The 276,570-nt window shown below is 44.0% G+C and overlaps 1 protein-coding gene across 2 annotated transcripts; it reads left to right on the top strand.

Annotated features, from left to right (window-relative positions):
- The first annotated feature begins 12,585 nt into the window (after positions 1–12,585).
- SAMD4A (sterile alpha motif domain containing 4A) lies at positions 12,586–239,637 on the top strand. Of its 2 annotated transcripts, XM_027554160.1 has the most exons (13): positions 12,612–12,820; positions 14,028–14,660; positions 149,599–150,117; positions 183,637–183,900; positions 195,386–195,495; positions 197,678–197,764; positions 207,411–207,744; positions 209,995–210,080; positions 215,348–215,466; positions 220,057–220,258; positions 221,586–221,712; positions 229,719–229,802; positions 234,957–239,637. In XM_027554160.1, the coding sequence occupies exons 2-13, from the start codon at positions 14,465–14,467 to the stop codon at positions 234,983–234,985; spliced, it is 2,157 nt and encodes a 718-aa protein (XP_027409961.1). In that variant the 5' UTR covers positions 12,612–12,820; positions 14,028–14,464; the 3' UTR covers positions 234,986–239,637. The 2 variants fall into 2 exon arrangements, with proteins under 2 accessions (XP_027409962.1, XP_027409961.1); XM_027554161.1 differs by lacking the exon at positions 183,637–183,900 and having other exon boundaries at positions 12,586–12,820.
- The last annotated feature ends 36,933 nt before the right edge of the window (positions 239,638–276,570 follow it).

A 276,570-nucleotide genomic window follows, 5' to 3' on the forward strand; every position in this document is an offset into this window, starting at 1 on the left:
TGAACTCCGGGAGTTGGTGATGCACTGGGAGGCCTGGCGTGCTGCGATTCATGGGGTCGCAAAGAGTCGGACATGACTGATCTGAACCTTGTTGCACTTTTAAAAGACTGAGGGGGAATGCATTTGGGGAGGGTGGAAGGGGCAGAATCAGGAGTTCAGTTTTAGGCATTTGAAGTTTGAGCTGTGATGTTAAGCCTACGTTTAGGCTTGTTTCACTTATTTAGTTGAACTTGCAGGCATTTAGTTTTGTCTCTCTTTACTGTATAGGTCGTATGGAAGTTCTGCAAATCCACACCAGGCATTGGACTGTCAGTCAGGTTCGGGGAGGAGGAATAGCTGTCATATGCTTTTGACACTCTGAGCACTTTGTATTTGTGCCAGCAATTGTTATTGCCTCTCAAACGCAAACCCACCCTTCTATATTTGGCTTTGTGATGCTGGTGTGTGTGTGTATGTGCTCAGTTGATAAGTCATGTCTGACTCTTGTTACCCCATGGAATGTAGTCCGCCAGGTTCCTCTGTCCGTGGGATTTCCTAGGCAAGAATACTGGAGTGGGTCGCCACTCCCTTCTCCATGGGATCCTCCTGATCCAGGGATTGAACCCACCTCTCCAGCTTGGCAGGCTGATTCTTTACCACTGCACTACCTATGAAGCCCGATGCTGGGGTAGGACTCAGCAAACCACGTTTCTGCTTTGTCAGCAGGCTCTATGAGACTTTGTAAACTAGAACAATAGAGGGAAACTGGAAGACAGGAGAAAGAAGGGATTTGCTTCTTCCTGTTGATTTCCTGTGGGCTTCATGCTGGCTTCCTGTTCCTGTGAGCATCACTCAAGCCTCACTTCTTTACCTTGATATTGCTGGTTGATTCCAGGAGCGGCAGTTGAAAGCAGATTGCAGTCCTCTCAACATTTGCCAAACTTGTCTCCTCAACCCCTTGAGGACACCGTCCCCAGCCTAGCAGTGCCCCCTCCTCAGAGACCTGAGTTCTAGCTCTGAGGAGCCCCTCCTCCAAACCTCTAAGTTTTTATAATTCCAACTTTTTCACTTTGTTTTTTCCCAGCCCTCTGGGTGATAGCTGCTTCCTGCAATTGCTACCTGTGAGATACCCTCATGTTCTTTCGACTTTTCAGCAACCAACTCTTTATATTCATGGTCTCTGATAAAAATAACTAGTGGTTTCTGTTTCCTGGCTATACTAATTGATACGATTAGATATTATCTCCTAGATACCTGGCTCAGTTTACACAGCAGATAGAAAACTGAGACCAACTTAGGCTGAATAGCCCATATCACACATCCACTAAGTGGTAGTGTTAGGATTTGAACCCAGTTCTGCTCTGTTTTATTTTGCCTGAAGCTTGTGCTCATAATCACTAATCACCTTCCTAATTGGCTGAAAAGCACCTGCTTTTCAATATTGAACTGTGGGTACAATTTTAAATTCTTTCTTCATTTTTATTGTTTTCCTTGTTCTTTTTACATTTTTATTTTCTAATTGTGGGATAATTGCTTTACAGAATTTTGTTGTTTTCTGTGAAACATCAACATGAATCAGCCAAACGTGCATATATGTCCCCTCCCTCTTGAACCTCCCTCCTGTCTCCCTCCACATCCCACCCCTCTAGGTTGATACAGAGCCCCTGTTTGAGTTCCCTGAGACATATAGCAAATTCCCATTGGCTATCTATTTTACATATGATTATATTCTTTGCAGCCAAAGATGGAGAAGCTCTATACACTCAGCAAAAACAAGATCAGGAGCTGACTGTGGCTCAGACCATGAACTCCTTATTGCCAAATTCAGACTTAAATTGAAGAAAGTAGGGAAAACCACTAGACCATTCAGGTATGACCTACATCAAATCCCTTATGATTATACAGTGGAAGTGAGAAATAGATTTAAGGGCCTAGATCTGATAGATAGAGTGTCTGATGAACTATGGAATGAGGTTCGTGACATTGTACAGGAGACAGGGATCAAGACCATTCCCATAGAAAAGAAATGCAAAAAAGCAAAATGGCTGTCTGGGGAGGCCTTACAAATAGCTGTGAAAAGAAGAGAAGTGAAAAGCAAAGGAGAAAAGGAAAGATATAAACATCTGAATGCAGAGTTCCAAAGAATAGCAAGAAGAGATAAGAAAGCCTTCTTCAGTGATCAATGCAAAGAAATAGAGGAAAACAACAGAATGGGAAAGACTAGGAATCTCTTCAAGAAAATCAGAGATACCAAAGGAACATTTCATGCAAAGATGAGCTCGATAAAGGACAGAAATGGTATGGACGTAACAGAAGCAGAAGATATTAAGAAGAGATGGCAAGAATATACAGAAGAACTGTACAAAATAGATCTTCATGACCCAGATAACCACGATGGTGTGATCACTGACCTAGAGCCAGACATCCTGGAATGTGAAGTCCAGTGGGCCTTAGAAAGCATCACTAAGAACAAAGCTAGTGGAGGTGATGGAATTCCAGTTGAGCTCTTTCAAATCCTGAAAGATGATGCTGTGAAAGTGCTGCACTCAATATGCCAGCAAATTTGGAAAACTCAGCAGTGGCCACAAGAATGCAAAAGGTCAGTTTTCATTCCAATCCCAAAGAAAGGCAATGCCAACGAACGCTCAAACTACCGCACAATTGCGCTCATCTCACACGCTAGTAAAGTAATGCTCAAAATTCTCCAAGCCAGGCTTCAGCAATATGTGAACCATGAACTTCCTGATGTTCAAGCTGTTTTTAGAAAAGGCAGAGGAACCAGAGATCAAATTGCCAACATCCACTGGATCATGGAAAAAGCAAGAGAGTTCCAGAAAAACATCTATTTCTGCTTTATTGACTATGCCAAAGCCTTTGACTGTGTGGATCACAGTAAACTGTGGAAAATTCTGAAAGAGATGGGAATACCAGACCACCGGATCTGCCTCTTGAGAAATTTGTATGCAGGTCAGGAAGCAACAGTTAGAACTGGACATGGAACAACAGACTGGTTCCAAATAGGAAAAGGAGTTCGTCAAGGCTGTATATTGTCACCCTGTTTATTTAACTTATATGCAGAGTACATCATGAGAAATGCTGGACTGGAAGAAACAAGCTGGAATCAAGATTGCTGGGAGAAATATCAATAACCTCAGATATGCAGATGACCCCACCCTTATGGCAGAAAGTGAAGAGGAACTCAAAAGCCTCTTAATGAAAGTGAAAGTGGAGAGTGAAAAAGTTGGCTTAAAGCTCAACATTCAGAAAACTAAGATCATGGCATCCAGTCCCATCACTTCATGGGAAATAGATGGGGAAACAGTGGAAACAGTGTCAGACTTTATTTTTCTGGGCTCCAAAATCACTGCAGATGGTGACTGCAGCCATGAAATTAAAAGATGCTTCCTCCTAGGAAGGAAAGTTATGACCAACCTAGATAGCATATTCAAAAGCAGAGACGTAAAAAAAAAAAAAAAAAGCAGAGACGTTACTTTGCCAACAAAGCTTCATCTAGTCAAGGCTTTTTTTCCTGTGGTTTTTCCATGGTTTTTCCTGTGGTCATGTATGGATGTGAGAGTTGGACTGTGAAGAAGGCTGAGCGCCAAAGAATTGATGCTTTTGAACTGTGGTGTTGGAGAAGACTCTTGAGAGTCCCTTGGACTGCAAGGAGATCCAACCAGTCCATTCTGAAGGAGATCGGCCCTGGGATTTCTTTGGAAGGAATGATGCTAAAGCTGAAACTCCAGTACTTTGGCCACCTCATGTGAAGAGTTGACTCATTGGAAAAGACTCTGATGCTGGGAGGGATTGGGGGCAGGAGGAGAAGGGGATGACAGAGGATGAGATGGCTGGATGGCATCACTGACCCGATGGACGTGAGTCTGAGTGAACTCCGGGAGTTGGTGATGGACAGGGAGGCCTGGCGTGCTGCGATTCATGGGGTCGCAAAGAGTTGGACACGACTGAGCGACTGATCTGATCTTATCTGATCTGAATGTAAGTTTCCATGTTACTCTTCCATATATCTCACTCTTTCTTCCCCTCTCCCTGTGTCCATAAGTCTGTTCTCTATGTCTGTTTCTCCATTGCTGCCTTACAAATAAATTCATCAACCTGTTATCAGACCCAGCATTTCCCAAACCATATCCCAGGCAACACTGTACTACAAGACCTATGAAGAATGTGTTCTGGGCTCCAGGAACCTGGCCTGCCATATACTGTACTCTCCAGAAGAGCACAATGAATGCTAGCATAACAAAGGCTCTGAGAAATTTTGCAATAAAATTTAAATGTGTAACCAGGCAGTTTCTCATAAACTTTCTAACTAGGGACATTCCAAGGATGTGGAAAATGTGGGATTAATCAATATTTAATGTATCCTATGCAACAGTAGTATCTGGTTAAGAGAAGGTTGGTGCCAGCAGTCTTGGAATGTTCTCACGACAGAGAGGTTGCTTTAAAGAATATTGGAGAAGGGGAGTCTGATCTTTGTTTAGATTATAGAAATATGACCTTAGATGTGTACATTACAAAATTTCAGCTATTTAGGGATTGTTAGGGAGTTTGGGATTGATATGTACACTGCTCTGTTTAAAATGGATAACCAACAAGGACCTACTGCATAGCACAGAGAACACTGCTCCATGTTGATGGGAGGGGAGTTTGGGTGAGAATGGATACATGCATATGTATGGCTGACTCCCTTTGCTGTCTACCTGAAACCAACCCAACATTGTTAATCAGTTATGTGCGTGTTAAGTAGTATGTGCGTGTTAGTCGCTTCAGTAGTGTCCGACTCTTTGCGAGCCTGCCAGGCTCCTCTGTCCGTGGATACTTCTCCAGGCAAGGGAAACTGGAGTGGGTTACTATGCCCTCCTCCAGGGGATCTTCCCAACCCAAGGAATCAAACCCAAGTCTCTTATGTCTCCTGCATTGACAAATGGGTTCTTTACTACTAGCACCCCTGGGAAGCCCATTAATCAGCTATGTTGTTGTTCAGTCACCCAGTCGTGTCTGACTCTTTGCGACCCCATGGACTGACTGTAGCACGCAGGCCTCTTGGTCCCTCACCATCTCCCAAAGTTTGCCCAAATTCATATGCGTTGCATCAGTGATGCCATTCAGCCATCTCATCATCTGATGCCCTCTTTTCCTTCTGCCCTCAATCTTTCCCAGCATCCAGCGAGTCCACTGTTTTCATCAGATGACCGAAATACTGGAGTTTCAGCTTTAGCATCTGTCCTTCCAATGAGTATTGAGGGTTGATTTCCCTTGAGATTGACTAGTTTGGTCTCCTTGCTGTCCAAGGGACTCTCTGGAGTCTTCTCCAGTACCACTGTTCAAAAGCATCAATTCTTCAGCTCTCTGCCTTCTTTACCGTCCAGCTCTCACAACCTTACCTGACCACTGGGAAGATCATACATAGCCTTGACTAATACAGACCTTTGTCGGCAGAGTGAGTCCCTGCTTTACAACACACTATCTAGATTTGTCATAGCTTTCCTACCAAGAAGCAAACGTCTTCTGATTTCAAGGCTGCAGTCACCATCCACAGTGATCTTAGAGCCCAAGAAGAGGAAATCTGTCGCTACTTCCACTTTTTCCCCTTCTCTTTGCCATGAAGTAATAGAGCCAGATGCCACGATCTTAGTTTTTTAAAATTTAGTTTTAAGCCAGCTTTTTCATTCTCCTCCTTCATCCTCATCAATCATCTATACTCCCATACAAATAAAAAATGATCAGCTATTTTCCAGTGCAAAATAAATGTAGAAAAAAATGTCAGCTGTTAGGTTAGTAAAAAAAGTAATTGCTGTTTTGCATTGTTGAACGTTGCCATTTGATATTGGAATGCATTCTTAAACAAATGTGGTTATACATCATTTTAATGTCCATTTCTCGCTTTATGTTTTCTTTTGCTAATGACATACCTGCTGTTTATCTTATGTTTATTTTAGACTATAGAAATAATGTTAGACAAAAAGCAGATTTGAGCAATTTTTTTATTGGAGTTCAAAATGAGTCATAAAGCAGCAGAGAAAACTCAAGACATCTACAATGCATTTGGCCCAGGAACTGCTAATGAGATGAACGTACAGGGCAGTGGTGGTTGAAGAAGTTTTGTAAAGGACACAGACTTGAAGATGAGGAGCATAGTGGCTGTCCATTGGAAGTTGACAAGGACCAATTGAAAGCAATCATCAAAGCTGACTTTCTTACAGTACGTGAGAACTTGCCAAAGAACTCAACATGGACCATTCTATGGTCACTAGGCATTTAAAGCAAATTGGAAAGGTGAAAAACCTCGATAAGTGGGTGCCTCATGAGCTGACCACAAATTAAAAATAATAATAATAATAATAATTTTGAAGTTGTCAAATAAGTTGTCTTCTCTTATTCTACACGACAACAACGAACCATTTCTTGATCAGATTGTGACATGCAATGAAAAGTGGATTTTGTACAATAATCTGCAAGACCAGCTCAGTGGTTGGACTGAGAAGAAGATCCAAAGTTCTTCCCAAAGCCAAACTTGCACCAAAGAAAGGTCATGGTCACTGGTGGTCCGCTGCTGCTCTGATCCACTACAGCTTTCTGAATCCCAGCGAAACCATGACATCTGAGAAGTATGCTCAGCAGATCGATGAGATGCACCACAAACTGCAATGCCTGCAGCTGTCACTGGTCAACAGAAAGGGCCCAATTCTTCTCCACGACAATGCCTGACTTGCACAATCAGTGCTTCAGAACTGGGCTATGAAGTTTTTCTTCATCTGCCATATTCACTTGACTTCTCACCAACTTGACTCCCAGTTCTTAAGGCACCTTTTTGCAGGGAAAATGCTTCCACAACCAGTTGGAGGCAGAAAATGCTTTCCAAGATTTCCTCGAATCCCGAAGCACAGAGTTCTACACTATAGGAATAAACAAACTTATTTCTCACTGGCAAACTGTGTTGTTCTTATTTTAATTAATAAAAATGTGTCTGAGCCTAGTTATGATGATTTAAAATTCATGGTCCAAAACTGCAATTACTTTTGTGCCAACCTCATATTTAAAACCGTGGACATGTTTCAAGTGCATTTTCAGTTCAAAAAGATACTGGCAATTCTTAAATCAACAACAAAGATCAGAATTAGGATTTGACTACTTCTAGAACCAATAATTTTTGCTTTCTTTCCTCTCATGATAATCTAGGGCAATTTATCCCTCTAAAAGATCTCCTACTTTCGTAATCCTAACCTATACAAAGCCAATAAATAGGAGTAGTTTACAACACTTATATTTAACCTTTTGACTATATTTATTTGCAAATTTACCTATGATGTAAGATATTTTACTGTAAAAAAACTATAGTTTAATATTTCACACATTTACTTATTTTTAAAAAGTGTGAACCCATTTGCATTTGTGTTTGAAATTGTGGTTCAATTGAATTTGTGTTTTATTTAAGTGCCAGGTAGTAAGTTTGGATTATACTCTTTAGAAATCAGTCAAAAAGACAATTTACCTGACTGTACACCCTACAAACTAGAGTTCACCTTTCTTATCAAACTCCATTCTAGAGAAAGCTGTCTCAAAAGTTGTCTTCATGCAACATTAATCAGTCTTAAAAAGGAATAACATTCTGATACATGCCATAATGTGGATGAAGCTTGAAAACATTATGCTAAGTGAAGTAAGTCAGACACAAAAGGACAATATTTTATGAGTCCACTTATGAGGTACCTAGAATAGACAAATTCATAGAAATGGTGGTGCGCAGAGACCGAGGGCAGGGAGGAATGAAGATTTATTGTTTAACAGGTACAGAAATTCAGTTTGGTGAGATGAAAAAGACCTGGAAATGGATACTTCAAGATGGGTGTACAAACAATGTGAATGTACTTCATGTGATGCAATTTTACGCTTAAGACTGGTTAAAAGGGTAAATTTATGTTATATATATTTTACAAAAATTTTAAAAAGCTTTTCCTCATGGATTCAACAAGTCCATCCAATTCATATTCATATTTGACTCCTGAAGAGTAACTAATCACATCTGTTATGGCTTTTGGGTGAAGTGACGTGAAATGAAAACTGCTCAGTCATATCCGACTCTGCAACCCCAGGGACTGTAGCCTGCCAGGCTCCTCTGTCCATGGAATTCTCCAGGCCAGAATACTGGAGTGAGTAGCCTTTTCCTTCTCCCAGGGATCTTCCCAACCTAGGGATCAAACCCAGGTCTCCCACATTGCAGGCGGATTCTTTATGGTATGAGCCACCAGGGAATGGCCTTTGGGTAGTGGCATTCCTTTTTTGTTTTTTAATTCAAGAAAATTTAATTGAAGGATAATTGCTTTACAATGTTGTGTTGGTTTCTGCTGTACAACAATGCAAATCAGTCATAATTATATACGTATCTCCTCCCTCTTAAGCCTCCCTCTCCCCTCCTATCCCAACTTTATAGGTCATCATGGATAGTTTTCCTACCACTGGGTTTAAGAAGTCTTTTTTTTTTTTTTCTGGAAAGATCCTCTAAATTGAGTAACTGAAGAAAATCTGAATACTATATTGAGAGTGGTAAGAACTTCAGTGAAAAGCAAAAGCAGATTCCTCAAGAGTCTCACTGCTTTATGCTTTACCACTGGCTGGTCTGGCCAGGTTTACTCGGGCCAGTCAACAGCCCAGGTTGGATGGCATCACCGACTCGATGGACATGAGTTTGAGCAAGCTTCGGGAGTTGGTGATAGACAAGGAAGACTGGTGTGCTACAGTCCATGTGGTCGAAAAGAATCAGACATGACTGAGCGACTGAACTGAACTGAGTCAGCAGCCATGATCCTGGTGCCGGTATAAAACGGTGTTAGGGATATAGGAAATTGGTGCTGGCCATTAGGTCTCTACCCTGGGCTAACAGAATACCGGCTTTCTCTCTGAATGTGTGCCCCTGCCAACACTGAGATATTTCTGAACTCCTTCTAATGAGATCTGAACTCAAGTTTAGTCTCCCTAAGCCGCGGCTCCTGGGCCTCACCCAGCTTGCCTTTCACTGTTGCTATCTTAGCAGACCTGACTCCTGATTTAGCCTTCCCACATTCCATCTGTCACCAGTTCTGCAGTTTCTTCCTCCACATCACTCTCTTCATCCCCTCGAATCCTAATTCAAGCCCTGGCAATCCTCTCCTAGGCCTTATTACAGGGCTTTTGAGAGGGCACGTTTTTGAAGAATGAAAAAGCCTGTTTATGAGGCAGACCCAAGATGTAAATTAGCCAAATTAACATACTCTGTGCCTACAAAGAAGGAAAACTATATTATATATAAAAATACATATCAAGTACCTATTATGTACAAAGTAACGTGCCAGTTACTTTCAGACCTCCTAACAAGTTTATGAGAGCAGGCGTTATAATTATTTTTCAATAATATTCTCAATACAGAAACTACTTGACTGGAGCTGTGCTTACTCTTCAGGAAGCACACTAGATCCTAGCGGCAAATATTACAGAGAGAGAGTTCCATCCGAGGCAGATGCCAGCTTGGCTCACTTTCAATCAGTCTTCAGATTTCCTCACTCCTGGGTACTTCTGTTCAGTCACCCAAGTCTAATATTTTCATAGTCAAATCCTTCTCTACTGCTTGGCCAGCATAGCTTATTCTTGCCTCCATGCTCATCAGTTCTGCACCTTTCTGAGTACAGTGTACAGAGAAGTATCTGGGCTTGTCTCCTGGGCTTCCCTCCCTGCCAGCCATGTTTCTAGCTCATCTATTAATAAAATCCCACTTCTCCTATGTTACTGCCTAATCATCTATTCTCTGGAAGTTAGAATTTGCACTAAAACTCCTTTTCCAAGTCATGTGGGTATTTAGTCATTGTTAGCCACTTCTTAATCTTTCCAGGTGGTGCTAGTGGTAAAGAATCTGCCTACCAATGCAGGGAATGTAAGAGACATGGGTTTGATCCCTGGGTCAGGAATATCCCCTAAAGGAGGAAATGACAATCCACTCTATTATTCTCACTTGGAAAATCCCATGGACAGAAGAGCCTGGAGGGCTACAGTCCATGAGGTCGGCAAGGAATCGGACTGAGTGTCCAATTCAATGACTGAGTGTCTGAGCACAGCCACTTCTTCAGTAAAGTTCAGTTCAGTTGCTCAGTCGTGTCCGACTCCTTGCGACCCCATGAATTGCAGCACGCCAGGCCTCCCTGTCCATCACCAACTCCCGGAGGTCACTCAGACTCACGTCCATCGGGTCAGTGATGCCATCCAGCCATCTCATCCTCTGTCGTCCCCTTCTCCTGCCCTCAATCCCTCCCAGAATCAGTGTCTTTATCCATAAAAACTGGGTAGAGGTTTGAATAGGAAAAATCCGTATTAAGACAAAAATATATATTTAACTGAGAGTATTGGTTTCCTTCCTTCAGTGTGACTTCACTCTGTGAGGAAGTGAAGCAGCCTCACTGGGTTTCATCTCCACTCTGGGTTTCATCTCCACTACTAGGGGGAAGGCCCAGAGGCAAGGGAAGGCACAAGTATTGTGAACCCACAAAAACAAGGCAGGTTGGCAACTCACTGACGCTCCTTTTTGTATTTTTCAAAAAATAGCCAAAAAATTAGCTTAATCTTTCCTTAGGTCAAAGGCTGCTGTAAGCAGTACACTTTTCCAGTAGGTGGCAGTATTTTCTTTCTTCAGGTTAAATAGACTTCAATTCGCCTGTTTGTTTTTTAGTTTTACTATTGAGTTAGTAAACTGCAGGTGACAGTAATTAATGAAAGTGACTTTTCCCACTTTCTTTAAAAAACAAAACAAAACAAAACACTCTCGGAGGCTTCCGGAAGCCCCAGGTGGGCAATTTCTGTTTTGGTTGCAGTTGATAGCAAGGTATATACTGAGATAGCCTGTGCTGGAAACCTTTTCCCCATTTTCTGATAGCGATTATTACTAAGTACTAGCTAGTGATAATAACATTTTGGAGAAAATATTTCAAGATTTCCTGCTTCTGTAATAATAAGACAAAACAAAATTAAAACGTTGACTCTAGAATTCTTGTTTTGGGGGTAAAATATTCATTAAATTATGCAGATACCTTTCCTGGCTGGCTAATAATGAGCTTAAGAAAATTATTCACATACCCTATTTTAATGGTAACACCTAAATTTCTGCAGCTCCACAGACCTTTCAATACCCCAGCAGATGGTTAGGTGCTGTCACGTGTCTCACAGAACTAAATGGTGCAGAAACTAGGTTTGAGGGAGGAAGAAAGAAATGATTGAAAATCCAGGGACATAGGCTGGAGTTAAAGAAGGAAGTGTTAAATCCGTGGATAATATCTCAGACACTTTATCTTCAACACTACTGTATTAGCGAGAGTAAAGAGGCTGGATTTGAAGCATGCGTTTCACAAATGTCTCAAAGTACTCATAAAGAAAGCCACAGGTTGCTGGAGAAATGTTCGAGGGCTCTGTGTTTTCACTTAAAACATGGGGGAATTGTCTGGATTTGGTCACCAAGTCCTCTTGTGCATATTCAATTAATATCAGAAGGCACCGAGATTTTTAGGTTTTAGGGTATTTTTAACCAGTTCTCTACTTTGGAGATCAGCCGAGGCCACTTTCCCAGACCTCCCTGTGCTGCCTGGCCTCAGCGCTGCACCCCCCACCCCACAATTCCACCCCACCCCCTGGCGCGGGCGGCCAGGACCTCTGAAGCCCCCTGCCCGGCCCAGGCCTCGCGCACTCTGCAGGGCCAGGTGAAGGCTGCCCAGCCCTGCGACGACGCAGACGCGCTGACAGGTGGCCTCGCCCGCCTCCTTGCCGCCCGCGGCGGAGCTCCTCTCCGCTCCAGGCCCGCAGCCGGAGCCGCAGCCGCAGCCAGGGCGCCAGGCATAGTTTCCCGGAGGGCCCCCAAAGTCGGGCGGCTTCCCCAGGGGAGAGCGAGGCCCCAAAGGGGCCGGGGCCACCCACAAGAGCAAAGGACATCTGAGATCCGACCCGGGCGAGGGGTGAGCAGCCCGGGAACTTCTCGCGCTCACAGGACATGGGCCGCACGGAGCCTCGTGCCCAGGCACTTTCCAGCCCTACAAACGACCCCTCGGCCTCCTCCGCCCTTTGCTTCTGCGACCCCCGGAATCCGACCACACCCCCAGCGTCCTTGACCCTAGGTCTCTGCCCACCCCTGGGCCCCAGTAGGGCCGAGGGGTCACCGGAGTCCGCGCACCACATTCACAAGGACGAGCAGCCGGTGGCAGCACCGCCCCCGCTCAAGCACCCTCCGGGTCCCCTCCCGTCCGCACTCCGGCTGCTCAAGCGCCCTGGCCCCTCCAGAACAGGCAAACAGCAGAGGGCAGGAATTTACTTGGATCCCTCCCCTTCCCCAAACTTCTTCCCTCTCCGCCCCGCCGTTCCTCCAACCCGACCCCTCTGCGCCATCTGGCTCCTCCCTCTCCGCTCTCCTCCCCTTTTCTGGTCCCCACTTAGGAATCCACCTCCCCCCACCCCCGCCGCCGGTCGGGTCCGGGGATCCTCCCCCGACTCCCCCCGCGTGCCGCCGCCGCCGCCGCCCGGGTTCCTCTCCCCCCGCTTGGGCGCTCCCTGCCAAGCCCATGATGTAATGGTGTATGTTAATCAGTAGCATGTGGGGAGCTCCGGCTCGGGCGGCTCAGTCCTCCGCGAGCCTACACTGGAGGCAGCAGGAGCGGCGGCGGCGGCGGCCCGATCCCGCAGCGCCGCACTCTCTCCGCGCCGCCCGCCCCGACGGCATGGCCCGCAGCCCGCCCTCCGGGCGCCCCCAACCTCGCTGAGAGCCACAGCCGCCCCGGACCCGCGCGTGGGGCCCCGAGCCGCCGGGATGAGCCGCTCCGAGGTGAGCGCACTCTGTCCTACGCCCCAGGCCCGGGGGCCCGCGGTCTCTGGGTCCGCTTCCCGGGGGCCTTCCCCCGCTTCCGCTCGAGAAGTTCTGGGAACCGGGAAACAGGGGTGCTGAGAGCGAGCCGCCCCTCGAGGGCTGGCCGAGTCGCTGGGCTCTCTCTACTTCGCCGCTGGCGGCCACCGGGACAGGGTTAGGACTGGGGGAGCCCTCGAAACCGAACTTTTCTTCTTCGCGGTCGTTCGGGGGCGTGTGCCGGCGGCACTGAGCCGCAGTCCCCACGGAACCGCCCTGCCCGCTGGGGGAGGCAGTGCTGTGGGCGCCGACTGTCTCCGCGCTCGGCTTGCGCCAGTGGCCGTGCCGACTTCGGCCTGGGACGCGCGGGCCAGGCGCTGGGCCGACCGGACCCGCCCGTAGGCGGCGGGAGCTGGGGCAGGATGCCTACAGCACACACTCGAGTACACACGCACGCACACGCACGCACACATCTGATCGCTCAGGGCGAAGCGGACCCTCAGAGACCTCCCGTGTGGGCTGGAGCCGAGCGGCTCGCGGGAGCCGAGGCTCCGGCTGCGCCTCTGCCCGCTGGGCGCTGAGCTCTGGGTGGGGAGAGTTTATTTTTGTCTCGAGCTGCTGCCGCGGCTGCTCACGGCCTAAATCCAGAGGGGCGCCTGGCGGTGGAGATGCTGGCTGTTGCTGTAGATGGAGCTGCAGCCGTTCGGCTGCTTCTCCGAGAGGAGGAGGAGGAAGAGGTGGCGGAGGAGGAGGAGGGAGAGGAGGAGGAGGAAGGAACTCGGGCTGCCGCGCCTCCGCCTCTGCTTTGCATTAGCCCCCACCCCCACCCCCGCGCCCCTTCGCAGCCGCAGTGCAAGTTTTCTGCGCGAGGAAGATCTGTTGCTGGTGCGGGCGTTTGCAGGCACAGCCCCCGAGGCCACCCCGGGCGGGGTGTGTGGGGAGCACTAGCCGTTCGCAGCGGCAGCAACAGGAAGCCGTGCGGTCTTCCTCACGCACCTGGGAAGGAGGCTTCTTGCCTTTCCCAGAACGAGAATAGCTCCTCTCCAGCATCCGGGTGCGGAGGGGGCGGCCGGAATTTGGGGGACTAAGACCCCGCGGCGCGCCCCCCTCCGCCCCCTCAGATGCACTCGCTTCCCGGCGCACTCCCTCGCTGGCCGAGGTCTCACTGCAGCCTTTTCTCTCCTTCCAGTGGTGATCGCCACTCGGGAATGCGGGTGTGAAGGGTCCGAGCTGCTGCCCAGCAGGGAAGAGACCCCGGGACGCCGGAAATCACCATCCCGAAGCTGCGAGAAGAGGGGAGGGGGAAAGAGAGCCTTCTTCATTCAGTTTGTGTGCCTTGTGGGGAAATTTTTTTTTTAATCGTTATTTTTTTAAAAAAGAAATATTTCCGTGCTACTGTCTGTCATCATCTCTGGGGAAATCAGCCAGAACCACCAGAACGTAACTGAAACCAGACGAGAGAGGCAGGAGCCGAGGCAGTACCTGCAGCGTCCGGGCACCAGAGCCACCTTGGAACGGGAACGCGTCTCCGGCGGCCGCGGGGCTGCGGCTCCGCCAAACTTTGGGGCGGGCGGGGCGGGCTGGGGCGCCCCGGGGGCTTTGTAGACTGAGGGCCGCCCCCTAACCATGATGTTTCGCGACCAGGTCGGGGTGCTGGCGGGCTGGTTTAAGGGCTGGAACGAGTGCGAGCAGACCGTTGCGCTGCTGTCGCTGCTCAAGCGCGTGAGCCAGACCCAGGCCCGCTTCCTCCAGCTTTGCCTGGAGCACTCGCTGGCCGACTGCGCCGAGCTGCACGTCCTCGAAGGCGAGGCCAACAGTCCGGGTAAGTGCTCGGCCGCCGCCGCCGTCCCGCGGTCCCGGTTCCCCTCCCCACCCCCAACCGCCGCTGCCCAGCCTCGGGCCTGGCCCCGCCCCAGATCGCCGGTCCTTGGGGACCGAACCACGGCGGCCCCCGGGTCCTTGGCATCTCCCCCGCAAGCCGCCCGCGCCCCAGGCCGTGCCGCCCACTTACCTCCGCTGGCAGCTTCGGGGTTTTTTTTGCCCACTGTCAACTCCTTCAGTTCATTCCGTGTGGTAGCTACGGTAGCATGAATGATTGATTTTTCTCTCATGCAGTTTCCTGGGAAATAATTAAGTCAGGTCACGTAGAGTCTGGATTTTCTGGGCTTTTTTTCTTTCCTCCTTTTGGGCAACGTGGCTCTCTGGATTTCAGCAACACATGAGGAAGCCTGAGACTGCCCTTCAGAAGCTGAGCTTTGATTAGGCTATATGAGTAACATATGAAAACCCAATTTTACATTCATTTTTTTCCCCTCCACCGATATTCCAATTTGAGAGCTCTGTTTTCAGAATAATTTGTAGGTGATGCTACAGACTATTAAAATGATATTTGCATTTCATATACTACGTGGTTATACTTAACTATCACGACTTTGTTTATATTGATACGCGTCTTGTAGAAAGGGTCTCATAGGGAGCAGGCATGAATCAGTGTCTTTAACGGTTTTGTCAGGAAACTTTACTGAACATAACAGAACTGTTTCCTGTTACCCTGCTATTGTATTTACAGACACCTCAACTAGTATAGAAAGTGAATATACTGAGATATATTCAGCAGTTTGCTATTTGCTAGCATGGGTGGTGACAGACTGGAATTATATCCGGGGCTGGGGGTAGGGGGTGAGGGTGGGGGTTGGGGAAAGGTCTGTTGGTTGTAATTTGGGATGGGGAAATTCTTTAGTTCATGCTGCAGCAGGATGGTGAACAGAGCCCCCAGTGTTTATGCAGAGAAAAGAATGCAGGGTCCTCTTCCAGCTGTTCCATGTTAGAGCCGCCAGCCTGCAAGACTCAGCAGAGGTCTGGGCTGCCATTTGATGACAAGGTCCAGTTCAGGGCAGCAGGGCCTGGGAGACACCAAAGTGAGTGTGCTGACGGACCGCAAGAGGGAGGCTGGTCTGCTGCTCACTCCTCCTCCCTGGTGTGGTGCTCACAATGCTGGACACACTAGGATGGGATGTTTCCATATATAGAATCATAGGCTGGCAGTGACCACTGGAAATCTTCACAGGCCTTTTCCTGACCAGACAGGACTGCACCCAAAGGATCCAGCGCTGCCTAGTATGGTGGGCCATTCCGAGGGAAAGCCCACAAAGCCCTAGGGGATTCAGCCTGAACCTAACAGCCCACCCTGGGTGTTACTCACAAGGGTGGCCATGGCAGGGCCCCCTTCCCCTTCAGTTCTGTCTTTATACATAGCTGGAGGACCAGCCTCCTTCATCAGGGTGTGGAAATATAACTAGGATAACTGATGACCTACTCTCTTTACTCCCATTCTCAATGTGACAGGGTAGCCTGGATCACCTGCTTGGTTTTTCTTTCTCAGGTTTGATGAACAAGGTTATATAAACTTTAAGTACAATTTAAGTACAGTAATTTATGTTGAATGCTTGACCTCAGTGCTTGTAGGGACTGTTTAAAATAATGATATTAACCTTTAGGTTACTCACACGTTTGAGCAACCATTTTTCCCTTTGAGTAAAAGAGAAGACTTTTCCCTAGTATAGCAGCCATCAGTTTAGTAAGTCAATAGATGTGTGAAATTAAAAAGAAATTTCTTAGCCTAGGTATCTAATAATGTAATAAACTGAGAAAAAACTGAACTTCTGTGAGTTTAAAAAAATCATTTGGTAATTTTTCCCCTACATTTTTTTTTTAAACCATATTTACTTGTGTAAGCTACCTACCTGGTCATGATGCTAAATGCTGTAAATATATGAAACCGTAACTATTATGTAATATAGGGAGCATTTTCCAGTTTCGGGATTAATCTTTCAACCTGAATATTTTGCTTCCTTGGAAACTTTGCATTTGTGTTGTTGTTTGGCAAGTACAGAAATTCATTAGTGAGGTCATGTGATAGTTTGGTTTACATCTGCATTAGGAGGGGGATCATAAAGAGCAATAAGATTTGTCACAGAATGCCTGAGTCTGGAGCACAGCTCTCTTAAGTATCTGGAACCTAGCCGAGAACCAAGAAAGGGGCAAATATGCCTACTCAGCAACCGAAATAGATGGCATAAAGTCTGGGAGAATACTTCAGACCCTCTTTCGGAACTTACTCTTATTTTAAATAACAGTCCTAACTTTTTTTTTTTTTTTCTTATTTGACAAATGATCTATAGCACATACACGGTAGCACAATTTAGAATGGGGTGAGGAGCTGCTGTAACCAACAGTGAAAACTGACCCCTGACAGTTTGACAACTAGGAAATAGGAAAATTATAGCTTTAAATATAAGAACTGGGAGCAAAAGCCCTGAAGGTTTGGGAATATTAGGGTAGGGATTCTCAACTGGCCTTTCAGATATTACTTTGCAATTAGCTAAGTCCATAATTGCTATTTACCATTAATGAGAGTGAAGGACCAAAAAAATGACCAAAAAAGATACATTTTTAAATACATTCTTTGGGAAGGAAGGGAAATCTGCCATAAACACTGCAAATACTAACTCTCAAGGTAATTAACCTCCAAAGCTCTTTTGGTATGTAAAGCTATTACCCATTCAGAAAACTAGGCTGTTAGAATGACTCATTCATTGGCTGGCTGATTTTTCCTATACCAAAATCCTCATATATCACTTACCTTATTTTGTAATTATGAGTTAAACAAACACATATTTCTTCTGGAGTTGAGAGATTTTAAAATGTGGTAAATGAGAATGAAATTCATATCTGGGGCTTGATGTCAGTATAACAGAATTAGTGTACACTTGGCTTTGTTTTCTCCAGGACCAACTTTAAATAGGGAGATAATCCTTCACATTAAACATGGTTTATTTGAAATCTGTGGAATGTATTTTGATACTAACTTTCTGTTCTTTTAAATTTAGTGTTTATTGAGATTCTAGAGGTTCACTGGTTCATCCTTTGCCTCAGGTTCACAGTCATCAGAGATCCAAAGACATCCTTTAGTTAGTCCTTATGGATGTGTGGTTCACTCCGGATTTAGTCAGTGGTTACTGGTCATGATCAGTTCTCTGAGATAGAAGGTTGTTTCTAGAACCCTCATAACCTCAGATACGTGTCCTTCAGCCACCAGCCTAGGTTACAGGTTAGCATTGTGATTTCTGCACAGTCTTAGTATGTAGATGACTGTTTCTGATGCTAAAATGTCATTTGATACCTAAAAATGGAACCTGTTGACTTTACTTGCAGTTCTTCAAAGAAAAATAGATTCTGTGGCACTGGTGTATGACTTTTGTCATTTAAACTTGAAATGTATTTTCCAGTGGAAATAGTGTAATAAATGGAGATTCACAAGTGAATCCACAGACTTACTAACTAACAAAGCAGTTCATATTTTGTGGAGAAATTGCATGTTTGTAATAAATAAATGGCAAAAGGATGGTTACTGTATTTATAAATAAATACAAGAGAAAAGATTACCTGAAATGGTAATGTTGGAGATAAAGCTAATTGTGGAGAATGAAAAGAACTTGTGGGTGTATTTACTCTCTTTAGAGGATAAAGATGTTAATTCTATGATTTTTTTTTATGATTTTTGGTTTCCGTAGTAGAGGTATGCTGCATCTGAGTTGATTTTTTAAGTCAAAATTGAGTAAAAGGAAAGCAAAAGAGCATGGGCTTTCCTGATGATATTTCTTGGATAAGATCTTGTTTGTCGTTCTTCTGCTTTTTCATTCAACAAACACTTACTGACTGCCTACTAGTTTCCTGGCCTTGTGTCATGCAGTGGGAATGCAAAGGTAACTTGCTATATTCCCATGCCTGGTCCATGGATACCCAGTGTTGAGTAAATGACTAATACCATATCACAGGTGCAGAGGCATAGCAATAAAAAGGGTGGTGGGGTGGGGATTCTAGAAACACTATAAACATACAGGTAACTGCCTGAGGGAATCAGGGAAAACCCCACTGCAGAGGATATAGCTTGAGCTGAATTTTGAAGGGTGAATAGGAGTTGGTTTAATATATAAAGAGGATTGCAGAGAGCAGGCATGAAGCTGTTTTCCAAGCAGAAGAGATACCATTCGTAGAAATGTTGTCTTATGAAAGGGCCTGGTTGTGTGCAAGAAATAATGAGTTCTTAGTGGTTGGAAGGCTGTAGAATGCTGGGCTGTAAGAGACAGAAGTTAAAACAGAAGTGATGTTTGTGCAGGACTTTGCAAACTAAGGAATTTTATTTAATCCTGCAGAGATGATAGAGAACCCAAGAAGACTTTTAGGCAGAGGTGTCCTGAGAATGAGGAAAAAGGAAGAGAGTTAAAAGATGAAAGAGGGGTTTGTGTGTGTGTGTGTGTGTTTACACTTTTGGGAAAGCTTTCTAAGGTATGCATGATTTTCTGAAAGGCGAACATGGGAGGAGTGAGGCAGATTTCCATCCTGGCTTCATGGTGGTGTCATCAGCCCAAGGCAGCTTTGTTGCCCTCAGCATTGCTGTACTGGGGAGAAGGAAGGGTTGAGATAGTGAGGAAAAGAAGGTATTATCAGGTGGCCATTTATTTATATCCATAGGAGGGAATATGTCTAGAGGATTCCTAGAGTATGAATGTTGAAATCAATCAGACTAGGCTGGTCAATTAATTTCTGAGTCTTTGTTGTAGTTCAGTCACTAAGTCATATCTGACTCTGTGACCCCATGGACTGCAACATGCCAGACTTCCTTGTCCTTCACTATCTCCTGGAGTTTGCTCAAATTCATGTCTGTTGAGTTGGTGACGCTAACTATCTCATCCTCTGCCACCTGGTTCTCTTTTTGCCTTCAATCTTTCCCAGCATCAGGGTCTTTTCCAGTGAGTCAGTCAGGTGGCCAAAATAGTAGAGCTTCAGTTTCAGCATCAGTCCTTCCAATGAATTTCAGGGTTGATTTCCTTTAGGATTGATTGGTTTGATCTCCTTGCTGCTCAAGGGGCTCTCAAGACTCTTTTCCAGCACCACAGTTCAAAAGCATCAATTCTGCATTGTTCACCCTTCTTATGGTTTGACTCTTACATCCATACATGTCTACTGGAAAAACCATAGCTTGTCTGTAGAAGGGAGCTAACAAAACTTTGTTATTGTCTGGAAGCTACTTGTTAACAATTCAGTGAAGATCTATTCTTTCCCCCAGGTTTAAATTTTCCTGTATTAATATGGAATTTATATAAATAATGTTTTCCTAAATAAGACATCTTTTATTTAAAGGATTATCTGAACGAGATCAAAGATGATTTGGAACCCTGAAAAGATACATCTACTTCGTTCTACTTCCTATATTTTAGATGGCGCTGGTGGTACAGAACCTACCTGCCAGTGTAGGAGATGCAAGAGATGCAGGTTCAATCCCTGGGTTGGGAAGACCCCTTGAAGAAGGGAATGGCTACCCGCTCCAGTATTCCTGCCTGGAGAATCCCATGGACAGAGGAGCCTGGCAGGCTACAGTCCATGGGGTCTCAAAGAGTTGAACACGACTGAAGTGACTTAGCACACAGCACTTTGTTCCACCTCCTATATTTTAGCTGTATTGTTCTATTCTATATCATTATTGTTGTTCAGTCATGAAGTCGTATCTGACTGTTTGGGACCTGAAGCATGCCAGGCTTCCCTGTCCTTCACTATTTTTCACAGTTGTGCTCAAACTCATGTCCATTGATTCAGTGATGCCATCCAACCATCTCATTCTTTGTTGCTCGCTTCTCCTCTGGCTCTCAATCTTTCCCAGCGTTAGGTTGGGTCCTAAAAAAGACACCACTGAAATCAATTTTCCCAAATAACTTGTCAACACTTTTCCCCTTTCGTTGGTGAACATGAAAAGGAGAAATCATTTTGTGGAATGAAATGTATAGGGACTTTATATCTGAAACACGTTTTACTTTGAGTGTTGTAATTTTCTTTCCGTTGGTCTGGGATGACAGGGAGCAGGTCACACACATTTGTGATCTTGTGAATAAGTTGGATTTGGTTGTTTAGCTTGGATGCTCCAAGGCTTCAGCAGATGAGTATGTGTTATAAACAGGTCCCATCAAAGCAACTAGAAGGCCGACAAACTTAACAGCAGTCAAATTGGTTTGTTTATGTTTAAATAAACAAATGAGAGTGAAATGAGTGTCAGAAGCTCTGAGAAGTAACTGAAAACTCCCTAGTATATCCTGCAGAAGCTTAATTCTAATATGAATTGACAACACTAGAGAAGAAAAAATACCTCTCTTCCTTGACCTGAGGAGAAATTTGGAGGTTTTCATCCATGAGGGAAGTGCCTTATGTAGTTCATTTGCTAGGAAAGCTGTCGTGCTCATAAAATCCTTTTTTTCTTTTAAACATATAATTACTTTGAGTTTTTAGTCTTTTCCTTCCTTTCCATCTTTTCTAATCATTCCTTCCAAGTCTGAGTTCATCCGAGTCACATAGATTAAGATGCAGAATCATACGTCTCCTCTGAGCTATTTTTTGCTTCTGTGGAAGCCGCCTGAGGCAGGAATCTCCTAAGGAAAGCAGAACTTTCAGAAGAGAAGCCAAGCTTTCTCTTGGGTTAACCAGTCAGGGTGTGGGCCTTGCCCTGAAGCCTGCACCCCAAGAGCCAGCTCGGAGCACAGAGGAACCTGCTGCTTTTATGTAGGAGCATTTTACTCCTTGGGCTTCCCTGGTGGCTCAGATGGTAAAGAATCTGCCTGCAATGCAGGAGACCTGAGTTCGATCCCAGGGTCGCAAAGATCCCCTGGAGAAAGGAATGGCAACCCATTCCCATAGTCTTGCCTGGAGAATTCCATAGACAGAGGAGCTGGGCAGGCTACAGTCCATGGGGTCATAAAGAGTCGACTGAGCAACTAACACTTCACTTTCATTTCACTCCTTAGGACTCCTAAGCTAGTTCTAGGGTTTTGTTCTCACCAAGGTACCATCATTTTAATACAGTTTTCCTTGCCTTGGTTTACCAGGGGGATAAAGGCAATCAAATGATTCAGTGGTTTCTTTTATACTATAGATTAAACTGTTAAATGGTACCTGGAGAAGAGTATCTGTTAAGAAACTGTGGGACCAAGTTCCTCAGTACACATAATTCACCAAGTCTTGCAGCCAAGTGCTGGGAGCTGTGTCCAGAGGTGAAGTAGGTGTGATGGTTCCCCTCAGGGATCTTAAACAATGTATAATATATACAGATGATCCCTGACTTATGGTGGTTTGAATTAGACAGTTTTTTGACTTTATGACTCAAAAAGCGATGTGCATTCTGTAGAACTCATTCTTGGAATTTTGTATTTTGATCTTCTCCCAGGCTAGTGATCTTTCTATGTTCCTCTCTGGCGATGCCGGGCAGTGGCAGCCCCCAGTCAGCCACACGATCACCAGAGAAAACAACCAATAGTCTTACAACCATTCTGGACCCATTCTGGTTTTCACTTTCAGTACAGTATTCAAGAAATTACATGAGATATTTTCAACATTTTATTGTAAAATAGGCATGGTGTTGGATGATTTTGCCTAATTGTAGGCTAATGTAAGTGTTTGAGCACATTTAAGTGGGCAAAGCTAAGCTAGGTGGGTTAAGTGTAATGAATGCCTTTTCAGCTCCTGATGGGTGTATCAGGAGGCAGTCCCATTATAAGCTGAGAAAGATCTGTGTTTATAATGAATAGACCATAAAGAGTTGCTAAATTCTATGTTTCCAATGAGAGAACAAAACTGGACTCTAGTGAAGGGGAGGGAACAGGATGGGTTGGGTCATCCAAGAAGTAACGGATAAAAGACGTAAACTCGAATCAGTTATTTGGAACAAGTAGCTCTGGAACTTATGAGATTCTTGCCTTTTTAGTACCTTTAATGAGTGTTTCATTAAGAAAACCACACGTATAGGAGGTGTCTGCTGGGCATATAAGGGGCAGGCTTCCTGAGCCTTTGAAGGATGAGTTGGAGTACATTAGAAAGAGGGGAGCCTGGTGCATATTGTCCATCAGGAATCTCTTCTTTAATGGAAGAAGGAACAATGCAAACATTCCTCAGATTTCTAACATATTTAAAGGAAGAAAATAGTACATCAGCTCACCCCAAATATTTATCCCCAAAATTACCCGTAAAATTATGAGAGTTTTGTTGGCTGCTTTCAGTAGAATACTTTAATATGTTACTTTGATCAGAACTAGCATTAAGAAGAAGCATCTTAAACACAGGAAAAGATTAAAAGTGTCTTAAGCCAGTTTTCAAAATGTAATGTGCATACAGATTGCCTGGGGCTCTTGTTAAACTGAAAATTCTTATTGAGGAGGTCTGTAAGGGGGCCTGAGCGCCTGCATTTCTAGTAAACTCGCAGGTGATACTGCTGCCGCAGGTCTGTACCACACTTTGAGTAGAAAGATCATTGTCTATTAGAGGTGAAAGGTAATTTAGAGGTAATTGGTACATTGGCTTTCAAGTTTTATGGATGAGTATCACGAATTTTTGTTTGCACATGAAAATTTATGTGAAACCTTATGGGAAGTTGATGGTTTCTGCCTCCCAAACCCCATCTCCACCCCCAACACTAACTTTTCAAGGAGCAGTTTGACATCTCTGATTTCCCCAAGCTCAGAGACAGTCAGCCTGAATTGAGTCTGAGATTGAGGAAGGCAGAGCTGGGCTCTGTTGTAGCATTTCCCGAGCTTCTTGGCCATAACCCTGCTGGAATTTCCAGGCATTCTAATGGTCAGTGTCTCATGGAAAATGAGGTATCAGGAAAGATTCATTTTTTGCTGATGCTATGGACTCTAAAGTTGAGCTGGAAAGAGCAGGAGTGTTAATCCCAGAGACCGGATGGGAGAGATCTCTTCCTACTTCCCCAGTATGCTCCTGCGAAGCGCAATCATTGGAATTTCTGAACCAGCTTATCCTGATCTGTCAGTAGAATTCAAGTGTTTGTGTGCGCAGCATAAATACATATAGAATATGGATTTTCATTGTGTACATTTCTATCTGAGTTAGTATGTGCACCAAATATGTGATTTAAATACGTGCCTAGAATGGCAATGTAAAAACCATTTTTGGATTTCTGAAGTTGTAAAGGAATAAGAGGGGAATCATCAGAAGCCTCCATAAATAATGATGTCTCTGAGAAGGAGAAATGGAGAAAAAAAGCAAATTCTGTACCTTGTAAGGATACGTGAGGTCAGCAGTGATTTTGTGGGAGATACCAGAAGAATATCTGGAACTTTATGTATGAACATTTGGATGAGGAAATAGGAAGCAGCCTGGTTTTCCTAAGAATAGGAAGACTGGGTCACGGAGAATTCATGTCATTTCCCTTTTGATGGGAGATAGGAAAGGAAGAGAGATAACATTTTTATTTACGGAGAGACTTCTGTATTCTGAGCAGATTACAGGAATTCTGGTAGGTATCCCGTATCTAAGTATCAGCATAGCCTTTGACAAATCCCCTTACTTCTTGAAGAGTAAAACGGAGACCTGGGGGCTAGATGAGAGGCTAATTGTGTGCCCTTAGAGTGACCTCCGATGTTGGCCTTATGGGAGGTCTTTGGTGCTGTGCCCTGGGGCTCACTTGTCCTGCATCATTATTCCTGTTGACTGTGACAGCCTGGAGTCCCCAAGAAAGCAGAGTCCAAGACAGTGGCTGGCATGCAGGTAGTTTATTTTGGGCAGTGATCCTGGGGAACAGGGGTGGGGCTGGGGAGAAGAGAAACAAGGAAGGAGGGGAAGCTGGCACAAGCCTATGTGATCAAGCCAGTCACTGTCGTGAGCTCTGGGGACCTTCTGAGGAGCCAGGCAGTCTGTGCCTCAGAAGGGACAGACACGGTGGGTATTTTATCAATGGGCTCCTCTCTCCTTGGTCAAGAGCTGTCCCAGGGCACTAAGTCCTTGCACTTCCAGGTTTGTACATGTGCAAGTGCTGGCCTTTCCCACAGTGTCCCAGCTATGGTGTCGGAGGATCCCTAAGGTGGAGAGCTGGAGAGAAGTGGTTTGACGGAGGTGGCATGCTGTCAGCTTACAACTGCTGGAAGCTGGTGGCCACAGCAAGGACGGGGATGTAAAAACTGAGCTGAGAAGGTGTAGTTATTATATTTGTGGGTGGACCCTGAGGGGTGGCTCAGGCCTTGATGACAGAATCATGATCCAAAGCATTAGGATATAGCACGATGGCTGTAACACTTCTAAGTAAGATGGGCTCCTATTTCTTGAGCACCTGCTCTGTGCCAGGCACCTTGTTGAATTCTTTGCATACATTATCGCATTTATTCATCCCAGCAACCCTTTGAGATGAGGTGGAAACTGTCATTTTTACGTTCTTCAGGGAAGAAACAAACAGTTTGGCTTCATAACTCCTCCATGTGCTTCTCCTCTGCAGGGATGCAGTATGTATTTCTTTAGAAAGAACGCGTGGCCTCTTAGTGACCTCCAGAGTCCCTTCTAACCTTAAGATTCTATGACTTCTGTGAATCAGGAATAAAGATAAGCAAACTTTTCCAAAACTGTCTAGAGCTGAGGAGAAACAGAGAGAGAGAGAGAGAATATGAGTAAATGAATGAAGTAGTGAATGAGCGAGAGTGGTCTTAAAGTCTTCTTCAAGTGATTTCCAGTGTATTCCTCCTGGGTTACAGATTTGTGGTGCTTTGTTTAGAAAATACAAAGTAGAGGAGAAGGAAATGGCAACCCACTCCAGTATTCTTGCCTGGAGACTCCCATGGACAGAGGAGCCTGGCAAAAAAAAAGGAAAAAGAAAATACAAAGTAGAGGGATTTTCTGTTCTTTTTTAAAGTAGGCATTGAGGTGAGGCTAAGTCACTATGAAGACTAGGGTCACCATAATTAAAAAGAGATGTAATGAACCCAATTCAGTCTCATTTCTTTTGGGTCACACAGTAACAGTGATAAGTTCTGAGTGTGTCCGTCCTTTATTAGCAAAGTAAATCGTAAATGCAGCCTATGTCTCCAAATCTTTTTTGTTCTCTGTAGTTCTAAAAGTGACTAGAGGGGAGTTTACTGGTGGCCTAGTGGTTAGGGTTCTAGGCTTTCAGTGCTTTGGCCCTGATTCAGTCTGTGGTCAGGGAACTGAGATCCTGCAAGCCACATGACACTGTCTAAATAAATTAAAAGTGACAATAGGATATTCTTTTTATGGTAAGAATATCTTCCATATCTTCGATGAGATATCTTTTATCTGCCCCCCCCCTTTTATATCTGTCAGGCACTGTGCGGATAGCTACATACACACACAGATTATTGACTAGATGAATGATATAAAGATGCAGAACTAATGGTTGTGAAAATTAAATGCAATCTATTGTAATAATTAGGTAATGTGCTTATTATTACTGAGAGTCCAGCACATAGTAAGTGCTTAATAACTGGTTTCTTTTGTTTTTATTGGAGTATAATTGTTTACAATGTTGTGTTAGTTTCTGCTGTACAGCAAAGTGAACCAGCTGTGTGTGTACACCCCCCATCCCACCCCTCTAGGTCATCACAAAGCACCGACTGAGCTCTGGCTTAATAACTGGTTTCTGAATTATTATTATATTGTGTATACATATGTATATAAAGCAAGGTAGCATAATACTTTGTAGATAATACAAAGTAGCCCAGGGGCGGGGGAGCCTGGTGGGCTGACATCTATGGGATCCCGTAGAGTCGGACAGGACTGAAGTGACTTAGCAGTAGCAGCAGCATAATACTATGTATATAATACAAAGTAATATAATACTGTGTATCTAATAAAAAGTAGATTTTGTCTCCATTTTACAGGTGAGGAAACTTAAAATGTGCTGAGATCACCAAGGTGTTTGTGATCTAAAAGCCCGTGTTTAATGCTTGCCACTGTAGGAATGCTGCAGATCTTTTCCGGTTCTTGGATAAATAAAATGTTGGTGTTTAAAAGAAAAGTACTTAAGGATATTTAATGGTAGTTCTAGTAACATTTTATAAATTCAGTCTTGGAAGAATTCTTTTCCGCTTGTCCATTTTAATGTTGCTCTTATTTATCACATTTTAATCCTATGTAGCTTGATATGGCTCAGCTTCTTTTTTCCTCTGGCATTAAAAAAAAAATTAAGTAAAAGGCATTGATTCAAACATTTCCCTTCCTATTAGGAAGATTCATGGGACGGGAGGCTTTTACTGCCTCTGTCTGAACAGGCAGGACTTGGGGAAGGAAACAGGCTCGGCAAGCTGCAGAGAGGAAAGGATGAGGAATGTGTTATCTAATAGCTCGTGACATTCTTGACTTTGACAAACTAGCAATTGATGAGCTGGGTCAGGATCTCCTTAGGATTTGGAATTGGGTGAAGCACCAACTTGAGGGCTGTAAATTAAAACAAGCTCTCCCGTTGTTTGTAAATGGTAGACATTTTCTGAAGATTAGTTTAGGAAAACATAGGTTATAGGTGGTCTAAGAGTGAGTTCTACTTATTTCATTTTCTAGCAGCATAAAATTAAGGAGGTGAAAGAGACCTTATCTACTCCAGCCCCTCTGTTGAAGATTTGATAAGACTGAGGTCAGCTAAGGGTACCTGCTTGTAGGGAAGGGCTGTTGCTCCACCCAGTTGCTTCCTGACCATCTGTGACCTAGACCTCGGTTTCCCGCAACTTTCCCACAACTGAGTCGGCCACCATGGACACCACATTGAATGACTGTGCTGGGCACGGGAGATGTTCTGTTTATTTGATTGTCAAAGACATTGGTCATTGGGATGGTCTCCTTCCTCAAACTTGTTTCCAGACTCCGCTCTTTTTTGTTTCTTTACTCACCATAAAGCACAGATTTGTTTTCATTGGAGAATGATTAGCATTCATATTTTGAAATGGCAGAGAATTATAGTGTAGGAAGGTTTGGCTTTATTTTGGCATGTTTTTATCACAGTTCTGGTAATGTCCTCTTGGTTTATGCAGGATCTGACTCAGCCACTGGCGTTACCCTAAATCCCAGCAGAGAACTGGATGTCATTTCATGACTGCCCCACTGCTTGTAGGAGGGATTTCATTCACTGGTTGTTGGAGCAGTTCCTTTGCACGAAGGTGTGGTGGAGCAGCCGAGACTTGCCCTGAGGATGTCTCCTGGCCCCTCAGGGCTCACTGGCACCCTGCAGACACCTCCTTTACAGCACTTGTCTCAAGTCTTTGTCATTGTTGACCCTCCAGACTAGTCTGTATTTTAGTAACTTTAGTCCTCCAGCACCAAATATTGGCTTCCCTGTGGCTCAGATGGTAAAGAATCTGCCCGCAATGCAGGAGACCCAGGTTCCATCCCTGGGTCAGGAAGGTCCCCTGGAGAAGGAAATGGCAACCCACTCCAGTATTCTGGCCTGGAGAATCCCATGGACGGAGAAGCCTGGCGGACTACAGCCCATAGGGTTGCAAAGAGTCGGACACGACTGAGCAACTTCACTTCACTGAATATTGTGCCTGGACTTAAGTGGTTTTGGTACATTTTTGTTGAAAAAATGGATAAGTAAATGCAAAGAAATTTAACTCATAGCCCTTGTCCATATGGGGCTTACATCTTGGATGTGAGAAACATCTAATTGCATAAAAGTTGAATAGTAAAACAGAGCAAGGTGATAATCCTAGTGCTGTTACCAAGAGATACAGGAAAAAGGCCAGATAAGAGAAATAGATGCAGTTACTTTTCAGTCCCTTACAGAAGACATAGGGTAGTATCTTGGTATCATCACTTAGAAATGTATCACTGTGTAAAAATGGTTTAAACTCTCTGAGCCTTAGTTTCTTCATCTGTGAAATGGAGTTACCTCTACAAGAGTCACAGGGCTATTACAAGTGAAGTGGGATCATGTATGTGTAAAGTGCTTTGTAAGCTGCATCCTGTTATAGAAATGCCAGGTGATGTTATTCTGAAATGACCAATTGAAGCAATAGGATAAAAAATTCAGAGTGTATACTACAGGGAGCTCAACCTAGAGCTCTGTGACAACTTAGAGGGTTGGAATGGGGTGGGGTTGGAAGGGAGGTTCAGAGGGAGGGGACATATATATACTTATGGCTGATTCACATTGTTGTATGGCAGAAACCAGCACAACACTGAAAGCAATTATCCTCCAATTAAAAATAAATTTAAAAATAGTATATGTAAAAGAAATTCAGGAAGATTGGAGTTTAAAAGATCCAGGAAAATATAACATTGGGTTCTTTTTTAGAATTTTTGCGTGTTAGCAAGAGCTGAAATAATCACATGGTTCTCTTAATGAATACCAGACACCTCTGGGCCTGGATCAAGGCCTGGATGTGATGGGACTTGTAGCTGATGGCCCAGAGTCCCCACAGGTTAGCCTGGCTGTAGCTTGTCAAATTTCAATTTGTGTCCACTTTCATCCGTTTAATTGATTAGATCATTGAGTGCATTCTCTTCCAGTATGAAGGACTTCAGATGTCAGTGTTGAAGAATTTCTTTTGAAGGAACCTATATATAATGCCGTATGGTGACTGCTGTATTTCTGCCTGCAGATATTCTGGTGTGAGTGTTCATGGAGCCACTGAAACATGCCACAGGGGTTCTGTACATTAATTGGCAGGTCTGAATTCTTTAAAAATGTGTGATAATTAACTTTTTGTTTAAGTTTTATTATTAAAGAGATAATTTTTGGGGGAAAAGTTATTATCCAGCTTAAAACTATGCAGGAGGAAACCTTTGAGTATTTTTGCATATCTCAGCTAAACAAGCAAATAATTATGCTCTGCTTTTTATTCTTTAATGTTATCTTCACCTTTACCTTTCATTGAACAAGTGTTAGTTGGAAACGAACAGTCTTTTACCATTGTCCTCGTTTGTTGGTTTGTTTTTTAAACAAAACTTCCCTATTCTCACATTTTTCTTTCACTGGCAGAATGAGCTGTGTTAGCAAATTTTCAAGATTATTGTGGTATTTGCAGAGTACAGCTAAAATATTGAAATTGTGAGCTGTGAAATCAAAGTTGGACCTTGTGTGTGATTCTGATATCAAGGTGCTGATACATTACACAGAAATCACCGTGGTGCAGTAGTTTTGGTAGGAATAATCTGGACAAGAATTGCTGCTGCTACTGGTTTTCTTTAAGACACTCCGGCATTTTCATTGAGAGAGAAACGTTCCTAGAATTAAAATAGGAAATGCTGGGGTGTTTTGTTGAACTCCACAGGAGGTAAAATGGCTAGTGGTGTTCAGGAGCTGCTCAGTTCTTGGACAGAGCAGACTGTGTGTGTGTGTGTGTGTGTGTGTGTGTGTGTGTAGACAAATCAGGAGGTGCCTTCCCATCTCTGGTGCTCCCATACCCTCTCTGCACATGACCAGCTCGGCACTTAGCACACTGGCTTACAATTACTGTATTAGCTGAGGAGTGGCTCCAGAATAAGGGAAGCTACAGAGATGACAACGAAATGCACATGGAGTTTTGGATTGGATCCTGGATTGGGGAAAAATACTGCCATAAGGGATATTGGGACAATTGATGAAATTTAAATATAGGCTCTAGTTAATTGTGAATGAGTTGAATGAGTGAAAAATTGCTCAGTCATGTCCGATTCTTTGAGACCTCATGGACTGTAGGCTGCCAGGCTCTTCTGTCCATGGAATTCTCCAGGCAAGAATACTGAAGTGGGTGGGTAGCTATTCCCCTCTCCAGGGGTTCTTCCTGACCCAGAGATTAAACCTGGGTCTTCTGCATTGCAGTCAGATTCTTTACTGTCTGAGCCACCTGGGAAGCCCCTGTTTACTATAGGGGATAATATTATATTACTTTTAAATCTTCTTAATATTATCCTTATGCTTTGATCACATCAGAAAATATCCTTATTATTAAGAGATGCATACTGATGTCTTCAGGGGTGAAGGGACATGATGTCTGCAACTTATTCTCAAGGGATTGTCATGTGTAAGGTGACACAGATTAAGAATTGGTGTATCAGTGAAATGCACCTTCCCTAGTGGCTCAGGTGGTACAGAATCTGCCTGTAATGTGGGAGACCTGGGTTCGATCGCTGGGTTGGGAAGATCTCCTGGAGAAGGGAATGGCAACCCACTCCAGTATTCTTTTCTGGAAAATTCCATGGATGGAGGAGCCTGGTGAGCTACAGTCCATGGGGTCACAAAGAGTCAGACACTATTGAGCGACTTCACTTTCTGGTGAAATATATGCAAGAATGCCTTTCTTAAAATAAAAAGTTCAACACATTTACCTTTTTTGTTCTTGGTATCCTGCAGCACTGAAACACTGGCTCCAGGAAGGCAGGGCCTTTTTTTGTTGTTATCACCCTCGTGTAGGTTGCCAGATAAAATACAGGATGCCCAGGTAATTTTGAATTGCAAATGCACTATGAATAATGGGACATACTTATATCACTTATACAAAAACAAACCTGTTTTGATATATCTGCAATTCAGAGTAAAGTGGAGTACCTGTATTTTTATTTGCTGATGTTGGCAACCCTGTCCCAGGAGCAGCAGGGTAGGTGCATCCAGGTGACGACCTACTGTTATAGGGAATGAATGGCGTGGCTTTTAGGGCCCTGATCTGAAGTCTCCTATTAGATAAAATCCATTATGTCTGAGCACAGAACTGGGACTTTGCTGGTTCTTGGACTTGATCTCCTCCTCGTCCTACTTCTTTGATGGGTCTTTTCTCTTTGAGCTGATGCACAGGTTTCACCATTTCTCTGTAGTTGGTGGAGTCAGCTGGGTTACATTTTATGTTACCTACATGACACTCCTGACAGCTTTAAGATCTTCTTCTAACATATTTGAGTAGAATGGATACTGGAATCTGTTTTGACAATTGTTGAAAACCTAGGCGGTTGCTATAGCACACTGGTATTATTCAGTGAACCTTTTAAAAAGATGTGCACCCTGTTCAGGCAAATAGTATTTTATAGGATTTAAATGATATTGATGTTCACAGTCAGATTTTCAAATATAATGCTCCTAGGGATTATACATGTAGTAATCCCTAGGAGCATTATATTTCCATATATATATTCCATTAATTTTCCTCACCAATGCAGTGATAGTACATGCAGTGATCTCTATTACCAGTGCCTTTTAAAATGCAGGTGTAGAGTCTTTAAAATACCGTGAGTCTATTTCCAGCTGTCCCATTGATAACCTTCCCTTGAAAAGTGACCTTTGAGCAGTTTCATGAAGAATGAATATTTATAGTATTTTCTTGCTGAGCTGCTAAAAGAGGGGTCTATGCAAGTAACAGGTGGCTTCAGTTGGCCTGCGTTCACTGAAATGTGATTCAAATAAAGCATTGCATTATTTTACCATTGGAATTGTGATTATGTGCTAGAGTGACTTCATTTTTGGCAAATTTCGTGTGAGTGTTGAGGTTTGGGTTTAGGGTGGGTGTCTTGCATGTTCAGGAACAGGAGAGCTTTATAGATGAGACACAGCAGCTGAGGGATGAGACATCCAGGATCTTCTTTATGCAGCAGAGGAATTTTTACCAGTGTAGCTGTTGTTCTTCTGGGCTTTAGTTTTAAGGGCAACTGTTCAGATGAACATTTTAGACCTAAGTGTTCTTTCCTCTTTGGAGAGGGTTCTATCAAATAATTATCAGTGAAGTGCTTAGCACATAGTAGGCACTCACAGTAAAATTTGTTCAATAGAATGAATTAGATAATTTTGTTTGGGATTTTATTTTACTTTTAATATGATTTAATTACTTGAAATAGAAGATCTTTCTGTTACTGCCCTTTACCCAATTGCTTGGCAACACAATTGTTAACATGTTTTCTGATTAAAATAAATGTTCCCATCTAAGTTTATACTAGATAAGATTATAATATAAAGAATTAGAGGCATTAAATGGGTGAAATGGAATTTGTCACAAAAGCTATTTCTGAGAAGTCTGTTTTAGTAAGCATACTTTCTTCTGTGTCTGAAAAGATTTATCATATTGTACAAATCAGGTCCTAGCAAACTGAGTAGAAGAGTTTTTTTAAAAGCCAACGTTGTTTTATAAGAAGAATTACATTTCTATGGGAGAAAATTTGAAAAAGAGAGGTCACATAAGTAACCCCTATAATCTTATTTCTCATTTTATTGAATATATTTAAGAGTCTTCTTCCCTACCATTAATACACAAGTACATTTTTTTACACACATACACAAAATTAGAACTATATGAACATATTATAGTGGTAGGTGTGTGTTTATGTACTGTCTGTTCCAACTCTCTTTTAAAACTTAATACATCATATTTTAATGCATCACCATTTATTATTTTTCTTACAAAAGTATTTTTAATGATTATGTTGCCTTTAATGGTATAGCTGTGCCATAATTTCCATGATTTATTAAATCAAAGCCTTACACTTGGTCATTTAGGTTATTTCCAGTTTTTTTACAATGTTGTGATAAATAAGCTTTAAAGCATGGTTATTACTTTGGGATCCATGCCCAGAAGTGCAAGTTCTGGGTTACACATCCTTATATCTCCATTTGTAGTATATTAATAATCATATTATCCTTCTCACAGTTTGGGCAAATGACTGTTTTTGTGAACATTTAAGTATTTAGCTCATCTACATTCTTTCCTTGCTGGGAGAAATATCAGTAACCTCAGATATGCAGATGACACCACCTTTATGGCAGAAAGTGAAGAGGAACTAAAAAGCCTCTTGATGAAAGTGAAAGTGGAGAGTGAAAAAGTTGGCTTAAAGCTCAACATTCAGAAAACAAAGATCATGGCATCTGGTCCCATCACTTCATGGCAAATAGATGGGGGAAACAGTGGAAGCAGTGTCAGACTTTATTTTTGGGGGCTCCAAAATCACTGCAGATGGTGATTGCAGCCATGAAATTAAAAGACACTTACTCCTTGGAAGGAAAGTTATGACCAACCTAGATGGCATATTAAAAAGCAGAGACATTACTTTGCCAACAAAGGTCCGTCTAGTCAAGGCTATGGTTTTTCCAGTGGTCATGTATGGATGTGAGAGTTGGACTGTGAAGAAAGCTGAGCACCAAAGAATTGATGCTTTTGAACTATGGTGTTGGAGAAGACTCTTGAGAGTCCCTTGGACTGCAAGGAGACCCAACCAGTCCATTCTAAAGGCGATCAGCCCTGGGATTTCTTTGGAAGGAATGATGCTAAAGCTGAAACTCCAGTACTTTGGCCACCTCATGCAAAGAGTTGACTCATTGAAAAAGACTCTGATGCTGGGAGGGATTGGAGGCAGGAGGAGAAGGGGAGGACAGGGGATGAGATGGCTTAATGGCATCACCAGCTCCATGGACATGAGTTTGAGTAGACTCCGGGAGTTGGTGATGGACAGGGAGGCCTGGCGTGCTGTGATTCATGGGGTCGCAAAGAGTCAGACACAACTGAGCGACTGAACTGAACTGAACTGAACATTCTTTCCTACAATGGTTATTTTTAAAAACAAGAAAAGAAACCTTTGGTAGGTTCTTACTTTGCAATACATTTCTTCGATGATATTTTCTTTCTATATTTATGATCCAGCTGTAGTTTTTCTTCTTTTTTTTCTGTCTCTCCATAGGGATATTTGTTTTTGCTTACTAATTTATGATCCCTCTTTACCACATATTTTTTCCTTCCCATTTCTGTATAATATGATTTGATGTTCAGAAGTTTTAGATTTTGATCCATTCAGTCTGTTGGTAGGAAAAGGATTTTTGAGAGTAAGTGATATTTCTGTCAAAAGTATATTTTCTCCTGTGTATGGTATCGTTTAGTTTTTCAAAAAGAAGGAAGAGGTAACCACTTAGTCTTAGTTTAACCCCTTTAGAAATGTTTTAAGTTATTAAAACATACATAAGTTATGCTATTCTAAGAATCAAGACATGTCTGCATTTGCATTGTTTGAATAGTATACCCAAAACTCAATTAGTGCTTTCATCCTAGAAAGTTCTCATTTTGGAGTTTGGTCTATTTTCTATCAGGACACATTGGAGGTGGGACAAGAGTTAAAGTGGATAAGTGATTCATTGTGTGTGAAATTTTCTAAAGACGGAGTAATTTACGTAACTCATCTAGCAGGAATGCCCAGACACGGAGATGGAAACAATGACTGCGATAGGCCTGTCACAGCTGATGATTTTCTGATTCATAGACACCTACTGGGTCAAAAAGCCTCATGCTTTTCACTCCAGGGATGGAATTTTGTAACCATATGTGGTATGAATACTTTGTTTTGATTTTTTCATGTTGATATTTTTCTGGTCCATTCTGCATCAGACTTCTGTGACCAATGTAAGTAGCAAGATTCAACTGTATGTGAAATTATTTCAGAAGCCAAGCAGCATTTTTTTTCTTTTCTTATAAATTTATTATTTCCCCAGCTTTATTAAAATAGACTTGACATATAACATTGTGCAAATTTAAGGTGTGCAACATAATGATTTGATATATGTATGTATTGCAAAATGCTTACCACAGTAAGGTTAGTTATATATATCACTTCACATAGCCAAGCAATAATAGTATCAGAGTCAATGATGCTCAATGTGGGGAGTATGCGTGTCCTTCCAGAAGGTGATAAGGTGACTTGTGGCATTCATTCCTTCACTAATTTCATTTTATGCCTATTCAAAACTACATTTGGTATGAAGCCATACCTGTGGTGTTGGAAATTGATATTCCACAGTATACATGGCATTGTGTGTGTGTGTGTGTGTGTGAGTCACTCAGTTGTGTCCAACTCTTTGCAACACCATGGAGTGTAGCTCACCAGGCTCTTCTATCCATGAAATTACTCAGGCAAGAATACTGGAGTGGGTTGCCATTCCCTTCTCCAGGGGGTCTTCCCAACCCAGGGATCAAACCCAGGTCTCCCGCATTGGGGGCAAATTCTTTACCATCTGAGCTACCAGGGAAGCCTACATGGCATAGCCTTTTCCTTAATTTGAAAGCAAAGTCCATTGCTTTAATTTGTTTTAATCATGATAGCTTAACTTTAATTTTCAAATAAGTAGAAATTCCCTCTTTGCCTCAATGTCCATGTAGCTCATTTCTTCATGTCCTTCGGGTCTCTGCTCATATGTCTCCTCAGAGAAATTTTCCTAACCACCTTCTCTTTAAGTCCCTTACCCTGGTTTCTTTTATTCACCATGTTCATCGCTATATGACATATTACATTATGTATCTGTTTATCATCCAAACACCCCAGTAGAATGTAAAGTCCATGGAGAAGGATGTTGTCAGTTCTGTTGACTGCTCATCCCCCACTGTATCAGAAACGGAACATGGAATACAGCAGGCACACAATAAATATTTGTTGAATGAATTAATTCACTGATTATTTGCATGCCTGTGATGTGCTAGCACTATAAGTGGTGATAAGTGCTGTGAAGAGAAATAAAGCAGGATAAAGAGACAGAGAGATCCTAAAAATGTCTATCTTAAAAGGGTCTCAGTTACAAAAGGTAAGAAGATGCTGATTAGACAGCCTTATCTTCCCTTTTCTTTCTCCCAAGTGTCTTTGAGTCGCCCCTCCCAACTGTGTCATGGCCCCTCTGGCAGTTGTGCTGAGGCTTTCTAAGGCGTGACTTTACATTCTTTTCATGCCTCACTTCAAGTTGACCTTCCCACTTGAGTGAAAATCCAAAAGTGGTCAACTCTTGAGTTTTATTTCCCAGACCTCCAGGTAACAGGCTTCCCAGCAGCTTGCTCCTTTCAGAAGTAGCCACAGGCTCCCTTAGGGTTTGAGATAAAGTCAAAGGTTAGTAAGTGTTCAACGGTTCTTTTATTTAGTTTTCTTTTTTTTTTGTTCTAATAATCATGTGATTCTGAACTTGTTATTTGAGAGATGTATCATAGAAAGACTTGCAAGTGTTAAAAATGAGAGTTCCTTATCTCAGGCCGGAGAAGGCAATGGTACCCCACTCCAGTACTCTTGCCTGGAAAATCCCATGGGCGGAGGAGCCTGGTAGGCCGCAGTCCACGGGGTCGCTAAAAGTCGGACATGACTGAGTGACTTCACTTTCACTTTTCACTTTCATGCACTGGAGAAGGAAATGGCAACCCACTCCAGTGTTCTTGCCTGGAGAATCCCAGGGACGGGGGAGCCTGGTGGGCTGCCGTCTATGGGGTCACACAGAGTTGGACACGACTGAAATGACTTAGCATAGCATAGCATAGCATATCTCAGGCCTGTCCTTTTCCCAGTTACTTCTGTTGCTTGTTATTCAGACCTTCCAAGATCTCAGCTAGTATCTCTCAAAGGCAAACTGGTGTGGCCCAGAGAGGATGTATGAAGGCTGTTCTTTGGTTATCGCCATGAGTGAATTTTAGCACCCATGATAGGGATACCCAGCATCCTACAAGACATGAGACAGGAGACAGTTGTGCCCATGGGAAAACTGTCCTGTCCAGGTGCCCCCAGCATAAATGCTCATTCTTTTCCAGTCCTTTTCAGCAAGAGTAGTTGTGGCCTCTGGGGGCGGTTTAGAACCCTGTGAAATGTTGTTTTTGAGTTAAGGGGTGATTTGCAACTGACTTTTTTGTTTAAATGCCTATTTTTATTCATTTATTTATTTGGCTGCAGGGCATTTAGTTGTGGCATGTGGGATCTAGTTTCCTGACTAGGGAGTGAACCTGGGCCCCCTGCATTGGGAGGACAGTCTTAGCCACTGGACTACCGGGGAAGTCCCTTGCTACTGACATTTAATGGGCATGGCCAAGGAGGCTAGAAATCCTGCAACGCATGGGGCAAATGACCACCTTGGAGAATTTCCCTTCTTCCTGCTTGACTTTCCAGTGTCCACCAGATAACAGGGAAGTGAAAACCCTATTGATAATGATCAGAGCCTGTGACCAACTTTATAAACAAAAAGTACTCTGCACAGCTTGGCTGGAAGGGTGTATTTTGTTTTCTTCTGGACTTTACCAAGAGTCACCTTCCGCACTGGCACCATTACTTGTGGTTTGTAACTGGCTGTCAGTTGATGTGCATAGCTGTTGTTGTATTCATAGAGATAGAGGCGAGGATCTGACTGCTTCATTTTGTCTTCTGGAGATCTGGTGTCTGAAAATGTACCTATTGTGATGTATATTATACCATTATAAATTATTTTCCTTTTATTTCTCCTTTATATTGCAGCTAGGTCATAATGCTGATTTATTTGAAGTGCCTGTGGATTAGGTTATATTACCTGTGATTTTCATTACAAGATTGTAAAGGGGGCATGGAGCCTGATGAGGTTGAAAACCTTCACTTAAACCTGACAGCAGTTATATTTCTTACTACTCTTCTACATGAACACTGTTTCAGGCAAATTCGTTTGCTCTGCATCCTGCATTTTCTTTCCCTTCACATGTGCCTCCAACTATACCTTCTGCTCCAGATTCCTTCCATCACCCCCTCTATAAACCCCACTCACCCATCAGAGCACAGTTCCCTAGGCAGCCTCCTGGAGTCATCATTCCTCAACTACCAGAGCTGGATGACTTTCTGTTTTTTTCAACTACTGTAGCACTTGTAAGAACTCCTCACTCAACACTTGTCTGCAGCATGGTGACATTAGGTGTCTTTTTATGTTTTAAGTTATCTCCTCGAATAGCTTGCAAGCTTCACACAGTCCACTTGACTTCGTCTTTTTGTCTCATGCAGTGTCTAGGATACTTACTGCTTTGACAGCTCTTGATCTCAGGTTGCACTCTCTTGTCCTCTTTCCCTTCCCAAATATGAATTCTTTCCTATCTGTCATTTTGCTAATGACAAAAGTAAAGCATGTTCATTGTTAAGACATTTATGGAAAAGTAGAAGAAGATAACCATCATTTCAGATCTCCCACCCAGAACCACTCGCTACTCATCATTTTAGAGCATTTCCTTTCAAGCTGTCTTCTCTGTGTTTATCTGTGTTTCTAACAAAATTAGAATCTCGTACTTTGTATGGTGTGTATTGGATCCCCCTGCTTATTTCACTTCGTGTCATATCACGAGCATTTTCCTTTGTCACTAGTCTTAGAAAACATATAAAATAGGTTTTACGGAAAATTTCAGACATACTAAAAATAGAACCGTATAATAAATCTTAGATACCCAACATTTAGCTTCAATCATGATCAACATTCTGCCATTCTGAATATGTGCTTTTAAATGGATGCATACCATTTCATTGTTTGGATGATGCATAATTTATTCAACCATTTCTCTGTTACTGTAAATTTAGATGATTTCTGGTTTTCTGTAATTACAGATGCTTATGTTTTTGTTCTTCTTGTCATAATTATTATTCTTGCTTCCTGCTTAATCTAATTAATTTTTTCATGATTAAGTAACTCTAATTAGTTTTGTATTCTGGGATTTTTATTGTATTTCATGTCTGTGTCTGGTTTCACTGTCATTTTTCTTTTTTCCATCCATCAAGTATTTCTTGTTCTAGCCAAAATGAGTCTCAAGTGAGTTACAGTAATAAGTTATATTTCTCTATTCACTTTTTTAGAGAAAAAAACTCCTGAAAACTGGCAATGTTAAAGAATGGTATTTACTTTCTAGATAATTTAAGAGGCAGTCGTAAGAAGGAAGGAGAAAATGGTTTCAGAAGAAACAATAGCTAGAAATTATATTGCTCAATGGAAATTTACTTTACAAATACTTAATTTTGCTTAATTTTGACTGGAAAATGGCCCCCCTCTTATAGGGTGAAATAGTGACCACCTGTCTAAACTAAAGGGCACTTGAACCAGTATGTACAAGTGTTTGTATCCAGCTGATTTAAATTTGTATTTTAACAAGTATATTTGGTGTTAATGAAACCCAGCATCTTAATCTTTTTATTAAACCTTTTATTTTGTATTGGAGTATAACCAATTAACAGTGTTGTGATAGTTTAGATTGACAGCAGAGGGACTCAGCATACACATACATGTATCCATTCTCACCCAGCATCTTGAAACTGAGGGGATGCACAGGCAGCTTCTCTTTAAAAAGATACTTTCTCAGGCAGTGGAGAGAGATGGTTTTCTTAACTCTGGCCCATTGCGAGCTGTGGGAGAATGAGTAAGTGGGAAAGAACTGGATGGGTGGTAGGATTACTAGTTCCCTGAGAAAATGAAGGCAGGATTACCATTGCCCTATTTCTGATGGATTTTCTTCTGCAATAGCTGCTGAAATTTCTAGACCAGATCATATTCAAGAAGATGATTCATGTGCTCCCCTACTCTAAAAAATGTCTGTTTCTTTCATTACAAAGTAAAATATGGTTGCTATAAAACAAAAAAGTAGATTTTCAGATTTTTATGATAGATATGTATAACATAGCAAACAAGTCTCCCATAACCCACACCCTTTGCCACTGGATGGCCCTTGTCAGCAGTGCAGTGCATGCTTGTCTTGATCTCCCCATGCCCATATTAGCACATATTATCTGCATAATGTAGGGCTTCCCTGGTGGCTCAGTGGTAGAGAATCCACCTGCCAATGCAGGAGACACGGGTTTGATCCTTGGGTTGGGAAGATCCTCTGGAGAAAGAAATGGCAACCCACTTCAGTATTCTTGCCTGGAAAATCCCATGGAGCCTTGAGGGCTACAATCCTTGGGGGTCACAGAGTCGGACACGACTTAGTGACTAAACAACAACAGCCCCTGCATAATGTACAGAACAAAAATGCTACCTTTTAAAATGCTTGTGCTAATTAGGTAACCAGTAACTGTCCAGACCTTGGAAATACAGAGACCACATATTGTTTTTCCTGGTGAGAGTTAAGATGCTAAGTACAAATAACAGGACAGAACTTGTCAGGTGTGGAAACTATAGCAGAAGGGAAAGCTTAAGAAAAGACAGGCGTTAAGAGCCCAATATTATTATTCAGAGGTTAGATTTTTATCACTGAATCAGATTTAATTGGTGGTTGTACTTTTTCTCTTGGGAATACGTTAAAACAGTCACTATGACAAGATGACTAAATCATGAATGAATTTAAAATATTAAACTAGTCTCAGTCATACTAGCATATCAGCAACTTGTTGGAGTTTCATTTTTGCATTGCAGTTTAAATGATAGGAGTAAACATTGCCAGCATTAGGACTTTCAATTTTGAGAACAATGCAAATCATGCATTTCACAAGGTCTGTTTCCAGTTGGGCCAACCATGAATGATTATATCGTAACTCTAACAGGTGCTTAAATAATGAAGACGGTAGAATTCTTTGTATGTAAAGTCTTACTTTGTTCATTGCTTAAAAAAAAGGCTGCCCTGTGCTATGAGCTATACTCAGTAGTAGAAACACGTAAGACTTGGCCCTCCTGAACTCTGTGGTGTCTTGTATATGTATTCCTATCCATCTGGAATGCCTTCCTCCCTTGCATCTGTGAGCATCTCCCTCATCCTTCATGTCCCAACACAAAGGTCACCTCTGATGTCCAGCCTTTCCAGCTCTGCTGACTAACTTCACAGATCCCTCAGTGATGCTCTCATGTTTGGACATGTCTCTACTAAAGCATTATCTCATGGCCTTGTAAGCACACAATAACATTGCTCTTGAGTTCTTCGAGGTCAGGTACCTCATATCCCACAGCCTCAGTGGAATGGGTACATAGTTGGTACTAAATGTATTAATACATAGATATCATCTTATGTGGGCATTTCAGGAAAATATTAGAAAAAGATCTTTGCCCCTGTGGAGCATATATGACTTCCAAATTTTATTTTTAGTGGGAGGATATCGTTTTTTGCCTTTCATGTTACCTGTGGCAGAGTGGGACTGCTCATCTAAGGATTTTAGTAATTCAGAACTGTGATTTAGAAATTAGACTTAGTGTAAGGTTAGAGAATTAATATCTTTTCAGACTAGCAACAAATGGAGTCACAGCAGCTTCACCTCTTTTCTCTACAAAACTAGACTTAAGGTCTGGAAGGGAGGAAAGTTGGTCTTATCGGTTTAATATCCTAAGTACATCATGGTATGTGATACAGGAAGATGTGCCAGTTAGGTCCTGGCAGGAAAGAGATTGGTTCCTTCAAAAGGAGTAACGTAGAAAATAAAGGGATTCCTAATGAAATCTAGGCAGGGATCAGGGACATCAACAGAGCATCCTAGAGTTAAACACAGAGAGCCATTACCACTGCTTAGTCCTAAGAAGACAAGTAAAGGGAGAATCTCCTGTAACCCTATAAGAGAGATTTAGTTGTAGGAAAAGGCTGCCTAACAGGAGCTGTGGCCTTTCAGGGGGGATTGCACTCACTGTCAATGCAGCCCAGTGGAGCAGGATCTGGGGGAATAAACACCCCAACCTTTCTCTCTTGCCTCCCTTTGGTTTCTTGCTGGCCATTCTACTGGATGACCCAAGTGAACCCCAGAGATCAGGGAGCCAAGGGATGCGGTGTGAGGAAGGTAGCCTCCTGGGCCACAGAGGTTAAGAAGAAAGGTAAGAAGCAAAGGTAAGAAGAAGGGAGATGGATTTGGAGGGGCAAATGGAGACAATCCAGACCTTAAAGAGAAGGGAGGTCTCAAGTTACAAAAAGTAGCCTTTCCTGTTCATAGCATTCTTGTGTTCATTTGAAGGGTTAACTGGTGTGCCTTATTTCTTAGGATTTGATTGCTTGCAGACTAACCTCTAAATCAGCTGTTGTGAAAGGGAGCCCCACGCAGAAGTGTTTCGTTTGGGTCACAGTATTAAAAAATCTTTATTGTCTTTTGGGAGATTCACATCAAAATCTGAGCTTCAAGCTTTTGGCAAGTGGACTATTTGGGCACACTGAAGATGCATTCCTACATGGAACCCATCTGCTAAGCTTAGTAACAGCTGCCCTTTTAGACAGGGAGGAACTCTTCACTTTGCCTTAATCCCCACCACTCCCTATGGTGGTCTTAAACCCACATGGCTTCTGCCTGGTCCCTGTAGACATTTGAGTTCATGACCCTGGCTTCCACAAAGCAGTGTAGAGGAGGAAGGACAGATAAGTCACACTTAATCTGCAAAGAGAATGAACTCTGTCTTGGAAGACACATTTCTGTACCAAGGAAATAAAGAAACAGGGAGACTAATCTTGTCCCTAGGGACAGTCTGAGTGTTTGTTGGACTAACTGGAAGAAAGTTTTGCAAAGATAAGTCCAATTTTATCCTTTTAGGTCAGTCTCTAAGTTTACTTTTAAACTTTTAGTTCCTTCCCCGAGAACAATGGTCGTTGGAGGGTATGTGTTCCCAGCTCAATCCCTTGTTGCAGGGCAAGGGCATGCTAGGGAAAGAGGAAGGCTGAGGGAAACCCAGGAGACTCCAAATCAGAGGGAAGATGAGGAGACTCTGAAAGTGGAGAGAGGAGCCGTTTTGCCCTTTTGGTCCATTCTTTTCTCCAAATTGCTGCTTTGTCCCTTTGTACCTCCTGGGGCCCAAATGAATGGACTCAAGATTTCCCCTCTCCTTAAGCCTAAAGTTTGTCTAAGTTATTGTTTTAAATTGTACTAAAATATAGGTAACCTAGGGCTTCCCTGGTGGCTCAGATGGTAAAGAATCTGTCTGCAGTGCAGGAGATGGGTTCAATCCCTGGGTCAGGAAGGTCCCCTGGAGAAAGGAACACCCACCCACTCCAGTATTCTTGCCTGGAGAATTGCGTGAACAGAGGGGCCTGGCAGGTTATACTCCATGGGGTCGCAAAGAGTTGGACGTGACTGAGCAATAACACTTTACTTATACATAACATAAAATTTACCACTTTAACCCTTTTTAAGTGTATAGTTCTGTGGAATTAAGTACATTCACATTGTTGTACAGCCATCACCACCAGCCCTCTTCAGAATTCTTCATCTTTCCCAGAGGGAAACTGTACATTAAACACTAACTCCCTATTCCCTCCTCCCCCGGTCAACCAGCCTCCTAATTTCTGTCTCTGTAAATGTGACTACTCTAGGTGCCTTGTGTAAGTGGAATTACAGTATTTGTTCTTTTGTGTCTGGCTTATTTAGCACAATATTTTCAAGGTGTATGCGTGTATGGGAATTTCCTTCTTTTTAAAGGCGGAACAACATTCCGTGTTGTGTGCATGCCACAGTTGATTTATCCACCCATCTGCTGATGGGCATTTATGTTGTCTCTGCCTTTTGGCTATTATGAATAATGCTGCTATGAACATAGGTGTACAAATATCTGTTCAAATTCGTGCTATTGGGCATTTTTAAAAATTACATAAGTAATCCGTGTAAAACCCACACAAACTGTAGAAAGCTTGGAAGATACAGTAAAATAGACAAAAGCAGGAGGGACCCTAGCATCAAGGATGATGATGTTGATGACGTCATGTGTGTGACCCTCCCTGTGGGCAAGGCACACCGCTAAGTGCCTTACCTATTTCTTCCTCATAATAGGCCTCTGAGACAGTCGTGATTGCTCTTCTCATTACAAATGAGAAAAGTGAAGAACAAGGAAGATTAAAATGCTTAAGATTATAACAGAAAAGGGCACATCCAGGATTCAAACTCAGGCAGTTTGGTTCTGGAACGTGAACGTGAAGTCGCTCAGTCGTGTCCGACTCTTTGTGACCCCATGGGCTGTAGCCTACCAGGCTCCTCTGTCCATGGGATTTTCCAGGCAATAGTACTGGAGTGGATCGCCATTTCCCTCTCCAAGGGATCTTCCCAACCCAGGGATCGAACCCGGGTTTCCCGCGTTGTAGACAGACGCTTTACCGTCTAAGTCACCAGGGAACTCCTTACCTAATATAACTATTATGTTATCCTGTCCACCAAGGCTAATCCCAGTATAGACACAGACTTCAAAAGTTTTCCTCTGCAAATATATACGTATATGCCTGGAAAATCCCACGGGCAGAGGAGCCTGGTGGGCTACAGTCTATGGTGTTGCAAAAAAATTGGACATGATTTAGCGACTAAACAACGATGTGTGTATACACAATGAGGTAATACTGTATACATCCTATTTTATAATTAGCTTTCTGTATTTGGTAATAAAAGCAAATATCAACATCTTTAATAGCTTTGTAATGGCCAATCTTATGAAGATATCATGATTGTTAAATATTGTTATGATAGAAAAAAAAAACTTGTTTTTTCCCAGTTTTTCACTATTATAAAATACTGTGCTGTATGTTCTTTACACACATATTTTCAAACACTGATCCTAGTCTTTTCATTTTTTTCCTAATCTTTTTATTAGGAAAAATAGGCTTGCTGTGTCAAAAGTCATTTTTTGTCTCACTCTCTTTGTAAAAGTTGCCTTATTATCCTGATTTTAAAAGGAATGCAAGCTCATGGCAAAAAATAAGTAAGTCAAGACAAAGAAGAAAATAAACTACCTGTAGTTTAGTAATATAAACAACACTGTCAGGAATATATTGTTACACTTTTATGCATTTACCCTGATTTCTTTAGCATAAATTCCTAGAAGAGGAATTGCTGAAGTAATGCACATTTACGTTTTTGATAAAAGTGAAAGGGAAGTCGCTCAGTCGTGTCCGACTCTTAGCGACCCCATGGACTACGGCCCACCAGGCCCTCCGTCCATGGGATTTTCTAGGCAAGAGTACTGCAGTGGGGTGCCATCGCCTTCTCCGTTAACAGCAGCTAGGCATATTATATTTACTTGGAGCTGGTATACTTGGTGACAGCCTTAGTGAAGAAGGACGGCAAGAAGCGCAAGCGCAGCCGCAAGGAGAGCTACTCCGTGTACGTTTTTGATAGACATTCCCAAATAGTACACTTATTAAGACCTTTAATTTCTTTTGTCACCTTGACCTGTATAACTGCAGTGATAGCCACTATTCGAAGAAGTGAAGACTCGGATATGGATGTACATAACCCAACATAAATGTTTGTTACATGTTTATGTTACATGTTTATGACAAGAACACACTACATTTTTATTGTTGAGGATTTTAAGTCAAAATTTATATTTAGAAACAAATATTCACAGTAACAAATTTTTTAAATAAAATTGTCACCTAGGAATATACCTTAAGATCCCATTGCACACTTCATTTATTAGCACCATCATTAATCTCAGCACCATAAATTATCTTTTGTAAACTTATTAGCACCATCATTAATCTCAGCACCATAAATTATCTTTTGTAAACTATAGGTAGAATAACTGGAGCCCATAATTTTTTAAATGTTTAACCTTTACTTTTTACAGATTCTTAGAAGTAAAATTTATATGCAGTAAAATTCACCCATTTTTAAGTGTACAATTCACTGATTTTTAGCAGATTTACAGAGTTTTGCAAACATCACCACAATCCAATTTTAGAAGATTTTCATCACCCTGTGGAAGATTCTCTGTGCCCACCCTTAAATCCAGGCAACTACTGATCTACTTTCTCTATTGTCCTATTTTTAATATAAGTAGCTTTTAATAGAAATGGAATCCTACAATATGTGGTCTCGCTTGTTTCATGTAGCATGTTTTCAGGGTTCATCCATGTCGTAGCAAGTATCCATTCTTTTTTTTAATGGCTGAATAATACCTCGTTGTATGGAAATGTCGCCTCTTGTTTATCCATTCATCAATTGATGTGGAGCCCACAAATTTTGCATAAAAATTTTTTTCTTTGGTTTTAATGAGAAGATTAAAAAAAAAAACTATAGTGCTTGAGTTGTATCAAGAGAAATGGGCTCCAATTTCTATGAGAAAAGATTTGGCATTAGAAGAACTGGGTTCTAATTCTGGACGAGGTAGTTTTCTGTCTATATGATCTTTGACAGGTTACTTGGCTTGTCTTAACCTTCTCATCTATTCAGTGGGAAAATGCCATACCTAACTCACAGTATTATCATAAGAATTAAATAAGATCATACCTAGGTAAAAATATAGAGTACTTTGTAAACTACAAAAGAGTGTACAAATATACTGATAGCATCAGAAGCAACAGTAATACTATCCCTAAATTTTCCAGCTAGAGTTACTTCTGAGTGTGTGTGCACTCAGTTGCCCAGTTGTGTCTGACTCTGTGATCCCACAGAGTGTAGCCTGCCAGGCTCCTTTATCCCTGGAATTTCCCAGGCAAGAATACTGGAGTGGGTTGCCACTTCCTTCTTCAGGAGATCTTCCCTACCCGGGGATCTAACCCACGTTTCTTGGGTCTCCTGCATTGGCAGGTGGATTCTTTACCAATGTGCCATCTGGGAAGCCCAGAGTTACTCCTGATTAGTCCTTATATTACAGATTAATTAGTTGGGTGGACATCCCTTCAAAACTCTGTGCCTCTTTTCTTCTTAAAATACTGGGGTTTCTCCATTCAGAATACAAACTTCAGGAGAATTTATGGATTTGTAGTCTTGGATCTCGGAGAGAAGAGACATGTACTCCCGCATACTCCCAGATCATTAATCCTACTTTTAATTCTACTCCAAACCTTGTACCGCACGATTTCCTAATGCCAGACTGGAGTGAGTAATAACAACCTTTTGGCAGATCAGATTTCAATTTTAAAATCCAGGAAGCAAGCCATGTCCTGGCCTTTCTTCTTTTAAAATTATAGCTAAATGGCCCTTTTCTGTTTTTTAGGCAAGGGATGCCTGGTTTCTGCTAGACCAAAGGGAAGCCAGACCCCTCCTTTGTACACATCACTGTCATAAACCCAGGCAGTCTGGCTAGGCAGCTGAATCCTGATGAAATAATATTGTAGCATTAAGTGCCCACACCTGAAATCAGGATCTTTGGAAGACATTTTCCTGGATGTTGTTGTTTTTATGGGTTTTGTTTTTCTGTTTGTTCCTAAAAAATATCTTTATTAAGTTCATCCAGTACTTCCTTTGACCCAGCCACATGGAATCTGGTGACCTCTCAATAGGATGTAATTTCTCTCAGAATTTGTTATTCTGCTGCTGCTGTGGTGTTTTGTGATTGAGTTAGCCACCAGAGAACCCCTGCCCTTTACTTTCTAGACTTACATAATTTCTGTTTGTTGCCTGGAACTTTGTACTGGTATCTCTCATGTAACTGGTTTAGCATGTGAAACTTATTAAAAGCATGCTACTGACAAATAATATGGGTCTTGCCTGTAAGAGTTATTGTAGAGTCCCTTCCCTGGCAAGATTTCAAGACAGGGTCCTTCATCTTTCTAACAGAACATCAGCCATCAATACCCACACACTGCACTTGAAATGTTCATCAGCAACCTCAACCAGAGACATTGCTTTGCCGACAAAGGTCCATATAGTCCAAACTATGGTTTTTCAGTAGACATGTACAGATGTGAGAGTTGGATCATAAAGAAAGCTGAGCACCAAAGAATTGATGCTTTGGAATTCTGGTTCTGGAGAAGACTCTTGAGAGTCCTTTGGACAGCAAGGCGATCAAACCAATCAATCCTAAAGGAAATCAACCCTGAATATTCATTGGAAGGACTGATGTGGAAGTTGAATCTCCAATACTTTGGCCACCTGATGCAAAGATCCAACTCATTGGAAAAGACCCTGATGCTGAGAAAGATTGAGGGCCAGAGGAGAAGGGGTTGACAGAGGAGAAGATGGTTGGATGGCATCAGCGATTCAATGGACATGAGTTTGAGCAAACTCTGGAGATAGTGAAGGACAGGCGATCCTGGCGTGCTGCAGTCCATGGAGTTGTGAAGAGTCAGACACAACTTAGCAACAAACCTTAACCCTTCCTTGAGGAAGACAGTCTGTAGGGCAGGCTGGTCATCCGTTACTCTGATTCTCCAGGAGCTACCATTTTACCATATTAGCACCAGAGTCCAGCTTGCCTAGAGTACACTAGCTGTGCACAGATCTGGCTTTCAGCATCTGGATTTTGGCTTCTACCAACAGTTCAAGGAGGAAATGGCCACCTGGCTTCAGCAGCAGTCACCCTTCCTTATTTCTTAGCTCATTTTATGAAGGCACTACACCATAAATTCCTCTTTGAGATCAGCAGTAGAAAATGGACCGTCTCTCCTAACAAATCCTTCTGCTTCCCCATTTATGAAATTGAGAATTCCTAACCTATCATGTTTCCTCGTTAGTGGCAGTTTCCTAAGCTGAGAGCCAAAATTAGTGCTTCATTACAATAACTCTCATCTCTCTTTCCTGGTAGTTATCTCCCCTTTCTTCCATGTGGATTAGCTCTTCTTTTCTTTACCTCGGTTATCCTGTCCATGTGTTTCTTTTAAGCCATTTAAAATCCTTCATGGAAGTAGGTAGATTTCAGATTACAAATAAAATGGCATCCCTTGTATTATTGTCATGGTCACAGTATTGGTTTGTCTCTGGTGTTAGTCTCCATTAGTCTCCTGCTTCCCTCTGAACTTTTTTGTCTCTTTCTATTCATTCACATTTGGATGGCGATGAAAAACAGGCACAGGGCAAAAAAGGAATCCAATCCTCAACTGAAGCTGGGTGACATTTTGATAGTCTAGAGTATAAAATTATAAAGACTACTGTGCAAATATTTTTATTTTCATATAAGTCAAACAGCCATCACTTGTCTTAGGTGCTGTATAAGGGTTAGAATAATTGACTAGTGGACTTTGTTGAGGTTAACTGGTGGATGTCATGGCCCAGGGCTCCCCTAGAGCCTTCAGTGTTAAAATCTATAAAGCATTTTTTTTTAAGTCAAATCTCATGTCTGGGTATAGAGTTGCTGTTTTTTGTTTTTGTTTTTATTTATTTTAATTGGGGGCTAATTACTTTACAATATTGTAGTGGTTTTTGCCATACATTGACATGAATCAGCCATGGGTGTAAATGTGTCCCCCATCCTGAACCCCCCTCCCATTTCTCTCCCTATCCCATCCCTCAGGGTCATCCCAGTGCACCAGCCCTGAGCACCCTGTCTCATGCATCGAAGCTGGACTGGAGATCTATTCCACATATGATAATGTACATGTTTCAGTGCTATTCTCTCAAATCATCCCACCCTCGCCTTCTCCCACAGAGTCCAAAAGTCTGTTCTTTATCTCTGTGTCTCTTTTGCTGTTAGAGTTGCTGTTCTAAGCAGAAACAGGCCAATGACTTGGAGAAAAAACTCAGACATTCTTACCTCACTTTCCGTAAGACCTAATATGGGCACTGGGGTTAGAAGGCTACAGTCTGCCTTGAGTGACTTAAAGACTTTAGAGTAAGATGATGGCTGTAAGTCATTGGAACAAGGAGAGAACTCCAAAGGCATCTGGCAATAATAGTGGAGAGAGTATCAAGGAAAACAATATAGAAACAAATTGCAAAGCAAGACAGATAGCAGGGTCCTGGGATCCAGGTATTACCAGAAACTTCTCTGTCAGTCTCGGCTGGACCCAGGAAGGCATATCGTTTAGAAGGGGGATGTGGTCATAGCTTAGCTAAGCATGGACTCAGCAACCCCTTTACTTGGAACATCTTTCCAGGTCTGATCCATTCCCTTAGAATTAAGTCGAAAATTGCTGTTCAATGGGGAAGCACATCCCTCTACTGCTGTATTATTTTAAATCTAGGATAATGTATTGGCCTATTGCTAGAAGATGCCCCCCTCACCGTCCCTTTTAAACCAGAATAGCACCAACAGTGGCTTCAGGGATCAAGAAATTTCCCTTTGAGCCTACTCTAGTGAAGTCTCATCTGGTTATATGAAACAGAAACCAGCTTGAGCTGGCTGGAAGAAATGGGGCTTTATTGCAAGCATCCAAACAGATTCTCTTTAATACTTCAGTACTCTAATACTTCAATACTTTGGCCGCCTGATGCAAAGAGCCGACTCATTGGGAAAGACCTTGATGCTGGGAAAAATTGAAGGCAAAAGGAGAAGGGGGTGACAGAGGATGAGATGATTAGATAGCATCACCAACTCAATGGACATGAATTTGAGCAAACCCCAGCAGATAGTGAAGGACAGGGAAGCCTGGCATGCTACAGTCCATGGGGTCGCAAAGTGTCAGACACAACTGAGCGACTCAACAAATAGGTTCTCTTGGAATGACATGAGACTCCCATGAACAGGAACCTTTCCAGCCTCAGAGGAGCTAGAAATGAGATGGTTTGGGCTCTCGAAACAGCTACTTCTGGATTTCTCTCTGTTCATCCTGTGAGTCCAAACGCCTAGGTCCTTGTTACTTCAAGTGCAGACCAGGAACCAACAGTATGGACATCACATGTGATCTTGACAGAAATGCACCTCTCTCCATATGAACATGCATTTTAACAAGACCCCCAGGTGATTCTTTTGCCCATTAGAGTTTGAGGAACACTTCAGTAGGTCCCTGGCTACTCACAGAGTAGTTTCCATCCACTGAATGCTTACACTGATGTCGTCATCCCACATGAGGGGGTGGGCAGGGCCATGTGGCAGGTGTGAACACCACTGGGGCTGTGGGAGAGAGAGGCCAGGCCAGGTGCATCGTATCCAGTGCCCAAGACTCAGGCTTTCCTTTATCTTGTATCATCTCTGTCAGAGCCATGGTGGTTCCCAATTGCTAAAACAAACTTGATAGAGAAATCTAGTGGTTTATTTAAAAAGAAATAAAACTGGTTGTAGTGCCATTACTACTTTAAAATGTTATTGTTTTATTTATCTTATGTTCATTAGCCCAAAGATAATTGAACCTGAGAACACTATGGAATGAGTTGTATGAATGTGAGTTTTAAATTCTGACGTAAATGAGCTCTCTGGTAATTTCACAGTAGCTACCTTTTGCTTTGAGTTAGTGGAAACCAATCAGTACTGGTGTTTACAAAGCTCATGGTGCCCAGCTCTCTGGAGTTCAGGGTACATAGCTTGGCTCCCATCATACCCATTAGCCTGTTAAATTGATTTTTTTTTTTAATGGTTGTATGGACATTTGCCCTGTGGCCAACTGTATGCTTGAGCACTTGAGTCCTGTTTGAGTATGACTCTATGAGTAAGGAGTGAGACCATTCAAGGACTGGTGTATGTGGATCTGTCATTCCCAGGGACACTTATGATTCTTTTACAATTTGGTACATAGAAGGCATCTTTTAAAAATGGAGATCTTTTCTACTTCCATTATTTTATCTTAAAGGATTATTTTGTTTTACATCTTAAAGTTTTATTTTAATTTTTTAATGCAAATTTTAAGAGCCTTTTAAGATTTGCAGGAAAATCGAGGGGATGGTACAAAGATTTCTGTAGGCCCCCTGCCCATGTATACTATTATTATTATTACTGGCCATGCCATGCAGCATGTGAGATCTTAGTTCCCTGACCAGGGATCAAATCCACACTCCTTGTATTGGAAGCATGGAGTATTAACCACTGGATCATCAGGGAAGTCTACACTGCTATTATTTTTTGAGTGCTTTATTCCCTCAGCCTAACCCTTGCTGACCAGTTGTTTAATATATGATTAGCAGTTTGCTCCTTGCTTGGCTGTTCCAATTTTTGGTATTCCAAGTTGCTAATTTATCCCTCTTTTAGTAACTGTTCCAGTAAGAATGGTGGATTTCCACAATGCCTTTTAAATAGAATATGTCTTTTTAAGGCCCATTGTACCTGTCTTTCTGAACTTCTTGAAGACACATAAATCTGTATCTTCACTGAGACAATTCAGCTGATGGGAAAGAGTCAAGAAGGAAAGGAAGAACCAGGGGTGGTGGCGGGTAACACCTTTAGGTCACTCTTCTGATTACAAAGTGAGCTTCTAGTGCTAAGAAAACTCCCAGTTCTCTGCAAATATACTAAAATATTAATAAAAGTCATTTTTTCTTAAAAAAGAACCTCCCGGTTCTGAGTATGGAGTTGACAGTGTGTCTGCACATTCCTTTCTTTGGAAGGAATGATGCTAAAGCTGAAACGCCAGTACTTTGTCCACCTCATGCGAAGAGTTGACTCATTGGAAAAGACTCTGATGCTGGGAGGGATTGGGGGTAGGAGCAGAAGGGGATGACAGAGGATGAGATGGCTGGATGGCATTGCCGACTCGATGGACGTGAGTCTCAGTGAACTCCGGGAGTTGGTGATGGACAGGGAGGCCTGGCATGCTGCGATTCATGGGGTCGCCAAGAGTCGGACACGACTGAGCGACTGAACTGGACTGAGTGACTGAACTGAACTGAACTGCACAAGGTGGAATTTTATTTTGGGAATGTTGCTGCAAACCCTTTAAATTAGGTGGTCTTCAGTCTCTTGTAGTCTGAAATTTTATGAACTCTCACATTCATAAACATTGTTTATCCATCTGAAATGAAGAGGAAAAGGGCTCCCTGCCTTAAATTTGTATTCTAATGTATATTTTTAAAAGTTTGAGTTTCTGTTGCACTTTCAATCTTTTTTTAAATCATGAAAATCTATCACTCAGACAAAAGAGTATATCATATTTATGTACCATTAAAGATTAGTAGCCCCCCAAATGATTAATAACCACCCGTACTCCTCAACTGAGGAACAGACTATCACCAGCTTCTTTGAAGCTGTCTCTGCTAATGTGTGTTTCTAGGCCGCTTTACTGTGTCAGACCTGTGCACTGCAGTGTCTCATTTGTGAGCAGTAACGTCTTTTGGTACCAGGTGACAGGGGTTTAGCCATTTTTACTTCATGCCCAGGCTTTTCAGGTTTGCAGACTTTTCCTGATTTTGGACTCAAGAACAGTTAAATTTTACCACTTAGAAACTGATCTTTAACAAGCTAAAGTATCCTGCTGAAAAATAATAGCGTTGTTGTGATTTTAATTTTCCTGCTCACGTGACCATTACAGCAGCGGGGGCTTCCCTGATCACAGGATGAGTGTCTTTCAGCTTGAGATTCTGCTGCAAAGAAAGCGAGGAGCTGGGGTGCTGAAAATGCACCCAGGCTTTGGAGTCAGTGGAAGACTGGGAGAGGATATCTAATGGACACTCTCTTTTACTCATCAACATTAAATCCAGATGACGGGCATTGTTTCGTAGATGTGTGCTAGGGGCATTGAAATCTGCACTTTTATTTGTGATGTGGATTTTCTGCTGCCATCTGTAATTCCAAGGAGGCACGATTGGATGCATGCATTTAAAAAATATGTGCTTTGGTGAAAAGCAGAGTTTTGAAAAAAGGAGAGTGAAGGAGACACTGTATAGCCATTACATTGCATCACTTAAATGAAGAAGGGAAATCTATTAGTGATGCAAATGCCTCATAGCACAATTCTCAGAAGGCCCCATGGAATGCCCAACCTGCTGCAGGTTTGGGCCCCTGGCCAAAGGCGCTGGTTCTTTTTTAGAAATGACCAGAGCTGACACTGAGTGCTTGCTATGTGACAGGCATCATATTCAGCACTGTGTTTACATGTATCATTTCACAACAACTCTGTTGAGTAGGTGCCATTATAAATGAGGAAACTGAGGACCAGGGAGGCTGTGGCCCCTGCCAGGGCTGCATTACTTTAATCCGTGTCTGCTGGAGTCTTGAAGAGCGAGTGTTGCACGGAGATTCCAAGGATCAGTTCTGGGCAGACATTCAATGGCATTCAGTCATTTACTATGAATAGCTCTGTGACCTTGGGCAAGTTCACTTAACTGCTGCGTGCCTCAGTTTCCTCAAGTGTAAAGGATGATAGCCTTTCCTTCCTCCTAGGGTGCTGCTTAGGTTTAAGAAATAAAGACGGCAGAGCACTCGGTCCAGTGTCTGGCATAAAGTTCATGCTTAGGAAAGAACGGCTAATTTGCAGAATGTAGAGAGTTCATGCTGAGCATTTCTGGAAGCCTGAGATTGCTCAGATATTTTAGTATTTTAGAAAATTATTCACTTTTTATTATAAGTAATAATGTTTATAATAGAGTAGTTAGAAACTATGTAGAAATAAAACAGGGAAAAAAACCTTATACCACTATCCAAACAAAATTTCAGTTAATATTATGCTCTGTTTTCTTCTGTGCTATTTTTAATATCATTGTGATCATAATCATATTCCATAAAGAGTTTTTTACCCTTTTATGCTTATGATAGCATAATGCTGATATGACTATTATCACTGTAATATCTTTAAAAATACGATTTTAACGGCTATATAATTTCTATACTGCTCCATTGCTTGGTATATGAATACTATAATTAATTTTTTCATAAAAATCTTTGTGAATAATCTGTATTTTCCTAAAATAACGATACGTGAATAAAAATGGTTAAAAATAGATTGGGTCATTAAGCACACACACATATATATATATATAACTTTAAAAATCTATTTTTCACAATAATCACTTTCCACTATGACTGACTCTACGTGTAGACTTTTTAAGAAATTCATGTCTTTAAAACATCCTTATTAAATAGTTAAAAAGAGGTTATCCTCATTCTTCTGACTCTCTGGTAGAGAAAGACTAGAGCTTAACTAAGAATAAAACAATAATGAACTCATTTTGGCATTCATTAGGTGTCCGTTTTTACATTAGGACTGTTCTGAGTGCTAGGAGGGGGAGGAAATGGTGAACCTAAGTTCTGGTGTGTGGTGTTTGTGTGTTCACACATGCTTTTGCAACACTGCTTCCATGCCTCGGGCAGGCTCACATGTAGTTTCTAGTAGTGAGAGCTCAAGATCAGAGAGCACGTTGCAACCCTGGTTGCCTGTCACCGATTCATATGACATTTCTGTTTACAAGCTGTTTGCAGAATGTTGCTTGGTGCTGCTTAATCTGTGGCCTGTGCCCGCTTCTGACATGTCCCTTTGTGGGAGGCAGAGCTGAACCCTGGCAGGGAGCATGCGCCCTGCACCGGCATGAGGCTGCTTCTCTGAGGCAGAACAGTAACCTTGGGAAGATGAAGGGCATGGGCCTGATTGGTCTCCGTGTTCTAGAAATCACCACTAGACCATCAGCATTCATTCAGTGCATTTCTTGGGGGTCTTCTGTGGAACGCCTTTTCATAATGTCTATTTGAAAGGCTTAGTTTTCTAAGTCCACAGAGATCAGTGACTCAGAAAGTTCTTAATTCAGCAAGCTGCATGGTACCAGGAACCATGTTTTTGATTCCTCCCCGCTCCCCTGCCCCAACCTTGTAGTCCTTTAGTTTGGTGCCTTCTTCACTGTGGAAACCCTGCAGAAATAAGGGTGGTCAGCACATCTTCACATATTTGCCAACGCTGTCTTTGGTGCTACCCAAGGAGCCAGAGCACCCGAGTCTACTTTAGGGGGAAGTTCCTCCCTGGGCTATATATTTCTTCTTTCCTAGTGGGGTGTGGGGGTCAGAGGGTAGCCTGGCCATTGGAGATGCCACAGGGTCTGAGGGAGTGACTCTTACCCAAGCTGAGTAACCACTGGAGTCGTAAGAACAAAAGACTTTGACAGAACAAGATATAAAGGAGAGGCAGGAGTTTATTGATATCTTGGTTCTTTACCGTGCTCAGTCATGTCCAACTCTGCAACTCCATGGACTGTAACCTGCCAGACGACTGTCCGTGGAATTTTCCAGGCAAGAATACTGGAGTGAGTTGCCATTTCCTTCTCCAGGGGATCTTCACAACCCAGGGATCAAATCTGTGTCTTTTGCAGCTCCTGCATTGGCAGGCAGCTTCTTTACCACTGTGCCACCTGGGAAGCCCACGGTATCAAGGTTATCAGGTTGGAAAGTGGTGTCAGTGATGCAAATAGGGAATCAACCTAAGATCAAGGAATGGAGCAGAGCCTGGGTTACGTCATCTTGGCAGATAATTCTGATGGGCAGGCGGAGAGAGATGGGGTTGGAGCTCAGAGAGCTCCATGTCAGAGGGAAGCTCCTCATGGGGATGTGCATTCGTGGGAGGTAGAAATTATTTACATTTAGGAAGAAGGCTGGTTCATTCTTTGAGAAGAGAGTAGAGTACTGAGCAATGTCTGTAGTAGGGGATGGCAAGAAGTGTATTGGAAGAAAGAGGGGTCACGAAGTTAGGAGAAGTGGCATGGCATCCTGCAAGCCAGGCAAGGAGAAGGAGTCTCTATTCATAGCATCAAAATGACAGATGTGAAGAGAGCAAACAATTTGATGAAGACTTGAATCTGAGTCCTTGACTTTGCCATTTACTGTGTGGTCTTAGTCAAGTTACTAAAGCTTTCTGGACTTGAATTTCTCACCAGCTAATTGGGGATGACTCTCTATACCTGACCAAGTTATAGCATGGATCAGGAGAGATAATGTATCAGAAAGAACTTAGTTTACTGAAGTATCACATATGAAACTTAGAAAATCTGCAGTGAGTCTCACTGTTTCAATCCAGATCCTTGTCTGTTATGATAGCTATTAATCTTTGTTTGTTGTTGCTGTTGAGTTGCTCAGTTATGCACAGCTCTTTGAAACCCCATGGACTGCAGCACGCCAGGCTCCCCTGTTCTTCACCATTTCCTAGAGTTTGCTCAAACTCATGTCCATTGAGTTGGTGATGCCATCCAACCATCTCATCCTGTTGTCCTCTTCTCCTCTTGCCTTCAATCTTATCCAGCATCAGGGTCTTTTCCAATGAGTCGGCTCTTCACATCAGATGGCCAAAGTATTGGAGCTTCAGCTTCAGTGTCAGTCTTTCCAGTGAATATTCAGGACTGATTTCCTTTCAGTCCAAGGGAGTCTTAAGAGTCTTCTCCAACACCACAGCTCAAAAGCATCAATTCTTCGGCACTCAGCCTTTTTTATTGTCCAGCTCTCACATCCATACATGACAACTGGGAAAACCATAGCTTTGACTATACAGACCTTTATAGGCAAAGTAATGTCTCTGCTTTATAATACACTGTCTAGGTTTGTCATTGCTTTTCTTCCAAGGAGCAAACGTCTTTTAATTTTATGGCTGCAGTCACCATCCACAGTGATTTTGGAGCCCAACAAAATTAAGTCTCACTGTTTCCATTGTTTTCCCATCTATTTGCCATGAAGTGTTGGGAGCAGATGCCATGATCTTAGTTTTTTGAATGTTCAGTTTTAAGTCAGGTTTTTCACTCTCCTCTTTCAGCTTCATCAAGAGGCTCTTTAATCCTCTTTGCTTTCTGCCATAAGTGTGGTGTCATCTGCATATCTGAGGTTATTGATAATAATCTTTGTTACACACTTCCTAATTTTAAAGATTTGCATTGCACATGTCTTTATCATATGTTATGTGTTCTCAGATATGTATTGAAAAGAACCAGGACATAAATAGTGGAAAATAGCTTTCCTCTGTATCCCACTAGCAAATATTGGAAAATGCTAAACTAAGCCCAGTTAGGACAGAGAGTATATCTCTTTTGTTCAGCACTGGACTTGCTGTGCCTGGCATATCATGGGTGTCGAGTGAATACTTGTTGAATGAAAGAACAAATGAATGTCTTGCCAAATTCTTTGAGCTGAATTTTGCTAGCTGGAGGAAGGGCAACCCAACTTTGTCTTTTTAGTGGGAGGTGAAGGCTGTGATTTTATTAGGTTAAAACAAGGAAAGAATTGCTAGTCACAGAGTCATTGATTTAAAGGTAGAAAAGACAGCAGGAGAAGCAAGGTCTATTATTACTACTTTTTTAAAGGTGAGGTGCCTGTACCCAAGGATATGGCTGGATAGTCAGGAACAGAAGAGAGGCTGATGAAGGTAAAATTTTCATTTTATTCTTGGTACCTGTGGGAAGCAAAATAATGGCGTCCCAAAGATGTCTACAACCTAATCCCAGGAACTTCTGAAAGTGTTATGTTATATGGCAAACATGCAGAGGGATTTGAGGTTCTTAATTTACCCTAAAATTATTTTGGATTATCCAGATGGGCTTCCTGTAATCACAAGGGTCCATAAGTGAAAGTGAGAGGCAGAAGAGTTAAGGCCAGAGGAATGTGAGGGGAGAAAGACTTGATCAGCCATTGGTGATTTTGAGGATGGAAGGGGCCATGAACCAAGGAGTGTGGGCAGCCTCCGGAAGTCAGAAAATGCAAGGACACAGATTCTCCCCCAGAGCCTCCACAAGAAACACAGCCCTGTTGACACCTTGATTTTAGCCCAGTGAGACCCGTTTTGGACTTCTGACCTCCAGGACTATAAGATAATAAATATATGATTTTCTTAAGCCACTGGGTTCATGGTGATTTGTTACGGCAGCTGACAGGAAACTAACACAGTTCCAGGATGGTCACCAAAGCCAGGCTCTGTCTGCTTTTGTTGGTTCGCCTCTAGAGAATAATTTACTTTTTGGCATCCAAATGGTTTTATGAAAAGCTAATTTATGCATCTGGAGAGGAAAGTGCATTTAATAGGACACAGGTTTGAAAGAAATAGCTATTAATTGACTAGAGTTAATCATCACGGGTTCCTCTTGGCCACATTGGCACTTCTTTTTTCTGCCACATAATTATTCTGAGTGCACCTTTCTTGCTATCAAAGAAAGTGAAGTTTTGTTAAGTCCTTCCTGAGTTAGACTGACAGCAAAAGTTAGACTCATTCAGAATATCTTGTTGGATTGTTTAAATGTGCTTGTGGGATCCTGCATTGTTTAGTCTTTGAAATAAAAGTAAAATCACCATCTCTGTGTGATTTTTTTTCCCCCTCAGTAAGGAATTTGTGTACTTTCTGAAAAAGGGAGCCTGTTGTGGCCTCTGAAAACTTCTCTTGTTGGCACTGCTGATTTTAAGCTGCAGTATCTCAGCTGATTCAACTACGGATGCTGTATTTCTGACTCTCAGCTAGTTAGTGAATTCCTGTTGTTTTTCCACCCTTCTACAACCTGATGTTTATTTTCACTGTAAATATGAAACATCCCTTTCTAGGTCCAGAATACTTTCATTCAGTTCTGAATATTTAATAAAAGTTTCAAAAGGAAGCAGGAGTTTTGGGAGCATTTTTGCTTCCAAACAAGCTCGGGCTTATTTCTTCAAATGAGAATGAAACTGAAATGTGGCCGAATCAGCATCTTCATTTGAAATGATGAGAATGTATTTCTACAAAAATATAAACTGAACTTTACAATGTAAAGAAGGAACAAAGTCATCTATAGAAAAGCAAGTCCAGGCCCCAGAGCTCACAGAGTACCCATTATAATCATCCCAGAAAAGCGTTTTCTTTACCAGAGAACTTACCGGCTAGCTCAGCCTGGCACTGCAACAGGCTGACGCTAGCTCTTACTATTCTCTCCACTGGGTGTCTGAAACGCATTTATTTATTTTTTTAGCACATTTTTCTGACCTTTGGTTCTCTGCCTCTACAGCTGGATATTGCTTACAGCTAAATATTTTCTGTGGTAAAGTTAATTTCTGAAGCTTTCAAATTTTTTTTTTTTGAGCCAAGTTGCATGTAATACTCAGTCTCTGTTGACAAAGTGTTACTACTATAAAAGTCCATTCTGATTTTTTTTTTTAAGTCAGATAGTTCAATTCTCCTGTGAAATAGCTGATAATCAATGATATAATTGTTTGGCTCTCACACAATCTCCTGAAAGCTTAGCTCTAGAGCATTTTTTAGGGATGAGTGTGGAAAAAATAAACTATGAAAAGGACTTGTAGCCAGATGGAAAAAGAGGAAGCTTTGATTCTCTCTTTCTCTCTCTGAATGCAGATATGCCCAAATCTTTAGAAATAAATTAAGAAGCTGATACAGCCCGTGATAGGCTTAAATTTTTTCAGAGGTTTCACCTAATAATAATGATTAAAATCCAGGATGATGATAACTAAAATTTATAGCACATTTAATTTGTATATAATATCATATTAATTGTGATTACTCAAGGCTCTATGTAATAATGGCATGGAAATATAGTAATATTTTAGGCAAAATGAAGCCTTTACCTTTAAGCTGGAGATATGGATCTTAAAGAAAAAAAATCTAAAGAATTCAAAGAAGTCATGAGGAAAAATTAATAATGTCACTTCCCCTTTTATTCATAAAGCCTCATTTATTAATAGCAATAGCATCAACAATAATGGGCATATTCCTTCTCTGCCCTACAAGTGGCCTTCCTGGTTTTCACAGAGCCTTCCATCCTGCTCAGTGAGTGTGCAATGCTCAAAACACTAGTCGCCTTCCAGGGTAGGCAGAAATTCCCTGGGTAGCTCCAGGTCCCACTTGATGAACCTTCATGTAGAGATCAGCATCCAGAAGGCATTGGAACAAACTCTTCCTTATGTTAGGCTTTTCGTCTCTGGTTTTGGCCCCTGGCTTCCTATCAGGTATCCTATCCTATCAAGAAAACCTGACATACTAGATTCCAGCAACATACCCAGTTTGATGGAAAATAAACCAGCGAGAGCTGTGGTTATTGCTAATAATTATAGTGTCAACAGATCTCCTCAGTTTGGCCGGAAACCCCTAGATGGGCTTTCCACTGATCAACCCCAGATGTGCAGACCCCTTGCTGAGGTCAGCTGGGTAGGTTGTTGTGGGTTCCTTGCACCACTGGAACAAGGTTTCTGTTGGTTTTCAAATTGCACCTCTGCATAGCACAGAATTTGAATTATTACTTAAAAAGTTGGTTACTTATGTTTGGAAAATAACAACTGTAAATTTACATGAAAAAAAAATTTTATTCAAAGAAAAGCCTTTCCACTAGGTTGCGTTTAGCTGGCCAGTTTCTTCTAATTTTCCATTTCTTTTAGCTTGTTGCTTACTGTCCATATTTTCGTGATAGGCTAGCATCATTTTGGTATTCACTTGCATATGACAGACTAATCTGCATGTATCCCAGTCTTCTTTGAGTCATTAGAAGCTCTTTCCTGCTCCATGGAATTTGGGCTATTAATTTTACCTCTTATTTAAAAATCTTATCTTTCTTTGAATGTAAATGTCTTCATTTCCCCTAAAGTCTATTCAGGCAGCTCTAATTGCTATTTCTTCAGTCTAGGGTCATCTTCATTAGATTAATTACTGTGGAAGCTTGTTTCCTAAATGTGCTAATAGCATGAAAATGACTTATTTTCATGTACTGTGTCACTCTGTGGTAAGATACAGACAAAATGAAAAATTTGTAGAAGATTGAAAAATATCAGGTTTCTTGAATGGCCCATTCGAGGAAGCTGCACCCACTCAGCTACTGGTGTCAGGACTTGAATGTGAGGTGCTAAAACCAGTGTGGAGGTTGGAGTGGGCACTGCCTGAGACTGTCGGCAGTGGAAAGAGCCACAGTCCTCCTAAAGAGGAAAAGCCAAGGAAAGCAAATATACTCACCACTTGTAGTTATAACAACAAAAGCAGGATTCACACAGGGGCAGAAGGCTTGACTCGGCAGCTCGGTGGAGATTGGAGGGAGGTGGGAGCAGGTTGGGGTGAAATGAAGCAGGTAGCAGACATAGCTATGACCAGGATCAAAACTGGGGTTCCCAGTTTGCCTCTGTTGGTTGTAGGTTGTGGTGTGTGCCTACTTGGCTAGTGTAATGTCTGTGGCTGGTTCCGAACAGTCATGATGCAATAAAGAAGTCTTTACAATGTGCCCAAGTATTCTTACATATTGTTGAGAATGTCACCCTGTCTGAGATGTGTGGGCCATTATAGTGCAATGACTACTGCTGGGTTCTAGCTGGGGCTCTAGCCTTCCAGCATCTACTTTCCAATTTCCACGTCCACATGATGGTGGACCAGGGGGCGACTGATTTGTTTGCACTTGATCTCTCTTCCGCACCTTGTTCCTTAAGTTTCATATAGTATATCCCTCACTTTACCAGTTTTACATCAGAAAAGACGATTTGTATCTTTAAAGCAGAGGTTTTCAAAGTGTGGTCTAGGGAACCCCAACGTGCCTGAAACCTTTTCAGAGAATCTGCAAAGTCAGGCACATTTTCACAATAATACTATGACATTATTTGCCTTATTTGCTCCTCTTATCTCATGACTATTTAGAGTACAAGTTCATCAACAGAGATTCAGATTCCATGTTGCAAGTAACCCTTCAAGACATGACCAGCTGTTAACGTTTTAGTGTTTGTCAAAGAAGAGTATCACAGTTATCCGAAAAGGCTATTAGAATACTCCTTCTTTTTCCAACTGTATTTCTGTGAAGCTAAATATTCTTCATATACTTGAACTGAACACATCCCAGCAGAACGAATGCAGAAGGAGATATGAAAATCGAGCTGACTTCAGTTAAGACAGACATCAAAGAGATTTGCAAAAATGTAAAGACTGTGGCTTTTCTCACTGAAGTTTTTTCTGGAAATCAGTCCTTTTTCATTAAAATATTTATTTTAATATGTAATGGGCTTATTTATTTTAAAATAAATTAATGAATAAATATTTTAAAAGTTTATTCATTTAAATTTGCAATATAGTTAAACTGGATAATCTACATAAACACAAGTTCTGTGTGGTTTTCTATAATTTTTAAGATCCTAAAATGGATCCTAAGACTAAGAACTTTGAGAACCGCAGCTTTAAAGTATGCATTTTATGGATAATGCAAAAATTTGGTTGTTAAATGACATAAATAAATGTATACAATCATATCAGATATTGATAACCAAGTGACTTTTAAAAGGCTCTTGGTCTGGGTCTCTCTTGTCCTCTGTACCATGATTAGCAATTTTCCCTCTTCATTCTTCCACTTACACACCAATTGAATCCACTTAGCTGTAAAATGTGATGTAAACCTTGTATAAATACGTGGGAAACATTTAGTTACTATTTATTCTCTTTTCATAAAAATGTTTCTAGTTGCCAGCAATACTTTAATAAAAGCAAGCAGTTTCTGCCCTTTTTGCCTGAGGGACGCAGAGCTTTACAACAGAATTTCATTGATTTTCAGTTATTTACGCATTACAATAAAAGCCAGAAAACAGCCTCCTAAGAGGAAGACTGGAGAAGCCACTTTATTTGTCTCAAATTAAAGAGAGAGAGAGAGCTTGTGAAATGGGAAGTGGCTGTGTGATTGTCTCATTAAGTCCTGGAGTCAGAGGTGAGGCCAGGGTTGGGACCTGGTTCTCCTGGGTTCAGCTCAGACATGTCAGAATGTACATTATTACTGTCATCTATCTTTGGTTTTCTGCCCAGTGTGTGTTCAATAAATTAACTACCAATAAGTAAGTTAGATGCCACCTCTAGTGCAGAAGGAGATGGACCAGAAGTCAACAGCCTGCCAGGAGGTCACCTTACAACCTCGAACGAGTCAACCCAACCTCCCTTGTGCTCTGGGTCATCTGTCCAATGAGGATTTAACTGCGTGGAGAGGGTGGAGGTGGCTTTATAATGCAATTTTCTGGTACTCTGTCTCATTGAGTGCTTACAGCAAACCTCTTAAGTAACCTGGACAGGTATCAATACTTTTCACTTTAGAGTTGAGGAAAAACCTGAGATTATGTGACTAGTAAGTGATGACACTTAATACTGTTTTTTTTCCTAACAATACAAAAACATGAACCAGTCTCTTGGCCCTTGAGAAATACCTGTTCAGAGCACGAGAGATGTATTTGACTTCTCAAGTTGGAACTCTGAATTATTTCATATAGAAATATTATTACCTGTGGTTCTTAAGAATTTCAGGAACATCCTGGAGTATATAGATTTATGAGTTGACTGAGGACCCTAATCACCTCATTGTTTCTTGAAAAAGGTGCTCCAAGTTCTAAACAACCTGTATATAAATGAGCTTTTAGAATATAAAGCATTCTGTAGCTAGGTACTATCTGTTCTCTATTTTAATATTTATCACTTTTATTTTGTGACTTATTTGAAATCACAATATGGTATTACTAATCAGAAAATTTTATATGAAAGTGATAATTTTAAAAGTATACTATTTTAAAAAGCTTTACTTTATTATATTGCATATAATATATATAATTATATAATATATAACACATAATAATTACAGGAGGCTCTCCTACCTCCATAGAAGGCAGCTTTAATTATATAATAGAAGTGAGTGGGGAAAAAAATTCTCATCAGAAATTTCCTGTGTAAAAATAAAATTTCATTGTACCCCATCCTCTTTCAAATAAAATTTACTTATATTTATAGATGGCTATGGGCTTCCCATGTGACTCAGTGGTAAAAATTCTACCTGCCCATGCAGGAGACACAGGAGATGCAGGTTCGATCTCTGGGCAGGCAAGATCCTCTGGAGGAAGAAATGGCAACCTCTAGTATTCTAGCCTGGATAATCCCATGGACAGAGGAGCCTGGCAGGCTACAGTCCACAGGGTCACAAAGAGTCAGACATGGCTGAGCCACTGAGCATGCACACACGCCATAGGTGACTATACAATTTATGGTATATCCCATGAGATTCTGTATAAACCACACATTATTTCTAGAGAAGTGCCATTAAATAGCTGCCTCTTTTTAAATGTTTCCAGTATAAAGAATGAGAATATAAACCTTCCTTTTTAGGGAAAGATTATAAATTGCCTTGCTCCCTCCACTCATATACATTTTATATCTATCTTTATTGTTCTCTTTAGAACTACTCAGAGTTGTGCCACACTTTTTTACAGTCTGGGGAAATAATTTTTCCATAACTCTATTGACTTATGTGGCAAGGTCTAGTTTTTGTTTTTGAGTCTTAGAACTTAGCCTTTCATGAAGAGGTACATGTCCTAGAAAGATCGCGTGCTAATATATTGCTCTTCTTGTCCCATTAGAAGACTGTCCACCCAGTTAGAGCTTTGTGTCATTGTGTGAAGCTGCATATGTCTTGGTGATTGTGTCAATATTCTTTAAAGTGTAAGATCTGCGTGTGGGAATGTTCTGGTTGAGGTCTCAAGACTTGTTGGTTGAGGCAAGGTGGTATCTCAAGTCGTCCAAAACAAATTGCTCCATCTTAGATAACCAGATATAGTCAGCATAATCTCTCTCATTGGCTTATTCCAGAATTAAGTAATAGGAAAATTTGACTATTATGAATTCCTTTGGTTCAACTAAAGTTTTACAGAATTAAACTTACTATTGTTAATTTATTATTGCTAAATTGATACAATTATTTTGTTTTACAGATTCAAAACCTTTTAATGCCTGTCTTGTCATGAACCTTGTTTATTTTTCCTGAAGTAGCAATGCACACTTCAAGAATTCTGAGTTTTCAAAAAAATATGAAATTTTATTTTATAAGGTAGCAATAAAGAAGTAATGCTCTTTAACTGAGAAAGGAGAATTTTAAATGTGAGTCAGTGAAAGCTGAAGCCAAAACTGGAATTTGTTTCCAGTCAATTTACCCTTGAGTAAAATTTGTCTTTGATTTACTTATGTGTCAAACAAGTTATTCAAAACCCTGGTAACAAAATATATATTTACAAACCAAAGGATTTTTAAAGGTACTGAAATTATATAGTTAATAAAGTGGAAGTGTGTAAATATGGTACCATTCTTTGCAATTCTCTGAGGATAAAGGAGGGAAGATGAAAAGGTCATTCATTTCCTTAAGATAATATATTCCATTGGCTATTTCTTTCCATGGGTATTTCTTTCTTAATTGTACATGAAAAGATTGTGGTTCTCCAAACACAGTCAGCTCTTTCAATCAAAGAGAAATACAACTGCATTAAAATACATGAATAATCATTAAGTTATAAGAACATACAAGTAGGAATTACTGTATCAGTAATTTTATTGAAAGCCATAAAGCATTTCTTCAAAGACATGACCTCAGGCTTGGTTTGTTAAAATTATTTGAGGAAGAACCTCACAATTCAGAGACAAGTGATGTAGGAAGATAATTTAGGTGTAGCCCGTTCCCTGGTGGCTTCACATTTTCTTCTTTTTTGAAGTTGAGAAAATGAGCAAAACGTCTGGTATCCCATACTGCACGTCATCATCCTGATGAGCCATTAGATTTCCCGACTAGTGTTAAGAAGTCTTCCTACTTCTTTTCCCTTCAGAGCTGTAACTACTACTTCTTGCACATTATCTGTAGAATTAATGTTGTTGTTAAATATTTAGTCTCTAAGTCGTGTCCGACTCTGTGACCCCATGGACTGTAGCCCGCTAGACTCCTCTGTCCATGGGATTCCCAGGCGAGAATGCTGGAGTGGATTGCCATTTTCTTCTCCAATAGAATTAACTGTCAGGCGCTAATAATGGTAGTAACTTTAAACTGGACCTGGATCACCATTCAATACGTGTACCCCAAACGATTCTTTTCTCTGTAACTCATAACTATGCTTCACTTAGAAATTTCTTGGAAGTTGGGTTCCTGATTTTAAGCACTATATAAACTATGTTTTCACAAGTTTATTGATGACTACATTGTGTGGGAAAGACTCCAAGCCTTCTTGACATCAAGATAGATGACACCTTTTAGGCCTGGCCCTGAGTTACTAACGGAGATTGGTATACAAGGACTTGTTCTTTAAGGGGTCATTCCATTCGTTATCCTGCTTTTTTTCAAGGGTTTGCAATCGTTTGTGCTCCCAAAATATTAGTCTTTTGTTGACAAACATCAGAAGAATAAACAATTTGACGCTTTCAATTTGGATGAAGTGGCTTTTGGTGCAACTCAGAATAAACTTGGCCCAAAGCTGTATGGTATCAGTGATGTACTTTATTTCCAACGATGTCCTAGAGCCAACTCACATCAGCTTCCATGAGATGACTGCGAATATCGCTTCCCAACTGGGTGACATCACCTAGGGAGTCTGAAATCAACCATGTTGGTAGTCTTTGTACCAAGGAAATTACTACATGCTCTATATTTTCACTTTCCCCCCACAGAGAATCAGTTGTTAAAACATCTACTAACATAATACTGCTTCAAGAGATAGTAAAATATCTACCAAGAGTCAGTCACAATGGAAATATCAAATAAGGCCTTTGACATTGAGGAATCATAGAGTTAGCCAAACCATCTCCACCTAAGCATTTATCAAATTTATCTCCCTTCAAACTTGAAAGTGATCAAGAGACTTTAAGCCTATGTTAGGATAGATAAATATGTCTTCAAATATATTTTTAAATGTTAAATTGATTTAATAGATTCTTCTGGGGGCAGGTCTTTGTCCAGTTTGGAGAGAACCAGGTAGTTACTAAGGTATATTTTCTCAGGGCTGCTAATCTTGCCTGGTACTCACAGAAGCTGGCCAGTCACTAAGATACTTTCATTTCCTTTTTACCCCTTTTGTTTGTTTTATTTTTAACCTAACACTTTCCTTTGGAAAATGACTTACAGGTGTCTTGGGCAGAAAAGAAAATGTTTTGTTTTATTTCACTATTTATTGGATCTCTATAAGCAATGTACTTTTCCTGAGGCTAACTATATAATAGGGTTAGCATTCTATTAAAAAAGTCATGTCTTTTTTAAATGCTGAAAAAATATAGTTTTCATATAGAAAGATAATATATTTTGAGAATAGGTTTGTAGAATCATTTCCAATGTGAGTGAATACAACTGCCTTCAAATCTGTTAACCGTGATTTAAAATATCATGAATTATAAATGGAAAAATTGCTAAGAATGATAATCCACTTATTGATATAATTAACGGGTAATTGTTTCAAGTCAAAATATTAATTAGCCAAGATCAGTTTCTGGTATTCAGATATAGTTGTTACCAAGATGTTGAAAATGATAACAGCTTTCTTCCCATTGTACTCTACTTTATATTTAAAATTCTTTAATTACTTGAAGGCAGGAGGGATAATCTTGAGCTCCTGCTTTTGCATTTACATTTTTCTTTTCTGGCTATGTCTGTAAGACACATCCCAGCACTTACTGCATTTGACATAACAGGTGTTCTTTCCCTACGTAACATATACTTGGAGAAATGATGTGAACAAATTTAATATAGAACTCGTTAGGAAATTGGGAAGGAGATCATACTTGTGGCTATGTGCTCAGTCGCTCAGATGTGTCTGACTCTTTGTGACCCCATGGACTGTAGCCCTCCAGGCTCCTCTGTCCATGAGATTTTCCTGGCAAGAATACTGGAGTGGGTTGCCATTTCCTACTCCAGGGAATCTTTTCGACCCAGGGATCGAAAGATGTCTCTTGCATCTCCTGAATTGGTAGACAGATTCTTTACCACTAGCGCCACCTGGACCCTTTTTGTTTTAGGAGAAGACAAAACAAAGGTAGGAAAGTTAATTACTTTTGAAAAAGTCCTGTTCTCCTTTGGACTTCGGAGATAGTTGTCTTTTTTCACTAATCTCAGAAGAACTATCATCTGGATGACCTTAAACTTAGCCACGCTAACCTCCGACAACGTCTCCTTTTTTCAGCCTCAGCCGTGATATGAGGTGATGCATACCAGGAGACTGGGGTGAGCACCTCTTGCTCCAGGCTAATACAGATGACTTGGGTGGGTACCATATATACTCCAGGCCAGTGTGGAGAGCCTCATCTCACGAGGTTTGCATTATTATAATGCTCACTTTTCAGATGTTGAAATGAAGGGTTTGGGAGTTGAACTCATCCTGGGAGTCATAGTTAGCAGCTATAAAACCCAAACTCATGTGCAAAGAGATCTCATATCAGTGCCCATCTCAAAGGGTTGTTCTGAGGATTAAAATAAATGAAAACTGCTGAGAATAGTGCCTGAAACAAGAATAGGCATTGGTTAAATCTTAGCTGCTATAAGCTTTCATCATCATCATCATCATCATTAAAACTTGGTCAACCTGATCCCCAAACGAGCTAACAGTCCTGCCTAACGTGCCAGGCGAATAGAGTAGTAGTGGCATTCTCTCCACTGTGGTGGCTGTGGTCTACCCAGAGGGTACCCGGATGAGTCCGTGGATGATGTGGTACAGGTTTATATGCTGTTAGCCCTCCCTTCCCAGTTTAGGAACAGCTTTTCTCCCTATAAGGTGGAGTGATTTTGACTGTTTTTATGTCTGAGCCCTTTTATTAAAAACAAAACAAAACTGGAATTAAACCAGATAGGAAAGAAGTCTTAAGGAATATAAGCTAAAGCTTTGGAAGTTTTATGAGCAATTTAGGGCTTCCCTGGTGGCTCAGCGGTGAAGAATCCACCTGCAATGCAAGAGACCCAGGTTCGATTCCTGGGTCAGAAAGATTCCCCTGGAGTAGGAAATGGCAACCCACTCCAATATTCTTGCCTGGAGAATCTCATGAACAGAGGAGACTGGCGGGCTACAGTCCACAGGGTTGCAAAGAGTTGGACATGACTGAGCAACTAAGCACACACACACACACACACACAGACATAATTTAAAAATTGATCCTGGGGGGTGGAATCATTGTTCCATCTCTTTTTCCTTATGTACGACTGAAGTTTCATATCAGATTAAGTGACAGAAGGAGAAAGGAAGAGCTGAATCTGAGAGCTATTTTGATGGCGTGACCTCTAGGGGAAGGTTTGGTACATTTCAACTCCAAGATTTCCTGTTTGAATTTTTTAAATAGCAACTCTGGAACCCAGATGGCACAACCACGGAATAGCCTCCCCCTGCTAACACTCACCAACACAGAGAGTCCAAGAAGGGCAAGCAAGACCTTCAGGGTTAAAAGTGCTTGAAGACGGTTCAATTTGTGTTTATTTTCAGATCTCCTGTTTGAGGGACAGAAGCATCTCTAGATTCTGAATCAGATCCTTTCTTTCTAGTTTCCTCTACCCCAGAAAACCCCAGAACAAAAATCCAATCTATTCCCTAAAATGTGCAGAGCATCGATACTTTCAAATACATTGTCTAAGAGAAAAAAAGGGAAGTCTTGTGATTTCGAAAGTCTCCAAGTACAATCAGACTCATTTTTTATACGCCAGTGAAGCAGAGGAGGACAATTTTTTGGAGGGAATTCTGCAGCAATTAATATTTTAAGAATTGTTTTTGTTCATTCATTTAGTTCTTCTGTGTTACTCATAATATATGAAATTTAGGAATAGAATAATGAGTATTTTCTTCATGCCGGTTTTCCTCTGGAGGAAGGGAAGCATTTCATTGATTTTTCATGTATAAACATGTGAGATCTGTGTACAGTCTTTGTGATTTTTGACTTAGAAAACTGATATTCCTTAATGGGAATAGCTTTATGATAGAGACACTAGGCTACAGCTTGTTAATGGGGGAAAAAGCCCCTTTTTTACATTAATATTCTGTTGTTTTTATTTAAATTAGAAATGAATCATTTAGGGTTTGTTACATCAATTCTGATGTTTTACTGAGAAGGCAATTGTTATAATGTCTCTCTTCCATTTTGCATTCTCATTATCTAGTCCTCAGAGAAAATTTTTCTCGAATAACCAGGCAACTGGTGGAGGCACTGTTCAAGGCCTATCAAGGGAGGCGGGATGTAGGATTATAATGGGCCTCTGATGTACACTTGTGATGTTATCGTCAAATGAGCTTATACATACAGTTGTACTTTGTGCAAAGGCTTTGGCTTGATAAATGTGAATACTTACAATGTGCCACAATTTGAGTGATTCTGCCTTGGTAAAAAGGAACCTCAAAAAGTGGAAGCAGCTCAGGCCTCTGCAGACAGGGCTTTGTTGATTTGCTCCTGAGTGTCAGGAGCTGAGATTCAGGCTGTGGGAAGGCTCCTGACCTCGGACCAACGTCTAGGCCAGTGGGTCTCAGCCTTGGCTGCCCCCAGGATCATTCCAGAGCTTTCGGGATTACCAATTCCTGGTCTCAGTCCCCGAGACTCCAATTCCATTGGTCTGTCATGCAGCCTGGGTACTGAGATTTTTTGCTCCTCAAAGTGGGCTTCATAGATAAGCAGTACCTGCATCACCGGGAGCTTGTTACAAATCAGAATCTCCAGCCCCACCCCAGCACTACTGACTCAGAGCCTGCTTTCCAGGTGTGGACCGCCAAGTCTGAGAAGCATGTTTTTCATGCTTTTTCAGACCTCCCACCCCAGGCTGATGGGTTTGAATGTCACCTGAAAATGAAAGTGGTTTGGTTCAGTAGCTGAATCATGAATTGATCCAGAAATGTTAGAACCCGTTGCAATAGTGTCTAGATTTTATTGTTTTGAAAACAGAAATATCACTGCTGTTGATCATCACCATAAAGGCAGAATTTGTTGAGTACAGTTAGAATCATGGGGAGTGACGTAACTCTACTGAGCCTGAGGACTCTGCCCAGTTAAGTGAAGATATGCCAAGATGTTGCCCTGGGTGAACCACACTCCTAGGTCTAGTCCTTGGTCTGATTTGTCAACATACCTGGAGGAGATCCATCTCTAGGGGCAGCAGACTCAAAGCTCCAAACTCATGAGAATAAAGAGTGAAAACCAGCCATAGAGAATTTACAGTGACAAATATGGCTGCCACAGGGCAGTACTTTTCCACTTTGCAAGCACATAAAAAGGCAAGTCACACCAGACAGCGGCTTGTGAACAGGGCATTGGGTGGAGGATTCCGTTCCAAGTTTGGTTGTTTCCTGTCTCCTCCACTAGACTGACAGCCATGTAAGGACAGACTTGTTCTTTCCGCGGCTCTCCCCTCGGCTCCCAGGAGAGCCCCAGCCTTGTATGGTTTCTGCCAGTACCTCCCCAGTGACTTTCTCTATGCTCCCACACCATTGCTGGCCAACTTCTTTTCTTTTGAGGTCTTGATGGCCTGGTTGCCCTTTAGTCCCGTTAGGTGTCTTTGCTGGCCTATACACCTGTCCCAAATATCACTTCTATGTTTTGTCTCTCAGAAGCTGTCTTACTTCTGTTTCTAGCTTCTCGGCAGGACCTTGAAGTAGTCCTTTGTACTTTACAAATTGTTTTTAATATCATAAAGCCCACTTCCATTTTTAAAGCTCCTGAGCAGGTGGGAGAGCATTTACATTCACAGCTAAGTCCGTATCAGTGAATTTTCAAGCGTGGGCAGGGACCCCACATCTGTGGATGTAACTGATAACTGTGGTGACAATTCTGTTAAGAAATAGCTTGATCATTCGTGAAAAGGGAGGAAATGTGTAAAAGATGATTCCAAATTATTAATCATTCATTGGACATTGGGAAAATGATGGCTGATTTCATGGGTGGAAATAGAGAAGTCAAGATAGGGTCTATTTTGGTGGGGGAGAAGGATGAGCTTGTTTCAGACTTGCTGAATTTGAGTTAAGGGAGGCTATCAATGTAGAAATGCCATGAACACAGGTGGAGATGACATATGGGAGGTCCCCGTTATTACTGTCTTGCCTCCTTTAAATCTCTGGGCCTGGAATATTCTCATTCTTTCCACTCTTCCTGAAATGCTGGAAGGAAATGGACTGTGGTTATCCAGGGCCCTTCTCCTGTAAGTTTACAACCAGGAAAAATAGGAGGAGGATATTTTTGTTTTCATAAGAATCTAGCTTGAAGAGACAAGTCTAATGGACCTGGTTTGATTTCATCCAGTCCTGTTTCATTTCTGTTATATTTTCTCCAATCACACAATAACTTACACATCATTGTGCAATGTAAGAAGGAAAAAGACATCAAACCTTACTGAATGACCCTGGACTTCTCTTCTAGAACCACTTGCATTGACTCATTACACACACCCTCACTGAGCCAGGGATCCCAGGCATTACCCATCTAAGGCCTTTTGGAGACCACCTGCTTGGACATCTGTTTCCATGCTAGCAGGAAGTTTCAGAAACAACCAGTTTAACTGAGTGCAAATGATGTGCTCACTGAGATTTGGTAAAAAAGCCTACAGTTGAGACCTAGAAAGTAAATGCTATTTTCCTTCTGAGTCACTTGTGACTTTTAATAGACTGAGAACTGACAGAACTGCCAAGAAAGCAAATAGTTTTATTCATATGACTGTACAATTATCCTCAATTACCAAGTTCAGTTGATGAACATCACGATTACTTCATAATATCCAGGACAACCTGGGAAAAGAGATTTTGTTTGTGGAGGAAAGTGACCAAAAATGACTAAAACTTGAAGGATACAGAAAGATATGCGACATTTTTTTCTTTCAAAGCATCAGAAAAATAATTACAACTTTTCAGAGTGCATTCCAAATGTAAGGATTTTGTTGACTAACAGAAGTCTTTGGAACACGTATCTAAAGTTGAGAGCAATCGTCAAGTCAGTTTGTTCTCTAGGATGAGATGGGTTTGGGTCCCCATCTTTTGTTTGAACACTACAGTACTGCCACAAAAAGGCCAATCATTTCTTTCTTAACACACTGCATTTTTCAGTGGGTGGATTCTCTTGTTCCTCCTTCCCCAGCCATCTATCCCTCGAGCGGGGCAGGGGGGAAAGCTTTAGGCAACCGGAAGAAACTGCCAATGCTAGTGTTTTGCTAATCCTATAAATATTTCTGTAAACTTGACTCCAGTGAGACATAATTTCAGCAGTTGGAATAATGGGCTTTCCTGCTGTTGCAGCCATCCAGAGAGCAAGCGCTCTGACTTACTGAACAATTACTCCCACGTTCTGCCTCCCGACACTGCCATTAGTCTTCCCTACTCTAGGTGTGAGGTTGTACGGAAAGTAACGTAAACACTGCCATTCTGTAATTAGCTGCCCCAGAGTTCAGCAGTGAAAATAGCAAGAACACGTTTCTTCCCAGCACCTGGAAAAGCCGATGTGATTTGTTTGTGAACCCAGGTGGAGCTTGTTTATTGACAAACTGTTGCTCTTCTGATCACCAGGTGATGTTTACACAATGAGATGGTAAATCCCTTCACACCTCTTTAAAAAAAAAATCCATTCCCATATTTGCATGTGTTCTTAGAAAAAGGACCCCATAGTTAAGTGGTTGCCAGTTTGAAATGTAAAGACCTCAAGAAGCACTTAAGGAATAGAGCTTTATAGTAAAATAATTTAAAACATAAATTCTCCGATTTCCCCTGTGCAGCTTTGTTTATTGGGCCAGTTTAGCTCATGACTAGTAGTCTCCCTGGCCTTCCTTTCCCTATTTTCTTTACTGATTCATCTCTATATATTGTACTTTTAAATGATCCCACTCCAATTTGATATCTCTTTGACTTCTGCTTAAAAACTTCTAGTTGTTTCTGAAGCATGCTAAGCAAAGTCTGTTTCAAACAATACCAAGGTTTGGTATTGTCATACTGGATAGCAGCTCTACTGATAGGTGTGTGTATATGTGTGTGTGCGTGTGTGTGTGTGTGAGAGTTGCTTTGTCCTTTTAGACCCAAGTTCCGGGAAGTCAGGATAGTAGTAACTCTGCTTTAATTAACATCCTCTTTTAACACCTGATGCAGGGTCATTAACACATTAAATGTTAGAGTTTATCTCCTTTCCATCAGAATTTCAGTTTCCACAGAATACTATATTTCTTTCATGCTAATCTATGTTTTAATGGCCTCTAAATTGTCAATTGAGAGGATAATTAGTTCTAATTTAGCGTTAATGCCATGAACATAGAGTAAGAAGCTAATTGACATGGCAGGCTACCAACTAGAATTTTATGAACTAAAACTTTTTATCTCTTGCACAACAGTGAGTGAACTCATTATGCAAGTGCCATTTAGGAAGAAAAACTACTTTGCCTGCGGGTGTTCTGTACCTTGTGGATGAATCACTAATGGCTTGGCGAGGGCTTTGATGGTCTAAATAGAACAGTTTACCTTTAAACCAACTTTGCAGAAGTTGGTCTAAAAACCTATAGGCATATTTGGTTGGCACATTTTTGCTTTCAATTGCATTTTTGTACCTACTAGATATAAGGAATTCCTATGGAAGCTGAACTTTGTACCAAGCAGGAGAACATCCAGTAAACCTAGAATCTAGATTCTAGTAGAATTAACAACACATTCACTGAGCAGTGACTATTTTGCAAAACAATTTCATGTATTTGATATCATTAGATCTTCAATTTGAATTATTGAGGTCAAGGCAGGTATTTTTATACCCATTTTATAGTTAAAACAACCAAGGTTCAGGGAGTTGAAATAACTTGTCTGTAATTATGTGGCTGGTTAAGTGATAGAGCCAAACCAAGGACTTGAATCTGTGACTTCTGTTCCAGAGTGTTTTACTCCTGATCACATCCTACTTTTCTCATCAGTTTAACCATATGATCTTCTTGTGTAATTTTAAGCAATTACCATTTCCTTAAAAATTCACAAAAATTACATAATCACAACCAGGCAAACTCATCATCTTTTTACCTTCTCACTCCCAGACCCCTGAGTTATCAGTACTGACTCTGTCCTCACTCAAAAAAACCCAAAAACTGTCTTAGAAAAGGAGGTAAAAATGATAGAAAGTAAAGAAAATCATGTTAAGGGGTGCTTCTGGCTTTTTTTTTTTTTTTTTTAAAGAAAAATTTAACTGCTGCCCAAGATGTCAGTTCTCAGTTTAACCCAGAGTAGTTTTTCAAAGATGAAGCCTTTTAGTTACATTTGCTGCCTTCTGGCTGGTCTTAGCCTGCGCTAGTCTACCAGAATTTTCTTTGGTCGAGTTTAGATTATTTGGCGCTTGCCTATCTGGTACACAATCCCTGGTTTGTGTTCAGGTGTTTTTCTTTTGACTGCGATTTACCTTTTCCATGCTTTACTGTTCCTTAGAAGCTCCACCAGAATGTAGCCAGGGAAACAAAGACAGGAAGATCTAGCAAGTCAGCTCTGCTGTGTGTGAGAGGCTCTGTCATGCTGTGGGCAGCGTAGAAGTCACTGGAAGATGAAGTCTCAGGGTTCCAAGTCTGTTCCTTTCATCTTTCTCTGCCCTCCTCCAGTTGCTCTTAACCGCTGGGAGATGAATTCTATCTGTGTCCTTCTGTTAGTTTATTTGTAAACTGCAGGTCAAAAAGTAATATTATATATAAAATCCAGACTGGACAATTAGTTGTTTCATGCAGAGGGAGAGCTTTAAAGGAAATCAGCTGACTTCCTGAGTTGCTGAATGAAGTGTGAGTTTTAGTTTCTATCCTGTTAGGAAATGACATGTGAATAGAATACTTGTATGAGCAGGCTTTTATTTTTGTCAATGACTGGAAACTTGTAAAATAAAAAAAGAAAAGAAAAGTCTGTTTATTTTAGCATATCAAGATTTGTTTCTGGGAAACAAAGGCAGAGATGGCAGTTTCTGAATCCTTTGGTGGTCTCCTTCCTGAAATTCGGTTTCTTCTCTCCTTCTGCCTAGAGTTGTCGGGTTGCCATAGCAACATGACTCCTCCCCCACAACCTGTAAGATTAACTGGATACAGATTTAGCAGCCAAGTGAGCCCAAGATCAAAATCCAAATTTAGGACACTAATCACAGAAAGTGGGAAGTCTGAGGCCAAGGACCACTCTGCGTCCCTCCATGAGCAGCACGTGGCATGATGGATGTTGCGTCCTGATGGCATCCATGGCACTGCTCAGAGACCCCAGTGGCCATGGTGTGCTCATCTGCCACACTGCAGATGGGATCGCATCCAAGGTGAGAGTTGGATAAGTGTGTGGAGCAGGAGTATTTAGTGCAGTGGTGTAACCCTATCTCAAACACTACAACTGTGAAAGTCACGCATGAGATTCTTGGGCAAGGAATGATGGAGAAAGGCAGTGAGTAGGTGCTGCAAAAATAAAGGCCCTCTATGCCCAGGAATGCTTTCTAAGGGATTCTTAAGTGGTGATAACCGTAATAACAATTGCTCACATTGATGGAGCACTTGTGCTGTGCTTAGTTGCTCAGTCGCGTCCGACCTGTTGCAACCCCATGAACTGCAGCCTGCCAAGCTCCTCTGCCCATGGGGATTCTTCAGGCAAGAATACTGGAGTGGGTTGCCATTTCCTTCTCCAGGGGATCTCCCTGACCCAGGAATGGAACTGGGGTCTTCTGCGTTGCAGGTGACTCTTTACCAGTTGAGCTACCAGGGAAGCCCATATTTAAATGATATCATACAGTATTTGTCTGGCTTACTTCACTTAGTATGATAATCTCTATGTCCATCCATGTGGCCACAAATGGCATTATTTCACTGTTTTGGTTTTTTTTTTATGGCTGAGTAGTGTTACATTGTGTGTGTGTGTGTGGGTATTTTGTGTGTGTGTATCTCAATACACACACACTTATATACACACATACTACATCTTCATTATCCATTCATCTGTCGATGAACATTTAGGTTGCTTCCACGTCTTGTTAAAAAATGGGCAGAGGATCTAAACAGACATTTCTCTAAAGAAAACATACAGATGGCAGATAGTTGCATGATGGTCCACATCATTATAATGATTATCAGAGAAATGCAAATCAAAACTACAATGAGATACTACCTCACACTAGTCAGAATAACCATCATCAAAATGTCTGCAAACAGTAAACGCTAGAGGGGGTGTGGAGAAAAGGGGACCCTCCTGCAGTGTCAGTGGGAATGTAAATTGATGCAGACACCATGGAAAACAGTATGGAGGTTCCTTAAAAAAATAAAAATAGAGTTGCTGTATGATCTAGCAATCCCACTCCTGGGCATATATCTGGAGAAAACTCTAATTAGAAAAGATATATGCACCTCAGTGTTCACAACAGCACTATTTACAATAGCCAAGACATGGAAACAACTAAATGTCCATCGACAGATGAATGGATAAAGATGTGATGTGTGTGTGTGTATATATATATATATATATATATATATACACATACATACATACTGGGAGTTGAAGTCTTAACTCCCAGTGGCTATGAATGTGACCTTATTTGGAAATGAGGTCTTTGCAAATGTAATCAAGTTAAGATGAGGTCATTAAGGTGGGCTCTATTCCAATATGACTGGTGTCCTTATCAGGAGGGAAAATGCCAAGTGAAGAGAGACACAGGGTGAACGCCATGTGACGACAGAGGTGGAGATTGAAGTAATTGAGGCTGCAAGCCAGGGAACACCAAGGAAGGATTGACTGCTACCATCAGAAACTGGGAAGAAACAGGAGGCCTCTACCCAGAGTCTCAGAGGGAGTGTGGCCCTGCTGACACACTGGTTTCAAACTTCTACTCTCTAGAACTGGAAAAGAGTAAATTTATGTAATTTAAGCCACTCAGTTCGTTATTGCCACCTCGGGAAGCTAATACAAATATGTTCTTACTGTACCAGGTTCAGTCGATACAGAGGCACAGAGTGATGCAGTAATATTCCCATTATGCTTCATCTCCCCGTTCCCATCTTAAGGACAACTGGTAATGACAGTTTGGTGGCTCAGATGGTAAAGAATCTGCCTGCAGTGCAGGAGAGCTGGGTTCGATCCCTGGGTCAGAAAGATCCCCTGGAGGACAGCATGGCAACCCACTCCAGTATTCTTGCCTGGAGAATTCCATGGACAGAGGAGCCTGGTGAGCTACAGCCCATGGAGTCACACAGAGTCGGATAGGCCTTAGTGACTGAGCATGGACACACGCAATGACAACGTGTCTCCTTTCTACTTGTGGATGTGTGCATTCATTTGTATATAACGGGACTGTATTATGTGCATTTTACTGAAACTTTTTCTTTTTAAAGCCTACACGTGTATCTTAGAGATCTCTTTAAGTCTTTAGCTTTTTAAAAAATTGTAAAATGCATATAGCATAAAGTTAACCATTTTTGAGTGTGCGGTTCACCGGCATTGAGTACACTCACACTGTTGTGGTGCCATCGTCACCAGCCCCCTGCAGCGTTCATTTCACTGTAAAGCTGAGACTCTGTCTCTATTGAACAAAAATGCCCCATTTCCCCCCAGTCTCTAGCCCTGGGTAACTACTACTCTACTTTCTGACTTTATGAATTTGACTACTCTAGGTACCTCAAATAAGTGGAATGATACAGTATTTGTCTTTTTGTGTCTGGCTTATTTCACTTGACATATCCTCAGGTTTCATCCGTGTGTAGCATCGTCAGAATTTCCTTCTTTTTAAGACTGATTAATATTCCGTTTATATGTTTACATTTCATTTATTCATTCATCTGTCAGGAGACTCTTGGGTTGCTTCTGCCTTTTGGCTGTTGTGAATAAGGCTGCGGTGGACATGTGGGTACAAATATCTGAGATCCTGCTTTCAATTCTTTTGGGTATATACCCAGAACTGGAATTGCTAGATCATATGGTAATTCTATTTTTAATTTTTTGAAGACTTGCCATACTGTTTTCCATAGCAGCTGCATCATTTTACATCCCCACCAGCAGTCTACAAGGATTCCAATATCTTCACATCCTTGCCAACACTTGGGTTTTGTTTTTTTTAATAGTAGCTGTCTTAATGGATATGAGATGATATCTCATTGTAGTTTTGATTTGCATTTTCCTAATGATTAGTGATATTGGGCTTATTTTCCTGTGCTTATTAGTCATTTGCATATCTTTGGAGAAAAGTCTATTCAAGTCTTTGCCCATTTTTTTTTGGTAATTGGGTGGTTTATTTAAGGAGCTCCTGTGGATGGACATTAAGGTTGTTACCAGTGTTTTGTTTTTTTTTTTAATTAGAAGCAGGACAGAAATATATAATCCTGCAATATATATCACTTCACATGTGTACAAGTTTATATTTAGAATGAATTCTTAGAAGTAGAATTGCTAGGTCAAATAGCTCTGTATATGCCTTGAGGTATTGATTGATTTAGCCAGCTGGCTGTCTGAAGAGGTTTACCACAATCCATAGTCCTAGTTAGAGTGTATAAGGGAAAGTGTGGGAGAGAGGGACAGATTACTTCAGACTGAGTGATCACGGAAGGTGATTCCGTGGATGTGAAGTTGAGATTAAGTCCTAGATGCTAAGACAGAGTCAGCCCTGTAAGATCTAGGGTCACAACAGCTGAGGTTAAGCTATAAGGCAGAAGTGAGCTTCGTGTGTTCCAAGGCATGAAATCAGACCACTGTGGCTTAAAGCTGGTGAGTGAAAAAGAGGGTGCTATGCTGTGAGTTGGCCTGGAAGGCAGGGTTCATATAGGCCCTACTCAGGAGCATGCTCTAGATGAATGGAAGCCAGAAGAAGGAATAACTTATGATGAGATCGCTCTGGGCGTGAGGTTGAAAATAGACAGTTGAGGGCAGATGGAGGGATGCAGGAGATTAATTAGGAGCTACTGCAGTGACCCATGTGAGAAAGAGCGTGGTGCCTGCGTGCCGGGGTCGTGGTAGAGATGGGAGCAGTGGCGCCTGCAAGATTTGCTAATGGATTGGACACAAAGAACTCAGGAGCTGGTTTGTGGGCAGAGGAGAGAAAGACAGAGAAGCCTCAGGATGATGGTGGCCTCTTGGTTCTGTTACTCACTAGAGGCATGACTTGGGGCAATAATTTCACTTCTCTGTGCTTCATTGTTCTTTATAAAATAAGAGTAATTTCAGCATTCTCACATGATGGTTCTGAATAAATGACTTAATATGTGTAAAATGCTTTTAGTCTGGGACATGTTGAATTTGAGACGTTTAATATATCTCCAAGTCCAATGTTGAATAAGCAGTTGAATGTACAAGTCTAGAATTCAAGAGAGTGATTAGTTGTGGAAGTTTAAATTTGATTAAATTTGGAAGTTGCTTGCCTTAAGTATCATCTACGGGGCATGAGATTGTATGAGATTACCGAGGGAGAGGGAGAAGATAGGGGAGAGACAGGGACTAAGAACTGAGTCATTTTAGTATCAAGAGTCAAAGAGTAGTGTAGGAACTAGCCAAGGAGGATGAACTGGAGCCAACAGTGAGGTTGGCCGAAAGCTAGGAGAGAATGGAGCCCTAGAATTCAAATGAAGAAGGATCATTAAGGAGGAGAGAATGTCCAAAGCTTCTCATGAGTCAAGTGAGTGTTTTACCTCCTCCCACACGGAGAAGAGATCTGACCGTCAGTCCTGTGTGTCTGCACAGAGGAGAGTGGAAGGAGGCTTAGTGGATGCAAAGCTGTCAGTGGCATCCTCGGAAGATAAGGGAAGTCTCTTCCTCCAGCAGTCCTGGCCCTCAAGAAGAAGAGAAATGAGCAGAGGTGGAATGTAGCCTTGTTAAGGACATAGGATGACTTCTTGACCCTTTTTTTGACACTGGTTGTCTGAAGTAGGTTCTAAATGGCCTTTAAGGATTTCCAGCAGATGAAATTTCTTTTCCTTTTGTTTGATGTGCCACTGAGGATCTCTTGAATTCTTGAAATTTTTATTAAGAATTCCTCGTATACCAATAAACAATGCCCAGACTCAATAGCCTCTGCTGACACATTGTGATTATGTTTAAGGAAGGTCTTGGGCAGCAAAACAGCTCAGTTATTGCAGAGTCCCAGTGTTGGTCGCTTTTTGCCAAATGGTCACCATTCATACATCCTTCCTTCCTGGAAGGGATATAAATCCCCAAGCTATTTTTGCTCCAAGGAGATTATGGCACAACATATGGAGTCTTCACTCTCCAGGAGCAGAAGCAGAGTCTTGTCTTTGCTGGAGCAGGCCACTTGGTGAATGCCACAGGTTTAGGGCAACTGTCATCCTCGTGATTCATGGGTGACTGTATCAGGGAGCCGCAGCATGGAGCAGCTGGTCTGAGGAGCATTCTAACCTGATGTTTCCCACAGTGTTGTTCATGGCATTTGCCCCATTTGTGTTACTAAGATGGCTCGATTAATCCTACCCAAATTTCTGTGTATATTAATATTTTACCTCGAACCTATGCAATAGCATTTTAGAATATTGACATTCTGAAGGTGACTATTTGGGGATGGGTATTATAAACTTTCGGGGCTTCCCAGGTGGCTCAGTGGTAAAGAATCTGCCTGCCAATGCAGGAGATACAGGAGACGTGGGTTCAATCCCCGGGTTGGAAAGATTCCCCTGGATTAGGAAATGGCAACCCATTCTAGTATTCTTGCCTGGGAAATCCCATGGACAGAAGTGGGCTACAGTCCGTAGGATTGCAAAGAGTCGGACATGACTGAGCATGCTTGCACATTCAGTTATAAGCTTTTATGGATAGTCCCTCTTAACACAAATGTGAATAAATGTGAAAGAAAAAGAGAAGTTATAGTAAATTATCAAAAAGACTGTTAAATTTCCTGATTTAAAAGCAAATTCATCTATAAGTCAAAAGTTTCAACCAACAAGGACCTACTATATAGCATAGGGAACTATCCTCAATATTTTGTAATAACATATAAGGGAAAAGCATCTGAAAAAGAACATATGTGTGTGTGTGTGTGTGTGTGTGTGTGTGTGTGTGTATAGTGTATATATATATAAAAGCACACACACACACTTTGTGCTGTGCTGTACACCTGAAGCTAACACAACATTGTCAGTCAACTATACTTCAATAAAAATCATCAACAACAGAAAAGCTCAGTTTTCCTTACTATTCTTTGAGCAGTTAGAAAGGTTTCCGTGGGAGATTAAGCTGAAGAATTGACACTTTTGAACTGTGGTGTTGGAGAAGATTCTTGAGAGTCACTTGGACCACAAGGAGATCAAACCAGTCCATCCTAAAGGAAATCAACCCTGAATATTCATTGGAAGGACTGATGCTGAAGCTGAATCTCCAATACTTTGGCCACGTGATGTGAAGAGCCAACTCACTGGAAAAGACCCAGATGCTGGGAAAATTTGAGGGTAAGAGGAGAAGGGGACAACAGAGGATGAGATGATTGGATGACATCATTGACTTAATGGACGTGAGTTTGAGCAAACTCTGGGAAATAGCGATGGACCAAGAAGCCTGGCATGCTGCAGTCCATGGGGTTACAAAGAGTTGGACATGACTGAGTAACTGAACAGCAACGAGGAGATTAGGCTAGTCACTTATTGTTTCAGGGTAGAGGATACTTTGAGTTATAATAGAATCCTGAAATTAATTTCTGTTATCATGAAAACTATTTATCATAATTCCTAGCCAAGCTAGAAATTGAAGAGTTAGTTTTATTTTCTGGATCCAGTGTCTACTGATGTTATGGCAGATAGACATGTAGCCAATTCTATTATAAATGCTATTATTGAAAAAACATCCCTCTCTGTATTAGAAGGGTTGCTTTTACCTTTTGGCATTTACTATTTGTTAAAATCTGACCAAGTTGAGGTTTATTAACCTTAGGGCACAGAATCCCATTTCTCTCTAAACGTCTGAGCGAGGCTCACACACTAGAGGAAGGGGCATGGCTTAGCAGCTGTGTGGACTGTGCCAGCTGGTACTTATTGACCCCAGCAATGACTTCAATCTGTCTAAGCCTCTGTTTCTTCATCTCTGTTATGGGGGAAATAACCTGCATCACAGAGGCATTGTGAGAATTGGATTAAATATTTCACAAGAAGCTCTTAGCACATTGCCTGGTGTGTGGGGGCGTGGAATATATGGCAGCTATTATTACTGTTGTCGCGGTGATCTCCTCTACCCTGCAGTCTTGAAGCTGCAAGACAAGAAACACTGTGGTTGAGCCTTGGTGAAATATCTCAGCATCTTTGTTTCTTAGGTGTGTCACGTGCTTGTCTAAAGCGTCTTGCTCTCCTCTCGCTCTACCTTCTCTTCCAGTGGAGGCATCAGGGTCGAGAGTGAGGGGACAGAGTGGGGAACCAGCCTTGCACGTGCGGGCCAGTCGTCACGGCCACTGCACTCTGGGTCACGTGAAGCAGCAGCTGCCAAGGTGGCCTGTTGGGGGAGGAGGGCATCAGTGGTTCCCTCCTTCCCGCTCAGATAGCTCCTCTCCCTCTCAGACTCTGTCCGCACTTCTCTGCAGAGCCTGCTTCCCCATGTTCAATCCTGCGGTTTTTAGGTTGTTTCTCCTTTGCTTTGGGATTGCCAAGAGGCCAGCTCATATCACAGCACATCCATTTCCTCAGGATGCCAGTCGTGCCTGCTACTTGCCTGTGTTGATTAGATGTTTTGAATGTCAAGTCGGCATTGATTAGAACACACACACACACGTACATCTTACATGCTACCAGTTTCTAGTTCTAAAACATCTGACTCCTTGATGAGGATCTAACATGAAGAGATCTAACATGCTGCTATTGACAAACTTCCCCTTTAAAAGTGCCAAATCCTTGCGATTGTGTTTATTTTCATAGGATCTGTTTGGCCAAAAAGTCTGCATAAATTAGCTAATTAGAGCAAAGTACTTGTGTTTGATTTAAAAAAATAATCATAAACTTTGCATTTTGTTTTCCGTGTGCCTTCAGGTCACCACGTGCAGACCTGTTACCCCAAGAAGTCAAGGCAGAGGATGGCTTCTGTTTCCTTCCCCCAACTAAGCAAGACCACGTACCCTTTCCTTAGACTTATTTTCTCTTCCCTATTCTTCTCCTTTCCTTCCTATCTCTGTCTGCCTCTCTGTGTCTCCTTCTGTCTCTCTTTCTCATAACAGTATATGGCAGTTTTTGTGTCATGGATTTCCACCTTTTACTCTGGTTTGTAAATTTGTTTAATGACCATAAAGATCTGGAGCTAATCCCTGAAATCTCTTATCTCTGTTTGGGATGTAAGAGGTCCCAATTGACACAGAATCAATTATTTATTGATTTAGAAGGAGGAAAAAATAGAAAACAGCAAAGGCATTGTCAGGATTTATAGATCTCATTTTGGTTGATGGGCTCTAAGACAAGTCTGTTTGGGGACTCACCACAAGGGAAACTGTTCCCAGCAGAAGGGGCTCCTTTTCTGAGTTTAGACTCTTCCGGGGGGTCGTTTGATTGTGAAGAAGCTGGCGGTTTTGTCTGCAGACTTTCTGGTTTCATTAGCAGTCTGGTGGTGACAGCTAGCTCTAGCTGTTTCCTCTTGTCGTTGCTCACAGGAATGGTGCTGAATACTCAGAGGTGGCACAAGGCTTTGGGATGGCAGCAGCTTCATCAGTGTGCCCTCAATTGTCACAGTGGCAGGTCGTGGCTCCGAGAATAACACTGCTGATTAGTGTGCCTGGTGCACTGGGCAGGCTGTGGGGGAAATGCCACGGTCTAATCTCTGTTGATTTCCCAACAATTACATTCTCTTTGCTTCCTACTGGCCTTCACCTTCCAGGCAGACTACGTTTTGTCTTCCATTATAAAGAATTTCATTTTGGTCTTTCCCACTAGGGTTCTCCCAGGTTGTTTTCAGTGTCCGTAACTTCATTCCACCCCTGCTCTTGAACTTCACCACTCTGTGTTTCAACCTTTCAGTCCTGGTGAATAAAAGTCTGCTTTTACTTCCTGATGCCTTTCTCCTTTCATTCAACAGTCTATTGAAAAGAAATGTACATGCTCAGAGGGAATTGCACTGTATGATGAATTAAAATGGGGATAGTAGTTACGTCTTGGGGCTTCCCAAGTGGCACAGTGATAAAGAATCCTCCTGCCAGCGCAGGAGATGCAGAAGACATGGGTTTGTTTGATCCCTGGGTGGCGAGGATCCCCTGGAGTAGGAAATGGCAACCCACTCCAGTATTCTTGCCTGGAAAATTTATGGATCGAGGAACTTGGCAGGCTATATAGTCCATGGAGTCGCAAAGATTTGAACATGTTGAGCATGTGCATGTCTGCACGCGCGCGCGCACACACACACACACACACACACACACAGAGTTACTTCCTAGGGTTATTGTTAGATTGAACAAGGTAAAACATAGAAAGTGCTCAGAATAGTTTTAGATACCTGGCCTTCACTCAGTAAGGGCATCATCATTGTCACCTCTTTGTTCATCACCAGCATCACCAATAATTCTGGGTCTATAGGCAGAGACCACTTGTAATTTTGATATTATGATTGTATGTGGCCCTGCATATCACAGCAGGTCTCCTCTGAAACTCATTTCATGTGGTACCAGTTTTCCCTTATTTTATTTTGGATTTTCAAGGAGTAGTCTTCTTATAGGAGAAGGCAATGGCACCCCACTCCAGTACTCTTGCCTGGAAAATCCCATGGGTGGAGGAACCTGGTAGGCTACAGTCCATGGGGTCGCAAAGAGTCGGACACGACTGAGCGACTTCAGTTTCACTTTTCACTTTCATGCATTGGAGAAGGAAATGGCAGCCCACTCCAGTGTTCTTGCCTGGAGAATCCCAGGGACAGGGGAGCCTGGTGGGCTGCCGTCTATGGGGTCACACAGATTCGGACACGACTGAAGCGACTTAGCAGCAGCAGCAGCAGCAGCAGTCTTCTTATTCTTTCTTTTCTGTACTGTTTTACCTCGCTTATTTACTTACTACATCAGATTTGACAAACCATATTATAAATTAAACTGAAGTTAATCTGTAGAACAACATAGTGTGATGGCACATTCCCCTCTCCATTTTGCATATGATAACATTTCGGATCAGAGAGAGTACATGTGTTGCTTACCATAACTAGCCAATAAAAGGCATCTCCAAGATGCAAACCCAACTCTTCTGACTCCAAGTCCAGTGCAGTTTCCATGAGGAGCCCTTTTTGTGTGTGTGTGGAGGAGCAATAACATTTAATTTTCTAACCTAGACTTTAATTAAGACATCAATAAATTTTGAGTTCTTGGATGGTAGATATTAGTTCTAAATGCATATTAATTTATAAAATAAGATATTAATTTCTAGAATGCATAAATCTAGTCATTTCCCAGCACTATGGCTTGGGCTACTTACCAGGTTTATTTTCTGATATCTCACAGCAGGTAGAAGACTAAATGAGGCTTTGTCTAGGCTGTAAGAGTAGTCTTCAGTTCAGTTGCTAAGTCGTGTCCGACTCTTTGTGACCCCATGGACATGGACTGCAGCATGACAGGCTTCCCTGTCCATCTCCAACTCCCAGAACTTTCTCCAACTCATGTCCATCGAGTCCGTGATGCCATCCAAGCATCTCATCCTCTGTCGTCCCCTTCTCCTCCCACCTTCAATCTTCCCAGCATCAGGGTCTTTTCCAGTGAGTCAGTTCTTCACATCAGGTAGACAGAGTATTGAAGTTTCAGCTTCAGCATCAGTCCTTCCAATGAATATTCAGGACTGATTTCCTTTAGGATGGATCTCCTTGCAGTCCAAGGGACTCTCAAGAGTCTTCTCCAACACCACAGTTCAGAAGCATCAATTTAGGGGAGTATGATACATGGGGACACTGTGAGAAGTACTAGGTATTATCTGAGAACTGGAGGTGGGTAAAGGTGACACAGAAACAAGAGCTGGTTCTGCAAACCAGGTATAACTTCTGCCCTCAAATTGGTCTAGCCTTGGCTGTAGAAGAATCGTTTTGAATTCATCTGATGATGACCTGGCCCCAAATCCAGGAATGTCTTTGCCCTGCTACCTAGATAGCAATGGAAACCAGGTTCATTCATTCATTTATTCATTCACTGGCAGACTTTTATTCAATATTAGCTGTGTGTCTGGTGCTTTGTTAGTCACAAAATAACAGGGATGAAAGATCCTATCAAGTGGATGATCCAGCTTCCTGGCGCCTGGGTAGGGAGAGGAAGGAGCGAGGGGAGGAGAAAGAGGAGAAAGGGCAGAAATTCAGATGAAGAGAAAAGCATTCTGAATCAAGGAGGAGGCAAGTCTGCTTTAATCAAACCTGCAACTCTTGCCTTTCTGAGCATGGTGTCATAAGCTGGTGAGCACTAATAAATACTAGGAGATGTATCACACAGTGTCACTGGCCTGCCAGAACCTCTAAGTGATGGAGAGCCCAGCAGTGAATCCAGCAAGCAGTTGGAAAGCCCTGGACTGTGAAGGAAAACAACCCCCTTTCCTCAAAATCTCAATGCAATGTACTGATTCAACTGTATCTTTAGTTCCTCTAATATCTGAATAGGAAAGCATGTGTTCAGGAAGAATAAAGCATTGAGTCAGCAGCAACTGGGTAAAAATCACATAAAAAACAGGCAAGGGCAGGGGTGTCAGAACCTTGATCCAAGAACTCTATTCCTTATAGAAGATATATATACATATTAAAATGAAGTGTTATTCAGCCATAACAAATGAAATCCTGCCATTTTTGACAACGTGGATGGATTTACGGGCATTATGCTGTGGGATAAATGAGAGAGAGACAAATATCATCTCACTTATGATTTCACTTACATGTGGAATCCAAAAACAAACAAAACAAACTCAGAAAACAAGATCAGATTTGTGGTTACCAGAGATAAGGGTAAAGTGGGAGGAGTGGGTGAAATGGATGAAGGTGGTCAAGAGTTACTAACTTCCAGTTATAAGATAAACAAGTCTTTACTATGGCCTGTAGTAAAGGCCATAATGGGGGAGTAGTGTACAGCGTGATTACTATAGTTAATGTTGTTGTTTAGCCACAAAGTCATGTCCAACTCTTTTGCGACTCCAGGGACTGTAGTCTGCCAGGCTCCTCTATCCATGGAATTTTCTAGACAGGAATATTGGAGTGGGTTGCCATTTCCTTCTCCAGGGGTTCTTCCCAACCCAGGGATCGAACCCAGGTCTGCTTTATTGCAGGCAGACTCTTTACCGCTAAGCCCAGGGAAGCTGTACTTAAACAATACCGGAAACACACTAAGAGTGGATTTAAAAGTTCTCGGAAAAAAAGTTTGTAACTATGTGTGATGATGAATGTTAACTAAACTTACTGTTGTTCATTTCCCTGAGTGTGTGTGTGTGTATCATATAATTATGTAGTATAACTGAAATGAATAAAATGTTATATGTCCATTATATCTTAAAATTTTTTTGATGTGAACCACTTTTAAAGTCCTTTTATTAAATTTGTTACAATACTGCTTCTGTTGTTTATGTTCGATCTTTTGGCCGTGAGTCACGTGGAATCTTAGCTCCCTGACCAGAGACTGAACCTGCACCTCCTGCATTGGAAGGCAAAGTCTTAACCACTGGACCGCCAGGGAGGTCCCTCCATTATATCTTAATTTTAAAGAACTCCGTTCCCTGCTCTGTTGACTTTACTTCTGCTCTTCAAGAAATCTAATTTTGAAAAAAGAAGAACTGTAGGAAAGGGGAAAAAAGAAATATACTCTTCAGAATTGTTTGCCGTAATTGTGAAACTCACTGCGTAAGCTCATTATTGGTCTAACTCCATGCAAACGGATCGACTGTGAACCTTCTTGTCTATCTAGTAGTTGGTCACAGCCAGTGCATGCCTCACACCCATGACCGTTCGGCTTCAAAATCCAAAGCTGCTCCTTTGGCTTTGTTCCTAAACCAGACTTCTGCAAAGGTCTGCCCTTTGATGGAAGTACCAGCCTGGAGCTAGGAGGTCTCCTAGATCCGAAGATCTACAGCCTGAGCTTTCAATAGGTTGTTGTTATCATATCCAGAAAGCATTTTAAAACACCATCAAAATGCCTTGACAATGGCCTTAGATAGTTTGATTTCCATTTAAGCCGGTAGGCAGGGGTTGGTATGCTGTTTGAAGTTTCGTGGTGTTATAAGACACTCAGAGAAGTATGCGTGGCAAAGTATTCCAGGTATGTTTAAATTGTCAGTTATCGCTTACTCTGTTGTGCCTTCAAAGGGTGTTTGTATTACAGAGGTCACAGGGATTTTACACTTTTCTTCTTTACTGAAGAGAATAGTGGAAAACTACCTTCTCTAGAATTGAAACGAAATTAGTTACAGGTTTGTTTTCCTTTTTCACTTTTGGCTTAGAGAAGAGAGGCCTCTCCACTAGGGGGAAGGAGAAGAGAGGGTCTCTAATGGAGATGGGGGCCCAGGGAAGGGGCTTCACACACGCTGGGAAGGCAGGCAGGCCCACCAGGCACCCATTAGGACAAGCTCTCATTTTGGCAATGAGCTGGTGACACAGTCAGAAGTCACTTGGGTGATCTGGAGATTGGAGAGCAAACCATGATGACCAGCCATGATGCAGGGGAGGATAAAAAACGAAGTCTGTTTTCTATTTAGGAAACTTTGCCATTCCATAGGGTTTTCAAAAATACTTCCTAAATTCAAGCTTCTTTGTCCTGCTGCTGGGAGAATGAGATGGAGAGGTGTGCCTTTTCTAAGGTTACTGCTGCTGCTGCTAAGTCGCTTCAGTTGTGTCCGACTCTGTGCGACCCCATAGACGGCAGCCCACCACGCTCCCCCGTCCCTGGGATTCTCCAGGCAAGAACACTGGAGTGGGTTGCCATTTCCTTCTCCAATGCATGAAAGTGAAAAGTGAAAGGGAAGTCGCTCAGTCGTGTTTGACTCTTAGCGACCCCTTAGACTGCAGCCCACCAGGCTCCTCTGTCCATGGGATTTTCCAAGCAAGAGTACTGGAGTGGGTTGCCATCGCCTTCTCCGTCTAAGGTTACTAACTTGTGGTAAAAACAGATTTTCTCAAAGGTGAGCCCTTGTTATTAAATTTCCGGGAGGATGCTATGGTTGTAATAGATTGAAAATAGCCAGGAATTAGTGTGGAAGGTTCTAAATTATACTGAGTTTATGAATTTAAATTTGACTTGATGATAGCTAGCTTAATATGTATTGAGTGCCAATTATGTGCCAGGCATTTGGCTAGATACTTGACATAAATGATTTCATTTAATCCTTACAGTTCCATTGAGTAGGTAGATATTGTTTTTAATTACAATATTACAGATGAGAAAAACAAAGCATAAGAGGTTATAATGTAGGGACTTCCTTGGGGGTCCAGTGGTTAAGACACTGTGCTTCCTCTGTAGGAGGCACAGGTTTGATCCCCGTTCTGGAAACTAAGATCCTACATGATCCATGGCATGGCTGATAAATAAATAAATTAACAATAGAACCATTCATTTTTAAAAAAGAGGTTATATGCAGTTAGTGACATAGTTAGGAAGTGGAGGAGTCAAATTTAGGCAGAAAACTGCTGAATCCCTGATTCAGCCTCTGTACAGGTGCTCTGGACAGACCATCATTCAAGCTCAGGGTTTAATTACAGTGTTCACCTTTAGTTATAAAGGAGTTATGTTTTTGTAACACTGTAGTAACTTCGTGATTATGATTCAGACCTTGGATTAACTCATGAGTGGTGTTGTAGAATCTATGATGGACAACACGATATGATAAAAAAAGGAGCATAAACCAAGACACCCAAGAAATGAGGATGAGCCTGGTTTCCAATATCAGGAAGTCTGAAGCAACAGGCAAATCCTTTAACCTCTCAGGGTCTCAGCTTCTTCATTTACAGCTTGACTCAGTTGTACCAGTTGAGAACCTTTGTTTTCTGGTGGTCACATGCTCAAATGGTAGGCAAAGTTAGCTGAAAATGGTACCTAGAGTTATTAAGTAACATTCAATGAAAGGATATGAAAGGTTAGTGTCCAATAATATGAAGTATTTTTAAGTTAACTTATTTGATTTCTATCTAGTACAGTTAAAAGAGAGTTATACAAAATATCAATACAATAATAAATTTGAATAGACCTCAAGGATTCAAAGGGAAAAAGTAATAGTCTTATTTCTCTGCTCCCAGCCCCCAGTCCCACTACCCAGATGTAACTAGTGTTGGAAATTAGCTCTGAATATACAGCTATGCAACACATCTTTTGTGTGAATTTATAAAAGACTCTGCTAGTTTCTTTAAATTATCTTAATTACAAAAACAGTATGTGACTATATACACTTGGTAAAAAAAAAAAAAAAAAAAAAAACCACCTTTGAACAAAACCTGTTTGTAAAAAAAGCACAAGACTTTATGCATACTGAATTTTATTTTCTTCCATCCAAAACTGAATCAGGTGCTCTGCTGGAGAATATATTTGAATTGTGAAAATATAACTGTCAACATTATGGAGGCATCAAAGTATTAAAGTAAGCTTTCCTTTTGTTTTAGATCTTTTAAAAAATGACAACAAAAGTCATTTAAGGCTTTCTTGCTTAAAAAAACTTTCACATGATTCAAGTTTTGAGAATCTAGAATACTTCTCCATTTCCCTCTAAATGAGTTTTGACTGTTAGGTATTATGTTTTGAAAAACCTCTGGAGAGGATTTCCTGTATCTCTCTTTTTTGTTTTTCATATAGCTGGTAGGATTTTGTTATATAATTCTGTGCTTCTTTTGTTTTCCACAACAATCAGAAGTAAAAATGTATTGGGGGCTTTCCTAAATTAGCTGCAATATGCTATCCTTTGTATTGTTACTCTGTGTCTCATCATAAATCAGTAACTCTTCCTGTAAAGTCCAAGTAAATTGAACCGTGTGATTTGGGGCTGTATGATATTGACTCTGTTCTATATGTAGATAGAATGCGTGATTCCAGGGTTAGCTCCTCTAAATGACCTTCTGTGCCTTAGAGCCACAGAGGTTCCCCCTTCGTGGGTTCTGCTTACATCATTAACAGCTCCACTAATTTTCACATCAGAGAGTCAAGTCTTAGTGAGGGAGGCTGAATCCATATCATGCAATTATACAGGTGAGAGCCATTTGAAGATAATATCAATACTTCCTGTCCAAGAGGAGGCCTAATGAATGGCTTCTCTGCTTGAGCTACCCCAGATTCAGGGCCCACCTCTGAATTCCAGCTACTGAGGATAAAGGGACAGAGATCTTAGGGATCCAAAAGTGTGGAATGTGTATACCCACTTTATTTGTTCACTGGGATGATGAACCTTTAAGCACTCAATGTAAAATAATACCCACATGTGCTTTCCATTATAAGTCTTTCTTCTCTCTCTATTATTGTTTTGTTTTTCAGATTTTTGAAAAGACTAGTATGATTAGTTATATCCTGCCCATTTAACCACTTTCCACATTTCACTTTTAAAATGAAATCATCTTTCTTGCATTTAACTAATGGAAAGTTATTCAACTTGCCAAGCGAGGTTCCACTGTCCCTGAAATAAATTTTCCAAAGAACTGGAAACTCTATGCAGCTTTTATACAAGAAGCAGAATGGAAATGTTCAAATTTATGTTACACTGATACATATTTTCCAAAGTTTGATATTTAAGTAATATCCATCACATTGTATCTGAAGATACTCATTTGACTCTGTAAGAAGAGCAGTTGCATTCAAAATTTCTCTTTCATCTCACTTCCAACTTCCTCAAGGATTGAAATTTATTCTGTTTACAACTATTTAAAATAACTGATATCAGCAGCAGGAGCAGCAACTGACATTAGTGAGTGAGTGTCATGTATCAACCATTGCTAAGGGATGTACAGGTCTGTTCTCATTTGATTATCACAACCACCCTATGAGGAAGACAGTTATTATTTTCTCTGTTTTACAGATGCTTAAACTGAGAATGATGAGGGATTAAATAACTTGCCCAAGGTCCTTGGCAAGTAAGTGGCAGAACCAGAAGTCAGATGCAGGGTAATTCCAAAGCCTAAGTGGTTTCCCTCTATGCTACCACCCTTATTAAAACATACTCTTTAAAGAGTTCTTTATGCTTGGCATCATTAAGTCGACCCCACTCCCAAAAGCTTTCGATCTAAAATACTAAACCTTATTGAGCAGATAGTAAGGACGTAATAGCTGAGCAAGCACTGAAAGAGATATAAACTGAATTAGTATTCAATTCATGGAGTAGCTCTGCTGTTCGACAGAGTGCCCACCAGTCACATGTGGCCACTGAGCCCTTGAAATGTGACTAGCGCAGCTGAGGAATTATATTTTTAGTTTTATTAAATTTTAATTAATTGAAATGTAAAGAGCCACATGTGGCTAGTGGCTGTCATACTGGGCAGCATAGGGACGGAAGAAGGCAGTGGAAGGATTAAGTATTAGGAGGAGGAATGGAGCTGACATGCATGGACCCAAACTTGAGTGTAGAAAGAAGCCCTTCTCAGCCCTCTGGAAGGACACTTGTTACAGCAATATGAGGAAGCTAAGGGGCAACTGGAGGAGGTGTGGGATTTCATACGTGAGATGAGTGGGGCAGACAGACACAAGGCTGAATAGAGGGAACGAGAGCGAAGGGCAGACCGGGACTTCTGTGGTGGGGAACGTGGCAGGATTTGGCAGCTGACTGACTGTGGGTTGAAGTACAGTGGAGGTTGGCAGCTACTTCAAGGCTTCCAGCCTAGTGATGGAAAAACAGCTCCTTTCTGCAGTGTCTAATTTATGTTGGCAGAGGGACATCTAGCTTGAGATGCCTTATAGACAGTGTATCCTAAGGCTGTATCTGAGAAGCAGGTTGGTAGATAGATGAATAGATTTAATGTTTACATAGAGATAATATTTAATCCATGTACACAGAAAACATTCAGAGTTATTTAAAAAATAGTAGGATTTTAAATAGTAGGATTTAAAACAGCATTTAAAAAATAGTGGGAAAGTCAGTGACTGGAGTGGGGTGACTAAGGCAAAGGGTGGAAGGAAATGCAGTTAGAGTGGTAGTTTTTACGGGCTGTGGGGCTATCAGGAGCTGCCCGGTCCATGTAAAACTTTGGACTGTATTCTAAGTGTGATGGGAAGCCTTTGGAAAGTTTGAGAAGGCGAATAGGTTTCATTTTACTTTGTGAATGACCACTCTGAATGTAAGAACAGACTTAAGTGAAAGTATAAGGGTGGAACTAGGGAGCTTAGGTAGGTTACTCTAGTATTCTAGGTGAGGGATGCTGATAACTTGGACCAGCAATAACAATGGTGGACGTGGAGACAAGTGGTGGGTTCCAGAGATAGATTTTCAAGGCAGGATGATTCTGTTGATTGTCGGAGGAAATATGTGGTGTGAGTGATAGAAAGGAGTTGGGAGTGATTCTAAGCTTTTGCCATGAGAGTTACCGTTTATTGAGTTGGGGACTGTGGAAGGAATACTGGGGGGTTTACAACCAAAATCAAGAATTCGGTTTTGGACATACTAAGCTAGAAATGCCCATGAGACATCTTAGTGGGACTGTCAAGTGGGCAGTTGAACATGTGATCCTGGAGTTGTCCCATGACTTGATGAGTTGTGGTTTATTAGGTTTTTAGGGGAAAGAAGGAGCTAGAAGAGGAAGAGAAGATGGACAAGAGTATTCACTAGTGGGACAGAGGTTTCAGGAATTGGGAAGTGGCAGGATCCTGTTTTGGGATGGACCCAGGAGAGGAATATGCCATTCCGATTGTGATGTTGTTGAAACAGAGAAGATGTTTTTGAAGAGATAGGCGTAGTGTGGTGGTGATCACTGGGAGAGCCCACCCTGGGAAGCTTTGGTGTGGTTCTCAAAGGGTGGAGAGGGGAGGGGGAGAGAGCAGGCAGGCAGAACTCAAGATTAGCTCTGTGCCAGCACCACAACGGGGTAGAAGTCGGGCTGTCACTTGACTTTGTCACAGTGCAAGGCAGTTTTTGCCTGTTCCTTGTGCATGAGAGCATTTTTAGGCTATTTAATCAAATTTTTATGCCTCAGGGCGGAATAACAGAGTGGGAAGTGTTGATTTAAATTGTTTTTTCAAGCAAGCATAAATGTCAGAATTTAGGAGAATTGTATGCTGGAAAAAGATTAGTTTATTTTAGAAGGGGGAACTTTTTTCCTTCTTTTTCTCATTTGCCTGAAGTATTTGTCACACATAATCATCTTGCCTGCTTTTATAATGTAGGATTTCCATTTACATGAAAATATATATTTCATATTTTTCCCATTAAAATGGCCAGTGTTGATATATCTGGTACTCATTCCTAGTCTGTTCAGACTTTTAGCCATTGGAAAGAACAGCTATTAAAAGGAACAAGGTTTTGTGTTATGATCACTGACTTCTAATGTACAAATGGGGTGATGGGGGGATCATCGAGAACTCTAAGGAGATGATTGTTACAGAGAGAGCTTTCTTGCCTTCCCACTTACCTCCTGTCTAGTAGTTCACGACAGGTCGACAGAAGAGAAGTGAAGGAAAGTGAGTTAAATCGGTCAGACTCACAACTTTTATCATATGAAACGGGGGTCCCCAGCCTTCTTGGCACCAGGGACCAGTTTTGTGGAAGACAGTTTTTTCATGGACTGGGGTTGGGTATGGGAGTGAGATGGTTTGGGGATGATTCAAGCACATTACACTTATTGGGCACTTTATTTCTATTATTATTACATTGTGATATATAATGAGATAATTATACAACTCACCATAATGTAGAATCAGTAGGGCACCGCTGATCTGACAGGAGGCGGAGCTCAGGCAGTAACGTGAGCGATGGGATGTTGTAAACAGAGATGTAAATACAGATGAAGCTTCTCTAGCTTGCCCACCACTCACTTCCTGTTGTGTGGCCCAGTTCCTAAAAGGCCTTAGACCAGTACCAATCTGTGGTCCGGGAGTTAGGGACCCCTGAGATAAAAGACTTGGAACAGAGGGTTTACATCTTGTTTATAGAGAAACCCTGACATCACTTATGGACTCGCCAGTCCATCCCGTTCCTGAACCTGTGTAAGTAATTAATAGTTGCCTAAATAGATAAAATTAGAATTCCTTCCCCAAGTCCTGTTTATAGGCAAGGATCCCTCTGTTATTGGCTGGTATTTTCCCTTCTTGCACTTGTTGGAATGGTCCCATTGTTGAAGCTCGTGGGACACTGATCGGCAGTGACTCAATCTTGTCCCCCTTTGTCTCATTATAGTAGCTCCTGTGACTGGGCTACAATTCTGTCTTGTGGGTTGGCAGTAGGGAAGAGGACTTCCTTCCGATGTTCATGCTCAAGCAGCTGTTTCTCCCTAAACACCAGTTTCCCCAACCCCCAGCTGGTCCCTCCCTGCTGAGAAGCCAAAATATACCCAAGTCACTGCTAGACTAAGTTCATCCCATGAAAGTGCAAATGACGGTGATGCCTTTTCCCAGCATCAACTTTTATCCTCTTTATCAAGAGCTTATTTTGTCATCCTCCTTCCCTTCCCCTATAAATAATCCATTTCCCCCCATCAGACTTGCAGAACAGAGGCATGCCCATGTCACAGGCTTGCACTGAGCGTTCTTTGAATGGTTTTTGACTCTCTTGGCCTTTTAGTTCTTTTTTTTTTTTTTTTTTTCATCCCTACCAGAATCTCCAGACTGAGGTCATGGAAGGTCAGAGTTAAAACCGATACTGCCTGAGTGCTTTTCATCTGAAAACGGATCTCTGCTTTCTGGAGATTGCAGACGTTTTCCCAGGTCTGTGGTGACCCTTGGCACACTTTTGCTTCACTATTTCCATTTCAAGATTTAGAGGCTCTGGTGATAGGAAGGAACTATAAAAATAAGAACAATCCCAAGAGCGATAGGAGGAGCTCAGATGGTCCTTAACTTTCTGGCCTTTCTCTCGGTTTAGAATTCCTCAAGACCTATTATAGTGACTTATTTCATTTGACTCAGAATACCAGGCCTTTAGAGTTTATGTCACTTACAGAAAGGACTCATGGCTGTAGGATCTGTCAACTCAGTGCTTATTGAAATGTCTTTTATTATAAAGTAAAGAGGGGGTGAAGTGGATACTAACTTAATGATATTTTACACACACACTTAATTGCCCTGAGGGAGTTCAGTTACATGAACCGTAACATAAAATGCCTGAATTCTCTGCTCTTCTTTTTTTTGACAAGTTCAGTTGTCATTTAACAGATTTTCCTCACAGAAGGTAAGCTTGTGCTTTCTAAGGATGAATGAAAGCCTTGCGACTAAATTGGTAGGTTGGAATTTAAACGTATTAAAAGAGTTAATTCTTTTAAAACACTTATTAGTAGATATGCACTACCCACAAAGAGATTTTGAAAATAATCTCCTCTGGATGATTAATATGTATATGTAGTCATGCTGGTAGCTTAGTTGAGATATCTGTGATGTAAATATTGATGCAATCTCCTTAAATAAGGAATACTATACATATGTGTGTATACATATATATTCTGAAGTAGAAATATGTTCATCTTAACCTTTCTTTGATCTCCAAGGGCATCCAAATTTGGAAGGGCCTTTGATATCCAAATAGAATCCTAGGCCTCGGCTTCTATATAGACATCTGAGGCAATGCCCAAGCACTTTTGTGTGCCAGCTTTAGTAATTGTCTTCACTGTCCAGAACATTGTCGCTTCCAGCTAATTCATCTTGCTCCTCTCTGCCTCCTTCTTCCTTGTGAGGGTTTAAAAGATCCATTATACTTAGGAGTGAAAGTCTCCTCAAGTTCACACCACTGATTGTAGAAAGAAAACCACAAGTTTGCACTTCTACCCTTTCTCTTCATTCCTAGCCTGTGCTAAACCTCTGAGGATCTATAACCACCTCCTAGGATGGTCTGGAATTCTTCTGGTTTCAGTGGACCAAAGAGAACTGTGGCAGTCAGACCCCCACGGCCTGTTTCCTGGCCATACAGTCAAAATGGTAAAAGAATGAAACGGTCAGATCCCTAACCTTTCCCTGTCTTTGCTTTATATGAATCACAGTGATCTTTGAGCGAAAGAATGTAGCTCACCAGTGTCATTTGGGATCTTCTAAAGTAGTAGGAAACTCTGCATTCTTCACACCAACTTGTGGCATACCAGCACATTCCTCTGCGATGAGGTGGAGAGTGCTGGTGGCCGGCCTGGGATTTGTAGGGCTGGGGCGGGGAGCTGCTGTTTAAAAATACATTTAATTATATTCCTTCTCTGCAGTAATATTGATACCATTTTTAGCCCATTACAAATACTGTGATTTTCATTTAAATCATGTCCATTATCTTATTGACCTAGATTTATTTTGTAATCAAAATTTTCTATTTCTGGATAGCTTAGCCCAGAATTTTTTTTTTTTTTAAGGCTATGGACCCTTCCTGGAGTTTTTTCTTCCATATCTGTCTATAGATGGGCTGTCTCTGCGTTCACTGAATTAGAGAAAACGATACTCTCTTATTCTCTTTCAGGGTGCAGCTTTTCTCTATTTAATTTGGCAGGATTCCACAGGACCTCACATCTGGTGACTTTTTTTTGGTGAATGGATGGTGGGAGAGTTGAGAAATTTTACTCGTGTTCAAAATGAGAGGCAGAGGTCTCGATGATCTTTTTCCTTCTTTCCTTGCTCTCTGTCTACTCTTCTGTCCCCTCTGTCTCTCCAGCTTTCTCTTCTTTCTCTTCACTCCTCCCCGTATGCTGTCTTGCAAAGTTGACCTCACTTCGGCTCTCTCTTCACATGCTTTTGATACTCATAGGGTCCTACTTCTTTTAGGTCTTGGCCTTCTCTATGTTTCTTTCCCTCCTATTTTCTTCCTGGTCTCCTCCTAACCTTCTCTCTCTTGCTTTCAGCAGTACAAGCCCCCCCTTCTTCATTTCTCTTCTCTGACTGGAAGCTCATTCTGGGCAGAACCCCTCTGGAGGTGTTCTGGCGGCTCTGTGCCTGGGGCTCATCTTTCATCAGTGTCTACTAGGGACTTGAGACCCCTGAAGAACTCTCCACTTGACCCTCAGAGTTTTCTTTCAGTATTATTTCTCACAATTCCTTGACACAGGAAGGTAGTTTGTTCTTTTCTCCAGACAAGGAACAGAATCATGGAATTTTGGGATTCAGAGTGGCCAGTGGTCTCATTTTGCCAATCAGGAAGTAGACCTGAGAATGGTTTCTACCAAGATTCTAAGGCAATCTAATGGCAGAACCATGGCAACTATCCCATTTCCTGACTCCTTTTTGGTGGTGGTGGGGGTCGGGGGGAGTCTTCTTATCACCTTCTTCCTTAGCCAGGAAGTAGTGAAGATATTTCATCTGGTTCCTGTTAGCACTCATTTCTCTCAGTCATCGTTAACCTTCTCAAATATTGTTCATCTTGAATGACATTTTAGAGTAATTGAGTTTTAAATGTGTCACTTTCTTGTCAAAAGAATACACAAAAAATGAAGTGCAGTGACAAGAGTCTCTCACTGAGCTGCTGGGGATTTTCTCAGGAATGCTTTTTTGCTCCAGGTCACTTCTGTTGATGTATTCATTCCTAAGAACTGGTAGATGACTATGACATACAATATTCAAGCTTGAACTCCTTCCTGCCTAACTGGAGTCTCTCTGCTAATCAGGAAACCACATTTAAAGCTGTGTCCTGAACTCTGCCCAGCACGTCAGCTTGGCCAGGAAGGACAGGGAATTCCTACTGGTAGTAGCCACTGGGGACCAAAGGGGTAACTGGAGGTCAGAAGAAGCTTAGCAGGGAAGACATCGGCACAGGGACATTCCACCAACCACTGATCTCTTTTCTAAATTTTCTCTGTGGTTGAGGTCAGGCAAACTCAGCATGTCAGTCCCCAAGCTAGTGACCCTATAATACATGTCGTATTTTATGATCTAACAACAATTTTTTTTTTAAATTCAGGAGGCTAAACATAAGGTTGTTAGCTTTTGTCTTGGGAAGTGAGGATATTAAAAATAGCAATAGTAGAACTGTCATATAATATTATAATCTTTTCATAAAAGAAAAGATATTTCAATACTAGAAGTAGAAAGAATATAATCTTACAATAAAGGGGAGTCCTGTATACTACACACATAGAGCTTCCAGAAAAACTCATATTGGGTTGTCCAGGTTTTTCTTATTAAACCACATGCATGTGTGCGTAGTCGCTCAAATCAGGTTCAGCTCTTTGTGACCCCATGGACTATAGCCCGCTAGGCTCCTCTGTCCATGGGATTCTCCAGGCAGGAATACTGGAGCGGGTAGCCATTCCCTTCTCCAGGGGGTCTTCCCAACCCAGGGATCAAACCCAGGTCTCCTGCATCTCAGGCAGTTTCTTTACTGGCTGAGCCACCAGAGAAGCCCAGGCTAATGTAAATTTTGTCCTAGAAGTGCTAAGCTGTGATATTTGGGAGCCGCCAGCCTTCATTCCATGGCTGGTAAACTCCTGTTCTGTCCCCAGGGAGAACACAGAAGAATGCATAAGGAAGATGGCCTGTGAAACAGCTCCTCAGTAATAGGAAGTATTCAGTAAATGGTGTTTATTTTTATTCTCTCTTAGAAGTGAGATGATTCATTAGAATTGGGCTGATCATTAGAATGACTATTTCGGGTTGGGCTTCAAGGGACAGTGCTTTTCTTTGGCTTCTTGTCTTTGTAGACTGGGGTCTGATGTACAGCTTTGCAGAACTGAAGGTTGATTTGATTAGTTACCTCATGGATGGTCTGGGAAGACTCACACTTCCCAAGTTGGAAGCTAATGGAGACTAATCCATGAGCAAAAATCCCAGCTCGTTACTTTACATGGAGAAGATATACTTTTTCAGAGAGCGTATCAATGGGTCAGTCTGCCCAAGTTCCATGGCCTCTCCGCTGTGGAGGGGAGATGGGATGGGTGCTGGTGGAGGCGGGGGCAATCCTAGTGTCTACTTTCCTTGGGGAAGACAGACTCAAAGTGATAGGAACTGGCTGACTGAATTTATTCCAGCAAGCTGTAGATAGAGCCCGTTTTATTCACTGCCATTGTTTTCTTTATCTCACTTGGACATTCCTCCTCCTTGAGAGGCAGTGAAGCAGAGTGGTTAAGTGCAGAAGCTCTGGAGCCAAAATTTCTGGGTGCAAATCCAGACTTTACCTCTTCCAAGGTGTGTGACACTGGGTAAGTTACTTGACCTCTCTGTGCTTTCATATTATCATCTGTAAAATGGAGATGTTAATAGAATTTGCTTCGTAGGTTTGCCTTGAAGAGGAGAGAAATTGATAAATGTAAAATGCCTAAAATGTGTTTGACATATAATAAGTGATCAATACCTATTTATTATTATAATGAATACTTTTGAGGATGCTAGCTTTGTGGTGGACACTGGAGAAATTAATGCAAATCATATGGGCAGAATTGGTTAGATTCTTACACTATAAATGTCTTTATTGTAGAATTCAGCCTGCCCATAACCTTGGGTTTTGGTTTTTACCCTTCACCCCTTCAGTAGATTTTGATATCATGTCACTCTAAGCTGTTTCTCACTGCTTACATCATGGTGTACTAGTCCGTGCCGACGTGGAGAGACACCTTTGATTTGAAGCTGTCAAGTCTTCTCTCCCCAATGTGTGCCTTTGGAGAGGCTTCTGTTCTTGGTGTGGTGGACTCCTGTCTGGGTCCCTTCCATAGGTCACTGTTCCCTGGACTTTCCCCCTTGAGTGTGAACCTGACTTATCTGGTGTTGGTAGCTCTTAATAAATGAGACAGACCTGTCTGCTAAGATAGTAAGAGGTACTGAGATGCTTGTGAAGATGTGCTTTAAAATAAGTAGCAAAAATAGTAGTAAAGCTGATTCCATAACTAGCTTTTTATGTGCTTTCTCATATTTTGCCAAGCCCACAGGGCAAGGTGACAAATAACCTGATTATTTTCCATTTCTCCGTCCCCTGGAGAAGCTTAACAACTATTTTCCAGGGGGAGCCAGTGCCAAATTGACTGGTATTCAGGATGCCTTTTATAGGAATGCATGCATTCAATCTAATCTATAGATGTGTCTAACACCTGTAGTGTGATCATTTTTCAATTTCATCACTAAACTTACAGTGATAAATTACAGTTAATATTAGCCATTAAAATATTTTACTATAAAATATTCCAGGTACACTAGCCACTGAAGTAAATTAATCTACCGACCATGTATCTGTGATGTAATGAGAAACTAAAACTAATAATCAGCTAATCATTCTCTCTTTCTTTTGAAGTATAGTTGATTTGCAATATTGTGTTAATTTCAGGTGTACAGCACAGTGATTCAACTATATATATTCTTTTTCAAATTATTTTCCCTTATGTATGTGTGTGCATGTGTGCTCAGTCAGGTCCGACTCTTTGCAGTCCCATGGACTCACCAGGCTCCTCTGTCCGTGGAATTTTCCAAGCAAGAATACTGGAGTGGGTTGCCATTTCCTACTCCAGAGGATCTAGTCCCATGGACTCACCAGGCTCCTCTGTCCATGGAATTTTCCAAGCAAGAATACTGGAGTGGGTTGCCATTTCCTACTCCAGGGGATCTAGTCCCATGGACTCACCAGGCTCCTCTGTCCATGGAATTTTCCAAGCAAGAATACTGGAGTGGGTTGCCATATCCTACTCCAGGGGATCTTCCCAACCCAGAGATTGAACCTGCGTCTCCTGCGTTGACATGCAGATATTTTACCACTGAGCTACCTGGGAAGCCCTTCTTTCATAGGTTATTACAAAATATTGAATATAGTTCCCTGTGCTATCCAGTGGAGAAGGCAATGGCACCCCACTCCAGTACTTTTGCCTGGAAAATCCCATGGATGGAGGAGCCTGGTAGGCTGCAGTCCATGGGGTCACTAAGAGTCTAGCAGGACTGAGAGACTTCACTTTTACTTTTCACTTTCATGCATTGGAGAAGGAAATGGCAACCCACTGCAGTGTTCTTGCCTGGAGAATCCCAGGGACAGAGGAGCCTAGTGGGCTGCTGTCTATGGGGTGGCACAGAGTCGGACATGACTGAAGTGACTTAGCAGCAGCAGCAGCAGCAGCAGCAGCAATACTATCCAGCAGGTCCTTGATGGTTATCTTTATTTATTTATTCATTTGGCTGTGCCGGTCTTAATTGCAGCATTCACGCTCTTAGTTGTGACAGGTGGAATCTAGTTCCCTGACCAGGGATCAAACCCAGGACCCCTCCATTGGGAGTGTGGAATCTTAACCACTGGACCAACTGGGAGGTATCAGTTCACAGAGATACTTTTCCTCACTGCTCTATTGTGTTCCCATCCCTGTAAGCACAGATTTCCTCCGACTCCTTTTTTGTTTTCCAAGGTGGCTAGAATTAGCAATGTCATTGGGCTGTTAGTCTTGCTTGCTCACTACCAGCAGAGAAGTCAGATGCTGGATTTTGGGAGGGGAAGAGTTGAGATCAGCTGGAAGTACTATTTCTAGTTTTGTGGTCAAGCTTTTTCTTCACAGAGTGTTGCAATCTTGCTGTCAAAGTTGTGCTGGTTTCTCTACTAAGGCATGGGCACCAGTCTGATCTTTGTAGTGGTATAATGATATAAAATGACCACCAGCTCCTTCCCAGGGAGCAGCTGCACCTGTAGGCCGGGTCAACCATGTGCAGTAAGTGACAGTGTCAAGAAATTTCATATGAGGATTGTTGAAATCGGTCAATGAAGAGCCAGCCTTTTTGCCACCTATCCTTTGGGGGTGAGAATGTCCCCTTTGGGTTCTATTTTGCAGTTCTGTAGATGTGGATAGTCTGAAGATTGTTCCGTTCAGCCCAGAAGCCAAGGCTCTGTGGGGTGAAGATGCCATTAACATCCCAGCTCAGCTTTACGTTCTAGTATCTTGAGGTCAAGAATATTCTTAAATTGAATCTCATGAAGTAGATATGAAAGGAGCTTAAAGGGAAGGTGTAACGATCAGGCTTTCCAATTCATTAGAAATTTTAGCCTGGAGCTTCTGAACTCTCAGACCTCTCACAGAGACTTAGAGAACCTTCCTCATGGTCCAGATCTGGTCTGTATTTTCCTGCCAGACTTCAACCAGCCCCAGAGTTTCAGCCTTCTTTCCTGAGCAAATGACGGCCAAGTCCCATCACTAGAGAGAGCGTATTGTGAGCCTCAGACTCACATATCCAGAAGCTTGTTTGACGTCCTGCTCAAGTAGCCATGACTCTCTCACAATCAGCCTGCCCAACCAGAAAAGTCTCTTATACAGCCAGGTCTGCCCTCTCCACCATTCATGATGCTCCAAATGAGGGTTATTCCATTTTCACAGAGCTTCTCCAAGGAACTCTTTGCCCAGAATAATGTCCGTCCATTTCACTTTTGAGTCCCACTCGCACATCTTTTAAGATTATTTGTTAGAAGAGAAGTCAGACGGGAATTGGACACACCTGTACACTGTGCAGGAGGTCGAGGATGAGCAGAATTGGGGCCAGTCTGGTGCTTTGAAAAAGATAGCTCTGAGTAAGTCGCTTGGCTTTTCTGAGGCTCAGTTTGTGCCTGTAAATTGGGGATGCCTCACTCCCAGGGTTCTTGTGAGGGCCTGATATCGTGAGTGAGGAATCAGGCAAGGAAGTATTAATGGGAACCTAGCTGCCATCTTATTTCCAGCTCTCGTACTGTAGACAGGAGATGCTTAGGATTGCAGTTCCATGTGGCTGTGACTGATTCTCAATCCTTTATGTGCCTGGGCACATGAGAAAGTGCTAATATTTATTCAGCACACTGGGGTTACTCAGCTACCCTGGGCCATCCCTGACTGCTCAGAGGCTGAGGGGATCAGAATCTCCATAGCCTGTGATGTGTGACATCATGGTTGAGGACTGTCTCATGGTTCACAGGAGACCTGCCACCTTCCTTGGTGGTATCCATTTTTATCAGGGCTATTTTAAACATTTTCTCTGGGGGTTTGCTCCATTTAGTCAGAGACGTGACGGAGTGGAGGATCCCTAGGAGCCTAGGTCAAGGCTTTACCCATTCTCTTGCTTCACATGAAAGGGTATGTGATCATTGAACATATTGGTGGAGACCTCTACTGGTTGGGGTGCTTACTGATGCCCCACATTCTCACCAGGCAGGGTCCTGAGACTATTCTTCTGCTTGCTTGGCACAGGATGTGGAGCTGCCTGTGGGTCTCCACACTCCATGAGTCCCCCAGAGAGGTTGGGCCACCAAAGGGGATGCCCTGGGAAGTTCAGCCTGGATTTCCTGCGCTGCTGGGGTGGCTCCCTGTGCTGGGCAGCAAACCAAAGGCCACAGACTACAAATGTGCCACCTTCGTTGCCCAGTGGAAGGCCCGGACCACAGGGGTCCGAGTTAATTGATCACACTGGGAAAACAACTCATTGAAGTTGGACGTGGCAGGATGACGGAGAAGTGACTGAGCTGCTTTAGAATGGACTTAATTGAAGAGCCACGCTGCCTCAAATCCTTTGTGGAAGTAGGCAGGATGTAAATAATAAATCATAAATAAATAAAACTCAAGAGCTAAATAAAGCCCCTTTAAATATACCATCCCTCACAGCTGCATGTATTGCAAAGTGGAACTAGCCAAGATGGACCATTAGGGGCTTTTACTCCCTGACACTGAGACTGGATTCAGCCTCAGATACATTTCGTCCAAAATACTTTTTTCCAAACTCTGTATAGTAGCAATGATGAGTAAAATGATGGACTGAGGTCTGAAGTACTGAACCAAGGCAATTAACCCGATCGATCCAGCTGGAATTTTAGGGACTAAAGTTTTTTATCAAAGGATCTTAAAATACAATGTGAAGCTCCGTACCTTGTAACATACCATCAGATAAGTATATGCACTCATATATTTGAGCAAACTCTGGGAGATGGTGAAGGACAGAGGAGCCTGGCATGCTGTGTGTAGTTCATGGGGTCACAAAGAGTTGGACATGACTTAGCAACTGAACAATAGACATCTGTATATACACGTATATTTATAATGTAACACCAGTTCAGTCACAGTCGTGTCCGACTCCTTGCCACACCATGAATCGCAGCAAGCCAGGCCTCCCTGTCCATCACTAACTCCCGGAGTTCACTCAGACTCACGTCCATCGAGTCAGTGATGCCATCCAGCCATCTCATCCTCTGTCGTCCCCTTCTCCTCCTGCCCCCAATCCCTCCCAGCATCACAGTCTTTTCCAATAAGTCAACTCTTCACATGAGGTGGCCAAAGTACTGGAGTTTCAGCTTTAGCATCATTCCTTCCAAAGAACACCCAGGGCTGATCTCCTTCAGAATGGACTGGTTGGATCTCCTTGCAGTCCAAGGGACTCTCAAGAGTCTTTTCCAACACCACAGTTCAAAAGCATCAATTCTTCGGTGCTCAGCTTTCTTCACAGTCCAACTCTCACATCCATACGTGACCACTGGAAAAACCATAGACTTGACTAGACAGACCTTTGTTGGCAAAGTAATGTCTCTGCTTTTGAATATGCTATCTAGGTTGGTCATAACTTTTCTTCCAAGGAGTAAGCGTCTTTTAATTTCATGGCTGCAGTCACCATCTGCAGTGATTTTGGAGCCCCCCAAAATAAAGTCAGCCACTGTTTCCACTGTTTCCCCATCTATTTCCCATGAAGTGATGGGACCAGATGCCATGATCTTTGTTTTCTGAATGTTGAGTTTTAAGCCAACTTTTTCACTCTCTTTCACCTTCATCAAGAGGAATTTTAGTTCCTCTTCAGTTTCTGCCATAAGGGTGGTGTTATCTGCATATCTGAGATTATTGATATTTCTCCCAGCAATCTTGATTCCAGCTGTGCTTCTTCGAGCCCAGCATTTCTCATGATGTACTCTGCATAAAAGTTAAATAAGCAGGGTGACAATATACAGCCTTGACGTACTCCTTTTCCTATAGCCTTGACTTGACTAACACATTTGTAACTAAAAGGCAGAATATTATTCATAATGTATATAGAATACATATACTTTAAAATATATAGCATATGTACTTTTATATATAATATACTAGATATTTTTAAGTGTATATATATATCTTTTGTTTTTGTTTTTGTCTGTACCACATGGCTTGTGGGGCTTCCCAGGTGGCGCTAGTGGTAAAGAACTCACCTGCATTGCAGGAGACATAATGATACATGGGTTCAATCCCTGGATTAGGAAGATCCCCTGGAGGAGGGCCTGGCAAGCCACTCTGAGTGTTCTTGTCTGGAGAATCCCACGGACAGAGGAGTCTGGCAGGCTACAGTTCACTGGGTCACAAAGACTGGGATACAACTGCAGTGATTTATCATCCATGCACATGGCTTGTGGGATCTTAGTTCCCTGACCAGGAATCTAACCTGGTGCCCCAGCAGTGAAAGCACTGAGTGTTAACCACTGGACCACCAGGGAATTCCCAAAGTATATGTATTTTTATATAATATATACTTTATATTTAACATGTACAACACATATACTTTTATATATAATATGCTAGTTTTTTTTCAGTATATGTTAAAAATATATATATATATATATACTTTAAAATATTTGTATAGTATATGTTGTTGTTGTTCAGTCACTAAGTCATGTCTGACTCTTTGCGACCTCATGGACTGTAGCCCTCCAGGCTCCTCTGTCTATGGGATTTCCCAGGTAAGAATACTGAACCAGATTGCCATTTCCTTCTCCAGGGGATCTTCCCTACCCAGGGGTTGAACCCATGTCTCTGCATTGGCAGGTAAATTCTTTACCACTGAGCTACCAGGGAAGTCCATATAGTGTATGTACTTTTATATATTATATACTATATATTTAAAAGTATCCATGTATCTGAATAATACAAACATATATACTTATATAGTTACATAATATACATTCTGTCTTTTCATACTTCTCTCTGTTTAGCCAAAAGCACAGTTACTTTTTCTTTTTTTCCTGTTTACAGCAGTATTACTTACTGTATCTTATGAGAAGTTACATCCAATAGTCCAAAAGGTAAAAATTAAGCAGACAAAGTTACCCTTCAAAGATTTAGAAAGCCTTCAGGTTAGAGGCCAACCTACAGTTCCTCTATAGGTCCAACCTGGTCATTTCCCCCCTCCATTATGGGAATAAATCATGAGCTGTTTCTTTGGTTGAGCCTCAGATGAGGTACAGAGACGCTCATTGCAAGCACTCAGCCATCAAGTTGCACTCTCTTCCTCTGGCAAGTGCCAGATGTCTGTGGCGGACTGGAGTCATCAGCTGCTCTCTTGTGGCCCTCCTCCTTCTTCAGTCAGTTCAGTGGGAAGCCGGTTGAGAGTTGTTTGTTGCCAAACCTGTTTATGCCAGTTGTACTTTTTCCATTGAGGACATGTAGCTAAATATTATGTAAACAGATGATATATGAGTGTGAAAAGGAAAAGTGTTTTTATGAAAACTATACTGTTGTCTTGGAAAGACTTGTCAATGATGAATTTGCTTAAAAAAAAACAAAAATTGTGGCCAAATTAAGTATAAACAAGATAATTTTAAAAGATTAGGGGGAAATTCATAGAAATCTAGGCAGCTTCCCCAGTCAGATTGCTTTTCAGCTGTTTGGAGTTTTTTTCCTCCTTTAAAGACACTAAATTTGAAAATCATAGCAGATTTCTGGTTTATCCAGAAAAGACAATTGGGAATTCCAAACAGTCAGACCCATCATCAAATACAAGGCATTGCTCCTGTACCAAATTTGTTAAATGAGTGTATGGTCATATATTTAAATATCTATGAATAAATGTCTATATATATATATATATAAATAATGAGAGTATCATTTTTATAATTCCATGCTTTAACCAGTTTTTTTTTTAGATTGTCAACCCAATCCAAGCTACTATATGTGTACCCAATCCAAGCTACTATATGTCAACCCAATCCAAGCTACTATATACTATACATGTCAGTCCAAGCTACTATATGTGCTGGATTAGAGAACATTTTTTTTAGCTACTGCATGTTGTGTAAAATATACATGCTTACTGAGCATGTCAAGATGCTTATACTATGTGATTTACAAGACAGCTGAGCCAGGCTGAGGAGAGAGCAGACACACACCTCCTTTAGTGTTCTCATCCAAGGACACATGCTAATTGAGGAAAATTGTGGGCTGAACCCTTTGCGCCTGCTCTGAAACACATTCGCTTTCTCTCTCCCACCCTCTCTTCCCCTCTTTCTCTCCTGTCTCCCACCTTCTCTTCTTCTTTCTACCTCTCTCTCCTCTCTCCCTTCACAAATGTAGTTTAGGTCAAAGAACTCCAAAAGAAGGAAGGGAGAAAACATTTGGAGTTGAACAACAACATATTTCAAGCCACTTGTTCCAAGAAAAATAAGCTCTTTGACTTACAAAAGTTTGAATATATGTTTATTTATGTGAACTGAACAGAAAGAGAGAAGAAGGAGAATTCCTTTAAATAAAGAACTTTTATTTAATAAGTGTGGCTTACATTAGATGGTTTAGGAATATACCTGTTTCTCAGGAAGTGAGAGCAGGATATAGCCAAACTTATTTGAAATCTCCTAAAATACAGTGTTTCAAGTCATAGTCTACCTTCTTTGGTCTCAAAACGGTGTGGAAAGACCTCCCTCTATTTCTATGCTGTGTCTAGACTCTGTATCAGAGCACAGACAACTGCAGAAAAAACGTGAGGATGCCTGTGGATTCGGACATGGTAACAGAAGTATCGGAGGACCTCAGGAAGAATAATATTTTACAGTGAGATGGTTGTCGTCTTGAACAATAAAAGCCATATGAGTGTGCTCTAGTTTATGCTGGTGTAGAAGGCTTAAAATCATAAAGCAGGTGTGATGATTGGGTTCCTGTTCACCCAGAGAATGTGGCTGGCAAAGATAAGCACACCAGAACATGCACTTCATGGGAAAGCATGAATCCATCCACCTCCAACGAATAAGAGGCTGTCTTTCCTTTCAGTACTCACTCTCAGGGGTTTGATGTTGATAGATTCTGAAGTATCTTATTCTAGAGCATAAACCAGGTGCTCTCAAGGTAATGAACAACTGATGGCTGCCAGGTTAACTAGAAAAGAAATTTTTCTCTCTGCGGTTCTGGACAATAATGCAGTTTCATGGCATTTCACCTGAGTAGACTTTTAAGATGGATGGATTTGTCTTTTGCTGCTCGGGGCCTAGGTCCAAATTTGGAGCAGATGGCAGAAAAGATGGATGGCCCCAGAGATTTCCAGGTAAAATTGGTTGGATTTCCTCAATCCTCATTAATTCCTGCTTGATGATCATCCATCTCCATCTCTCCAACCCTGCATAATGGGCCCTGGTTTCTGAGGATTTTCTGAGTCTAGAATAGCCAAAATGTGCTGACTAAACTCTGAACAGATTGAGAGAACTCCTCACTGATGTTACAGGCTTTTGGGAAAAAAAGGACTGTCTCTACCTGAAATCTTGTTTTCCTTCTTTGAGTCGGGGTAGATTTTATTTCCTTGTAATAAGAAGACAAAACTGAGCAGGATGTGAACGCTAAAGCTCAGGGAGTGAATTTAAGAGGCAAATTGCTTCCACTGTTGTTCAGGTAAACTGTAGCAAAAGAGAGACTTTGGGATTCTTAGATTAAGTCTGGTGAGAGACTCGAAGCCATCCATGACTAAGCAAGACTGACAGTTAAAGGATGCCCCAGGGATGAGATAAGGCTTAAGAAGCAGTGGATGATTGTGAAAAACCCCAGAAGTGTTCTTGGCCACTGAGGTCAAGAGGAGACCCTCAAGATCCATGGAAGGAGGGACTCAGGGGAGGTACTAGGGGCAGCCATGCTTTGTGGGTTTAATTTAAAAACATCTGTGTGAGGTCCTTGATCAATGGCCTGATATTCTCATACATGTTAAGGTAGGCTTATTGACATAATTGTTTTTGTTCATACTGGAAACTCTCCTGCTGACCAATTTATATTATTATTATTTTTTTTTATTGTGGTTGTATTTAGCCCCCATTCAGAGCCAGATGCTTTTGATTTACAAATGGCATATATTGTCAGAGACTGCTAACTAAGCAGACAAAAGATTCCACTTGATAATTTCTGTGTGATTGACAGAGTGAGCATTAGCCCTTTGGTTGCACATGCATAGGTACCCCCCACCCCCCCATGTTGGAGGACTAGAATATACCAGCAAACTAAAAACTAGCAAATCGCAGGTGCTTAAGACCCTGGAAGAAAGTGCCCAGGAGGTGCACACTGAGTTTTAAGAAAAGCTAAACAAGTGTGGCATTTTCAATAGGCCTTTCCTTCACTTGAGCAAAATGACAATATTTTACTAGTCAACCAAGAGATAAATCAAGATTTAAAGTAACATCTCACCTTTCACGCAAAGCCTAACCTCAGTAGTTATTAAAAATAAATGGGATTTAAACAGATGCATTTTATTTCCAATTTCACGGTCTTGTATTTTACACTGTGGTTTTAGATCTGTTTGTGAAGACTGGGGTAAAAACAGCCTGAGAGACAGCTGGGAGAGGAACAGGCTTTCAAGTCCAAGACAAAGGCCAGGCTCTGGGTTCAGCTGTTACCAGCTCACCAAGTGATCTCAGCCCAATTTTTACACCTTCAACAGTGAAACAATAATGCTTACTACTGTCTTTTTACGGGATGCAATGATATCTGTGATTGGCCCTGTTGATGACTTTGGACTGAGAATTGAGAGTAGAACCCCCGTGTCTTCCTCAGGGACCATGTATGGAGGGTAGGGCTCCAGGGCCAGGAAGGCCATTGGCTTTAATCTCTCCCTAGTCTCCACGGCAACTGTAGTGTCGCTGCCTGGGGGCATTCTGATTGAAGAGTCAAGGAGAGGTGCCCGCCATGTCTCCACATCTCCTGGGTGACCCCCTTTCTTTGTCATCTTCTCCCAGAGCACCGTGCTGACAACTTGGAGGAATTCTCCATGGCCACCCTCTTTCTTGCTACTGTTTGTTTCACCAATAATTGGGACTTACAAGTGAATGGGCTTCGATGGTAGCTCAGACAGTAAAGAATCTGCCTGAAATGCAGGAGACCCAGGTTCGATCCCGAGGTCAGGAAATCCTCTGGAGAAAGAAATGGCAACCCACTCCAGTGTTCTTGCCTGGAGAATCCCATGGACAGAGGAGTCTGGCAGGCTACAGTCCATGGGGTCACAAAGAGTCAGACATGCCTAAGCTTTTCCTTTCTAGGTGAATAGTAATTCTCCACTGACAATTTTTCTCACATCCATCACTTTATTTTCTAGGTAACGTTTACTAAGTTCTTACAGGTGCAGGCACTGTGCTGACACTTCACCGTGTTATCATTTTGTTAACAGGAGAGAGCTGTGGATAAGAGAGGCTAAGAGAGCACCCCGACAACTGCTCCATGGGCTCCACCTCCCACCCAGGGGCTGCAGACCCCGCCTCCCCATGCGTTCACCCGCCTCCCTTCCCGGTGCAGTTGCCCTCCAACTGTTCTCTCTCCACCCGGCTCCCTCCTTCGGCCATCACCAGATGTACCTCCCCATACTTCAGACAGTATTTCCTCTTCAAAAACTGCCACTTGTCTTCTCACGCAGCAGCCCTCCCAAAGCTGACCTCGTATGTCATCTCTCCTACTCTTCCCAAACCTGTTCTCAGCTGCAGCCGATGTGTTCCGTTTCCTAGTTCCCAAAGACTCTTGTGCTTCGGCACAGGATCCTTCCTCCACAGGAAGCAGCCTCCCCACATCTCTGTCTCCCATCCTTCAGGGCCGAGCACACATTGGCAGCCTGTGCTGCCTTCTGAGACTGACCCAAAGCACCATTTATCAGCCAGAGTGTTGGCCAGGCTGCTGATCTGTAGCTATGACCTGGATCAGTGTTGTAAGTTAATTACTGTGAAACTCTCCAAACACAGCTCCATACCTTCTTCCTTATAGTCTATTCATTAGGAGACTTAGTCCAGGGACTGTTAGGGAGTACAGCAAAGTGAAAAAGTGAAAGTGTTAGTTGCTCAGTGGTGTCTGACTCTTTGTGACCCCATGAACTGCAGCCCACCAGGCTCCTCTGTCCATGGGATTTCCCAGGCAAGAATACTGGAGTGGGTTGCCGTTTCCTTCTCTAGGGGATTTTCCTGACCCAGGGATCAAACCCAGGTCTCCTGCATTGCAGGCGGATTCTTTACCGTCTGAGCCACCAGGGAAGCCCATTAAGGAGTATACCTTCCCCCAGCGCAGAGTTGGTTAGAGAGGGGAAGGTTACCACTTTCTCCCCGAGGCTCCCTCCACAACCAGTGCTTTCCATGGGTTGGTCCCTTAAAGGAAAAAGTCGTAGACTCGAAATCACCACAGCTGCAAATGAGTAGTTTGTCTGTCAAGTTTGGCTAAAAACCAGCTGATGAAGATTATTTAATGGAGGCTTTTATCCTGAGAAGCAACTCTTCTATTTAGTCCACCGTTAATGTGGTTGGTTTTTTAACTTGGCCCTCAGTGGCTGTTAGGTTTTCTGCTTGTGACAGCACCACTTTTCTCTTACACACAGAAAAGTCTAACTGAAACGTGCTGTGCGCTTTAGAGCACTTTAGAGGAAGTGGCCTATCACGTAACGGCCATGGAAGCCTGAATTTGTGAGCATTTACAGAACGCTTTGCACCAGGAATCCTGAAGTGAACAGAATACTGTTGCAGATTTGAGGACTCAGAGTAGAATCATGTTTCAGTGTCTGCTGCATTTTGAAGACTTCCCTCTGACCCCGCCCCTGCAGGGTGAAAAGCCTTGCTCTTCCTATACAAAGGAAAATAGTTGTTTACGCCCCAGACCGCTAACATGTTTTTGTGGTGATGTTCTGAACGCATTGAGTGTTTGTTGTGGCCCAACTAAGACAACTTTATAGTTCAATGAAAAGTGATTTATTCCTTCTTCTAAACAAAACATTTAGTTCTCTCTCTGACTCTTTGACTCCAAACAAATCTGCCTGGCCCCATCCTTTGCCCCCTACTCCCATGGACACTCCCTCCCTCTTGTAGATGTCATAGACATTTCTGTGACCATGATCCTGTCTGTTCCTAGTAATTAAGGGCTCTCTGAGTAATGTGAATGTAGGTGACTGTTAATCTGGTTTCTTGCAAGAACTGTGCATGTGGGAGGGTAGCTTTTCACCTAGAAGACTAAACCACAGAGAGTCCAGGAAGTAAGGAAGGAATGGGCCAGGTGACTTGCTTTTCTTTGCTTCTACAGGACTCCATGGAGCCCAGATTGACCCTCAGGGAAGCAGAACTGGGTTCACAACTCTATGCTGTATGTTTTAACAGCTCATGACCTTGGCAGAAAGAGTTAGCTCTTCTGAATCTCAGTTCCCATTTATGAAATAAGGATGATAAGGCCTGGATGCAAGGCTAATGAAAGGATTGCAAATACTGGATAGAAAGTGCCTAGCACAGGCATACGATAATTGATAGTAGTTTGATGTTGTTTTGCTGGTCTTGTCATCATTATCATTACCACTGCTTCTATAAATAGCTGGGTGTATGGGAAGAACAAAGGGGAATTTGACGGCTGATGCCACCCATGCATATAGCACACACATCTAATCTTCAAAACTACCTGCCTTCCCTACCACAGCACCTAAGATTGCTCCAAAAACAATCAAAGTAAACATAAAAATCCCAGCCACATAGGGATGAAAACAAAGAACGAGGTGTTTCCTCACTCTAGCAGGGGATCCCTTAGCTGAGTGGGTTCCTTCTTCCTTCCTTGTCTGCTTTCTTCTATCTACAAACAAATGTTGACTGACACCCGCAGAGCACGTGCCTGGCTCAGGGCTGAGCGCAGAGGCCAGTGTTGAATCAGATGTGGTTTCAGTCCTCAAGGATCCTACCTGCTACCAGGAAGGGGGAAATGCCCATAAACATCTTGAAAGTTAGGAAGAAAATAGTAGGATCGTAAGAGAGATACCACTAATGCATGCTAAGTCATGTCGGGGCCCAACTCCTTGCGACCCTATGGATGGCAGCCCACCAAGCTCCTCTGTCCATGGGATTTTCCAGGCAAGAATACTGGAGTGGATTGCCATGCCCTCCTCCAGGGGAATTTCCTGACACAGGGATCAAACCCACATCTTCTGTGTCTCCCACATTGGCAGGTGGGTTCCTCACCACAAGCACACCTGGGAAGCCCACTAACGGGCTATGGAATTTAGGAGGAGAGCAGTTTTGGCTGGAGTTGGGACACACAGGTTTTATGAAAGAGGCTGCCTAGCATAGTCATTCAGAGTGTAGATTCTGTACTTGGACCACCAGGTTTGAACTCTAGCCTTTTGCTGCTTGGTTGTGGTTCCTTGGGCCAGGAGCCAGGTCATGTCTCTGTGCCTCTACTTCCTCATCTTTAAAATGGGGATAATGATAGTACCTACCTCTCGGAGGTGTTGCGAGGATGAAGTAAGACATGCAGTGCTCAGTACTGTGCCTGGCACACAGTGAATGCTCTGTCGGTGTTTGTTAAATAAATTTGCTGAAGGACAGGTATAGATTCACCCTTCAAGTGAAGGTGGGTAATGTTTTTCCACACATGGAGGGTTGCATGAGCCATTGCGGAGTCCACACTGAGACAGAGGGTCGGGGAAGGTGGGAGAGGCGGGGAAGGCAGCTTGGGAAGTGACTTGGGCCAGGCAGGGAAGTCTTGAATGTCAGGCCAGAACTTTGGACTTTACGAAAATGTGAAATGTACTCAGTCTTCTAGAATTGTATGTGTGTAAAGCCAGAATCTGAACCTGAGGAAAGGTCTCCACATCTCAGTTCCAGTGAACATGGCAATGAACCTGATGCCAGCAGGCATGAAATCGAAGCCCGGATTATCAGGGCTCAACACGTAGGCTTGAATTGACACCTCAGCTAAGATGTGCAGCGGAGCCCCAGCAGGAAGCTAAACTTGGGGACAAAGAGATGGGAGGTGCAGAGGCATGGATGGGGGGACAGGACATGTCACACATTGCCCCCATCTACTGCTTCCTTTTCAGGTTACAGATTTTTCTTTCTTTAGGGTTTAGCCAGCTGTTTTGTTGTTGTCTTCATTTGTTCTTTTAAGCCTCAGGATGTATGCAGTCATCTTTGCTCTCTATGCTAGGGTGGCGGGGAGGTAGAGATGATCAAAACCCATCACAGCGGACTTTGTTTTCAGTCATCTTTGTTTTCAGTCAACACAAAGGTGTTACACTTTGTGCGGGGCGGGGGGGGGGGGGGGGGGGGGGGGGGGTGGAAGCTATCGCAGTCTGCTCACTCCTCTCCGCACTCATAGCTGCATCAGTAGGACTTCAGAAAGGGCTGTGGACAGTCGTAGGGCCCCCGAGAGGACGCCTGTCATCTTGGGATTTGTTTTTAAGTGAAAAATTGGAGGGTTGAAATGCCTTAGGTTTCAACTTCAGCTGTGTAAAGGCTGCATTCAATTTTTAAGAAATCAGCCAAGTCACCAGAGGATAAAACAGTCAGTCCTCGTGTCCTCGGGTTCCCCAACCGCTGATTCCAGTCTGAGGATGCAGAACCGTGCATGGGAGGACCAATTTATTAAGTGTTACAGGGATGTGCAAGCAGTTCCTAAGACTACATGCAAGTCATTTAAAATTATTTTTGGAACAGAGTAGCACATGATACATCTCTATACGTATCAAATCAAGATCGATTACCGTGAAGTCTGTCTGTAACATGGGAACAATCAAATGATGGAGTGCGACTATAAAATCATCTGTGGCTCTGAAACCCGCTATGCATCTTCCCACAGTGACTGAGAGTGGAATAGCACCTACTTAACAGTTGGAAGAGAAATCTTCTGGCTCAGGCTGCGTTCTGCCTGCAGCCCAGGGCCACCTGAGGAGACTGAGAGTGATCTCCAGGGCGCTGCCTGGGGCCCTGGCTCAAAGGTTCCCTTGCAAGCTAGGGAGGTAGACTCAGAGGGCATGTTCTAGAATGACTGGGAGTGTTTGTTGATGTGGGCTTTAAAGGCATTTTTTCTACCCTCCATCAATGGCTCTTTATCAGATCATTGTATTCTGGTCTTAGAAACCACTACTTATCTATCACATCCTTGCACAAGAGTGACATCTGCCCCTCGCTGTCTGACAGCCAAATCACATCAACTTCAGTGGGAGCAACGCATGCCCAGAGGCAGAATTTGAGTCTTTAAAACTTAGGCCTAAATGGCCAGACTAATACATTATGTCAGAAACGGTGAGGTCCTATAAACATTCAGGTCCCTACCTTGAACCCAAGGTCATCCTTATGTGGTGCTTCAAAGTTAGAAAACAATACAGGCAAGAGACGCTCGCTCAGGATCCATGAAGAGATAATGGCTGTCTTGTTCTTGACCGAGTGTTTTGTGCTGGTGTCAGCAGAGCAGGCTGCCTGTTGCTCTTAGCACTTGAAAGGCTGCCTGTTGCTTTTAGCACTTGAAGTTTGGACTGGTTTCATTTACCCTCTCAGCCCGCTTAGAAGGAACGTTCTGAAAGTCCCCTGAGTCCCCACCTGCTGTCAGGATGCCAAGGTATCCCTGGGGGAAGCTCTACAGTGGGGCCCGGGGCCCCCGGGCGAGGGTGGGTGGCTCTCTGGCCCTTAGGAGGAAGCAGTGGCCCCCCCACCCAGCAGCCCTACTGCTCTGCTCTGCAGGGCCCTTTGGCAGCTGAGTCTAAGAAGAAATAGTATATAACACTTCTCTCCGATCATCATTTTGGCTGAGCCGAAGGTAGATCAGATTTCACCCTTAAATAACTGTCTTCTGTCTGTGTAAACAGTCCCAGCCATTACTCTTCACCTTCAAACCTCAGCCCATGGACCTGGATTGGTTCTTCTTCAGACCTTAACTCTGGGGGCCACTCTTCTCTGCCTTCTGAAGCCTCCATTGCCTCTATCTGAGCATGCAGCCTAATCTCCAAGTCTTACAACACCATGCTTGGAGCACATACAGTCAAGTGGGGGAGGTGTGTGAGAAATCCATTTACTTCTCCCCACTGTGACCTCAATCCATTTTAACATCCCACTTGCATCCAAAAAGAAATACCGAAATATTAAAGCATGACGTTTGCGTTCTTTTCAAGGGGAAGAAGAGGTTATGCAGAGGCAGCCTGTGTTGTGTCCCTGCAGAATATGGGTGAGAACCTGGCAAGGGGTTTGTCTTGTTTAAGAAGCTAATATACTCAGTGGCAGCAAAGCTGCCGCCGAGTCAATCCATTCCACGTTGACGGAGAGAAGGGCAGGAGTTTTGCTGCTCTTCCTGGTTACTTTTTGGATATACATTTTCTAAGAAAGTAAGAATGCGACAGCAGCTTGCTTAAAACTTGACCTCTTCAGCTTGCCCAAGAATTTAGAGAAACAAAAGAGAAGGCAGTGGGTAATTGATTGTGTTCTCCAAAGGCCCATTCTGATACTGAGCAGATCCTGGCTTGGTTTCTACCGTACAGGTGTTTAGTCTCTACCAGCAGGAGGGCACAGATGGAGTCTCCCTTTCTGCAGCAATCTTTAAATGTCAAAACCATGAGAAGGAAACCCACTGACACATTGTCACTGTAACTGTGCAGTGTATCCCTAAGAGTCCATGTAGCTATGCCCCAACCAAATGACACCCAAATCAATGGGACAGGGAGAGATTTTCAAAGAAGGCCCAGAACCCCCTACCATGGAGAGCAGCTTATACACAGGAAGCCACGAGATCTTCCTGAAATGTTTGCTTGAGGCCTAACCTTTAAACATATTCCTTAGCCATGCATTAGATCTGATTAAGCAATAGGGTAAGAACATGAGAATTCATGTTTCAGCGGTGGAGAGCTTTGGAATCTTGAGTTTGTTACCAAATATAAAATTTAGGAACTCAGTGATTTAATCAAAATGCTTGCTTCTGGTAGCAAATCAATCAAGCCATCATATCCAATTAAGTTTGATCAAGTTTAATCTGACAGAGATATTTAGCAGCCACGATTCCCCCAACTCGGTATATGCTCACTGAATTTATAAAGTGAGGCTTGAGTCACCCTGTAATATGAACGAGGTCACCTTAATTAGCCTGTTTTAAGACTGTGGCTATGGGGCCATCAGAGCCCAGGAAACCAGCAAGTAGCCTGTTAGGAAGAAGATCTCATAAGAGAGATTCCTCCCTTGCATGGTTTAGAAAATTCAGTCCTTCAGTGAGTGTCTTGCTCAGGCACAAACCTTAACCTAAATATAGAGGGCTAAAAAAGAATCCTTCCATGGTAGGGCTCCCTTAAATTAGCTCAGCTAATCTATTCATCTGTGTGTACTGACTCGTGCCTCAGCATTGGAGGCCAAATCCAAAAAAAGAAAAAGCAAGCCTGTGGCTCAATCCTAGGAAAGATGCAGAGCAATTGAGTCTAATCCTGGACAAAGGAGCCCCTGAATACCACAGCAGGTCCTTGTTAGAAAAGAGATCCACTGACTCCTCATCATCACCCTTGTTCATTAACTGCACATTTTGGCTTTTCAAGCGCTCTTGGCATAGTCACAATTCTCTGTTTCTTGTGATTCTTCTCAGTTTCCAAACCATCTTACGGTCCAGGTTCAAAACTTAAGATCAGAAGTTCTGGAAAGATGTTAGTCACGGATGCTTATTGTACTTTCAATATTTCTGCCTTGCTGGGCTTCCCAAAGTATACTCAAAGAAAATTTTTCTTAATAGCCAGGATAACAATGTTCTAGGTCTTTATCTCTTATACCTAGGAAGCTATTTTTAAGAAAGAAGATGGCTAAAGAGATCTGAACTCCAATTTCCTTACCTAGAATGGCAAGAGGGAGCATGCCAGGATGCAGAAGAAGTCCCCATGGTCTAGAGCCTTGCGTTCTGCATTTTGCTTCCCACTGAGCCAGGAGTCTGCGTGTACCTGCTGAAGGACTGCACGTGTCCTGCTGGAATTCTGGCCATTTTGTTACCTGACTTGTTCCATTTCTCTGTGAAAGTCAGCTAGTGGAAGACACTTGAAGAAGAAAGTCAAGACAAGAGAAGGTGTTTGGAAGAGGTCAAAAGGTGTGTGTGAAAGGGGCCGTGGAATTGTTCCTGAGAAGCTCTCGCTGGTCATAGTGGCTTTTACCACACTGTAGTGTTTGGTAGCCATTGGGGTTGTGGTGTTAGAATTTTGATAATTGGATGGATCTATGCTTTCGGCAGTCTTCGGAGAAATACATTTTATGCATGTTTCTATTTAAAGAGAACAAACCAATAACCGAAAAAAATGCCATTCCTGTTACCCTCCCTCCCCCACACACATAGTATTCTGATGTGGTTTATTCCTGAACCTGACTCATTCAGCTCTTCTCCTGGAAGTTGTCAGTATGTATGCCTAGTTAATGGAGAAAATCAGTGCGATGCCCAGGCACCACGCCATGACTCATTCCTGGCATTTCAGGAGCTTTGTGATGGAAATCATTGTTCCAAGCTACAGTTCTTACCAAGTGGATGTGTGAGTATTAATGGCACAAAGCAAGGTCTCTGCTACTCCTGCGTTACTCTCTTGCCACAGATTCAGTGTCTGCTTATGAAGTGGAGGTTCCTCTTCATAACCCACGCATGGTTGAATACCACAATATTGTTTTAATTAGTCTTTTAAAGCACAGTCAAATATTTGGCTTTGGTGAAAGGAGGAAATTCTCTCATATGTTGGAACTGTTTGGTTGAAAGGACATTTTTGTCTACTGAATTCATCTCCTGGGGTTTACACTAGTTTCTGAATTCTTTTTGTAATGACTTGCAGCCAAATCTCATTCATTCATTATTCTCTCTATCCCTTTGACTCTGTTTACCTATCTATCTGTAATAGGTGTGTGTGCATGCAGCACATATGTGTGTATATATATATATATATATATTTATACATATTTATTTACATATATATATATAGCTTACAGTCTACTGGGAGAGCATGTATAATTGAAATCCTGGATAATCCCAATCTTTTATTTTATGTTCTGCTTGACTCAAACTTTTCCCTCAGATTTTTCGAGTGCCATTGCCCTTTCTTTGTACTATGTAACATGTAGAAGTAGTTACAAATACAGGAGAGAGGCAGCAGAAAGAAGTGGGGGAAACAAGGAAGAGAGATATTCAAATGCTTATTTTTTTACCGACTCGGATTTGAATTTTGTGTCTGACAGCTAGTAGGACATTGTGGAAACTCACAGATAAGCCAGTGTCCCATCATTCTGGGAGACAGGGACTGAAGGTCAAATATCTAAAGGTGGCATTTGGTGATTCTTATGTGTCTATAGTCCATTGGACCAGGAATCTTTGGGAGCTGCCAATTGGAAAGCAGATATTTAGAAGATATTTTCAGCCACAGAAGAGAATGAGCAATATACCTTATAATTCAGCCATTTTATGCTAATCTTGTCTTCTCTAACAATAATAGCTCCCTGCTACATGCTCTTAAAACACAAGTGCTAATATTATGAGAAATGAATTACATGAGAAACAATTTCATCTTTTCTAGGAGTGCTAAAAATAAAAATGTCCAACCAAGAACATTTCAACTTTCTTCCCTTTCCAGACAATGCAGGGTCCTAGGCAAAGACTGGATTGCAGAGGATGCCTTGAGGTCTGAGCATGAGTTAAGCTTGTAGGAGTGAAGAACTTTAGACAAGGCCATTCAAAGTGAATGCCTTATTATTACACTTTGTGCTGAGTCTATAGATGCACAAATCATGTTTGCCATGTCATTCTTTTTTTTTGTCTTAAAAAAAAATTTTTTTTAATATTTATTTGTATTTATTTGGGTGCACTGGGTCTTAGTTGCAACATGTGGACTCTTCTGTCTTTCTTATGGTACTCAAGATGTTGAGTTGTGGCAGGATTTCTAGTTGTGGCCTGTGGGATCTAGTTCCCTGACCAGGGGTCAAATTTTCAAAAGTGGCTGAGGATGGAAGAGTATTGATGTTATGAGGAAACTGAGGCACAAGAGATTACATTCCTGGACTTAGAACCTAGGACTGTGTCCCTGAGGTCCTGTCTGCAGCTGTAAACAACTCTGAACTAAACCATTCCGTGTCACAGGTTTCCACACGGTTACGCTTCCATCTGCTTCCTCTTCCCAGATCCACCTACCTCTCGAAAAGTGTGAAGGGAAATACGTCTTTCTGTTTGACAACCTTTAGGATTTGATGAGAGGATCTTGTCTGGGACCTGCGGTAAAGGAGACCAGGTGTGACCTGGAAGATATGGAGGCAGAGGTGATGGGACCCGTGTGTGTGTCCAGAGAAGTTGCAGTGTGTGTGTTCAGAGTCTCGCTGGTCTCACGTTCCCTGTGTGTGTATTGTTCCACGGCCCTTCACCATCATTCATTCCCGTGCTGCTTGGTGGGAAATCTCACCAGCATGTCTGACATCATTGTGTATTTCTTTATACAGAAATCTTTTCTTAGGCTTCATGGAGCTATAGAATAAGAACTATGTAAGTGAAAAAGTAACAGTCTTAAAACAACTGCCAGATTTTCTGTCTGAAAAAAAGTTACTTCTCAGAAAATAAAACTTAATAAGACAATGCAAGGCAAATTGGGCCTTGATAACTACCACTCTCCTTTAAATGCATCTGCCGTGGGTGCATCTTGCCAAGGCAGGACAATTTTCAGGTCTGTGGCTGAGAGACTTGGATTGTATTTGTCTTTGGACTGTGAGCAGAGGTGAGGTTTAGGGTTGTAATGTGAGTGTTGAGGCCTTTTTAGTGTATGATTACTTTTTGATAGGGTTATTTTAAGGGCTCAGACAGCAAAGAATCTGCCTGCAATGCAGGAGACCCAGGTTCGATCCCTGGATTGGAAAGATCCCTTGGAGAAAGGCATGGAAACCCACTCTAGTATTCTTGCTGGGAGAATTATATGGCCAGAGGAGCCTGGTGAGCTATATAGTCCATGGGGTCACAAAGAGTTGGACATAACTGAATGACTAACACACTAACTAAATTAAGTTACTTAAATTTAGCCACATTTACTAAATATCCTTTTCTGGAAAATTGAAAAGTGACTTAGTTGAAACAAGATCCAGAAATTTCTGTTCCAACACATTTTTCAGTTCATCATGTTGAAGTTTTAAGAAATTTCAAAGTAGCCAGCATTGTGTGTGTGTGTGTGTGAAGTCATTTTAGTCGTGTCTGATTCTTTGTGACCCCATGGACTGTAGCCCGCTGGGCTCTTCTGTCTATAGGATTCTTGAAGAAAGGATACTGGAGTGGGTTGCCATGCCATCCTTCAGGGGATCTTCCCGACCCAGAGATTGAACCTGCAGCTCCTATCGCTTCTGCATTGGCAGGAGGGTTCGTTACCACTAGCAACATCTGGGAAGCCCACCCAGCATCCCTGAAACCTAATATAGCACTTTATATTTTTACTTTTTTTTTTCTTACTTCAAAAACTTGTTGCCATGTAGAGTAAAAGAAATCTCATGCTCTTAGTGGCTAATATTCCATCGTATATATGTACCACATCTTCTTTATACATTTCTCCATGGATATCTAGGTTGCTTCCTTATCTTGGCTATTGTAAATAGTGCTGCAATGAACATCGAGGGGTGTGTATCCTTTCAGACCATGTTTTTCTCAGGAGGTTGCAGGATCATATGGTAGCTCTATTTTTAGTTTTTTTAGGGAGCTTCCATACTGTTCTCCAAATTTACATTTCCACTAACTGTGTAGGAGAGTACCCTTCTCTCCACACCCTCTTATTTACAAAACAGACTTACAGACTGAGAGAATGAACTTATAGTTACTTAGGGGGAAGGATGGAGGGGAGGTATAGTTAGGGAATTTGAGATTGACCTGTACATGGTGTTGCTGCTGCTGCTGCTAAGTCGCTTCAGTTGTGTCCGACTCTGTGTGACCCCATAGACGGCAGCCCACTAGGCTCCTCTGTCCCTGGGCTATATTTAAAATAGATAACCAACAAGAATCTACTGTATAGCACAGGGAACTGTGTTCAGTATCATGTAACAACCTACATGGGCTAAGAATTTGAAAAAAATAGACACGTGTATATGCATAACTGAATCACTTTGCTGAAGACCTGAAACCGACACAACATTGTTAATCAACTATGCTCCAATATAAAATAAATAATTAAAAAAAGAAACCTCAGGCTTTTAATCTCAGTGGACGCTGCCAGCAAGGATTGTTATTGTTAGATAATCATAATGGTATGTTCTGGAGGCTCTTCTCCCCTTACTGACACACCCAACTCACTCACACCCTGCCAGCAGAGCCAGAAAAGAGACTAAAGCAGCGTCTTATTTGCTTTTATAATCCGACTCTTCGATTGCGTTGGAGACATGCTGGGAGATATACTATTAAATTTCTAATGTCCATCCAGGACATGTAGATGTGTCCGTAAGAAGAACTAAGAAAACAGTGAATGGGTCAGGCCTAGCAGACCTACATCCAGTGAGCCCGAGCGGAGGCTCACGGTGAGAGGGCAGAGGACCGCGGTGCTGGGCTGGGCGGCCGGGTCTAGGGTGCTCAGGGGGCCTGGGTGAGGTGGGTCATTTCACCTCCACCAGCCTCGACTTCCTCACCACCTGCCCAGTCACACTTGTTTTGAGAATCAGATGTGATAATGTTCAGAAAGAGATTTTGCAAACTTTTTTAAAAAGTCCTCAACAGATGTTAGATAGTAATAACCAGAGGTTGAGTAGGTTATTGTGTGTGTGTACTGATCATTATGTGTGGGGGACACTGCTGACTCTGGAAAAGTTTTTAGGCACTTTTTGATGAGGCTCCAAGTGAAAAATCTTTGGGGAGACCAGTTCAGCAGTTTTCTTACGTTTAAACAAAGTAGGAAGTAGAAATCTCCCCAAAGACAAGTAGTAGAAGTAAGCTGTGACAGGTCATAGATACTGGAAAGATTTATGCTTGATGCAATACCCCACTTTAAGAAGAAATGCGGAAATAAAAATTTAAAAATAAGAATAAAGGATAATAAAATAAAGAAGAAATGCAGAGCTCCTGAAGAAAGCTACTACGGCGTACAGCGTTTGGTCATATGACTGACCCTCCTGGGAGTGCAGGGATAAATACTGTGAACACATCTGAAGTGGGCATTCCATTAAAGGTCTGTGTGTGGTTCAGGAATCCTTAGGTGAAGAAGGAGCCCTGTTCTCAGCCCATAATACAGGCTTTCTAATGTTTGAGGTCATAGGGTGTCTGCTGCATGCATGGAAGAGTCTTGAGGTATGAGTTTATAGGGGGAGATGTCTGTAAGGTATCCTTATTCCCAGGACTCAGGGAGCAACAGAAATACTTGAGGCTTGTTCCCTGTCGGTCTCCTATTTCTAATGTTTCATCACATTTGCTCTCCTCTGTGACCACTCCATCTCCCCAGGCCATATCTGTACAGGACAGAATCATAGAAAATATTGGGCTGGCCAAAAAGTTCGTTCGAGTTTGTCCATAAGAGGGTACAGAAAAACCCAAACAAACTTTTTGGCCAACCCAGCAGAATAAGATGGTTTCCTGTGGGCTGTTGAGCACTGGTACCAATGGTAACCAGGGAACACACACCGTATGTGGACCCCTAAGGCTCAACAAGAGCCCCTCCCAGCACACATCCCCCCCAAAGACTCAGCTTGAAAATCTCTCTGATATTTCCCAACTCCCAGTGACCCTGTTGATTAATGTTTACTGGCCATCACTTGTATTTTAAGCATTTAGTTTTGTCCCCAAAAGTCTTGAAGACAGTTTCTCAGCACATGGTCAATAAGCCATTATGCCCGGCTCCAGATCAGTACTCTGACTGTGGCTGCATTCTTCAAAAGATAAATAGAAAAGATAATGTGATGGAGAATACACATGTGCCAAATTAAAGCATAAAAGGAAATAAACTAAGAGCAAATTCCTACTCTACTAACAGGACAGCCCAGTCCTATTTTTCAGGCATTCAGTGACTTCTGTTTAAGCAATGCTGCCTCATACATTGGAGAAGGCAATGGCACCCCATTCCAGTACTCTTGCCTGCAAAATCCCATGGACGGAGGAGCCTGGTAGTCTGCAGTCCATGGGTTCGCTAGGAGTCGGACACGACTGAGCGACTTCACTTTCACTTTCCACTTTCATGCATTGGAGAAAGAAATGGCAACCCACTCCAGTGTTCTTGCCTGGAGAATCCCAGGGACGGGGGAGCCTGGTGGGCTGCCATCTCTGGGGTTGCATAGAGTCGGACAGAAGTGAAGCGACTTAGCAGCAGCAGCAGCAGCCTCATACATAGGCCCGGCCCGTTGGAAAGGAAGGAAATGAATGAACAAGGGAAAGCGTTTTCAGCATTGCTGGCTACCCGGATTGCCAAGCCTGTGTTCCCGGCACCCAGTATATTGTTTTCTTCTGTGGTCAGCCACCAGGCAGTGCTGTTAGAGGTGGGCTTTGCCTGGGGCAGCTGTGTACCCAAGTGATCACACTGTGCTTGGTTCTGCAGGGACAGAAGTGTATGCTGATGCTCTGGCCTTTATGGGCTCAGACTCCAGAACACTGAGAGAGAGACATCATCTCTTGGAGCCACAGTTATATCCTTCCTGGGGTACCCCCTGATGGGAATGGAACAGCAGGTAGATGGCATCTGATTCTAGGATACTATAGGTTTGCCCTAAAACCTAGGCACCAGTGGCTGTCATGCAGAACAAAGTCCATGCTAGGACCATGCCAGAGTCAGGGAAACCCCCATTTCTGTCTAGGAAGACCCCAGTGGGTAGTGGTGATGCCTGAGCCCAACACAGTCACATATAAACTTTCCCAGATTCTCTACTGAAAGGACTCGTTCTGTGAGAGGTTGACGAGTGCCGACGGGAGGCTGAGCATGAGATGGGGAATCCAGAATAACCTCTCCTCTATCAGCTTCATAAACTTCTGTGATTGTTCCACTGAGAATCGCTTCTCAGCTTGATTTATTCCTACATCAGAGGCTGCCGCACATGCAACTCCTCCTCTTCCCAGCAAAGCTCCAAAAACAGTCCTCTGTCTGCACAGTTTTAATCAGAAACTTTAGATGCCTTCCTGCAGACTGCCTGTTCGTGAAGCGGGAAACACAGGAGTCTTTTTGAAAGGATTGTTTTAAGTGATCGTTTGAGCCCCAGAGAAATAACCTTTTTATTCTTTAACGCAAAAGGTTTTCTCCAGCCACCTAATTTGGAGTCTAAATTGTTCCACACGGGAGAACGGGAGACACGTCTCCAGGTATACCCAGATGTGCACAGCTCTGAATAAGAGGGGATAGAGGAGATCTTCTCTATGGAAGCCCCAAGGCCACTAGACTCACAGAGAGGGGATTTTTCAAATCCTGTCATTTGAAACTCCAGACAAATGATTGGCATAGAAAAGAGAGTTTTCCAAAGTCAACCTATCATTGGCTCTGATTTTAATAGAAGATCAGGAGTCAAGAAGAGTTAGAAGTTAGAGATTTTAAAGTCAGACCTGGTTTTAATTTCTATGTGGTTATTCTAAGCAGTCAGAGGAGCTCCCTTCCCCTCAATAACCCGTCCCAGGCATAAAACTGCTCACCCGGTACAAAAGACAAATTGACTTTTTTTAAAGGTGCCACCTTAAGGGTCATTAATTTCGTAAATTAACTGACATTCCTAGAAAAGCTCCATGGCTTGTGCCAGTAAATATTTACCCAGCTAGTGACATTTCAAATGGCACCCCAAAATCCCTGGTCCACTTCCAAAGGGTGAGCAGTTTACTTTCAGGAAATGGATTACTCACTTGTGGAATCAGACCAACACCCAGGCTGCTTGGTTTCAACATACTTTAAAATCCAAAAGGGAACTTTCCTGCTTCAAACTTTCAAACCTTTTCCAGATGGTCCGAGAGGGGCTGGTCTAGCCGGGGTGCCTGAGCCCCACGATGCTGGCCACAGGCTGCTGGTGGGTTCTGGTGGGAGCTGATGAGAGGCATCCCTGAGTGCCTGGAGAGAGATGCCTCCCATGCCTGCCCCATATCCATTTGCTGAACACCCACAAGAAATGAGGCAAATATGTGGAAAGGCCAGAGTGTGCTCAGCTGAGATGCTGCCCCCCACCCCCACCCAGCCCTCCGCCAATTGCCTCTGCTGGTTTCACTTCTCAGCTGCAGCTGCCCACAGCTGTCTGGGAAATGGATCTGAGCTGGGGAAGCAGCCGCAGGGGGGTGGGGGCGGAATAGGGCATGTTTTTTGAACCTGGACCTTTCTGCCCTGGCAGCCAAAACAGGCAGTCAGTAGGCCCCTCCTGTGCACCTTTGCAGTGGGGATTAAACTGGGTGCTTCTGAGGGAGACCTGGGGAAACAGCAAGTGGCCTCAGAGAAGGGGAGCCAGGAGGCCGTGGGGTCTAGAAATCATATTATCTCAAGATTATTAGAAGGAACTGGGGGTTTTAAGGCTGAAAAAGAAAATGTAGGGGGTGGCTATCTTGTGAAAGGGGATGGCTATCTTTTGAAAGGGGAAGTTGATTTAATTTTTCCCGTATTTTTCCATAATAAAATAGACATGCCATTTTAAAAGTTTTTGTGTGTGCAGTTCGATTGCATTAATTATATTTACAGTGTTGTACTACCATCACCACTCTTCATTTCCAGAACCTTTTCATCATCCCAACAGAAACTCTACACTTAAAAAAAAATTTTTTTATTGTAGTCGATTTACAGTGTTGTGTTAGTTTTAGGTGTTCAGCACAGTGAATCGGTTACACATATGCATATGTCCACTCTTTTCTTTAAAGATTCTTTTCCCATGAAGGCCATTACAGAGTACTGAGCAGAGTTCCCTGTGCTGTACAGCAGGTTCTTATTAGTTCTCTGTTTTATATATAGTAATGTGTGTATGTCAATCCCAATCTCCCAGTTTATCCCTCCTCCACTATCCCAGTGGTGACCATAAGTTTGTTTTTTACATTTGTGACTCTACTTCTGTTTTGTAAATAAGTTCATTTGTATGCTCTTTTATTCCACATATAAGCGATATCATATATTTGTCTTTCTATGTCTGATTTACTTCACTTAGTATAACAATCTCTAGGTCCATCTAACAATCTGTAATGCCAAAAAAAATGGCATTACTTTGTTCTTTTTTATAGCTAAGTGATATTCCATCATGTATATATACCACTTTAAACAATAGCACCTCCCCTCCCCTGAATCCCTGGGAACCACTATTCTGCTTTCTGTCTATGATTTTTGCCTTTTCTAGGTACCTCATGTAAGTGAATCATAGAATATTTGTCTTTTATGTGGGGCTTCTTTCATTCAGCATAATGTTTTCAAGGTTCATTCATGTTGTAGCACGTGTCAGAATTTTCTTCCTTCTAGAATCTGAATGATATCCCATTATATGTATGACCCACGTTTTGTTTATCCATTCTCTATTCTCTGTCAATGGATTTGGGGGTTCCTTTTGGTTATGATGAAAAATGCTTCTATGAACGTGAATGTACGAGTATCTATAGATTTATTCTTTGTAGTTTCAGAAGAACTGACCTTTGTTGAAGGAAAAGAAGTTGCAGAGAGGTGGACTAGGGTTTCAGTAATTCTAACTCTCTTTGATGGCAAAAGTGGGGTCCCCGTGCTAGGGAGTTGCTCAGACCAGGTGACCATCAGGGAGGAACAAAGGTGGAAGCCCCACAATTAGTAAAGGAAGGACTAGAGAATCTCTGACAGCCCTTCCATCTTCAGAATTCTGTGATTCTCAGGCAGATGGAGTGTGCCTTCTAAGGGAAGCATATGGAGAAAAAGAAAGTGGTGTCCGACCACCTCTGCCCTGGAGAAAGAGGGGAAGTGGAATGGTAAATTATCTGTCAATCGGGGGAGGTGACGTGCTGAACTGTCTCTGGCTGAACTTGAGATCAGAGGATGCTGATGCTGCGAAGCTTCAACCAAGGCTCTGTTTAGTCTTAGGGAGAGCTCCCCGGAGTGACTAAGAAAGCTAGCTCCCTTGCGTCCAGGGGTGGGTGTGGGAGTGGGGGCCAGGGTTCTCAGCACAATTCCCCTGATGTCTTCCCAGAAAGGAGGGCTGCCCCTGAGAGACCGGAGCCCCATCTCCCTGTAGGCTCTGCTTGTCCAGGTCAGAGGTGAGGGCAGGTGGGGAAAGCTGAACCGGGGAGTGTCCAGCAGTCAATGTCAGCTGAGATGGGGATGCCCTGGGATCCAACACAATTAGCTCCATTCCGTTACAGTGGGGGGTTTTCTTATCATTAATTGGGGAGGCCTAGCCAGAGAATTCCAGTATTCCAGGGTGAGTTTAATTGTGGGTGATTTCATTCTGCCCTTTTTATGTCGAAGCCAGGGGCTTGCGTCATATAACAGTGAATTCAGGGAGATTTTTATTTGCATGTGAATCATCGCTTTTCCAGCTGAATGTCACTTACTTGGAATTTTCATCTGATTTTGTTTTTGTTTTTGTCTCTTGGTGTTTTTCCATCAGGCTCTTTGGCTAACCAGAAAAAAAAAAAATAGAGGAAGGGCTCAATCTGACTGGAGCAGGGTTTGAGTTGGCAACTCCAAAAGGAGAGTATTATGAATGTGAAAAAGAGAAAACGGATGCTTTATTTTGCTTTAAGGGAGGGACCGAGGCCAAGTCAAATTGAGAGCTCTAATTTGGGAATGGTGTTATTACAGGTCATTGGGAGTTGGTTGCGCTCTAAATTGGGAGGCCGGTCACATGAGGCAGCAGCAGAGGTGGATCACATGGGGGACACTGGGGTTCGTGTACAATGAAGTTTTATTTTATTTACTACACGGTTGAAATGCACTTCTGTCGTGTTGAGAGACCAAGTTACCTTATTGGCTGGTGAGAGCTCCCTGTCTTAGCCCATCAGTTGTTTTATACATGAGCTGGTTCTGCCCATATGTGTACTTTCTGAGGCTTTATTTAGGCACTGGAATCTGTTCAGTGAGTAGTGGAGCAAGCCATGTGCTGAAGGTTATATATCTGTTATTCACCTTCACATGCAGATCTTATTCTAAGGATCTTGCTTCCTTTTCTTCCAAAGACTACCCATTTTAGATCTCAAGGTCAAGACATTCTGATAACTTTAAAATACATATATATATATGTGTGTACATGTACATATCTGTGTATTTATTTATAGATTATCTTTCATTGTCTCAGTTCTGTTACTGTTAGCTTGAAAAATGAAAACAAAAAAGTTGTGTCTTGCCTCTCCATGGTCTGTTAGGAACAACGTATTCTTCCTAACCCCAAACTGCAGACTCTTGACATTCTTGGCATCTTGGGATTGTTCTTGATGACCAAGAACAATCGTGTGTGGTAAGCTGCTGATTTTTCTTGGAGAATCGAGTCAGCTTTCTTGATATATAAAGGCCTGAGTAGTTAGCTGTGTTTGAAATAAAAACAAACAAAAAAAAGCAGCCCAAGAAGAATATCAGGAATTCAGTATCCTGTGCAAACAGGCTGTGCTCATGGTCCTAAATGAGGTGTGTTACTAAGGCTCTGACACAGAGTCGGCTGGTGCTTCGGAGGCATGCAGACTGGCGATGCTTGTGATCGGGGTTAGGAATAGAAGGTGTGTGGAAACTTTCTATAAAAGGCAGCCGGGTTCCCTGGACTGGTGTGGACAGGCGGTCAGGAAGCTTTGGCAATGTTCATGGTCATACCAGAGTGTGGCTGCCTGACCTTGATGAGTTTCTCTGTGCCTCGGTTTCCCTGAAGCACCATACTGATTTGGGGATGGGAGGATAAGGACTTCTGGAGATGTAGAAGATGTGCGATGTAGTCGGGTAGAGGGAGGAAGTGTGGTGTCATGTGGTGTCATGGGAGCTCAAATCAGGACCGTGTGCTCCCAGACATGGCTGGGCAGCTAGTCTCTTCAGGCATGTCCACTGTGGGTAATGCCTCTGACATCACAATACCCAGCTGGACACTCAATAATGCTGATCTGTGCCCAGTGGACACCAGAGGAGGGAAGAAAAGGAGGAGGATCAAGTGTAGAGGGAGGAGATGGAGCAATCCCTTATGTGATCATTCCAGCAACTCACAGCTTTTTCACCTAACATCTGCTTCAACTGTAATGTGTTCAGCTCCATATAACCTATACAGCGTCTGTGCCCTCCCCCCAAACTCAACAAAATATTATGGTCCTCTAATCAAGTGAATTTCGCTCCTGTTGCTGTATCTGTCCCGTGATTCATCGTCAGACCTGTGAGTTGATACTTCTTCACCAAACGGCTCTCCAGAGCAACTGTTTAGAGGTAATGCCCTGGTTTTGCAGTCCAGGCTCCTCTGGCTCTCCTGCAGAACCCTCTTCACCCTCCTCCTTGAGCCACCCATAACTCTGGGAAGCTAGCTGTGGGAGTGGTTTGTGGGCATGTGACTCTATGGGAACGATGCTTTATGACAGGAATTTTCACCTTCTTTGTCTTCACAAGCCATCCCAGGCCTGCTCAGTCTTTGTTTCTTGTTTTGAAAACACTCTTAAAACCCATGTGGGCCAAATCCTGACCCATCTGTGTAGCCTTAGAAGGTGCTCTCACTCCTTTTACCTGGCTAGGTGACTGAATGGAAAACTTAAGAAATCAGCCCTGTCCCGGAAATATTATGGCGTTTTGCTGGCGTATTTGTTAGTTAATTGTTTAATCCAGCAATTTCCTCTTAAAAATAGGTTCCTGCTGCCCTTCGAATCAATCTCTCTCAGCCTGTCTCCTGGTAAGAAATTGGTTTTCCCACCCAGTTTCACACCATCCTTATGCTGTGATCATCCCAAGCGCTGGAAATTGGAGGTGCCTTCATCATGAAGGCCATGATTTTCCCTTAGCTTTTTTGACCAGTGGGTCTCAATACATAAGCCTGGATCTGAATCACCTGAAGAGGTTTTCAATGACACAGTTTCTGATTCCAGTAGATTTAGGGAGGGGCCCTGAATTTGCATTTCTAACAAGTTCCGAGGTGTGCAGCTCCCTACATTTGGAGAACCTCCCTTTCTTCCCTTCCCTGTCCTGTAAGGGAGGGTCCCAGGGAGCCACATCCTCATTCCTCAGATAATAGGGACTGTTGCTAACAATTCTCGAGCATTCACGATGGGCCAGGCGGTGGTCTCCGTGCTTTACACAGATTAAATAATTCACACAGCGCTACAGTCCAATGGCGCATCCCATCTTCCGGATGAGGCCCTGACATGTACCCATGTGCCCAAGGTCACACAGCTAACTAAAGGGAAGGTTGAGATCCAGACCCAGACAATACAGCTGGAATCTGCTCGCAGTCACTCAGCTTTATCTTCTTTCTTTTCCTTTCCCTCAAGTTACTTAGAGTTCTTGGAAGTGAATACCTCAGAAAGGAGCCCCAGGACAACTGAGCCTATCTTAGGTACTTATAACCTGTGTCCAGGGATCCAAGTCTCCAGGCTGCTCAGCTTCTCTACTTGTGTGTGTGTGTGTGTGTGTGTGTGTGTGTGTAGGGGTGGGTGGGTAGGAAGAGCTCTCAGAGTGGATAGACCCTTGGGAGGGCGCTGATATGAAAATGGCGTCCACTTATGAAGAAAGGCCAGCCCTCCCCTTCTGCTGGGACTCAGTGTCCCATCACCATTCTGCTCTGGTCCAGAGAGCTCTGCTGTTGACCCTTAGCACGCTAACCAGAGACCAGCGAAGCCGAGAAGGAACAGATCTGCGTCATTAGCTGTGATAGAAAAGCATGGGTGTCTTTGTCCAGTTTGGTCTAGCAAGCATGTGTGATCAGCAATGACCTCGGCAAACAAATAGACATGTAAGCAGGAGATGCTGGCCCTGGCCTCAAGGAGCCAACAGGCTAATGGAAGAGAAAGAGTATTGTTTGTCATTGAGCCAGGCAATGTGGTAGAGAGAAGCAGTGAGGGCCAGAGTAAATCAATAGGATTCAAGGAAGGAGGTTGCTTTCTAAACCATGTCATGGATGATGGCAGGGAGGAGGGAATGAGTTTGGACCTAAACAGGGCATATCTACAGCAAAGAATACTTAATAAATAATAATCTCTTAGGATTTAAACAGCCAACGGTTAAGTCTCCATTGCTATAATCATAATTGATTAAGCTCTTCTTCATGTTTTTCCGGTAAATCATGTTTTTGATGCTGGCTGGAGGTCTCCTGGAGGCTCTGGGGTTATTTTATTATTTTTTTTTCAAACTTTAAACTTTTTATTTTGTATTGGGGTATAGCCGCACTCCAGCACTCTTGCCTGGAAAATCCCATGGACGGAGGAGCCTGGTAGGCCACAGTCCATGGGGTCACTAAGAGTCAGACAAGACTCAGCGACTTCACTTTCACTTTTCACTTTCATGCATTGGAGAAGGAAATGGCAACCCACTCCAGTGTTCTTGCCTGGAGAATCCCAGGGACGGGGGAGCCTGGTGGGGTGCCGTCTATGGGGTCGCACAGATTCGGACACGACTGAAGCGACTTAGCAGCAGCAGCAGAGCCAGTTAACAATGTTGTAATAGTTTCAGGTGAGCGTCTAAGGGACTCAGCCACACATATGAATGTATCTGTTCTCTGGGGTTATTATTAGAAAATGGATTCTGCTCCTTACAGAGTTGCCTATTCTATCAATGGAGATATTTTAAAAGTATTTCTCTACCCTTCTAGTCTAACTCTTTTCCAAATTCTTTGTATTACAGATATTTCTATGGGGTAAGAAAGTTTTCTCTGACCCTGTACCCCATTGAAAAAGTGGGATCATAGAACCAGGACACATACATGGACAGGGACAAAAGATAAATATCCAGTGGATTAATAAATACATGCACCTCCAAAGGTGGTGGTGTAAAGCCAGATTAAAAGCAAACAGGCGGCTTCTGTCACTCCCTGCTCTGAACTAGTGTGGCCTAAGTCCACTCACTGTTTTCATGTCTTTCTTTAGTTTAGAATTCTAGACGGTACGTTTTGAGACTCAGGAAGCAGGATCAAGAAGCCCGTGTCCACAGACATTGTAACTATGGGCTCTGAGCTCTTGACTCCTCTAGCAACATCCCCACAAAGTCTCCTAAAGCAGAGTGTCCTCATCTGGTCAGTCCTCCTGATTCCGGTCCAGCCACTGGCCTTCGATTCTGTTTAATTTCACAGTGAGATGCCCAGAAGGAGGGAAATGGCCTCAGCCGTTCTCATTTCTGATTAGAGAATTTCATCCTTTACCACTGTTCTTCCTATCTTTTTTCCTTCAGACCCCACTGACCGAGAGGACTACAGAAATTAAAAAGTAACTCTCCTCAAAAAATCTAAAACGTCTCATTCTGTCTGATTGCCTCAACAGACCTACTAACCTGAAAGTGAATTCAGTGCACAAGTAAGAGGTGAAAATAACCTGCCTTTTCTGCTTGCCTTTGCATAAATTCCTGGAGGTGGCTAATAGCTCCAGAGATCCCAAAAAGGCGGTGTGCCTCTAACTCCCTCTGCAGGGCTGTGGGTAATGAGGACTCCAGGGTGGGATTGGCTCTGTCCTAGGGTTGGTCACCCAACTCTGTCCTTAGGCAGTTAACCAGGCCCCCTTTTCAAGTACATTAACAGTTAATTTGTGACCATGGATTTAGATATCTTACCTTCACATATTTGTCCATTCTATCCTCTGTTGAATAACTTGTACATATATTTAAGATTTCCTACCTAAGTGAGTGATGCATACATTTTACTGTCAACTTTTCCATCATGGGTATGTTTGGCATATGTGTGTGCTGTTCCCTGGTGATAACATTTACACACATCCCAGGGCACTCACATTCACTCTCACACTTTGGATTCTCATCTCTTAAAATGGGAAATTTTGTCAAGCAACTTCCTCATTATTTTAGAAAGTGTGGGACCTAGTGAGTCGATAGTCCAGGCTCACTTCAAGACATTGTAAGGCTCCATGTGCTCAGAGATGTTCACTCTGGCCCTTGCCAGATTCGTGTTGTTGTTCACCTGCTCAGTTATATCTGACTCTTTGCGACCCCCTGGCCTGCAGCATGCCAGGCTTCCCTGTCCTTCACTGTCTCGGGAGTTTTGTTCAAACTCGTGTCCACTGAGTCGATGATGCCGTCCAACCATTTTATCCTCTGTTACCCGCTTCTCCTCCTGCCCTCAATCTTGCCCAGTGTTTGGAGTCAGCTGTTTGCATCATGTGGCCAAAGTATTGGAGATTCAGCTTCAGCATCAGTCCTTCCAATGGATATTCAGGGTTAATTTCCTTTAGGATTGAATGGTTTGAATATTGTGTGAGACGGCTGTTGTTCAGTTGGGTCTGCTGGATCAAGCACAGATTACTGCTTTGTGATTTGGCCTGTTTACATTCCTCCTGACACTCCCTTGGTGATTTTATCTGGACATTGCCAAGGATTTTGGTTCTGGAGTTCTTCGGTAACAAAGCTCGTTGCAAGTGGCTCCCTGGACCACAGTGTGCTTCTTTTCAGGCTCTTGTTTCCATTGCTTCTTTATAGAGCAAGGCCTCCCTCTAAGTGCAGGAGTGCGGAGCCTGTTTTGTTCCTCTGTAAGGTCAGCGTGAGGATTGCTAATTTATTATTCTGAAATATGATTGGAGAGTCATTTTGTGGTATGTGGGGTTTGTCAGTGGTGGTCTGGGAGGGCGAGAGTGGCACTGAAGATTAGTGAGTGGGAAAACCTCTTGCTTTTGGAACATTTATAGCCTGTCCTCGGAGGGGTTTTGAGTAAAAAAAAAAAAAAAAAAAAAAAACACTAGCCGAATGTGGTTTGCAAGGATTTGCCTTGCATTTGTCAAGAGTAAGGTAACATTTCCTTCATCTCTAATTTATTAATATATGACTCTTTGGAGACCCATTCCTATGAGGTTTTATTTTAACATGATCACTTATGGCCAAAAAAACTGGGACGTGTAACAGTCTTAACACGACCCTGTTGGCACTGGTTTTGTCTCTTCCTTCAACAGATGTTTGCCAAAGAGTTGCATTAAATGCGTTTAATTCTGCTGTCTCAGCCTAACAAATCTTTATCATGAAGATTACTTTAATTGGTGTCAGTTACAAGCAGAAAAAGCACCCATTACGCTTTTGTTTTCTAGCACTTGGGGAAATTTTCCATCCTAAGTAGAATATTGAAATGGGGGATGGAGTAAAGGTTTTGAAAACTGAGCTAATCATTTTATTTTCCTTTTTTACGTATTCCTAATTTATTTGACGTTAAAGCTAATATTAATCAGAATTCCTCAAGAATCAAACAAGAAAGAGGTGACAGAACAGTTTTGGGGTGACAGTTGGTACCTTCTGTTCCTTTTTTTAAAGGAAATTTCTAAATTTCTAGGAAGTACCTCAGATTTTGAGTAAGAAACCCCAAAGTCTAATGAAACCACTCTCAAACAAAAGGCCTGGAGACAATTTTATATAGCCATTTTAAAATGTGATTAATAAGGAGATGGTAATGCAAGGGAACATGGAGAAAGTCACTACTTTTGTGAGGTTTTGTTCTAGTAGAGAAAGATGGAAGCAGGGTGGTACACAGCAAGTCATGTGATAAATGTGGAGAACAACATAGTAAAGCAGGGCAGGGGGATAAGGAAGTGTGGGGTGAGGGGGTCATGTGGGCAGTTTTACAATGTGGGCAGAGAAAGTCTCACTAAGAAGGTAGCATTTGAGCAAAGACAGAGCTGAGGGAGGGTGAATGTGGATCTGAGGGAAGAACATTCCAGGCTGAAAGACAGCCAGTGCAAAGGTTGGGGATTAGGGCGAGGTCTGCCATGTGCAGAACAGCAAGGGAGCCAGGATGGACTGACATGAATGTGGGACTGTAGAAGGAAGTGAAGCTAGATCACAGAGGGGCTAGTAGGCCTCTCTGTGGCTTTCAGGGCTTCCCAGGTGGCACGGTGGTAAGAGTCCGCCTGTCGATGCAGAAGACTCAGGAGATGCAGTTTTGATCCCTGGGTCAGGAAGACCCCCTGGAGAAGGACATGGCAACCCACTCCAGTATTTTTGCCTGGAAAATCCCACAGACAGAGGAGCCTGGAGAGCTACAGTCCATGAGGTCACAAAGAGTCAGGCATGACTTAGCAACTGAACACCGCCCACACATATGGCTTTTACTCTCTGCCTTCTACTATTGGAATGTTTGATCAGAGAAGTGACATGACTTATCTTCTTGTATAAAAAGATCATCCTGCTTGTTATGTTGATAACAGACTGTTTGCGGGGTGTGGAGGTGGAATGCAGAAGCATGGTAAAGAATAGATTCTGGATATATATATTGAAGACCCAGCACATAGGATTTGCTAACAGATAAAGTATAAGTTGTGAAAAAGAGCAGTCAAGGATGCTCCAGGGTTTCCACCTAAGCTCCTGTGAAGATGGAATAGCCATGTGCTGAGATGGATAAGAAGACCAAAGGTGCAGATCTAGTGAGAGTAAAAGCAAGAGTTCAGTTTTAGACGTTTTAACCTGGGCTGGAGATACAGCTGTGGGAGATACCTGCACTCTTCAGGCCAGAGTCAGAACTGAGGCAAGTGGTTGGGGGAGCTGGCCCGTCTTATGTGCCCTCAGGGAAGGGACAGCCTCAGACCTAGGAGAGCTAGTCATTGCCAGAAGGAGGTCAGAAGCCCCAAGGTGAATTCCAACCCTAACTTGACCTGGGCTGAGATCCACTGCTGGCCTGGATCGCTCAGGAGCAAAGAAGACCTCCTGGAATGACCAGCCATGCCCATACCTGGGAGAAAAGGACTCAGATGGAAACTCCTCATTGAAGAGCTGACAAGATGGATTGGGAGCAGAGGGGGGTCATTGTAGGTATCTGCTGGGGTCAGAGGGACCTGGTTCTTGCCCGTTGAGGATAGTCAGGTGCCTGTGAATGACTAGCACCTAACCATTGTCCTATTCTTAGAGAAATTGCTGGTGGTTATAATGGGATGTAGAGTCTACCACACAGGTCCCTGACTTTTCTAGTAGAAAGGGCAGAAGGATTCTCGAGTGATTCTTCTTTACCAAGTAACATGAAGCTACTAGTTAACTATCGCTGTATGACAAATTGCCCCCAAACTTAATGGCTTCACAAAACAACATTTATCTCACAGTTTTCTGAGGGTCAGAAATTTGGGATTGTCTCGCTGGGTAGTTCTGGCTTAAGATTTCTTGCAAGGTTGTAATCCAGATATTGACTGGAGTTGGAGAATTCACTTCCAAGGTGGTTCACTCACATTGCTGGCAAGTTGGTGCTGGCTGTTAGCAGGAGGCCTGGGTTCCTCCCCTTACAGGCCTCTCTTGGGGCTGCCTGAGTGTCTTCATAGGTTGGTATGACCATCACTTCCACCAGAGCAAGTGAACCAAGAAAGTGAGGTGGAAGCTGTGATGCTTTTTGTGACTTAATCTCAGAATTCCTCCACCATTCTCTATTGGTCACGTGCTGCTGTTCAGATTCAGTTTTAAGAGAGAGTACACAAGGGCCTGACCACCAACAGGCAGGGATCCATGGGGCCCACCAGCCAGCAATTACCCTCCTTAAAAATAGGATGAGGTTTCTATCTTCTCAATCCTTTGTGTCTGCTCAAAGCACCACTTGCAGTTCTAGGAGCTCAGGAACCCCATGTTATCTGGGTCCCCCATCACAGCTGGGCTAATCCACATATTTTGCTGGGCTCCCCCACATGATGGGGATGTTTCTTTAGCCATCTCTAGCTCAAGAGGATCGCTTGAGAGACAGTAGGCAAATGCAAGTACCGACACAGGAATCTCATCCTTTGCCATGTTGGTATTTGCCATTTTCCCCCAAAATTTTTAGGTGCCCTCTCAGCTCCCCTCCCTGCCACATTCATGATGTGTCATGTTCCTGCTGCCCTGTCCCTGATCTGTGCAGAGATGTACTGCCTTTAGAAGCCCTTATTACATGATATTCTAGGACTGAGTTTGTAATACAAATTCTTCCAGGGAGCATTTGACCATTTAAAACACACTGGTATTTCTGCCTTTAGCACATTTATTTAACCTGTAGTCCTTGAATGTGTGCATTTAATTTCCAGCCATTTCTCGCATGAGCAAATTGCCTAAATACACTTGTGAGAAACCCTTTTATGGTAAATGTTATTAAACTGAAAACAAGGGTATAATAAAATAGCAATTTAAGGGTAATTTACTAACAACTGGAGCCCTTAAACATTGACATACCATTGTGTAGTAATAATACCAGACTTGGTATTTAAACACATTCTTTGTCACTCCAAGAATCGCTGGGACAGTTTCCTAATCCTCATGGTCTTTAATTATAGCTCTTTCAGGATTTTTTTTTTTTTTTTTACTACTCATATGTCACCAGTTTATACATTATAAATCATTAGCTTTTGCTCACCTAAGACATCCAGCAAACTCTTATCTCTGCTCCTTATCCAGAGGAATAATAGAGGAAATATTTAGAGGAAGTAACAGAGGAGAGTTGAGAAGAGACTGAACCTTGTTCTTGGACTTCTGTTTTCTAGACTGTCTGACTGACTAGGGTGATATTGGTGTGAATAATAATAGAAACTGCATCATGGAAGTGATTGACTGAACATTTTGAAGATTCCTGGGTCTTCTCAATAAGGAGAATCCCTTGAATACACATCTCAGTAAAGGCCCCTTCTCCCTGGAAAGTGGTGTATATGCTACAAAGAAAGCCAGTGGGCAACCGGGCCGGACCTGCCATTCCTGTCCCAAGTCCCTGCATGCCTGCTTGGCTTCTATTTGAGGGTGGAGATTCTCTCTCTTGTTAGCCCCTGGGAATACTCCCCTGAGAGGTTGATTCAGTACTACCTAGAAAGCAGGGAACTAGGCCCTGCACCATGAGGAGGGACCTCATGTTCTCAGAGGGAGAAGATGTACTCACCGTCCATATAATCAGCACAGGAAGGGCTCCACAGGAAGATACATCATAATCAGAAACCTCTTATTAAGTGGCCCTAAAAACCATCATCATCACAGAATCTAGAAATCCCTCATCTGTATGGTCAGCTCATCCTCTCCCTGAAGGTACCTGGAGTGCTATCACAGCCAAGAAGCTGTTTGGTGAGCAGATAACCAGGATGAGGGACAGTAAGTGAGGGGAGCATTTAGTGGCAACCAGTGAGCTTCATGAGTCTAGCTCAGAATGAGGATGACTTTACTCAGAGGACAGAACTACTCAAAGCCAAAGGGCTAAGACTTCCATTTTCCTAGAGGGGCACTTGGATAGGTGTATTGGTTATCTTTACCCCAACTTAGAAGCTTAATATTAATACAACCATAAATGTGTTATCACACACAGTTTGTCTGGATCAGGAATATGACTCAGGGTCTTTCAAGATGTTCTGTGGTATATAATCACCTGAAGGCTTCACTGGGGCCAGGAATTCAGTTTCCAAGTTGGTCCTGCTGTTGGTAGCAGGACTTAGTTCCTTACCATCAGACCTCCCTCCCTACTGAGTTGCTTGAGTATCCTCCCAACATGGCCGCTGGCTCCCCGCAGAATGAGTAACCCAAGAGAGAGCAAGGGAAAAGCTGCAATGCTGCTTATAACCCAGTTCGTCAAGTCACACCCTATTGCTTCCGCTATTAACACATTCCATTTGATAGAAGTGATTCATTAACTGCAGCCTGCATCTAGAAGGAGTTGATTGGCTCCACCTTTTGGAGAGGACTGTCAAAGACATAGTGGATGTATTTTAAAACCACAAAAAGTACACTGTCCTCTGTAACTTCTTTTTTTCTACTCTTCCATAGCTGACCCAACTCTTCTGCTGATCCATGTATTCTTTTAATATTTCTGCATTATTATATTTGTAAATATAATTCAAGCATAAACAATTTGTATGTAATTACATGCTATATAATTATATTTTAATGTGTTATATAATTACATATGTATTATATATGCAGTATATAATTATATATATAGTATATAATTAGTTATGTATTGTAAATATTAATGTATTTAGCTTACAGCCAAGCTCCTCTAGCACAATAGTCATTATGTATCTTTATGCTAATTTGCATACCTCATTCTGCCTCCTCACTAACTGGGGAACCGGAGGCAGGTTACTTGACCTCCCTGTGCCTCTGTGTCCCCATCCATAAAGTAAGACTGTAATAGGACCTGTCTCATAAGCTTCATCTGAGGATTGAATGAGGAATTGCATGCACAGAGCTTAGAAGAGTGCCTAGCACACAGCAAACATTGAGTACTGTTAGCTGTCAGCATGGCAGCTGGAGCAGTGGCAGAAACAGTTTGATCCAGTTGGCCGTCAGAAGGCCATCGTATTTCCATGTTCCCAGAGGCAGTAAATAAAAGTCATAGTTGTCTTCTTGGCCACGCCATAGCCCCACAGCATCCAAGCAGCCCTGTCCCAAAGGTAGAGAAAGGAGCATTTCAGGCCTGGAAGGGACCAGGGTCAGCAGCTCTTGGTTTTCTTTTCCTCTTTGCTGTGCTTATTCCTTCCCTGGATCCCAGGCTAATCCCTGGCAGAGCGGGCTTACATGGAGATCAGATGTTCAGTTTGTACTCTGAGTCCTATTTCCATTTTGTTTTTGTTTCTGATTTTTTTAGGCTGACCTTTTGTGGAAGGGTGGACTACCCAAACAGGGAAGTGACCTCACAAAAAGCTAGGGAGTCCCTTAGCCTCATGGATTTGTATTAAAGCTTGTTCCCAAATTTCATTTTTAAACATCCATTTTCCAGGGTATGCACTGGCTACATGTGATCAACGTTGGCATCAGGCATAGATTCACCTTCTTCTCAGGCCCTTTTGCTTGCCAGTGACTCTTTAGTTCCTTGGGCTTAATGAATAGACTTTATCTTCATCCTAAGCATATCCATAATGTAAAACATGCCAGGTGTTTGCTGGAAATGTATCGATGAGAAAATTAGAATTGGTGATTTCTTCGTCTCCTAAAGCAACTTTAAAAGAAAGTCTATATACTTACTGGAATGCACAAGGCTTGTCTTGTGTCAGGTGGCAATTTGCTAAATATAGAGTCAGGAACCTTGGAGGGACCTGCTGAGGTCATCTGTGCCCTCCCACCCCCTTCCCCATCTGAATGTCTCTAGCCCTATGCTAGCCAGTTCAGTAGCCACCAGCCACACATGGCCTCTGGGCATTCAGCTGTGGCTAACCCAAGCCGAGATGTGCTGTCAGTGGCAGAGTGCACCTTGGATTAAAAAAAAATTAGTTGATGTACAATATTGTGTAAGTTATAGGTGTACAATAGAGTGGTTCACAATTCTTAAAGTTCAGACTCCACTTACAGTTATTATAAAATATTGGCTATATTCCCTGTGTTGTACAAGATATTCTTGTAGCTTATTTTACACATAATAGTTTGTGTGTAATAGTTTAATCTCCTACCCCTGTACTCCCCCTTCCCCTTCCTTCTCCCCATTGGTAACCACAAGTTTGTTCTCCATATCTGAGTCTGCTTCCTTTTTCTAATATTCACTAGTTTGTCCTGTTAAAGATTCCACATATAAGTAATAGCACACAGTATTCGTCTTTCTCTGTCTGACTTATTTCACTTAGATAATACCCTCCAAGTCCACTCATGTTCATTCTTTTTTATGGCTGAGTAGTATTCCATTGTGTATACACCACATCCTTATCCATTTATCTGTTGATGAATAGTTAGATTGCTTGCACACCTTGAAAACTGTAAATAATGCTTCTGTGCACATTGTGCATGTATCTTTTCCAATTAGTGTTTTGTTTTTTTTTTTTTTTCCAAATATATACCCAAGAGTAGAATTTCTGGATCATATAGTAGTTCTATTTTTAGTTTTTTGAGAAAGCTCCATGCTGTTTTTCACAGTGACTGCACCAGTATATATTCCCACCAACAGTGTACAAGGATTCCCTTTTCTCCACACCCTCACCAACTTTTGTTATTTGTAGTCTTTTTGATGATAGCCATTCTGACAGGTAATATCTCATAGTGGTTTTTTTTTACATTTCCCCAATGATTAGTGGTATTGAGCATCTTTTCTTGTGCTTGTTGATATTTGTATTTCTTCTATGGGACAATGTTTATTCAGTTCTTCTGTCCATTTTTTAACTTCTTTTGATGTTGAGATGCATGAACTGTGTATATACATATATATATGTTGGAAATTAACCCCTTATTGGTCACATCATTTGCAGATATTTTCTCCCATTCAGTGGGTTGTCTTTTCATTTTGTCAGTGGTTTCCTTTGCTCTGCAAAAGTTTAATTAGGTCCTGTGTATTTTATTTTCACTTTTATTTCCTCTGCTATAGGATGGATCCAGAAAAAATAGTGCTGTGATTTATGTCAAAGAGTGTTCTGCCTAGGTTTTCTTCTAAAGAGTTTAATCATTTCCGGTCTTACATTTTTGGTTTTTAATCCATTTTGGGTTTATTTTTGTGTATGATGTTAAAGAATGTTCTGATTTCATTTTTTTACATGTAGCTGTCCAGTTTTTCCAATACCACTTATTAAAGAGAGTGTCTTTTCTCCATTGTATATTATTGCTTGCTTTGTTGTAAATTAATTGACCATATGTGCATGGGTTTATTTCTGGACTCTATCCTGTTCCATTGATCTGTGTGTCTATTTTTGTGCTGGTACCATACTTTTTTGATTACTATATCTTTGTAGTATAGTCTGAAGCTAGGGTGGAGAAGGGCATTGCAACCCCCTTCAGTATTCTTGCCTGGAGAATCCCATGGACAGAGAAGCCAGCTAGGCTACAAGTCCATAAGGTTGCACAGAGTCGAACACGACTAAAGTGACTTAGCACGCCTGCCCACCCTGAAGTCAGGAAGTGTGATTCCTCTGACTCTGTTCTTTCTCAAGATTGTTTTGTCTACTCAGGGTCTTTTGTGTTCCCATACAAATTTTAAAATTATTTGTTCTAGTTCTGTGAAGATGTCATTGGTATTTTGATAAAGATTGCACTGAATCTGTAGATTGCCTTTGGTAATATGAAATGTACCCAGGATTTTGAACACTTAGTACAAAGAAAAGAATGCAAAATGTTTCATCAATAATTTTATATTGATTGCAAGTTAAAATAATAATATAGTGATATATATAACTGTATAATGGTTAAATAAAATATATCATTAAAATTAATTTCACCTCCTCTTTTTACTATTCTTTTAATGCTGTTGTTGTTGTTATTTAGTTGCTAAGTCATGTCTGATTCTTTTGTGACCCCACAGACTATAGCCTCCCAGGCTCCTCTGTCCATGGGATTTCCCAGGCAAGGATACTGGAGTGAGTTGCCATTTCCTTCTCCAGGGGACCTTCCTGCCCCAGAGATCAAACCTGCGTCTTCTGCACTGGCAGGAGGATTCTTTACCATTGAGCCACCAGGAAAGCCCCCTTTTAATACTAGAAAAATTTTCAGTTACACATGTGGCTTGCATTATATTTTTATCTGACTGCTTAGCTGGATCATCTATCTCGATTCTTCAAGCCCCCAAGATGGAAGTTGTAGAACCTTCCTTGGTGACTCTTCTGAGTCTTTTGTCATGCTGGCACTTCACTTATTCTCCACATCCAATCTTTTTCTCTCATGCTTGTTTGAAGACTTCTGTTTCAAGTAGTTGACTGTCTATCTCCTTATGAAATCCCTACTTGAAAAAAGTAAAGCATCTCTTCATATTCAGTTATAAGCTCTTTGACCTTTTCACTTTCTACCTCTGCCAACTCTGATAATTTTTTAAAATTTTATTTTATTGAAGGGTAGTTGATTTACAATGTGTTAATTTCTACTGTACAACAAGGTGGTTCAGATTTACCTACATGTACATTCTTTTTTCATATTCTTTTCCATATGGGTTATCACAGGATATTGAGTATAGCGCTATCCAGTAGGATCTTGTTGTTTATCCATTCCATATATAAAAGTTGTATCTGCTAATCCCAAACCCTCAATCCACCCTTCTCGTCCTCACCCTTGGCAACGTGAAGTCTGTTCTCCGAGTCTGTCTCTGGTTTGTCTGTAAGTTCACTGTGTCGTATTTTAGGTTCCATGTATAAGTGATATCGTGGTCTTTGTCTTTCACTTAGTATCGCCATCTCTAAGTCTATCCGTGTTACTGCAAATGGCGTTATTTCATTCTTTTTTATGGCTGAGTAGTATTCCATTGTATATATGCACCACATCTTTATCCATTCATCATTCGATGGGCATTAGGGTTGTCTCCATGTCTTGGCCGTTGTGAATAGTGCTGCTCTGCATAGGGGTACATGTAACTTTTTTTTAAATTATAGTTTTGTACAAACATATATCCCAGGAGTAGGATTGCTCGGTCATATGGCAACTCTATTTTCAGTTTTTTGAGAAATCCCCATACTCTTTTCCAGAGAGGCTGCTCCAACTTACATTCCCATCAATAGTATAGGAAAGGTTCCCTTTTCTCCATACCTTCTCCAGCATTTGTTGTTTGTAGACTTTTTTAATGATGGCAGTTCTCCTGGGGGAGGTGGTACCTCATTGTAGTTTTGATTTGCATTTCTCTCATAATTAGTGATGTTGAGCATCTTTTCACGTGCCCGTTGTTCTGCTGTGTGTCTTCTTTGAAGAAATGTCTATTTAGGTCTTCTGGCCATTTTTAATTGGGTTGTTTGTATTTTTGTTGTTGAGTTGTATGAGCTGCTTGCGTATTTTGGAAATTAATCCCTTGTCAGTCACATCATTTGCAAATACTTCTCCCAGTCCGTTGGCTGTCTTTTTGTTTTGTTTATGGTTTCCTTTGCTGTACAAAAGCTTGTAAGTTTGATTAGGTCCCATTTGTCTATTTTTGCTTTTATTCTATTGCCTTGGGGGACTAACCTAATAAAACACTGGATGATTTATGTCAGAGAATGTTTAGCCTGTATTCTCTTCTAGGAGTTTTATGTTATCATGCCTTATGTTTAAGTCTTTAAGCCATTTTGAGTTTATTTTTGTGTGTGGTAAGAGGGCATGTTCTAACTTCATTGATTTACACGCAGCTGTCCAACTTTCCCAACACCACTTGCTGAAGAGACTGTCTTTTCTCCATTGTATATTCTTGCCTCCTTCGTCGAAGATTAATTGACCATAGGTGTGTGGGTTTCTTTCTGAGGTCTCTATTCTGTTCCATTGATCCATATGTCTGTTTTTGTGCCAGTACCATGCTGTCTTGATTACTGTAGCTTTATATCAACTCTGATAATGGTTAATGGCCTTTCTTGGATCATCTCTGGCCTCTATTATTTTTAAAACTTGGTATCGGAAACCACCCAACATGACTCTAACGTGGGCCTGACTAAGGCAGAGACAAATAGAAGGAATTATTTCTATCATCAAGTACTTGACTGGTCTTTTTGTTACATTACCTCATTTAGTCCTGTAACACAAGGAGGGGCAGGTGCTGTTGGTAGCACTCTTGACTGATGAGGGAGCTGAGGCTCAGAGACGTTGAGGAACTTACCAAAGTTCCATTGCCGATTAAGTGGCAGAGCTGGGATTTGTGTGCCTGACTCTGAAGCCCACATTCTTTTATGACATACCATGCCTTCCTCCCTTGATATTGTTCTTTGAATATACTCCTTCCTCTTGAGAGGCCTTATACGCAGCTGGTGCATTTGTAGCTCATGATCAACACTGACTCTTGAGCTTGGTCTGATGTGTTTGTGCCTCACTAGAATTATGAAGCCCTTCTGCTAAATTCCAGAAATGCCTTTTCAACCTTGCAGATACTTTGTGAAAGCTTTATCCCTTATACAGTCATCAGTGGGCCAGAGTTCAGGTCTTTAGGTATTAGGAATGACTTTTCTGGCAGGGAGCTTTCTTTCCTATCATCCCAGGTCCCGTGGATAGCTATCAGTCTGCAGAACAAACTACTTCTTAAAGGCCAGTTAAGGCAAAGTGTACTGTTAACCCATGTTTGTGTGTGTGTATGTGTTCACTTGTGTCTGACTCTTTGCAACCCCATGGACTATAGCCCGCCAGGCTTCTCTGTCCATGGGATTTTTTCCAGGCAAGAATCCTGGAGTGGTTTGCCATTTCCTTCCCCAGGGGATCTTCCTGACCCAGGGATCTAACCCATGTCTCTTGCATCTCCTGCATTGGCTGGCGGATTCTTACCACTGGTACCACCTGGGAAGCCCCTGTTTAGTTACTCCATGTTACTAACTAACATTACCATTAGGTAATCCATGTTTACCCAAAGGCAAGAAGTTTATGTTTTGAGTAGTCGGGAATAAGAGGAATTCCTTGTAAGAGTGTTGAAAACATTCTCATGGATGAACCTTGAAGAGATTATGCTAAGTGCAATATTCTTATCATAAATGGGCAAATACTGTTGGGTTGGTCAAAAAGTTCATTTGGGTTTTTCCATAAGATCTTAAGAAATATTTGAATGAACTTTTTGGCCAACCCAATTTACAATTCCACTTATATGAGATAAGTAGAGTAGTCAAATATATAGAGACAGAAAGTAGAATAATGGTCATCAGGGGTTGTGGGTATGGAGAATGAGGAGTTAGTGGTTCATGGATATGGAGTTTCAGTTTGGAAAGATAAAAAAGATCTGGAGATGGAGAGTGGTGATGGCTGTACCATAATGTAAATGTACTTAATGCCACAAAATTGTACACTTAAAATGGTTAAAATGGTAAATATTAAGTATATTTAAAAAGTGTATTTTACCATAATAAAAATAACCAAACAGACCTTCTATACTTAAAGAAAAATAGCTTGCTTAGCATGTGTGATCAGAGATGCCGCTGGACCCATCTTGGGTCCATTGTTGATTCTAGCTTTGAGATCACAGTCGATTTCTGAGTCAGCTTCTCATGAGGAAAGTGCAGGCTTCACCCAGATGAGGGGCATCTTTTTTTCCTGATAGATTTCTCCATCTAGGAGATTTTACCCATTTCACACAAATGCACTTGCCAGGGCTCCATCCACTTTCCAGGGATGTCTAGGGAAGGGAAAGCAGCCTTGCCTTTGAGGACGCTACAATATGGACCCTTAATTCTACTCATTTTTCCATGGGGATTTTCTTATTCCTTATTCCCCTATCTGAGGGTATGCCTAGACTATCCTAAGAAATAAAATAGCTGTAAGTTGTATTCATTTGTACCAAAATGGTCATAGCCTCTTTGGAGACCTGCATTAGAGTTAGATTGAGCACCCAAACATTTCAGTGTTAGTGTTTCACTGAAGTCAGCACCCCCTGACAACCTCAGGTCAGATCTCCACTCGAGGCAGAGGCTGCTTTGAGAAAATTTAGCCAGGGTGCCTAGACTGAGACTCCAGGCCCCAGGAATTCTCTTTATACAGTGTGCTGCTTGGTGCCATAGTGTGGTGCTTGGTGCCATGGTGGTGTATTTGCTTATTTGCCCTGCCTGTTTTCCTTTTCAGGAATCATTAACCAATGGCAACAGGAATCCAAGGATAAAGTGATTTCCCTCCTGTTAACTCACCTGCCTTTGCTGAAGCCAGGAAACCTCGACGCAAAAGTAGAGTATATGAAACTGCTGCCCAAAATCCTGGCACACTCCATTGAACACAACCAGCACATCGAGGAGAGCAGGCAGCTGCTGTCCTATGCTTTGATCCATCCGGCCACTTCATTGGAAGACCGCAGTGCTTTGGCCATGTGGCTGAACCACTTGGAGGACCGTACGTCGACCAGCTTTGGCGGCCAGAACCGAGGCCGCTCGGACTCTGTGGATTATGGGCAGACGCACTACTATCACCAAAGACAGAACTCCGATGACAAGCTTAATGGGTGGCAGAACTCTCGGGATTCTGGGATTTGCATCAACGCCTCCAACTGGCAGGACAAAAGTCTGGGGTGTGAGAACGGCCACGTGCCCCTCTACTCATCTTCATCCGTCCCCACCACAATCAATACGATTGGAACCAGCACAAGTACAAGTAAGTCCCCCAGAAGCCCTTTAGTGCAGTCTGGTTTGGTGACTTGCTGTGTGTGGCATGTCCCGCTGGGAATGTCTGCTCTGGGCACCCCGTAACCCTGGGAGAGAAGGGCTGATTGGAATTGGCTGCGGGAAAGGGCTCTTTGGACCCCGTGTTTGTTGTTCTTTCAACTCCTGAAAGAGAAAAATCCTGGGCAGGTAAAAATGATTGATGGTTTAAATTTGGGTTACAAATAGATTAAAAAAAAGAAAAAATTAAATATGAGATAAGTGGTGAAAGAAGGAAACTTCCGCTTTCCACAAACAGAAATGCCTTCACCCAGTACCTTTTACCTGGGGTTTTTGGATTTGCCAAGACATTGAGTTCCCGTGTGATGCTCTATACCTGATTCTAACCCATGTTTAACCAGACAGCCTCATGGGCTTTGTGCATTTTCTTTTCTTTTTCCACTTCTTTTTTTTTTCCTTTCTTTCTCTTTTTTTTCCCCCTTCCTTTCTTTCTCTTTCTTTTTTTTCTTTTTTAAATTTCACCCTGGAATGTTCCCTCCCTTGCATCTCCTTGTCTTAATCCCCGGTTGTCAGGGTCACTTTTCCTCCTGACCAGGGGGAGCAGGTTTGCTAACTGAGAATGCTGCTCTGTCTGTGGCCTGGTGTGAATGCTGTGGCCTTCTCTCGCTCAGTCTAACCCCTTAGGAGAGGTGGGGCAGGAACGGCTTTGCCAGAGGGGAGAGCAGAGGGCAGCCCTCTGCTCTTTGGACACAAAAGCAAAGTACTCTGCCCGCAGATGGGGCCAGGCCTGGGTCTGGTGGCTCTCTGTGGCTCCCCACTTAGGCTGAGCAAAGTGGAATACATGCTGCTGGCGCCTCTGTATGTGCGTGGGAGAGTGGCCCACCATTGAAGAGAATCCTTGATGCTCGTTTGCATGTGTCTCTGAAGACAGTGTCAGGCCCGAGATAACTTTCTTGGGGAAAAGCTTTCGCAGTTAGACTGTGTGTGCCTGTCAACAGGCAGGAACTCCCAATGAAAAGATCTGAGAGTATGAAGAATTGGCAGTGACAGTTTCTTGGCCTCTGCCTCCACATGGATCTTGGGGCTAATGGGCCTTTTTAAATGGCTTTCTTAAGTAAGTGTGTGGAATTTTCACTACATTGATTGAAACAGTACTTCAGTGAAATAATCAAAGAAATACTTCAGCTACTGCTTTGATAATGCCACAATACGAGGTTTTAAAATTCTTTTCTCCGTTTTCACATTTAGATATTGATAACCTGCATATTTGGGGAATTAGGTGATTATTGCATCATTAATTTATTGTGTAAGAGGTTCTGTGACAGTTTTTTTTTCACAAACTAGTAATCCAGGAAACAGTTTCACTAACCTCTGTGTGATGGAAAGTGATGGCTTGAACTATTCAAACAGACACATGCAGGCTGAGACTACAGAGCTTCTTGGCCCGAGTTTTCTGGGTTAATGACAGAATCTACTAATTGTTTCAAAATTCTTTGATAGTTAGGAGAGATGCAAGCTCTGGGCTGCCTGCCCTCTCAAAACTTGGTCTTTTGTATTTTAAGGGGTTGAGTTTTATGTCATCCATCTTGAAATTAGTCTGGGGTCATCACATTTCCATCTCTGCTGATGTAACACATTTTTGTCAGGTCTTGATAAGATTAGTACATTTGAGATGGTTATCAGATTGTCACTTTTATATTTCACTGTGGCTACCAAGCCCAGCAGATGGGAAGGAAGTGCTTAGATGCTTGTCATTGTCTCCTAGGCCTTTGAGTCTAGTGTAGTACTTGAGCTGAAAAAGGAGGTTTAAGAAGATTACATATTAGAAAAAGAGTACATATTACAAAAGGAATTAGAGCCCTTTTTCAGAGCATCAGTAAAGAAGATAAGAGCTCAGATCTTTCCTCCAGGAAGTTTCATTCAAACACTTGGGTCATATCAACACTTGTATTTTAAGAACATCTCTTTAACAAAACCTTAATGTCATTGCTTTACTCCTCTGCTTTGTCGATAGTAGCTAAATTGTGCTTATCCAAACTGCAGTCCTTTGGGTCATTCATTCACTCAATGCTTCTATCAGATATCTCCTGAGCACCTGGGAGGCAGCTTGACAAAGTAAACAGAAAAAAGACTTTGGTGTCACTGCTTCCTGGGTCCATCCAAACCTCAGACCTGCAATTAGCTACCTACAATTCGGCCAAGTTATTTCACCTCTCTGAGCAAGGTCACCACTTGCAAAGTGGAAACATTCATGATATCTACCTGTGAGGGTTGTGGTGAGGGTAAATAAGATTATGTATGTGAATGCCTGGCCAGGGCTGGCAACAGTAAGCACTCAGTAAGTGTCTGCTAAATGAATGAGAGGGACTGGGTAAGACAATGAATAGCAAAGCACTAGCATTAACTGCCCTCCCCAGACTCTTGTGCTCGTTTGCATTGTACTTTTCCTGAGCCCAGGCCACGCAGAGTGGTCTAGGGGGGCTTGAATATGCTATGACCATTTCACTGCAATAGAAAATGGTTTGGCCTTAAGGGTTCAGATCACAAGATAGAGAAGTGCCAGCTTGTTTGGGAAAAAGCAAACAAGGTTGTTGGCTAAAAATGAGTGAGTGAGGTGGACAACCATGGTAGGGACAGATCGTGCTGGATATTGTGGGTTGCTGCAAGGACTTTGACTTTTGCTCTAAGCAACCCCCTCGGAAGGTTTTTGGCAAAAGAGCGATGTGGTCTGGCTCGTGTTTTAAGGGGGATTGTTTTGGCTGCTGTGTTAAGAATAGATTATACCAGGGCAAGGACAGAAACATAAAGACTAGTTAAGAGACTATTGCAGTAATCCAGGCAAGCTGTTGATTACTTGGACCAGGACGGCCACAGTAGGAGGGGGAGAGAAGTGGTAAAGTCTAGATGTATTTTCAAAGTACAGCCAATAGGATTTCCTGACAGAATAAATGAGTTGTCAGGGGGAAGAATTCAAGAAGGACTCCAGGGATTTTTGCTTACAAAAATGTTGGAAGTTCAGTGTCCTATATGGTGACTTTATACATCTGTTAGACCATCAGAGATGTCCAGTAAGCAGGTGGACATATGAGCATGCAGTTTGGGAGAGAAGACTGACCTAAGATAGACCTTTGGGAGTTACCAGCACATGGGTGGTATTTAAAATTATGAAACTATGAGATAAGATCACCATGGTAGAGATGCAGATAGAGAAGACTGAGGACTGAGCCTGAGCACATCATCATGAAGGCTGGGGAAAAGGGGAAGAAGCAGCAAATCAAGGAGAAACCATTGAAGTTGGAGAAAAGTCAAGTGTGTGGCAAGGCAATGAAGAAAAGGTTTCAAGTAGGAAAAAGTGGTCAGCTGACTCACATGCTACTGATAGGTCCAATAAGATGAGAACCAAGAAGTGATCATTGGATTTATTAAGAGAGAGATCTTAGGAGACGGGACCCTTCATTGATCTCTTGGGGTAGTCCTTGCTGCTAAAAGAAACAAACCCACAAAAAAGTTTGTTTTTGACTAATGTAAAGTCCAGAACAGGTGTCCCTGATTGACATGTGATATTCTTCTAAGCAGTTATTCATTAACCCAGGCTCTCTCTGTCACATGTCTCTGCCATCTTCACCACATGTAGCCCAAAGTGACCAGGCTTGTCAAACCACAGGAAGGAGAAAGAGATGGGGGAGGTCTTCTTGGGAAGATTTCATGGACAGATAAGCTTTACTCACGTCCCATTGGCTAGAACTCTGTCACATGGCCACTTTTAATAGCAAGGGAAAGTGGTAGATGTAGTCTCACTGTGTGCCCAGGAAGAAGAGGAAACAGAGGCAGAGGGGACACAGGCAGAAAGTACCTTGCCAACTACCACTGAATAAAATAACTACCACTGGAGAAAAAAGAGAGATCTTAGAGATCAATTGGAAGTGCTTCACACATGATAGGCCTTTAAGGGATGAATACAGTTGAGTTAGTGATTCCAGTGAGATAAGAGGCAAGAAACTAGCTTATAAGCTTGATTTTGAATGTCTATTGACTTTGAGAAGGTGCTTGCACATTGAGATGAAGAAAATGATGCATTAAAAAATAAAATCATGCAGGTTGTTGAAGGAAGGGATTAAGATGAGGCTAAGGTTAGGAGGCAAAAACTCTGCCCAAATTTAATAAGAATCAACCTATTTTTATCCATTTAGACAGAGGAGAGAGTGCCTTTTAGTGACTGCAGAAGTTAAAGGAGATCTCACAGGATGTTTGAGCAGGGCCTTTTCCTCCATGAGATAGGAGAGGAATGGGTTGGGACCGTTTAGAGTCTGAGGCACCATTTTGGATAGCATCAAGGTGTTTCAGACGAGAGGGAAGAATCTGCTTTCAGTACCTAGCTCTCTTTTTAAGTCTACTCAGGGGTCTGATGACTGAGAGCAAGAATATGCAGGTTCTTCATCATGAGTCTGTGGGACCAAGGTATTGGCTGTCACGAATTATACACAAGTCTTAGTCAGCTTTGTTTTGGCCATCACAAGCAACTCCACATGCAGTGTGCCCAGAGCCTGGCTTAGCACTTCTAGGTTTTCTTTCTGTCTCAAGTCTTCTATAGAAAAAGTTAATCTTTGAGGAAAAGAACCATCCAGGTTTTCTTAAGAGCCCACACAATTCTGCTGTGTAGAGGTCAGAACCACCTCCATTGCCCCAGACTGACTTTCTAACCATTTTCTACTCTTCGCTGGTGGACTTTGACCTGGGAGAAAAACTATGCTGCAGTTACAAATGAAAGGAGCCTGTTTTCATTCAAACTGTTGATAATACTTGATTTTTCTTAGCATGCTTTACGTTTGGGTTTGAAAACATGCCAACCTTTGCTAGCCTCATCTGAGGTAAAAACTCAGAAACTTTGGGTTGCAAAAATTATTCCAGAATGCTCCATCTGAGCTGTCTACTTCATCTAGAGTCTCATGGTACAGCTTGAGACTATAGATGAAGAATACAAGAAAGTATTCTTGGAATCTCAGTATTTCTTTTATTAACCTCAGTTGACTTTTATGCTAGTAAAAGCTATATATTAAAAAATTTGGTACCATGGGTTACAAAAAGTAAATTAACATTAATCACTGCATAGTGTTTACTACATGCTGGGTACTCTTCAAAACCCTTTACATAAATATTAACTCATTGAACTTTTGTAGCTCCATGATGTGGCTAATATTGTTATCCCCATTTGACAGATGAGGAAACTAAGGCACAGAGAGGCTGAGTAACTTGACCAATGTCACAGACCATCGAAGTCATATGCCCCAAGTATGCTCACTTTGCGCTAACCCATGTAGCAAGCATTCTGTGCTCCAGTTGTTGGTTGACATCTTTGCCTCCCCTTCCTGATTATGAACCCCTTGGAAACAGGGGTTTTTGTCCTCTTTATCCCTCTTTCCTCACACCTAGAACACCCTCAAAAAGTCACAGAAATATTGGAGATGGCAAATTCCTGGCATGTATTCAGCTGCCATTCTCTCGTGGTAGAGCATCTCTTAGATAATGGTTGTGTCCTGCTAAGCCCAGATGTGGCCTCCACATCCTCCTCAACATGCCCCTCAAGGCAGCCACTATAATTCAATAAGAGCTGAAGCCTGTCTGCCTGCCCTGCCAGAAACATTTGCTCAGCAGTAGGGACTTAATAAATTCCTGGGCTCACTACACAGATGTTCATGAAATTATCAAATTTCCAAAATATAGGAGAAAGTATTCTTGGAAATTCACTAAATATATGGTGATAATATTGATCGTTTAGCATTCTGTCATCATCCTCACAGTGACATTTATCATTACTCTTCCTTTCTTTGTGACATGTTACCAACTTGATCTCAGTACTAATAGACCTTTAGTAACATATTGTGATCTTGAATATGGAGGTGGGCATATGAATTTATACAGGTAATAAGATGCACAAATTCATACCAAAGAAAATAGTGTGTGCAAAATCTGCTGAGATCTGAGTAAGGTCTGTAGTCTCATTAACAGTATTATGTTTGTGTCAGTTTCCTAGTTTCGTTAACACACTATAGTTGTGTCACCTTGGACGATGCTGGGGGAATGAGTTCAGGGGACCTCTCCCTGTAGTATTTTTGCAGTTTCTTATAGATCTGTAATTATTTCAAAATTGAAAGTTAGAAACTAAAAACTACTGGGGCATACTGGATATTTCTTGGGCTTTGATCCTGTTTCTCGACCTTCTTGTGGGGTCTAGGGTCCATCCCTTAATGAAAAGGTGGCTCTTGGGCCTCAGAGAGCCAATACCTAAAACAAAACTACTTCATCAGGCAAGGTGAAAAGTAGAGGTGATGTAGATCTAAGGAAAATTGGCTCCTTTGGGAACCCTGAATCTGCAACTGAAAAAAAAAAAAAAATCTTCCAATTCCACCAGCCCCTTAGGCAGCCCAGGCCAGCTGTTTCAAAAATACTCATTTGGCTCAAGTCCTTCCTTGTCTCTCTGCTCTTCTCATTTTCTTACAAGGCCACCATCTACTTCAAGCTCATTCCAACTAGCCTGTAAAAAACCATCAGGACACATATGCAAAGGGAGGAGGGAGACCACTCAGCTTTCGGAAGGTCTGATAAGAAGAGGTCTTGGCAAGTGGCCTCCTGGAAACTGAAAAGAGGGGCAAGGCTTGGAGATCTCACTTCTGTCTTGCTGGCTGTAGGTCATCTCCATCCTAAGCCTTCAGAGCCACTGGTGTTACTGGAGTTCCTTTTTAAATTTTCATGGAATTATTTTGTCTTTTTAACAACAGATTTTTCTTTCTCAGTGGAAAATTTCTTCCTCCCCAAAATGTAGCCAACCTGGCATGCAACTGAAAAATTCCATTATTTCCTTAACCCCTCATTTGCTCTTCAAAGAGGTAACTCTAGTTGCTTTGCTTCCTTTGAGAAGCATTTATAACAGCTGGCATGATATATTTTTAGCTTCAGCTTCCTTCCCTTTGGGGGAACCTTTTTTTAAATATGGCCCTGGCCTTCCTGATACTACATTGTGAAGATGGCTCAGTGATATCTCAGAGGACCCAATATTGCCACTGCCTGATCCTTTGCCCGTTTCCAAGAGTCCAAAGGTTTTACAGGACCTTGCTTTTCCTCACCATGCCTAGTGTTTGTTTCCTGGGACTTAGGAAAGAAAAAAATCAGAAAAAACACTGTAGTAAGCAAGAAGCCTGCTTGTTTTATTGTGCATCAAAGATCCCACAGCTTGGGAAAAGTCAGAGACCTCCTTGGTACACGTGCCTTGGGTCATGAGGATGTGCCATCCAGCCCCTGTTCGCGAGGGTTTTTTTAGACTCTAATGACAGTGAGAGTTATTAAACACTAGATGAGCTACAGAGGAAGGCAGTAGTGTTTCTAATTCCCCACCATACTTCAAAAATAGGATGGATTCTGGCTGGAATAAATGACTTAAACTGGACTAGCCTGGAAGAGGGGAGGAAGGAGATGAACAAGCTGGCTTCTTTTAGACTCTTTTTTTTTGAGCCCTATAGTCTTGGGATTTCTATTATTTCACAAGATTTATAGTTATAAGCTCTACAGTTAGAGTTTAGAGTTAGAGTTACAGGCTTAATCCATGAATAATGGGACAAAAAAAATCTTTTAATCTTTTTTTTGGTTTTCTTTTCTCACCTTTAAGATTTCTGGGGATAAACTTAGGTTACACTGAGGAAAGATATATCATGAATGTAGCTTCTCTTTTTAAAAATTATATTTATTTTTAATTAATTGATGATTGCTTTACATTTTGATAAGTTGTGCTGTGTGCTTCGTCGCTTCAGTCGTGTCCCACTCTTTGCGACCCTATGGACTGTAGCCCTCCAGGCTCCTCTGTCCATGGGATTCTTCAGCAAGAATAATAAAGTGGGCCCAACCCAGGATCTAACTCACCTCTCGTATGTCTCCTGCATGGGAGGTGTGTTCTTTACCACCAGCACCACCTGGGAAGCCCCTTTGATATTATTAATATTAAGCAAATGAGACTCTTGAATTCCACGGTGACAGAGGAGGATACATTTCAGTAGAAGCAATTACTATTAATTTGGGGTATGTGTTTAAACACTGTCGGTATCATTCCTGCCATCCCCCTACCTATACCCTGGTCCTCTACATTCTTTTAGGTAAAATACAGTCTCGGGAAATCTCTGGTGTAAGTCAAGTAAGAGAAGGGTATCGAGATGGGGAAGGGGACTTCCAAAATCTGGGAAATGCTATAAAGAATTTTTGTGTATTGGAAAAAGGCTAAAACTCCCACATGCCCTGAGGTAGTCATTCTTTGCCAAAATTCTGGACCATTCCCATAGACAAATTCCATGGCTACAATTAAATGTTAGAGTCAGTGAGAGAACAAGGTTTGCTTTAGAAACTGATTTCACAGCCAACCTTCCTGAGATGCATCCTTTTGGAAGGGCCCAGCAAAACCTATATGGAACTGGAAAAGCTATAATAGATTATTTTATACTTTAGCCTTCTCCTTTGCAGAGTAAGACATTACAATGCAAAGAGAATTATAAGGCTGTAAGTGGCATTGTAGATATTCAAGTTTAGAGTATAAATGATGAGGCAGCCTTGATCAAAATCAAGAATATGGCTTTGAAGTCAGATGACTTGGTTTTAAATTCCAGCTGCACCAATAAGTAGGTATGTGAACATGGACAAATTACTTGACCTCTAAACCTCCTTTCCTCATCTATAAAATGGGAATACATTTCAGTAGGCAAATAGGTGGGGAAACAAAGGAAACAGTGACAGACTTTATTTTCTTGGGCTCCAAAATCACTGCACATGGTGACTGCAGCCATGAGATTAAAAGACACTTGCTCCTTGGAAGAAAAGCTATGACCAACCTAGACAGCATAATAAAAAGCAGAGACATTACCTTGCTGACAAAGGTCTGTCTTGCCAAAGCTATGGTTTTTCTAGTAGTCATGTATGGATGTGAGAGTTGGACTATAAGGAAAGCTGAGCACTGAAGAATTGATGCTTTTGAACTGTGATATTGGAGAAGACTCTTGAGAGTCCCTTGAACTGCAAGGAGATCCAACCAGTCTGTCCTAAAGGAAATCAGTCCTGAATATTCATTGGAAGGACTGATGCTGAAGCTGAAGCTCCAATACTTTGGCCACCTGATGAAAAGAACTGACTCACTGGAAAAGACCCTGATGCTGGGAAAGAGTGAAGGCAGGAGGAGAAGGGGATGACAGAGGATGAGATGCTTGGATGGCATCACTGACTCGATGGACATGAGTTTGAGCAAGCTCCAGGAGTTGGTGATGGACAGGGAAGCCTGGTGTGCTGCAGTCCATGGGGTCACAAAGAGTCAGACACAACTGAGCAACTGAACTGAACTGAGGTGACCTCTTAATTGGCTTGATCAGGGTAGATAGTTAATGTGTTAATCGTAATAGCCATTTAAAGCAGGGGATCATAGAAAAGGCTTAAGAGTTTAAACATATTATTTTAACTTAATGTGTAAATACATTCTCGTGCCGTCTTTTGTATAGTGAGACGGTCCTTTCTTTGAGAACAGCATTCCTGACTGAGGCTGCTCTTCTGTGCATAAATCACACCCTTGATGCATTATTGTCTGTGATTTCCTTAAAATGGAACTGGAATTTGACGACATTTCCAGAAACAGACCATAGAATCTTTCTAGATTCTGGCTTTCCTCCTTTTATAACTTACCTTATAGTTTTCTCACTAACACTGAATTCAACAACAGATTTTTAAAAGTAAAACAATGAGTTTTTCTAAGGCTTGTAACAAAGTTTTTGAGCAGTTAGCTTTTTTGGTAATTCATATGTCATCATTTCTGTTATACTTTTTTAAAGTGATACATTCACAATAGCAAGTACAACTAGGATAAATAGATTTGGGGAAAAAACTCAACTGTCTCTTGGTACACGTGCAGGTGAGCTGATGGGAGCAGAAGTACACAAGCAAATTCTAGTCATTGAAGAGCCATGGGCATACATGAGTAGTTGGAAGGGAAGGGAGAGTACTGAGTGGTCCAGCCAATTGGGCAAGTGAAGATGAGATGAGAGCTTCTTAGGGTTGTGAGGATTAAATGAAAAATGTATATAAAGCACTTGCCAATAGGAGATGCTCAACAAATAATAGACCTCATTATCTGTGTGGATCACAATAAACTGTGGAAAATTCTGAAAGAGATGGGAATACCAGACCACCTGATCTGCCTCTTGAGAAATTTGTATGCAGGTCAGGAAGCAACAGTTAGAACTGGACATGGAACAACAGACTGGTTCCAAATAGGAAAAGGAGTTCGTCAAGGCTGTATATTGTCACCCTGTTTATTTAACTTATATGCAGAGTACATCATGAGAAACGCTGGACTGGAAGAAGCACAAGCTGGAATCAAGATTGCTGGGAGAAATATCAATAACCTCAGATATGCAGATGACATCACCCTTATGGCAGAAAGTGAAGAGGAACTCAAAAGCCTCTTGATGAAAGTGAAAGTGGAGAGTGAAAAAGTTGGCTTAAAGCTCAACATTCAGAAAACGAAGATCATGGCATCTGGTCCCACCACTTCATGGGAAATAGATGGGGAAACAGTGGAAACAGTGTCAGACTTTATTTTTCTAGGCTCCAAAATTACTACAGATGGTGACTGCAGCCATGAAATTAAAAGACGCTTACTCCTTGGAAGGAAAGTTATGACCAGCCTAGATAGCATATTCAAAAGCAGAGACATTACTTTGCCAACAAAGGTCCGTCTAGTCAAGGCTATGGTTTTTCCTGTGGTCATGTATGGATGTGAGAGTTGGACTGTGAAGAAGGCTGAGCGCCGAAGAATTGATGCTTTTGAACTGTGGTGTTGGAGAAGACTCTTGAGAGTCCCTTGGACTGCAGGGAGATCCACCCAGTCCATTCTGAAGGAGATCAGCCCTGGGATTTCTTTGGAAGGAATGATGCTAAAGCTGAAACTCCAGCACTTTGGCCACCTCATGCGAAGAGTTGACTCATTGGAAAAGACTGTGATGCTGGGAGGGATTGGGGGCAGGAGGAGAAGGGGACGACAAAGGATGAGATGGCTGGATGGCATCGCCGACTCGATGGACGTGAGTCTGAGTGAACTCCGGGAGTTGGTGATGGACAGGGAGGCCTGGTGTGCTGCGATTCATGGGGTTACAAAGAGTCGGACACGACTGAGCGACTGATCTGATCTGATCTGATTGTTATTTCTGCACTGGTTGCTAAGCTGATACAAGTAAGCGGTATTCATGCCCCAACCCAGGCTCTGCAGTAAACTCAGGTGAAACAGCCCTTCTAGGGCAGTTCTATGACATGGCTCTTCTGATAGACGCAATTGAAATCAAGATGCTTTGCCAGCTCTGTAGAGAGCTGCCCTCCACAAATACATATAATCACCCCTAAGGATTGTTGCTGTGGTCTGTCTTCCTAAATAGCTTAAAATGGACCAGAAGCAAAAGAAAGAGTAAGAACAAGGTAAAATTTTGTTTTTGTTTCTTCAGGATCTATTGCTAACAGAAATAATTTTTTTAATTGGCAATAAGTGTAAAGATATTATTCACATTTATTTAAATGATCCTTAAGTAACAGAAAAGGATTTGTTTATTTGTTTGTTTATTTTTGGCTGTGCTGGGTCTTCATTGCTGTGCGCAGACTTTCTCCAGTTGCAGCAAGTGGGGCCTCTTGCCTAATTGCAGTACGCAGGCTTCTCATTGCAGTGGCTTCTCTTGTTGCAGAGCACCGGCTCTAGGCACTTGGGCTTCCATAGTTGTAGTGCGTGGGCTCAGCAGTTGTGGCTCAAGGGCTCTGGAGCACTGGCTCAGTAGTTGCAGAGCATGGGCTTAGTTGCCTCATGGCATGTGGGATCTTTCCAGAGCAGGGATCAAACCCACGTCCCCTGCATTGGCGGGTGGATTCTTAACCACTGGGCCACCAGGGCAGCCCCAGAATACGATTTAACAGAGACAGATACAGGCTAGGGAAATGTGGCCAGTTCCAAGAGTGCAGAGTGTTTAGAAGAAAAGATAAGTTGCCTAGGCAAGTCACTCCACCTCCAACTCAGTGTGGACTCTTGCACTCTTAGGAACTCGTACTTCTTTATCAAGGCATGAGGTTGGATGACCCGGAAGGATCCTTGATAGTGCTTTCACTCTCTGCTTCTGGGGTAGAAACTGATTCATAGAGCACTGATGTTTGAGTGTACAGTGCTGTTACTTTGGGGTGAGCCAGAGGAGGAAAATGAAATGCCAGCTAATGTGCTGGGCTAGTCTAAGAGAATTGGCACCTGTCAAAGCCAGGAAGAGATCCTCCTGCTGTGTTCAGCGTTAAATACACAGTCAGGGAGAACCTGATTGATTTTGGTCCCCCTCATTTTTAAAAGAATGTGAACACCCGTGATTGCTACCTGGACTGTGGAACTGGGAAGTCTGACAGACAGGGGTGGGGGAAGGTTAGTTTTTCACTCTCCCTTTTGAAGTGAGTACTGTGTTAGTGCCATGTACTACCTGTTAAAAATAAAACATACATACCTATAAAATGAAAATGATACAATGTCAGTGAAGAGAGAAAAAGATATTCTGAAAGAAAAGACAGGGTAATTTAGCCTGGAGCAATAATACTAAAAAGGAGTGATTTGGTAATTTTGAAACATATTAGAGTTTATTAATATGAAAGGTACTGTCTTGAGTTCCTTGGTCTATGTCATACAGAAAGAAAAGAAAATTTGCAAAAATTATGGGTAAAGATCTTGGTGATGATAAAACTCCATGGCATGTAGAATCCAAGTGTAGATTTTCTATTCTTTCTGAGCTCAAAGAAAGAATAAGAAAACCAGAGGATCACCAGGTTCATTTGCCTGGTGCCTGCATCTCAAGTCACCTGTAATCCACTCTTGCTCTGCGGTTGTAGTGTCATCAGAATGGGATTTTTGGGGGAAGAAAGTGGACTGCTTGAAGGTCCTTTGTTTTAAGAGATCTGATAAATATTTGGCATGGTGCTGGTGTTCTTCCTGTGCCAGTAAGTCAAACATCTCCACAGTGGGAGCAAAACAGCCGTAGGATGCAGTCTCAAAAGCTACTGCCCATTTTAGATTTAAACATGCACACACACACACACACATACACACACACACACACAAAACCACTTCTGCTATACCCAAGTCAAAATAAATTAGGTGTATATTCCTCAGACCCAGTTTCCCAAGAGGCGTTTGTGAGTAGCATCAATTGATAACTATAGCACCAAAACTCCTACAGAGGCTGGAAACTCAATTCCTGTGGAAAAAGAATGACAGTGGCAAGTATTAAGAAAGTTAGTATGCTCTCCTAACCTATCATTAGTATCAAGGTGAAGCACATGGAAGAGAACATGTTCTATGCACAAGTATCATTTACACAGTGGGGATATTCGTTCAGAGTTGCCTGAAATGATCTTTTTAAATCAAATCATTTTTCCATGGACTAAAACTATGATTTGGAATGTCAGTTGTCTTGCCTTCTAGTCTTCATGAGCAGGAGGTCTTAGAATCAGGTTAAGATCCCCAGTTCCTGAGATTCTCAATCAAAGTTAATACTCTATAAAAGGATTTTAAAATAAATACTGAAAGAATTTCATCACATAATTTTTTTTTTCAGTGGTTGCAATAGTCTTCTCTGATTGGTAATTTGGAATGATTTAGGTGACTTATTTGGTTTGGGTTTGCTGTTTTTAACAGGTCACACTTAGGTGGCTTTGGATGGACAGGGCAGGCGGTTCTAATTCCAACCTCAAGCTGTGTTTTAAACAGAGAGAACGTGGCCGTCCCAAATACTTTCAGGAGCTAGAGAGAGAACTTGCTGAGAAAAGATGTGGGCGTGAGGGCTCAGCTAGATGCTGCCTGGTCTGCATCTACTGGGTGTGTTGGGAAGAAGCTCAGGACTACAGTGTGTCTGGAAATTTGGAAGGATTTTACAGTAGTCATTAGGCCTCAGGGAGATAGGTTGTGAGAAAGAGGATTATTCACACATATTCACCATTATCCAAGAAATTATTTGGTACCTGTAATATTGTTATTAACTCTAGTAGGCTTCAGTTCAGTTCAGTTCAGTCGCTCAGTCATGTCCGACTCTGCGACCCCATGAATCGCAGCACGCCAGGCCTCCCTGTCCATCACCAACTCCCGGAGTTCTCTCAAACTCATGTCCATCGAGTCAGTGATGCCATCCAGCCATCTCATCCTCTGTCGTCCCCTTCTCCTCCTGCCCCCAGTCCCTCCCAGCATCAGAGTCTTTTCCAATGAGTCAACTGTTAGCAGGATAATTTCAATATCCCCACTGAATATTATATATAAATATTATTCTAAAAGTCAGCACTCACTACATGTACAATAATGGTGTCCTTGTGTTTGTTTAATTTTGGCAAGGTAGGTCCAAACTGACCTGGAATCTCACAGCACTGTGGACTCCCCTACAAAGCCTGAGAGTTTCTGATTCCCAAGAATGTGTCTAATTTGGGTATGAGGGTGACAATGTGACTGAGACCAGCCCGTCCCTAAGTTGGGACGTGAGCTGCAGACCCTAAATTTAAGATAACCCTTGTCCCCTAGCTCACTGCAGCTCAGGAATGAGTTTTGTCAATACTCAGAGAAGGTAGATGTCTTATAAGTGAAGAAGTGTTGCTTGAAGGCTTTGTTTTTAATCTGTGAGATTTGTGAGAATATAAAGCTATGTACGGTCACAGTTCTTTCCCAGATTTTCTGTTGGTGATGATCTCTCTTTCTGTCACTAGAGACAGCTGCATAATTTTTATTTGCTTCTAGAATTATTCTCTTGCTCCTCTTCCCCAGCCACTCCATCTGTATGCAGGTCAGAGAGCAGGCTAATTATGGGGTACTGGAGAAGCAGTTGCTCATAGAAAAGCGCTCAACTCGGGGAGCTCAGCACCAGGGTCAAGCTCGTGACAATCTCCGTGTTCACATCCGCATGTTTGCCTGGGCACTGCCTTCCATCCTTTTGCAGTTGCACAAACCAACTTTTCGGATTCTTTACCAACTGAGCTATGAGGGAAGCCCTTAGAAAGGTCAATACAAGAAATAAGTGCTTGTTTTTAGGACAAAGCAAGTAAAGGATTTCACTTTTATTTCTTGGGTCTTCACACTAAAAAAACAGCCACCAAGTGACGAGAAGAAAGATATGTTCCTATACTTAACCAAGGTTTTGTATTTTTGCCTGCCCCTGCACTGGCTTCAGAGCAAGAAACTTTATCCATTTAGGGGGTCAAACTCTCAAACTGGTGGGCTGCTGAAATTCCTTGACCTAGGAGACTGCTTTTGCCGGCAGGCCAGTTTTTTCAACTCCTTCATTTTGGGTATTGATTTACTTCTGTAGGTGTTGACCCTATGAAACCTCTCTGGCACCCTAAATGGCACAGGCTGAGAAAGACAAGATGTTTTCTGGGGATATTTCACTTAAGAATCCTGACTTTGGGAACAGGGTATGGAAAAATACCTTTACCCTCTGCCCCTCCCTCTTTTAGATCAATCAGCTTAGATTTAGCCCCTTGGAATTATCTAGACTGACAAAGATTTGTTGCCCTTGGCTGAGCTGTTGGAACTCTAGAAGAAGCTTGCTTGCAACACAGATTTATATTCATCATAAAGAATCTATAAACTCCCAATACCATGTCTTTCAAATGGGAACTTTGATGCAATTTCTACCTCAAATGAGTCCATGACAGTCATAAGGATCCCAGTGGGAACCCCATCCCTAAGTCCATCACCAGCAGAGTTGGGTCTTCTTTGGTGCTAGGAGAAGTTTGCTTTCCCTCAAGTCTCATCGTTCCAAGATGAGTCACAGAGCCACAGAGGTGGCCTAGTTTTCATGGTTACAGGGAGAGTTGGGGCAAATGACCCCGTATTTCTCAACATTCCCACCTCTGTTATACTTTGGCTAGTTCAAGAACGCATGCTGGTAGCATGGATCTGGCAGTGTTGCCAATTACACTGATGGCAGAATCAGAGTCCAGAAAGGTCTCAGGCACTATCGACTTGTAGTTCAGAGCATGTGCTTTGAAGTCAGACCAACCTGGGTCTGACTGATTCCATTGATACCAGTTCTACTGATGATTAGCTGTGTGACCTTAGAGAGATGCCTTAATCTCTCTTGGCTTTGCTTTCCTCATATTAAAAGAGCGGGTAATAATCACCACCCATGGGTGATTGTGAAAGTCCTCTCTGGGTCTAAGTGCAATCCTCTTCGTTTCTGGAGAGATTTTACACTAACCCTCCTGATCGAAAAACTTGTGCTCCTTCAGTTCTAGGAAAATTTCTCAAATTTAAAAAATGATTCTCCCATTTTAATGAAGTAATAGCTCTTCTCTTTTGATTCTCTAATTTCCTTAACTTTCCTTTTCCTATTTTTAATCTTTTTGCTCTACTTTTTTCAGTCTTTTTGTTCTACTTTCCAGATGATTTCTATAACTTTATCTTCTAAACCTACTACATAATTTTTAATTTTTGCTGTTTTTGAATTGCAAGTGTTCTTGTTCTTTGAGTGTTCCTTTCATATTGCATTCTGTTCTTGTTTCATGAATGCAAGCCTTTCCAATGTCTCTACAGATGTTTCAGCTGTGTTTTGGAGTCTTTTTCAGCTCCTGACATGTCTGTACTGCCTTGAGTTAATTGTTTTGTTGTTTTGGACCTTTTATCTCAAGCAAGGATCCTTTCATTTAAGAGGAAGGCCCTAGAATTTATGTATATGAATTTTACCACTGAGAGACCTGGTTGGCCCTGGCCAGGTTGTTTCTTGGGGAGTCACAGGTGTAATTCTTATCTCGTGAACTAGTCCATTTTCCCTAGAGAAATCATTTTTTCCTTCTGGAAGATATAGGTCTGGCTGTCTGGGTCCTGGGAGCTGTTAGGAGAAAAGTGCTAAGATGATAGGATAGTTGCCTGGTTTTGTTGGACGTAAGAGGAGAATATATAAGGTGGTCCTTGTACCTTACACATGCTCTCTACCAGCAACTCCCAGCACCCCGCCCTCTGAGGTACCTGATCTTGGAGGCCTAAACTTCTTGGGAGTTCTGCAGCGTGAACTGTCATGCTCCCTATCACTGCAGGCATATGTGTCACCTTTCTTTGGTCTACTGAGTCAGTTACCCTCATGTCCTCCTGTTTCCCAGCTTCCAAAATTTTGTTGACCTCAGTGATCTACTGATGCCCAGAGTGATCTCCTGTCATCTCTGGCATCTTCTCTCTGCATCCTTGTCCTTTGCATTTATGCCTTTGATGCCTTTTTAGTGAGTTTCCAGAAGAAACAGTAACATCTACATAAGTTGGAGATTTATTTTAACTCATTTGCTTGTCTATTATCTATCTCCCCCACTTGATTATTAATTCCAAGAGGCTGGAGACCTAGCCTTGTCAACTACAGCATTCCTACTGTCTCAAACCCTCCCTGGAGTATCATGGGTGTTGAATAAATACTTACTGAGTGAATGTATGACATGTAATATAGATCTATTTGTACAATGCTTGCTGCTGCTGCTGCTAAGTTGCTTCAGTCGTGTCCGACTCTGTGCGACCCCATAGACGGCAGCCCACCAGGCTCCCGCGTCCCTGGGATTCTCCAGGCAAGAACACTGGAGTGGGTTGCCATTTCCTTCTCCAATGCATAAAAGTGAAAGTGAAGTCGCTCAGTCGTGTCTGACTCTCAGCGACCCCATGGACTGCAGCCCAATAAATGATAAACTGTCTTAAGCATAATTATTTTAGTACTGAGGATTAAGTATTGAAACCAGACTTATGCTCCAGACTCATAGCCATTGATTTTAAATGGGAATGAATCTGTCTCTTAAATTAAAATCTCTCATGAGAAGCATCTGAAATATCTTACCTCCCCTAGAAAAGCTCAAACTTTTCCTGATTGTGATCTCTCCACCATGACTGTCTTTCCTAATAGGACATCACCTGTTTCTGTTAAAGTACAATGTCTGTTAAAGTAAGGCCTCTTGAAAGGTAAGAGACTACCTTGAAGATCCCATTGCCAGGTGGAAGCGTTCCTGGAACTAGAGCATAGTTTTTCTCATTCACAATGTGACCTTCTGCCTGTGATCCGCCATCCCTCAGTTTCCATTGTCTTTTCTGGAAAGTCGGCTGGGGAGAACAGAAAGATTGATTAAATGATCCCTGAAGCTTTTTCAGGCTCTAAAATGACAGACTCTGCAATTCTGCTAATTATAAAGTGGCAGTAAACAATTAATGACCGTCTTTAGGGCCCAGGTCTTATGATAATGATATCCCTGTGAAACTGCCCAGTCTTTTCAAATGACAAATTGGTCAGTTCACTAGATAACTAGGTATTTAAGTGGTGGCTTCTAGATACCTATATAGACATCCCAGTTGTAAACCTCTGCATAAATGTCACGATAAAAACCACAGAATTAAATAAGTACAAACAAACTAATTAATAGGATTCACTGTAGTGGAGAAACCAATCTTCCACTTGTGAAGATTCTGGCTGAAGAAGGTGTTGCTTTTTCCAGTCTTCAAACAATACTTGGCTTCCCATCAGTGCTGGCAATCTGTCTGAGCATTTAGGCCAAAACAAGAGGGTCTCGTGGTAGGTCTTAAGTGGCAGATGGATGAACAGTGGTGGGCAGCTGGTATGAGAAGGACCGGTGCACCGAGTGCCCAGAATTGGGAAAAGCCAATCGTCTGTGAAGGCACAACAGCTCTGGTTCTGGAAAAACCCAATGGCATACAGTTGTTTTGCAGGCCTTAGGCCCTGCTGTGTTTGGGACACGTTGTTTATGACATTGTACAAAGGCCTCAACATTTGTGTCCTGCAGTGTGTTATTTTGGTGTTAAGCGAGGGATTATCTGTTTTAAATCACAGATCTATTAAGCTACCCCTGTGTATCAATGACATTGATATAAAGACTAATGGTTGTTGATATAATTTGAATGACAAAGACCAAAAACATAGGGGCTCTAGTATTAGCTTCAATATCAACTTTGTTGAGTGACCTTGGCCATTGCTATATCTCTTTTGGCCCCTGGTTCCTTAAGTGATAAAATGGCAAGGGGGACAGATTGGATGATATCTAAATCATATTCTTAAAGTCCCTTCCTGGTTCAATGTTCTGGAATCCTGAGATAGTTGGGTAGTAAATAAATGAGGAAAACAAATTTCTGTGCTCCTGATACCTTCTATTTGTCTGAAAATAATATTCTTGGAGAAGGGCCTAAGAAATGGCAGCACCATCTTTAAAACTCCATCAGAACCAGCTCCACTGGGTGTCTAAACAACAGCATCTGCTTTTCAATAAAACATTGGCATTGCCCTCTACCAATTCTCTTGAAGGCTTGACTCAGGAATGAGAAGCTCTGTACCCACCCTATGGGGCACCTGGTGAGACTGTTCATTTTATGGGGACCCTTCTTGAAGCACAGCTGTCTGTTTAGGGAAACTTAATGCTTATCTTATGTCTTTGAAGGAGGAAAAAAAACTAGGTTGTTTCTCGAGTCTGCAGCTCCTGTAGCATTTAATTTTTTGTTTGTTTGTTCTGGCCAAATAGCTTGTGGGATCTTAGTTCCCTGCAGGATTTTCACTGCAGTTTTCCTGCAGTGGAAAACTCAGAGTCCTAACCATTGGACTGCTACAGAATTCCCTCTAGCATTTAATTTAAAATGAAGAGATCTTGGTTTGGCTTTTTATACCAATTCTCACCTGACTCTGCCCTCCGAACATCCACACAAAACAAAGCCACCAGTTCTGTGAGCCAGCTGGGGAAAGCCCAAGTGAAGAAGAGGCTTTTCAGGCAGCTGAGCAGGTGATGTCTACTTCATGCTGCTCAGAGCAGTGACTGCATGGAATAGCCACAGGAACAACATGCACATTTACTGTAGAAGCAGGAGAGAAGAGAAGAGCTTTTTGACTTGAATGCATTTCTCCTGACCCTGTTGTTCTAAAAAGGAGAGCCAGGATTCAGAGAGGCTTTGTGGTCCTGGTGTATTACCACCTCCTCCCAAACTCTCATTAGTCCTTGAGATACGTAGCAAATTAATTGAAATTGAAGTCACCTAAAATTTTTACTTCCTTCAGCAATTCTTCACCTTCATGCAAAGTGTTACTTAAAATATTAACAGTGCCTTACGGCTCCTAGCTGCTGTGCGCATCTAAATGATAGAGGGTGATGGCTTAACAAATGATAGAGGCACTGTTTGCATCTGTGCTGCCCTGTCTTTTATTATTTTCTTTTTGGCATCTGTAGCCCTGGTTACAAGCATAGTGCCCTATGCACAGAGATGCTCACTGTTTGTTGGATGAGTGAATGAATAAGGAAGTTAGCTTAAATTTTTTTCCAGGAAGGTAAAAAATTTATTTAAAAAGCATCTGGCATACATCATCTTATTGGGCATTCATCATTCTTCCCAGTACCCAACATAGAACAGATGCTCAGAATGTATTAGATGGATGGATGGAGGGATGAAAGTGAAAAGTGAAAGTGAAAGTCGCTCAGTTGTGTCTGACTCTTTGCAACCCCATGGGCTGTACAGTCCCTGGAATTTTCCAGGCCAGAATACTGGAGTGGATAGCCTTTCCCTTCTCCAGGGGATCTTCCCAACCCAGGGATCAAACCCAGGTCTCCCTCATTGCCAGCGGATTTTTTACCAGGTGAGCTACAAGGGGATGGGTGGATGGATAATATGGCCAGCATATGATCCCATAGCAACCCTGGGAGATGGGTAGGAGAGGTATTATTATTGCTAGAACTATTTTCCAGATGAGTACTATGAGACCCTGGGCTTCCCTGGTAGCTCAGCTGGTAAAGAATCCACCTACAATGCATGAGACCCTGGTTCAATTCCTGGGTCAGCAAGATCCCTGGAGAAGGGATAGGCTACCGACTCCAGTATTCAGGGGCTTCTCTGGGGGCTCAGATGTAAAGAACCCGCCTGCAAGGTGGGAGACCTGGGTTTGATCCCTAGGTTGTGAAGATCCCCTGGAGGAGGGCATGGCAATCCACTCCAGTATTCTTGCCTGGAGAATTCCTTGAACAGAGGAGTCTGGCAGGCTACAGTTCATGGGGTTGCAGAGTCACACATGATTGAGCGACTAAGTACAAGCACAGCAGCACTATGAGACCCTGAATGAGAAGCCAGTAGACTTTCTCAGGGGAGTGGATATTGTGTGTTTAGTGTCAGGGACAGAGTTCTTTCTGCCATGAGAAAGAGTGTGGAGTTGGGCTGAAGAACACAAGTCAAGCTTGCATGTCAGAGAACCTTGGGTTTTGAACCCTGGCTCTTGCCCTTTCCTAGCTGTCTCATCTTTGTCAAGCCCCTTACACTCTGTACCTCTGCTTTCTCTCTGTGAAATACGTGTCTGTACTTGCAGAGAAGAGTAATGATAGACCCACAGCATAAGGCATTACATGAGGATTGAACGAAACTGTGTGTGTGTATCTTCGGCAGTGTACTTGACACGCAGTCGGCCTCGGTGGTGGTCGCTGGTGTTGCTGTTGTGCTCACTCTTGTATGGGCGCCTCTTCCGGGACGAAGGTCCAGGAAAGGTAGTCCTAAGGATGTGCTTTTGGGTTGCATTTGGGGAAAGTGTCGACAGTGCAGTATCCCTAGCCCAGGACCGTAAGAAAGAAACAGACTAAGGCAACCAAGCCTTCATTTGTTCAGTCACCCTTCCATGCAAGTCTGAAACGTGTGGGAGAAAGGAGAGCATTGGCATGAGCCAGGAAGGGAAAGGGATGAGATGAGTTGGCCCCTTCCGTGTGCAGAATCTAGTGTGCACGGAGCATCGGGCAGATCCTCTACCCTCACACCCTTGCTGACTGTTCTCTCAGTGTTACAAGGCAGCTGTTGCACACACTTTGTTGTTGTTGTTTAGTCATTCATGTCCGACTCTTTGCAACTCCATGGACTGTGGCTGGCCAGGCTCCTTTGTCCATGGGATTCTCCAGGCAAGAATCCTAGAGTGAGTTGCCATTTCCTTTGCCAGGGATTCTTCCTGACCCAAGGATCCTCCTGCATTGGCAGGCAGATTCTTTACTACTACTGAGCCACCAGGGAAGCCCCATTACAAGGCAGCCTTTTGTTAAAATACGGAGAAATAAACAATGTGAGGAAAATATCTTGTCCAAATCAGAAAGGCCCTCCTTAAATAAGCTAATAGCATCATAGGAGACTGGCTTAGGGGGAGGGGCTTGAGGGATCAGCCTCTGGGCTGTAATGGCTTGTTCAATGTTGTACCCTCAGCTTTTAGAGCTTTTCACATATGGTGAGCACCCAACAAATGTCTGATGAAGGAAGGAATTCATCTAGTCCAACCTTTCTGTCCCACATGTAAAGAATCCAATGTCGCAATAGCTGGTAATAGGTTCTTAGCTTGAAATACAATGGAAGTACTTAGAATCTTCCATAAGGACTCCAGTATTGCTCCAGTGGTAATCAGTATTGCTTACCACTGTCAGGACAAAGAGATGGTCTCATGTGGGGTTCTGGCACTGAAATTTAATGAAAAAGAAGGTGATTCACCTGCCCTGACCCTCCAAAATGGAAAGGAAATGTGAACACTTAAAATGAATGCCAGGAAAGGGATGACCAAGTTGAGTCTGAACCAAAGGAAGATTATTCTGATTGGGACAAAGAAGAGTTTGTCCATGTAGGTAAGAATTCTGAAAGAGCAAGGAAGATACGAGTCAGACGCGACTGAGCAACTTCACTTTCACGCATTGGAGAAGGAAATGGCAACCCACTCCAGTGTTCTTGCCTGGAGAATCCCAGAGACGGCAGAGCCTGGTGGGCTGCCATCTGTGGGGTCGCACAGAGTCGGACATGAGTGAAGCGACTTAGCAGCAGCAGCCTAAGACAAAAATGTGGCAGATAGGACAAAAATGTCCCAGGATGGAAGATGGAATGAAGAATTTTTATCTATGTCTATATAGCTAGAGAGTCACTTCTCATTATTTGCAATACTGATGTTCTTTGAAGTCCCTATGAAAGCTGAACTAGCAAACACTGAACCCCTGCTGCTATGGGGAATCCTAGGTTAGGTTCCTGCAAACCTCATGACATTTTCATCAACCTATCAATACATAACTCTTTTGTGCTGTGCCAGTGTTTAGTCATTCAGTCGTGTCCGACTCTTTGTGACCCCATGGACTGTAGCCCACCAGGCTCCTCTGTTCTTGGAATTCTCCAGGCTAGAGTACTGTAATAGGTTGCCATACCCTCCTCCAGGGGATCTTCCTGACCCAGGGATCAAACCCACGTCTCTTATGTCTCCTCCTTTGGCGGGAGGGTTCTTGACCACTAGCGCCACCGGGGAAGCCCTGTATTTAAAGACGTCTTATTTAATATATATTGTTGATTCATTAACATCTGCATTCAAAGACCACAGCACTCTTTAACTCATGCCTGTGGGAAGCTCACGCCTGTGGAAGTAATTGTGTTTTCTCCCTGAGTCGCAGCACGGCCTCCTGCGCTGAGGGACACTAGCCCTGCCCTAGTCTGGGGGCCATTTTGAACAGTAAATCACCAGCGAAAAACACCGAAGTTAGAAACACGTGGCACTGAACAACCTTGAAAAGGACCCTGGTTTACAGTATGAGAGCTGACACGGGAAGGCGGGGCCTGTTCGACCCCAGCCGGAACACGTGTGCCAGGGACTTATTTTTTGCCACTCTGCGCATGTCCGTGAATGATGACGATGAAAATGTCGAGTGTTGATTTTTGGTTATAAGAAATTTTTAGCAAATAGGTGAAGTCACAAATATAGAATCTGCCAATACAGAGGATCAATGGTATATAAGACATACTAGAGGAACACACACTGGATAGTTTGTATGTGGCGAAGGGGGACCTAGAAGTGGACAAGCAAAGGGACCTGTGGGTCTGAGCGGGCTATCCGAGGTCAGCCCAGCCACCCTTGATCTCCCTGCGGCTTGTTCTCTTCGCTGCCCGGATCTTAAAAGGCTCCAGACAGCCCTCCGCATCTCATATCCAATAAGAAATGAATGCTGTTCAATTCCTGTCCTTAAACTAGAACAGTCCTGGACCTGAATTATGCCAGGAACCTCGTGCTTGCAGTGTCTTTGGAAGTCTTTTATTGCAGGACTGATTTATAATACCCAAGTAGATGAGTTGAGGGCAATTACGTAAATGCTGTTTCTCTGGGGTAGAGAAGAACGGTCTGGTTTAAATGAAAAATGCAGTGCCAAGTCAAAAATTCAAATCGTTATGTGTAATTACAGACCACAGTAAATCAATTTTACAAACACAGTACCAATCTCACTGTGTTCCAATACCCACAGGGTCCAGTTGTGACAGTTTAGAATTGGAGAAGAGGCTGAAGGTGAAGAGAAAGTGGGAACTGGGACGTGTGAAGCCTCAATAGCTTGTCTTGAATCACATGGTGATTCAATCAAATATAATTAAGAAACCAGGAGAGCCTTAACCATCTAATTTCTCTTAATTAACCCCCTCCCCAAATAATCTAATTAGCAGTGTAAACTCAAATTGTGGGTTTTTTTTTTTAATGGTCGTTTATGTGTATTGTTACACTTGACATTTGGATTGAGTGCTTTAATGAAAACAAGGACCAATTCCTTCATCAGTAAATTGCCCTGCTGGCCAAAATGCTGAGAATCTCCAGTTCTCATTCTTCTATCAAGAAACTAAGTTAAGAATTAGTCAGGACTGCATAATACATTTCTAATTACTTATAACCCTTCTCCTAATACTAGAAAGAAAAGAAAAAAGATTGCTGCTTTAATCAAGGCCAAGTTCAGAGTTTCATGCTCTGAAGTCCTGACACCCATCCTGCATTTGGCTGGTGCTGAGTTGAGACCCTGATGGGAGGAGGATTTCGGCATTTTCTAATGCTGCCGGTCCTTTCCTGGTCAGTGCTGTTGCATTTAAAAGCCATCTTGCCCTCTTATCTGGGAGACTTTTGAGCTCCAGTTGCAGTGAAGGTTTTGCCTGTAGTTCAAGACAGGAACTAGTAGACAAGGTATCTTTTGTAAGCCCCCTTTAAGCAACTCACCTCCTTCTCCTTTGAACAAGAGCTGTGGTGTCAAGATATAAAAGGATACCCCCGTGATTTGTTCAGTGACTCTGGTGGTGGCCTTGGGATTGATGCTCTGAGGGGGGTGTAATTGCTCTGTCATGAAACTCTGGCTATTTGCAGTTCCAAACTTGGATGGCTTTGCTGGTAGCCACACCCTGTCAACAGCCAGGGAGTGTTAAACACAGGATTGATGGTGCTTTCAGTAAACCTAAGAGGCACTTCCTGGATAGACATGTGAGTTGAGGTAACAGTGATTATAATTTGAAAGTTATCTTTTAAGAAAGGGGTAAGAGGGAAGTTTTGTCAAAAATCTATCTGAGTTTCTTCGCTCTCTTTCTTAAACACAGTGATTGGAGCATTTTTATGGACACATTGAAAAGTGAAAAAGATGTATCTGCTTCAATCCACCCCTGGCCACTTGCTTGACTCAATTATTTTCTTTACTTGGTGTCATAATGAAAATGATTCAAATTCTGCAGCTCTGTCTTAAACTCTTCGCTCTCCACAAGGGTAGAAATTCCACAGACAAACTTAAGGGCCAAGAAACCTAAAGGTTATGTACATATAGATATAAGTATGGATATGAAAAAGAGCATAATTCAGGAAAGTAGAAGTGAGCCCCCATATATCGGAACCTTAGAAATGGCTGGATTGATCCCACAGTCCCTTGAATTGGCTGAAACATCTGCTTCAGTGGTGTCAAGTCACTTCCATAGTTGATGTCACTGGTTCTGATAGGTGGAATGAGAGGATTGGGGCAGTTTCCTTTCAGGACAGCTTGATCTGAAGTTCAATTTGTAAGATTCTACTGATTTCTATAAAATGTAGATATTGGCTTGTCTGACTTTTATCATAAATAATGACAGTGTAAAGACAAACAGCAGTTATCTAAAATAGATTTTCTCCTGGATGACACCCAGTTTTGCCATTATAGAAACTGACAAAAGAGGACAAATGAAATGTACCCAAGATTAATGCAGCAATAAAAGTCTGCCAGAAACATTCTAACTTACTTCTTAAAAGCCCAAATGTTTAAGTGATAACGTGAAGGCAGAAGCATACTTCTTTGCTCTGCTCCAAGACCGGTCATCTGTGGAGTAATAAGGGCTGACACCAGTGGCAACTCACATCGTGGAAAAAGCTCTCCCTGCATCAGAATGTATTCACTTCCATATGATCTAAAAAGGAGACTGAATGGGCAAAAAGAGATTCAGCAGTGCGTATTTGTCAACCTTGTTGATATGTTCTTTGCGGCTTTGTCTTCTTCTGGAGTCTCCATTTGTTTGGTTTTACTGCATAGGCTAGTATTTACCTTCTCTTCGGAGAGTGTGTGGCTTCCTTCTTGGCTGGTGGGAAACACCCGGTCCACCCAGTACATCTTTGCTTTGTAGCAGGCTCTTTCTTCTCCCAGAATGAGGTGGAGTCTGAAGCGGTTTGCGGGAATCATCTTCTGGTGTCCAGATGTTGTGAGCACTGGTTTTCCAAACTTTTAGACAAGAAGCAGAGTGCAAGCATGCAGAGTTGAGACATATAACCTTTCAGATTTGCTTTTAATCTATTCCCTGAAGCAATGAGGCAGAGCATGTTAATTTTAACCTTAGTAATTAATACCCCCTCCCCTTGCCCCCAACACAAACCTGTTCTTGGCCATAAACATGACTGGTGTTGTCTTTTTTGCATGATGTCACTGATTAAATACTCTAGTTTGTTTTGTTTTTTTTTTTAATGTATTCTTGCAGTACTATTAATCTCTTTTTCCCCAAAGATTCCCACCACAGGGCCTCAGATTACTGGTTGTGGCACCACAAAACCAACTAAAGAAGAGGAACCCAGGGTCTAATGTTTCACCACTGAGCTTTGCTAAAATGTTTGCCTTAAAAAAAAAAATCAGATGCCTAGAATTATGCATACAAGTGGTGTTAACAGAACTCCACTCTTTGAAAATGCAAACTCTTTAGTAACAGTTCCTTAGATACTCTGAAATCAGTGTTCGAAGGAAAAACTCGGGATGGTGCCCAAAAGATGCCTGTTAAGCAAACCTAAACTAAGGGAATAAACAGAAACATTCCCTGCCAATAACTTTGAAACAATAGTGATAGGCTATTTTATAACTGGCAATGGCTTGAACTTTTTCTCTTCTAAATTTAACAAGTATCAGACCATCTCCTGCAGCAAAACTCTCAAATTGGTGTATTCAACCAAAGTTCTGATACTTCTGAATTTCTTTTGGGAGTAGATCTAGACAATGTGGTTAAAATACACCATTAGCAATGTGTAAGTAGAATTTTCCGCATGTATTTTCATAGCCTGTTGACACACACAGTATGTATCCCCAAAGTAAGGAAATGGCTTGGATCTCTTAATTCAGGAAAGAAACTCTTAAGTTAAATATTTTAAAATAATATGCAAATATATAATTTCCTCATTCCGCTTTTTGAAATCCCTAAATAAGAATGAGCTGCTTTTGTAAAGTTTAGTAGTAATTGGATTGAGTTCTATCACGTGAGCATCTAGAATTTGAAATATTAACAAAGCATTAAATTTTCCTGTAAGAAGCCAGCTTGAATTAGAAATGGAGACTGAGACTTCCCTGGTGGTCCAGTGGTTAAGACTTTGCCTTCCAGTGCAAGGGGTGTGGGTTCAATCCCTGGCCGGGACCTAAGATCCTACATGCCTCGCAGCCAAAAAACCAAAACAAAATAAAACCAATGTTGTAACAGATTCAATAAAGACTTTAAAAATGGTCCATATTAAAAAATAATCTTAAAGAGATGGAAAGACTGGCTTAGGAACAAGAGTGAAATTGCAAATCATGTCCACGTGGCTGAACTCATAAGGGCCTGATGAGGCTGCAGAGTCCAACCTTGGATTGAGAAAACAGGTTTCTGGGTTTGATGAGAAAGAATGACATTAGAAGTATGGGTGTACTTAATGGCTGTATTCAAAAGGAAGGCAGTTTCAGCAGCAGTCTTGATTCTGGACTCCAGGATAAAACGCTGAGGCTGGAAATAGGTGGAAGCGCACAGTGGGAACAGTGATAAGTGGTGGTGGACTGAATTTGAGGAGTAGTGTGTTAACTGTAAAAGCAATCAGAGGACTTAAAGCATACGAGTTCCTGAGGCCAATTAGGTGCCCGTGGAACTCAGCAAACACAGCAGAGAACAGCAGTCGTCTCTATCATTGAGTTCAGTCCTCAGTTTTTAACAGAAAACTGGGATCCCCATAAAATAACTGTACTTCAAACAGATGATGAAAAAAATGACAAAAAGAGCTGTAAATTCACCAAATATAAAATAATTTGTATTTGATTAATGTTAATGCCTTCTGCATATGTATCAAAACCATTTGTCACACAGCGTTTCATCTACTAACCAGGCTTGGTGCACATAGGAATTCCCAGGTCCTTCCACCACCCAGGGGCCCACAGCTCACAACGTAGGGATTATTGAATTATATTGCCTTTTGGGGCCTTCCAGCTCTGAAATGTTATTAACCTATGCTCATAATAATTTTAAAGCATTACTTGCATTCAGTGTATAAATTTAAGGAGAACAGAGAAGAATGCAATGTATCTTTGAACGATCTCCATTACCGTTTATTAGGATAAAGTTTCAGTGTTAAAAATTAAGCTTCAGTCGTCTGGACTGTTTGTTTATGGGGATCACTGCTCTCCTTGACAGTGAGGTGCAGTTCTTAACCTGACAGTGAACTGAGGAGAGAGCTGGACCCATACCCCAAACCTTCCTCTTTGCACAGCCCCATTACTTGTCACATAAGAAGGCAAAAGAGGTAGTTATACCTGTTTTTTAAGAGTCTAACTATCCTGAAAAGTCTTTTCCTGCCTCTTATTTCAATAACTAAAAATCAAGGCAAAGTCAATTTTGGTCAAAGGAAAGGGGGAAGAAATCTGATTTCCAGGCTTTCAGGAAAATACTTAAAAAGAACAGAACGCAGCGCCAGGTATCGTATTTTCCCCTCAAAAAGTGTTGAAAGGAGTCTCATGAAAGATGCTTAGAGATGAAAAAGACATCATAAGGTTAGAGGAGGTCGCAGACGGCAGCTGGCCCCGAATGGTATGACAGAGTTTATTACCAGATTATAAGACCCTCTGTACTCACATCATGCTGCTGCACTGCTGGAGCAAGATTATTTTTAGCTGCTTTTCCCATATTTCAACTAGACTTGCTCAGTATTTGTTATTTATTTGTAGTTCACTTGAATTTATAAATGTTCCAAATACTACAGTACCCTATTATCATAGGTACTCATACATATGTACGTACATATATAAGTGTGCTGTGCTGTGCTTAGTCTCTCAGTTGTGTCCGAACCTTTGTGACCCCATGGACTGTAGCCCGCCAGGCTCCTCTGTCCATGGGGATTCTCCAGGCAAGAATACTGGAATGGGTTGCCATGCCCTCCTCCAGGGGAATCTTCCCAACCCAGGGATTGAACCCAGGTCTCCCGTATTGCAGGCAGATATCTGCGCCACCAGGGAAGCCCATGAAAGCTGGACTGGGTAGCCTCTCCCGGCCTATCCCTCCTCCAGGGGATCTTCCCCACCTAGAAATCGAACCGGGGTCTCCTGCATTGCAGGTGGATTCTTTACCAGCTGAGCTACCAGGGAAGCCCCACATATAAGTGTACATACCTGAAATTTCTTGTAGCGATTCCTAAAAATATAAGGGATATAGACGCTATACTCTACATACTATTAAGGCTTAGCTTCAGTTTTTTCAAGAGCAAGGGTTACAGTGTTGCCCCCCTGGGCAATTATCAGAATGAATCCCCTCCCCCTGAAATATGCTGTCCCCGCAACCCTCATTATTATGAAGTTACAAATTCAGGACCTCAATTCTGCTGGAACTTGCCAACTTCTAATCTACAGTGAGGTTTTTTTCAAGTTGTGCTTACTTCGGCAGCATTTGAATATTACTCTGGGGCAGCTTAAGTCTGAATGGAGCGTGTGCTGTTGTCTGCCACGCAGCAGTCAGCTGCTGAGAACATTCAGAAGGCCCGCCTCTAGCTAGAGTTATTCTGGGGAGACTAACACAGTGTGAAAAGCTTCTCAGAAGCCTGGCTTCCCTGCTCTCCCCTCTCTACTTGTAGGAAAAGGACTTTTACTCATTTATTTTCACCTGAATATCCATTCTTCCTCTATGTAACACCACTTCAGATGAATACTTTTGGTCGAAAAGAAAATGGAGTGATGGGACAGCCATGCACCATCTGCCCTTGACCGCCTATTCATCACATCACCGCTGTGCAGTCTGTGGTCTTACACTCTCTCTGTCCACTGCATTTATTCTTTCCTCTGCTAATTTATGGCAAACAAAGGCCCCCAGCACATGAAGTAACACCAAATTTGGCTTTGTGGTCACTATTTGCTCCACCAAAAGATCTGTTTTCACCCCGAAGTGCCCCCGTGGGCAGGTCACCTGTCACCTGCTCCAGCCACCTTCCCAAAGTCCCCTTTGGAAAAATGAGGCATTTGCCACGCACAACTTGGCTTTCATGTCAGTGTGTGTCACCCCTGACTCTAAATCCTTGGCCCTCTCTGCAAAGCAGAAGCTTAGTGGGAGACATTTTGCTTGTTGCTACAGCAGGTTCACTCCTAAGGGGACATTTCTGACTTTGGTGCCAGCTATAGGAGTCTTTCTGATACAGACCCAGTGAGGCCTTAGGTAGAGAGTCCCTGGGGAAAAGCCCTGGTACCTCAGGTATAACTGATTTTTATTAGAGTGAAAGTCACTCAGTCGTGTCTGACTCTTTGTGAACCCATGAACTATGCAGTCCATGAAATTCTTCAGGCCAGAATATTGGAGAATTCCTTCTCCAGGGGATCTTCCCAACCGAGGAATCGAACCCAGGTCTCCCACACTGTGGGCAGATTCTTTACCAGCTGAGCCACAAGGGAAGCCCAAGAGGCAGAGACCAAATTCATGCCATATCCTCTATGACCTCAGTCAAGCCAGGGGCATATGAGGAAATGGGTCTAGGTTTTTATGAATGAATCCCTATAAGTCCCAGCAAGTTAGGTAAACATCTAGTGAATTCCCTGGACACTGACAGCCTCCGCAAGGATGCTCATCAGTGGGGAGCTAACATGAATTTTAAGAAAACTTTTGGTGGAAAGAAGCAAATTGGCTTCATCTAATACTGGAATTCAACTGCTACTTGTGTGTGGTATTGTTCTCTGCATCCAAGGATGCGGACTCTCTTAGCAGTGTTATCACACTCATGGTGATGGATTTGTTATTGCCTGTAACCAAGTAGGGTGCTAAGGGGTCCATCAGCCCTGGGTGTGTGTCTCTTTGGTAAAGGTCTGCTTTTATGGTTTGGGGCTCACTCTAATCCTGGCTGTGAAGAGGAGCCCCCCCTTTCCACTCTGGGCCCACCTGGCTAGCGCCATTCAGAGCACCCACCAGATATTCTGAAATGGTTGCAGAGGTACCAGGAAGCAAAGACGTCTAAGCTGGAAAGTCCCATCACTTGGGGCAGCCCTGAACAAGTCCGGTCAATTTTGTATAAATACTTAGACAGGCATGAAATGAATTTTCTGGATGTCTGGCTTTTCTTCCTATTGGCTTCTGTCTTCATTTTTGCTGCTGCTTCCTTTTTATTTTTATTTTTTCTTATTCTGCTTTTTTTATTATTTTTTTTTTCTTTTTCTATTGCTAATTCGGATCCAACCAGGTAGCAATGCATTTTGCAGGGAGCCTTTTTAAAGAGCTTCTTCCTTAGTCTATTCAGTGGAAATGCAAGCTGTTTTAGCCTGTTAGAATCCAAAAAATAAAAAATGTTCCCTTTGCATATTTTTAAGTTAGATGATAATCCCTTGCCTTTGATAGAATCTACCCAGTTTCTCAGGTTACAGATAGTAAAATTGGCAGCTCCCTTTTTTTCCTCCCTTTTTTTGTTAATAAAGAAGTTTCTGGCCCTTCTTTCACACACAAGGCTGCGCTTCTGGCAACATGAAGCCAAACAGAAATATGGACAGCAGGGGTGTGAACTCCATTGCTCTCCGGCCTGGTTAATGCCAACTGACCATGAGCGGCCTCCCCACACCACTACTGTCTCAAACACACTTTTTGCAAACGCTCAGCCTTTGGCTCTGGTCTTTATGTTTTTAAGTGGGGGCAAGAAAGCCTGCTGTTCATGTCTTTATGTGGATTCTGCCCCACCAGAAATGCAGTTTAACAGAAAGCAGAACTTCTCACACTGGGATGTCAAGTCTGCTGGCTAAAAAACAGAGAAGGATTAATGCCAGCAAAGCAGTGCTAGTCCGGACTTGGGAGAGTAAATATCATACCTCATTGGAGGGGATAGAGCCCTACATGGAACTTAATGGCTTCCCTGAAAAATGTTTAAAAATGCATGTGGCTCGATTCCATGTTAGCACTGCAGCAGTCAAAATAAACTGGACCTGTCAGGGGCCAGCACAGAGAGAAAGTTATGAATAGACTTATTTTGTAAAGCTGTCACTTTACACACCCAGAAAAACCAACCAAGGGTAACGTCGGCTCCCTCAGCGTTGATTTTGGTTAAATCCCTCCCTTGAATGACCTCAATTTAATTTGACTAGTTATATGTGAGTTTTGTTGCTTTTTCCTGGTTTTCTGGAAAAGAAATTAAAAATGGGGGCTACACAGATGTTGCCCGCTGTGCGGAAGGGCTGCACATGCTGGAGAAAACTGTTCCCGGCTTACGGAGAGCACCCCACTGGCTTCTGAATGAAAGCTTTGTTACCTGGAAGTGTTCTCATGTAAAGTCTGGCATTAACCTGCGAAGCCAAGGGAGAGAATCGGCCCTTTCACACACGGCTGCCGTGTCGCATACCCTGAGGTCCCTGTTAGTCTCAGGGCCCTTGTTGTGCCTGCACCCCTTTCAGAGGTGACAGCTCCCCTGATTCCTGGTTGGAAGGACTGACTAGTCCACTTCTGCTAGCTCAGCCCAGCCAAGATTGCCAACGATGAGTGGTCTGCCCTCCCCTTCCAGAAAGTCCACCGTAATGACGTGGGTCATGTCCGGTTTTGCGTGGTCCCCCCCTCCCTGCCCCACCAAAAATAAATGGCCAGGACATGTTCTTTTCCATCTTGGCAGATCGCTACTTTGCCAGGCTGTCAATCCTCACCTGATTTTTGGGTCTACTGCTCCGAATCCTGATTTCTACAGTTAGAACTGAAAACAGATCCCGACCTATAGAGGTGAAGGTCACAAGTGTGGGCCTTATAGGTGTAGCCTCCTTAGAGAGCCCAACTCACCCAAAGGTACAGACAGCATCCTTTTTAACCACCCCAAAGGGAGAGCCACCCCATGACCCCGGATGCAGCGATCAGACAGCGCCATCTCTCAGGGTTAAGAGGTACTGTGGGTTCTTCTGTGGCCCAGGCTAAAGGTGGGGGAATAACCTATTTCATTTTATTTTTGTTTTTTTCCAGTTCTCTCAGGCCAGGCACACCACAGCCCTTTGAAACGATCTGTGTCCCTTACCCCACCCATGAATGTGCCAAACCAGCCTCTAGGACATGGATGGATGTCTCATGAGGACTTACGAGCTAGAGGACCCCAGTGCCTCCCATCCGATCATGCCCCCCTGTCTCCACAAAGCAGTGTAGCCTCTTCAGGAAGTGGTGGGAGTGAACACTTAGAAGATCAGACCACTGCTCGTAACACATTCCAAGAAGAAGGTAGTGGTATGAAAGGTGAGTGACAAAACGAGAAACCACCGGCAACAGAGCCCCTCCCTTGATTTGGAGTCAGAAGGGTGAGGAGAGAGGTAGTCAGCCAGGAGGAAGGAGCCCGCCCCTCCCCAGGCTGATGGGAGGCCCCTCCCTTGCCGAGCTCTGGGGTTGACCGTGGCGGAAAGGGCTCGGATTCCCCTTCCAGGGCTGCTTGCCAAAACCTGGGAAGAGCAGGAGAGGTCAACGCCCTCCTTTTTCCTTTTTATTTTTTTTTCTGAATGCAGTGACTTGCAGACAATTAAATGAGTCACAGCTGGCGGCGATAGCATCTACTGTTTGCACATCCGTTCCTTGGTCTGCCCTGTCTGTACAGACGTTGATCTGCTCCAGCCTTCTACCTCACTGCTCTGGCCAGGGAATCGTCAATAATTTAGCAAAACAAACCACAGGATCTTTTTTTAAAATCTCTCTTAGTGTAGAATCGTACTGGTGCCTCCTTTCCTCTCTCCCTTTCCCTTTGATATCCAGAGAAACCTGCAAACCCTTTTCTCTGCATCTGTTGAAGGGATGTGAAAAAAATAACACTGAGACTTGGTGACAGTGTTTTAAGGCTGATAACGGATTTGCATACAGGTGATAAAGGCCTTTTGTGCAGCATCAATAAATGTTCCTACATTGCCCTGTAAATCTCTCCTCTTCTAAAGATACTCATCGAGAGATAGAGATTTCCAAATTATCCATGGTAGGTTCAAAGAGGATACACACATTCTGTATTTTTAGATGCAAGTTTTTCAAGGGCTGGGAAGGCCTCAGGGAAAGATGCTCGTCAGAGACACACTAATAACAATTTTAGATGGAGAAACAAGAGCTAGTCGTGCCCCTGGGACTGCGATGCTGACAGGAGGCTCTGAGAGCACCCTCACTGATGGTGTACACAATCCTGAGGTTGTGCTGTTTCTGATCTTTCCCTTGAGAAGGATTAGTGTTGACACAGGAGGCTGGGGACTGAGCCCCCTCCCCACCACAGAAGCGTGGCACAGAGAGATGCCCACTACTCGCCGGGTGCTGGTTGTAAGTGAGCCTGAGGCTGAAAATGGAACCTGTCAACCAGGGGAAATGAACCTGATGTGAAGCCACTTTCCTGGAGCATCCGTCCCTCCCAGCTGCTCAGCCCAGCATCCTCTCATCCCAGCGCCATCCGTGATGGATGCTGTGCTGAGTGTCCAGAGTGGTTGGGACCCGTCTTGATATTTTCCTCTCTCAGGTGATACAAATGGGTCATTCGAAGGTGTTTAACAGGCCTCAGAAGCAATGGCCCCTTTTGGCAGGGAGGGGATGTGTGTCCTCTTTTATATCTCTTTCATAGTTTTCAGGGGAATGTGTCATAATTTTGGAGACCTCCCAAAACCTATTTTTGAGTTCTGTGCTCCAGCTGCTGGGCCCCAGGGCATGGGGAGCAGGGATGGCTCAGCCATGCTTGGACCAAGAAGGGTGGAGCCAGTGTTTCTCTGGACTTGCTTCTTTCCAAGTGAAGTTGAGTGTCTGGACAAGTGGGGTGTCTGGACGAATGGTTTCCAAGACAGTGGATGTGAGGTTCTAACTGGTAACCATGGGAAGGAGGCCTGGCCTTCCTGTTGAAGGGCTTAGAGGGTCTTGTGGGAAGTCCTTGTTCCCCAGGACACTGGGTTCACCGTCTGCTTACAGGAGCTTCATTATCTTTTCTTTCTTTTTTCCTTTGCCTTTCTTTTCTCTGTTATCTTTCATTATTTGTGTTTTATTCTGAAGCCCTCTGTATACTTTAGACATTCTCTCAGAGCAGGTGAAGGTTTGCCTATTGCATGCTGACTTTTGGAGATGAGAAAGTCACTACTCACATGAAGGAGAGAAAGATGGAATCAATGTCCTATCCCTATTTAAGAGTGAGAGCCAAAATATTCCAAAGTTCAAGGACTTCCCACGTATCAGCTTATTCGATTCCTTCCTTTAAAACTGGTGCAAATTGTCCCTTAGAGCTTCTTTGATCAGAAGGTGATGCAGACAAGACTTTATATCCAAGATTTTCTTCATAGGCCCAAGACGTGTGGTCAGAAACGTGCTATTTGGTGATGGGACTAAACAGAGGACACTCTTCTGTGTATATCCACCTTCTGCTGACTTATTGAACTGTCCCTGTCCCAAAGAATTGCATGGGATTCACAGGATAAAGTTCTTAGCAAATTAAATAGAAACACCTATTTGAAGGAACATGATAAAGGATGAAACGTTCTATGTATGGAAAAAGTATATTTGCGGTTCCACTGATAAGTCAAGCTGTAGAAACATCCACATCTGAAAACAGCATCATCCCAGAGGGTTGGGGCCAGTGTTTGTGCCCCACGAATGCCCCTCCCCACGGCACCTGGTGCCATCTTCCCTCAAAGGCCACCCCCCTGGGGACTCCTGCCACCAGATGCTGCTCAGAATGGCCTCCCAGGAGAGCACAGAAGCAGCCCTTACAGCCTACCCTAAGAGTATGTCATTCAATTCCCCTGTCCCAGAGCAGACGCCGGGTTCAATTTCCAAATTAATTTGTATTTTTCTGAGAAATGAAATCTGAAATCAAATGAAGTGCCTTTAAAGAGAGCCAGCTCTTCCTCTTGGATCCTCGTCTCTTCCTTTCTGTGACCGGGCCCTTTGGCGGGAGTGCCGGCCTTTTAAAGCCCCATTCTGATCCATCTCAGGATGCCATCATCTGATTGCTATTTTCCTACTCTTTAAACGCCCAGCTTACGAGAACAACATGGAATCTGTAGTAGAATCTGGAGGAGTTCCAAATCTCTAGGGGATGCATGTCAGCCCTCACCCCACACCTTGGGAAAAGAACAAAAATTCCCGTAATTGAGCTTAATTTAGTGTGAATTCATCTTTCTTGCCAGCAGCTGTGCATACCTTGCTGAAACGCTGTGTTCATCCTAGCCTTCCTTTCCATCCAGACAGATGAGCCAGGTTTGGCTACACACTGTCCCTTAGGAATGTGCCTCTTGGGTCAGGAGTGGGAAATACAGCTCAGGGCCCAGCATTCCTTCTCTTTTTATTTTTTCAGAAACATCTATCTCTCTTTTTGTCTTGGTGTCAGCGTTCCCTGCCAGGGTTTGTCACTAAGTTCTCTCACAAGTAGATCAGCTCCTGCTCTCAGAGGATTAACATCATCTGCCCGCTTTGCTTTGTTTTTCCTTTTATAGTGAATAGCCTTCCTGAAGATTTAAGTCAGCTCCAAGGCACAGAGTGGATGTCCCTGGCAGTAGGGATCTCAGACTAATATCTCAGGCTCAGGGAACCATGGGATCAACTACTCAACTAGAAATTAATGAACAGAAGTGGAACTCTGAATGGGAATATAAAAGTTTCCCCTTTAACATGCCTCACAGAGGCTACTGGTTATACATGTTTGGACTGAATACGCTGATTGTGGTTTCTAAATTCAGTTCTCCTTATTCCTTGTGAACACTTGATTGTGACTTACTTATCTCAGGGGAAAGATTCTTGATTCTAGGTTGATACTCAATTATGTTCTTCTCTTCCTCTGTATCACATGAATCTAATGTGCTCTCTACCCTTCCCTCACACAAAGCCTTCAGGTGGCCAAGAAGGGGGAAAAAAAACCACACCCTTCCAAGAAAACGAAATGGAGAATTTCATTGGTGGAAGAAGCACATGTGCCCCTCCTATTAGCATCATATCTTTCGAAATTTTGTGTAAACCCAGCACCTAGAGACTTTAAAGTCCAGGGCTGTTGCTGAGCGATGTGACTGTTCAATGGAAAAAGAGACAAGGAAGAAAGGCTGGTTAACAGGTTTCATTTTTGTCCTCATCAAGTCAGCTGCCTTTCTTGAGCACTTGCTGAGAGAGGCTTTGGACTAGTTATTGGAGAGACAGAGGTGAAGGAGGTGGTTCCTGCCTCAAGGGGCTCGCTATAACGTGAGGGGTCCAATGCATGTGCACAGCTGTGAAAATATTTTGTCTCGGAGGCTCGCCGTGGATTGAGGCAGGCAGCAAGGAGGGCCCTGATTCAAGTGGAGGGGAGTCAAGGAAAGTTCCTGGAGAGGGAGAGGCCTGGAGCCTCAGCTGGGAGCAGGATTACAGATTAGCCAAATATATAAGATGAGGGAAGGGCATTCTGTGCAGAGGGAACAGTATGCCTGAAAGCGTGGTTATGAGACAGCTTGACCAAGTGCATCATCTGATGGCTTGAGGGCACATGGGAACACAATCTTGGGAGAGGGAAAAGCCAGATGCTAGGCTTTGCAAAAGATTGGAGCTTTTATCCTGACATTGAAGGAATGTAGCAGCAGAAATGACCTGTTTAGATATACATGTTAGAAATAGGACCTGAAAGGAAGAGTGGGAATTGTATCAAGGTAGAGGATGGGGAGGGAATTCTGGATTTGGAGGCCAACTGAGAGGTGGGAGGTTTTTCGATAACCAAGGAGAAAAATGAATTTGGACCAAGCCGAGCAGAGGAGACAAAAGGAGTGTGTTCATGGGGTCTTCAATAAGTAGACTAGAGAGAGCTCTGAATTGAATGGCGCTGATTGAACGTAGACAGGGATAGATAGAGCGCGAGGAATTGAGGACGATGCCCAGCTTTTTGCCTGGGACATCTGGGTAGCCCATGGTATCATCAATAGCAAATAGTTAATAGGAAAAAGAAACAGGCCGAGGGGATGGAGTGGAGCAGGCTGAGTTGGGCACCTGTGGAAGAGTCCAGTGGAGGCGTGCCAACCAGGGCCACGCTGCATCATGCTCTCCCCTGGCCCAGTCTCTCCAAGAGCCCCAGCTCCTCTCCTCCCCTGCACAGTTTAAGCATTCTGCCTCCCTGTGTGTAGTTCATGTGGGGGATTCACTAGGCTTCTGGCTAGCGAAGTAGATTTAGACTAGTGAGGTGGATTTAGGACTTCTGGCTAAGTCCCGTAGATTTAGGCTTCTAATGGACTTCCCTGGTGGTCCAGTGGTTAAGACTCTGCACTTCCAGGCCAGTGGGGCTCAGATTTGATCCACGGTCAGGGAACTAAGGTCCCATATGCCATTGGGTGCAGCCAAAAAGAAAGATTTAGGCTCCCTAGAAGCTCCAAGATTCTGTCATTGCAGTTGTCAGTGTGTGAGAGGGGTAGAGGTGAGGGTGGGGTCTGCTTCTCTTGATGTGAGCTTCAGCCTCACCATTACAAATTAACACTGGCTGGTGTACTTAGGAGGTGTGGCATTTTGTTAGTATAAAAATATAGGGGTAATTGAAACTTACACTGTTTGTATATAGACATGATAAAGGTAAAGTGGAAAGCTTTGGTTCCAGTAACCTTGATAGAAACATAGCAGTTAAGAGTGGAGGGGATCAGTGACTCTGAAAATAGGCTCCGTTTTGCTTTTCTAAAGAATCTTTCTTCAATGAAACTTATATAATATTTTTTCTCCATAGCAAAGGAAATATATTGCCTATTCTGAAATAGCTCCTTTGGGGTTTTGAGTTATTTTTGAAATGTAGAACTTTGAACTTCTGCCTATCTTAGAATGAGATTAGACAAAAATATATATTGAGAAGTGTGATTTTTGTAAGACAAAGGAACCTGTCAGGAACCTTTGTAAGAAAGGTTGTGAATCCAGTTTCTGAGGGTCATAAGGGTGGTGAGTGACAGAGAGGGAGTGACATAGCCCCGTGTGTGGCTGGGACACTTTTCAGCACGGCTGTCATGGGAACAAGTTACTATTTTCTGAAAGCTGACTTTCTAGACGCTGTCTTGAATTCATCTAACTTAAAGGCCAGGATTTAGTAAATTTACTTCACTTTATTTCCAAATGCCAGCATACGACCTTTGTGGTTAGGTCCTAATGGGCTCAGACTTGTGCTGCCTCTTCTCAGATAGGCTGAGAAGCCCTGATGTCTTTGAAAAGCAAATCCCCAGGATTCCCCCAAATTCTAACAGTCGTGAGACTACCACTATTCCTTAACCAAATGTTTGTCTTCTGCTGAAGTACTTCAAGCACAGCTTTCAAGGTGGAACCCAGCTGCTACTGATGCAAAAGCAGGCTGAGAGTAGAACACCACTTATGAATGTCATAGCCAATGGAAACTGCGAAAAAGTGAGACCCTCTCTTTGTACCTAACCCTTCAAAGTGGTTATTCTACCCAAACTCAGCCATCTCTGTGCCTTCCAAGACCCACACGTGCTCCCCACCAGCATGGAAGCCAGAAGACACCATGGACATGTCCAGGATGGTGTAGCCCCCTCTCAGCTTCACAGGGACCAGAGACCAAGGAGCCTTCTTTCTTTTGCTCAGAGCCTGGAACAGAATATGGCTTCCCTCGTAACCCAAACAGTGAAGAATCTGCATGCAATGCAAGAGACCTGGGTTCAATCCCTGGGTCAGAAAGATCCGTGGAGCAAGGGATGGCTACCCACTCCAGTATTCTTGCTTGGAGATTTCCATGGACAGAGGAGCCTGGTTAGCTACAGTCCATGGGGTCACAAAGAGTCAGGCACGACTAAGCGACTAACCTCCTACTACTGGAACAGAGTAGGATTATTCATTCTGCTCTAGTCAAAAATACATACGGGCTCTAATTATCTTGCTGGTGCTGCTAGACTTCTGTTCTTCATTTTTGAAAGATGTGTTTTCCTTCTGACTTCAACACTGAAGAATTAGTCCTTTTTTCCTCTTAAGTTGGTTCTTCTCTCCCTCAAAGACCAAGGATGCAGTCAGGTCTTGGAGAGAAGGAGGGAGTTTGCGATTAGCCTGGCTTTCTGTGGCCAATGGGAGCTGCTCTTCCATTGCAGTTTCCAGGACCACCACAGTGAAGCTTCTTATGGAAAATGAGGGTGTGATGGTTCATGGTTCTCTTTTCCAGGGATGCCTTACTCCCTGCCTTTTATATCGCTCCCCATAGTGGGTTCTTCTGCAGTATCACTTCCATCTTTCTCTCTTGCTGGGTCTCCTTGTTTGTTGGATACATACTGCACCAACCTGTTGACTTGAATAGTATTCCAGCAGGAGGTATTTGAGCAAAGCAGCCCAGATTCTGTATAAGCTGTTGTGTGCACCACAAAGCCTCTCTGTGGCTGATTTATACAAACTCTAAAAGGTAAACAGAAATCAGTGTAATTGGAAACTTGATCCCATTGGTGAAGACCAAGAGGTAGAGAGAGCGTATGAAAGATAGGTGAAGTACTATTATCAAAAATGGCCCAGAGAAGATAAACCACTATGGATGGCAGCAACATCTGGAGGAGCTTCATAAGGGTGGACCCTGTGGCATGGTGGTCTGCAAATGGATGATGCCATTTTCTCCCAGAATCCTCCTTCCCTTTGCCCTTCTCTTGTCAGTTTCCTTCACGGGCTTCTCTTCCCACACCTTCCTCTAAGGGCCCAGTGCTTCCAGGGCTTCCCCTGGGCTCTCCCTTCTTCCCTGAGGGTCTCACCCATGTCTGTGGCTGAAGCAACTGCCATGTGCTACTGATGAGGGAAGTGGCTCCCAGCGCAGCCTCCTCTTCAGAGACCTTGATCAGTCGTCATCTCCATCTGGATGGCTCGAAGGATGACCCTCCGCTGACCTAGCGTGGCATTCCCTGTCTCTCTCCTCTCACCCCAGACCAGCTGCTCCCCTGTACTTTCCCACCAAACCTGACTCAGGAACTGTCTTAGGCTCCTTTCTCTCCCTCACTCCCTGTTCTTCCTTGATATTCAAGGGCTGTGGATTTACATCTTTTCCTTCTCCACTGCCCTCTCCAGCCATCTCGGAGGGCTTGGATTTATCCCCTGACCTCCACTCGCACATTCTCCAGCCCTGCCTTGACATCAACAGCCTTCCCTGATCTCACATACGCATCTTATTGTGCCTCTATTGCTCAGATTTCAGCAGTTCCTCCATCACCCAAGCATAGGTCAACTTTCCTAGTTTTGGCGTTACAAATCCGAGTCATCTGGCCCCTGCCTGTTTGTCCCACCTGGTGTCTAAGCTCTTTTCTAGCATTCACCTAAGCCTTTGCTTGGCCTGGAATGCTCTCTTGGATCTCAGCTTCGCTTATGCTACTGCTCCTGCTTCCTGAGATGGCTTCCTCATTATGGTCTGCCCAGTGAGTCCAGGACTAATGCTACTGTGAAGCTGCCCCTCACTCCCCCAGGCCAACCCAAATGCCTGTCATTCTGTGCCCATCCCCCAGAACTTTGAGTAGAGTTAGCACTTGTCTTGCAACTTTTATACTTTTTTTTTTTAAGTTTGCCTTTCTTTTTGGATTAAAAACTCCTTGATGGCAGGGACATGCCTGGCCCCTATAACAGGCGTTTAGTAAATGTTGAATGAGCAGATATCAGGATGCCCAGACTTGGCAAGGAAGTCAGCATATAGTAAAAGCATCTTTATCTTTCTCACACTGCATAAGAGAATTGGCTTGTCCATTGGCTTGTCCATCAGAAACAGCCCAGATGAAGCTAAATGACTGTGTGCCAGCCAGAGGCAGGAGCCCAGAGGCATGCATGCTTTCAATCACGTATCCACCGCTCCAGGAAACACCCCTGTTTGTACATGTCCTCCAACCATAGCCACAGCTTTGCAGAATAAGAAAAGAAGGTCTGGGGTTAAGTTAGCTAGTTCTCAGCTTTGCATCCAACCATGTAGCATCTGGACCGTGGGAAAGGACCTGAGATTTTAGAGTTTGTCCCTCGCCGACATCTTACGGAATCTAGCCTCCCAAGTCATTGGAATTCCTGGCTTCAGAGGAGTGAAATGGTCAAGGCACTCAGTTCTCTGGTTTTTCTGGTTTGTTTCTCTCTTAATGGAGTTTTGTTTTAATCCCTGGAAAAGGAAGGTGCCTCACCACCAACCAGAGTCGGGGGGCGGGGGGGGGGGGGGGGGGGGAGCAGAGGTTAGTAGGCTACGTTCTTAAGAGCTGGAATTTCCTCTTCTTTGTTCATCAGTTCACGCTGTAGGAGGAGAGGGCACACAGCACTGAGCTAGGAACTGACCCTCTAGAAGCAAGTCAGCATGCCTGCCCAAGGGACATATGGCCAAGAAGAGCTTGTATTTCCTTGGAACAAATCCAAGAATAACTCTTCAGGAAGGTCTAACTCACCATGTTCTGAAGTTGTATAGGAACCTTTTCTGGGAAAATGATTCCCAGTGACCTATATTTTGATTAAATGAGTGAGGCAGGCTCTTCATCCCTCTAACCAGGAAAAGTCTAGTTGTCAAAATACTTTTCTAGAAAAAAATGAGCACTGATTGGACTGAGATTTGCCACACCTAGATTTGTACCCAACTCTTAAAACACCATATTGTCATCTTGGCTTATATAGCAACCAGTTTGCAACATGATTTAGTAGCTCGGGATTCTATTTGTCTTATCATCAGTGGGTTTTGCATAATTAAGTTGTAGGGCATCCAGTGACAATGTAGCCCATGAACTTGCTCCATACTCTTTTGTGGCAGATTGTACCCAAGTGTGGCATTGGGTTACCCAGACTTCTTTGAATCGTGATCCCTGAGTTTTCTGAACAGCTGCTTGGGGCCTTTCAAAGATGTAAACAGCAAACATGAAACCCGATGACCAAACAGTAACACGATGGTGGCCTAAAGCTGAAGCTCAATCTATTTGTTGCCCACTCCCTGGAAGTATTAGCATTGTTTTACAACAGCAACAAAAACATGGCGGAGAATCAAGTCTAGTCAAAGAGGTCCAGGATATCACATGAGGGAAGCGAATGCCCTGGACTCTTGATCCAACCACAGTTTGAGTTGAGGAGGATATCAGGGATTGGTACTATGTATCTCAGGAAGCCCTGTTTGTTTATGGTTAGTGATGGTCCCAGTGGGAGTCTCTACTTGTCACAGTAGAATGAAGGGCCTCGAAGCACAGAATCAGTGATTTTTTTTGCCTGAACTGAGTCTTTTCTTAAAATGCCATTGGATATCCAATTCTGTTTCTCCAGAAATTCCTCTTCTTTGGCCTTTGTATTACTGCAAATCAAAAAGTAACCTCACCAGGCCACCCACTTTCTCCCACTTTATCTTTTGAGTTTCAGGTGGTAATATTCTAGATTCAGTTCACCCAGGAGGCAGGGTCTGATTTCAGAGTAGGCCAGGCCTCTTCAATTAATCCCAGTTGACTACTTTAAACATTAAAAAATTAGAAGGTTCCTACTAATTTTGTAGTGTTTATGGTCTCTGTCAGTGCCTCAGAATAAAGCACTTAGCAATAGACAGTATCTTGCAATCAACATGGTTAGTAATGGGTAATAATTCACAGAAAGCTTGAATTCCCCGGTGCTTCAGCATTTCAGAGGACTTTAAGTTACTGTTTATTCAGCCTTCCCATTGATGGGTTATTGGTCCTCATTCTACAGAAGATGATACAGTATAGGAAAAACCTGGGAATCTGGCAACCTGGCTCTAGTCCCCATTTCACCACATGCTTGCCCTGTGATCTAGATGTAATGACTTAATTTTGTCATCTGTAGAATAAGTCAGGGATGGGGGAAGATGATTCTAGAGACTTCTCAAAGATCCTATTGCTGAAAAACCCTGGCTTAAAAAAATATGAGCAAGTGCTTTGTTTTGGTTGTACTTAGAAAGGTAATAATTCTCCTGTGGATTTTCAATACAGTTATTATTTAATTTTCCTAATTGTAGAATCCCAAACATGAGACTTATTTCAGATGTGCTTTGGAATTCCCATTATTCCATAGTCTAGGCAATCTTTAGACCTTCAAGTCCTGATATTGGGTTGACATTCAAGGAGAAGGTCAAGGACAATTTCAGACATATGCCTTAGCTTGAAGAAATGGTCAGCAAAGCTACCCCCTCCCCAACACACACAGTGTGGTAGTTTAGAGTCCTGGATGCCCTGATTCCCACTAGGGTCTAGGAAGGCAGAAGAATGATCAGGCTAATGACAGTGGCTCCACCCATGGTCACCCCTGCCTGGTTTGCTTGTTTTATTTTCCCTATCACTGTGAAAGCAGTGGAAACAGCATATGGGGATCTGCATTAAACCTAGAAAGAAATTATCTCGAGGATAAAGATCATCGTATGTAGTTTAACATTCTAAGTCAGTTCTTTCTAAACCAACAATGAAGTAGTCTGACTAAAGCAGTGAATCCTTGCCATCTGGGGGGTTATGAACCCCTTTGAGAATCCTATAGAAGCTGTGGATGACCCTCCTCCCAGAAAACCACCTATATACTCACGAATTGGAATGTAATTTTAAAGAATTTCTGTGTGCTCTGAAGCCCAGGGGCCCCCGGGTATAAAACAAAGTAAGAGAGCCCAACAGTGGGAATATCAGAACTAGACCAAGCCTTCTAAGTTGGTAATTTGCTGCCAAAATGAAACAATGAGTAACGTACAGATGATTTTTTTTTCCCTTTCCTTTTCTCTGACCACCATCTTCTTTCCTTTTCTCTCTTCCCACATCTCTGGTCATCTCCTCTCTTTCCCTCTCAATTTCTCTCCCCATGTCCTGCACATCGTGCATCACAGATGTTCCAGCCTGGTTAAAAAGCCTCCGCCTGCACAAGTATGCCGCACTCTTCTCCCAGATGACCTACGAGGAGATGATGGCCCTCACTGAGTGCCAGCTGGAGGCTCAGGTGCGTACACGGGAAGGTGCCCCAGGTGGAACCTTGCATTCAAGTCTAAGGCAGACCTTGTCTGGCCCCATACCTGTGCCCATCTAGTAGCTTGCCTTGTTCTAGGAACTGCCAGGTGCGGGCCAGCATCACATGGTAAGGCTGGGTTCTTGCCTTCAGGGTCCAGTACAAGATGGAAGACAAATGGGTAACCACAGGACAAGTGAGGCTGAGTAAGAGTGTTATGGAAAAAAAAAATAACCTAGATGTACACTCCTAGGGTGCCAGGGAGGAATCAGAAGAAACAGCATTGACCAAGACCTCCAAGAGTCTGTGTCCCTGCTTTTGTTTTCATTGCCCACCCACTCTGTCTGCTTGGCCAGTGCTGGGTTGGAGGATGACAGATTGGTTGTGAATTTTTCAATCTTAGTCACAAATCAGCTAACTTCCAGTAGTTAGGAGGCAGAAGCACCAGGTCCTGAGTCAGAGCTTCCCCAGAAGTTGCTCAAAAACACATTCAGACTGATCTTAATTCGAACGGAGAAAGTTGTACAAAATATTTTGTAACCACACTGAATAACATTACCCCAGGTCTCAGATGGCAGTCCCCTGCTGTGTGCCATAAAAGGGCAAGTTCCTCCTTCCTCCTGTGGATGCAGAAGGCCAGGCCAGTCAACAGAACCCCTGAAACTAAGCATGTTTCCTACCCTGCTGTGCTTGAGCAAATAGATCTGACCAATGTCTTTGTTTCCCTTGTTTAAAATGCTATTTGCATTTTCAACTTGACCTCAGTTTCCTTTGAGCGGTGATTTGAGAGAATTAATGGTCTGAACAGGCTAATAGTATTTCCCCTGCAGGAAGAGGAGATTGTACCAGTTGGGGCATGGCTGGTCTGGACGTAGGCCTCCCAGCAGATCCTGAATTCCCATTGCATATTCAGTACCCGCAGTTAACCTTTGCAGGCCTGGCTGAATACCAGTATTGAGATGTAAGACAAAGCCCAAAGTCACTGCACATTCTCAGAGAATGAAAAGCCCTAATTTCAACTTCCTAAGGCTTCTCCCACTGCTTTTTATCTCGATCGCTCCTTGAGATCCTCAGGATTGATGAGAACTGCTTCTAAGAGCATTCTTGTGTTTGGGTCAAAGTTGAGAAAAAAAAATTTTCAGTCATCACTTGGTCAACTTGAGGAAAAAACAAGAAATAATTGACATAGAGGGCAAAGCCCGAGGCCAGCACAAACTTTTCAGAGTAAAAATTCACGTGAACTGAAAGTCAAGGCTAAATAGTAATATGCTCCCAGTGTTTCATCTTAAAGATGGATTTAGATATCACTAGAGTCTTAATTTTCCTCAGTAAAGGCAACACCTCTGGTGTTTTCATCTTTTCCACCTTTAAGGGAAATTTTATGAATCTTTGCAGAAAATCATCAGAAGTTTATATTACAGATCTGATTTGAGAAAGAACCTTCTATTTGGAAATCTTCAGTCTTTCTAGTCAACATATGTTTAACTGAATCCTAGGGCTCTTCGCCACTACACAGTTTATTAAGATACAATCCATAATCCTAACTGTGAATCCCAATCTTCTACCTGAAGTGAGGACTGCATTATTACAGATTTAAGTTCTCTATTCTGATTTTCCTTGTGGAGACTTAGGAGGGCCTACAGACTGATAAAAACCAGCCTGTATTGTCTGACACCAGATGAGAATTGAACTGGATTTCATATCTCCTCGAGATGGGTAAACATAGAAAAGCTTTGAGAAAGCAACGCATATCTCTGTATGGGATTGGAACCTTCAGGGAAACTGGAAGGGACTGAAACGATAAAACCTGGACACAAGGAAAGAGTGTGTGACTTAAAAATGATGTTTGAAGACTATGAAGAAATTTCATGCTGGGTGGGATGATTGGCTGTTTCTTGCTCTCCTAAAGGTCACAGGGAAAAGACACAAGCACGTGTGTGGTCAGCTGGAGTTAAAATATTTAGTAAGAAGAGCTTGACGATAATGGATATTGAGGAGTTACAACATTTAGTAAGAGGTTGATGACAGTGGATGTTGAAGAGAGAGACGAATGTCTATTTACTAGCCTGTATACACACGGGAACCAAGAAGACAGTAATGTACTATATAGCTTCCAAGAATCTCTAAGCTGATGCCTAAAAATATGTTTTTAAATCTAACTTTTACTTCATTACAGAATGTTACCAAAGGCGCAAGACACAAAATTGTCATCAGTATTCAGAAGCTCAAAGAGAGACAAAATCTCCTGAAGTCTTTGGAAAGGGTAAGTTATCACCAGGTGATGGGCCATTTCTACCTTCATGGTAGGAAAATGGGTCAAGGGAAATTATATTCTCAGTTGAAAGTGTCGTCAGCAGGCCTTACAGAGAGCAACAGGTTGTTTCCTTACCACAGTCAGAAAAAATGAAATGGTTTTGAAGTTCATCTCCTGGTTATACACGCTTCTACGGAACCTGACCGCTTAAGTGTACCTAAGCCTTGGGTCCAGGCCCCTGGAGACTGGCCCTCCCGTAGCTCTCAGGAAATGTTTTACATACATTCATTTCTGCCTTTTATACATTTGTAGTGATTAAGGAGGTGTTCAGCCCACAATCAGAGGCTGAAATTTTGACACATGAGTATAGGAAACAAACAGATGAGCCTCAGTCCCGCTGTCCACCCAGGGAAGGATCTGACTTTGAGAAAAGCTGCCCACAGCATGGCAGACACCCGCAGGTTAACCCCCGGCTTCCACGGAGAGATCGCAGTCTTTTGGTGGATGGACGTACTAGACTCTCCGGAGAATAATTTCGGACATTAACTTACCAGAATGGGTCCCTGTGACTCTGAAAGGAGCTGTCTCAAAAATGCAAAATGCTGAAAAAGCGTTTATTCCATCGTTAAAAGCAATTCATCTGCTGTTCATCTGCTCTTTTTGTTTGCTGCCCAAGTATGTTTTCTTCTTGCCTTTGTATCTGGGTGTCAACCTAGTGTGAATGTCATTTTTAGGACATGGTGGCTCTATGACTTCATCTGAGGTCCAAAAGCTACCCACTGCAGTATTCTTGTCTGAAGAATTCCATGGACAGAGGAGCCTAGCAGGCTACAGTCCACGGGGTCACAGAGAGTTGGACACAACTGAGCGACTTATTTTTTTTTAAGGTCCAAAAAAGAACAGACCTTGTAAGCTGGTGCTGCCACAGCCCCGGTGGGGAGATCCTTGTGCGTTGCTGTTGGGAGTGGTGGGTGGGAAGGTATTTGCTGCTTGCAGAGCTTGAGTTGTAACCCCTTCTAGAAATCCCAGGGTGCCTTTGAAAGGAATCAAAGAACTAAGGCAGGTGAGGCTAAAGCAAATTTTGGAGCACAGAAACATCGCAGTGTAGTGGACATTTTTTAACTTATTCACAAAGATCTGTGTGTGTATATGTTTACATACAACATATAAAATTATGCTTAATGAATATTAATGAATCATTAGTCGCTCAGTCATATCCAACTCTTTGAGACTCCATGGACTGTAGCCCATCAGGCTCCTCTGTCCATGGGATTCTCCAGGCAAAAATACTGCAGTGGGTTGCTATTCTCTTCTTCAGGGGATCTTCCCAACCCTGGGATTGATCCCGGATCTCCTGCATTGCAGGCAGATTCTGTACTGTCTGGGCCACCAGGGAAGCCCAATGAATATCATATAAAATACAAAGTAATATATAGTTATAGAATATGCATCTGTAACTTTATAAGGAAGATGGCTTTTAAAACCTCTGGATGGATAGACAGAGGCTACGTACGGGTACTCCCATGATGAAAGACCTGTTCTTAATTATAGTGAGTCACAAATGACAAGTGACCTGCCCAACTGAACCTGAAGTTACTGTTGTTCTTAATTTTACACCAACTCTTTTACCAAGGCATTCATCTAACAGAGTGTTTATTGCCATTTCTATATAACTTCTCTTTTGGGAAGTATTCAATAGGCCAATTTTCTCATCTGTTAAAAAGCACAGAAAACATTTTGCAGAAGGATTCGATTGCTAAGATTATGGTTAGAGAGTGGTGTTTTCTGCTCTTATTTCTGGAGCTTCCTTCAAGAACTCATTCACATCCTCTGTCACTGAGGGTCATGCACCCACCTGGGAGACAGAGACGGCTGCTGTCGGCTCCACCTCTGGTAGCGCTGGGCCGAACCAGCACGTGGAAACAAGAGCAGCAAGGTGGTTTGGGTGGCCCTCATATGCCACTGACTTTCTGTCTAGCCTTTGATAATTCGGTGACACTATGTCCTATATTTCACACCTAGAATAATATTGACTCCACAAAAAAAAAAGAAGGCTTTCTCCCTGGACCACTGGATTGGGCATGTTAAAAAAGATGACAAATGTAGCACAGAATCTGAAAGAAACTACTGGCCAAGAGGAAAGCATGATGAGTTTATTTGGTGTGACTTCTTTGAGGAGGAAGGTGGTGGACCACCATTTCAGGCTTGCCTGAGAACCACCTGAGTGTAGACACCTGCAAGCTTGTCCCGTTAGGAGCTGACGGCCTGGGGGGTGGGAGTGAACCGCAGTGTCCACTGAGGACTCAGCCTCAGCTCTGTTGTTCCCTCTTCTCTGGAACCCGCATCTCTTCTGCTTTTCAGGGAGAGGGCTGTCAGTAACCTGTTCCCACATAGGCCACCAGCAGCAGGCTCCCATTAGCCATTTCTCTGGCATTCCCAGACATCCTCAACTGACTGTGCTGTTGGAACCGCTGTCGTCATGTTCTTGCTTCCAGTGGCATTCTTACGTCACACAGAACCCTGAGATTTCTAAGGAGATGGCTGGGGCCCCGCCCGTGACTAGTTCATAATCAGCAGCTGCTGCAGATGAGCTCTATGTCTAGAGCACCTCCACTCAGTTACTGAACACTTACTAAGCAGCTGCCTTGGACTCGATCTCCCCCGTCCTCACTGGAGGCAAACCGTGAGGAATTCGAAGTCCCCACCCCCGGAGAGCTGGGGACACGAGGTGCCACAGATAGACGCGTGGTGATGCTGTCACAGCCCAGCGTGATCAGCACCATCCCTGAGGCCGGTGGGGGTGTCTTCCTGGGATGAAACAGAGGACTCCACTGCGGTGAGGACAGAGAGCAGACGGGCATCGGTGCTGGTGTTGGGGGAGAACGGGCCCTGAGCCAGGGTGGGGGCCACGACAGAGGAGAAGAATAAGAGAGTCACTTAGCAGGAGTCTGGGCATTGGCAGGAAGTGCAGGCGTGGGTGTCATACCATTTGGGAACCAAAAATAAAGGAGGAGTTACTACTGTGAAAGGACTTCCCTCGTGGCTCAGACGGTAAATTGTCTGCCTACAATGTGGGAGACCCGGGTTCAATCCCTGGGTCGGGAAGGTCCCCTGGAGAAGGAAATGACAACCCACTCCAGCACTCTTGCCTGGAAAATCCCATAGACAGAGGAGCCTGGTAGGCCACAGTCCATAGGGTCTCAAAGAGTTGGACACAACTGAGCGACTTCACTTCACTTCACTAATGTGAAAGAAATGGGGTTGAGCTTGATGGGTGGCGTCTGTAATACCTTGGGACACCCCGCTGAAAGTAGCAAGTCAGTGGCCCAGAGAACAAGTCTAGAGCCCACAAGGGTTTGAAAGACTCCATTGTGGGTCGTTTATGTGTAAATGGCCAGAATTGTGTGATGAGTGATAAGAGCTGAGGATGGACCCTAGATGGGGAGCACCAGAGGACATGGAGCGACCAGTGACAGGCCCCAGAGGGTGGGAGGGTTAAAGAGGGACTGTCCCATCAGGAGCCATGGACGTGTCACACCTGATGAGGACTGAACACTGCTCCCCGGAACTGGCCACCAGCAGCTCCCTGATAGCCCTGATGCAAAAGGGTTTCAGGGAGATGGGAGGGGAAGCAGGAACCCAAGAACTGGAGCGTATAAATGGGACTGAGGCCTTGGGGTGAGGCAGTGCAGACTTCTCAAGATGTTTGGTGGGAAAGGTAAGATTAGAACGGTCACCGGGGCAGATTTTCCAGCATTTATCTTTAATAGTGAAAATGTTTCCATGTGCGTTTCAGTTCAGTTCAGTTCAGCCACTCAGTCGTGTCCGACTATTTGAGACCCCATGGACCCTAGCATGCCAGGCCTCCCTGTCCATCACCAACTCCTGAGTTTACTCAAACTCATGTCCATTGAGTTGGTGATGCCATCCAACCATCTCATCCTCTGTTGTCCCCTTCTCCTCTCGCCTTCAATCTTTCCCAGCATCGGGGTCTTTTCAAATGAGTCAGCTCTTCGCATCAGGTGTCCAAAGTATTGGAGCTTCAGCTTCAGCCTCAGTCCTTCCAATGAATATTCAGGACTGATTTCCTTTAGGATGGACTGATTTAATCTCCTTGCTGTCCAAGGGACTCTCAAGAGTCTTCTCCAACACCGCAGTTCAAAAGCATCAGTTCTTCAGCACTCAGCTTTCTTTATACTCCAACTGTCACACCCATGTGCTTTTATTTACTGTCTTTTTTCAGTTGACTCCCAAACTGTGAAACTGACCATTCTCTGAGCTTGGGAACCTGGCTTGGAGAAAGGAGACACGCACACACCTCTGTGTTACCGCCACCCCCACCGCCCCCATCCTAGCAGCATCTTCACGATGTATGGGCCCATCCCGGGAGCCATAAGCATCTTAGGGTGAGGATTCTGTCGTCCTTTTTAGACCCCCAGTGTCTGACAGCGCCCAGCCCATAGAGAGGATGGAGTTAAGTAGACGCAGGAGTGCTGTCTGCTGGGTGAACGGTCCAGTCCGTCTCACACAGAGAGAAGGATGGGGCAATGGGATGCTGCATAAGTGCTGGGGATGCCACCACCTGCCATTTTCCAGATGATTTGCACCCTGTGGCTGTTACAAGCCCCGAGAGAGGCTCTAAACCAGTCCTCCTCCAAGACCTAAGAAAGCCAGGCCAGGAAGCCTGGGACAGTCAGGATGGAGCACCTTCCTCCTTGTCGGCCCCAAGCTGCATCTGCCTGACCGACTGCAGTGTAGGAGGGTCCAGCCTTCCCACTCTGCTCTCACCTCTGTTCCGCACAGTAGTTAAAGGGCAGCTGTGCTGCTTTGTGCTCATGTTTGCCTCTCTGAGTTCCTAACGCAGTGTTATATTTATCATACAAAGGATCCATAGAGACTTGGGTTGATCTCCTGTTTTTGTCAGCATGGGAGTTCGGTCCCTCAGCCAGTCGAGGGCACTGGATTGAGCTAGATTCCTTCTCTGCCTGGGCCCGAATTCACTCTAGAGTCAGGAATGCAACCTGATGGTCATAGTGCGCCCCCCGGAGGCTGGCATCAGCAGAGCTACTGCCTACTGGTCATAAGCCAGGGGTTGTCTCTGAGACAGTGGCTTTAGGTCAAAGCAAAAGACCAAGCTAAGCATGATTCCTGATTGTGATATTCTCAGAAAGTATCCGACATTATTCACTATGTTTATGGGTTTCCTTTTGGGTGTGGGTGTCCCCAGTAGCGTCACATAAGATTTGAACTTGGAACAAGTATACATGCCCGGTTTGAAGGAGTTCAGCTCTTAGCAGAACCCACATCTCCGCCCCCATCACTGAGTAACTGCAGAAGCCTTCACACCACGTGTCGAGAGCAGGCAAGGTTGGTAGCAGTTGAGTCACAGGCACACATTTGCTCTTCTCAGTGGTACTGCCACATGGGCTGGCACAACAGGGGTGCATGTGATCACCCAGAGGAGCCTGCCAGCTCTGTCTGCCCAGCCCCCTCCCACGGGGCAGCCTCACCCCCTCCCTCTCATTTCCCTTCCTCTCCTCAGTCAGGGCTGGACAAGGAGGTCAGAACCCCCCACCCCCCAGGTGCTGGCAGGAACTGGAGAACCTTGAGGCAGGGCTCGTCTGGTTGGCATGTAGTTTGATCAGAAAAGGCAGCAGGGGCTCTCTTGGCCTGGGTTAGCTAGCTTGCCTCTATGGGTCCTGCCCTGATACCATGTCAGAAGTCAAGGGACCAGTCATGTGACAGCATCAGACTCTGCAAAGGGCCGGTCCAGCCCAGCATCAGGAAAACTGGGACTGACCAGGAGCATCCTGACTCAGGCATTGAGCTTGTGGGCACGGGCTGCAGGCAGGTCTTACCATGCCCCTTTCTGCCAGGTTGAGAAGGATGGGTGTAGGCTCTGCAAAGTCCACTTCTTTAAAAGGAAAATGGATTCTCTCCCCTAAAATAGACTGGAGAGTGGCCCTGGCCAGGTTTGAGACAATTCTGGTGGCTACTTAGCATTTCAGTTCCCTCGGAATCCTGGGGTGCCAACTAGGCCGAGGCACAATTCAGGCTCTGCTTCCAACCCCCCCACACAAAGCAAGTTCCCGCCAGCACCCGGGCGGGCTGTCAGTGTTTTGGTGCCTAGAATTGAAACAGGCCTGCGTCCTCAGATTTCCTCTTTCTAACTGATTGATGGGAGATCTGGGTGCAGAAATGATCGTGTCCCATCAGCTTGTGTTGCTTGACATCATCGAGCAATTTTTCTTGATAAGAGAGGATCCCAGGAACGGGCTGGTACTCATGCTTCAGGCTTTTAAAATTATGTTCTTGCTATTCTGGGCTCTCAGAAGATTAAATACTTCATTAGTAATCAGGGCCCTGATTGTCAAGGTCCTTCCTGGGTCCTAGGGAGAGGTTTGCTGCATAATCACTGGGCAGCACTGTGGCAGAGAGCAGGGCACACCCCCTACACCAGGGAGACCCCCAGCCCCAGACCACCATCCCAAAGCACCTGAGCCTATTCTGCGCCTCTGTGAGCATCTGACTGATAGGTGTCCATCAGAATCAACTTTCACTGCTTTTTCTAATAAATAATGCCCAGGATATCAAACTGTATGGGTAGACGGATTCAATTTCATTATATAAAGTCATGGATATATTACATACAATTATATACATTATAGGCATACCTCATTTTATTACACTTCACACATACTGCCTTTTTTTTTTTTTTTAACAAATCAAAGGTTTGTGGCAGCCCTAAGTTTAACAAGCCTTTTGGCCCCATTTTCCAAACAGCATTTGCTCACTTCATGTGTCTTTGTCACGTTTTGGTAATTCTCATCGTATTTCAAACATTCTCATTATTATGATATTTGGTATGGTGATCTGTGATTAGTGATATTTGATGTTACTATTGTGAAAAGATTATAACTCGTTGAAGACTCAGATCATGGCTAGCACTATTTAGCAATGAAACATTTTTTAATTAAGGTATGGACATTGGTTCTTTTAGACATAATGCTGTGGCACACTTAATAGACTATATGTGCTGTGTGCTAAGTTGCTTCAGTCGTGTCCGACTCTTTGCGCCACTATGGACTGTAGCCCGTCAGGCTCCTCTGTCCATGGGATTCTCCAGGCAAGAATACTGGAGTGGATTGCCATGCCCTGCTCCAGGGGATCTTCCTGACCCAGGGATTGAACCTGGGACTCTTAAGTCTCCTGCATTGGCAGGCGGGTTCTTTACCACCAGCACCACCTGAGAAGCCCAGTAGACTGTATAGTGTGGTGTAAACATAACTTTTATAGGCACCGGGAAACCAAAAAAAATGAGTGGTACTTTATGTAGTGATCTGGAACCAAACTTGCAGTATCTCCAAGGTCTGCCTCTATAGTGTATATTCAATATGTATATATATGTTTGTTTGTGTAAAATACTTATTTTTCTCTAGAATGATCCTTCTGAAACATGTCACGCTCAGAACCTTCCCTGACTTCTCATCTCATGTAGAAGACATTCTCGCACCCCTGCCCCAGCCTGCTGACTTGACTCCTCTCCACTCAGGCCCTGTGGCTCCTTGGACTTCACGTCCCACCCCACCCCCGCTCCTCTCTGCTCCAGCTCAGGCCTCCGTGCTGTTTCTCACATGCTCCAGGCTCCCACCTCAGTGCCTTTGCCCCCGCTGTGCCCTCTGCCTGGAGCACTCTTTCCCAGGAACCTGCAGCCCATGAGAACCTCCCCTCCAGGAACCCCTGCCCTGCTTCTCAGTCTCCAGCATGATGAATATTCATGTCCTGGTAGGATGTAAACTCCCCGAGGGAACCTTAACAGCTTTCCCACCATATCCCCATCCCCCACACCATCTAGCTCAGTGCGCAGCAGGTCAGAGCACCCAAAACATGTATATTATCATATGTGAAATGAATCACCAGTCCAGGTTCGATACAGGATGCTCAGGGCTGGTGCACTGGGATGACCCAGAGGGATGGTATGGGGAGGGAAGTGGGAGGGGGGTTCAGGATGGGGAACACATATATACCCGTGGCGGATTCGTGTCAATGTATGGCAAAATCAATACAACATTGTAAAGTAACTCAGTTCAGTTCAGTTCAGTTCAGTCGCTCAGTCGTATCCAACTGTTCGCAACCCCGTGAATCACAGCACACCAGGCCTCCCTGTCCATCACCAACTCCCGGAGTTCACTCAGACTCATGTCCATCGAGTCAGTGATGCCATCTAGCCATCTCATCCTCTGTCGTCCCCTTCTCCTCTTGCCCCCAATCCCTCCCAGCGTCAGGGTCTTTTCCAATGAGTCAACTCTTTGCATGAGGTGGCCAAAGTATTGGAGTTTCAGCTTCAGCATCAGTCCTTCCAATGAACACCCAAGACTAATCTTTAGGATGGACTGGTTGGATCTCCTTGCAGTCCAAGGGACTCTCAAGAGTCTTCAACACCACAGTTCAAAAGCATCAATTCTTTGGCGCTCAGCTTTCTTCAGCTTTTCTTCTTCTTCCAACTCTCACATCCATACATGACCACTGGAAAAACCATAGCCTTGACTAGACGGACCTTTGTTGGCAAAGTAATGTCTCTGCTTTTCGATATGCTGTCTAGGTTGGTCATAACTTTCCTTCCAAGGAGTAAGCGTCTTTTAATTTCATGGCTGCAATCACCATCTGCAGCAATTTTATTAGCCTCCAATTAAAATTTAAAAATTTATATTAAAAAATAATAATAAAAAATGAATTTAACAAAGAATCACATAACATAGGAACCTGTAGCTTTACAAATATTAAGCTCATCGCAACCACCAATGAGGCAGGTACTATAGTAATCTTCATCTTATACACAGAGAAACTGAGGCACAGAGAAGACATTTACCCAAGGGCACACAGCTGTATCAGACCCAAGCATCTGTCTTAGCATCGGTGCTTCTAACCACACCTGTGTTGCCTCTGCCATGGGCTGGATGAAAGTGTGAATGAGCAGGTTCCTTCATCTAAAACAAATCATACTACAGGAAATACGTGGCCCTGTATAACTTTGTTGTGTAGCTTCTAAAGTGTGTGACATAAACTATTATCAAATGCACCTTAAGGAAAGGCACAGAAGATGCCAGGGAAGGAAATATACCGAAATCATTTTAGTGGGATTTTAGCATCTTAGTGGGATTTTAAAGTGATTCTATTTCCTCATTATACATGTATATATTTTTAAAATTTTCTACCTGGGCTAATATTGGTGATTTAATTTGTAACATTTATGTATTTGGCTGCGTCAGGTCTTAGTTGCGATACTTGGGATCTTTGTTGCGTTATGCAGGATCTTTCGTTTTGGCACGTGTACTCTCTAGCTGTGGCTCGCAGGCTCAGTAGTTGTGCCAAATGAGCTTAGTTGCTCTGTGGCACGTGGAATCTTAGCTCTGGACCAGGGATCAAACCCATGTCCCCTGCATTGCAAGGCAGATTCTTAACCACTGGACCACCGAGGAAGTCCCCAGAATGATTACATTGTAAACTGTCCCATCTTCCAAAGAACGTTCTAAGGAAAGTGTCAGCAGACATGAACCCCATCTGGGAATAGCTCCAGGCAGAGGCGGGGGAGGCATGGAGGTGGGTCATCCCAGTTCCTGACCCTAACAGAGGTCTTCTCCCTTTGACCCTCTAGGACATCATTGAGGGGGGCAACCTGCGCCTCCCCCTCCAGGAGCTGCACCAGATGATCCTGACCCCCATCAAGGCATACAGCTCACCGAGCACCACCCCAGAGGCTCGCCGCCGGGAGCCCCAGGCCCCGCACCCGCCTTCGCTGATGGGCCCCGAGAGCCAGAGCCCGGACTGCAAAGACAGTGCCACGGCCGCGGGAGCTACGGCCACCACTTCAGCTGGGGCCAGTGGTGGGCTCCAGCCACACCAGCTGAGCAGCTGTGACGGGGAGCTGGCTGTCACCCCCCTGCCGGAGGGGGATCTCCCCGGGCAGTTCACACGTGTCATGGGGAAAGGTAAGCCCAGTTTTCCCACCTGCCCTTTTCTCTTCTCAACACCCCTGACCAGAGGTACCCATTCCCATGGGCTTCCCCTGGGTGTGGGGTGAACTGCCAGAATCCATGTTATTAGCCCATTCTACAGATGCAGAAAGTGCAGCCTAGAGGGGGAAAGGTATTTGGATCTGGATTCCAAGCTCTCGGACAAACCACCCGTAAAGGCCTCTTCCTTCACCCTAGGTCCCATCTTTCCCCTTTCCTGAGACCAGGGCCCACAGGGCCCTCCTGGTGGACCATTCACTGGGCCTTTGGACTCTCAAGCTAAAGGCAGGCTTCCTACAGGCCACCCAAGGTACCATGGCCACGCTGCCTGTGTCTGTAGGGCAGCACAGAATTCACACATGGTCCCTGGCTGACAGCACCCCTTCTACCCATGACTGCCCTGAGCCAGACCCTTATGCACGTATCCTTTACCACGTCCAACACTAATCTGTGCTTGATCAGGTGTTTCTCAAGAGCTCTTGATTATTTTTTTTTCTTGATTATTTTTAAAATGTAGTGAATGCCAGTACTTTTCCTCTGGGAAGGGGGACCAATGTGTTTTCTATTGTCCAATATTTCAGACCATTTCAAAGAACTGAGTTCTAATCAAAAGAAAGGGAACACCTGAGTCTTACATAGGTACAATGAGAGATTCCTGGTGATTCGTGTTCTTAGAAAGACTGAGATCTGTAGAATTCTGGTTCAGAGGAGGTGACTTGTAGCATCCTTTGGAGCTGAAATGCCACCTGCTTCATGGTCAGCATGGGTCCCCCCCATTCACTTTCTCAGTCTCCCCTACCCCCCAAGGGGCTCCTTGCTGTGTGGATTAGAGTAGATGACCCCCTGCTGGAGGTACAGGTGGGCTGGTTACCTGAGAATGTTGCACTTCACCCCCTTACCCATGACATGATCCATGTGGGCTCTGCACTCCTGTGGCATGGCTGCTTTTTAAAATTTAACTACTTTCAAATAAATTATGAAATCAAGTCACACTCAACATAAAAATTAAAGCTAAATGAAAAATGATGAAAGGTGAAAATAGCCCCCACCTCTACCCTTGGCCCTACCATATTCCTCCCCAGAGGTAACCGCTATAAACATTTCAGAATATCCCTTCAGAAGCACTGTAATTATATATAAGCGCATGAGCATCCTTTTTACACACAAACAGGTCTTGTTTATATATTTCTCTACAGCTTTTTTTTTACATTATATGCTTTCAATATCCCTATCAATACAAAAGTGCCATCTCATTCTTTTTTAAAGGCTGCATACTGTTCCTCCATATGCATAAACCATAATTTGACAGGGCCCCAATTAGTGGATATAGAGGTAGTTTCCATGTTTTGTTATTACCCACAGTGTTATACTGAAAAACCTGTGTGCCAAGACATGGTATGAATGGGATTCTGTGACAGATCAGGTATGTGGGATGAGGGAGAGAAAGACATCATGGTGCCCAGGTTTTAAGCTTGATCTTGAGAGCAAGCCATTTTTACTCCTAACTGATGTCTTTGTCCAACCACCGCCACCTGTCCTTCTAAACATTCCCATCAAAAGCAGAACACCAGGCTCTTTCGGATGGGAATAGAGTGAATCGCACTAGCGTGGCCGTGAGCTGTCCAGTGGGTGTGTGTGTTGTGCCCTGTCTCTGAACTTGGGTGTGTAGGTGGACCTGTGTATATATAAATGTGTGGGTATCACTTTGAGAAAATCACCCTCCCGTGAATGAGTAGCAGGCTCCTTACTCATGTGCATGCCCACACACCTCACATCCTACAAGGTGCGCAAGCCTCACTCCTCCAAATGAGATGTGCGGCTCATTCATAAAATGATGGTGCCTGCTCTGAGGAGGGCTGATGGTCTTTAGGGTCTTTGAACTCCCTCTCAAAGGACACTCTTTCAAAGACAGGGCTCGGGACGCTGCTGCGTTCTTCTTCTTCCAGAGTGTCTGTCTCGGGCCGGGTTGCAGAAGGCTTAATATAGAATGGTATGCGTGGAATTAACCAAAGGGGCTTCTGGAGGCAAAGGCTCCTGTGGTGACCAAGCCTTTGACTTCAGTGGAACGAGGAGCCTCCTGGCCTTTTTTGTGAAGCTGACGTAAAGCCACAGTCACACATACCTCTCAAAATATTGGTCCTGAAAGGAAATCGGAGGCAGATCTCAGGGGTTAGAATGGATGTGCATTTTTCTAATTCATCCTTTTTTTTTTTTTTTAATTCCCAGTGTGCACACAACTCTTGGTCTCCAGACCCGATGAGGAAAATATAAGTTCCTATTTACAGCTCATAGACAAATGTCTAATCCATGAGGTAAGTAGTGACAGGTTTCATGAAACTGCTTTTTATCATTCCTTTGAAGTAGTTCTCAGAGATTCTGTGAGGTGATCATTTGGGTCTCTGACATCTCATCTTTGAGGAGTAGACAGTCATTAATAATAGCTCGAGCAGAACTCAGCTGTGGTGACTTCAAACCTAAACGCAGCTTGTGTGTTCCTCTGGTGTCCAGAGATCCACCTAGACTGAGCTCTGACATGGAGGCAAGTGCCTGAGAGAAGCTTCTGACTCCGGAGGCCTCCCTGAGGGATAGAGCCTGGGGTGGACCAAGCAGGGAGAAAGGGGAGAGTGTTCAGAACAAATAATGTGTGTCTGTGTGTGTGTTGGGTATGGTTTGAGGGCTTTCTGCTGTGTTTTGATTTCTGATTCTCATAGGAATTTTTTTTTTTAATTGTATTGGGTTGCAGTTGATTTACAATGTTGTTTTAGTTTCTGCTATCCAGCAAAGTGAATCAGTTCTACATATACATTTATCCTCTCTTTTTCAGATTCTTTTCCCATATAGGCCATTACAGAGTATTGAGTAGAGTTCCCTGTGCTGTACAGTAGGTCCTTATCAGTTATCTATTTTCCTTATAGTAGTGTGTGTATGTCAGTCCCACTGACACATATATTCCTCACCTTTTCCCCTTGGTAACCATAAGTTTGTTTATTACATCTGTGACTCTATTTCTCTTTTGTAAAAATAAGTTACTGTGTACTATTTTTTAAGATTCTACATATAAACAATATCATATGATGATTATCTTTCTCTGTCGGACTTACTTCACTCAGTATGACAATCTCTGTCCTTTTCACGAAGGTCAGGCTGGTGCTATGCCTCCCAGGCCCTCGGGACAATGATGGAGCGACTCTGATGGAGCGAGGAAGGTCCTGGCCAGGGCTGTCCCGAGGGACATGGCGGGGACAAGCAGTTGTGCCTCAGACCCAGGATCCCAATGGCTTCTTGGGTGCCCCTCCCCTGAGAGAATTACACAGACAGGGTTATGGTTTTAGAAAACTTAGGACTGGATAAACCTAGGCCACTGAGATCTTTTTGTGGGACTTTGATGTGAAAATAAGATCGTAAAGGCCTCCAAGTCCCCTGGGCTTTGCCATGCTGGTAGCTGGAACCCCAGGAGTCCAGTGGGCCCCGGGGAAGGGAGATGCACTTCCCACATTCCAGCTGCCCACAGGCCATCTGCTGCTGGCGGCTTGTTTGGTTTTCTGCACCCTCTGCCCTTCTGTGCTGTGACTCCACCTGCCCCTCACACGCAGGTGTGCGGTCTCCCACTGGGTTTCCATCCCAGCCCCTCCTCCCCATCCCTGAAACTCACATTTTTGCGATTTCCTCTCACGGCACTGTGAACTCCCACTCACCCTTTTTAGTGTCCAGTCCTGACACAGCTCTCATCTGGGCCAGCAAAAAGCAATAGAAAGATGGAAGGCCAGAACAGGAGATGGATTTTAGAGTTCATTCATTCTGTAGGTATTTATAAAGCACCTAGGTCTTGCCCCTGGCTGGTGGGCTTCCAGTAGGAGGAGAGTGGGTGAGGCAAAAGGAAAACAGGTCATCACAAGTGTGACCATAAGGCCACCGGTGTGGGGCTGAAGCCCAGGAGGTGCGGTGGGCACCTATCTAGAGGCCAGAGGGACTGCCTCCAAACTAGACCTGAAAGAGAGAGCCTTAGTGGGAGAGACTTGTTCCACGAGGAGGCAGAACAGAGAGGGGTCTAGGTGGACGGAGCAGCACCTGGAGGGGAGGAGGGCACTTGGGGTGGGCTTAGGGGCGTTTAAGCTTCTGAAAAAGCAGACCGGAACCCTGCTTCCGCTCCCACACCCATGCTCAGCATTGAGCCTGCGAGAAACTGAAGGACAAGTTACCTTCCACCTCATCTCCAGTCTGCTGAGCACAGGAGACGAAATAACGAGTCCTCCAGCTGCCTCTGCTGCGCGGTGCGCAGGCATCCTCGTTGGTCCGCAGCGCCCATGTTGTGGTCTGGCGCTGCTCACTTTCCTGCCATTGTGCATGCTCCCTCTGCGCCCTGGCTCTCCTTTCCGTGGCACTGTGTGGGCTCCTCTCTCCTGACTGCCACGGAGGGGGCTTGCTGATGGGAATCACGGGGCAGAAAGGACTCATGCCCACTCTGCTCACCTGCATTCGTGTCAGGATGGAGGCGCCTGCACACTGCTTTGGGAGGGGAAAATGTCTGAGGCTTTTTATTAGTTGAGTTTGAGGAAGAGGAAAGGCGTTTGAATAATTTTCCACAGCCTGGGGGTATCTGTGTGTACAGAGCGCACCCCCCGCCCCCACCCCCGGGAGGCCCTGTCCAGGCCCAGCCTCCATTCTCACTGAAGACTCCCTCGGGCTCCAGGAGACAGGGCTCCTTTCACAGCCTGATCAAGCTGTTCTTCAGCTGCTGGAAGGGAGGGTGCTGACCAAGCCAAGACACCTTCCTTCTTTCACAAGGACAAAGGAACCACTCCTTAGAACAGTAAAAGGAAGGCCAGAAAGTTCTGAATCTTATTTCTGAAGTCCATCACTTCATCTCCTGCATTACAAGCCCAGGCTTCTTGGCTCCTCACCGTCTTGGACCGATGGTTCCCTGAAGATGAGCCCTTGTCCCCTTCATGAGCCCTGTTATCCAGCAACAGGAGCTGTAAGACTCATCTGCCTCCACACAGACATCTGAGTCAGGGCCTGACAGGGGCAGAGGACTCAGAAGTGGCTGACTGGCTGTGTGTGGGCATTCGGGAGAGTGGAATCTTCCTTCCCTTCCAGCCCCAAAGAAGCTCTGCCAGCCCCACCTAGAGCTGCCTGGAGCGGGCTGGGGTGAGGTATTGGCCTCCCAGTCGATAGCAGAGCTGCCACAGTAGAGTGCTATTTGCAGGCACGCACAGGAACCAGCTTTCAGAAATCACTCCTTGCCAGCCATAGTCTAGCTCCACTTCGAGCCTCCCAGCAGTGTCTTCCAGGACTGAGAACGGCCATATACTCAGCATTGCTAAGGGGCCCACTCCTATCTGCAGTCCCAATTACTGTGAGTCTGATGTCCTGGTGCTGAGTGGATGACCTGACCTCTCTGAGGGGGCATAAACATTTCCATCTTCTTGGGTGTTCTTTGTCACCGTGGGAAATGTCACATATGAACCAGTGTCCCTGGCAGCACTTTGAATGCACATCTGTAAAGTGACCCCTTTACTCCTTTGTCACTTGGAAGCTCAGGCTGGCTCCAGACCCACTCAATATTGTGGTTTGGAGACCTTGAAGTCTTTTGTTGGTGTTACAGGTGATGGTTGAATACCAAATGGGATAGACCTTCATGTGCCACCACCAAAGGGCTAGTCCATGCAGCCGAGAAACCTGGGGAGGGCGTCTGTGGGCAGTGGCACGTGCAGCACAAGGAAGAGCTAGGTGTGTTGTGAATATTCTAAGTGCCCTCCGTGTGTAAATTAATTTGAATCCTTATAGCATCCCTTTGATTAGGTATCACTGTCCTGAGTTAAAAGAGCTGAGTCTCAGGTGGAGGAACCTGCATAAAGGTGTGCAGAGATTTGAGCCCTGCCCATTTGCATCCAGAGCCTTCCACTGACCACTGAGCTGGACTCTGCTCCCCAGGTCATCTTGACCTGCGTGCCAGCATCTTGTGTCATTGCTCAACACTTGGCTGACTAAGCTAGTCAAAAGCAGAATCTACCCATCCCTTTATCAGTCTAGCAGAAATGCTTGCCTTTTGCAGTTTTTGGAGATACTCATGGACATTCACCTAGTATCATCAGCAAATGAGAGGGACCATAGAGGAGAGCCACAGCCTCACCTTTTAGCCCTGAGACCATTCACCGTGCACCTTAAGGGATATCAGCACCTTCTTCTCTAATGGGGCACTGAATGTCTGGTGGGGAAGCCCTCCTTGATGACTGTCCTCAATGGCATCTGGCCACGGTCACCTGGGAGGAAGGGGTTTGCAAGTTGTCAGTATCTTTTCCATAATATGATTCATGTCTTTTTGCTTTTGTTCACATAGCTGTCTTGTGTTCGGGTCCTTAAAGATTAAATGTCAGTAGAAGAACATTAAGCTGTCATTCTTTTCTCTCTGTTTAAGGAATCTGCTTCCTTTATGGGAAACAGGCATGTAGTTTATTATTACTCTGAGTAATCATTTACTGCTACTTAAAAAGTATTTATTTCATGCTTTATTGACAAAACTACTTGGGTATGGTATCTCCATCACTGTTATTGCTCATTAGTCAGATCTGGTGGACTTATGACAGCACATGGACCACAGTTCTACACACTTAACAGGGAGTTCCTATATCATGTGTGTGATCCTCACCAATCTAGAATATTACATGGCCATGACCTACCTGCAGCAGAATTCCCCGGCAATTGCTGCATACACAAACCCCCTAGACTCCTCTCGAGATCTATGAAACCAGGCTCTGGTGTGTGGGAGTTGATCGAAAATCTAGATTTTAACAGTCTCCTTGTGGGGATCCTAATATATCCTGAATTTGAGAGTCCCTGCCTTGAGGACTTACAGCCCCGTGAAGTCCTTCCCTGGGCTGCGCTGAGTACACAGCTGTACACAGAAGGACACATGATATTGATGGGAGAGTGTTATGTACGGGGCAGTAGACGAAACCTCCCCAAACCAGAAAAGGCTTGAGAAGACATCAGATCTATCCATTTTCCTAAGCCTTAGACAAAATTTAGGTAATCGGTGCACTAGGGTTGTGTAGCACATGGGGCTCATAACTGGAGATTTCTCAGCAGAGTCCTAACACGTACAGTGTATACTCTGTGTTCTGAAGCCCTGAAGACCACTCCAGGGTGAGCACAGACCATCAAAAAGATTGATTTTTGGAGTGGTTTAGCATTTCCATTGATTATGAAAATGCAGGGGGGCTGCAAAAGCCAGAGTAGTCAACAATCAATTTTGCAATTCATTATTGGTTAATAAATAGAGTCCAGAGTGGAGTCAGGGGAAAGAGGAAGGAGGGTAGGGATCTGCCAGAAATGCAACCGAAATCAAGGATTGCCAAAAGCTTAATGCATGTACCTTACCAGGCACCTCCAATGTCAAATAACTTGAATTTTCAGTACAGGAGGCTCTCAAATGAAATTGACTGCTGTTTGGATCAGGTTGGAAACAAGGTGAAGAAAAGGCAACCATAGGACTCCAATATTTCCCCTATTAATTGCATGTTTCTCCCTCTAATGCCAGGTTGCATCACCCATTAAAAAGTCCTGTTTGTTTTTGCAGGCATTTACAGAGACACAGAAAAAAAGATTGTTGTCATGGAAACAGCAGGTGCAGAAGCTCTTTCGGTCTTTCCCTCGGAAAACCCTTCTAGACATATCAGGATATCGACAGCAAAGAAAGTATGTTGGGATTTCAGTCTTTGTAATGCATGGTGGTTCCAGGACCTTACTGTCTGCATGGGTTCCAGGGTCAAGACTACACAGGGCATCATTCCTTATTTCTTAGAGTGTCCTCTGACAAGTTCAGACCACAGTCTTTAAACAGGTGGGGTGGGGAAAAGGCTGTAGAGGGAAAGACTTCCCAGAGGAAGAGCTGAATGTGATCTTTGGCAATTCAATTTACATGGTCAAAATGATGTTATTAGTACAGATGGGCATGGAGTGGTGAGCGGGTACGATTTAATGAGTGCCAGCAAAACACTCGGTGGTTTATCCACAACAGGGGGCTCTGAAAGGACAAAAACAGGTTGTTCTCTCTGCACCTTAAGTGGTAGTGTAATTTTTTCTCCCTTCTTGCTGCAGACAAGCTAATTATAGTTGGTGGCAGGGTGAAGAGCCCAGTGCTCGTCTATTTTGGTCTGAGCTGCAATCTAAGAGTAGAGCAGAACCATTCTTGATTTTTCATAGCACTTCAGCATCTTGGATGCAGTTAAAAAAAGCCTCATTGTACTTTACAACCCATTACTTTAATCTGGTTTTAAATTGAAGAATCCAGTTGCATATTAAAGGTGAATTATAGTGCCAATCTAGGGGAGGAATCATGAGGAGGGGTGGAGTGAACCATTGAACAATAACAGGGTGTCTTGGGGAGACAAGAGAATGATGGTGCCGACATGCTGGAAAATCAACATCCTTTTTTACTCTTTTCAACATGAGCATATAAATAATCATTTTTTCATTCGCACCTAGAAAGTTCTGAATTCATTTCTCAGTGCATATGTAGAAGTGTTGAGTGTGTTGTTGACTGTGTTGTTCAAATGTTTGGCATTTATTTGCATAAATGTGCCTTGAAACATCACTGTTTCATAGTACCTCAGGGAGATAAGGCCAGTTGGAATTTGAGAAAAGTCTTCATTAAAAATTAATGTAAAAATTGAAGTGTTATCATATTCCAGCATATATAACACAGTTATTTATTAAACAAACATTTAGCATTTGCTCTGTGCCAAGTTAGGTATCCAAGCACTTAAGAATATTATTACATTTAATCCTTGCAACAACCATATGAGGTAGAAGGGGCTATTATTAACCCCAGTTTACAGGGGAGTTGGGAGGCATTCAGGATTTGGACCAGACAGGCCAATGCCAGCTCCAGAGTCGGTACTCTAAAGCGCTACGGATGCTGGGTCACTTTCCTGGTCTCCAGCTGATGTGCAGAAAAGCCAGATAAAACAACACTCTGTAGCCAGCTCCTTGGTCCCAAGCCTCCCTGGAGGGTTGGGCTGGACCACCAGTGCACCTTGAGGATTCCTGGGGCCCAAATGAAAGGCCAGGCCTGCTCCTTAGCCTTCTCCCCTGGGGCTACCCCTGCCCTAGACTCTCCCTCTTCTTGTAAGGGCAGCAATACCCACTAAGAAAGAGGAAGATCCACACCCCTCTTGCAAACCAGGTCCTTGGGAGACAAGTTCCAAGAGAAAGAAAGAATTCAGAAGTTGAAGATAAAGATAGAGCTTTCAAGCTCTTTGCTCCTCCTCCCCAAAATGCCATCTGCTCGTCTGTCTGCCCTGTTTTGTCCTTGGTCCTAATCTGAGTGTCTGGTAACCTTGATTTCTCTAGAGTGTTATTAACCAATGCTTGAATTGGGTTAACTCAAGATTTGCCCGATTAGGCCTCCTTATATTGATTAGAGTGAATTCAATCATTGATTATGGATGTTCAATTGGAAGTTGCTAAATTTCGAATTGTGGTGCTAGAGAAGATTCTTGAGAGTCCCTTGGACAGCAAAGAGCTCAAACCAGTCAATCCTAAAGGAAATCAACCCTGAATATTCACTGGAAGAACTGTTGCTGAAGCTGAAGCTCCAATACTTTGTCAGCTGGTGTGAAGAGCCGACTCATTGAAAAAGACCCTAATGCTGGGAAAGATTGAGGGCAGGAGGAGGAGGAGTCAACAGAGGATGAGATGGTTAGATGGCATAACTCAGTGGACATGAGTTTGAGCAGGCTCTGGGATTTAGTGAAGGACAGGGAAGCCTCCCATGCTGCAGTTCATGGTTGCAAAGAGTCAGACATGACTGAACAACTCAACAACAACAAAAGTTCTAGGAAATAATTTGTTTTCATAAATATTACCTCTGGGATCTTGTTATGCTATTAATTTTCTTAAAAGACCTGTTTTTTCCCATAATACAGAGGTAACTGCAGCCCAGCCCTTCCTTGAACTATCACAAGTCCCAAATTAATTGGTTCTTATCAATGTTATTTTATCAGTCTTTTCATGCACTTCAAGGTAATGAAATCAGTTGGTTAGATTTAAGAAAGCAGAGAAAGATACAGATGAGCAGAGTAAGAGAATGAGAAATGAAAACTTTTGTCACTGTGTTCTCTCCAAAGAAAGAATGATTATTTCATTAAGCCTAGTGATCTTAAGTGACTTAAGCTTTCACTCTGGTTACCAGCAGTGGCAACCCTCAAAAAGTCTGACTTTATAGTAATCAGCTTAGGACCCCACAGTGAGACCCACTGTTATTAGAAAGACACCCTAACCAAATTCTCACCTCCACCCAGTCTATCCCCAAAATGTTAGCTCTACCAGCTCCATGAGTCCTAACTTTAGGAGTCCACGTTTTCTCCTGTGACTAAGTGTCCCATTACAGAAGCCTCTGCCTACATTATATTGCTTAAGAATATAGTCTTGCCTTCCTGGAAGCACAAATTATTTTAGCATCACTTGCTGACTGCTCTGTTTTGCATATGAAATAACTTTTAAAAAATCCAACCAAGAAGGAAAATGAGCAAAAAAGCTATCTGCACTAAATAAGGAAAAGTCTTAGCAGAATACTAAATCATCTACCAGGTGGCCAAAATTCTGACTCCAAAAACCAAAGGACTGGTTTTCGTAGTTAAAAAAACAAACAAACAAACAAACAAAAACAAGAAAACAGCCACTTGATCTTTGTCCCCACCTGCCACCTGTCCATTCTCCAAAGGAGGTCTCTCCCATCGCATGAAATTATTTCTCCTCCTCCTGGCCCAAATTTCCTCTTTCAAACCAAACATTTTAAACCTTAGTAAAAGAAGGAAGGAAGCTGAGAAATCTGAGAAAGAACGAGATAAAGAGACTTAGAACCCATGAGTATCCTCCTCATCTCATGGGGATGAGCCTGGACTGGAATCTGGTCCGAAAAGCCTAGAAGTGGTAAAACACAGACCAAAAGTCAGTGCTTATCAGCTCACTATGGAATTCTCTTCCCCCTCACCCCTCACCAGGAAATTTAGGAATTCTGAGGAAGAAACCCTTTCTGCGATGAGCCATGCTGATGATTTAGTTGCTCCACCCCACCACACACATAACACTCTCTTTCTCAGGAAATAACAGATTTGCAGTGCCCGCCTCCCGCCTCATAGGGTTAAACTACGTCAGCCCTCTCTTCCTGGAGTCTCCTCACAGGCTTGGTAGGAACCTCCCCTGTGTGGCTGCGAAAGCAAGTCTGTTCCATCTTGTGGCCGTTGGAGGTAAAGCATTTCGACTGAGACATCAGTGAATGACTAAAGCTGACTCTTCTTGGAAAGAATGTGCTGGTTCCTGAAGCCCTGCTGGCGGCTGTGCACCCTCCCAGAACTTGAGGCCTGCCGGAGAGGACGAGTTCTTCGGCGCTGAGGTCACCGGACCAATGGGATCGCGGTGTCTGAGCGTGAGGCCACGGGCCCCCAGCGTCCTCCCTGCGTGGACCCTAGAGAAGCATGGAACCTCCGGGTCTTTCTACAGGGAGGGCCCGAGGAGCAGGGAGCAGTCAGTGTCCTAGGTCCAGGGAGCTGGCAACCATCATCCTCTTCGTTCTCATATCCCTCCTGTGAATCTGGGAGTCAGAGCCCCAGACTTGGGGTCTGCTCTGCCATTTGGAGATCATGAGGGCAGAGACTGAGCCATTCTCTTGTTCACCCTGCCTTTACTGCCAGGAGCTGTGCCATCCAGGCCTGGGACCTGCAGGATTGATGAGGACAGATGCCATCTCTTGTCCCAGGGAGCTTATGTCCTAGTGGGGCCCAGAGGCCACTCCTCCCGAGTCTGCTGCTCAGACCGACAGCAGACAAACCAACCGTGGTGTGCTGGAAGAGGCCTGGGTCCTGGTGCAGCCACTTTCTTGCCATGTGGCTTCTGGATGGGCACATGAGTTCTCAGAGCCTGTGACACAGTAGAAAGAAGGCTGAAGCCCACACTGGTTAACTTTCTGGGCTCATATTCCAGCACTGCCCCCTAATGGCTGTGTGACCTTTGAGACATTATTAAGCTCTGTATTTTACTTCTCCAACTGTAAAAGGAGTGCCTACTTCATAGGGTTGTCGTGAGGATTGAAGAATCAATGTGAAAGTCCCAGGGCACTTGATATTAGCTCTCAGTTCTTAGCTATGATTTTAATCATAAAGCCTTGATCCTCCCCGTAGGCCTCATAATGGTCAAAGTGTGAGCAGACCCCAAGGAGGCATCCCGGGGGCTGGGAAGGGCCGGGGGTTACTGATGACCTCTGTTTTTCTCTATTGACTCTCACAGCCGTGGCTTTGGGCAATCCAACTCCCTCCCGACAACCAGCTCAGTGGGTGGCGGCATGGGCAGGCGGAATCCACGCCAGTACCAGATCCCCTCCCGGAATGTCCCTTCCGCCCGCCTTGGCCTCTTGGGCACCAGCGGATTCGTCAGCTCTACCCAGCGCAATACCGCAGCCAACCCCACCATCATGAAGCAAGGAAGACAGGTCTGCCCCGCCCCCGGGAGGAGGGTGGGCCAGCCAAGCTCAGGGCCTGAGGCTCAGGACATCCTCCCAAATTACCCGAAGGCGAAGGGAGAAGCCCAAAGGGACTAGGTTGAAGACAGTTGCCCCTGTGCTTCAGAGGTTTGTTTGCAGTTTCTCTGGGAGATAAAGCAAGGCCATGGCGGCACCTGGCATCATGGGGATTTGTTCCAGGACCACTGTAAACCTGGGGGCTCTGCACATAGGGGCCATTAGGAAGAAATGCGAGACCTATTTCTTCTTTGCCTTGATCCTCAACCTGCCCTAGCAGATCCCAATGCCTTCCAGATTTGGCTTGCAGAGGAGCCTGAGCATCTAAGGAGCTTTCTTAGCATTTATATCTGAGGCAGATAACTCCTTTGACATGGTCCCAGCTGTGGTAGAAAACCCTACAGGGAAGGAAGGAGACTGAGAGAGGCTGTCAGTCAGTCAAGGCCACACTGCCCAGAGGTTCTCGCTGTGTGATTTAGAGCCAGCATCAGTCCCCTGGCTCGTCGTCTCAGGAGTCCCTCCCCGGCACTCGCACCCTCTGCCTCCCACATGTAGCCCCTGCGTTGTGGGGCTCTGTGGGTGGGGGCTGGGATTAGAGGGACGCCAAGTGAGTCTGAGGTTCTGGGTTTGTCATGAGAAACTAAAGGATGACAGCTTGGTTTTGAAAAACAGGAAACCGTTCCTGGCAAGACAGGCAGGATTCACTCCCCCGGGGAAGCAGCCCAGGGTAGGAGAAAACCCCAGTCTTGACCATTGTGGGAAGCCACCAGATGGATCCAGGAGGAAACCACCGCTAGGACACCCGCGTAATAACAAACACACAAGCTGAGTTGTGCCAGCTCATTGCCAGCTGAGAGGTTCTTTTTTCCTCCTTCTCCCTTTGTAGTAAATTGTAAGAACCTCGAAGAGAAAATCAAATGAGAGCCCTGAAATAGTTTGTGCTCTTCGTTGCAGACATTTATAGAACTCCCCCCATTTCCGAGAAAAGTGATAGGAAAAGCAGAGACAACAGAAGGGATAAAGAGAGTTTTAGAGCCAGCGAGGGAGATTGGTGTCCAGATTAAGCTGAGGTTTAGAGAAGAGCCTGGGGCTGAGGGGTAGTGTTGAATAAAATGAATGGAATCTAAAGCCCCTCTCTCTAAATAAGCAGACAGATCGCGCTGGCCTAGGAGCCCTTTCCCAGAAGTTAGCAGAGAGTTCTCCCAGGGTATCTGCCTCCTGGATTCTGGCTGATGGCCTGCTGTCATCCCTACCCCCAGGTGTCTGGACTAATGGGTTCTGCTTCTGTGTTTTTCCCTAGAACCTCTGGTTCGCCAACCCCGGGGGCAGCAATAGCATGCCAAGCCGCACCCACAGCTCTGTCCAAAGGACCCGCTCACTGCCTGTGCACACTTCACCACAGAATATGCTGATGTTCCAGCAGCCAGGTAGGGCCCAGCCCTCCATCCCTCGTTGTCCTGTCGGGGAGGCCAGGTCACCAAAATAGATGCCCCAGTGAACTCAAGCGGAAAGTGCTTAGCCTCGACTGCCACCTTGCATTCTTTTGAGCTTATAGAAGCCTTTCCTTTTTTAAACCATGCCTTGCCAGCATGAATAGCAGCCTATTGGCTGGGAGCCAGCACATGGAGCCCCAGAGTTGGTTGTGATCTGACACGGGGGTATTTTGGATCCTAGTCATATTTCTAGATTGATTAACCGAGAGACATCACTGGAGGGCTTCCAGGGGAAGTTGGGAGGGGTTCCATGTACAGTGTGTGTGTGTGTGTGTGTGTGTGTGTGTGTGTGTATGTGGTTGGTGTGTATGTACATAGGGGGATGAGTAGATAGACAGAGAAAGAGAAAACTCCATGGTGTTGATGCTGAGAGACCCACCCCTGGTTTGGGAGTGCTTTGCACACATGATTGCTGGTCCATTCATCTTCCCTTTACTTGGTTAAAGAGCAGCCTGGTGCGCCTCTTGTCAATTTCATCTTTGACCCTGCCTCCTCAAACGGAGTTGCCAGAATTACATTCAGGTGCCTGCACCTTTCCCTGTGCAGATAGTTGACTTCTTACACTTCATGAGTAATACAAAGCCCCACAAGCGATTATTGCATGATTTGTGCCTGGAAGAAGATCCTCGCCCTTTCTGGTAGATGCACTCTGTACAATGTCTTACAGGAGTTTGAGGGGAAATGTCACTGTGACCTGGGCATGGAAGCTTCTTGGAGGTGAACTTCAGGGAGCAGAGGGTGAAGAGATGGAGAGAGGAGGGTGGAGTTGCAAGTAGAAGGAGCGAAGAGAGCCAAACTGCAAGGTTACCAAGTCCTACAACGAGTTCCACAGTGGCTTGGTGGCGGGCTCAGGCTGAATGAAGTAGCAGTGTGTATCCCAAGGGAGCTGGAAAGGCTGCAGCTGATGGTGGGACCCTGAACCCAAGGCCAAGAAGCTTGGATCCCAGCTGCTCTCAGTGGGGAATTGATAAGAGCTTTTGAGCAGGGGGACAGGCCGGGATGAGCATAGAGGAATGAAGAGTGGGCAGGCTGGAGGGAAGGAGGTGAGGCCACCAAGGGGTGGGGAGGTGCCAGTGGCAGGAAGCCACCAAGGCACAAGATAATGTCAGGAAAGAGAAGGACGTCGGCATGCTCCAGATGCTGATTTAAAGTTGCTTCTTGACTTCTAGAACTCTACCTATTTGCACACCTTTGTTTTAAAGCTCCTTTTCTTCCTGTTGATACTTGATATTTTTCTTCCCAGGAAGAAAATACTTGATAGAATTTGGGGGCTGTGAAGGCCTGATCCCAGGTCATTTAGTCCCAGCCTCTGCTTTCATGTAGAATTATGTATAATTTACTCCCAGTAAAAGAGACTTTGGAGACAAAGTGAGACTCTGGAGACTCTGGTCCCACCATCAGCTGCAGCCTTTCCAGCTCCCTTGGGATACACACTGCTACTTCATTCAGCCTGAGCCCACCACCAAGCCACTGCGGAACTCGTTGTGGGACTTGGTATCCTTGCAGTTTGGCTCTCTTAGCTCCCTCTACTTGCAACTCCACTCTCCTCTTTCCATCTCTTCACCCTGTGCTTCCTGAAGTTCACCTCCAAGAAGCTTCCATGCCCACCCAGGTCACAAAATCTGAAGACATCTTGGGCACAAGATCTTTCACCTTGAATGAATAGCTCACCCTGACCTCACCCCCAGGACTGCAGCCCAGCTACCCTGGCATAACCAACGACTCTCCTCTAATCCTGACACATTTGTAGCCTTTTACATTCTTTCCTACCTTTTTTTCCCTCTTTGTGGCTCTCTTCCAAGTCCTCCATCATCCTGTTTGTCCCTCATCTTAATTGGGCAGACCAAGCCCACTGGGAAGAGATGGGCCGTCTCTGGGAGAAGAACCATTTGGGTCTGTTGATACGAATCTTTCATTTGCACTTTGCTTCCCCTCTCTGTTACACAGCAGTGCTGAACAGTTGGCTTATGCTCAGGTCAGCTATGACCCTAAGATCGTTTCCACCCTCTTCCCATGAAGCCTCTTGTTCCCTTAGTTAAAGAAGCAAACACTACCGAACGGCTTGTAAGAGAAAGTGACTATCCCCCGACCTCCCTTCCCAGCCCACAGTCCCACCTCCCAGAGGCAGCACTTAATAATTGATTTCAGTTTTCCTGGTAGTTCCCTGCACGTCTCTCAGTAATGGTGTTTACATGCTGCTGGACTCAGAGCTCTGGAACCCTTGGGTTATTGTTGTTGTTTTTATCAGCCTCTCCCCAAAGCATGACAAACCCACTTCCAGCAAGGCCCTGATGAACCACAGCATTTCTAGTAACCATGGCATGAGGACAGGGCTGCTGCATATTTCCTGATTGTAAATAAAAGTGGTGCAGCAATAAAGAACCTGCCTGCCAGTGCAAGAGACGCAGGAGACACGGCTTCAATCCCTGGGTCAGGAAGATCCCTTGAAGCAGGAAATGGCAACCCCGCTCCAGTATTCTTGCCTGGAAAATCCCATGGACAGAGGAGCCTGGTGAGCTACAGTTCATGGATTCAACTGAGCACAGCAACAGCAGCAGCAGCAGGAGCCACTCCTAAGTCCTGCCCAGCACCCTTGGCCCATGTGAGGTGGCTCTTCCTGAGACATGACAGCGAAGGGTGAGGCAGGGCACTGCCGTGAAAGGAAAGGAGGCTGCAGAAATTTCCCTCCTCCGTGGGCACAGAATGTTCCTCCTCAGCCTTTGCATCTAGGACCTGGCGGTCAGGGGCTGGGACTAGACCACAGGCATCATATCAGGAAGGCAGAAAGCTTCCGTCTGTACACAAGCAGTACTGCTAGTGAATGCATGATGGACCGGAGATGTGTGACCAGCCCAAAATTACTGAGAAAACTGTGCTGCCTTCCAACGTACTAATTGCATCCTGGCCATTGGATGTCTTCACAGCACTCATTTTGAACCATCTGGGCAAATCTTAAAGACTACAGTGCATTCCAAGGAAGTTTTGATTCTGTGAACTTAATCCCATCAAGATGATGGAATGTCTCCAAAGAATAAAAAAAGGCTGGGGTCTGGAACCAGCCTCAATATTGTATGACAACTCATGAGTCACCTTGCTTGAATCTTCAGGACGCTTCCTTCTTTCCTGGATCTACGGAATCTGTGGACCCCTTGGAGGCCAGGGTAGAGGTGATTCTTCACTTCACTCTGCTGTGGACAGACTTGAAATGTTTCCCAGGACAGGCCAGGAGAGCCATCAATAATCATGGCCCCTTGCTGGCCTCTGGGATGAGTAAGAAAGATGAAGCTGGTCCCCCTCAGAGTGAGGGCTGATACTATCACTAGAAGGGTGACGAGCTCACAACCAACATGGTGCCTGGCCAAGAGGGGTCATGTTCCTCCCAGAGGCAGGGTGTTTTCCCAACTGGAAAAATAGTTTGGAAACTGCTCACAGAAATGACATCATATCTTGGGAGCAGATCCTGCTGACCAGGGCTCTACCACTCTTGGGATCAGACAGTATCTCCGAGGAACTTGGGTGTGACACTAGGAGACCATGGAGGCTCTTCACCGCCTGGAGAGCCTGACAGGATGGGGCAGGGGGTCCAGAAGCTGAGGAGAAGCACCAGAAGGGTAGACTGAGCGGCCTCACCGAGCACCTCGTCCTTCTCCTGCTCAAAGCCACGTGCAGACGACCTTTGGCACTAGACTGCCCAGATGTGAGGCACTGCCTTACATGGTGGCATTGCACGACGTGAGGTTACCTGCTCTCCATCACAAGCCTCCTTGTGCAGCAGCTCACGACTGAAATCCTGCCATTAGAATACCCGGGAGCACAGTGCACAGAGCTGTCATCCTCCCTTTCCTTGTTAGTGTGAATGAGCTCCAGGTTCCTTCCAGAGAACTGCCTTTCGTGAGACCCAGGAAAGACAGAGATTCATCGCTATACTAGCTCCACAGAGGACAGAAGGCGCTGCCCCGCAGAGACAGAGGCCCGAACGGGGACCTGCCTGAAGCACCTGATCCACGCTGGCTCCTCCCCTTCCAGTGAGCCCGGCTCAGGGTGGGCAGATGATGGGCGGGGAGGCTGTCAGGTGCATCGCTGTCACCACCAAGACCCCAGCGGGGTCCGTGCCCCCCGCGTCTGACAGCCACATTCAGAAAGACCAATCAGGGTGAGATGAGGCAATAACATCTGGCACCATGTTCTCCTCGTCAGTTTTCATGAAAGCATGGGTCCTGGAGGATTTCCCCTGTGCTTAGTTCCACAGGTCTCTGAGTGAAGCCCCAGAGAAGCGCTGCATTCTCCACAGCAGACTCGGGATGCAGCTGGTACCCGTGTTTCTCCACCACCCGAGCAGGCGTGGGGTTCTCTTTTCCTTTCAGCACCTCTCTCCCCTTTTCTTCTTTGTTCCCACCTTGCCTTCATCTTCCTTACTCCTTTCATCACAGTCAGCCAGCTCCCACTTCTGTATTCTCTGTCCCTCCTCGACAGACTGACTTTCTTGACTTCTCGACTTCGAGCAGTGCCGCTCCTCACTTTACTAGACTCGCAGCCCTCCTGGTTACTCGGCAGAGTGGCTCCAGCTGTAGTTGGCAAAGTGAGATTCTCAAGGTTTCTCCAAGAGTGCCCCGACCTGTTTCTTAAAGTCCTGAAGACACTGGCCTCTTTACCTCAGCCTCAGGGACTCAGAGAGCGCAGCAGAAGGGCATGTCGGGTGCCACAGTCGTGAACCTCAGCTGCCACGGCTGCTTCTGTCAAAGAGGAGCCATGTGGAGATCCCTGGGGGACCTGCAGCAGCACCTTGCTCAGGTTGGGCGCTGCTTCCAGAGTCTTCTGACCCTGGGCCTGAGCAGCAGTCCATGTTTTTGTAGGACTTCTAAAAAGGCAAAGTTAAAAGTCCCCCTTCAGCCTCGACTCTGGGCATCCTAGAACTGGGGGTCCTCAAATACACACCCTAATGTGTACACAAATACACATCCTGGAATGGTCTGGTGGAGAGGGGAAGAATCTCTCATTCTCAGAGATGCCATCTGAGCTAAGGAAGCAGGCCTGCTAGGGCAGTAACACAGAGGGCTCCGAGTCTGTTTGTCCTCCTGAAGACTCAAAACTACATCTGTCTGATCCCTTGCTGCTGTGGGGGCCGGGATAAACATGATGAGCCCCTAGGGTGAGCAGGAACCAGGACAAGATTTGGCCTGTAGTTCATGTGGATCTGTGGGCAGGAGTTGCCCAGATACTTAGCCAGGGCTTTGAGAGTGCTGCCCACTAAGCCAATCATGGCTGAGGGCTTCCAGCCTGAGATAGAAGCTGCTTTTCATCCGGCTGGTCTCCCTCTGTCTCATATATGCGGGGAGGTGCCTCGGATCTGTTTTTATCAAGTACACAATTAAAAAGTCACACTTAGGAAACTCTGTTGTGCGAACATACAGGCTTCTCCCAAGACTTAGAATTTTTCAGAGCCACTTCAAGATTGGTGGGGGTCATGACTCTGCCCATGTCCCCGAAGGAAGATCTGGAGGATTAAATGCAAGCATGCCAACTTTCAACCTAAAAGAGCAGCCACGAAGGTTTGGAGATTCTGGAGCAGAGAGCCCCACATTTCTCAGCCCCTTGTTTTTGGAACACGCAATCCAAGGCTTGGAAAATGGCATTTTGCTGCGTGTTGGCAAGAAATCCTGCAGCTGAAACACTTCTCTCCAAATGTCGAGCATCTTTATTTATCCAAATCTCTCCACAGTGTTTGTTTAAAGGGGAGTGCTAGAGAGTAAACTTAATTTTACAATGAGCATATGGATGGCTATAATTGCTAAGGGTTTTTTTTTTTAATCTATTTGCTAACTGGCTATATATATAATTGTGTTTCTATTTTATAGATTTCACACCCTGAAGGCTGCTAATTTTTGCATGCATATGATTTTCACATGAATGGATGAAAATACTAAAATACTCTTCCCTGGATTGTCTAATTGCCCCAACCCTACTCTGAGAGCAGGGGTGGGTGGGGCCAGGGAGACCCGTTCTCCATGGCTCCCAGCTTCCCTGGAAGCCCAGCCATCCTCTGTTTGCTCATGAATTGGCAGAGCTGTCTTTCAAACCCATGGATGCTGGAACTCATGTCAGAAAGAACTCTATCTGCTCTCCAGTGATCCATTTTGCCAACCTTCTCGTTGAGAATTTTAAATAACAGAAACAACATCTGCCTCTGAATTAGCTGGTAATGGGGAACATAGATCGCAGAGGAGACCTAAATGTATAGCTCATCCAGGAAAACAAATACTTTGGTTTAGCCATTGGTTTCAACTTCCTCTCCCACCAAACCACCAACCTCATTTTTCATTCCTTCTCCTGCTCTGGCCCCAAGCGCCCCCTAGTGGAGATTCTTAGAACCCAGGAAGAGGCCTGCAGTCGGGGCCTCAGGATTCTTTCCCCACTTTACAGGCAGAAGAGCCTAGGCCCAAAGGAAGGGAACAACTTCTCAGGGTCACACGGGAAGGCAGCAGCATGCTGACACTTCCCAGGCACTCAGAACACATCCCACGGCGGGGGTTTTTCTGCCCTTCCCCATGGAATTTCACAATTTTGTCTGAGTTTCACAATAGCTGTCAGTTTCCTTCTATTTCTTGCTCCATCTTTTTCATCACTCAGTAGACATGTATAAGGTGTGCAGAAGGCCATGGCTGGGTATCGTGGTAGAGTCAGAGAAATCTGTGAGCATCATAATGACAATGGTGGAAGTGTCTGCAAGGTGCTTCCAAACTAGTCAAGGATGTTCAAGACCTCCGCAAGGTGGGGACGATGGGGGCAGTGCTGGTGATGAGCCCCAGCAGGACAGAGGAGGTACCTGGGCTGCCCCTCCCTCGGAGCAGGAGAGTCCAGAGCCTGGAGGGGTGAAGAGGGTCCAGATGATAGAGCTGGCTCTGTGGTTAGGATGCACAATGTTGTCCTGGGCAGCGGAAACGCTTGCTTCAAAGTGCTTGGAGACCAAGAGCATTGACAAGCACTGGCAGACGTGTGGTGTGCGGGAGAACACTGGCTCTGGAGTCAGACCCCTGTGGGTTCCTGTCCCAGCCAGTGTCAGGCGGCTAGCCTTGATATGTCACTTAGCCTCTGGGAGGCCCACTTGAGAACTGGACACCCAGCAGAGTGTTGGACTCAGAAGAGGTTCCCACCAAGCTATGGTTTTCCTTTCCTGTGCTTCATAATGAAGCAGAAATGCACCAGGCCCAGTTCTGGGCACAGGGAGCTGAGCCAGGTCCCGCTCCAGTGAAGCAAACACTCAGCTGGGAGGAGGCCACAAATACACACATAATATGTCAGGTGTCGGTGACGGTGACGAAGAAAAAATGGAGCAAAAGGATGGGGTGGAAAAATTCTGTTCACTGCAATGAACAGAAAGTCCTTTCCAAGGAGACAGTAGAGCCAGAGACGTGACAACAGGCAGAGAGTGAGCTATGGGATCTTCAGGGGACCAGCATTCTGGGCAAAGGAAATAGCAGTGCAAAGGCCCTGGGGTAGAAGAGGGTCTGGGAGGAGGGAGTGAAGGAAGGGGATGATGTATGAAGGCAGGGAGGTGACAAGGGCCAGGTCTGCAGGGCCTTGCAGGCTGTAGGAAGGGCTTGGCTTTTACCCCAGTGAGAAGCTGCTGGAGGGGTCTGAGCAGAGGCTGGCAGACTGTGACTGTGACAGCTATATTTAGCCACTGGTTTTCATCCAGCTGCAGTGGGCTCAGGGTGTCTAACAGACTGAGAGGTCAGTTGAACCCAAGTGCAGCACACTCTCCATGGCAATCTTGGCAGTCCCCCCAAGTCCATGCAGGGAGGCAGCCCTGGAAGTCCCCCCAAGTCCTTGCAGGGAGTCTCACCAAACCCTCACCCTGAAGGTGGAGCCAGCGGCACTGTGCATACTTTCTCCTTGTTGTCAGAGCCCCTGTCACCAATGTAACCCTTTGTCCCCTGCAGAATTCCAGCTTCCGGTGACTGAACCTGACATCAACAACAGGCTGGAGTCCTTGTGCCTCAGTATGACCGAGCACGCCCTGGGAGGTGAGCGCGTCCTCCTGGCATGGCATGGCACACCTGGGAGAACCACTGGGCATGAGGATACAGGGCGGGGGAGGCAGGGGACAGGGGGAGAGAGGCCATGGGGGGCTGTTGGACCCTTGTCAAGCCACACCATCCACAGCACACGACGCCACGCGCAGCGAGCCCCAGCACCCTGCTCCTGCTCCTCCTCTGGGGGTGACTCAGGGCCCTGGAGAGCACGCTGTTCCTCTTTCCCCAGAGGCCCCACCCCCCAGGGCACACTGGAGTCCCAGCCCCGTGGTTGTCCCAGCCAAATGCGGGCACTGGAGGAGTCAGGAACACAAGACGTGGCTTTTAGTGGAAACATCCCCCCACAGCATTGGATTCTTTCCTTCTCGGCACTAGATCCCCCAGTCTGGTCCAAGCATATCCCAACGTGCTCTAAAAATAGAATTTCTGAAACCAAAATCCCTGCCTGTTTTTATACCTCCCTGTTCCAAATGGCTTCCACGACGCCCAGGGCCCGGAGGCGTCCTTCTCGGTCTGACAGGGACAGTCTAGTTGGATGCGTCCATGCTGTGCGGGGCTGTAGCCCCAGAGGAGCTCCCAGAGGCGGCTGGGCCATCCCACCATGAGTTTGGCCTGCAGCCCTGCGTCATTACAGCAGCCCTGGAGGCCTTCAGTGCCCTCCTGGTACTAAACGGGTGCCTTTCTCTGGCTGGACTCGCTGCCAGCCCCGGGGCTGTTTGGCAGGCAGAGGAGAGATGTCCGCCCCTTCCTGCCAACCTCCGGGGAGGCTGTGAGTCACGGCAATCCAGAGAGGCCTCCTGTGACCCTTCCCGACAGCCCTCTCCAGGCTGGACTGCTCACCCACCCCCGAGATGGGCACACGAAGAGCCATGCCGTGTGCCAGCTGGCAGCGGTGCAGAGAAAGGCTGTCGTCGGCCACTGCTCCAGAGAGCTTTGTCCTCCTGACCAGGGGTGTTTAGACTTTTAGTCTCTGCAAACGCAGTCTTATCCTGAGACCAAATATGAGGCAGATAAATGCTCTGTGTGGAGCAGAGTACAGACTAGGACTGCACCCTCCTGATCTCACCTGTGCAAGACTCTCCGAAGCCCGGAGAGAGCCTCTGCTCAGAACCAGAAGGGAGCTAGCTGAAGGCCTCCCAGGGCTTCTGACCAGATGGATGGTGGGGTACACGGCTCCCTCTGTGACCCCTCCCTCCGGGGGTTCCAGGGAACCCCACTGGCAAGCACCACACTCTCCCTTGGCCATTCAGTTCAGATCCTAGAAGCTCTGCCGCCTCACTGGTTCACTCCTGGTACCTCTGGGGGAGGTGCCACCAGCTCCTGTTCTCCAGGTAACCAGGGAGACTGGTCAACATTCTGACAGCCCCTGAGGCGTGATGGGACACAACCCAGAGGTCCATCCGCAGATGAACATGGATGGACAAGATTCACCGTAGCCACACACAGGAGTGTCATTCAGCCTTGACGCATGAAGTGCTGTTCCATGGCTGAACCGGCACAGCGTTATGCTAATCAGTGAAAAAGCCAGATACAAAGGCCACACAGCGTATGATTCACTTTATGCAAAGTGTTCAGAGTAGGCAAACCTACAGAGACCGAAAGTAGATCAGTGGCTGCCAGGGTTTGGAGGGAGGTGGGAATGGAGAATGGCTGCTGACAGGTCCCAGATTTCTTTAGGAAAACTCTAATTCTGGAATTAGATGGTGGTGATGGTCGCACAGCTCTCCTCAAAACCACTGAACTGTATGCTTGCAAAGGGTGAAATGTGTGGTAAGAAAATTATATCTCAATTTTGTCCTAAAGGGAAGGCCTCCAGACCTGAGACTTCAGGCCAAACTCGGCCCCATCGCAGGCACCCAGGTGCCCTCTCACCTGACACCTGACTGGGGCCGGCGTAGGGGGGACTCTGCTCAGTCCTACGTTGCCTGTGGGAGTCAGCAAGAACTGGCCACTCCCCCAGGGCTTGATAGAGCTCAAATAATTGGCACCTCAGAAGCTCTCATCAATCTGCTAAGTACTAACATCGTCATCATTAGTAGCAAGAATGCCAAATACTCCTTCTTAAAAGGAGGTTTTCATTGAAAAGACTTAATTTTTTAGCCTGTTCTTTTATTTTTACAGGGAACCTCTGTGAACTGGTTTTTGTTTTGTTTTGTTTTTGCTAATGTTTAATCTCCTAAGCCTTTTTATTGCTGTGTTTTTTTCTCAATAATCCTTTCTGGGGGGAGCCTTATAAGCAGTTTCCTGAGCAGTGGGTGCAAATTAGCTTCAGGATGGCCTGGTTAGGTGCAGCGGCAGTGTGCCTTCCTCCTCTGACAGCACCTTCCTGCCGGCCGACCCCTGCCAGGCGCCAGGGGAGATGACCTTGCTGGGGACAGAATTTCTGCCAGTGAATGAAGTCATCTTACAGGAGGACAGATGACTAGGGAGAGGAAAGCAGAGTAGTAAAATATGCTCCTCTGCGTGCATCTCATGGAAAGAGCAGAGAGGTATCCAAGTTTCTGGGACACCACATCCCAGGATGGCTATTCTAAGGCTGTTGGGCCCATCCTTTCATGACGACATCTCTGCTCCCTGTCTCCTCCAATAACTGCTGCTCTCTCAGTGTGGGTCTAAGCTACTTTTCTCTGGCCTTCTCTACCCATCCCTTCTTTTCCCTGCCATGCTCCTCCGATAGAAGCTGTGAGGAAGCCTGGGATGGGAGGGGGTTGCCTTTGCCATCTTGATTTGTGAGTCTTTAAGGCTTTCACCTGGCTCTATATGGCTTTCTTCCGACTGGTAGCCCCCGGTATTCAGGAGGACTCAGTGCCAGACCTGGCCATTGTCCTCCTCCCGCAGAGGGGTCATATGGGCAGGAATGTCCACGGCCTCAAAAACGAGGCTCCGTCCAGCAGAATGCAGTCCTTAGTGAATCAAACCATTAGGAGGAACGCCTGGTCCACCCTCTGATGTTCTGCGGTTCATGCATCACCTGATCACCTTGTCATTCCTTCTCACCTTCTCTCCTCACTTCTTCTTAGGACTTAAAACCCCACTTACAGTGGGGGATATGGAGACATTGTACAAATCGGGAAAAGGCTCCACTTCCTCAAGACACTGTTCCATCTTTTGTTTGAAGTTCACCATAATGATTATAAAACCGATGATGACTGCATGTGAATGGTGCCCCTTTGAGTTGTGCAGTGCGTGACTTGCACCACTGTGAATGCTGAGTCTGCACTTAACCGATTGGTTGTTTCCCTGCAGTTGAATACCAACCATCACCCTTGGCGGGTGAGGTACAGGGATAGAACTCCATCAAAATGCAACTTGAGGCTGGATTAGTTGGGATTTCCTTGTTTCCAGAGCTTTACTTTGACAACCAGGAAAGGCTGGCATTAATGAGTGGATGAGTGAGGCCCAGCAAGATTGTGCACTGCACTTCTACAGATGAGGGAGTGGCCTCTACACCCTTACCTCACCCACACACGTGTGTGCACACGTACACACACTCACTGTTCTCCCACTACTAGTTACCACTGCAGAGCCAGCACTCAAGAGGCTAAGAACTGATATGCACAGAAGGTGGGCGAGGTGATTAGTGCACACCTGGGGACCTCTAGGATCGATCATCTTAAAGTACAGATGCTCACAGGGCCATCTGCTTCCCTTGTTTAAAATCTCTCAAAAAATCATATAGAACTTAATACACACACACACACACACAAAGTACAAGTAAAACTGGGGAAATCCGTGAGTTGGGTAGATTACATCAACATCACTATCTTGGTGGTAATATAATTTTGAAAAATGTTACCTTAGGGGCAAACCCAGAAAAAGGGTGCTGTTTCTTGTGTGGACCTACAGTCATCTCATTAAAAATATGAATTAAAGAAACATTTCTCCTCCCAAGTCCCTGATAGCAAGATGCAATTCTGGCACCACCCATGAGGAAGTCAGAAGACCCTGCAGTGAGCTCAGGGCTCCTCCATATCACTTAGGTCCTGCAGTTTTCCCTGAACACTCAGCCGCACCCTCTCTACCTGAGCTCTGCCTGTTGCATATAGATGCACCTCTGCTAGACGGGGCTTATGATGCAGAGGTTTAGACCAGGACACATCTACTGACATGTGGACATCAGCAAAACTAGGGAGGCATACTGCATCCCATCCTAGCTTTCAGTTAGTGGTCAACTGAACTTAATCATTTCTACCTGCTATGACTAATCCATGCCTCTTTCTGCTCACTGGAGAAACTCTAGCGTGGACCATTGTAGGGACCTCTTAACTGATCCTCCCGCCACCAGCCATGCCAGAGAAGCCATTCTGAAGTCAAATCTGATTACTACTCTACCATTTATAAATCCCCAGCTGCCTATGTCCAAGCTCCTGTTCACAATACATGAGACTGTTATGGTCTGATTCTGAGGACCCTCCCATAGTCCCATATGAAAAGGAGTCGGGTAGCCATTGGCTCCCTCTGTGGCCTTGCTCACTCATGGCCTCTCCTCTCTGCCAGGCATGCTCCCCACTTTATCCGTTCCGCTGATTCTCTATAACCAGACATGACATATACCAGGTGGCCTCAGCACTCTCATATATCCATTGGATCTTTCAGTTCCAGGTGCAAAAAAAATCTCACCAGTGTCTCTACCTTAGATTAGATTATTGAGACAGAGAACCTGGATCGATCTGGATCAGTTTGGGTCAGACAGATCCCCCTGGTCTGCTCAGTTGTGATGGGTCAGAATTACCTCCACCTCAGGCCAGATCTTTCTCTGTGAAGCCACTCTTGACCTCCAAGGGCCACTTAAACACTCCTTCCTCCGTGTTCCTGCTGTGTCTGGTACATACTCCATCAGAGCCCCTATCCCTCATATGTCTCTGTCAATTTACATGTCTGTGTCCCATCCAGGATATATATACTTGGACTAAAGGGTGAAGATTAGGTCTTTCCAGCTTGGTTCCCAGGCTCTGTATTGCTCCTGGCAAAAAGAGCTATTTTGAGTGGGTGAGTGTGTGAAGAATGAGCGAATGGACAGGTGGATGAATTTAACCTTTATCTGTCCTCAGAGACTGGGAGGTCCAACATGCATGATGCTGGAGTTGGGCATGAACGGAATTGCTTTGCTCACCTGTGGCCATTGTGTCCTCCTTTCTCTCCCAGACGGGGTTGACCGGACCTCCACAATCTAGAAGCTGAAGATGAGAGTGACCGCGCTGGCCGTGAAATCGACTGCTGCGGGTCCAGTGTTAGCCATCTTCAGGGTTGCACAGAATCCTCCAAGATCCTTTGCAGCCTTTTTTTTCCCCCTGGTCCCTCTCCCATTTTGATTTTGTGAGAGCGTAGGTCGTCCTTGTAAACATATCAGTAGACCTGGGATTGGTTATTTTGTCATTTGTTTCTGTCATGGGATGGCGTGGTGTGGGGCATGGGGAGGGGTCTCTAAGGGAAACATAGGACTGGGAGGAGGTGGAGGGAATGCAAGTGGCTTCCTGGATGGAAATGGGGGTTTCAGGGGGAGGGCACCGCTCGGAAGGAGATGAGAGATGCGGGAGGGAGGAAGACGCCCCTGTCTTGGGAGCCTTCTCAGAAGCCTACCTTCGAAGCCAGACCCCAGGAGGAAGGCATGGATGCCCGCGACCAAAACGCGAGTGACGGCGGCTCGCTCTTTTATGTCTCCTCTGATTGGATTCCCTGAGGCCCCTGCTTGAAATCCAGCCGCAAGAAGTCCACATGGCAACTGGGGCAGTAAGGAAGAAATCCGCTCCAACAAAATTTCAGATAAACTTTGATTGTGTATTGTTTACATAACAATTTTAAAGGGTACATAATGTGTAAAGAGTTGGGATAGAACTTTTCTTCATAGTATGGTTTTTGTAAAGGATTTGTTGATAGGGATTCATTTTTTTCCTCTATTTTTATAATAGCAGCAGGGTTGTCTTTTTAAATGGCTGCCAAGCTCTGCTTCTCGGGAAGAAGGATGCGGTCACGTAGGCCTGAGTGGTGTCTCCCACCTGTGGGTGGGAGGAGCGTGTAGGTGGAGTTGAGGATGTGGTTGGAGGGAGCCGAACGCCGGGGGAGGGCGCCACCATGTGATCTGTTACGGGATTGCGCGCAGTCACCTGGAGAGTCGAAAAGAAAATCTTGCTGCCCTTTCTGTGATGAATTTGCTTCTCACCCAGAGACACCTCTTTCTCCCCACCCTACCAGAGGGTTTCATCCTATAGCTCCTGGCCACACACACACACACACACACAGGTGGGTACAAGTTCCACTGGAGGAGAAAAGGCAAGGATGGATATTTTTTCCTGGCAGGAGGCCTTAATATCCAGATGATAAGCTCAAAATACCACTTACGGGGGATTGCTCGCAGGAAGCCGAGCCTAGCCCCCCTAGATTCGAGCACCCACCGCTGAGGAAAAGGAGGAGAGGAGTAAGGTCCAGCAACAGTGTATAAATGGTCAGTCAGCAAGTGGCAGAGAGAGCCTCGGGGAGACGTTGCAGGTGAGCCGGGGAAGGCGATGTGGGAAAGGTCGACTTCATGATGGACATGAAGGTTCTATTACAGACATCAGGGAGTTGCTGTGTTGTGGGCTGATTTATCTACCTACACGGAAGGGAGACAGAACTACTGTTTGCATGGTGAGAGATTAACAAACTATGCAACCACAAAGTAATAGCTCTATTTCTTAAGGGCAAGAAAGACTTATGTTTCGGAATTTGATGCAATGGGGGGTATTAGAGAAAATCCATGAGGAGCTGTGCTCTGCGCTGGAAAATTGGGTTGTGTAAATGATGGTGTGCCAGCTCGGCCAGAGGCAAGATCAGGGAGATGGTAGGAGGCCTGTTTACTGAATGGGTGAGTCTGGTACCGTTTTTTTGTTTGTTTGTTTGTTTTAGCAGAGTCAGAGTTGAAATTTAAGAGATCAGACCATGAAAATCACTGCATTTGCTTAGAGTTATTTTTTTAAAAAATAAGTTAATAAAGTAAATACACATTTACAAGGCCTTAATGAAATCCAAACAGCTTTCTTCTACCTTCCAGATTAAAAATGTACACCCAACCCAACCTTGGATGTTGTGAGGCTTGTGAAATCCTTTTAAGATCTAAAATGTGGGAACATCTTAGCCACAGAGAGCCTTTAGTGAGCAAAGAAGGCTTGAATCCACAACATCCTGCATTGCATTAGGAAAAAAAGAGATCTCCTTGGGTGACGACTATGTTCTAAAGATACAAATTCATGTGCAGAAAGAGGCGGCATTGTGTAGTTGATTTTTTTTTTTTTTTTAACCAAGTGCCATTAACATTCATCCTCCACATCCCTTTTCTAAGCAAGCTTAGGGTTACTTGGGGAATGTGTTGGGATGGACGATCATGTGTGAGCCGGGAAGAACAGGTCAAAGATGTTGAAGGCCAAAGGCAAGACCAGACGGTTTGCGAAGGTGATTTTGGATGCTGAGAACGTTAATAGAAGAAGAAGCAGGGGTATTAACACATCTCATGGAGAAGTGAGAAAGCATTCAAATCTGCTGCAAAACACATGTATCCATAAAGACTTGGGTTGTTCAGAAAACAGATTGTGAACACAATCACATTAGCATGAATCCTTTAAAAGGAAGAAGACCTTAAAGCATTTGCAAATCTGAATTTCTATTTATTCCTTCACTGAATATAGAAACAATGGTTATCTGATTATTAGAGATATTATTTTGGATATGTTACTTATTAACTTGCTATGGCTGGTAACCATGATAAAGTCTGTTATTAATAACAACATAATTCTTTTTTTAAAAGAAAAGCTTATTTTTCATTGACTGTGTATAGATTTATCTACTTAGTTGTGTTTTGCTCTTAGTGTTTTAATTTTTTTAAGTTGAGCGTTCTGATAAATTTTAGGAGCCTGTCCCCACCTTGTTTTGAGTCCTGTGTTGACTGCAGGTATACAGCTCAATCTAAAAATCCTAAAGCAAAAGAACTTTATTTATAAAAAAAAAAAAATCAAATGGTTGCATGCATAAGGCTGTGAAGTCAGATATTTAGTAATAAAGCGGCAGTGCCTTTTTTTGTATTTACCCATTGACCCCCAAATGCAACTGTTTTATATTAAGTAAATAGTAAACATTAAAAATCTCAGAGTAGAATCTATTTCACTACATGGGTTTTTTTCTCCCCTCGTTCTGATTTAAGCAGTGTGTAGCTGACATCTCTACACTGTCCCAGGGACAGTGGTATTCTGCGATATTGTTATCATGTATGATGTTTTATTGGTGCTTTTTATTCATAGTGGTTTCTTACCAGAAACAGTAGGAAGACACACATGAGTTGTGTACAAGAAATGAAACATTGCTGCTGATATGTTTTGTTTTGTTTTCCACATGCTTTTTGAGTTTCACTTTGTTAAACCAAGGGCCAGCAAGCAAAATAGATGCTGCTGGGTCTGCCTGCAGAGGGCGGCTGTCTGCACCAAGCTCTCCAATCCTGTGTACTAACAGTCCGTTTCTGGTACTCAGGAGTAGAGCTACAGCTGGGCCCCCTCTCCCATTCCTTTGAAGAGACACTGAGGGAAACAAGGTTTTCTTTTGAGGTGTCGTCGGCTGCCTTTTGCGGAATGGGAGCTTCTCTGGGTCTTCTGTTCTTCTGCCCCTCTCTCAGCTACTGCCAGTGTAGATGTTCACTCCCCCTCGGAACTGGGATCTTCCCAAGAGCCTGGGCTGGGGGCTGAGCCGGGTTGAAGATGTAGGTGCACAACCAGAAGGGCAGTGAGAGGGGAGAGGCAGCCCCCATCACATTGGTCCTCTGGAAATGTCTTGGCAGGCGGCCCCAACCCTGGTGCAGGAACGCAGCCTAACCAAGGCATTCGGGTGTGCCTGATACAAGAAGGCCCTGTGGAGGGGAAATTTGCACATAGGGCTGTGATAACACTAATGTTGATTTTTTTTTGTTTGTTTTACAAGTCATCAGAGATGTTTGCAAAGTGAGTTTTATTATTGTTTTTTTTTTTTTTTTTTTGTAATTCCTTTATCTTTACTTAAAGGTGAATGTGTATTCCTCTGGGAGGAATAGGAAGAAAACAGGAATGTTAATAATGTCAAACAGAAGACTTCCTCCCTTATTAATATATAACCCTCATGTATTTATGCCTAATGTAAGCTGACTTTTAAAAAGCTTTCTTTTGTTGCATGCCCCGTGCAGGCATCCCTATTGTACATGCATGCCTTTCGTCCTGTTTTCCTGTATAAAGTTAGTGAACAAAGAACTATTTTTGCCTAGTTCATGTTGCCAAGCAATGCATATTTTTTAAATTTGTCATATATGGAAATAGCATGTTTGTTACATGTAAAAGCTTTACTGATATACAGATATACTAATGTTTGAAGATGCTGTTCTTTGCAAGTGTACAGTTTTCAAATGTTGTTACCAGTGAAACACCCTTGTGGTTTAAACTTGCTACAATGTATTTATTACTCATTTCCTCCCATGTAACTAAGAATCATGGCTATATTTCATATCAACGTTATATTGAAAGTGAAGGGAAATGATTAATACAAGGTTTTGTAACACTGGTGTGTGTCTTTTTTTCCTTTTTGTCAATACAATTGATTATAAAATAAGAACTGAATAAGCCAGCCAGGAAGAATAAGCCTGAAATCCTGTAAACTATTCCCACCTGACCATTCTGTGAAAGCTGTATCTTCCAACTATGAGCTACGTTTTGTTTTGTTTTTTAACAAAAAGGTAGGGAAAGAGGTGTTAAACATTTATGCAGCTTAATCTGTGCCCAGAGTAACCAAAAAATGTATCACCTGTCTTAGGGGTGTGTTTCTAAATAAAAACTCAAACCTTGCAGGTGGTATTCTTTATAGCTTGCTCTCCACCCTCAATGCCTTTGAAATCACATTTTACCCCTTAACCACAGCATAAACAATAGCTTCCTTGGAGACCTGAGGTTTTTAACTACACGTGGCTTGAATCTCATTTTAATCCTTCCAGTATGATGTATATTAATATAAGTTCTAAATAATGAGTCAGTTAAGCATATGGTTGGAGAGACAAACCTGGGTTTGAATTCTGGCTCCAGCAAAGTGAGTTTTATTTTTTTATAATTCCTCTCAGTTCAATTCAGTCAGTCAGTCGTGTCCAACTCTGCAACCCCATGGATTGCAGCACCCTAGGCTTCCCTGTCCATCACCAACTCCTGGAGCTTGCTCAAACTCATGTCCATTGAGTTGGTGATGCCATCCAACCATCTCATCCTCTGTCATCTGCTTCTCCTTCTCCTTCAGTCTTTGCCAGCATCAGGATCCTCTATCTTTACTTAAAAGTGAACGTGTATGGGAACTTCCCTGGTGGTCCAGTGGTTAAGACTGAGCTTCCAATGCATGGGGCCCAGTTTTGATCCCTGCTCAGGGAACTAGATCCCACATGCTGCAACTAAGACCTTGCACAGCCAAATAAGTAAATTTTTTTTAAAAAGTGAATGTGTATTCCTCTGGGAGGAATAGGAAGAAAACAGGAATGTTAATAATGTCAAACAGAAGACTTCCTCCCTTACTAATATATAACCCACATGTATTTATATATATTCTCTGGCTGTGTGATCTTGAGCAAGCTACTTAACCTCTCTGAGCCTTGGGTTTGGAACCACGATACTCAAGGTTTATGTAGTTAGAAACCTAGTCCCAAAGAAAAAGGTAAAGACAAAGGAAAACATAGGATTACAGACGTTATTACCACCAAAACCTAAGCAACCACAGCTTCACATTATGACAATGACCACCTGGTGACTCCCTTTTCACCAGGCTCAAGCTGCTCAAGAGAGTGGAAAAATCCAAAATGATCCCTGGAAATGTGAGAAATGCCTTGTAGCTGAGATGTTCAATGAAATTCCTCCCAAAGTTAAATTCCCATAACCCAAATGAGCTGTATCTCAGGGTGTGACTCAGGGTACTCTGAAGGGGAAAGGATAGCATACAAGAGAAAAGCTGAGCCTCGCTTGTGAAATACGTGGAATGAAGGGAGATATGAGAGTTGTGAGACTGGAGGAACCATAAAGGGCTCAGCACAGTATGCGAAACGGGTGGGTTAGCAGTTTTTATCGGTAAAGCTGTAGCTCTTTGTTCGTGGTCTTTGTAAGGGAATCCTGGAGAAACGGTTACTTAAATAGTAAAGTTTTCAGGGCTCCCCTAACAGCCCCTCCCAAGAAGACATTTAATTGCATTTATTAAAGGGGTATTTATTAAATAGGTGTTCCTATTTAGGGGGCTGGCTTGGAAGGGGCTGCAGTGTGTTTAAGCCAGGAATCCAGAAGGAGCACAGATAGGTACAGTCCGCTCACACTCCCCATGCTAATGAGAGCTCAGTAAGGGGAGTGCAAGAAGGATCCAGGCTTCTGTCAAAGTACCTTGGTCTGGTCCCTTGAACAGACACTGCATCTATCTGTGGCCCTGACTCCTGATCAGCCCAAGAACCTCTTGTCCCCAGAGGCTGAGGGGAGGGCCTGGGGGTATGGAGAAGCGCATCTATAACCAGAACCTAACCCTTCTCTGGGAAGCTGAGCGGTCAGCGTGACCCGCCTCTCCCCACCCCGCCAGCTGTCCAGGCCCCCTTCCCAGCTGCCACGCTGCCACGTGGAAGCTGGGCACCCATCCCACAGACACCCTTCCACTCACATTTTCTATCTTCCACTCACACAGCTCACAAAATTTGAAAACAATCCTTCACCTGGGTATCTCTGCCTCTGGATCCTCGCTTTACCACTCTAGGATGGCCTCGCTCAGTGTTTCTCAAACCACCTGTGAATTTTAGTTGTCAGAGGTGGCTGTTTCCAACCCAGAGTCCAATTCTTTTTCAAAATTTGAGAAAAAAAAAAAAAAAATTACAATCCCCCTCGCTCCATCTCACACTAGATTCAAAGAACAAAATTATTCTGTCAATTTGCTAAAAAGTAGTCCGGTTCCTCTCCCTAAGTTCTGGGGCCAGCCTGCAAAATCAATCTGGGAGATTGCCCTCAAGATGAGATGGTAGAATTGCTGAGGTCAACACCCATCTCCCCCGTGCTGACTCTGCCTGCGGCATGGCGGAGGAGTGACCATAGGTCTGCGGGATGCCCGGATGTTGACCGAGAATGGCAAGTGCTTTTGTTCACTGGGCATTTCTAAGAGCCTAAAACAATTGTTGAGAAAGGCGACATGTTGGAAGAGGAGGAGCCAGAAAGTATCCTCCTCTGGATGAACCAGTGGTGGCAGGTTAGAACCCGCTGAAACTGGAAATGGGTCACCTGAAAGAACACCGTTTCTATGGTAACTCTGAGCGTGGTCTTCATGTTTCCCACTCCTGGCTTCTGGCCCAGATGGATAGAGAATGGAGGGTGGCTTCTCTGTGTGTGGTGGGTGGAGGGATCTGTCTACCCATTAGGATCACAGGTACATGAAGGAAGAAATGTGGGTGCCTGGGAAGTTGGAAAGTTTGACAAATGTCAGCACAACATCATCATGACCGAGGGGCTCCGCTGGAGCGCGAGATCTTTCCATGTCCTGCCGGGTGTCAGCCCACCAGCCTTGCCCAAGGGGCCCTTGGGCATAGACAGTGACTTCTTTGTGATATAAACCTGGCCGTTTGATGTCTGAGAATTTCCTCCATGGAATATTTTTCACTCTTCAGTGGTTTCTACTTCAATTTTTAAAACCGACAGAGAAACATTTTGGCACAGTTATAAAGCTCAGACTTTATAAAAAGACAGCTTTGTGTTTACGTTTGACTCAGAGTGCATGTTTTTAAATAGTGTGTTCCACAGCTTTTTGAGGTTTTATGTTTTTAAGACCAATCCAGGAGAAACAAAATCGGAGTTTTGGTGAGTGAAACGATCCCACCAGAACTATTGGAACTTAAGACAGCCGAGAGGTTCCAGTTAAACCTCCCTGTGGGGACCACGGCCAGAACTGGGTGTCCCTGTTTGCGCCAGCATCCTTGGGAGATAGTTGCAGTTTTCCATGCCATAAAATTCTAACAGGCTCAGGTGTGAAGTCAGATGAACCTCCAAACCCCACGATCAAACCTGTCCAGTTGAACCTCTCAACTTTGCTTTCTGTTAAGTTTATCCCAGATCTGCTCACTGGGAAAAAGCTGAACATGGATTTCCAGTAGCTATACCTGACTGAGTCCCTTTTGACATGGACCTGTGACCCTATTACTCATCGAAGATGGAATATGTCCAAAGACAGCAAATTGTGTCTTTGAGAAATTATTGAGAGATGAAATGCGTATGTTGACATCATTTCCTTCCCTCCATTACCAAATGCATATATCCAAACTGGGCAGAGAAAACACACCTGCGTGCTTTCTCCTGTTCTGTGCTTAGGGGTCCAGATGACTTCATCTCCACTTTGCTCTCCTGAGACACCGTCCGAGCCCTTGTTCACTTTCAGTCACTGCATTTATCCAGAGGCACTTCTAAAGTGTTCATATCCAACCCCTCCTCCAGAAAAGACTTCAGGGGACAGGCCCCAGGTTTGCTGTCTTCCTCGTACAACAGGATTTCCTGCTGACCGGGTGCTGACCTCGTGCGTGTCTATAAACAGCAGATACCATGCAGGGGACTAGCACCAAGCCTCTTGTGGATCTGGTGGGAAAGTCCTCTAACAGTGAGCCATCTATCCCAGGCCATCCAGAGAAAACCTGAGATGCCCCACGGGCCCCCTGGTTGGAGGAGGCAGGGGGTGGGGGGGGGGTCTTTTCAGTCTCTTAGCCTGAATGACCTCTTAGCCCAGAGGTCAAGGTGTCCACGAGAGGGCAGTGTAGGAGTAAAGCCTGCAGCTCTCCTCCCAGCGAAGGAAGTCAAACACCAGCCAGCTTCTTCTGAAGAGAGGAAGCAACCCCGAGGAAAAGCGGTTCTTAGAGAGAGCCTGGGGGCATTCCTGACTTGGGGGCAAGAGAGAGTGGTGTGAGTCAGAGGAACTAAGGGAACAGACAACTGGAATGGAGAACAGGGAGTGGTGGCTTTAGGGGCTGGGAACGGGTTTGGAACCAGAGGATCACAGCCTTGTCAACGACTGTAAAAAGCGTGGGCTCCACCTTCCCTGTCGTTGCCCTTGCCTGCAAGCAACAGGATCGTGTATGAGGGGTTATGTTTTGTAGAACAAAGAAGATAAGTGAAAAGTCTTCTCTTGCCCCAGGCACTCAGCACCCACCACCGGAGACATTCAGAGTTAGTTTCTTATGTAGCCACCAAGAGACACTTTATACATTTACCAACACTAATCTAGTTTCTCGATTTTTCCGAAGAAAAGCACACCAACACACACTGTCATTGTGTGCTATTTTTCTTTTTCCACTTAAATCAGTTTTGGAAACTACTCTGCCATGGCCTCACACATGGTGGCTTACCTAGGGCTCCACTCTGTGGGCTAACAGGACTTGTGCACCAGCGCTGCGCTGATGGGCCCTCAGCCTGCCTTCATTCCTCCTGCTACAGACGCTGCTGTGATGAAACGCATTGTTCTCCGGTCGTTTGATGTACGCGCAAGGTTCCCACAAACAGAAAAGTGGAACTGCTAGATCATATCAGTGTTCTCCAGAGAAACACCGAGAAGACAGACAGACAGATAGACAGATACTAAATGGATATATAGTAAGGGGGTTGTTTTAAGGAATTACTCATTCTCAGCGGCTGGTAAGTCTGAAATTGGTAGTGAAGGCAGCAGGCTGGAACCTCAGGCAGAAACTGGTGCTTCAGTCTTGAGGCAGAATTTCTCCTTCTCCTAGAAACTTCAGGTTTTGCTCTTAACACCTTCAACTGATTGGATGAGGCCCACCTACATCATCAAGGGCTCTCTCCTTCACTTGATGTCACCCGACTGTAGATGTTAACCATGTCTACCAAATGCCTTCACAGCAACACCTAGATTAGTGTTTGATTAAATAACTGGTACTAGAGCCTTGCCAAGTTGATAACCATCACAGTTATTAATATTTGTCATTTGGCTACTTTCCCAGGTTCCTTTCCATTGATTTATGTGTCTGGCAACGATGGATGACAGTGCTTGATTTCTTACCGTCTCATCAGTTCCTCTGGAGGAGGACATGGCAACCCACTCCAGTATTCTTGCCTGGGAAATCCCATGGACAGAGCAGCCTGGCAGACAACACTCCATAGGGTCACAAACAGTCAGACACGACTGAGCAAGCTAGTACATACGCACACACAGCAATTCCTATGTCACCAATTTTTAAAGTTTTCCAATCTAATAGGCGAAAAATAACATATGTCCTTTTCATTTGCATTTCACTTATTTGAGTGAGGTTGACCATAGTTTTATATGCTTAATTTTGCTGTTCAGTTGCTAACTTGTGTCCGACTCTTTGCCACCCCATGGACTGCAGAACACCAGGCTCCCCATCCTCCACTGTCTCCCAGAGTTTGCTCAAATTCATGCCCAGTGAGTTAGTGATGCTACCTATCTCATCCTCTGCCACCCCTTCTCCTTTTGTCATCAAGCTTTCCCAGCATCAGGATCTTTTCCAGTGAATTGGCTGTTTGCATTACGTGGCCAAAATATTGGAGCTTCCACTTCAGCAACAGTTTCTCAATAAATATTCAGGGCTGATTTCCTTTAGGATTGACTGGTTTGATCTTGCAGTCAAAGGGACTCTCAAGAGTCTTCTCTAGCACAATTCAAAAGCATCAGTTCTCTGGCACTCAGCCTTCTTTATGGTCCAACTCTCACATCCGTACATGACTACTAGAAAAACTATATGCTTAATAGTCATTCGTAATTTCCTTTGAAATGTTTGTCCATATATCTGTCCATTTTATTATCAAGTTGTTGGGCTTTTTCTAATCATTGGTAGAAGCTCATTGTATATTGTGAAATTTACCTTTGATTTGTGATATGAGTTAAAATCTTTTACCCAGACTTATGATTTTGCCTATGGTGATTATTTCCATAGAGAGCTTTTTAAATGTAGTTGAACTTTTGATCTTTTCTTTTTTGGCTTCTGGAATTTGAATCCTATTTTAAAAGGCCCTTTCTGCTTGGAATTATACTGTGTTTTCCTCTAGGACTTTTATGGATTTACCTTTTTATGTTTATACCTGTGAACCATTCCTTGTGTAAAGTATGACGTATGGAGCCAATTGTATTTCTATGCAAACATGGCTACCCAGTTGTGCCTATGCTGTTTATTGAATAATCTGTCTTTTGCCCACTGGTTTGAAATCCCACTTTTGAAATATACCAACTTCCTCTACGTATGTACATCTATTTCTGGACTTCTATTTTTCTCTCCATTGATGTGTTGTCTATTCATCCACCAGCACCCCCACTGTTTTAATTATTACAACTGAAAATTTTGCTCTAATATCTAATAAGGAGATTTATAGCTTAGAAAGTTCACTCTGACCACATTTTGGGAAAGGGATTTGAGGAGAGGCACTGGGGAGACCCACCAGGGGCTACTGCATAATTCAGGTAATGCTCAAACTCAAGAAGCTGCAGGATGGATGGGGAGAACAGGATGGATCTGTGAGGTCCTTAGAGGCAGGATATCATGGTTAGTGATGAATTGGATGTGGACTGAAGAGTCCAGAATGCCTCCCCAGTTTATGGCTGGGGTCACCGGAGAGTTGAGGTTCCATTCACCATTGAAGGAGTGTTGCAGGTAAGGGCAGCAGATGGAACTTGTACAACTGGACCTTCCTCATCATTCAAGACAAGTCACCTGGTAGAAATAATAATTTAGCTAGTAGTTATGCAGAGACTATTGTGCTAAGCCAATAAAGCTGGCATTAGATTATTCCCACACTGCAGATGAGGAAACTGAGGCTCAGAGATGTCAATCAACTTGTCCAAAGTCACAGAACTGTTATGGGGCCAGGAGTGGGGGGAGTCCAGGTCCGTCTACGCTCAGATCCTCCTAGGAGAGGACTATTAGGCTCCAGGATCTCCCCATATGAGTACTTACCCTTCGGAGACTGAATCTCCAGGCGTTTTCTTTCCAACATCTGCGGCAGCCTGAGGCACACAGCTATGGGAAAGCAGGAGAATTCTACAAAATGACTGCCTCAAACATTGGTTAAAATATGGCCCCCGTTGAAGGAAAAAGAGATGTTATGGCTGTGGAGCTCGGCCGGGCACACAGATTACCTGGGGAGCTTCACAAGATGCTGCTGCCGAGCCCACCCTCAGAGACTGACTTTTCTGGGGAACAGCCTGGGTGTGGGGATGTTAAGCTTCCAGGTGATTCTAATGTGCAGCCAGGGGTGAGATCCACACATTAAAGGGACCAGCTTCTCCTCTTGTACCAAAGTGGTCTGTGACCATGCTTCTGTTTCTTTGATCAGATCAGATCAGATCAGTCGCTCAGTTGTGTCCGACTCTTTGCAACCCCATGAATCGCAGCACGCCAGGCCTCCCTGTCCATCACCAACTTCCGGGGTTCACTCAGATTCACGTCCATCAAGTCAGTGATGCCATCCAGCCATCTCATCCTCTGTCATCCCCTTCTCCTGCCCCCAATCCCTCCCAGCATCAGAGTCTTTTCCAATGAGTCAACTCTTCACATGAGGTGGACAAAGTACTGGAGTTTCAGCTTTAGCATCATTCCTTCCAAAGAATCCCAGAGCTGATCTTCTTCAGAATGGACTGGTTGGATCCCCTTGCAGTCCAAGGGACTCTCAAGAGTCTTCTCCAACACCACAGTTCAAAAGCATCAATTCTTCGGCACTCAGCTTTCTTCACAGTCCAACTCTCACATCCATACATGACCACAGGAAAAACCATAGCCTTGACTAGACGAACCTTTGTTGGCAAAGTAATGTCTCTGCTTTTGAATATGCTGTCTAGGTTGGTCATAACTTTCCTTCCAAGGAGGAAGCGTCTTTTAATTTCATGGCTGCAGTCACCATCTGTAGTGATTTTGGAGCCCAGAAAAATAAAGTCTGACACTGCTTCCACTGTTTCCCCATCTATTTCCCATGAAGTGGTGGGACCCTGCCAGGAGCCGGCGAGAGGCATTCCGCTCGTGACAAAGGTCATGAGGAAGGAGGCTCGGCATACGCAAAGGCGGGATTGAGCCTCAGGAGTCCCCTCGGATAATCTTGAGCATCTACCCCCCAAAAACCAGAGTCTGCCTACTTTATTGCTTTGTCCTCTCACCTCTGACTTTACTGGGGGCTGTCCCCCACCACCATCTCACTCTCTCTGTCAAAGAGTTAACTTACAGCTCCAATTAATAAAGTTCCTGGGCAACTAGGAGTGTTTAAATCCAAACCCCTCAGATGGCTCTCTAACTCGCCTGACAAGTTTACCCGGACTCCTGCAGCTATGCATACAATTGTTTACAGTCTCCCAGCCTCGAGAGGCACGGGAAGCTTAAGATATTCAAATAGCTTAGAGCCTCTCAGAGAGTTAGAAACTGTCAGAATAAACTAGTAAAGGATTTCATTGATGAGCCAATGCTTGCTGCCAAGTTTTCACATCCCCTGTATTGTATCCTTGAATGTGTATTAATTAATATAGTTGGTATGTAGAAAAAATAAGTAGTGGCCTTAGTGTTAGCAACTTTAGACCCTTAAGGTAATAAATTCTTTCCTTTGTTGTAAACCCATTACGCATCTGCCCTATAGGAATGCAATTTTATCTAACACCGTCGGAAGATGGCACCAAACCTTAAAATAATTACTCTTAGAGAAAATAAGTCTTACGGTTGACAAACCTTTGTCAAGAATCATAAAATGTTAATAGGCCTTCTGGCCAGAAGATGATGTAAATCACCTAAACCGTTTGTATACAATAAATTTGCAGGAAAGAAACCCTGGTTTTTGATAAGGATCAAAGACTGCTGACTTTGCATCCCCTATTATCCTCTATGTGTAACTTAGGGTATAAAAGCCCCTGTTGAACATAAAGCTATGGGCCTTGCTCACCAAAGCTTGGTCTCCCCATGTCATTTTTCTCCTTAACTTCCAAGCTGAGTCTCCATCTGGAGCACGGAGGTCCTCTGCGACCATTTATTTGCCTGGGCTTCTAAGACCCACTTGAGAAGGTGTCTAAGGTGGGGCACCTTCCGCTATTTAAGAGGGCGCCTGCGGCCTCCGTGGTCAGAGCTAACCTGGTGTCACAGGTTATATTGATTTTCCGCGTAAACCAAGCTACTCAGCCTCTTTTCTACACTGAATTTTCCTACTGAGCTATCTTCATTCTATTACTCTTTATATCTTTGATGAATAAATAAATAAATAGGTCGCCGATGCCATCTCCCCTTCGAATACACTGGATCAGCCGGGGCTGGACCTCGGCAGGACCAGATGCCATGATCTTCGTTTTCTGAATGTTGAGCTTTAAGCCAACTTTTTCACTCTCCACTTTCACTTTCATCAAGAGGCTTTTGAGTTCCTCTTCACTTTCTGCCATAAGGGTGGTGTCATCTGCATATCTGAGGTTATTGATATTTCTCCCGGCAATCTTGATTCCAGCTTGTGTTTCTTCCAGTCCAGCATTTCTCATGATGTACTCTGCATATAAGTTAAATAAGCAGGGTGACAATATACAGCCTTGACATACTCCTTTTCCTATTTGGAACCAGTCTGTTGTTCCATGTCCAGTTCTAACTGTTGCTTCCTGACCTGCATACAAATTTCTCAAGAGGCAGATCGTGGTCTGATATTCCCATGTCTTTCAGAATTTTCCAGTTTATTGTGATCCACACAAAGGCTTTGGCATAGTCAATAAAACAGAAATAGATGCTTTTCTGGAACTCTCTTGCTTTTTCCATGATCCAGCGGATGTTGGCAATTTGATCTCTGGTTCCTCTGCCTTTTCTAAAACCAGCTTGAACATCAGGAAGTTCACGGTTCACATATTGCTGAAGCCTGGCTTGGAGAATTTTGAGCATTACTTTCCTAGCGTGTGAGATGAGTGCAATTGTGCGGTAGTTTGAGCATTCTTTGGCACTGCTTTTATTTGGGACTGGAATGAAAACTGACCTTTTCCAGTCCTGTGGCCACCGCTGAGTTTTCCAAAATTGCTGGCATATTGAGGGCAGCACTTTCACAGCATCATCTTTCAGGATTTGAAAGAGCTCAACTGGAATTCCATCACCTCCACTAGCTTTGTTTGTAGTGATGTTTTCTAAGGCCCACCTGACTTCACAATCCAGGATGTCTGGCTCTAGGTCAGTGATCACACCATCGTGATTATCTGGGTCGTGAAGATCTTTTTTGTACAGTTCTTCTGTGTATTCTTGCCACCTCTTTTTAATATCTTCTGCTTCTGTTAGGTCCATACCATTTCTGTCCTTTATCGAGCTCATCTTTGCATGAAATGTTCCTTTGGTATCTCTGATTTTCTTGAAGAGATCCCTAGTCTTTCCCATTCTGTTGTTTTCCTCTATTTCTTTGCATTGATCGCTGAAGAAGGCTTTCTTATCTCTTCTTGCTATTCTTTGAAACTCTGCATTCAGATGTTTATATCTTTCCTTTTCTCCTTTGCTTTTTGCTTCTCTTCTTTTCACAGCTATTTGCAAGGCCTCCCCAGACAGCCATTTTGCTTTTTTGCATTTCTTTTCTATGGGAATGGTCTTGATCCCTGTCTCCTGTACAATGTCATGAACCTCATTCCATAGTTCATCAGGCACTCTATCTATCAGCTCTAGGCCCTTAAATCTATTTCTCACTTCCACTGTATAATCATAAGGGATTTGATGTAGGTCATACCTGAATGGTCTAGTGGTTTTCCCTACTTTCTTCAATTTAAGTCTGAATTTGGCAATAAGGAGTTCATGGTCTGAGCCACAGTCAGCTCCTGGTCTTGTTTTTGCTGACTGTATAGAGCTTCTCCATCTTTGGCTGCAGAGAATATAATCAATCTGATTTTGGTGTTGACCAATGGTGATGTCCATGTATAGAGTCTTCTCTTGTGTTGTTGGAAGAGGGTGTTTGTTATGACCACTGCATTTTCTTGGCAAAACTCTATCAGTCTTTGCCCTGCTTCATTCCATATTCCAAGGCCAAATTTGCCTGTTACTCCAGGTGTTTCTTGACTTCCTACTTTTGCATTCCAGTCCCCTATAATGAAAAGGACATCTTTTTTGGGTGTTAGTTCTAAAAGGTCTTGTAGGTCTTCATAGAACCATTCAACTTCAGCTTCTTCAGCATTACTGGTTGGGACATAGACTTGGATTACTGTGATATTGAATGGTTTGCCTTGGAAACAAACAGAGATCATTCTGTCGTTTTTGAGATTGCATCCAAGTATTGCATTTCGGACTCTTTTGTTGACCATGATGGCCACTCCATTTCTTCTGAGGGATTCCTGCCCACAGTAGTAGATATAATGGTCATCTGAGTTAAATTCACCCATTCCAGTCCATTTCAGTTTGCTGATTCCTAGAATGTCGACATTCACTCTTGCCATCTCTTGTTTGACCACTTCCAATTTGCCTTGATTCATGGACCTGACATTCCAGGTTCCTATGCAATATTGCTCTTTACAGCATCGGACCTTGCTTCTATCACCAGTCACATCTACAGCCGGGTTTTGTTTTTGCTTTGGCTCCATCCCTTCATTCTTTCTGGACTTATTTCTCCACTGATCTCCAGTAGCATATTGGGCACCTACTGACCTGGGGAGTTTCTCTTTCAGTATCCTATCATTTTGCCTTTTCATACTGTTCATGGGGTTCTCAAGGCAAGATACTGAAGTGGTTTGCCATTCCCTTCTCCAGTGGACCACATTCTGTCAGATCTCTCCACCATGACCCGCCCGTCTTGGGTTGCCCCATGGGTATGGCTTAGTTTCATTGAGTTAGACAAGGCTGTGGTCCTAGTGTGATTAGATTGACTAGTTTTCTGTGAGTATGGTTTCAGTGTGTTTGCCCTCTGATGCCCTCTTGCAACACCTACCATCCTACTTGGGTTTCTCTTACCTTGGGCATGGGGTATCTCTTCACGGCTGCTCCAGCAAAGCACAGCCATTGCTCCTTACCTTGGACAAGGGGTATCTCCTCACCACCGCCCTTCCTGACCTTCAGTGTGGGATAGCTAGGCCCTCCTGCCCCTGCGCAGCCACGACTCCTTGGACGTGGGGTTGGTCCTCCCGGCCACCGGCCCTGGCCTCAGGCTTGGGGCGTGGGGTATCTCCTCCAGATGATGGTAAAAGGCAGGGTTCCACTGACACATTAGAGAACTAAGCACCTGACTCGTTATTCCTTGGGACCCACCTACAGGAATCCTCTAAGCCAGGCAGAACAAGCAGTGGCATTTAAGCAGACTCATAGCCACTTGCCAAATTTCTCACCCCACTAACCTGCAACAGTGCTAGCAGTGCCTACCCCAAAGACTCAATTTTGGAAATTATATGTATTTTAATTAGGTTAACGAATGCTGTTGCCTGGATACATAACATATTAGCCGAGGGATCCATCAGCCGGGATTCAGCAATCTGATTATCCACATACCTGTCAGCATAAGTTAGATTATGCTGCATTAACAGGCACCCCCAAAATTTCAGTGGCTTAAAACCACAAAGACTTATTTCTCACTGTGCTGTACATCCATCCCAGCTCAGCTGGGGCCTCCAATCCACAAGCTCTCTCTGGAGCTGAGGCTGGCATAACGGCCACCACCTGGAGTGTCGATGATTGCCATGACAGCGGAAAAGAAGGATGGAGCTTCCACCAGAAGTATCACTGCAGTTCATACTTCATCCACAGAAGCGAGTCTCGTGGCCACATCTGACTGCAAGGCAGCTGGGCAGCACCATCCTACCCTGCACCTAGGTGGGTAAGGTCCTGGGGTCCCTGTCTGGCCAATTTCCAACTGTTGGAGAATTTTATTTTTTTTACTGAAGTATAAATGATGTACAATATTATATAATTTTGTATATTTTATATAATTTTGTACAATGTTATATAATTTTATATATTATATAAATTGTGTAATATTGGGCAAATATATATTATATAAATATTATATAATTTTGTACAATATTATATAATTATATAATTTGGGCTTCCCTGGTAGCTCAGATGGTAAAGAATCCACCTGCAATGTGGGAGACCTGGGTTTGATCTTGGGTTGGGAAGATCCCCTGGAGAAGGGCATGGCAACCCACTCCAGTATTCTTGCCTGGAGAATCCCCAGGACAGAGGAGCCTGACGGGCTACAGTCCATGGGGTCACAAAGAGTCAAACACAAGCGAGCGACTAAGCACATTATATCATTAAAGGTGTACAACATAGTAACTCAAATTTTTTAAAGATTATGCTCCATTTATTAAACATTGGCTAGGAGAAGGCAATGGCACCCCACTCCAGTACTTTTGCCTGGAAAATCCCATGAACGGAGGAGCCTGGTAGGCTGCAGTCCATGGGGTTGCTAGAGTCGAACACGACTGAGCGACTTCACTTTCACTTTTCACTTTTCACTTTCACGCATTGAAGAAGGAAATGAAAACCCACTCCAGTGTTCTTGCCTGGAGAATCCCAGGGACGGGGAAGCCTGGTGGGCTGCCATCTATAGGGTCGCACAGAGTTGGACACGACTGAAGTGACTTAGCAGCAGCAGCAGCAGCAGGGCTTCCCTGGTAGCTAAGTGGTAAAGAATCCTCCTGCCAATGCAGGAGACGTGGCTTTGATTGCTGATTTGAGAAGATCCCACATGCTATGGAGCAACTAATCACACATCCCACATGCTGTGGGCCACAGCTCCTGAGCTTGTGCTCTAGAGCCCTGGAGCCGCAGCTACTGAAGCCCGCATGCTCTAGAGCGGGTGCTCGGTAACCAGAGAAACCACTGCAATGAGAAGCCCGCACACTGCAGAGAGTAGCCCCCACTCACCCCAACTAGAGAAAAGCCAGCAATGAAGATCCAGCACAGCCAAAAATAAATAAATAAATAAAATTATATATATAAAGAAAAATTGGTGCACCCAGAGCCAGTGCTCTGGGACAACCCAGAGGCACAGGGTGGGGAAGGAGGTGGGAGGGGGGTTCAGGGCTGGGGGACACATGCATACCTGTGGCAGATTCACGCTGATGCATGGCAAAAACCATCACAATACTATAAAGTAATTATCTTCCAATTAAAATAAATAAATAAATTTTTTTAATTGGCTAAATTTCCTGTGTTGTACAATATACCCTTTCCTCTCCCTCACTAGTCTTTTTCTATATCTGTAAGTTTGTTTCTGTTTTGTTATATTCACTAGTTGGTTGTATTTTTTTTTTACCTGGGTTCACTGTCTCTCAGTCTGGAGGAGTTAGAAGTGGCGTCCTGGGACCAGCAGCTGTCCCGGGCAGCCAGATGACCTCCTGCCCTACCTGTGGCCCATCGTGGAGTCACAAGGCCCCGCCAGGCCCAGCCTCCCCTTTGTTAAACTCTCTCCCTCTGTCAGCTCCCACTGGACTCCGAGCAGACCAGTTTCTTTTATCGTACGTCTCCAGCTGGGCTGCAACCTGTGGATCACTCCAGGTTCAAAGAGTCTGAAGCAGAGGAATTTAGTGCTATGAAGAGTGCTTTTATGAGCTGCGGTTCTCACCTTCCAGGCACGTTTGAGGCAGCTCTGACTCAGTCTCCCATTCAAAGGCTGTGTTCAATGGGGAACCAGCAGGGAGCTAGCAAACCTGAGCATCTGAGGACTGACTCAAAAAATAAAATAAAAGTGAACAGGTGCGAGAGAGCAGAAGTGCCTGCAGCAGCCTCCTACCCGCTTCACTGGATGTGCTGGCAATGAAGAGGCTTCAGCCCCGCCCTTCCCTGCAACCCAGAGGGACTGGCTTCCTCCTTCCCCTCCTAGCTTACAGTGCCCAGAGGTGCGGGAGGTGGCTGCTGCTACTGCGAGCTGGATGCCCCGCAGGACCCCGGCTCCTGAGCAGGAAAGGGCCACCAGTCACCCTGGTGTACCCCAAACCCCAACTTGGGCACGTTTTCAAGATGATTTCCTTTTCATATTTATTCTGAAGGGGCTGTTCCTTGACTGGGACTCTGAGAAGCTTTGTGCCCATTTCGGAATTCTCCCACCTGGACAATGGGATTTCTCCCTTCCTGGGTACCTTGAAGAAAGTGCTACAAAACTGAACAGGCTGGCTTCAAAACCCTGGGTGTTTAAATCCCAATTTTGAGTTCAGTTCCCAGTTATGCCTCCTACCAGCTCTGTGCATATATGCTAAGTCACTCAGTCGTGTGCAACTCTTTGGGACGCTATGGATGGTAACCTACCAGACTATCTCTGTCCATGGGATTCTCAAGGCAAAAATACTGGAGTGGGTTGCCATGCCCTCCCCCAGGGGATCTTCCCGACCCAGGGATCAAACCTGTGTCTCTTATATCTCCTGCATCGCCATGCAGCTCTTTATCACCAGTGCCACCTTGGGTGTGTCCTTGGGTAAATTACTCTTCCTCTCTGCTTTAGTTTCTCCACCTGTAAAATAGGAGTGACACCCAGTGGGGTACTAACTGCCCTATGAGATAGTTAGTCCTCTATTCAGAGGATCAGCTGAGTTGATGTGTGCAAAGCACCTAGAACAGTGCCTATCACCTAGGTAGCACTCTTGAGAGTTAGTGGTTAACATCATTGTTACAAACCCCAAGTACAGTCTAGTCCACACCTCACCAGTCAGTGGCAAAAGTCATAAGCTATAAAGTAAGGACCCAGAGCCATTCCCAGCACTCTCCCCAGGCTAGCAGCACCCACAAACCCCAGCATCCTATGGACTGACCATCTCTTCTTTCCCTTTGGCATCTACAAACCATGGTTGTAGGCTTAGACATGATCTAAACTCAGGAGCGGTAAGTTCCCATAATGTTGCCACCTAGGGGCTGCTGAGAGTAAATGTCCTGTAGCCGTTGCGTCTGCTTTGAGCAAGCAGGTGGAGTCAGAGGGTGCTCATACAGCCTGTTAAGTGCCCCATGGCCTGCAAAGGCTGGGGGACATCATCCTGCAAAGAGAAGAGCATTTGGAACATGACGAACTGGGACGTAGGATTCTCTTGGGGCTTCCTTCCTTCTCCTGTCTAGGCAGAGGTTGTTGACAAAGCCATAGGGAGATGAGAAGTGAGGGAGACTGCGGTCCAGGTTAGGATGGTGAGATTTGGGATGTAAGGCATTCTGACTATTCAGGTCATAGAGCCTGAGCAGGCTCAGTCATTTCAGGGCAGAGTCACCCTCCAGGCAGATGCTAAATGACCTGGAGCTCACAGCCCAGGGTTCTGCACGCATATGCACTATACACACACACCTTGCTAGCCCATGCGCACACACACACATCCCCAGGGATGTTATTCCTAGCTGCACGTTGGTGACTAGCATCCCCCAGGCCTAACTGAAACCAATAAGCCGTGTATTCGGTGGACGTAACAAGGAAGAAAAGGCCACCTTAAACCTTTTCCCTGGCAAACCTCCCATCACATCCTGGCGGCTGAAGTGGCTCCAGAAACGAGGAGGCAGCGCGGCAGCTGACGCCCTCTGGTGGACAGTCTGGGCTCAGCTGCCCGCACGTGTGCTCCAGGGTGGCGGCTGGGGAACAGCACAGAGCAAATAAGCACACGTTTCCGGGCTGGGTGGAAGCGCTGCGAAGAAATGAGAAAGAGGCCATGCTGGCTCTGAGATGCTCACAGCCTTCCCCATTACGTCTCGCCTAGCCTGGCTTGCTCCTCCTGCCTTGGCATCTGTATGGTATCAGCTTAAACATAACCAATAAACAACCCCAGAAGCTCCTCTCACTGAATACCCGATACTCTACACCCTGCACAGGCTTTTTCTCATCCATCAGTTCTGTAACTCTATTTTATTGAATATTTTATTTTTGGCCACACTTGCAGGATCCTAGGTCCCTGACCAAGGATCAAAACTGGGCCTTCCTCAGTGAAAGCTCAGAGTCCCAACAACAACAGGGAATTCCCTCTCAGTGTGACTTTTATCTGATTTTACAGATAGGGCTCAGAGCAGGTAAGTGACTTGCCCAGAGCCACACAGCCAGCCCATAGATGCCAGAGAAATGCCAAAGATGTTAAGTATGTGTATTTATTTAAATAGCATACACATGGTATAAAACTCAAATCTTATAAAGGAGTTCACAGTAAAAACCAATCTCCCCACCACCACTGTCCCCCAGGTCACCACCACAGGGACAACCTCACTTTCTAGTTTCTTGCAACTTGTCCACAAATATTCCATAAATCTAAAAAGAATTATCTTTAAAAAACACAAAAGGTAGCATGCTATACAGGGCTTCCCTGGTAGCTCAGCTGGTAAAGCATCCGCCTGCAATGCAGAAGACCCTGATTCGTTTCCTGGGTTGGGAAGATCCCCTGCAGAAAGGTTAGGCTATCCACTCCAGTATTCATGGGCTTCCCTGGTGGTTCAGATGATAAAGAATACACCTGCAATGTGGGAGACCTGGGTTCGATCTCTGGGTTGTGAAGATCCCCTGGAGGAGGGCATGGCAAACCCACTCCAGTATTCTGGCCTGGAGAGTCCCCACAGACAGAAGGGCCTGGTGGGTAAACAGTCAGACACAACTGAGCAGCTCCGCTCAGCACAGCATGCTATACACTCAGCTCAACCTTGTCTTTCTCACTCAACAATGTCACTGAAGGCCGTTCTGTAGCAGCAAATGCATAAAGCTGCTTTGTTCTTTTTGAAAGTCTATTGTATGGAGTAACCACAGGTCATTTAACTTGCCCAAGGTTGGGGGTTTCCGTGTCTCCAGTCTCCTGATAACACAAATGCACCACAATGAACCTTCTTGCACGTATGTCCCTTTTGCACAAGAGGAATTGCTGGGTCAAAGGATATGTGTATCTGTGATTTTGAGAGATGTCGCCGAACTTCCCTCCAATATGGCTGTACCACCTGACCCCAGGCCCCACCACTGGCAGGAAATGGAATCCGGGGTCTCCTGACTCCACAACCAAGGCTCCCACCCCTGCCCCACACCCTACTTCGACAAACCCTCAAAGTTACAACTCAGACCCACCAGACAGGCAGGGCCAGAGCTGGGCCAGCAGGCTCTCACTAACCACCTCGGAAGCCCAGGGTTCATGGACGAGGGGAATCTTCCCGGCTCTAGGGGTAGAATGTCCATGCAGCCATGAAGCTGTAGCTCCTGAGCACACAAGACCCTCTGGGGACACACCTTGGCCTCCCCAGGCATCGAAAAGGAGCAGAGAAGTGACCTCTGTCCCTAGCCTTCAAGTCACCAGCGCCTCCCGTGGCCACCCTCCAAGGATCTGCACCCTTGCTGAGGGTTCACCCTGCTCTGGCCCCTGCTGAGGGGAGGAGGCTCTGTTAGCTGGGAGCCCCTGAGACTTTGGCCCCACTGCACTGGCCTCCACGTGGACGAGCCCGTCTTGCTGGGCGCCTCCACCATAAAGCAGCATTCGCCTCTGAGGAGAGATGGCGAGAGAAGACCCTGGTGACTCGCTGCCCCCTCGTGCAGCCTTCTTCACCAGCAGAGCACCCTTTCCTCTTTCCCTGTCCCCTACTGGAATCCAGGGACATCTGGTGAGCCAAGGCCAAAGCAGTCCTACTCCGGAGGGGACTGGAGGTCTGAGCAAGGACACTTTCATCAGCTCAGAAGATAGTCAGCCAGGGAGATCCACGCCATCCACTGTAGAGAGTTCCAGGAAGGGGGTAGGGGGACGTGAAGCTAGGGTCTGTTCCGCCCACCAGCCCTGGGGGCTGTGGGGGTCAGGGAAGCCCAGCTGACTCCCACTCAGCACCTGGAAGAAGCCATGACCAGAGACCTGGGAAAGGAGGTGGGGCCTGGAAAGCTGCCTGGATGGCTCCAGGGTGGGTGATGAGCATTGCCAGATGGGGGAGCACTCTCCCAACCCGCCCACCAGTCACAGCAGCTACTGTCATCACTTCCAGCAAACACCCGTGCCAGCTGATCAGGGCAACGCTGCCATCCTTACAACTCACACAAGGAAACTGCACAGCCCTTTAAATGGCAGAGTCACAAACAAAATCTCAGCTTTCTGACTGGACACTTAAAACCTAGGGTAGTATCAGGGAGCCTGCAGAGTGACATGACATCAGACCAGAAGCCCCCAAGAGACTATTCTCTAGGGAACCCAACAGCAGCTGCCCTTTAGGTTAAGATACAAAATTTGTCTGAAAAATAACTAGAAAGCTTCAACTACAAGATGGCAAGATTCCTGAACCTAATAGTTAGGGATCCTTGAGCAAGGCAAGTTGTCAGCCTGACTTTGTGCTGTTTCCTCTTCTGAGTGTGGAGTTTTAGAAGTTGAGCTCCTGCCAACTTTCTCCAAAAAATGCCACGCTTCCTCCAACATGTCAGACCTGGCTCCTGCCACCAGAGGAAGTGATTTCCCATTGGACTGTGGTCCTCACCCTTGACTCTCATTAGAAACACTCAGAAACCATTGCTCATTTTTAGGCATAATAATGATACTATGAAAGTGAAGCAAAACTGTTGGTCGCTTCAGGTGAGTCCAACTCTTGGAGACCCCATGGACTGTAGCCCACCAGGCTCCTCTATCCATGGGTTTTCCCAGGCAAGAATCCTGGAGTGGGTAGCCACTCCCTTCTCCAAGGGACCTTTCTGACCCAAGGACTGAACCCGGGTGTCCTGCATTCCAGGCAGTTTCTTTACCACTGAGCCACCAGCTCCTCAGAAAAAGCAAAAGTTATCTCAGCCATATGTACTAACCTTTGTAGATGAGATAATAGGATGTCTGAGATTTGGTTCAAAATAACTTGGAGGGGTGTGAGTGAGAGTGGAGATGAAACAAGGTTGGCGTATTGGTAACTGTTGAAGCTGGACTGTGGGTACAGTAGGAGTTCTTATGATATGATTCTATCTACTTTTGTACATGTTTAAAGGTCCCCATAATAAAAAGTAAAAAGAGGAGGAGGAGGGAACTTGCAGAGAGCATGGTGAGACGCAGCTCCTCGGCCTGGCCGAGAATCCTCAGACTGGAGCCCTGAGCCAGTCGAGCTGGGAGGCTGTGTGCCCCTGGAGACCCATCTGTCTTGCCAGCTGCCACTCGGGCCACACGGGGTGTCAGTGCCAGGAGTGTGAGCCGCCTCGGGATCAGCCTTTGCCTGCTCGCCCCGCATCACTGTCAGGATCACAATAAGGAGAGTGGCAGAATCTACGCACAGAGCGGGTTTAATCTTGATTAAAATCTTTTTTGCACACGATGTTCCCAATTTGTTTCTTTGTTCCTGGTATCTGGAGTCGCACAGCTTCTGATGTGTGTCTTGGAGACAGAGCAAGTTTAAGTGACACACCATGGTGGTGAAAAGACTGATGCCAGCCAGCAGGAAACACCAGCCCTACTGCCAGGCTGCTGCACCTGGTCGGCCTCTGGGGGCCTCAGCCTGTGCCAGCTTGGGGGGGCCCCACAGAGGACTCTGGGTGTGGTGGGCAGAGAGATTCGGGCAGCCCAGACCTGGCCAGTATTACTCTTACTGTGGCCGACTCAGAACTCAACTGAAAGTTTGATCTGATGAAAGCTGACTCAAGCTTGTGCCTAGAGCAGGGCCATCACTCTGGGCTCCCCTGAGCCCCTGAGCCAAGAGAAAGCTTCCAGCTCCAAGAACCTCCCTGACTCTTCAGCCAAAGCTTCCATCTCTTTATCTGCTTTATTTATTGAGGGGTATAGGTATGACCTTTTCCACTTTTTAAGTTCTGCTTCATATATATATATATATATATATATATATATATTTAAAGTTTGAATATATATATATATTTTCTGAGTTTGAAAAGAACTGACTTTGATATATGGGGAAGACTAGAAAATGTGGCCCACGTGTCTGTACAACCAGAACATGTGGGGACACTGAATGGGATGACCTGGTTGGAGAAGAGTTGGCGGTTTCTTACAAAGTTAAGCACACATCTACCACGTATTCCTGCCATTCTACTCCCATGTATTTTCCCAGCAGAAGGAGCCAGTGATGAGGAAGATCTGAGTTTGATCACCCCTGAAATCCTCAGAAGCCCGTATCATCCAACAGGAGCCATGAGCCATACCCCACTTCTGACCCAAGCAGAGACAGGATGACTTTGACCCAGCCTTCATACAACCAGGTGGGGAGAGTGCCTTCTCCCCATCTTCACATGGACCACCACCAAGCTCAGAGGGTCAGGACCAGTAAGGGTAGGGGAACTCCCCTGAGTGTTAACATCTTTCAGGGTGAGAAGGAGGACCATCACTAGACAAGCCCTGCTCTGAAAGTAACCAGTTCCCAAGTTGTCAATTGTAAGCTAAGTAGCTTATAATAATAAGTATTTATAATAAACATTACAACCGGCATGAAAACTGACTTTTACTGAGCCCTCACCAGGTTCCAAGAACTCTACAGATATAATCTGATTCAGTAATTCCAACAACCCTATAATGTATTATTCGTATTTTATGAATGAGGAAATTGAATCTCAAAGAGGTTAAGCAACCAGCCCAAGGTCACACAGCTGATAAGTAGCAGAGCCAAGACTTAGAGGACAGCATCTGCTTTTTTAATTCTTGGGGGCCCATGTGAGAAGTCACTTCTCGGCTGCCCTCAATGCAGTTGAAGAGATTAACGAAATTCTCAAGATCAGGTTTCCCGTTTTGACCTTTTATTTCCTGAATTCACAGGCCTGGTTATTTTTCCATTAGCCCCTTCCAGAGGAAGATAGAACAATAGCCCTTTCCCCTTAGGCTCTTCACCATGTCCCTGGCAAGCCCATGAAGGTATAACATGAGTATTTGTTGGAACCTTGCTTGGAGACCAGGACTGTGAGATCCTAGACCTAAGGAGATCCTTAGACTGTCTAAGAATCCTAGGCTGCCTCCATCTGTGAAATCCAATATTCATGGTTGTCATCATTGTCATCATAATAGTTAATAAGCATTGAGTGCAAACTCCCTGAGCTAAGTAGTCTTTTTTTTTTTTAAGGTATTAACTCAGTTAATCGTCACACAATTCCTTAAGATGGATACTATTATTCTCTCATTTTATAAATGAAAACTAAGACTTGGAGAGCTTAAATAACCTGCTCAAAAAATCATGCAGCAAAGACAGCAGCTCTCAGGTGAAAGGAGCTCCCTTCTCGTTACACAGACATCCTGGGGCAGAAAACGAGGCCTCAGTGTCTCTGAAGTGGAGAGGAAGCTGAGCCTCCAGTGGCATCTACTGTGGTCTGACTCTGTGATCTTCACTCTGCTGTGTACGCGGCCCCCATCAGGACTGGGGCGTCCATGCCCGACTCCTCGAACATGCACTGCCATGGCTTGGAAAACACTTGTACCTTTGTCTACACACGTGTTAAAAAAACTGACCCTCCCACGAGGGGCTGAGCAGGTGGTCAAATACGGACTGAAAAATTGAAATTTAAAACACCTGTGGAAAATATTTTATATTCAGAAGATCAAATCAGATCTATAAGAAAGTGCTTTGAAAAACACAAAGCAGTTTCACGGTGTTTAGTAATAAATGCTGGCACAGCGCTAAGTTCGACCAAATGCCTTCCGCGAGGCAATTCTCCTCTCCACGGGGAGCCAACCGTGTGTGCCACTCACCCTCTCAAATTCTTTGCTCTGTGCACGCAGCACCAAAAGACCCCACGTCTCCTCCCAGCAAGGAGGGCTGACCTTCATCCCCAGCACGATGCTCTGATACTCTTGCCGCTAACTCTCAGAGAACTGCGGGCAGTCCAGGATTAGCGCCTCAGGAGAGTTCAGAGCTCACCTATGCCAAACCTGCTTTTTCTATTGTGAAAAGTCTCCTGGCATTATGTCATCTTGCAGGGTCCTTTATGTCAGCCGACTACAGTTAGCTTTGGCCAAGTTATTGATACTTTAGACACATAAGCCAACGTGAAAGATGCAATTTGAATTCCTCTCAGTTTCCAGCGCCTCCAAAACGAGAGGCATTCACGTTTAGTTCTCCTACCGGTTGCCTCTCCAAGCTTATTTACGACTATATTGGATTCCAAGGACAGGAAATTACACATACAACCTCCATCCTCCTTCCCATATTCTAGGTAATGATGCAGTTTCTCTTACACCTCGGCGGCTCTTCTGGGAGCACATGCCAGTTTGGGATGATGGAGGGGCCATTCTAGCCCAGCCATCACCAAAGCAGCTCACACCACCTGCTTGGGCTGGAGGGAAGCCAGTGGCCCCTCAGACTTCCCTGCCTCCCAGGCCTGTGCCAGAGCCATGGCTTTTCTCCTCATAAACTCAGTTATCGGAACCAGGGGCAAAACACCTCGTGATTTTGTCATCCAGATTCATCCCCGGAATGAGCTGCACTAAAGTCATTTTTGTATCCTGAAAGGAGTACAGAGCATCTGCTTTTCCCCCAAGCCCAGCCACACCGCCCCAGGACTCCTGATTCTCCCCACACATTGCATGTTACATGTTCCAGGTTATAGATCTGATTCAGAGCACATCTCATACCCACAATGTTGTTGTTTAATTGCTCAGTCGTGTCCAATTCTTTGTGACCCCATGGACTGCAGCACCCCAGGCTTCCCTGTCCTTCACCACTTCCAGGAGTCTGCTCAAACTCATGTCCATTGAGTCCGTGATGCCATCCAACCATCTCATCCTCTGTCATCCCCTTCTTCTCCTGCCTTTAATCTGACCTCTCCTCTCACTTGGGCCTGCAGACCTGCATACCTAGAAATACTAGAACCCTGATATCCATACACAGCTGTCCTAAACTACCTATTAAATACTTGACAGAGTAACCACCAACCTCAGATTCAAAATATCAACCCTGACTGCCAACGCTCTAGTTACCCCATCATTAAAGGAACAGACACCTCAAAACACAATGAAAGGTTTTTGACATATGATTTTCTCCCTGAATGAGGAGAATAAGAAGGGGAAAGACTGGGGGTGTAGAAAACCAATCTATTGGTTAGCCAGGCACCCTGCCTGCATCCCAAGACCACTCCAAGCCCCTTGCATCCCACATCATGCTCCATCCAGTTCTGCCCTCAGATTAGGAGGCCCACTCAGGGATGATTGAAAACAGACACTTAGGAAGATTGGTTTTAGGCTCTGAAGGCTAATAGCAACTACTTTAAGTGCCCTCAGCTCCCTGGCAGCACGCCCCAATTTCATCTTGCTAAGTGATAACTAATGACACTTAAATTCCATCTTCTGGGAGCAAGGGAGCACAAGATTTCTCTGCCAGCCAATTAACCACAAGGAGAATGTTTAACCTCGTGGAATCCAAGATATTAAAATTAACAAGGAGATGCTCATTTTTCACCTATAAAATTGACAAGTACATTTTAAATGGCAGTAAAAAGCATCTATACACAGCTGGTTGGGAATATGTACTTTCAGGAACATAATTTAGGAATATCAATCAAAGTCCTATAAAATGTGCTAAACCTTACATAAAGAGGAAACCTCAAGGATGTTCATTACAGCAATGATTGTAATGGCAAATACATATATATAGGAATCAACCTAAAATTCACGTAATGGGAAACTGGTTAAATAAATCAGAATGTGTTCATATCATGAATGAATGATGATGACGTAAAGTAATTTGATGACATCTGAAAATGTTTATATTACAATGTTTAATGGGAAAAGCAGGTACAAGACAGTATGATCCCATTGTTTAAAATTATATATATATATATATATATATATATGTATGTATGTATATAAATGAGAGCAAACGAGTCAATCCTAAAGGAAATCAATCCTGAATATTCATTGGAAGGACTAATGCTGAAGCTAAAGCTCCAGTACTTTGGCCACCTGATGTAAAGACCTGATGCTGGAAAAAATTGAAGGCAGGAGGAGAAGGGGACGACAGAGGATGAGATGGTTGGATGGCATCACAGACTCTATGAACATGAGTTTGAGCAAGCTCTGGGAGATGGTGAAGGACAGGGAAGCCTAGTATGCTACAGTCCATGGGGTCACAAAGAGTTGGACATGACTGAGCAACTGAACAAAAATAACAACTATATATATATATACATATATACCTACGTGTGAGTATATATATGTATGTGTGTGTGTATATATATATATATATATACATATATATATATATATATATATATATATATATTCTGATTCTGAGCTAGATGTTTGAAAAAGTTATTATTGGTTACCTAATGGGTTAACATTGGGTTATGGGGCTTCCCAGGTGGCGTTAGTGGTAAAGAACCTGCCTGCCATTGCAGGAGACCTATGAGACATAGGTTCAATCCCTGGGTCAGGAAGATCCCCTAGAGGAGGGCATGGCAACCCTTTCCAATATTCTTGCTTGGAGAATCCTATGGAGTCCTCTGACTCTAGGACATGATGAAGCACATATGCATGGGTAATTTTTACATTTTTGTAGTACTTCTCTATTTTTTCAGTATTTTCCACCATGAATACGCAATAATTTATAATCTGAATTTTGTAAAAGGTTTTCACTGTTATGATGAAGGTGATGTTAGGTACATCACCATATTTAAGACTCTTGCTGTCTTCTCTTTGAAGGAAAGGGAGAAGGGTGGGTACCCTAGACCTGGCCAGGATATTCCAACAGAGATAGTAATAGAAACAGTTCTAGATGAGGTGGGACTGTCTTGAGAATGCAAGGCTGCTCCACCAGCATGCTGCTATCCACAGGTGAGAGTAGTGACTTGAAGGCCCTGGGAAAACTGAGATGACCAGAAGCTGTTCTTGTCCTATCCAGGGACCCTGCCAGATGGGGCAGTGGTCTCCAGTCCCTTCCCCTTGTCCTTATACCAGTCCAGGAAATTCAGTTGCAGTTGAAGATCTCAGAAATGGGCAAGTACATAGACAGGCAGATGTATGTGCTTAACAAGTCACCGATATCCAGCAGGTCAGCAGAGCCAGAGACACTTAGCTTGGAGCTAAATCACACTTTGGAAGTCTTTCCAGCATCAGGAACAACATAAAGCATAAAGCACTTATTCAACACAGCAAATGTTCACTCTCCAGAGAAATAAAATGGGTGCTGTTTAAATACGATCAGAATTTTCTTCCCTAGGAATAGTGAAAAAGGAGATAGAAATCAGGTACCTCTTGATTTAACTTATTAAGTAGCCATTTAGTAGTAAAAACAATTGGCAAAATAGTTACATGAGAACTAACCAATGAAACACAAGCACCATGGTACATTCCTATGAAACAAATCACAGTTCACAGCCACACCAGGTTTGCAAAGCACTACAAAATGGGATGTACTGGTGGTTAACAATTGAAAGTCAATATCTAAACTCAACTATTTGATAAAAGGCTGACCTGAAATCAGACCCGTTTGGTGAAGTGCTTCTTGGTGTGATATGTGAGGGTGGGATGGGGGTGTCAGAAACATCATCAGACCAATGACCAGCCCAGGTAGTCCCCAAAGGCCATCTGGTTCTAGAGGAACACAGCTCTTCCCCAGGGAGATGGCCCAGGGCTGCAGCCAAGCCTACAGCTGGCCCCAAAGGTGGAAAGAATGCATCCTTATGGAAAGTTTGATTGATTCCAAATCTGAAAGTCTTTGTCTCCTCTGGGCACAGCCAAGTCTCATACCACACAACAAATGCCAGAAGGAATTTGGCATTCTGCTTGCCTCTGTTTGGTAAAGACAGGACAGGCTAGGGCAGATTATCAACAGTGAGGGCAGGATGGAGCTCAGATCTGGCTGCATCCTCTGAGAGGCAGGCATCTCTTTCCAGGGGGCCTATGAACCCCACCCGCTTCTCAGCAACCAGAAGTCCTGTGAGGCCCAGGCTATCTGAATGAATCTTCAAGAGGCATTGTGGAGTTCAAGAGGAATTGTGGAATGTTCATTGGAAAGACTGATGCTGAAGCTGAAGCTCCAATACTTTGACCATCTGATGCAAAGAATTGACTCATTGGAAAAGACCCTGATGCTGGGAAAGATTGAAGGCAGGAGGAGAAGGGGACGACAGAGGATGAGATGGTTGGGTGGCTTCACTGACTCAATGGACATGAGTTTGAGCAAGCTCCGAGAGTTGGTATAGATAGATAGGGAAGCCTGGCGTGCTGCAGTCCATGGGGTCGCAAAGAGTCGGACACGACAGAGCGACTAAACTGACTGACTGACCCCGTCCCATGAGTCTAGATCAGAGCAGATGAAAGGAGTCCTCCCAGAAATCGGAGCTGGGGAGGGTCCAAGGGTTCCAGGTGCCCCAGCCCCCTGACCACACGGCCCAGATGTGTTGGACAGCTTTCCTGCCCGCAGGAAACTATGGGGTCTCAGAAGAGCTGCACAGGGGTGAAGATACTCACCCTAAGTCCCTACCTGGTAAACTAAGGCAGCCATGGAGCTTTGGCCTCGCTCTGAAGCTGTGCCCTCAAGCTCTAAACCTGGTGAGTCCACAAGAAGACAAACCTGGAACCGGACACAGATGTTTTAACTGGAGAGTAGCGGAGAAAGGAAGCCCTGGTCCGGCTCAGCTGCCCAGGTACCCCAAGGGCCAGGATTCCACTCTGGGCTCGAGGGCCCCGTTGCAGAAAGAGAAAAGCCCCCTAAAGAAGAAACTGCCCTGAGGGAGAAATCACCTGGAATGTTCCCATCATCCACTGAGAAGTATTCCCAGACAGAGGGAAGCCAACAGCCACTCTGAAAACACTTCCGGGGGTCCAGGTGCCAGACACAGAGGTGGATTTGACCAGGCCCCCTTGGCTCAGGTGGTACTAGTGGTAAAGAACTCACCTACCAGTTCAGGAAACAGAAGAGACACGGGTTCAACCCCTGGGTCAGGAAGATCCCCTGGAGAAGGGCACGGCATTCTAGTTTTCTTGCCTGGAGAATCCGATGGACAGAGGGTCGCAAAGAATCGGGCATGGCTGAAGCGACTTAGCCCACAGCTCACTCATGGTCCAGAGCAGAGGGGTCCTGAGGACAAGATGGCTGTCTCTGATATCCCCCCACCCTCTGCCTCAATCAGCCACGAGACTGGTATCTTGAACACTACACACACACACACACCCCCCCCTAGCATCTAGGAAGGGAAATTCTATCTCTTGCTTATAACCAAGTTACCCCATTTTCTGACCTTAAAAAAGAACAGCAGGTTTCCTTTGAAGGTTTCAAACCTTATTAACCACAGTGGGAAATGATGCTTTAATGGGGCTGTGACGGTCTGAGCCTCGGGTGTCTGTGTACGCAGCCATATTACTTAGCAACACCATAGCCGTTTAGGTTTAATTTCCTAGCTTGCCTGATAAGCAGGCTGCAAATGTAATTTGTGATGCCGCAAGCTGGGCAAACTCACGGGGCTGTTAGATGAGTCACCGGGTGATCGAGGCCACCGTGCCGAGCTCTGCGGAAGAAGAGTAATGAACCCTGATCTGTGGGGCTGATAGCACCTGAGCAGACACCGTTTCCTCTGTGTCTGGGAGCTTGTGTTGCCTCCCATCCTGCTTTGGGGTTTGCTGGTGTCATTTATGAAGGGAAGCTTCACTCACCCGTCAGCTCCTGTCAGAATTCCCTTCCAGCTTTCTGAAAACTCAAAGCCCTGTAAGACCAGACAGCTAATAATAATAACAATGATAGTAATAACAGTAATAATAGCAAGTGTTTTTTGAATATTTAACAGATACTATGCTAGTGTTTCACATGAATTATCTCAGTCAATTTTCCTAACGACCCCAGGAGGTAGGTACTGCTGTTATTCCTACTTTCAGATAAGGAGACTGGGCACAGGACAGGTAGCCTCAATGGTAAGATAATAGGGAGGAGAGGGCACGACTGTCCACTGAACAGGGCACGCCCTGCCAGAGGCACCAGCTGTCATTCGAGGCCAGTCAGCTGTTATCTGGGTTGCCAGAACTGCCACTTTTCTAAAAGAGCAGGAAATCCAGATTTTTATATAAAATGCCATGAGTTTTAAACCTCAGCAGCAAATTCAGTTATTGATTCAGTTATTTAATAAATACTATGAGAACCAAACCAGTCAAGTCTGCCTACCAGTTGCAACCTCCTCCTCATTAGAGCAAGCAAGGAAATTCATCAACAATTGCACTCGTTTTTCTTGCTTCCGTGCCCCCAGCCCTTGGCTCAGCCTCACTTAGCTGTATCCCTTCTAGAGCCTCAGCTGGAACTCCATTCTCCCAGGAGCTCAGGATAACAATCTTAAAGTCGTCCTTGGTATCTTCTCTTTTCTCACATCTCGCAGGCAGCCTGTCAACAGGTGTTCTGGGCTTCCCCCTTAAAATTATCCGTAATCTTCCACTTTTCACACCCTACCAAAACCACCCTGGTGCAAACCACCGTCAGAAACCAGCAGCCAATGAGCCACCAGCTACACCCAGCTTTCCCCTTCCCTCCATTCTCCCCAGAACAGCCCTGCCCCCTGGATCTGGTCACTTCACTGCTCAACCCTCTCCAAGGGCTCCCATCTCACTTGGTGAAAGTCCTAAATGGCCCTCAGACCGACCCCACCTCCCACCTCTCTGTCCCTGGACTACAGACACACTGCTTCATCCTTGGTGGTGGTGTTCAGTCACTCAGTTGTGTCCGACTCATTGTGACCCCATGGACTGCAGCACGCCAGGCCTCCCTGTCCTTCACCATCTCCCGGGGTTTGCCCACGTTCATGTCCATTGAATCCGTGATGCCATCCAACCATCTCATTCTTTGTCTCATCCTCTGCTGCCCAAATACACCAAAAGCAAATGCACCCCCACCGCAGGCCCTGGCACTCCAGCCCCCACCGCAGGCCCTGGCACTCCAGCCCCCACCGCAGGCCCTGGCACTCCAGCCCCCACCGCAGGCCCTGGCACTCCAGCTCCCTCCAAGTCTCTCCCCCCCCCGGGGTCCTCTTGCCTGTCACTCTCCCTTCACTCTGTTCGGTTGCCACGGATTTGGAAAGATCTCCCTGGACACTTACCCCAAACAGCAATCTTCTCATCATTCTCCCTCCCTGCCCTTCTCACTCAGCCCTATGATGTACCTGAGTCAGCTGTTTGCGTTCTCTCTCTCCCCACTGGAAGACATCCTCCACAAAAGGTGGGAATTTGCTTTCTTTTCTGCTCTACCCCTGGAGTCTAGACCCATGCCTGGGGCATAGGTCATAAACAAACATTTAACTTGATTAAAGGTTTGTTGAATGGATGAAGAAATGAACATAGTGGGCCCTTATGAGACATGTTCCTTGCTCAGATTGCTACATGTGCCTTGAACCCATCTTCTCTTCATTCCGCGTCCGCCTGGGGGACTGTTCCCTCCACAAGGCCAGCCACTTAACAACCTCAGTTCAGTAGGGTGTCAGACTGACTGACCAGGAGACAGTCCTCAGTCTTACACATCTGCCACATGGTGATCTGTGAGCCTCTCTCCCTGGATGGAAGGAGCCCTGGCTCAGCCATGATGGTGATGACTTTTATAATTAGTCCGGATGAGACATGCAGGTTTTGTGTGAGGGTAGAACATTTTAATCCTTAATTACAAGACTAGATAAAAGCTCTTTACTCACTTATCTGCAGAATGTGTGCATTTGCTTGTTGGCTTTCATTTCATTTGAAAACTCATACATTCTGGGAAGGGTAGATGTGATTCAGTCCTTCATAGTTCTTTCATATAGACAGAAACAGAGAACTATAGACTGTATGATTCCAACTCCATCCAAATCCTCCAGAAAGTCTGGACAGTAATTCAACAGTAATTCGAGCTGCAGTAATTCAACACATATTCCCTCCATAGACCTCCGTGGACCCAGCACAGCATGGTCAGCACCCCACAGGATCACTGGAGAGCAGGACCCACCCTGATTAGCCACAGGTGTCCTGGATATTCATCCCTCCTTGGCCACTAAGTGCTCCAGCTCAACAAGACTGGATGACCACTCAAAAAGCCAGGATGACCAGATCCAAATCTCAGGTTTACTTGGGAAAGAAGCAGAACTGAGAGACCCAGTAAGACATACTCATGTATGGCAGGGAAAGGCTTCATCTAGCAGCGCCAACTCAAAAGCTGATGGGAGAGAACTTGGGAGGGTGTACAGAAGTGCAGCCCAGTCCTAAGCTATGGTGGGGGAGGTACTGGGCCTTTTGTCATTTGCTGAGGGACCCAGCCTGTGAAACACGTATCTCTCTTTGACCACCTTCTCTGTACCCCACAGTCTTCCTTTCTCAACATCTTTTCATCATTGTCTCACAACTTGCAAGTCAATGTTTTTTCCTTGAGTGTTTAATGGAAAATTCCCACTCTGGGCATATATGCCCCCACCCGTCATCACTCCCTCTCACCCCCAGCTACCTTTCTAAGGATGTGATAGGGTCTTATCATGAAAGTGTCCACAGCGTTGGCTCCTCTGCCAACCTGCCAAAACCAAGCCTGCAAATGGCAAAAGACTTCCCCTCTGCCTCCCTCTCCCAAACAAGGAGGATCTTTTCTCCTGGAGGAGTGAGTGAGAAGAGGGAGAAACAAGTAATACTTGTGGAGAGCTTGAATGATAGGGAGGGGTGTTCTTGGGCAGTTGGAAGTACTGTGGATGTGGTAGATGAAGGCAAGAGATTTTATTATTGTTTACAGGCTTCCCTTGTGGCTCAGCTGGTAAAGAATCCACCTGCAATGCAGGAGACCTGGGTTCGATCCCCGGGTTGGGAAGATCCCCTGGAGAAGGGAATGGCTACCCACTCCAGTGTTCTTGCCTGGAGAATCCCAGGGATGGGGGAGCCTGGTGGGCTGCCGTCTGTGGGGTCGCACAGAGTCAGACATGACTGAAGTGACTTAGCAGCAGCAGCAGCAATGCGGGAGACCTGGGTTTGATCCCCGGATTAAGAAGATCCCCTGGAGAAGGGAATGGCTACCCACTCCAGTATCCTGGCCTGGAGAATTCCATGGACTATACAGTCCATGGGGTCACAAAGAGTCGAACATGACTGAGCAACTTTCACTTTTCATATGATTTATTATGTGATTTATGCTATCCTCTGGAGAGTTTTATTTTTTAATTTATTATACTGCAATAAAAATTTTATTGCAGTATAATTGACTTACAATGTTGTGTTAGTTTCTACTTTACAGCAAAGTGACTCAGTTTTTTATACATATATATATATATATATACACACACACACATACACACACACACATACATACATATATAGGCTTTCCAGGAAGAGCAATGGTAAAGAATCTGCCTGCCAATGCAGGAAACACAAGAAACGCAGGTTCAACCTCTGGGTCAGGAAGATCGCCTGTAGAAGGAAATGGCAACCCACTCCAGTATTCTTGCCTGGAGAATTCCATGGACAGAGGAGCCTGGTGGGCTACAATCCATGGGGTCTCAAAGAGTTGGACATGACTGAGCATGCAGAGGCACGCACACCCACATACACAACAATATATATATATATTGTTTTCCACCAGGGTTTATTACAGGATAATATAGTTTCCTGTGCTATACAGTAGGACCTTGCTGTTTATCCATTATACATATATAATAGTTTGCATTTAGTTAATTCCAAACTCCCAATTGATCCATCTCCCAGCTTCCCTCCCCTTTGGCAACAACAAGTCTGTTTTTACGTCTGTGAGTCTGTTTTTGCTCCATAGACAAGTTCACTTGTGTCATATTTTAGATTCCATGTATAAGTGATATCATATGGAATTTGTTGTTCCTTTTTGACTTATTTCACTTGGTATGATAATCTCTAGATCCATCCATGTCGTTGCAAATGGCATTATTTCGTTCTTTTTATGGCTGAGTAGTATTCCACTGTGCAGATATACCACATCTTCTTCACTCATCTGTCGATGGATATTTAGGCTGCTTCCATGTCCTGCCTATTGTAAACAGTGCTGCTATCAACATAATGGTGCATGTATCCTATTGAATTAGAGTTTCATCCAGATATATACCCAGGAATGGGATTGCTGGATCATATGGCAACTCTAGTTTTAGTCTTTTGAGGAACCTCCATACTATTTTCCACAGTGGCTGCGCCAGTTTATATTCCCATCAACAGCGTGGGAGAGTTCCTTTTTCTCCACACCCTCTCCAGCATTTGTTATTTGTAGACTTTTTAAAGATGGCCATTCTGACTGGTGTGAGGTGGTACCTCACTGTCATTTTGATTTGTATTTCTCTAATATTAGCAGTGATGAACATCTTTTCACGTGCTTGTTGGCCTTCTTTGGAGAAATGTCTATTTAAGTCTTCAGCCCATTTTTCTCTTGGGCTATATTTTGTTATTGAGTTCTATGAGCTGTTTGAATATCCTAGAAATGAAACCTCTTTTGTAAATATTTTCTCCCATTTCATAGGTTGTCTTTTCATTTTGTTTATGGTTTCCTTTGCTGTGGAAAAACTTATAAATTTGATTAGGTCCCATTTGTTTACTTTTGCTTTTATCTCTATTGCCTTAAGTGACCAACCTAAGAAAACATTGGCATGACTTATGTCAAAGAATGTTTTGCCTGTGTTCTCTTCTAGGAGTTGTATGGAGTCACCTTATAAGTCTTTAAACCATTTTGAGTTTGTTTTCTGCATACAATGTGAGGGTGGGTTCTAACTTTGTTGATTTACTTGCCTCTATCTAGCTTTCTCAACACCACTCACTGAAGAGACTCTTTTCCCCATTGTATATTCTTGCCTGCTTTGTTGAAGCTTGATTGACCATAGCTTTGAGGACTTATTTCCAGGATCTCTGTTGTTTTTTGTGCCAATACCATGCCATTTTGATTACCTTAGCTTTGTACTTTTGCTCTCGACAGTTTCAGAGAAGGCTAAGTGCTGGGAGCCAATGTGAGGAACTCTGCCCGTGGCAAAGGTCATGAGGAAGGAGGCTCGGCATACACAAAGGCGGGATCAAGCCTCAGGAGTCCCCCTGGAAATTCTCGAGCATCTACCCCCAAAACCAGAGTCTGCCTACTTCCTGCTTTGTGCTCTCACCTACACCTCTGACTTTATGGGGGGCTGTCCCCCACTACCTTTCTCTGAAAAAAGAGTTAACTTACAGCTCCAGTTAATAAAGTTCCTGGGTGTGACAGTGTTTCAACCTACAAACTCCTTTGGAATTCCTCTAGCCTGCCTGAATAGGTTTTTCTGGCCACATGTGATTGTTCAGAGCCTCCCAACTGTGAGAGGCATGAGATGTTCTAAACTGTCTAAATACAGATTCCTTTGAGCAGTTAAAAGATTGATTAAAAATTGTATTGGTGAAGGGTTTTTCACTTGTTGGGCCAATGTTTGCTGCTAAGTCTCCATATCCCTTACCTACTGTGTTCCTGGCTGTGTATTGATTGATATAATTGGTGTATAGAAATGTAAGTAGTAGCTTTAATGTTTGTAACCTTGGACCCTTCAGTTAATTCTTTTCTTGTTATAGCCCACCACACCTTTGCCCTATAGGAATGCAACTTTATCTACCTTTTGGAGGGTGGCGCCTGACTTTAGAAAAATTACCTTTAGAGAAAAATAAGTTTTCTGAAGAAAGGATCTTAAAATGTTAACAGGCCTCCTGGCCAGAAGATGATGTAAATCACCTAAACTTTTGCGTGTGATAAGTTTGAAAGCCTGGCTTCAATTAGGATCAGGGACTGCTGTCCTTGCATGACCCTACCCCTTCCCCCACTATCCTCTATGCACAACTTAAGGTATAAAACTACTTTGGAAAATAAAATACGCCCTTTTGTTCACCGAAACTTGGTCTCTCCATGTCATTCTTTCTCTCACCTTCTGGCTGAATTTCCATCTGGGGAGCGGAGGCTCGTCAAGCCTACTAATTTTGCCTGGGCTTCTAAGATCTGACCAGGGAGGCCTTAGTGTCTCCTCTCCTTCGGGAGAACGGGAGGATGCCTGCGGCCTACGCAGGTGACACAAATTCCTTATTTTGGAATTTTATTAGCTTTCCACGTAAACCAAGTTATTCAGCCTCTTTTCTCCACTAAATTTTCTCACTGAGCTATCCTTATTTAACCACTATTTATATCCTTAATTAACGTTTAATTAAGCAATTGTTTCCTGACCCTCGCCGACGCTGTCCCTGCTTCGAATTCCCTGGATCCACTGGGGCTGGACCCCGGCAGCTAAGCAATGGACTTGAGCTGCTTTTAAGTTGCCTTGGGATCTTGGACAATGTTCCTTTTACCATATCACTCTTCAGTTGGAAGAGTTTGAAAGAGTTTCCAGCCTTTGAAAGAGTTCCCAAAAGATATACTCACCCTGAGATGTTCAAGGAGAAAAGTTTGTCATCAGCCTTGACACTAACAGTTGTGTGACTCGGGACAAGTCAGTCGAGCTCCTCCAGTTTCCTTATCTATAAAATGAATGACTTGCAAGGAATGAGCTCTGAGGCATCCACCCTAAAACTTTGTGATGCTTGAAAGTTCTACTATAGGCAGTTGGGGAATGACGGTGATGAGCTAGCACTCACTGAATGCTCATTATGTGCCAAAATCTTTAAAAGTACCATCACAAGAGAAAAGTTCTAAAGTTTTTGTTCTGGTACTATAATCACACGAGGAGATGAGTTTCCAAGCATGATGCCACTCTTGGGAGTGGGAATACGACAACTTAGCAAAACACAAATGTGACAATTATTCCCCAAATTATTATTTTACCACGAGTTCAAGCCCAGAGACCCCTTGACCCACAGAGCCTCTGGACAGCATAATGGGTTGCTGAATAAGGGTGAGGGCTCAAAATGGTGCCATAGCCCACTGTTTATTGCATATTTTGATGTTATTGGCCCAAGATTACCTGCTGGCCAAATCCTGCCCACCGTCTGCTTTTGTAAGATCCTGGAGTTAAGAATGATTTCCACATTTTTAATGAAGGAAAACCAAAAGGGCATTAAATTATATGTGAATATTAGATATTCACATAAAAATTATATGAGATTCAAATTTCAGTGTCGTTAGATAAATTCATACTGAAACACAGCCACACTCATTCACTTATGCGTTGTCTAGGGCAGCTTTCATTCTATAAAGAGTGGCCACAACAGAAATCATGTAACCTGTCAAACCTAAAATATTTACTATCAGGCCCTTTGCAGAAAAAGTTTGCCAAGTCCTGATCTAGAACATAGAAGGCCTACAAATTACAGAGAAATAAAGATGCAAAATTTCAGGCCAGCTTTGATTAGATGAAAGCAATGATCCCTTTATTTCATCCTTCACTTTTATCTTTCTTTTCCTGAAAACTTTAGTTGTAACATTTCAAGGATATTTCAAATAATCATTACAGACAGTATGCTTACCCTTATTCTTTTGGCTCTATATATGTAGATAAAGATATATTTTTAACTGTTAATTTTTACCAAAACTCAGTACACCACAAATTATGAGAGCAATTAAATGTCTTTAAAACAGACTGTGAAACACAAATGTTGCTTAAGACTGTTCAAAATCATAAGAACTCAGGCCTGCACTTTCATTCCAAATTGTAATACCTTGTGTGGCTTTTATATAAGGTAGATTTGGGGCCTTTTGCTTCTGGTCCTGAGGGAAGAGTAAGAAGGAAGGAATCATGAGGACAGTTCCGCATCCCTCACTTCTTCTGCTTACAGAACACTTCAGCAAACAGCAAATTCCCCCAAACCTCCCTGCTCAGACTTCTAATGTAAAAGACAGTTGAGAACACCACAACTCCTGGCCATGTGCTAGTCTTAGAATGAGAAGCTAACTAACTCCTTGAAGGACTCTCAGTAAGAACCAATCAGGTGACTTGCCCAAGCTCAGAACTTTGTTCAATGTGAGTTCAAGGGATACAAATGAACAGTGAATCAGATTCTGTTCTGCCTCTGGATGGAAAGACGCTAAAAACCACAATCCAAACTTCATGTAATCATTTCACATACTTTG

Source organism: Bos indicus x Bos taurus, chromosome 10 (genome assembly GCF_003369695.1).
Source record: "Bos indicus x Bos taurus breed Angus x Brahman F1 hybrid chromosome 10, Bos_hybrid_MaternalHap_v2.0, whole genome shotgun sequence".
In the NCBI taxonomy this organism is placed as follows: Eukaryota; Metazoa; Chordata; class Mammalia; order Artiodactyla; family Bovidae; genus Bos; species Bos indicus x Bos taurus.

Excerpts from the sequence above, each read along its gene's own strand:
- SAMD4A (XM_027554160.1), top strand. The coding sequence starts at position 14,465 with ATGATGTTTCGCGACCAGGTCGGGGTGCTGGCGGGCTGGTTTAAGGGC. Across the intron at positions 215,467-220,056 it reads GGATATCGACAGCAAAGAAA|CCGTGGCTTTGGGCAATCCA; the intron begins GTATGTTGGGAT and ends TGACTCTCACAG. Across the intron at positions 221,713-229,718 it reads GCTGATGTTCCAGCAGCCAG|AATTCCAGCTTCCGGTGACT; the intron begins GTAGGGCCCAGC and ends TGTCCCCTGCAG.